Here is a 221,444-nt window from a genome sequence, read left to right on the forward strand (position 1 = left end):
TGTCCAGCCCCTTACATACACTTGCGGGGGCACCGGTTAGTTAGTATAGTTAGTATAGTTAGTATAGTTAGTATAGTTAGTTATATACAGTTGAAGTCGGAAGTTTACAGACACTCAGGGACTGCGGTTGAAAATTAGCCGGCTGGCTAAAACCGGCACATTTACTGAAACATTGATTCATGTCCCTGTAAAAATAAAATAAACTCAAACTTAGGTTGGAGTTAAAACTCGTTTTTCACTCCACAAATTTCTTGTTAACAAACTATAGTTTTGGCAAGTCGGTTAGGACATCTACTTTGTGCATGACACAAGTAATTTTTCCAACAATTGTTCACAGACAGATTATTTCACTTATAATTCACTGTATCACAATTCCAGTGGGTCAGAAGTTTACATACACTAAGTTGACTGTGCCTTTAACCTGTTAGGGCTAGGGGGCAGTATTTGCACGGCTGGATAATTTTTTTACCCGATTTAATCTGGTTACTAATCCTACCCAGTAACTAGAATATGCATATACTTATTATATATGGATAGAAAACACTCTAAAGTTTCTAAAACTGTTTGAATGGTGTCTGTGAGTATAACAGAACTCATTTGGCAGGCAAAACCCTGAGACATTTTCTGACAGGAAGTGGATACCTGATGTGTTGTATTACCTTTAAACCTATGCCATTGAAAAACACAGGGGCTGAGGAATATTTTGGCACTTCCTATTGCTTCCACTAGATGTCACCAGCCTTTACAAAGTGTTTTGAGTCTTCTGGAGGGAGATCTGACCGAACAAGAGCCATGGAACGATGATGGCCCATTAGACACCTGGCGCGCGAGTTCATGTTGGGTACCCTCGTTCCAATACGTTATAAAAGAGTATGCATTCGTCCACCTTGAATATTATTCATGTTCTGGTTAAAAAAGGCCCTAATGATTTATGCTATACAACGTTTGACATGTTTGAACGAACGTAAATATATTTTTTCCCCTCGTTCATGAAGTGAAGTCCGGCGGGCTTAGATCATGTGCTAACAAGACGGAGATTTTTGGACATAAATGATGAGCTTTTTTGAACAAAACTACATTCGTTATGGACCTGTGATACCTGGAAGTGACATCTGATGAAGAGAATCAAAGGTAATGGATTATTTACATAGTATTTTCGATTTTAGATCTCCCCAACATGACGACTAGTCTGTATCGCAACGCGTATTTTTCTGGGCGCAGTGCTCAGATTATTGCAAAGTGTGATTTCCCAGTAAGGTTATTTTTAAATCTGGCAAGTTGATTGCGTTCAAGAGATGTAAATCTATAATTCTTTAAATGACAATATAATATTTTACCAATGTTTTCTAATTTTAATTATTTAATTTGTGATGCTGACTTGACTGCCGGTTATTGGAGGGAAACGATTTCCTCAACATCAATGCCATAGTAAAACGCTGTTTTTGGATATAAATATGAACTTGATAGAACTAAAAATGCATGCATTGTCTAACATAATGTCCTAGGAGTGTCATCTGATGGAGATTGTAAAAGGTTAGTGCATCATTTTAGCTGGTTTTATGGTTTTGGTGACCCTGTCTTTGAATTGACAAAACATTACACACAACTCTTGTAAATGTACTGTCCTAACATACTCTAAATTTATGCTTTCGCCGTAAAACCTTTTTGAAATCGTAAAACGTGGTTAGATTAAGGAGATGTTTATCTTTCAAAGGGTGTAAAATAGTTGTATGTTTGAAAAATTTGAATTTTGACATTTATTTGGATTCAAATTTGCCGCTCTTGAAATGCACCTGCTGTTGATGGAGTGCACCACGGGGGGGACGCCTGCGTCCCACCTAGCCCATAGAGGTTAAACAGCTTGGAAAATTCCAGAAAATGATGTCATGGCTTTAGAAGCTGCTGATAGGCTAATTGACAACATTTGAGTCAATTGGAGGTGTACCTGTGGATGTATTTCAAGGCCTACCTTCAAACTCAGTGCCTCTTTGCTTGACATCATGTGAAAATCAAAAGAAATCAGCCAAGACCTCAGAAAATAATTGTAGACCTCCACAAGTCTGGTTCATCCTTGGCAGCAATTCCCAAATGCCTGAATGTACCACGTTCATCTGTACAAACAATAGTACGCAAGTATAAACACCATGGGACCACGCAGCCGTCATACCGCTCAGGAAGGAGATGCGTTCTGTCTCCTAGTGATGAACGTACTTTGGTGCAAAAAGTGCAAATCAATCCCAGAACAACAGCAAAATACCTTGTGTTGATGCTGGAGGAAACAGGTACAAAAGTATCTATATCCACCGTAAAACGAGTCCTATATCGACATAACCTGAAAGGCCGCTCAGCAAGGAAGAAGCCACTGCTCCAAAACCACCATAAAAAAGCCAGACTACGGTTTGCAACTGCACATGGGGACAAAGATCATACTTTTTGGAGAAATGTCTTCTGGTCTGATGTAACAAAAATAGAACTCTTTCGCCATAATGACCATCGTTATGTTTGGAGGAAAAAGGGGGAGGCTTGCAAGTCGAAGAACACCATCCCAACCATGAAGCAGGGGGGCGGCAGCATCATGTTGTGGGGGTGCTTTGCTGCAGGAGGGACTGGTGCACTTTACAAAATAGATGACTTCATGAGGTGGGAAAATTATGTGGATAAATTGAAGCAACATCTCAAAACATCAGTCAGGAAGTTAAAGCTTGGTCGCAAATGAGTCTTCCAAATGGACAATGACCCCAAGCATACTTCCAAAGTTATGGCAAAATGGCTTAAGGACAACAAAGTCAAGGCATCGGAGTGGCCATCACAAAGCCCTGACATCAATCCAATAGAAAATTGCTGTATGTTGGGGTGTATCAATGTATCTAACTACACATTAAACACTGAGACCTGTTGGGGTCTATAACTGTTCCTGTGGTGTTGGAGGTCTTCACTGCAGTAGACTGGATCAGCTCCTCTGTCCCTCACTCATCTCTCTCTCCTCTCTCTTTACCTAGTGACCCTGTTCATCAGAACGTCATGGTGGGTGGAAAAAGATGCTCTCTTCAGCAGCGGTGAATAACCACAACCCTATCAGTCCATCTCTTTACTTCTCATTTCTCTTATATTCTCTCTCCCCCCTTCCCTTTTCACACCAACACACTTATCTTTAGACGCTGCGGCCTTGACCTCTGTCAACAGCATCGGCAACAGAGAGATGTGAAGTTTCCACAACAGAGTTAGAGTCAGTTTATCATGTACTTCTCTTTAGACGCTGCAGCCTTGACCTCCATCAACAGAGTTAGAGTCAGTTTATCATGAGAACATACAGACACCACTGACTGGAACCAGCTGACAGTATCAGTTGTAAAGGCTTCATTACTACTAACAGAAGGAAAGTTGTAGTGTCCATGATGAATGTTGTAAAGGCTTCATTACTACTAACAGAAGGAAAGTTGTAGTGTTATGTCCATGATGAATGATGTAAAGGCTTCATTACTACTAACAGAAGGAAAGTTGTAGTGTCCATGATGAATGATGTAAAGGCTTCATTACTACTAACAGAAGGAAAGTTGTAGTGTCCATGATGAATGATGTAAAGGCTTCATTACTACTAACAGAAGGAAAGTTGTAGTGTCCATGATGAATGATGTAAAGGCTTCATTACTACTAACAGAAGGAAAGTTGTAGTGTCCATGATGAATGATGTAAAGGCTTCATTACTACTAACAGAAGGAAAGTTGTAGTGTCCATGATGAATGTTGTAAAGGCTTCATTACTACTAACAGAAGGAAAGTTGTAGTGTCCATGATGAATGATTTAAAGGCTTCATTACTACTAACAGAAGGAAAGTTGTAGTGTCCATGATGAATGATGTAAAGGCTTCATTACTACTAACAGAAGGAAAGTTGTAGGTGTCCATGATGAATGATGTAAAGGCTTCATTACTACTAACAGAAGGAAAGTTGTAGTGTCCATGATGAATGACGTAAAGGCTTCATTACTACTAACAGAAGGAAAGTTGTAGTGTCCATGATGAATGATGTAAAGGCTTCATTACTACTAACAGAAGGAAAGTTGTAGTGTCCATGATGAATGTTGTAAAGGCTTCATTACTACTAACAGAAGGAAAGTTGTAGTGTCCATGATGAATGATTTAAAGGCTTCATTACTACTAACAGAAGGAAAGTTGTAGTGTCCATGATGAATGATGTAAAGGCTTCATTACTACTAACAGAAGGAAAGTTGTAGTGTCCATGATGAATGATGTAAAGGCTTCATTACTACTAACAGAAGGAAAGTTGTAGTGTTATGTCCATGATGAATGATGTAAAGGCTTCATTACTACTAACAGAAGGAAAGTTGTAGTGTCCATGATGAATGATGTAAAGGCTTCATTACTACTAACAGAAGGAAAGTTGTAGTGTCCATGATGAATGTCGTAAAGGCTTCAATGTGTTTTATATTCTAATTGTTTATGTAAAATTGGAAATTGTATTTTTCTAGGATTTCATTTTGTGTGTTCAGCTTAAGCAACACAAGTGTATGGTTGCCAACTTGCCAAATAAAGTTCCATGTGTTGTATCCTGATTTGTCCACTAGATGGCAGTGCTCCATGTGTTGTAACGGTGTAATACTGAACTGTAATACTGTTATACATCTATTACATTCCCTGGCTGCAGACATGGATGATCCTTTAACCTGTTATGGCTAGGGGGCAGTATTTTCACGGCCGGATAAAAAACGTACCCGATTTAATCTGATTATTACTCCTGCCCAGAAACTAGAATATGCATATAATTATTGGCTTTGGATAGAAAACACTCCAAAGTTTCTAAAACTGTTTGAATGGTGTCTGTGAGTATAACAGAACTCATTTGGCAGGCCAAAACCTGAGAAGATTCCATGCAGGAAGTGCCCTGTCTGACAATTTCTTGGCCTTCTTGATTATCTCTATCTATTACAGGGGATCTCTGCTGTTACGTGACACTTCCTACGGCTCCCATAGGCTCTCAGAAGGCGGCAAAAAGCTGAATCGTGGCTTTGCAGGCTCTGGCTGAAAAAAAGTAGCGCGTTTGGATAGTGGCTGGCCACAGTACTGTACTCAGGCGTGTGCCCGAGTCGACCCCATGCTTTATTTTCTTTCGTCTTTTTACCTAAACGCAGATTCCCGGTCGGAATATTATCGCTTTTTTACGAGAAAAATGGCATAAAAATTGATTTTAAACAGCGGTTGACATGCTTCGAAGTACGGTAATGGAATATTTAGAAATCTTTTGTCACGAAATGCGCCATGCTCGTGACCCTTATTTACACTTCGGATAGTATCTTGAACGCACGAACAAAATGCCGCTATTTGGATATAACAATGGATTATTTTGAACCAAACCAACATTTGTTATTGAAGTAGCAGTCCTGGGAGTGCATTCTGACGAAGAACACCAAAGGTAATCAAACTTTTCTAATAGTAAATCGGAACAAAACATGCATGTATTGTATAACATAATGTCCTAGGGTTGTCATCTGATGAAGATCATCAAAGGTTAGTGCTGCATTTAGCTGTGGTTTGGGTTTATGTGACATTATATGCTAGCTTGAAAAATGGGTGTCTGATTATTTCTGGCTGGGTACTCTGCTGACATAATCTAATGTTTTGCTTTCGTTGTAAAGCCTTTTTGAAATCGGACAGTGTGGTTAGATTAACGAGAGTCTTGTCCGGAACCTACAGAGGCGGCCCGCAGTCCGGAACCGACAGAGGCGGCCCGCAGTCCGGAACCGACAGAGGCGGCCCGCAGTCCGGAACCGACAGAGGCGGCCCGCAGTCCGGAACCGACAGAGGCGGCCCGCAGTCCGGAACCGACAGAGGCGGCCCGCAGTCCGGAACCGGCGCAACCAGAGTCGCCCTGCAGTCCGGAACCGGCGCAGCCAGAGTCGCCCTGCAGTCCGGAACCGGCGCAGCCAGAGTCGCCCTGCAGTCCGGAACCGGCGCAGCCAGAGTCGCCCTGCAGTCCGAACCGGCGCAGCCAGAGTCGCCCTCCAGTCCGGAGCTCCCAGATTCGCCCTCCAGTCCGGAGCTCCCAGAGACGCGCCTCAGCCGGAGGTCTCCAGAGACGCGCCTCAGCCCGAGGTCTCCAGAGACGCGCCTCAGCCCGAGGTCTCCAGAGACGCGCCTTAGCCCTGAGCCTTCAGCGGGGGTGGACAGGTTAGGTTGGGGATTAGGGCCAGAACCAGAGCCACCTCCATAGGGGGGAGTATTGGGGAAGGGGGGTGTTTGCACAGGAACAGTCGGTGACGTCGACCACCCTCCCTTCCCTCCCTGTAGTTTTGGGGGTTTTGTTGTGGGGTTTTTGTTTGTGTCATATGGTTAAGGTGCATTCGGTGTATGCACCTTTGGGGGGGGGTACTGTCACGTCCTGAAAAGTGTAGTTGGCTACCCAGAAAGGTGTAGTTGGTCAGGACGTGGCAGGGGTGTGTTTCTTTTGTGTGTTTCGGTTTTTTTGGGGTTATGTTCTATGTTAATATATTTCTATGTTCGTTCTAGTTCTTATATTTCTATGTTTAGTTTATTGGGCTGACCTTCAATTGGAGGCAGCTGTTCCTCATTGTCTCTAATTGAAGGTCCTATTTAGTAGGGGTGTTTTTCTATGGGTTTTGTGGGTAGTTGTTCTTTGTAAAGTCTATAGTACCTTACAGGACTGTTTTTCGTCATTGTTTTGGTTTCCTTCTTTTAAAAGAAGATGAGTATTCACGTACCCGCTGCGTTTTTGTCCACTTTTTACGACGCACCCTAACCACAGATCTAGGATCAGATTACTCTACCTCCAATTCTGACGCCCTTATGTCTTAGCTCACTCATTAATGTAGCCTTCCCTGTAGCTCAGTTGGTAGAGCATGGTGTTTGCAACGCATGGTGTTTGCAACGCCAGGGTTGTGGGTTCGATTCCCACGGGGGGCCAGTATGGAGAAAAAAAAAAATGTATGAAATTAAATGTATGAACTGTATTCACTACTGTAAGTCGCTCTGGATAAGAACGTCTGCTAAATGACTAAAATGTAAAATGTAAAAATGTAATGTCTTAATCGAAATTTGGACTGCCTCTTATACCTCTTATACCTGCCTCCATCGTTCCCTTATGCCATAGATTGTACATCTCATTTGTCAGCAGAAACCACATTTCTTTAAACAAGTCAGCCATATCAGCTATGTGGTTAAAAAGGCAGTAAGGCAGTAAGGCTGAATGAACTGTTTCTCTGCCAGACAAGGCTCCGCTGAGACTCAGGGGTAGCAGTGGTAAGATTCACTCCATGGTGCTGAAAAGAAGGCTCTGCTGTTGGGACAGCTTTATGTCGGTCCTAACAGTTTGTGTGCAACGTTTGTCACCGTTATAGTCCAATTAATGTATTGTTTAGTGTTGTGTTGTGGCTTTGTTGGCATGAATCTATTTGTACCCACCAAGATTTACAGCTAAAATCCCTACTGGACAACAACTAGGCTGTACTAAATATTTCAATTTACAACAACTTGGGACGTGCCAAGAACATTGATGTTACGCTCTTTACTACCCTGAGAGGCTGAGTATAGCCTTGCAGGAGGGAACGCAACACCCTGCTACACTCAACTCCCCGGGGAGGTACAGAGGTATGTGACTGTAGGTGGAGGTAAAGTGGTATGGGACTGCAGGTGGAGGTATGGGACTGTAGGTGGAGGTAAAGAGGTATGGGACTGTAGGTGGAGGTATAGAGGTATGAGACTGTAGGTGGAGGTATAGAGGTATAGGACTGTAGGTGTAGGTATAGAGGTATGGGACTGTAGGTGGAGGTATAGAGGTATGGGACTGTAGGTGGAGGTATAGAGGTATGGGACTGTAGGTGGAGGTATAGAGGTATGGGACTGTAGGTGGAGGTATAGAGGTATGGGACTGTAGGTGGAGGTATATGGGACTGTAGGTGGAGGTATAGAGGTATGGGACTGTAGGTGGAGGTATAGAGGTATGGGACTGTAGGTGGAGTGAAAGAGGTATGTCAACATCGGCAGACTCAACAGCCTTGGTTTCTCAAATGACTGCCTCACCTGGTTCACCAACTACTTCTCTGATAGAGTTCAGTGTGTCAAATCGGAGGGCTTGTTGTCTGGGCCTCTGGCAGTCTCTATGGGGGTGCCACAGGGTTCAATTCTTGGGCCAACTCTTTTCTCTGTATACATCAATGATGTCGCTCTTGCTGCTGGTGAGTCTCTGATCCACCTCTACGCTGACGACATCATTCTGTATATTTCTGGCCCTTCTTTGGACACTGTGTTAACTTACATCTAGACGTTCCGCTAGCGGAACACCTGCTCCAATATCCAATGATGGGCGTGGCGCGAAATACAAATTCCTCTAAAATCCGAAAACTTCCATCACGGCTAGCCATTTAGACACCGACCAAGTTTAGCCCTGATCAAACTCCGATTTACTATTACAAAAGTTTCATTACCTTTGTTGTCTTCGTCAGAATGCACTCCCAGGACTGCTACTTCAATAACAAATGTTGGTTTGGTCCAAAATAATCCATTGTTATATCCAAATTGCGGCGTTTTGTTCGTGCGTTCCAAGACACCATCCGAAATGGTAAATCAGGGTCGCGAGCATGGCGCAATTCGTGACAAAAGATTTCTAAATATTCCATTACCGTACTTCGAAGCATGTCAACCGCTGTTTAAAATTCATTTTTATGCCATTTTTCTCGTAAAAAAGCGATAATATTCCGACCGGGAATCTCCGTTTAGCTAAACAGAGGAAAGAAAACAAAGCTTTCGGTCGACGCGGGCACGCGCCTGAGTCTCACAGTACTGTAACCAGCCACTATCCAAACGCGCTACTTTGTTTCAGCCAGAGCCTGCAAAGCCACGATTCAGCATTTTGCCGCCTTCTGAGAGTCCATGTGAGCCGTAGAAAGTGTCGCGTAAGAGCAGAGATCCCCTGTAATAGATAGAGATAATCAACAAGGCCAAGAAATGGTCAGACAGGGTACTTCCTGTACAGAATCTTCTCAGGTTTTGGCCTGCCAAATGAGTTCTGTTATACTCACAGACACCATTCAAACAGTGTTAGAAACTTTGGAGTGTTTTCTATCCAAAGCTAATAATTATTGATTTCCCAGTAAGGTTATTTTTAAATCTGGCAAGTTGATTGCGTTCAAGAGATGTAAATCTATAATTCTTTAAATGACAATATAATATTTTACCAATGTTTTCTAATTTTAATTATTTAATTTGTCGTGCTGACTTGACTGCCGGTTATTGGAGGGAAACGATTTCCTCAACATCAATGCCATAGTAAAACGCTGTTTTTGGATATAAATATGAACTTGATAGAACTAAAAATGCATGCATTGTCTAACATAATGTCCTAGGAGTGTCATCTGATGGAGATTGTAAAAGGTTAGTGCATCATTTTAGCTGGTTTTATGGTTTTGGTGACCCTGTCTTTGAATTGACAAAACATTACACACAACTCTTGTAAATGTACTGTCCTAACATACTCTAAATTTATGCTTTCGCCGTAAAACCTTTTTGAAATCGTAAAACGTGTATTAAGGAGATGTTTATCTTTCAAAGGGTGTAAAATAGTTGTATGTTTGAAAAATTTGAATTTTGACATTTATTTGGTTTCAAATTTACCGCTCTTGAAATGCACCTGCTGTTGATGGAGTGCACCACGGGGGGGACGCCTGCGTCCCACCTAGCCCATAGAGGTTAAGAAAAGGGAGAAGGCCGCCCCAACTACACACACTATGCATCCGCCCCGACTACACACACACTATGCATCCGGCCCCGACTACACAAACACTATGCATCCGCCCCGACTACACACACACTATGCATCCGCCCCGAATACACACACACTATGCATCCGCCCCGACTACACACACACTATGCATCCGCCCCGACTACACAAACACTATGCATCCGCCCGACTACACACACACTATGCATCCGCCCCGACTACACGCACACTATGCATCCGCCCCGACTACACACACACTATGCATCCGCCCGACTACACACACACTATGCATCCGCCCGACTACACACACACTATGCATCCGCCCGACTACACACACACTATGCATCCGCCCGACTACACACACACTATGCATCCGCCCAGACTACACACACACACTATGCATCCGCCCCAACTACACACACTATGCATCCGCCCCAACTACACACACTATGCATCCGCCCGACTACACACACACTATGCATCCGCCCCTACTACACTAACACTATGCATCCGTCCCGACTACACACACACTATGCATCCGCCCCGAATACACACACACTATGCATCCGCCCGACTACACACACACTATGCATCCGCCCCGACTACACACACACACTATGCATCCGCCCGACTACACACACACTATGCATCCGCCCGACTACACACACACTATGCATCCGCCCCGACTACACACACACACTATGCATCCGCCCCGACTACACACACACTATGCATCCGCCCCGACTACACACACACTATGCATCCACCCCGACTACACACACACTATGCATCCGCCCCGACTACACACACACTATGCATCCTCCCCGACTACACACACACTATGCATCCGCCCGACTACACACACACTATGCATCCGCCCCGACTACACACACACTATGCATCCTCCCCGACTACACACACACTATGCATCCGCCCCGAATACACACACACTATGCATCCGCCCCGACTGCACACACACTATGCATCCGCCCCGACTGCACACACACTATGCATCCGCCCCGACTACACACACACTATGCATCCTCCCCGACTACACACACACTATGCATCCGCCCCGACTACACACACACTATGCATCCGCCCCGACTACACACACACTATGCATCCGCCCCGACTACACACACACTATGCATCCGCCCCGACTACACACACACTATGCATCCGCCCCGACTACACACACACCATGCATCCGCCCCGACTACACACACTATGCATCCGCCCCGACTACACACACACTATGCATCCGCCCCGACTACACACACACTATGCATCCGTCCCGACTACACACACACTATGCATCCTCCCCGACTACACACACACTATGCATCCGCCCCGAATACACACACACTATGCATCCGCCCCGACTACACACACACTATGCATCCTCCCCGACTACACACACACTATGCATCCGCCCCGAATACACACACACTATGCATCCGCCCCGACTACACACACACTATGCATCCGCCCCGACTGCACACACACTATGCATCCGCCCCGACTGCACACACACTATGCATCCGCCCCGACTACACACACACTATGCATCCTCCCCGACTACACACACACTATGCATCCGCCCCGACTACACACACACTATGCATCCGCCCGACTACACACACACTATGCATCCGCCCCGACTACACACACACTATGCATCCGCCCGACTACACACACACTATGCATCCGCCCGACTACACACACACCATGCATCCGCCCCGACTACACACACTATGCATCCGCCCGACTACACACACACTATGCATCCGCCCGACTACACACACACTATGCATCCGTCCCGACTACACACACACTATGCATCCTCCCCGACTACACACACACTATGCATCCGCCCGAATACACACACACTATGCATCCGCCCGACTACACACACACTATGCATCCTCCCCGACTACACACACACTATGCATCCGCCCGAATACACACACACTATGCATCCGCCCCGACTACACACACACTATGCATCCGCCCCGACTGCACACACACTATGCATCCGCCCGACTACACACACACTATGCATCCTCCCCGACTACACACACACTATGCATCCGCCCCGACTACACACACACTATGCATCCGCCCCGACTACACACACACTATGCATCCGCCCCGACTACACACACACACTATGCATCCGCCCCGACTACACACACAGTATGCATCCGCCCGACTACACACACACTATGCATCCGCCCGACTACACACACACACTGTGCTGCAACAGTCGTGTCTCTCTACTCAGATACCAGAGAGAGAGAGAGACATAGTCTGGATTTCCTCTTATCTGTTTGTCAGGGTTTAGGAGGTATTTCCCCTGATCAGAAAGGCTCAAGTCAGTGAGGGGGAGGGAAATGTGTCCCTGTCTGTAAGCATCGTTGGACCCAGAATCCCAGTTCTCAAACCGAGGGCCATAGATTATATTCCCTGCCATTCATTACGGTGTCTCCATCCTTTTCGCAGTAGACGTTTACCTCACTGTCAGCAGTTTGTTTTTTAGTAAAGCCATAGAAGCTGAGTTGAAAATTAGATCCAATGTAAGCAGGTTTGCCACAATGGGGGCTAAAACTACAACTTTTACATCTTCTTGAGTCTTACCACAGTGACACTCAAACCACCCGCGTTTAATCCTGTTCTCAAAGCCCACTCCGGGTGTGAAATCTCCTTGGTGCAGTGTAGCGACCGTGGTGTGTTTGACACCTGCCGATTCACTCTCATGGCGATGCTTCCATTCGATAATACCGTCGCATGATCCAGAGAAGCGGAGTGTGACAGTGTCATTCAAAACGACTGTAATTGTAGAAAGCACGGAGGATTCCGTAATGTAGACAAACACATGCTGGGAAAAAGCGATAAACACTGTCTTCCAAAAACAATTCATTGTAGATTGCTGGTCTTCGGTGCGCAAAAGCTTCATAACGTCTGTCTGATTAGCGAAACGTCTGCAATCTATTCCAGATTTCCGTTCTGTGTTAAATAACCTGGGTTTGACTGACTATGCTGCTCAGCAATAGCGGTCTTCAGGCGGGTAACAGCTTCCTTCTGGCTTCTCTGGATAGCTTAGTGTCAGTGAGTAGAAAGGGAGTTGTAGCTGGTTTTTATAGGGACTTGTCCTGCCTTTTTCTTAGTCTGGATACTCTCCTTTTGTGTTTTAGAATCAGGGTAAGTGGGAGTGTCTATGGCTCTCAGTTAAAACGCACCAAAAGTGCAGCACAATCTCACATTCAATTCGTGCACATATGTACATAATTAATTTCAGCAAATTTGGTACGTTTTTGTGTGGCTTAATTCATGAGAAAAGACACGAATTTATGGGCTGCCAAAACATTGCCATCAGGGCGGGAGCTCTCTCGCAGAGAAACGTGCCAAAAAGTGCAGCCGCTCCGGATCTAAAACACATGTTAGTTTTATCAAATATGTGTTTTAGAAACGTGTGGTTTAGATCTATAGATAGATAGATATGATATGATATGATATGATATATAGATAGATTAGATATGGCTCCCGCCATGGACATGTCTTCTTACTGTCTGGGCCTTTAGACATTGGCTTGGCAGTCAAGTCTTTCACTTTCATTTTAATGCAGGGGATCAAATATTTTTTCCCCCCACTGTATAGGTTTATATAGTAACCGTCAAAAGTTTGGATACACCTACTCTGTCAGGAATCCCGCTTCCTGAGTCTGTTTCTGTCTGAGGTTCCTGAACGCACCCTGTCTGGTTGCCAGGCAACGAGGTTAGGCGGGAGATCTATTGATCTATTTATTACCCACACCTGCATCTCATCAACCTTCTGCACACCTGGTCCTGATCTTCACCTCTTCTTAAACCCTGAGCTGACATCCATTCCCTGCCGGATCGTTAGCAACGAACAGTATGTTGTGTCAGCGTTATCAGCCTCATGTTTCCTGAGCTAGTTCTGTTGTTTTGTACTTGTTACTGGTTACTCACTCCCGTTTACTCTGTCTACAGTCATTCTCCCGGAACATTCAACTCCCTTGCCTGGCCGTCGGTGGATACAGTGACTTCATTGGATCAACCCATTTACTCTCATCAACTCACCTCCGCTGCCGCTCCGCCTCCTGGATTATTCAATTTACACATCAAGACTACCAATAAATACTCACCTTCATTTTACTCAGCTTGTCCTGGTCTGCTTCTGGGTTCTGTCTTAGAGAATCGTGACATACTCATTCAAGGGTTTTTCTTTATTTTTATTATTTCTACATTGTAGAATAGCAGTGAAGATGTCAAACTATGAAATAACTCATAAGGAACCATGTAGTAACCAAAAAAGTGTTGGTCGGTGGTTCCCACCGTGAAGCATGGAGTAGTTACTCTCAGTTGTATGAAAGAATGTGAGTCTCTTTGTTTGGTCAACCTGTCATCAACAATATCCTAACTAACTGGCCTGTGGTGATGTCAGTGGGGGCTCTAAACACCACGGAAAGGAGTTATTTCCTTGTTTTTTATCACCACCACCAGAAAATGGGCTTTGTGTGCAATGGATCTGGTAATTATGGTGGTGATGATAGATGTTATCCACCATTGCCAAGGGAGGGGAGGGGAGGAGGGGAGGGAGGGAAAAGTAAATATGTTATAATCCATTTAACAGCTTTCAACCTCAAGGTGACATGGTGAGAGAGAGGTGTTGCTGGTTGTGTTTAACTACAACCTCAAGGTGACATGGTGAGAGAGAGGTGTTGCTGGTTGTGTTTAACTACAACCTCAAGGTGACATGGTGAGAGAGAGGTGTTGCTAGTTGTGTTTAACTACAACCTCAAGGTGACATGGTGAGAGAGAGGTGTTGCTGGTTGTGTTTAACTACAACCTCAAGGTGACATGGTGGGAGAGAGGTGTTGCTGGTTGTGTTTAACTACAACCTCAAGGTGACATGGTGAGAGAGAGGTGTTGCTGGTTGTGTTTAACTACAACCTCAAGGTGACATGGTGGGAGAGAGGTGTTGCTGGTTGTGTTTAACTACAACCTCAAGGTGACATGGTGAGAGAGAGGTGTTGCTAGTTGTGTTTAACTACAACCTCAAGGTGACATGGTGAGAGAGAGGTGTTGCTGGTTGTGTTTAACTACAACCTCAAGGTGACATGGTGAGAGAGAGGTGTTGCTGGTTGTGTTTAACTACAACCTCAAGGTGACATGGTGAGAGAGAGGTGTTGCTGGTTGTGTTTAACTACAACATTTGTTTTATTGCTTCTCTTCAACTTGGACTTGATTTCCTCTATTTCTGTATCACCAGAACTAATAACCCTGAAGACTATGTTGTGGAACAGTCCAGTCAGGAGAAGGTCAGGAGATGCTTGGGACATGGTCCTTTGCAGCTTAGTTGGTAAAACATGACGCTTGTCATGCCAGGGTAGTGGGTTTGATTCCTGGGACCACCCATTCCTAAAAATGTATGAGCACATGACTTCAAGTCACTTTGTATAAAAGCATCTGCTACACGGCATATATTATGGTAAAAAAAACTATTTTCTGGGAATATGACATTTATAGGAGTAATTTATATAGTTTATAATGGGATAAATCAGGGTTTATATAGCATGAAATGAAGATATCCGATTAACCCTTTCTAGGTACGTGAGACAATGCATATTTCCTATCAAATAAAACTAAATTGTATTTGTCACATGTGCCATATTACTGTGAAATACTTACAAGCCCTTAACAAACAATACAATTAAAACAATAGAAAATATTTACTAAATACACTAAAGTAAAAAATAAAAAGTAAAACAATAAATGAGCAATAACGAGGCTATATATTTCTTTTTTTAATTTAACCTTTATTTAACCAGGTAAAACCCAATGAGGTTGAAAAACTATTTTGCGAGCGCGACCTGGCAAGAAGGTAAAACAGGGAATAGCAGCGTGTCCATAAAATATTACAGAAAAATCCAAAATACACACATATACATATTGTCACAAGTTACAATTGAAGATTTGAAACAACTGCAGTTATCAAACAGTGTTGTCGATCAGAGTCTTAAAAACAGGCCACTAACTCCCCTAACTTTACAATATTTTGAAGCATGTTCCAGCACGAAGGGGCATTATGGGAAAAAGATTGTTTCCCCATCTCAGTTCTAGCCTTAGGAACAGACAAGGACAGCAGCGACTGTGAACAAAGACTATATTGAGTGACTGATCTGGTCAGTAAGGAACAGAGATACAAAGGGAGTTGTCCCATCAATGCTTTGGACACAAAAGTGTACCAGTGATTTAGCCTCCTGGTGGAGGGAGAGGTCCATTGCATCATAGCATGCAGATCACAGTGATGGGGAAGTGATCTAGTGTTTGTAATACATCTTAAAGCACCATGATACACTGTGTCCTGAGTCATATATACAGGGGGTACCCATACCGAGTCAATGTACGGTGGTACAGGTTAGTTGAGGTCATTTGTACATGTAGGTGGACCTAGACTTGGCGCTACGGTACCACTTGCCATGCGGTAGCAGATACAACAGTCTTTGACTTGGGTGACTGGATTCTGACCATTTTTTGGGCTTTCCTCTCACACCGCCTAGTATATAGATCCTGGATGGTAGGAAGCTTGGCCCCAGTGATGTACTGGGCAGTACGCAGCAGTAACACCTTACGGTCGGATGCCGAGCAGTTGCCATACCAGGCGGTGATGCAACCGGTCAGGATGCTCTCGATGGTGCAGCCGTATAACTTTCTGAGGATCTGGGGACCCATGCCAAGTCTTTTCAGTCTCCTGAGGGGCAAAAGGTGTTGTCGGGCCCTCTTCACAACTGTCTTGGTGTGTTTGGACTATGACAGTTTGCTGGTGATGTGGTCATCTTGACTGACAGAGACCAGGGAACAATGCCAGACTGTATCTCTCACACTTCTAAAATGAATATTATGTGGTTTCTACTCATTTTTGCAGAAAACCTATATCATATTTGGTTTAAGGGATTGACCTGGATCTTTGGGGCGGCAGGTAACAGAGGTGAGACCAAGTCATTGTTTTACAAGTCACAAGTAAGTCTCAAGTCTAAGCACTCAAGTCCCAAGTCAAGACAGGCAAGTATCAAGTCAAGTCTCAAGTCATCTGAGTTTCGAGTCCTAAACAAGTCATAATGTGCTCTTCACCAAATCAGGGGCGGTTCTGTGTAGGGGGCCGGGGGGGGGGGGCAGTGCCCCTGTGACAACAATTTTGGACCCCCTAAATGTGGAGTATGAAATAATTTTTACATAACACATTTTTTGCTATCGTTCTAATGATTATGAACATGGTCTTTTGCCTGCTAATGCCTGCAATGCAGTGAAGAAAACAATATGACAACAATAACATCTAATGTAACTGGCCCCTCTAACAGTACAACTGGCCCCAGCTTGGCCCCTCCTCTAACAGTACAACTGGCCCCAGCTTGGTCCCCCCAGTTGAAATGGTCTAGAACCGCCACTGCACCAAATGTAATACCATTTCAGATTTTTAACAAGAGTAATAGTTTATTAAATTTACGCAAATCATGAATGCTTTTGAAAAATATCTAAAATATTCCTTACTTTCCATTTATTTCCATGGAAATAAATGGGTAGCCATGAGAAAGACCCCCCCTCTCTCTCTGTGACAGCGGGAGAGGCGTGGTAGGCTGGGTCGGGTCGTGTGGGGCGGTTGCTCTCCTGTAGATGAATTAAGCAGCAGAGTATCTGCTGGCCACCCAACATGGCAACTCAAATAGAAATACATCACCTACAACAGCCTTTGCCGTGTAGAATAGAGAATCGAGTACAGATCTATATGTTGCATTTCTATCTGGAAAACTGTATCTGAATGCGGTGCCTCAGATTAAATAAGCCGCCGTTCTTCATTCATTATCAATGGAGAAAAGCTCAAAACTGCAGGGGGACAGCAGAGAGAGGGATGGTGGGATTTGTGTGAAGCATAAACACAGAGGTTCAAGCACTCGCCGTAATCAGCAGGTTAGGAAGAGTACACAACCATTCTAGGAGGCACTCTGCCACAAATGTGCTCGTTTGATCTTTTCCAGCTTCAAACAGCGTGGTGTCGAGTCAGACTGTAAATCTAATCTAGGCAAGCAGTAAGGAGATCGCATAACAATACAGGCTCCAGGCATCACAAGCAAAAATAAATGACGGATATCTGTCGGCTATATTAGCCATGACTTACCGTTCTTTGTGCAGCTTCAAATGTCGAACAAAGTTGGAGATTGTTGCGCCTCCGTCTGTAATTTTCTTCCTGCATGTTTTGCAAGTTGCAATCCGTTTTTTGTTGGCACAGCGTCGTCTTTATATCCGAAAATAATAATTTTGTGTATCATCTTTCCAAGGGCTCCTTCTGAATTCACCCGTCGACGTTCCTCTGCGCTGACACGCACAATTTGATTGGCTGCTGTCCGATTCAAACTGTAATCCGTTAAATGAAGAGTTGATGCTCTGACCTCTTTTTAACAGCATCATTTATAATATCTGGGCTTCGGGGAGGGTATCAAGTCAGGTCGAGTCATAAGGCTCAAGTCCAAGTCAAGTCACGAGTCATTGGTGTTAAAGTCAAAGTTGAGTTGCAAGTCATCATTATTGTGACTCGAATCTGACTCAAGTCCAAGTCATGTGACTAGAGTCCACACCTCTGGCAGGTAGCCTAGTGGTTTGAGTGTTGGACTAGTAACCGAAAGATTGCAAGATCGAATCCCCGAGCTGACAAGGTAAAAACCTGTCATCCTGCTGCTGAACAAGGCAGTTAACCCATTGTTCCTAGGCTGTCATTGAAAATAAGAATTTGTTCTTAAATGACTTGCCTAGTAAAATAAATGTTAAAAGTCTCAAGATTATATATGCACAGACAGGGGGTTAAAGGTTAGATGTCAACTGGGGAAACAAAATTAGACTAACCCTAAAAGCTTCCTGAAGCCCTCCTCATCCTCCACCTGCACAGACAGGGGGTTTAAAGGTTAGAGGTCAACTGGGGAAACAAAATTTGACTAACCCTTAAAAGCTTCCTGTAGCCCTCCTCATCCTCCACCTGCACAGACAGGGGGGGTTAAAGGTTAGAGGTCAACTGGGGAAACAGAATTAGACTAACCCTAAAAGCTTCCTGTAGCCCTCCTCATATTGTATGAATTGGATTTGTAACGTACTGTATGGTACAAATATACAAATTCAGGGACCTGTTTTGGCTCCTGAGCAGTCACCGCCCTATCGTTTCATATAGCATGGATGACCCCTACGGTGGTCACCGCCCTATCGTTTCATATAGCATGGATGACCCCTACGGTGGTCACCGCCCTATCGTTTCATATAGCATGGATGACCCCTACGGTGGTCACCGCCCTATCGTTTCATATAGCATGGATGACCCCTACGGTGGTCACCGCCCTATCGTTTCATATAGCATGGATGACCCCTACGGTGGTCACCGCCCTATCGTTTCATATAGCATGGATGACCCCTACGGTGGTCACCGCCCTATCGTTTCATAGAGCATGGATGACCCCTACGGTGGTCACCGCCCTATCGTTTCATAGAGCATGGATGACCCCTACGGTGGTCACCGCCCTATCGTTTCATAGAGCATGGATGACCCCTACGGTGGTCACCGCCCTATCGTTCATATAGCATGGATGACCCCTACGGTGGTCACCGCCCTATCGTTTCATATAGCATGGATGACCCCTACGGTGGTCACCGCCCTATCGTTCATATAGCATGGATGACCCCCTACGGTGGTCACCGCCCTATCGTTCATAGAGCATGGATGACCCCTACGGTGGTCACCGCCCTATCGTTCATAGAGCATGGATGACCCCTACGGTGGTCACCGCCCTATCGTTTCATAGAGCATGGATGACCCCTACGGTGGTCACCGCCCTATCGTTTCATATAGCATGGATGACCCCTACGGTGGTCACCGCCCTATCGTTTCATATAGCATGGATGACCCCTACGGTGGTCACCGCCCTATCGTTTCATATAGCATGGATGACCCCTACGGTGGTCACCGCCCTATCGTTTCATATAGCATGGATGACCCCTACGGTGGTCACCGCCCTATCGTTTCATATAGCATGGATGACCCCTACGGTGGTCACCGCCCTATCGTTCATATAGCATGGATGACCCCTACGGTGGTCACCGCCCTATCGTTCATAGAGCATGGATGACCCCTACGGTGGTCACCGCCCTATCGTTCATAGAGCATGGATGACCCCTACGGTGGTCACCGCCCTATCGTTTCATAGAGCATGGATGACCCCTACGGTGGTCACCGCCCTATCGTTTCATAGAGCATGGATGACCCCTACGGTGGTCACCGCCCTATCGTTTCATAGAGCATGGATGACCCCTACGGTGGTCACCGCCCTATCGTTTCATAGAGCATGGATGACCCCTACGGTGGTCACCGCCCTATCGTTCATAGAGCATGGATGACCCCTACGGTGGTCACCGCCCTATCGTTTCATAGAGCATGGATGACCCCTACGGTGGTCACCGCCCTATCGTTTCATAGAGCATGGATGACCCCTACGGTGGTCACCGCCCTATCGTTTCATAGAGCATGGATGACCCCTACGGTGGTCACCGCCCTATCGTTTCATAGAGCATGGATGACCCCTACGGTGGTCACCGCCCTATCGTTTCATAGAGCATGGATGACCCCTACGGTGGTCACCGCCCTATCGTTTCATAGAGCATGGATGACCCCTACGGTGGTCACCGCCCTATCGTTTCATATAGCATGGATGACCCCTACGGTGGTCACCGCCCTATCGTTTCATATAGCATGGATGACCCCTACGGTGGTCACCGCCCTATCGTTCATATAGCATGGATGACCCCTACGGTGGTCACCGCCCTATCGTTTCATATAGCATGGATGACCCCTACGGTGGTCACCGCCCTATCGTTTCATATAGCATGGATGACCCCTACGGTGGTCACCGCCCTATCGTTCATAGAGCATGGATGACCCCCTCACGGTGGTCACCGCCCTATCGTTCATAGAGCATGGATGACCCCTACGGTGGTCACCGCCCTATCGTTTCATAGAGCATGGATGACCCCTACGGTGGTCACCGCCCTATCGTTTCATAGAGCATGGATGACCCCTACGGTGGTCACCGCCCTATCGTTTCATATAGCATGGATGACCCCTACGGTGGTCACCGCCCTATCGTTTCATATAGCATGGATGACCCCTACGGTGGTCACCGCCCTATCGTTTCATAGAGCATGGATGACCCCTACGGTGGTCACCGCCCTATCGTTTCATAGAGCATGGATGACCCCTACGGTGGTCACCGCCCTATCGTTTCATATAGCATGGATGACCCCCTACGGTGGTCACCGCCCTATCGTTTCATATAGCATGGATGACCCCTACGGTGGTCACCGCCCTATCGTTCATATAGCATGGATGACCCCTACGGTGGTCACCGCCCTATCGTTCATATAGCATGGATGACCCCTACGGTGGTCACCGCCCTATCGTTCATAGAGCATGGATGACCCCTACGGTGGTCACCGCCCTATCGTTTCATAGAGCATGGATGACCCCTACGGTGGTCACCGCCCTATCGTTTCATAGAGCATGGATGACCCCTACGGTGGTCACCGCCCTATCGTTTCATAGAGCATGGATGACCCCTACGGTGGTCACCGCCCTATCGTTTCATAGAGCATGGATGACCCCTACGGTGGTCACCGCCCTATCGTTTCATAGAGCATGGATGACCCCTACGGTGGTCACCGCCCTATCGTTCATAGAGCATGGATGACCCCTACGGTGGTCACCGCCCTATCGTTCATATAGCATGGATGACCCCTACGGTGGTCACCGCCCTATCGTTTCATATAGCATGGATGACCCCTACGGTGGTCACCGCCCTATCGTTTCATATAGCATGGATGACCCCTACGGTGGTCACCGCCCTATCGTTTCATATAGCATGGATGACCCCTACGGTGGTCACCGCCCTATCGTTCATATAGCATGGATGACCCCTACGGTGGTCACCGCCCTATCGTTTCATATAGCATGGATGACCCCTACGGTGGTCACCGCCCTATCGTTCATATAGCATGGATGACCCCTACGGTGGTCACCGCCCTATCGTTTCATATAGCATGGATGACCCCTACGGTGGTCACCGCCCTATCGTTCATATAGCATGGATGACCCCTACGGTGGTCACCGCCCTATCGTTTCATATAGCATGGATGACCCCCTACGGTGGTCACCGCCCTATCGTTCATATAGCATGGATGACCCCTACGGTGGTCACCGCCCTATCGTTCATATAGCATGGATGACCCCTACGGTGGTCACCGCCCTATCGTTCATATAGCATGGATGACCCCTACGGTGGTCACCGCCCTATCGTTCATATAGCATGGATGACCCCTACGGTGGTCACCGCCCTATCGTTTCATATAGCATGGATGACCCCTACGGTGGTCACCGCCCTATCGTTTCATATAGCATGGATGACCCCTACGGTGGTCACCGCCCTATCGTTTCATATAGCATGGATGACCCCTACGGTGGTCACCGCCCTATCGTTCATATAGCATGGATGACCCCTACGGTGGTCACCGCCCTATCGTTTCATATAGCATGGATGACCCCTACGGTGGTCACCGCCCTATCGTTCATAGAGCATGGATGACCCCTACGGTGGTCACCGCCCCTATCGTTTCATAGAGCATGGATGACCCCTACGGTGGTCACCGCCCTATCGTTCATATAGCATGGATGACCCCTACGGTGGTCACCGCCCTATCGCTTCATATAGCATGGATGACCCCTACGGTGGTCACCGCCCTATCGTTTCATATAGCATGGATGACCCCTACGGTGGTCACCGCCCTATCGTTTCATATAGCATGGATGACCCCTACGGTGGTCACCGCCCTATCGTTTCATATAGCATGGATGACCCCTACGGTGGTCACCGCCCTATCGTTCATATAGCATGGATGACCCCTACGGTGGTCACCGCCCTATCGTTTCATATAGCATGGATGACCCCTACGGTGGTCACCGCCCTATCGTTCATAGAGCATGGATGACCCCTACGGTGGTCACCGCCCTATCGTTTCATATAGCATGGATGACCCCTACGGTGGTCACCGCCCTATCGTTTCATATAGCATGGATGACCCCTACGGTGGTCACCGCCCTATCGTTTCATATAGCATGGATGACCCCTACGGTGGTCACCGCCCTATCGTTTCATATAGCATGGATGACCCCTACGGTGGTCACCGCCCTATCGTTTCATATAGCATGGATGACCCCTACGGTGGTCACCGCCCTATCGTTCATATAGCATGGATGACCCCTGCGGTGGTCACCGCCCTATCGTTTTCATATAGCATGGATGACCCCTACGGTGGTCACCGCCCTATCGTTCATATAGCATGGATGACCCCTACGGTGGTCACCGCCCTATCGTTTCATATAGCATGGATGACCCCCTACGGTGGTCACCGCCCTATCGTTTCATATAGCATGGATGACCCCTACGGTGGTCACCGCCCTATCGTTTCATATAGCATGGATGACCCCTACGGTGGTCACCACCCTATCGTTTCATATAGCATGGATGACCCCTGCGGTGGTCACCGCCCTATCGTTTCATATAGCATGGATGACCCCTACGGTGGTCACCGCCCTATCGTTTCATATAGCATGGATGACCCCTACGGTGGTCACCGCCCTATCGTTTCATAGAGCATGGATGACTGACTGACTGCAACAATCCTTCTTCAAACACTTTGTCAACAGTGGGTCATCTAATATCAATTCAAACACAGGAATGGACTTAGCATTATAGCATTACAGCATTATAGCATTACAGCATTATAACATTACAGCATTATACCATTATAACAATCCTATTTCAATTCCTCTTGTGCCTCAAGGCCCCCCCAATAACCTCATTTACCACAGAATTTTCTAATTCAAGAATTGTAATTTAAGGGACATGACACTCTGAAATATAATTTGGTGAAATGTTTTCATTACACTACTTTTGAAATGTGAAGTTAAGTCTTACATTTTAGATTTGAAGTGAAAGGATGGTGGATGTGAAACAGCTGGCCGACGGCTATGAAGGAGTCTGGAGGAGGAACAATGAGACATGACAATGGCATGTGTATGTTAAAATGATCTTTATATGAATTTTGGCATGTCTTGTGTAAAATGTGATGCTATAACAAATAAACCTTACCAGTCACAACTGTGTCAATGAATTGTTGGACGTTCCACATTGCAGATGACTTTCAAGGCGAGTCGAGAGTGATGTAGAGTAACCTTGACTTATAAATAACTACTTAATATTATTTGTAGCTCAGTAATTCAGTCACAATTCACCCTTCGATCACAGTCTTGATGCTCTGGAACACAGCAATCTATGATTTCAAGCACTTATAACGAGCACCTAGACTACAGACACCTGTGTAGCACTGACAACACTTCAACTTGTACTAATGTGTGGTCAATTAGACATTAACGACCAGAAATGACTAGACACCTTGTAAATACTTGACTTAACCCTTGTGTAGTCTTAGCAGTCTGTTAACTCCCATTGTCCCAAGCGTAAAAAATGGCCCACCTTCACTAAACCCTGAAAATAAAGCAGCTTAATTGAATTTTAAAGGTCAAATCTATTTTGCATGAAGAAGCAACGTGTCATTCATCAAACACTTCGTGAATATCTGGGTTTTCCAGAAAGACTGCATTTAGTCAGTGGACACCACTCATTTTTATTACAACACACCTGTCATAATTATTAACTTTACTAAAGTAGAGGTTTATTATTGCTAAAGGTACTGCATAGGTATAAACATGTTTTTTCCCCAGAGAGAGCACTCGTTCCCCATTCCTAACCAGGAGTTCCCATCAAATAGAAGGAATGAAGTGACACCTTGTGTAGAATGTCCTTTTAATAGAGTTGTGATAACATATTATGTCGTGGAGTAACAATACAATCCTTGTCTGCAAAAGCCTACTTTTACCTGGGGGCTTTGTAGACCCTTCAAAGGCGTTCTGATACCTGGTCCCCATGAAAAAACCCACATGTTATGACAGCTTATAGACAGTAGGAGGCAAATGAAGGGAAAAAGGTACAATAATAAGACGATGTTAATAGAAAATGACTCAAGTAAAAGTGAAAGTCACCCAGTAAAATACTAAGTAAACGTCATTGCTAAAATATACTTAAGTATCAGTGGTAAAAGTATAAATGATTTGACCTTCCATATATTAAGCAAACCAGACAGCACGATTCTCTTGTTATTTTATTTAAGAAATAACCAGGGGAACACTCCAACAATCAGACATCATTTACAAATGAAGCATGTGTTTAGTGAGTCCTCCAGATCAGAGGCAGTAGGGACGACCAGGGATGTGGTCTGTTTAGTGAATCCTCCAGATCAGAGGCAGTAGGGATGACCAGGGATGTTCTCTGTTTAGTGAGACCACCAGATCAGAAGCAGTAGGGATGACCAGGGATGTTCTCTGTTTAGTGAGACCACCAGATCAGAGGCAGTAGGGATGACCAGGGATGTTCTCTGTTTAGTGAGTCCTCCAGATCAGAGGCAGTAGGGATGACCAGGGATGTTCTCTGTTTAGTGAGTCCTCCAGATCAGAGGCAGTAGGGCTGACCAGGGATGTTCTCTGTTTAGTGAGTCCTCCAGATCAGAGGCAGTAGGGATGACCAGGGATGTTCTCTGTTTAGTGAGTCCTCCAGATCAGAGGCAGTAGGGATGACCAGGGATGTTCTCTGTTTAGTGAGTCCTCCAGATCAGAGGCAGTAGGGATGACCAGGGATGTTCTCTGTTTAGTGAGTCCTCCAGATCAGAGGCAGTAGGGATGACCAGGGATGTTCTCTGTTTAGTGAGTCCTCCAGATCAGAGGCAGTAGGGACGACCAGGGATGTTCTCTGTTTAGTGAGTCCTCCAGATCAGAGGCAGTAGGGATGACCAGGGATGTTCTCTGTTTAGTGAGTCCTCCAGATCAGAGGCAGTAGGGACGACCAGGGATGTTCTCTGTTTAGTGAGTCCTCCAGATCAGAGGCAGTAGGGATGACCAGGGATGTTCTCTGTTTAGTGAGTCCTCCAGATCAGAGGCAGTAGGGACGACCAGGGATGTTCTCTGTTTAGTGAGTCCTCCAGATCAGAAGCAGTAGGGATGACCAGGGATGTTCTCTGTTTAGTGAGTCCTCCAGATCAGAGGCAGTAGGGACGACCAGGGATGTTCTCTGTTTAGTGAGTCCTCCAGATCAGAGGCAGTAGGGACGACCAGGGATGTTGTCTTGATCAGTGTGTGAATTGGACCATTTTCCTGTCCGGCTCAGCATTCGAAATGAAACAAGTACTTTTGTATGCCAGGGAAACTCTATGGAGTAAAAAATACATAAATTTATTTAGAAATGTAGTGAAGTAAAATGTAAAGAAACAGAAAGAGTAAAAGTACAGATACAAAATAACCAGATATATAAACGGAATGTAGTGGAGTAGTTTAAAAACATTTTTGTTAAGTAATTTACACCACTGGACTTGAAAGGAACACCTCAATTACCTCGACTAACCGGTACCCCATGTATAGAGCCTCGCTATTTTGATTTTACTGCTGCTCTTTAGTTATGTTACTTTTATTTCTTATTTTTTACTTAACACATTTTTCTTAAAACGAAATTGTTGGTTAAGTAGTAATGTAGAGTCAGAATGTAGAGTCAGAATGTAGAGTCGGAATGTAGAGTCGGAATGTAGAGTCAGAATGTAGAGTCGGAATGTAGAGTCGGAATGTAGAGTCAGAATGTAGAGTCGGAATGTAGAGTCGGAATGTAGAGTCAGAATGTAGAGTCGGAATGTAGAGTCGGAATGTAGAGTCGGAATGTAGAGTCGGAATGTAGAGTCGGAATGTAGAGTCGGAATGTAGAGTCAGAATGTAGAGTCAGAATGTAGAGTCAGAATGTAGAGTCAGAATGTAGAGTCAGAATGTAGAGTCAGAATGTAGAGTCAGAATGTAGAGTCAGAATGTAGAGTCGGAATGTAGAGTCGGAATGTAGAGTCGGAATGTAGAGTCGGAATGTAGAGTCGGAATGTAAAGTCGGAATGTAAAGCAAAAACGACTGGAAAGTTCTTCAAAAGCAGCTGTAGTGAATCAAGCATCTTTAGGTTACCTGGAATAGGTCAAAGCATATATTTTATATGTTCTAATTTATTTAATCTTTATTTAACTAGGCACCTTGAACTAAACAACATCGACACAGACACAAGCTGATATATTTGGGAAACAGGATTAACACAGACAGAACTTGGCAAAATACAATGTATGTTTCTGTAGTACGAGTAGGCTGGTGTATACAGTATCATCGGTAACAATTGTGTCCAAGCCACCTAGCTAATAAAATACTGGGGCTGGCAGTCATTAGTTACATTTCAACCATAGCGATTCCCTAATTGAGGCGCAACAGAGTTCACCTGGCGAATGCAGGAACACCGGAAATAATAACTAAACCAACGAACGAGGAATGGTGGAGGCTACCAGAACGAAGAGAGACATTTTTCAGAATAAACGTGGTGGTTGAAAAACGTTATTACATTGTTCACTCTCTACCCGGTATCTCATTCTACCGTTATACGACTTTGTTTGATGTTGTTTGTTGGCAACCTTGATATTTACAGAGTTTTTGTAACAGATTCCTGTTGGAACGTTCCACAAATTATACCCACCCTCATGTCACCACCTATTACACCCCCCATCTGGTCTCAGTCCTCTGATAACACACTGTCATGTCACCACCTATTACACCCCCCATCTGGTCTCAGGCCTCTGATAACACACTGTCATGTCACCACCTATTACACCCCCCCATCTGGTCTCAGTCCTCTGATAACACACTGTCATGTCACCACCTATTACACCCCCCATCTGGTCTCAGTCCTCTGATAACACACTGTCATGTCACCACCTATTTCACCTCCCATCTGGTCTCAGTCCTCTGATAACACACTGTCATGTCACCACCTATTACACCCCCCCCATCTGGTCTCAGTCCTCTGATAACACACTGTCATGTCACCACCTATTACAGCCCCCCATCTGGTCTCAGTCCTCTGATAACACACTGTCATGTTACCACCTATTACAGCCCCCCATCTGGTCTCAGTCCTCTGATAACACACTGTCATGTCACCACCTATTACACCCCCCATCTGGTCTCAGTCCTCTGATAACACACTGTCATGTTACCACCTATTTCACCCCCCATCTGGTCTCAGTCCTCTGATAACACACTGTCATGTCACCACCTATTTCACCCCCCATCTGGTCTCAGGCCTCTGATAACACACTGTCATGTCACCACCTATTACACCCCCCATCTGGTCTCAGTCCTCTGATAACACACTGTCATGTCACCACCTATTACACCCCCATCTGGTCTCAGTCCTCTGATAACACACTGTCATGTTACCACCTATTTCACCCCCCATCTGGTCTCAGTCCACCAGCTCATCATTTGAGGTGCGATATCAAATAACAGACGTGCAATGAGGACAGACTCATACACTTGATACATTGTATTTCACTTCTGAAGTAGAAGTAGAACAGGGTCTGCAGAGCTAGCTGGCTACTGTAGTAGAACAGGGTCTGCAGAGCTAGCTGGCTACTGTAGTAGAACAGGGTCTGCAGAGCTAGCTGGCTACTGTAGTAGAACAGGGTCTGCAGAGCTAGCTGGCTACTGAAGTACAACAGGGTCTGTAGAGCTAGCTGGCTACTGTAGTAGAACAGGGTCTGTAGAGCTAGCTGGCTACTGAAGTAGAACAGGGTCTGCAGAGCTAGCTGGCTACTGTAGTAGAACAGGGTCTGCAGAGCTAGCTGGCTACTGAAGTAGAACAGGGTCTGCAGAGCTAGCTGGCTACTGAAGTAGAACAGGGTCTGCAGAGCTAGCTGGCTACTGAAGTAGAACAGGGTCTGCAGAGCTAGCTGGCTACTGAAGTAGAACAGGGTCTGCAGAGCTAGCTGGCTACTGAAGTAGAACAGGGTCTGCAGAGCTAGCTGGCTACTGAAGTATAACAGGGTCTGCAGAGCTAGCTGGCTACTGAAGTAGAACAGGGTCTGCAGAGCTAGCTGGCTACTGAAGTAGAACAGGGTCTGCAGAGCTAGCTGGCTACTGAAGTAGAACAGGGTCTGCAGAGCTAGCTGGCTACTGAAGTAGAACAGGGTCTGCAGAGCTAGCTGGCTACTGTAGTAGAACAGGGTCTGCAGAGCTAGCTGGCTACTGAAGTAGAACAGGGTCTGCAGAGCTAGCTGGCTACTGAAGTAGAACAGGGTCTGTAGAGCTAGCTGGCTACTGAAGTAGAACAGGGTCTGCAGAGCTAGCTGGCTACTGAAGTAGAACAGGGTGTGCAGAGCTAGCTGGCTACTGAAGTAGAACAGGGTCTGCAGAGCTAGCTGGCTACTGAAGTAGAACAGGGTCTGCAGAGCTAGCTGGCTACTGTGTCACCGGAAATGGTCATTTTTTGTAACCTTTATTTAACTAGACAAGTAGGTTAATAACAAATTCTTATTTTCAATGACGGGCTAAAACCCGGACGACGCTGGGCCAATTGTTCGCCGCCCTATGGGACTCCTAAACACGGCCAGATGTGATACAGCCTGGAATCGAACCAGGGTCTGTAGTGACGCACTGAAATGCAGTGCCTTAGACCGCTGCACCACTCGGGAGCCACAGTTGACCATAATGTCAACATTACTAGTTAACGTAATGACATGCTGACCCAGTTAACTAGTTAACGTAATGACATGCTGACCCAGTTAACTAGTTAACGTTAGCTACATAAACCTGCATCTGGATGATCTAAGATGATAGTAAGTTGAGAATAACACCATATAACTTCACATCGTATTGCTAACAACGTTATATCACTTCAGGATGTATCTTTGCTAGCCAGCTTACATTTTGTTTACTAGCTAATTTAGCTAGTTAGGTAGCTGAGCTTTCTGAAGCTAGCTAAGCGATGGTGTGAGCAACCCACCTTCGGATGTTGTAGAAAGACAGCAGAAGCAAAGCCAGCATAACTACAAACCATAACGAGAAATGATATCCATTTGACAAGCAATGTTACGTTTGATGCTGGTTGTTACTAGAGATTTTAGTTTCAAACACACTTTCCTTCCTCTTCCGTATAATGACGTTCTTCCTTTTCCGTCTAATGACGTTCCCAACAATGTGCTTCTTCTTCTGCGGTTTAACGGCGGTTGGCATCCAATTTGTTGCATTACCGCCACCTACAAGCCTGGAGTACAACTCCCTTATACTTTACTTGAAAAAGATGTACTGAATAAATAACCTACCATCTAACACTATACTCACTAATTTCAAAATTATATAAAATAAAATGAACACCCCCTACTCCACTAATTAAATGTATTTATTCCTACCTCATGCCATCACCCTGAAAGGATGGGACATCACCACTTAACACACCCTGTTACTCTTTCTATTGTCAAGTCTCCCACACACCCAAATACCTCTCTGCAGCTGCCACCACAACCTCTATTTCCTGAGACTTCAGATCCATCCCTGCTGTACAGTTCATAACCATTGCTATAAATGCAAAAAATACAATCTTACTGAAATGAATTTCACATTTTGCCCTATCCCTCTGTACTGGTATATCTCTACTACTCTCACCACTCCTCCCCCTTGACCCATCTTCCTCTACTTTCTTCACTGCCTCAGCATATGACAACTTCTGCGCTACTATAACCCTGGAATCCTCAACCTGCCTCTCTCGCACGGGACATTTCTGATCCCCAGCTCCATGGGCACCCCTACAACTAACACATACCAGTACTTTCCCCGATGCTACACATTCCTTTGTCTCGTGCCCTTCTGCACATTTCTCACACCTTGGACCCTCCCTCCTACACACTGCTGCCACCTGCCCATCAGCTGGACACCTGTAACATCGTAATGTATTCGGAACATACGCTCATACAGGATAACTTATATATCCTGACTTCACTTTGTCAGGCAGAGACTCAACTTCAAAACTCAAAATAACAGACAATGACTCTTCTGTTTCCCCCCTCTCCCCACCCTGTCTGCGTCGCATCAAACGACGAGCATCACATACACCGGGCCTCTTTCCCCTCAGCTGGTCAACTTTTCTATTTACTGCTACCCCAGTTATCACTCCTTTCATTGGTGCCCTTTTCTTGAGAAAGAAACAATTTACATTTCTTGCCTCCATTCATTTTACTTTGAGCACATTCTTCCTCTGCCCAACAGAAACACAAACAATTATCACTAGACCACTTCTGGTTACCCTCACCGACTCCACATGACCCAACTCTTTTTATCACCCACCGTGAAACCACAAATGGATCAGCCAAAAGGCAAGAGTCCACTTTTTCCATAAACTTCACTCCTACTGTCACAGACTCATCTTTTTCCTGATCCTTGGTGCCTCAGTCTCTGATAACTTTACTACACCTACCACCTCCGATACTTCACCCTCATTCACTTCCATTTCCCCTCCTGTCTTCAGCTCCCTCTGCTTACACTTCCTACCATTCTTCTTTAACCTGTTAGGGCTAGGGGGCAGTATTGACACGGCCGGATAAAAAACGTACCCGATTTTAGCTAATCAGGTAGAACAAATAGAATGCCAGTGTTAGGGAGACTAGAACAGCTAGACATAGAAGTTGAAGATATACAAGCAGAACACATGAGAAGACTGTTTGTTAACCTGTTTAGAATAGGGGCAGTATTTTTACGGCCAGATAAAAATGTACCCGATTTAATCTGGTTATTACTCCTGCCCAGAAACTAGAATATGCATATAATTATTTTCTCTGGATAGAAAACACCCTAAAGTTTCTAAAACTGTTTGAATGGTGTCTGTGAGTATAACAGAACTCATATGGCAGGCAAAAACCTGAGAAGATTCCATGCAGGAAGTGGCCTCTGACCATTCCTTGGCCTTCTATAGCCTCTTTATCGAAAACAGAGGATCTCTGCTGTAACGTGACATTTTCTTCTTTCAGTCTTTGAACGAAAACAACGTCTCCTGGTCGGAATATTATCGCTATTTTACGAGAAAAAACGCATAAAAATTGATTCTAAACAGCGTTTGACATGCTTTGAAGTACGGTAATGGAATATTTTAAATTTTTTGTCACGATATGCGCCGGGGCGTCAACCTTCGGATAGCGTCTTGAACGCAAGAACAAAAATCCGCTATTTGGATATATCTATGGATTATTTGGAACCAAAACAAAATTTGTTGTTGAAATAGAAGTCCTGGGAGTGCATTCTGACGAAGAACAGCAAAGGTAATCCAATTTTTCTTATAGTAAATCTGAGTTTGGTGAGTGCCAAACTTGGTGGGTGTCAAAATAGCTAGCCATGATGGCCGGACAATCTACTCAGAATATTGCAAGACTCTCGTTAATCTAACCACACTGTCCGATTTCAAAAAGGCTTTACAACGAAAGCAAAACATTAGATTATGTCAGCAGAGTACCCAGCCAGAAATAATCAGACACCCATTTTTCAAGCTAGCATATAATGTCACATAAACCCAAACCACAGCTAAATGCAGCACTAACCTTTGATGATCTTCATCAGATGACAATCCTAGGACATTATGTTATACAATACATGCATGTTTTGTTCAATCAAGTTCATATTTATAACAAAAACCAGCTTTTTACATTAGCATGTGACGTTCAGAACTAGCATACCCCCCGCAAACTTCCGGTGAATTTACTAAATTACTCACGATAAACGTTTACAAAAAACATAACAATTATTTTAAGAATTATAGATACAGAACTCCTCTATGCACTCGCTATGTCCGATTTTAAAATAGCTTTTCGGTGAAAGCAGATTTAGCAATATTCTGAGTCGATAGCCCGGCATCACAGGGCTAGCTATTTAGACACCCACCAAGTTTAGCCCTCACCAAAGTCAGATTTACTATAAGAAAAATGTTATTACCTTTGCTGTTCTTCGTCAGAATGCACTCCCAGGACTTCTACTTCAATAACAAATGTTGGTTTGGTCCCAAATAATCCATTGTTATATCCAAATAGCGGCGTTTTGTTCGTGCGTTCAAGACACTATCCGAAAGGGTAAAGAAGGGTGATGCGCCCGACGCATTTCGTGACCAAAAAATTCTAAATATTCCATTACCGTACTTCGAAGCATGTCAACCGCTGTTTAAAATCAATTTTTATGCCATTTTTCTCGTAAAAAAGCGATAATATTCCGACCGGGAAACCGTGTTTTAGTACAAAGAGAGAGAAAATAAAAACATGGGGTCGCCTCGTGCATGCGCCTCAGCTTATTGTCCTCTGATAGACCACTTACCAATGGCGCTAATGTTTTTCAGCCAGGGGCTGCAAAGATGTCATTCAGCTTTTTTCCCAGTTCTGAGAGCCTATGGGAGCCGTAGGAAGTGTCACGTTACAGCAAAGATCCTAAGTTTTCAATAAAAAGAGTCAAGAAGCCCAAGGAATGGTCAGAGAGGGCACTTCCTGTAAGGAATCTTCTCAGGTTTTTGCCTGCCATATGAGTTCTGTTATACTCACAGACACCATTCAAACAGTTTTAGAAACTTTAGGGTATTTTCTATCCAAAGCCAATAATTATATGCATATTCTAGTTTCTGGGCAGTAGTAATAACCAGATTAAATCGGGTACGTTTTTTATCCGGCCGTGCAAATTCTGCCCCCTATCCTCAACAGGTTAATGAAGACTCTGGTGGAAGCTAGCTACAGTAACTATTACAGTACCTGACTATCTGAGGTGGAAGCTAGTTACAGTAACTATTACAGTACCTGACTATCTGAGGTGGAAGCTAGTTACAGTAACTATTACAGTAATTGACTATCTGAGGTGGAAGCTAGCTACAGTAACTATTACAGTAATTGACTATCTGAGGTGGAAGCTAGCTACAGCAACTACCTAATAACACAGAGAAACTGGGTTCCAATCATCATCAATCCACTGAACCTAAGGTTGACCTATCCATACATTTCCTTGCTGCTTATAGTCCTTGTGTAATATCTTTAACTGCATGTCATTACCTGCTGCTTATAGGTCTCAGACTGATGACCTGTCTCCATAGCTCTATATAACAGACTGATGACCTGTCTCCATAGCTCTATATAACAGACTGATGACCTGTCTCCATAGCTCTATATAACAGGCTGATGACCTGTCTCCATAGCTCTATATAACAGACTGATGACCTGTCTCCATAGCTCTATATAACAGACTGATGACCTGTCTCCATAGCTCTATATAACAGACTGATGACCTGTCTCCATAGCTCTATATAACAGACTGATGACCTGTCTCCATAGCTCTATATAACAGGCTGATGACCTGTCTCCATAGCTCTATATAAAAGGCTGATGACCTGTCTCCATAGCTCTATATAACAGACTGATGACCTGTCTCCATAGCTCTATATAACAGACTGATGACCTGTCTCCATAGCTCTATATAACAGACTGATGACCTGTCTCCATAGCTCTATATAACAGACTGATGACCTGTCTCCATAGCTGTCTCTACCACAGGTCACCAAGGAAACAGTAAGGTAACACTACCTACTGACATTCAATAATGTAAAAATATTACACTGGAGTCACGTTCTCACACAACGATGTCCTAGTTTATTAAAACAAGAAATCATCAATACATGGAAAATACCATTCAACTGCATATACATGATCAATATATAACATACAGTGGGTCTGGAATTATTGACACCCTTGATAAAGATAATAATGACTGAATAAAATACATCAATATATAAAATACAGTGGGTCTGGAATTATTGACACCCCTGATAAAGATAATAATGACTGTATAAATAAATAATTTAAATACTGAGCTCTATCATCTGCTCAACAACATGTGTCAATTATATTATTTTATGTTAATACGGTTGATCTGATTTAAAATATTTTGTTTAACAAGTAATATTTATTTTCTAAATTATTGACCCCCCTATAGATTCTAAAGGTATAAATTATTGACCCCCCTATAGATTCTAAAGGTCTAAATTATTGACCCCCTATAGATCCTAAAGGTCTAAATTATTGACCCCCTATAGATTCTAAAAGTCTAATTTATTGACCCCCTATAGATTCTAAAGGTCTAAATTATTGACCCCCCTATAGATTCTAAAGGTATAAATTATTGACCCCCTATAGATTCTAAAGGTCTAAATTATTGACCCCCTATAGATTCTAAAGGTCTAAATTATTGACCCCCTATAGATTCTAAAGGTCTATATTATTGACCCCCTATAGATTCTAAAGGTATAAATTATTGACCCCCTATAGATTCTAAAGGTCTAATTTATTGACCCCCCTATAGATTCTAAAGGTATAAATTATTGACCCCCTATAGATTCTAAAGGTATAAATTATTGACCCCCTATAGATTCTAAAGGTATAAATTATTGACCCCCTATAGATTCTAAAGGTCTAATTTATTGACCCCCTATAGATTCTAAAGGTCTAAATTATTGACCCCCTATAGATTCTAAAGGTCTAAATTATTGACCCCCTATAGATTCTAAAGGTCTAAATTATTGACCCCCTATAGATTCTAAAGGTATAAATTATTGACCCCCTATAGATTCTAAAGGTATAAATTATTGACCCCCTATAGATTCTAGTAATTAAAGTAGTCAGGAGGTCAGTATTTGGTTCTATAGTCATAGTAATGACATCATCAAACTCCTGGAGATTTTGGGCTGTCAATCATTTTGACCCCTAACTTAAAAAATATATATATTTCTCTCAGCAATTGTATTAGTTTAAAATAATATAATTAGTTTATAATAATATACTATAATTTATGTTGAGCAATAGGTCAGTATTTGATTTATTTAATATAGTCATTATTGCTAATCTTTAGCAAGGATGTCAATAATTTCTGACCCCTCTGTATATTCTCAAGGCGAATATTAAAAAAGTAGAGCAAAAATAAACACTTCACAAAGTTAAATAAAAAACTGGCACATTGACATGAAGCTACAATAGAAGCTGACAGGTTGAAGCTACAATAGAAGCTGACAGGTCGAAGCTACAATAGAAGCTGACAGGTAGAAGCTACAATAGAAGCTGACAGGTTGAAGCTACAATAGAAGCTGACAGGTTGAAGCTACAATAGAAGCTGACAGGTAGAAGCTACAATAGAAGCTGACAGGTAGAAGCTACAATAGAAGCTGACAGGTTGAAGCTACAATAGAAGCTGACAGGTTGAAGCTACAATAGAAGCTGACAGGTTGAAGCCACAATAGAAGCTGACAGGTTGAAGCTACAATAGAAGCTGACAGGTTGAAGCTAAAACAGAAATATAAACATTTCAACAAATGGTTTTATCAGTCTTGTTCACAGGAGGCTGCTGAGGGGAGGAGCCTCATTATAACGTCTGGAACGGAGCCAATGGAACAGCATCAAACATGGAAACCATGGAAACCACATGTTTGATGTATTTGATACCATTCCACTGATTCCTCTTCAGCCATTACCACGAGCCCCTCCTCCCTAATTAAGGTGCCACCAGCCTCCTGTGGTCCTGTTGATATACCTGTGATTATCAGGTACTGGACATAAGAGGGTCTGTAACAGATTCTAACAGGAGACCTTAGTCCATCGTTCCATTCAATTCAACACTATCAATACCTGAGGGGGATTAGAAAGACATTGTTTATGGGGAACACATATATAGAATAACCAGGAAATGGATATAAACCCATAATACAAACATGGGTAGTAAAACTTCTAAAAGTAAAGAACTAACTACTGGAAGTGGATTATAGAGGAGTGACCAACACGTTGATCAGAGGACTCTGTCTCACCAAGATTCATATCACTCAGTTATATACTCAGAAACTCAGCTTTGTTAGGTGGGATAGGTCTCTATAGAAAGTTACTGTCTCTCTATAGTAACTCAGCTCTATAGTTATAGTCTCTCTATAGTAACTCAGCTCTATAGTTATAGTCTCTCTATAGTAACTCAGCTCTATAGTTATAGTCTCTATAGTAACTCAGCTCTATAGTTATAGTCTCTCTATAGTAACTCAGCTCTATAGTTATAGTCTCTCTATAGTAACTCAGCTCTATAGTTATAGTCTCTCTATAGTAAATCAGCTCTATAGTTATAGTCTCTCTATAGTAACTCAGCTCTATAGTTATAGTCTCTCTATAGTAACTCAGCTCTATAGTTATAGTCTCTCTATAGTAACTCAGCTCTATAGTTATAGTCTCTCTATAGTAACTCAGCTCTATAGTTATAGTCTCTCTATAGTAACTCAGCTCTATAGTTATAGTCTCTCTATAGTAACTCAGCTCTATAGTTATAGTCTCTCTATAGTAACTCAGCTCTATAGTTATAGTCTCTCTATAGTAACTCAGCTCTATAGTTATAGTCTCTCTATAGTAACTCAGCTCTATAGTTATAGTCTCTCTATAGTAACTCAGCTCTATAGTTATAGTCTCTCTATAGTAACTCAGCTCTATAGTTATAGTCTCTCTATAGTAACTCAGCTCTATAGTTATAGTCTCTCTACAGTAACTCAGCTCTATAGTTATAGTCTCTCTATAGTAACTCAGCTCTATAGTTATAGTCTCTCTATAGTAACTCAGCTCTATAGTTATAGTCTCTCTATAGTAACTCAGCTCTATAGTTATAGTCTCTCTATAGTAACTCAGCTCTATAGTTATAGTCTCTCTATAGTAACTCAGCTCTATAGTTATAGTCTCTCTATAGTAACTCAGCTCTATAGTATAGTCTCTCTATAGTAACTCAGCTCTATAGTTATAGTCTCTCTATAGTAACTCAGCTCTATAGTTATAGTCTCTCTATAGTAACTCAGCTCTATAGTTATAGTCTCTCTATAGTAACTCAGCTCTATAGTTATAGTCTCTCTATAGTAACTCAGCTCTATAGTTATAGTCTCTCTATAGTAACTCAGCTCTATAGTTATAGTCTCTCTATAGTAACTCAGCTCTATAGTTATAGTCTCTCTATAGTTATAGTCTCTCTATAGTAACTCAGCTCTATAGTTATAGTCTCTCTATAGTAACTCAGCTCTATAGTTATAGTCTCTCTATAGTAACTCAGCTCTATAGTTATAGTCTCTCTATAGTAACTCAGCTCTATAGTTATAGTCTCTCTATAGTAACTCAGCTCTATAGTTATAGCTCTCTATAGTTATAGTCTCTCTATAGTAACTCAGCTCTATAGTTATAGTCTCTCTATAGTAACTCAGCTCTATAGTTATAGTCTCTCTATAGTAACTCAGCTCTATAGTTATAGTCTCTCTATAGTAACTCAGCTCTATAGTTATAGTCTCTCTATAGTAACTCAGCTCTATAGTTATAGTCTCTCTATAGTAACTCAGCTCTATAGTTATAGTCTCTCTATAGTAACTCAGCTCTATAGTTATAGTCTCTCTATAGTAACTCAGCTCTATAGTTATAGTCTCTCTATAGTAACTCAGCTCTATAGTTATAGTCTCTCTATAGTAACTCAGCTCTATAGTTATAGTCTCTCTATAGTAACTCAGCTCTATAGTTATAGTCTCTCTATAGTAACTCAGCTCTATAGTTATAGTCTCTCTATAGTAACTCAGCTCTATAGTTATAGTCTCTCTATAGTAACTCAGCTCTATAGTTATAGTCTCTCTATAGTAACTCAGCTCTATAGTTATAGTCTCTCTATAGTAACTCAGCTCTATAGTTATAGTCTCTCTATAGTAACTCAGCTCTATAGTTATAGTCTCTCTATAGTAACTCAGCTCTATAGTTATAGTCTCTCTATAGTAACTCAGCTCTATAGTTATAGTCTCTCTATAGTAACTCAGCTCTATAGTTATAGTCTCTCTATAGTAACTCAGCTCTATAGTTATAGTCTCTCTATAGTAACTCAGCTCTATAGTTATAGTCTCTCTATAGTAACTCAGCTCTATAGTTATAGTCTCTCTATAGTAACTCAGCTCTATAGTTATAGTCTCTCTATAGTAACTCAGCTCTATAGTTATAGTCTCTATAGTAACTCAGCTCTATAGTTATAGTCTCTCTATAGTAACTCAGCTCTATAGTTATAGTCTCTATAGTAACTCAGCTCTATAGTTATAGTCTCTCTATAGTAACTCAGCTCTATAGTTATAGTCTCTATAGTAACTCAGCTCTATAGTTATAGTCTCTCTATAGTAACTCAGCTCTATAGTTATAGTCTCTCTATAGTAACTCAGCTCTATAGTTATAGTCTCTCTATAGTAAATCAGCTCTATAGTTATAGTCTCTCTATAGTAACTCAGCTCTATAGTTATAGTCTCTCTATAGTAACTCAGCTCTATAGTTATAGTCTCTCTATAGTAACTCAGCTCTATAGTTATAGTCTCTCTATAGTAACTCAGCTCTATAGTTATAGTCTCTCTATAGTAACTCAGCTCTATAGTTATAGTCTCTCTATAGTAACTCAGCTCTATAGTTATAGTCTCTCTATAGTAACTCAGCTCTATAGTTATAGTCTCTCTATAGTAACTCAGCTCTATAGTTATAGTCTCTCTATAGTAACTCAGCTCTATAGTTATAGTCTCTCTATAGTAACTCAGCTCTATAGTTATAGTCTCTATAGTAACTCAGCTCTATAGTTATAGTCTCTCTATAGTAACTCAGCTCTATAGTTATAGTCTCTCTATAGTAACTCAGCTCTATAGTTATAGTCTCTCTATAGTAACTCAGCTCTATAGTTATAGTCTCTCTATAGTAACTCAGCTCTATAGTTACAGTCTCTCTATAGTAACTCAGCTCTATAGTTATAGTCTCTCTATAGTAACCCTATAGCACACAGTTAAATTCTGTAGTAACTCTTCCTCCCCTCTCCAGCTCATCCAGATCATCCTTCTGTGGTCCAGCAGGACCCAGTAAAGGCTTCATCTCAGGAGCAGACTCCCTCCCTGGACCAGGACCAGACTTCCTCCCTGGTAAAGACTCCATCTCCATCCCTTCAATCCCCTCAGACTCTATTAAAGACAGAGAGAGAGACAGATAGAGATAATAAACTGACCAGACAGATAGAGAGACAGATAGAGATAATAAACTGACCAGACAGAGAGAGAGACAGATAGAGATAATAAACTGACCAGACAGAGAGAGAGACAGATAGAGATAATAAACTGACCAGACAGAGAGAGAGACAGATAGAGATAATAAACTGACCAGACAGAGAGAGAGACAGATAGAGATAATAAACTGACCAGACAGAGAGAGAGAGACAGATAGAGATAATAAACTGACCAGACAGAGAGAGAGACAGATAGAGATAATAAACTGACCAGACAGAGAGAGAGACAGATAGAGATAATAAACTGACCAGACAGAGAGAGACAGATAGAGATAATAAACTGACCAGACAGAGAGAGAGACAGATAGAGATAATAAACTGACCAGACAGAGAGAGAGAGACAGATAGAGATAATAAACTGACCAGACAGAGAGAGAGACAGATAGAGATAATAAACTGACCAGACAGAGAGAGAGACAGATAGAGATAATAAACTGACCAGACAGAGAGAGAGACAGATAGAGATAATAAACTGACCAGACAGAGAGAGAGACAGATAGAGATAATAAACTGACCAGAGAGAGAGAGAGAGACAGATAGAGATAATAAACTGACCAGACAGAGAGAGAGACAGATAGAGATAATAAACTGACCAGACAGAGAGAGAGATAGAGATAATAAACTGACCAGAGAGAGAGAGAGACAGATAGAGATAATAAACTGACCAGACAGAGAGAGAGACAGATAGAGATAATAAACTGACCAGACAGAGAGAGAGACAGATAGAGATAATAAACTGACCAGAAAGAGAGAGAGACAGATAGAGATAATAAACTGACCAGACAGAGAGAGAGACAGATAGAGATAATAAACTGACCAGACAGAGAGAGAGACAGATAGAGATAATAAACTGACCAGACAGAGAGAGAGACAGATAGAGATAATAAACTGACCAGAGAGAGAGAGAGACAGATAGAGATAATAAACTGACCAGACAGAGAGACAGATAGAGATAATAAACTGACCAGACAGAGAGAGAGACAGATAGAGATAATAAACTGACCAGACAGAGAGAGAGACAGATAGAGATAATAAACTGACCAGTAATTCTAGGAAACATTAGAATCATAAAGACTGATTACTTTGGGAAGGAGTCTGTGTTTTCTGTTGACCATCTGGAGAGGTGGAGAGGATTGGATGGTTTCTTTAGCTTCCCCTGAGGACAAGAACAGATAGTCAGAACCCACATGTTGGTGAGCAAACCTTAAAAACATGACAATGCACACACAGACGCATGTGAACACACACACACACACACACACACACACACACACACACACACACACACACACACACACACACACACACACACACACACACACAACTTACTCAGCTCTTCTTTGAGTTCATCTGTAAAATTAAATAAAGATAGTGAGATAGTGATAATTAAATAATCATTGAATCATGAGATTTATACACTACATGACCAAAAGTATGTGGACACCTGCTATTATCTAACATTAGGTAGAAACACTACATGACCAAAAGTATGTGGACACCTGCTCATTGAACATCTCATTCCAAAATCATGGTCATTAATACGGAGTTGGTCCCCCTTTGCTGCTATAACAGCCTCCACTATTCTGGGAAGGCTTTCCACTAGAAGATGGAACATTGCTGTGGGGACTTGCTTCCATTCAGCCACAAGAGCATTAGTGAGGTCTCCCTCTCTCTCTTCTCTCAGAGGACATGAGCCCTAGGACCATGCCTCAGGTCTATCTGGCCTGATGACTCCTTGCTGTCCCCCAGTCCACCTGGTTGTGCTGCTGCTCCAGTTTCAACTGTTCTGCCTGCGGCTATGGAACCCTGACCTGCTCACCGGACGTGCTACCTGTCCCAGACCTGCTGTTTTCAACTCTCTAGAGACAGCAGGAGCGGTAGAGATACTCTGAATGATTGGCTATGAAAAGCCAACTGACATTTACTCCTGAGGTGCTGACCTGTTGCACCCTCGACAACCACTGTGATTATTATTATTTGACCCTGCTGGTCATCTATGAACATTTGAACATCTTGGCCATGTTCTGTTATAATCTTCACCTGGCACAGCCAGAGGAGAACTGGTCACCCCTCAGAGCCTGGTTCCTCTCTACCCAGTACAGCCAGAAGAGGACTGGTCACCCCTCAGAGCCTGGTTCCTCTGGTCTACCAAGTACAGCCAGAAGAGGACTGGTCACCCCTCAGAGCCTGGTTCCTGTGTCCTACCCAGTACAGCCAGAAGAGGACTGGTCACCCCTCAGAGCCTGGTTCCTCTCTACCCAGTACAGCCAGAAGAGGACTGGTCACCCCTCAGAGCCTGGTTCCTCTCTACCCAGTACAGCCAGTAGAGGACTGGTCACCCCTCAGAGCCTGGTTCCTCTGGTCTACCCAGTACAGCCAGTAGAGGACTGGTCACCACTCAGAGCCTGGTTCCTCTCTACCCAGTACAGCCAGTAGAGGACTGGTCACCCCTTAGAGCCTGGTTCCTCTCTACCCAGTACAGCCAGTAGAGGACTGGTCACCCCTTAGAGCCTGGTTCCTCTCTACCCAGTACAGCCAGTAGAGGACTGGTCACCCCTCAGAGCCTGGTTCCTCTCTACCCAGTACAGCCAGAAGAGGACTGGTCACCCCTCAGAGCCTGGTTCCTCTGGTCTACCCAGTACAGCCAGTAGAGGACTGGTCACCCCTCAGAGCCTGGTTCCTCTCTACCCAGTACAGCCAGTAGAGGACTGGTCACCCCTCAGAGCCTGGTTCCTCTGGTCTACCCAGTACAGCCAGTAGAGGACTGGTCACCCCTCAGAGCCTGGTTCCCCTGGTCTACCCAGTACAGCCAGTAGAGGACTGGTCACCCCTCAGAGCCTGGTTCCTCTCTACCCAGTACAGCCAGTAGAGGACTGGTCACCCCTCAGAGCCTGGTTCCTCTCTACCCAGTACAGCCAGTAGAGGACTGGTCACCCCTCAGAGCCTGGTTCCTCTGGTCTACCCAGTACAGCCAGTAGAGGACTGGTCATCCCTCAGAGCCTGGTTCCTCTCTACCCAGTACAGCCAGTAGAGGACTGGTCACCCCTCAGAGCCTGGTTCCTCTGGTCTACCCAGTACAGCCAGTAGAGGACTGGTCACCCCTCAGAGCCTGGTTCCTCTCTACCCAGTACAGCCAGTAGAGGACTGGTCAATCCTCAGAGCCTGGTTCCTCTCTAGGTTTCTTCCTGGGTTCCTGCCTTTCTAGGGAGTTTTTCCTAGCCACTGTGCTTCTACATCTGCATTGCTTGCTGTTTGGGGTTTTAGGCTGGGTTTCTGTACAGCACTTTGTGACATCGGCTGATGTAAAAAGGGTTTCATAAATATATTTGATTGATCGATTGATGCTGGGCGATTAGGCCTGGCTCGCAGTCGGCGTTCCAATTCATACCAAAGGTGTTCGATGGGGTTGAGGTCAGGGCTCTATGCAGGCCAGTCAAGTTCTTCCACACCGATCTCAACAAAACATTTCTGTATGGACCTGGCTTTGTGCACGGGGACATTGTCATACTAAAACAGCCGAAGGGCCTTCCCCAAACTGTTGCCACAAAGTTGGAAGCACAGAATCGTCTAGAATGTCATTGTATGATGTAGTGTTAAGATTTCCCTTCACTGGAACTAAGGGGCCATGAAAAACAGCCCCAGACCATTATTCCTCCTCCACCAAACTTTACAGTTGGCACTATGCATTGGGGCAGGTAGTGTTCTCCTGGCATCCGCTAAACCCAGATTCATCTGTCAGACTGCCAGATGGTGAAGCGTTATTCTATACTCCAGAGAACATATTTCCACTAGTTCAGAGTCCAATGGCGGCGAGCTTTACACCACTCCAGCCGACGCTTGGCATTGAGCATGGTGATCTTAGGCTTGTGTGCGGCTGCTCGGCCATGGAAACCCATTTCATGAAGCTCCAGACAAACAGTTATTGTGTTGACGTTGCATCCAGAGGCAGTTGGGAACTCGGTAGTGAGAGTTGCAACCGAGGACAGACGATTTTTCGCGGCTTCAAAACTTGGCGGTCCCATTCTGTGAGATTCTGTGGCCTACCACTAAACGGCTGACACATTTTTCTCCTAGATGTTTCCACTCCACAATAACAGCACTTACACTTGAACGGGGCAGCTCTAGCAGGGCAGAAACTTGACCAACTGACTTGTTGGAAAGGTGGCATCCTAAGACGGTGCCACGTTGAAAGTCACTGAGCTCTTCAGTAAGGCCATTCTACTGACAATGTTTGTCTATGGAGATTGCATGGCGGTGTGCTTGATTTTATACACCTGTCAGCAACAGGTGTGGCTGAAATAGAATCCACTAATTTAAAGAGTTGTCCACATACTTTAGTATATATAGTGCAGTTAATCAGTGTAATATATAGTGTAATATATAGTGTAGTTAATCAGTGTAATATATAGTGTAGTTAATCAGTGTAATATATAGTGTAATATATAGTGTAGTTAATCAGTGTAATATATAGTGTAATATATAGCGTAGTTAATCAGTGTAATATATAGTGTAATATATAGTGTAGTTAACCAGTGTAATATATAGTGTAGTTAATCAGTGTAATATATAGTGTAATATATAGTGTAGTTAACCAGTGTAATATATAGTGTAGTTAATCAGTGTAATATTTAATCAGTGTAATATATAGTGTAGTTAATCAGTGTAATATATAGTGTAGTTAATCAGTGTAATATATAGTGTAATATATAGTGTAGTTAATCAGTGTAATATATAGTGTAATATATAGCGTAGTTAATCAGTGTAATATATAGTGTAATATATAGCGTAGTTAATCAGTGTAATATATAGTGTAGTTAATCAGTGTAATATATAGTGTAATATATAGTGTAGTTAATCAGTGTAATATATAGTGTAGTTAACCAGTGTAATATATAGTGTAATATATAGTGTAGTTAATCAGTGTAATATATAGTGTAATATATAGTGTAGTTAATCAGTGTAATATATAGTGTAACATATAGTGTAGTTAATCAGTGTAATATATAGTGTAATATATAGCGTAGTTAATCAGTGTAATATATAGTGTAATATATAGCGTAGTTAATCAGTGTAATATATAGTGTAACATATAGTGTAGTTAATCAGTGTAATATATAGTGTAACATATAGTGTAGTTAATCAGTGTAATATATAGTGTAATATATAGTGTAGTTAATCAGTGTAATATATAGTGTAGTTAATCAGTGTAATATATAGTGTAGTTAATCAGTGTAATATATAGTGTAATATATAGCGTAGTTAATCAGTGTAATATAGTGTAGTTAATCAGTGTAATATATAGTGTAGTTAATCAGTGTAATATATAGTGTAGTTAATCAGTGTAATATATAGTGTAGTTAATCAGTGTAATATATAGTGTAATATATAGTGTAGTTAATCAGTGTAATATATAGTGTAATATATAGTGTAGTTAATCAGTATAATATATAGTGTAATATATAGTGTAATATATAGTGTAGTTAATCAGTATAATATATAGTGTAATATATAGTGTAATATATAGTGTAGTTAATCAGTATAATATATAGTGTATATATTTTTTAAGGAAAGTGTTTTCACTTAAATCAATGAAATACATGCAGTTGTGCAACTCACCCCTCTCTCTTGTGACGACCTCTGTAGACAGAGAAGATAAAACATGATGTATTATGGGTACTAGAACAGACAGACACAGACAGACAGACAGACAGACAGACAGACAGACAGACAGACAGACAGACAGACAGACAGACAGACAGACAGACAGACAGACAGAAAGGAACACAGACAGACAGACAGGAACACAGACAGACAGACAGGAACACAGTTTTCACTTACATTAATGAAATACATGCATGCAGTTGTGGAAGCACACAGACTTTCACACACAACTTACCGTTCTCTTTTTGAGCTTCTCTGTAGACAGAAGATAAAACATGATGTATTATGGGTACTAGAACATGAAGACAGACTACATCCTCTCTATTCTGACCTCCTCTGTAGACAGTAGATAAAACATGATGTATTATGGGTACTAGAACATGAAGACAGACTACATCCTCTCTATTCTGACCTCCTCTGTAGACAGTAGATAAAACATGATGTATTATGGGTACTAGAACATGGAGACAGACTACATCCTCTCTATTCTGACCTCCTCTGTAGACAGTAGATAAAACATGATGTATTATGGGTACTAGAACATGAAGACAGACTACATCCTCTCTATTCTGACCTCCTCTGTAGACAGAAGATAAAACATGATGTATTATGGGTACTAGAACATGGAGACAGGTACATAGACAGACAGCCTTCTCTGTAGCTCAGTTGGTGGAGCATGGTGTTTGCAACGCCAGGCTTGTGGGTTCGATTCCCACGGGGGCCAGCACAGAAGAAAATAAATGTATGAAATGAAATGCATTCATTCATTACTGTAAGTCGCTCTAGATAAGAGCGTCTGCTAAATGACGTAAATGAAGACAGACTACATCCTCTCCTTTCTGACCTCTGTAGACAGTAGATAAAACATGATGCATTATGGGTACAAGAACATGAAGACAAGTACATAGACACATAGGCAGACAGGAACATAGACAGACACAAACTATTTACTCAGCTGTTCATCTGGTGTAAAAATTAAATAAAGATAGTGGGATAGTGTAATTAAATAATCATTGAATCATGAGATTTATACACTACATGACCAGAAGTATGTGGACACCTGCTCATTGAACATCTCATTCCAAAATCAATGGCATTAATATGGAGTTGGTCCCCCCTTTGCTGCTATAACAGCCTCCACTCTTCAGGGAAGTCATTAATATGGGGTTGGTCCCCCCTTTGCTGTTATAGCAGCCCCCCCCCCTTCGGAAGTCATTAATATGGAGTTGGTCCCCCCCTTTGCTGCTATAGGCCTCCACTCTTCTGGGAAGTCATTAATATGGAGTTGGACCCCCTTTGCTGCTATAACAGCCTCCACTCTTCTGGGAAGTCATTAATATGGAGTTGGACCCCCTTTGCTGCTATAACAGCCTCCACTCTTCAGGAAGTCATTAATATGGAGTTGGTCCCCCTTTGCTGCTATAACAGCCTCCACTCTTCTGGGAAGTCATTAATATGGAGTTGGTCCCCCCTTTGCTGCTATAACAGCCTCCACTCTTCGGGAAGGCTTTCCACTAGATGATGGAACATTGCTGTGGGGACTTGCTTCCATTCAGCCACAAGAGCATTAGTGAGGTCTCCCTCTCTCTCTTCTCTCAGAGGACATGAGCCCTAGGACCATGCCTCCAGGACTATCTGGCCTGATGACTCCTTGCTGTCCCCCAGTCCACCTGGTTGTGCTGCTGCTCCAGTTTCAACTGTTCTGCCTGCGGCTATGGAACCCTGACCTGCTCACCGGACGTGCTACCTGTCCCAGACCTGCTGTTTTCAACTCTCCTTCTCTCTCTCTACTGCACCTGCTGTCTCTAACTCTGAATGATCGGCTATGAAAAGCCAACTGACCTTTACTCCTGAGGTGCTGACCTGTTGCACCCTCTACAACCACTGTGATTATTATTATTTGTCCCTGCTGGTCATCTATGAACATTTGAACATCTTGGCCATGTTCTGTTTAAATCTCCACCCGGCACAGCCAGAAGAGGACTGGCCACCCCTCAGAGCCTGGTTCCTCTGGTCTACCCAGTACAGCCAGTAGAGGACTGGTCACCCCTCAGAGCCTGGTTCCTCTCTACCCAGTACAGCCAGTAGAGGACTGGTCACCCCTCAGAGCCTGGTTCCTCTGGTCTACCCAGTACAGCCAGTAGAGGACTGGTCACCCCTCAGAGCCTGGTTCCTCTCTACCCAGTACAGCCAGTAGAGGACTGGTCACCCCTCAGAGCCTGGTTCCTCTGGTCTACCCAGTACAGCCAGTAGAGGACTGGTCACCCCTCAGAGCCTGGTTCCTCTCTACCCAGTACAGTCAGTAGAGGACTGGTCACCCCTCAGAGCCTGGTTCCTCTGGTCTACCCAGTACAGCCAGTAGAGGACTGGTCACCCCTCAGAGCCTGGTTCCTCTGGTCTACCCAGTACAGTCAGTAGAGGACTGGTCACCCCCTCAGAGCCTGGTTCCTCTGGTCTACCCAGTACAGCCAGTAGAGGACTGGTCACCCCTCAGAGCCTGGTTCCTCTCTACCCCAGTACAGCCAGTAGAGGACTGGTCACCCCTCAGAGCCTGGTTCCTCTCTACCCAGTACAGCCAGTAGAGGACTGGTCACCCCTCAGAGCCTGGTTCCTCTGTCCTACCCAGTACAGTCAGTAGAGGACTGGTCACCCCTCAGAGCCTGGTTCCTCTGGTCTACCCAGTACAGCCAGTAGAGGACTGGTCACCCCTCAGAGCCTGGTTCCTCTGTCCTACCCAGTACAGTCAGTAGAGGACTGGTCACCCCTCAGAGCCTGGTTCCTCTGGTCTACCCAGTACAGCCAGTAGAGGACTGGTCACCCCTCAGAGCCTGGTTCCTCTCTACCCAGTACAGCCAGTAGAGGACTGGTCACCCCTCAGAGCCTGGTTCCTCTCTACCCAGTACAGCCAGTAGAGGACTGGTCACCCCTCAGAGCCTGGTTCCTCGTGTCCTACCCAGTACAGTCAGTAGAGGACTGGTCACCCCTCAGAGCCTGGTTCCTCTGTTCTACCCAGTACAGTCAGTAGAGGACTGGTCACCCCTCAGAGCCTGGTTCCTCTGGTCTACCCAGTACAGCCAGTAGAGGACTGGTCACCCCTCAGAGCCTGGTTCCTCTGTCCTACCCAGTACAGTCAGTAGAGGACTGGTCAATCCTCAGAGCCCGGTTCCTCTCTAGGTTTCTTCCTGGGTTCCTGCCTTTCTAGGGAGTTTTTCCTAGCCACTGTGCTTCTACATCTGCATTGCTTGCTGTTTGGGGTTTTAGGCTGGGTTTCTGTACATCACTTTGTGACATCGGCTGACGTAAAAAGGGTTTCATAAATATATTTGATTGATCGATTGATGCTGGGCGATTAGGCCTGGCTCGCAGTCGGCGTTCCAATTCATACCAAAGGTGTTCGATGGGGTTGAGGTCAGGGCTCTATGCAGGCCAGTCAAGTTCTTCCACACCGATCTCAACAAAACATTTCTGTATGGACCTGGCTTTGTGCGCGGGGACATTGTCATACTAAAACAGCGAAGGGCTTTCCCCAAACTGTTGCCACAAAGTTGGAAGCACAGAATCGTCTAGAACGTCATTGTATGATGTAGTGTTAAGATTTCCCTTCACTGGAACTAAGGGGCCCGAACCATGAAAAACAACCCCAGACCATTATTCCTCCTCCACCAAACTTTACAGTTGGCACTATGCATTGGGGCAGGTAGCGTTCTCCTGGCATCCGCCAAACCCAGATTCATCTGTCAGACTGCCAGATGGTGAAGCGTGATTCATCACTCCAGAGAACATATTTCCACTAGTCCAGAGTCCAATGGCGGCGAGCTTTACACCACTCCACCCGACGCTTGGCATTGAGCATGGTGATCTTAGGCTTGTGTGCGGCTGCTCGGCCATGGAAACCCATTTCATGAAGCTCCAGACAAACAGTTATTGTGTTGACGTTGCATCCAGAGGCAGTTTGGAACTCGGTAGTGAGAGTTGCAACCGAGGACAGACGATTTTTACGCGCTTCAAAACTTGGCGGTCCCATTCTGTGAGATTCTGTGGCCTACCACTAAACGGCTGACACATTTTTCTCCCTAGATGTTTCCACTCCACAATAACAGCACTTACACTTGACCGGGGCAGCTCTAGCAGGGCAGAAACTTGACCAACTGACTTGTTGGAAAGGTGGCATCCTATGACGGTGCCACGTTGAAAGTCACTGAGCTCTTCAGTAAGGCCATTCTACTGACAATGTTTGTCTATGGAGATTGCATGGCTGTGTGCTTGATTTTATACACCTGTCAGCAACAGGTGTGGCTGAAATATAATCCACTAATTTAAAGAGTTGTCCACATACTTTAGTATATATAGTGCAGTTAATCAGTGTAATATATAGTGTAGTTAACCAGTGTAATATACAGTGTAAATATAATGTGTATATATAGTGTAATATATAGTGTAATATATAGTGTAGTTAACCAGTGTAATATATGGTGTAGTTAATCAGTGTAATATATAGTGTAGTTAACCAGTGTAATATATAGTGTAATATATAGTGTAGTTAATAAGTGTAATATATAGTGTAGTTAATAAGTGTAATATATAGTGTAGTTAATCAGTGTAATATATAGTGTAGTCAATCAGTATAATATATAGTGTAGTTAATCAGTGTAGTTAACTAGTGTAATATATAGTGTAGTTAATCAGTGTAATATATAGTGTAGTTAATCAGTGTAATATATAGTGTAGTTAATCAGTGTACTATATAGCGTAGTTAATCAGTGTACTATATAGTGTAGTTAACCAGTGTAATATATAGTGTAGTTAACCAGTGTAATATATCGTGTAGTTAATCAGTGTAATATATAGTGTAGTTAATCAGTGTAATATATAGTAGTAATATATAGTGTAGTTAATCAGTGTAATATATAGTGTAGTTAACCAGTGTAATATATAGTGTAGTTAATCAGTATTGGCAGTGTAATATATAGTGTAGTTAATCAGTGTAATATATAGTGTAATATATAGTGTAGTTAATCAGTGTAATATATAGTGTAGTTAATCAGTGTAATATATAGTGTAGTTAACCAGTGTAATATATAGTGTAGTTAATCAGTGTAATATATAGTGTAGTTAATCAGTGTAATATATAGTGTAATATATAGTGTAGTTAACCAGTGTAATATATAGCGTAGTTAATCAGTGTAATATATAGTGTAGTTAACCAGTGTAATATATAGTGTAGTTAATCAGTGTAATATATAGTGTAATATATAGTGTAGTTAACCAGTGTAATATATAGTGTCGTTAATCAGTGTAATATATCGGTAGTTAATCAGTGTAATATATCGTGTAGTTAATCAGTGTAATATATAGTGTAGTTAACCAGTGTAATATATAGTGTAGTTAACCAGTGTAATATATAGTGTAGTTAATCAGTGTAATATATAGTGTAATATATAGTGTAGTTAACCAGTGTAATATATAGTGTAGTTAATCAGTGTAATATATCGTGTAGTTAATCAGTGTAATATATCCGTGTAGTTAATCAGTGTAATATATAGTGTAGTTAACCAGTGTAATATATAGTGTAGTTAATCAGTGTAATATATCGTGTAGTTAATCAGTGTAATATATGCGTAGTTAATCAGTGTAATATATAGTGTAGTTAATCAGTGTAATATATAGTGTAGTTAATCAGTGTAATATATAGTGTAATATATAGCGTAGTTAATCAGTGTAATATATAGTGTAGTTAATCAGTGCGTAATATATAGTGTAGTTAATCAGTGTACTATATAGTGTAGTTAATCAGTGTAATATATAGCGTAGTTAATCAGTGTAATATATAGTGTAATATATAGTGTAGTTAATCAGTGTAATATATAGTGTAATATATAGTGTAGTTAATCAGTGTAATATATAGTGTAATATATCGTGTAGTTAATCAGTGTAATATATCGTGTAGTTAATCAGTGTAATATATAGTGTAGTTAATCAGTGTAATATATAGTGTAGTTAACCAGTGTAATATATAGTGTAGTTAATCAGTGTAATATATAGTGTAATATATAGTGTAGTTAATCAGTGTAATATATAGTGTAATATATAGCGTAGTTAATCAGTGTAATATATCGTGTAGTTAATCAGTGTAATATATAGTGTAATATATAGCGTAGTTAATCAGTGTAATATATAGCGTAGTTAATCAGTGTAATATATAGTGTAGTTAGTGTAATATATAGTGTAGTTAATCAGTGTAATATATAGTGTAGTTAATCAGTGTAATATATCGTGTAGTTAATCAGTGTAATATATAGTGTAGTTAATCAGTGTAATATATAGTGTAATATATAGTGTAGTTAACCAGTGTAATATATAGTGTAGTTAATCAGTGTAATATATAGTGTAATATATAGTGTAGTTAACCAGTGTAATATATAGTGTAGTTAATCAGTGTAATATATCGTGTAGTTAATCAGTGTAATATATCGTGTAGTTAATCAGTGTAATATATAGTGTAGTTAACCAGTGTAATATATAGTGTAGTTAATCAGTGTAATATATCGTGTAGTTAATCAGTGTAATATATCGTGTAGTTAATCAGTGTAATATATAGTGTAGTTAATCAGTGTAATATATAGTGTAGTTAATCAGTGTAATATATAGTGTAATATATAGCGTAGTTAATCAGTGTAATATATAGTGTAGTTAATCAGTGTAATATATAGTGTAGTTAATCAGTGTACTATATAGTGTAGTTAATCAGTGTAATATATAGCGTAGTTAATCAGTGTAATATATAGTGTAATATATAGTGTAGTTAATCAGTGTAATATATAGTGTAATATATAGTGTAGTTAATCAGTGTAATATATAGTGTAATATATCGTGTAGTTAATCAGTGTAATATATCGTAGTTAATCAGTGTAATATATAGTGTAGTTAATCAGTGTAATATATAGTGTAGTTAACCAGTGTAATATATAGTGTAGTTAATCAGTGTAATATATAGTGTAATATATAGTGTAGTTAATCAGTGTAATATATAGTGTAATATATAGCGTAGTTAATCAGTGTAATATATCGTGTAGTTAATCAGTGTAATATATAGTGTAATATATAGCGTAGTTAATCAGTGTAATATATAGCGTAGTTAATCAGTGTAATATATAGTGTAGTTAGTGTAATATATAGTGTAGTTAATCAGTGTAATATATAGTGTAGTTAATCAGTGTAATATATCGTGTAGTTAATCAGTGTAATATATAGTGTAGTTAATCAGTGTAATATATAGTGTAATATATAGTGTAGTTAACCAGTGTAATATATAGTGTAGTTAATCAGTGTAATATATCGTGTAGTTAATCAGTGTAATATATAGTGTAGTTAATCAGTGTAATATATAGTGTAATATATAGTGTAGTTCACCAGTGTAATATATAGCGTAGTTAATCAGTGTAATATATAGTGTAGTTAACCAGTGTAATATATAGTGTAGTTAATCAGTGTAATATATAGTGTAATATATAGTGTAGTTAACCAGTGTAATATATAGTGTAGTTAATCAGTGTAATATATCGTGTAGTTAATCAGTGTAATATATCGTGTAGTTAATCAGTGTAATATATAGTGTACTTAACCAGTGTAATATATAGTGTAGTTAACCAGTGTAATATATAGTGTAGTTAATCAGTGTAATATATAGTGTAATATATAGTGTAGTTAATCAGTGTAATATATCGTGTAGTTAATCAGTGTAATATATCGTGTAGTTAATCAGTGTAATATATAGTGTAGTTAACCAGTGTAATATTTAGTGTAGTTAATCAGTGTAATATATCGTAGTTAATCAGTGTAATATATCGTGTAGTTAATCAGTGTAATATATAGTGTAGTTAATCAGTGTAATATATAGTGTAGTTAATCAGTGTAATATATAGTGTAATATATAGCGTAGTTAATCAGTGTAATATATAGTGTAGTTAATCAGTGTACTATATAGTGTAGTTAATCAGTGTAATATATAGCGTAGTTAATCAGTGTAATATATAGTAATATATAGTGTAGTTAATCAGTGTAATATATAGTGTAATATATAGTGTAGTTAATCAGTGTAATATATAGTGTAATATATAGTGTAGTTAACCAGTGTAATATATAGTGTAGTTAATCAGTGTAATATATCGTGTAGTTAATCAGTGTAATATATAGTGTAGTTACCAGTGTAATATATAGTGTAGTTAATCAGTGTAATATATAGTGTAATATATAGTGTAGTTAACCAGTGTAATATATAGCGTAGTTAATCAGTGTAATATATAGTGTAGTTAACCAGTGTAATATATAGTGTAGTTAATCAGTGTAATATATAGTGTAATATATAGTGTAGTTAACCAGTGTAATATATAGTGTAGTTAATCAGTGTAATATATCGTGTAGTTAATCAGTGTAATATATCGTGTAGTTAATCAGTGTAATATATAGTGTAGTTAACCAGTGTAATATATAGTGTAGTTAACCAGTGTAATATATAGTGTAGTTAATCAGTGTAATATATAGTGTAATATATAGTGTAGTTAACCAGTGTAATATATAGTGTAGTTAATCAGTGTAATATATTGTGTAGTTAATCAGTGTAATATATAGTGTAGTTAAACAGTGTAATATATAGTGTAGTTAACCAGTGTAATATATAGTGTAGTTAATCAGTGTAATATATCGTGTAGTTAATCAGTGTAATATATCGTGTAGTTAATCAGTGTAATATATAGTGTAGTTAATCAGTGTAATATATAGTGTAGTTAATCAGTGTAATATATAGTGTAATATATAGCGTAGTTAATCAGTGTAATATATAGTGTAGTTAATCAGTGTAATATATAGTGTAGTTAATCAGTGTACTATATAGTGTAGTTAATCAGTGTAATATATAGCGTAGTTAATCAGTGTAATATATAGTGTAATATATAGTGTAGTTAATCAGTGTAATATATAGTGTAATATATAGTGTAGTTAATCAGTGTAATATATAGTGTAATATATAGTGTAGTTAATCAGTGTAATATATAGTGTAATATATAGTGTAGTTAATCAGTGTAATATATAGTGTAATATATCGTGTAGTTAATCAGTGTAATATATAGTGTAGTTAATCAGTGTAATATATAGTGTAGTTAACCAGTGTAATATATAGTGTAGTTAATCAGTGTAATATATAGTGTAATATATAGTGTAGTTAATCAGTGTAATATATAGTGTAATATATAGCGTAGTTAATCAGTGTAATATATCGTGTAGTTAATCAGTGTAATATATAGTGTAATATATAGCGTAGTTAATCAGTGTAATATATAGCGTAGTTAATCAGTGTAATATATAGTGTAGTTAATCAGTGTAATATATAGTGTAGTTAATCAGTGTAATATATCGTGTAGTTAATCAGTGTAATATATCGTGTAGTTAATCAGTGTAATATATAGTGTAGTTAATCAGTGTAATATATAGTGTAATATATAGTGTAGTTAACCAGTGTAATATATAGTGTAGTTAGTCAGTGTAATATATCGTGTAGTTAATCAGTGTAATATATAGTGTAGTTAATCAGTGTAATATATAGTGTAATATATAGTGTAGTTCACCAGTGTAATATATAGCGTAGTTAATCAGTGTAATATATAGTGTAGTTAACCAGTGTAATATATAGTGTAGTTAATCAGTGTAATATATAGTGTAATATATAGTGTAGTTAACCAGTGTAATATATAGTGTAGTTAATCAGTGTAATATATCGGTAGTTAATCAGTGTAATATATCGTGTAGTTAATCAGTGTAATATATAGTGTACTTAACCAGTGTAATATATAGTGTAGTTAACCAGTGTAATATATAGTGTAGTTAATCAGTGTAATATATAGTGTAATATATAGTGTAGTTAATCAGTGTAATATATCGTGTAGTTAATCAGTGTAATATATCGTGTAGTTAATCAGTGTAATATATAGTGTAGTTAACCAGTGTAATATTTAGTGTAGTTAATCAGTGTAATATATCGTGTAGTTAATCAGTGTAATATATCGTGTAGTTAATCAGTGTAATATATAGTGTAGTTAATCAGTGTAATATATAGTGTAGTTAATCAGTGTAATATATAGTGTAATATATAGCGTAGTTAATCAGTGTAATATATAGTGTAGTTAATCAGTGTACTATATAGTGTAGTTAATCAGTGTAATATATAGCGTAGTTAATCAGTGTAATATATAGTAATATATAGTGTAGTTAATCAGTGTAATATATAGTGTAATATATAGTGTAGTTAATCAGTGTAATATATAGTGTAATATATAGTGTAGTTAACCAGTGTAATATATAGTGTAGTTAATCAGTGTAATATATCGTGTAGTTAATCAGTGTAATATATAGTGTAGTTACCAGTGTAATATATAGTGTAGTTAATCAGTGTAATATATAGTGTAATATATAGTGTAGTTAACCAGTGTAATATATAGCGTAGTTAATCAGTGTAATATATAGTGTAGTTAACCAGTGTAATATATAGTGTAGTTAATCAGTGTAATATATAGTGTAATATATAGTGTAGTTAACCAGTGTAATATATAGTGTAGTTAATCAGTGTAATATATCGTGTAGTTAATCAGTGTAATATATCGTGTAGTTAATCAGTGTAATATATAGTGTAGTTAACCAGTGTAATATATAGTGTAGTTAACCAGTGTAATATATAGTGTAGTTAATCAGTGTAATATATAGTGTAATATATAGTGTAGTTAACCAGTGTAATATATAGTGTAGTTAATCAGTGTAATATATTGTGTAGTTAATCAGTGTAATATATAGTGTAGTTAAACAGTGTAATATATAGTGTAGTTAACCAGTGTAATATATAGTGTAGTTAATCAGTGTAATATATCGTGTAGTTAATCAGTGTAATATATCGTGTAGTTAATCAGTGTAATATATAGTGTAGTTAATCAGTGTAATATATAGTGTAGTTAATCAGTGTAATATATAGTGTAATATATAGCGTAGTTAATCAGTGTAATATATAGTGTAGTTAATCAGTGTAATATATAGTGTAGTTAATCAGTGTACTATATAGTGTAGTTAATCAGTGTAATATATAGCGTAGTTAATCAGTGTAATATATAGTGTAATATATAGTGTAGTTAATCAGTGTAATATATAGTGTAATATATAGTGTAGTTAATCAGTGTAATATATAGTGTAATATATAGTGTAGTTAATCAGTGTAATATATAGTGTAATATATAGTGTAGTTAATCAGTGTAATATATAGTGTAATATATCGTGTAGTTAATCAGTGTAATATATCGTGTAGTTAATCAGTGTAATATATAGTGTAGTTAATCAGTGTAATATATAGTGTAGTTAACCAGTGTAATATATAGTGTAGTTAATCAGTGTAATATATAGTGTAATATATAGTGTAGTTAATCAGTGTAATATATAGTGTAATATATAGCGTAGTTAATCAGTGTAACATATCGTGTAGTTAATCAGTGTAATATATAGTGTAATATATAGCGTAGTTAATCAGTGTAATATATAGCGTAGTTAATCAGTGTAATATATAGTGTAGTTAATCAGTGTAATATATCGTGTAGTTAATCAGTGTAATATATCGTGGGTAGTTAATCAGTGTAATATATAGTGTAGTTAATCAGTGTAATATATAGTGTAATATATAGTGTAGTTAACCAGTGTAATATATAGTGTAGTTAATCAGTGTAATATATCGTGTAGTTAATCAGTGTAATATATAGTGTAGTTACCAGTGTAATATATAGTGTAGTTAATCAGTGTAATATATAGTGTAATATATAGTGTAGTTAACCAGTGTAATATATAGCGTAGTTAATCAGTGTAATATATAGTGTAGTTAACCAGTGTAATATATAGTGTAGTTAATCAGTGTAATATATAGTGTAATATATAGTGTAGTTAACCAGTGTAATATATAGTGTAGTTAATCAGTGTAATATATCGTGTAGTTAATCAGTGTAATATATCGTGTAGTTAATCAGTGTAATATATAGTGTAGTTAACCAGTGTAATATATAGTGTAGTTAACCAGTGTAATATATAGTGTAGTTAATCAGTGTAATATATAGTGTAATATATAGTGTAGTTAACCAGTGTAATATATAGTGTAGTTAATCAGTGTAATATATTGTGTAGTTAATCAGTGTAATATATAGTGTAGTTAAACAGTGTAATATATAGTGTAGTTAACCAGTGTAATATATAGTGTAGTTAATCAGTGTAATATATCGTGTAGTTAATCAGTGTAATATATCGTGTAGTTAATCAGTGTAATATATAGTGTAGTTAATCAGTGTAATATATAGTGTAGTTAATCAGTGTAATATATAGTGTAATATATAGCGTAGTTAATCAGTGTAATATATAGTGTAGTTAATCAGTGTAATATATAGTGTAGTTAATCAGTGTACTATATAGTGTAGTTAATCAGTGTAATATATAGCGTAGTTAATCAGTGTAATATATAGTGTAATATATAGTGTAGTTAATCAGTGTAATATATAGTGTAATATATAGTGTAGTTAATCAGTGTAATATATAGTGTAATATATAGTGTAGTTAATCAGTGTAATATATAGTGTAATATATAGTGTAGTTAATCAGTGTAATATATAGTGTAATATATCGGTAGTTAATCAGTGTAATATATCCGCGTAGTTAATCAGTGTAATATATAGTGTAGTTAATCAGTGTAATATATAGTGTAGTTAACCAGTGTAATATATAGTGTAGTTAATCAGTGTAATATATAGTGTAATATATAGTGTAGTTAATCAGTGTAATATATAGTGTAATATATAGCGTAGTTAATCAGTGTAATATATCGTGTAGTTAATCAGTGTAATATATAGTGTAATATATAGCGTAGTTAATCAGTGTAATATATAGCGTAGTTAATCAGTGTAATATATAGTGTAGTTAATCAGTGTAATATATAGTGTAGTTAATCAGTGTAATATATCGTGTAGTTAATCAGTGTAATATATCGTGTAGTTAATCAGTGTAATATATAGTGTAGTTAATCAGTGTAATATATAGTGTAATATATAGTGTAGTTAACCAGTGTAATATATAGTGTAGTTAATCAGTGTAATATATCGTGTAGTTAATCAGTGTAATATATAGTGTAGTTAATCAGTGTAATATATAGTGTAATATATAGTGTAGTTCACCAGTGTAATATATAGCGTAGTTAATCAGTGTAATATATAGTGTAGTTAACCAGTGTAATATATAGTGTAGTTAATCAGTGTAATATATAGTGTAATATATAGTGTAGTTAACCAGTGTAATATATAGTGTAGTTAATCAGTGTAATATATCGTGTAGTTAATCAGTGTAATATATCGTGTAGTTAATCAGTGTAATATATAGTGTACTTAACCAGTGTAATATATAGTGTAGTTAACCAGTGTAATATATAGTGTAGTTAATCAGTGTAATATATAGTGTAATATATAGTGTAGTTAATCAGTGTAATATATCGTGTAGTTAATCAGTGTAATATATCGTGTAGTTAATCAGTGTAATATATAGTGTAGTTAACCAGTGTAATATTTAGTGTAGTTAATCAGTGTAATATATCGTGTAGTTAATCAGTGTAATATATCGTGTAGTTAATCAGTGTAATATATAGTGTAGTTAATCAGTGTAATATATAGTGTAGTTAATCAGTGTAATATATAGTGTAATATATAGCGTAGTTAATCAGTGTAATATATAGTGTAGTTAATCAGTGTACTATATAGTGTAGTTAATCAGTGTAATATATAGCGTAGTTAATCAGTGTAATATATAGTAATATATAGTGTAGTTAATCAGTGTAATATATAGTGTAATATATAGTGTAGTTAATCAGTGTAATATATAGTGTAATATATAGTGTAGTTAACCAGTGTAATATATAGTGTAGTTAATCAGTGTAATATATCGTGTAGTTAATCAGTGTAATATATAGTGTAGTTACCAGTGTAATATATAGTGTAGTTAATCAGTGTAATATATAGTGTAATATATAGTGTAGTTAACCAGTGTAATATATAGCGTAGTTAATCAGTGTAATATATAGTGTAGTTAACCAGTGTAATATATAGTGTAGTTAATCAGTGTAATATATAGTGTAATATATAGTGTAGTTAACCAGTGTAATATATAGTGTAGTTAATCAGTGTAATATATCGGTAGTTAATCAGTGTAATATATCGTGTAGTTAATCAGTGTAATATATAGTGTAGTTAACCAGTGTAATATATAGTGTAGTTAACCAGTGTAATATATAGTGTAGTTAATCAGTGTAATATATAGTGTAATATATAGTGTAGTTAACCAGTGTAATATATAGTGTAGTTAATCAGTGTAATATATTGTGTAGTTAATCAGTGTAATATATAGTGTAGTTAAACAGTGTAATATATAGTGTAGTTAACCAGTGTAATATATAGTGTAGTTAATCAGTGTAATATATCGTGTAGTTAATCAGTGTAATATATCGTGTAGTTAATCAGTGTAATATATAGTGTAGTTAATCAGTGTAATATATAGTGTAGTTAATCAGTGTAATATATAGTGTAATATATAGCGTAGTTAATCAGTGTAATATATAGTGTAGTTAATCAGTGTAATATATAGTGTAGTTAATCAGTGTACTATATAGCGTAGTTAATCAGTGTAATATATAGCGTAGTTAATCAGTGTAATATATAGTGTAATATATAGTGTAGTTAATCAGTGTAATATATAGTGTAATATATAGTGTAGTTAATCAGTGTAATATATAGTGTAATATATAGTGTAGTTAATCAGTGTAATATATAGTGTAATATATAGTGTAGTTAATCAGTGTAATATATAGTGTAATATATCGTGTAGTTAATCAGTGTAATATATCGTGTAGTTAATCAGTGTAATATATAGTGTAGTTAATCAGTGTAATATATAGTGTAGTTAACCAGTGTAATATATAGTGTAGTTAATCAGTGTAATATATAGTGTAATATATAGTGTAGTTAATCAGTGTAATATATAGTGTAATATATAGCGTAGTTAATCAGTGTAACATATCGTGTAGTTAATCAGTGTAATATATAGTGTAATATATAGCGTAGTTAATCAGTGTAATATATAGCGTAGTTAATCAGTGTAATATATAGTGCAGTTAATCAGTGTAATATATAGTGTAGTTAATCAGTGTAATATATCGTGTAGTTAATCAGTGTAATATATCGTGTAGTTAATCAGTGTAATATATAGTGTAGTTAATCAGTGTAATATATAGTGTAATATATAGTGTAGTTAACCAGTGTAATATATAGTGTAGTTAATCAGTGTAATATATCGTGTAGTTAATCAGTGTAATATATAGTGTAGTTAACCAGTGTAATATATAGTGTAGTTAATCAGTGTAATATATAGTGTAATATATAGTGTAGTTAACCAGTGTAATATATAGCGTAGTTAATCAGTGTAATATATAGTGTAGTTAACCAGTGTAATATATAGTGTAGTTAATCAGTGTAATATATAGTGTAATATATAGTGTAGTTAACCAGTGTAATATATAGTGTAGTTAATCAGTGTAATATATCGGGTAGTTAATCAGTGTAATATATCGTGTAGTTAATCAGTGTAATATATAGTGTAGTTAACCAGTGTAATATATAGTGTAGTTAACCAGTGTAATATATAGTGTAGTTAATCAGTGTAATATATAGTGTAATATATAGTGTAGTTAACCAGTGTAATATATAGTGTAGTTAATCAGTGTAATATATCGTGTAGTTAATCAGTGTAATATATCGTGTAGTTAATCAGTGTAATATATAGTGTAGTTAACCAGTGTAATATATAGTGTAGTTAATCAGTGTAATATATCGTGTAGTTAATCAGTGTAATATATCGTGTAGTTAATCAGTGTAATATATAGTGTAGTTAATCAGTGTAATATATAGTGTAGTTAATCAGTGTAATATATAGTGTAATATATAGCGTAGTTAATCAGTGTAATATATAGTGTAGTTAATCAGTGTACTATATAGTGTAGTTAATCAGTGTAATATATAGCGTAGTTAATCAGTGTAATATATAGTGTAATATATAGTGTAGTTAATCAGTGTAATATATAGTGTAATATATAGTGTAGTTAATCAGTGTAATATATAGTGTAATATATCGTGTAGTTAATCAGTGTAATATATCGTGTAGTTAATCAGTGTAATATATAGTGTAGTTAATCAGTGTAATATATAGTGTAGTTAACCAGTGTAATATATAGTGTAGTTAATCAGTGTAATATATAGTGTAATATATAGTGTAGTTAATCAGTGTAATATATAGTGTAATATATAGCGTAGTTAATCAGTGTAATATATCGTGTAGTTAATCAGTGTAATATATAGTGTAATATATAGCATAGTTAATTAGTGTAATATATAGTGTAGTTAATCAGTGTAATATATAGTGTAGTTAATCAGTGTAATATATAGTGTAGTTAATCAGTGTAATATATAGTGTAGTTAATCAGTGTAATATATAGTGTAGTTAATCAGTGTAATATATCGTGTAGTTAATCAGTGTAATATATAGTGTAGTTAACCAGTGTAATATATAGTGTAGTTAATCAGTGTAATATATCGTGTAGTTAATCAGTGTAATATATCGTGTAGTTAATCAGTGTAATATATAGTGTAGTTAATCAGTGTAATATATAGTGTAATATATAGCGTAGTTAATCAGTGTAATATATAGTGTAGTTAATCAGTGTAATATATAGTGTAATATATAGTGTAGTTAATCAGTGTAATATATAGTGTAATATATAGCGTAGTTAATCAGTGTAATATATCGTGTAGTTAATCAGTGTAATATATAGTGTAATATATAGCGTAGTTAATCAGTGTAATATATAGCGTAGTTAATCAGTGTAATATATAGTGTAGTTAATCAGTGTAATATATAGTGTAATATATAGCGTAGTTAATCAGTGTAATATATAGTGTAGTTAATCAGTGTAATATATAGTGTAGTTAATCAGTGTACTATATAGTGTAGTTAATCAGTGTAATATATAGCGTAGTTAATCAGTGTAATATATAGTGTAATATATAGTGTAGTTAATCAGTGTAATATATAGTGTAATATATAGTGTAGTTAATCAGTGTAATATATAGTGTAATATATCGTGTAGTTAATCAGTGTAATATATCGTGTAGTTAATCAGTGTAATATATAGTGTAGTTAATCAGTGTAATATATAGTGTAGTTAATTAGTGTAATATATCGTGTAGTTAATCAGTGTAATATATCGTGTAGTTAATCAGTGTAATATATAGCGTAGTTAATCAGTGTAATATATAGTGTATATATTTTTTAAGGCAAGTGTTTTCACTTAAATCAATGAAATCCATGCAGTTGTTCAACTCACCCCTCTCTCTTGTGACATCATCTGTAGACAGAGAAGATAAAACATGATGTATTATGGGTACTAGAACATGAAGACAGACTACATCCTCTCTATTCTGACCTCCTCTGTAGACAGTAGATAAAACATGATGTATTATGGGTACTAGAACATGGAGACAGACTACATCCTCTCTATTCTGACCTCCTCTGTAGACAGTAGATAAAACATGATGTATTATGGGTACTAGAACATGAAGACAGACTACATCCTCTCTATTCTGACCTCCTCTGTAGACAGTAGATAAAACATGATGTATTATGGGTACTAGAACATGAAGACAGACTACATCCTCTCTATTCTGACCTCCTCTGTAGACAGTAGATAAAACATGATGAATTATGGGTACTAGAACATGAAGACAGGTACATAGACAGACAGACAGACAGACAGACAGACAGACAGACAGACAGACAGACAGACAGACAAACAGGAACATAGACAGCCAGACAGACAGACAGGAACAAAGACAGCCAGACAGACAGACAGGCAGGCAGACAGACAGACAGAAAGGAACATAGACAGACAGACAGACAGACAGACAGACAGACAGACAGACAGACAGACAGACAGACAGACAGACAGACAGACAGACAGACAGACAGACAGACAGACAGACAGACAGACAGACAGACAGACAGACAGGAACACAGTTTGAAATACATGCATGCAGTTGTGGAAGCACACAGACTTTCACACACAACTTACCGATCTCTTTTTTGAGGTTCTCTGTAGACAGAAGATAAAACATGATGAATTATGGGTACTAGAACATGAAGACAGACTACATCCTCTCTATTCTGACCTCCTCTGTAGACAGTAGATAAAACATGATGTATTATGGGTACTAGAACATGAAGACAGACTACATCCTCTCTATTCTGACCTCCTCTGTAGACAGTAGATAAAACATGATGTATTATGGGTACTAGAACATGAAGACAGACTACATCCTCTCTATTCTGACCTCCTCTGTAGACAGTAGATAAAACATGATGTATTATGGGTACTAGAACATGAAGACAGACTACATCCTCTCTATTCTGACCTCCTCTGTAGACAGTAGATAAAACATGATGTATTATGGGTACTAGAACATGAAGACAGACTACATCCTCTCTATTCTGACCTCCTCTGTAGACAGTAGATAAAACATGATGTATTATGGGTACTAGAACATGAAGACAGACTACATCCTCTCTATTCTGACCTCCTCTGTAGACAGTAGATAAAACATGATGTATTATGGGTACTAGAACATGAAGACAGACTACATCCTCTCTATTCTGACCTCCTCTGTAGACAGAAGATAAAACATGATGTATTATGGGTACTAGAACATGGAGACAGACTACATCCTCTCTATTCTGACCTCCTCTGTAGACAGTAGATAAAACATGATGTATTATGGGTAGTAGAACATGGAGACAGGTACATAGACAGACAGCCTTCTCTGTAGCTCAGTTGGTGGAGCATGGTGTTTGCAACGCCAGGCTTGTGGGTTCGATTCCCACGGGGGGCCAGCACAGAAGAAAATAAATGTATGAAATGAAATGCATTCATTCATTACTGTAAGTCGCTCTAGATAAGAGCGTCTGCTAAATGACGTAAATGAAGACAGACTACATCCTCTCCTTTCTGACCTCTGTAGACAGTAGATAAAACATGATGCATTATGGGTACAAGAACATGAAGACAAGTACATAGACACATAGGCAGACAGGAACATAGACAGACACAAACTATTTACTCAGCTGTTCATCTGGTGTAAAAATTAAATAAAGATAGTGGGATAGTGTAATTAAATAATCATTGAATCATGAGATTTATACACTACATGACCAGAAGTATGTGGACACCTGCTCATTGAACATCTCATTCCAAAATCAATGGCATTAATATGGAGTTGGTCCCCCCTTTGCTGCAAAACAGCCTCCACTCTTCTGGGAAGTCATTAATATGGAGTTGGTCCCCCCCTTTGCTGCTATAACAGCCTCCACTCTTCTGGGAAGTCATTAATATGGAGTTGGTCCCCCCTTTGCTGCTATAACAGCCTCCACTCTTCTGGGAAGGCATTAATATGGAGTTGGACCCCCCTTTGCTGCTATAACAGCCTTCACTCTTCAGGGAAGTCATTAATATGGAGTTGGTCCCCCCCTTTGCTGCTATAACAGCCTCCACTCTTCTGGGAAGTCATTAATATGGAGTTGGTCCCCCTTTGCTGCTATAACAGCCTCCACTCTTCAAGCGAAGTCATTAATATGGAGTTGGTCCCCCCTTTGCTGCTATAACAGCCTCCACTCTTCTGGGAAGTCATTAATATGGAGTTGGTCCCCCCTTTGCTGCTATAACAGCCTCCACTCTTCTGGGAAGGCATTAATATGGAGTTGGTCCCCCTTTGCTGCTATAACAGCCTCCACTCTTCAGGGAAGGCATTAATATGGAGTTGGTCCCCCTTTGCTGCTATAACAGCCTCCACTCTTCAGGGAAGGCATTAATATGGAGTTGGTCCCCCCTTTGCTGCTATAACAGCCTCCACTATTCTGGGAAGGCTTTCCACTAGATGATGGAACATTGCTGTGGGGACTTGCTTCCATTCAGCCACAAGAGCATTAGTGAGGTCTCCTTCTCTCTCTTCTCTCAGAGGACATGAGCCCTAGGACCATGCCTCAGGTCTATCTGGCCTGATGACTCCTTGCTGGCCCCCAGTCCACCTGGTTGTGCTGCTGCTCCAGTTTCAACTGTTCTGCCTGCGGCTATGGAACCCTGACCTGCTCACCGGACGTGCTACCTGTCCCAGACCTGCTGTTTTCAACTCTCCTTCTCTCTCTCTACTGCACCTGCTGTCTCTAACTCTGAATGATCGGCTATGAAAAGCCAACTGACCTTTACTCCTGAGGTGCTGACCTGTTGCATCATCTACAACCACTGTGATTATTATTATTTGACCCTGCTGGTCATCTATGAACATTTGAACATCTTGGCCATGTTCTGTTTAAATCTCCACCCGGCACAGCCAGAAGAGGACTGGCCACCCCTCATAGCCTGGTTCCTCTGGTCTACCCAGTACAGCCAGTAGAGGACCTTTTCACCCCTCAGAGCCTGGTTCCTCTCTATCCAGTACAGTCAGTAGAGGACTGGTCACCCCTCAGAGCCTGGTTCCTCTGGTCTACCCGGTAAAGCCAGTAGAGGACTGGTCACCCCTCAGAGCCTGGTTCCCCTCTACCCAGTACAGCCAGTAGAGGACTGGCCACCCCTCAGAGCCTGGTTCCTCTCTACCCAGTACAGCCAGTAGAGGACTGGTCACCCCTCAGAGCCTGGTTCCCCTCTACCCAGTACAGCCAGTAGAGGACTGGTCACCCCTCAGAGCCTGGTTCCTCTGGTCTACCCAGTACAGCCAGTAGAGGACTGGTCACCCCTCAGAGCCTGGTTCCCCTCTACCCAGTACAGCCAGTAGAGGACTGGCCACCCCTCAGAGCCTGGTTCCTCTGGTCTACCCAGTACAGCCAGTAGAGGACTGGTCACCCCTCAGAAACTGGTTCCTCTGGTCTACCCAGTACAGCCAGTAGAGGACTGGCCACCCCTCAGATCCTGGTTCCTCTCTACCCAGTACAGCCAGTAGAGGACTGGTCACCCCTCAGAGCCTGGTTCCTTTCTACCCAGTACAGCCAGTAGAGGACTGGTCACCCCTCAGAGCCTGCTTCCTCTCTACCCAGTACAGCCAGTAGAGGACTGGTCACCCCTCAGAGCCTGGTTCCTCTGGTCTACCCAGTACAGCCAGTAGAGGACTGGTCACCCCTCAGAGCCTGGTTCCTCTGGTCTACCCAGTACAGCCAGTAGAGGACTGGTCACCCCTCAGAGCCTGGTTCCTCTGGTCTACCCAGTACAGCCAGTAGAGGACTGGTCACCCCTCATAGCCTGGTTCCTCTGGTCTACACAGTACAGCCAGTAGAGGACTGGTCACCCCTCATAGCCTGGTTCCTCTGGTCTACCCAGTACAGCCAGTAGAGGACTGGTCACCCCTCAGAGCCTGGTTCCTCTGGTCTACCCAGTACAGCCAGTAGAGGACTGGTCACCCCTCAGAGCCTGGTTCCTCTCTAACCAGTACAGCCAGTAGAGGACTGGTCACCCCTCAGAACCTGGTTCCTCTGGTCTACCCATGAAATAATCATTGGATGCTTTGTGTGATGTATTGGTGTCTCTACCTTCTTGACCTTTGTGCTGTTGTCTGTGCCCAATAATGTTGCTACCATGCTGTGTTTATACCATGCTGTGTTTCTACCATGCTGTGTTTCTACCATGCTGTGTTGTCATGTGTTGCTACCATGCTGTGTTGTCATGTGTTTCTACCATGCTGTGTTGCTACCATGCTGTATTGTCATGTGTTGCTGCCATGCTGTGTTGTCAAGTGTTGCTACCATGCTGTGTTGTCATGTGTTGCTACCATGCTGTGTTGTCATGTGTTTCTACCATGCTGTGTTTCTACCATGCTGTGTTGCTGCCATGCTGTGTTGCTGCCATGCTGTGTTGTTATGTGTTGCTACCATGCTGTGTTGCTACCATGCTGTGTTGTCATGTTGCTACCATGCTGTGTTGCTGCCATGTTGTGTTGTCATGTGTTGCTACCATGCTGTGTTACTACCATGCTGTGTTGTTATGTGTTTCTACCATGCTGTGTTGCTACCATTCTGTGTTGTTATGTGTTTCTACCATGCTGTGTTGCTACCATGCTGTGTTGTCATGTGTTGCTACCATGCTGTGTTGTCATGTGTTGCTACCATGCTGTGTTGTCATGTGTTGCTGCCATGCTGTGTTGCTACCATTCTGTGTTGTTATGTGTTGCTACCATGCTGTGTTGCTACCATTCTGTGTTGTTATGTGTTGCTACCATGCTGTGTTGCTACCATGCTGTGTAGTCATGTGTTGCTACCATGCTGTGTTTCTACCATGCTGTGTTGCTACATGCTGTGTTGTTATGTGTTGCTACCATGCTGTGCTGTCATGTGTTGCTACCATGCTGTGTTGCTACCATGCTGTGTTGTTATGTGTTGCTACCATGCTGTGTTGCTACCATGCTGTGTTGTTATGTGTTTCTACCATGCTGTGTTGCTACCATGCTGTGTTGTCATGTGTTGCTACCATGCTGTGTTATGTGTTGCTACCATGCTGTGTTGCTACCATGCTGTGTTGTTATGTGTTGCTACCATGCTGTGTTGCTACCATGCTGTGTTGTTATGTGTTGCTACCATGCTGTGTTGTTATGTGTTGCTACCATGCTGTGTTGTTATGTGTTGCTACAATGCTGTGTTTCTACCATGCTGTGCTGTCATGTGTTGCTACCATGCTGTGTTGCTACCATGCAGTGTTATCATGTGTTGCTGCCATGCTGTGTTGCTACCATGCTGTGTTGTCATGTGTTCTGCTACCATGCTGTGTTGTGATGTGTTACTACCATGCTGTGTTTCTACCATGTTGTGTTGTCATGTGTTGCTACCATGCTGTGTTGCTACCAGGCTGTGTTGTCATGTGTTGCTACCATGCTGTGTTGTCATGTGTTGCTACCATGCTGTGTTGCTACCAGGCTGTGTTGTCATGTGTTGCTACCATGCTGTGTTGCTACCAGGCTGTGTTGTCATGTGTTGCTACCATGCTGTGTTGTCATGTGTTGCTGCCATGCTGTGTTGCTACCATGCTGTGTTGCTACCAGGCTGTGTTGTCATGTGTTGCTACCATGCTGTGTTGTTATGTGTTTCTACCATGCTGTGTTGCTACCATGCTGTGCTGTCATGTGTTGCTACCATGCTGTGTTGCTACCATGCTGTGTTGTTATGTGTTGCTACCATGCTGTGTTGTCATGTGTTGCTACCATGCTGTGTTGTCATGTGTTGCTACCATGCTGTGTTGCTACCATGCTGTGTTGTTATGTGTTGCTACCATGCTGTGTTATGTGTTGCTACCATGCTGTGTTGCTACCATGCTGTGTTGCTAGCATGCTGTGTTGTCATGTGTTGCTACCATGCTGTGTTGCTACCATGCTGTGTTGTCGTGTGTTGCTACCATGCTGTGTTGCTACCATGCTGTGTTGCTACCATGCTGTGTTGTTATGTGTTGCTACCATGCTGTGTTGTCATGTGTTGCTACCATGCTGTGTTGTCATGTGTTGCTACCATGCTGTGTTGCTACCATGCTGTGTTGTTATGTGTTGCTACCATGCTGTGTTGCTACCATGCTGTGTTATGTGTTTCTACCATGCTGTGATTCTACCATGCTGTGTTGTCCTGTGATGCTACCATGCTGTGTTGCTACCATGCTGTTTTGTCATGTGTTGCTACCATGCTGTGTTATGTGTTTCTACCATGCTGTGTTGCTACCATGCTGTGTTGTCATGTGTTGCTACCATGCTGTGTTGCTACCATGCTGTGTTGTCATGTGTTGCTACCATGCTGTGTTATGTGTTTCTACCATGCTGTGTTTCTACCATGCTGTGTTGTCCTGTGTTGCTACCATGCTGTGTTGCTACCATGCTGTGTTGTCATGTGTTGCTACCATGCTGTGTTATGTGTTTCTACCATGCTGTGTTTCTACCATGCTGTGTTGTCATGTGCTTCTACCATGCTGTGTTGTCATGTGTTGCTACCATGCTGTGTTATGTGTTTCTACCATGCTGTGTTGCTACCATGCTGTGTTGTCATGTGTTGCTACCATGCTGTGTTATGTGTTTCTACCATGCTGTGTTGCTACCATGCTGTGTTGTCATGTGTTGCTACCATGCTGTGTTGTCATGTGTTGCTACCATGCTGTGTTGTCCTGTGTTGCTACCATGCTGTGTTTCTACCATGCTGTGTTGCTACCATGCTGTGTTGTCATGTGTTGCTACCATGCTGTGTTGCTACCATGCTGTGTTGTCATGTGGTGCTACCATGCTGTGTTATGTGTTTCTACCATGCTGTGTTATGTGTTTCTACCATGCTGTGTTGCTACCATGCTGTGTTGTCATGTGTTGCTACCATGCTGTGTTATGTGTTTCTACCATGCTGTGTTATGTGTTTCTACCATGCTGTGTTTCTACCATGCTGTGTTGTCATGTGTTGCTACCATGCTGTGTTGTCATGTGTTTCTACCATGCTGTGTTATTTGTTTCTACCATGCTGTGTTGCTACCATGCTGTGTTGTCATGTGTTGCTACCATGCTGTGTTATGTGTTTCTACCATGCTGTGTTATGTGTTTCTACCATGCTGTGTTTCTACCATGCTGTGTTGTCATGTGTTGCTACCATGCTGTGTTGTCATGTGTTGCTACCATGCTGTGTTATGTGTTTCTACCATGCTGTGTTTCTACCATGCTGTGTTGTCATGTGTTGCTACCATGCTGTGTTGTCATGTGTTTCTACCATGCTGTGTTGCTACCATGCTGTGTTGTTACCATGCTGTGTTGTTACCATGCTGTGTTGTTACCATGCTGTGGTGTCACGTGTTTCTACCATGCTGTGTTGTTACCATGCTGTGTTGTCATGTGTTGCTACCATGCTGTGTTGCTACCATGCTGTGTTGTTACCTTGCTGTGTTGTTACCATGCTGTGGTGTCACGTGTTTCTACCATGCTGTGTTGCTACCATGCTGTGTTGTCATGTGTTGCTACCATGCTGTGCTGTCATGTGTTGCTACCATGCTGTGTTGCTGCCATGCTGTGTTGTCATGTGTTGCTACCATGCTGTGTTGTCATGTGTTGCTACCATGCTGTGTTGTTATGTGTTGCTACCATGCTGTGTTGCTACCATGCTGTGTTGTCATGTTGCTACCATGCTGTGTTGCTACCATGCTGTGTTGTCATGTGTTGCTACCATGCTTTGTTGCTACCATTCTGTGTTGTTATGTGTTGCTACCATGCTGTGTTGCTACCATGCTGTGTTGTTATGTGTTGCTACCATGCTGTGTTGCTACCATTCTGTGTTGTTATGTGTTGCTACCATGCTGTGTTGCTACCATTCTGTGTTGTTATGTGTTGCTACCATGCTGTGTTGTTATGTGTTGCTACCATGCTGTGTTGTCATGTGTTGCCACCATGCTGTGTTGTCATTTGTTGCTACCATGCTGTGTTGTCATGTTGTGTTGCTACCATGCTGTGTTGTCATGTGTTGCTACCATGCTGTGTTGTCATGTGTTGCCACCATGCTGTGTTGTCATGTGTTGCTACCATGCTGTGTTGTCATGTTGTGTTGCTACCATGCTGTGTTGTCATGTGTTGCTACAATGCTGTGTTGTCATGTGTTGCTACCATGCTGTGTTGCTACCATGCTGTGTTGTCATGTGTTGCTACCATGCTGTGTTGTCATGTTGTGTTGCTACCATGCTGTGTTGTCATGTGTTGCTACCATGCTGTGTTGTCATGTGTTGCTACCATGCTGTGTTGTCATGTGTTGCTACCATGCTGTGTTGTCATGCTGTGTTGCTACCATGCTGTGTTGTCATGTGTTTCTACCATGCTGTGTTGCTACCATGCTGTGTTGTCATGTGTTGCTACCATGCTGTGTTGCTACCATGCTGTGTTGTCATGTGTTGCTACCATGCTGTGTTGTCATGTGTTGCCACCATGCTGTGTTGTCATGTGTTTCTACCATGCTGTGTTGTTATGTGTTGCTACCATGCTGTGTTGCTACCATGCTGTGCTGTCATGTGTTGCTACCATGCTGTGTTGCTACCATGCTGTGTTGCTAGCATGCTGTGTTGTCATGTGTTGCTACCATGCTGTGTTGCTACCATGCTGTGTTGTCATGTGTTGCTACCATGCTGTGTTGCTACCATGCTGTGGTGCTACCATGCTGTGTTGTTATGTGTTGCTACCATGCTGTGTTGTCATGTGTTGCTACCATGCTGTGTTGTCATGTGTTGCTACCATGCTGTGTTGCTACCATGCTGTGTTGTTATGTGTTGCTACCATGCTGTGTTGCTACCATGCTGTGTTATGTGTTTCTACCATGCTGTGATTCTACCATGCTGTGTTGTCCTGTGATGCTACCATGCTGTGTTGCTACCATGCTGTTTTGTCATGTGTTGCTACCATGCTGTGTTATGTGTTTCTACCATGCTGTGTTGCTACCATGCTGTGTTGTCATGTGTTGCTACCATGCTGTGTTGCTACCATGCTGTGTTGTCATGTGTTGCTACCATGCTGTGTTATGTGTTTCTACCATGCTGTGTTGCTACCATGCTGTGTTGTCCTGTGTTGCTACCATGCTGTGTTGCTACCATGCTGTGTTGTCATGTGTTGCTACCATGCTGTGTTATGTGTTTCTACCATGCTGTGTTTCTACCATGCTGTGTTGTCATGTGCTTCTACCATGCTGTGTTGTCATGTGTTGCTACCATGCTGTGTTATGTGTTTCTACCATGCTGTGTTGCTACCATGCTGTGTTGTCATGTGTTGCTACCATGCTGTGTTATGTGTTTCTACCATGCTGTGTTGCTACCATGCTGTGTTGTCATGTGTTGCTACCATGCTGTGTTGTCATGTGTTGCTACCATGCTGTGTTGTCCTGTGTTGCTACCATGCTGTGTTTCTACCATGCTGTGTTGCTACCATGCTGTGTTGTCATGTGTTGCTACCATGCTGTGTTGCTACCATGCTGTGTTGTCATGTGGTGCTACCATGCTGTGTTATGTGTTTCTACCATGCTGTGTTATGTGTTTCTACCATGCTGTGTTGCTACCATGCTGTGTTGTCATGTGTTGCTACCATGCTGTGTTATGTGTTTCTACCATGCTGTGTTATGTGTTTCTACCATGCTGTGTTTCTACCATGCTGTGTTGTCATGTGTTGCTACCATGCTGTGTTGTCATGTGTTTCTACCATGCTGTGTTATGTGTTTCTACCATGCTGTGTTGCTACCATGCTGTGTTGTCATGTGTTGCTACCATGCTGTGTTATGTGTTTCTACCATGCTGTGTTATGTGTTTCTACCATGCTGTGTTTCTACCATGCTGTGTTGTCATGTGTTGCTACCATGCTGTGTTGTCATGTGTTGCTACCATGCTGTGTTATGTGTTTCTACCATGCTGTGTTTCTACCATGCTGTGTTGTCATGTGTTGCTACCATGCTGTGTTGTCATGTGTTTCTACCATGCTGTGTTGCTACCATGCTGTGTTGTTACCATGCTGTGTTGTTACCATGCTGTGGTGTCACGTGTTTCTACCATGCTGTGTTGTTACCATGCTGTGTTGTCATGTGTTGCTACCATGCTGTGTTGCTACCATGCTGTGTTGTTACCTTGCTGTGTTGTTACCATGCTGTGGTGTCACGTGTTTCTACCATGCTGTGTTGCTACCATGCTGTGTTGTCATGTGTTGCTACCATGCTGTGCTGTCATGTGTTGCTACCATGCTGTGTTGCTGCCATGCTGTGTTGTCATGTGTTGCTACCATGCTGTGTTGTCATGTGTTTCTACCATGCTGTGTTGTTATGTGTTGCTACCATGCTGTGTTGCTACCATGCTGTGTTGTCATGTTGCTACCATGCTGTGTTGCTACCATGCTGTGTTGTCATGTGTTGCTACCATGCTTTGTTGCTACCATTCTGTGTTGTTATGTGTTGCTACCATGCTGTGTTGCTACCATGCTGTGTTGTTATGTGTTGCTACCATGCTGTGTTGCTACCATTCTGTGTTGTTATGTGTTGCTACCATGCTGTGTTGCTACCATTCTGTGTTGTTATGTGTTGCTACCATGCTGTGTTGTCATGTGTTGCTACCATGCTGTGTTGTCATGTGTTGCCACCATGCTGTGTTGTCATTTGTTGCTACCATGCTGTGTTGTCATGTTGTGTTGCTACCATGCTGTGTTGTCATGTGTTGCTACCATGCTGTGTTGTCATGTGTTGCTACCATGCTGTGTTGTCATGTGTTGCCACCATGCTGTGTTGTCATGTGTTGCTACCATGCTGTGTTGTCATGTTGTGTTGCTACCATGCTGTGTTGTCATGTGTTGCTACCATGCTGTGTTGTCATGTGTTGCTACCATGCTGTGTTGCTACCATGCTGTGTTGTCATGTGTTGCTACCATGCTGTGTTGTCATGTTGTGTTGCTACCATGCTGTGTTGTCATGTGTTGCTACCATGCTGTGTTGTCATGTGTTGCTACCATGCTGTGTTGTCATGTGTTGCTACCATGCTGTGTTGTCATGCTGTGTTGCTACCATGCTGTGTTGTCATGTGTTTCTACCATGCTGTGTTGCTACCATGCTGTGTTGTCATGTGTTGCTACCATGCTGTGTTGCTACCATGCTGTGTTGTCATGTGTTGCTACCATGCTGTGTTGTCATGTGTTGCCACCATGCTGTGTTGTCATGTGTTTCTACCATGCTGTGTTGTTATGTGTTGCTACCATGCTGTGTTGCTACCATGCTGTGCTGTCATGTGTTGCTACCATGCTGTGTTGCTACCATGCTGTGTTGTTATGTGTTGCTACCATGCTGTGTTGCTACCATGCTGTGTTGTCATGTGTTTCTACCATGCTGTGTTGCTACCATGCTGTGTTGTTATGTGTTTCTACCATGCTGTGTTGCTACCATGCTGTGCTGTCATGTGTTGCTACCATGCTGTGTTGCTACCATGCTGTGTTGTTATGTGTTGCTACCATGCTGTGTTGTCATGTGTTGCTACCATGCTGTGTTGTCATGTGTTGCTACCATGCTGTGTTGCTACCATGCTGTGTTGTTATGTGTTGCTACCATGCTGTGTTATGTGTTGCTACCATGCTGTGTTGCTACCATGCTGTGTTGCTACCATGCTGTGTTGTCATGTGTTGCTACCATGCTGTGTTGCTACCATGCTGTGTTGCTACCATGCTGTGTTGTTATGTGTTGCTACCATGCTGTGTTGTCATGTGTTGCTACCATGCTGTGTTGTCATGTGTTGCTACCATGCTGTGTTGCTACCATGCTGTGTTGTTATGTGTTGCTACCATGCTGTGTTGCTACCATGCTGTGTTATGTGTTTCTACCATGCTGTGTTTCTACCATGCTGTGTTGTCCTGTGTTGCTACCATGCTGTGTTGCTACCATGCTGTGTTGTCATGTGTTTCTACCATGCTGTGTTATGTGTTTCTACCATGCTGTGTTGCTACCATGCTGTGTTGTCATGTGTTGCTACCATGCTGTGTTGCTACCATGCTGTGTTGTCATGTGTTGCTACCATGCTGTGTTATGTGTTTCTACCATGCTGTGTTGCTACCATGCTGTGTTGTCCTGTGTTGCTACCATGCTGTGTTGCTACCATACTGTGTTGTCATGTGTTGCTACCATGCTGTGTTATGTGTTTCTACCATGCTGTGTTTCTACCATGCTGTGTTGTCATGTGCTTCTACCATGCTGTGTTGTCAAGTGTTGCTACCATGCTGTGTTATGTGTTTCTACCATGCTGTGTTGCTACCATGCTGTGTTGTCATGTGTTGCTACCATGCTGTGTTATGTGTTTCTACCATGCTGTGTTTCTACCATGCTGTGTTGTCATGTGTTGCTACCATGCTGTGTTGTCCTGTTTTGCTACCATGCTGTGTTTCTACCATGCTGTGTTGCTACCATGCTGTGTTGTCATGTGTTGCTACCATGCTGTGTTGCTACCATGCTGTGTTGTCATGTGTTGCTACCATGCTGTGTTATGTGTTTCTACCATGCTGTGTTATGTGTTTCTACCATGCTGTGTTGCTACCATGCTGTGTTGTCATGTGTTGCTACCATGCTGTGTTATGTGTTTCTACCATGCTGTGTTGCTACCATGCTGTGTTGACATGTGGTGCTACCATGCTGTGTTATGTGTTTCTACCATGCTGTGTTATGTGTTTCTACCATGCTGTGTTGCTACCATGCTGTGTTGTCATGTGTTGCTACCATGCTGTGTTATGTGTTTCTACCATGCTGTGTTATGTGTTTCTACCATGCTGTGTTTCTACCATGCTGTGTTGTCATGTGTTTCTACCATGCTGTGTTGTCATGTGTTGCTACCATGCTGTGTTATGTGTTTCTACCATGCTGTGTTATGTGTTTCTACCATGCTGTGTTGCTACCATGCTGTGCTGTCATGTGTTGCTACCATGCTGTGTTGTTGTCTTAGGTATCTCTGTATGTAGTGTTGTGTTGTCTCTCTTGTCGTGATGTGTGTTTTGTCCTATATTTGTTTTGTATTTTTAATCCCAGCCCCGTCCCAGCAGGAGTCCTTTAGCCTTTTGGTAGGACGTCTATGTCAATAACAATTTATTCTGAACTGACTTTCCTAGTTAAAAAAGGTTAAATATATGAATATAAAATATACAGTATATATTTAGGGATGGGGGGGGGGATATAAATTCATCTTGCAACCAGAACAGATGGACAGGAACAAAGACAGACAGGTAGGAACATCAGACACAAACACACTACTTACCAAAGAGGTTAAATAGACCTGTAGATGATAAGAAAAAACAGTCAGTTAGAAGACATGTTGACACATAAAACCATCATGTTATTATCAAACCCTGCTGGTACCTCCTCAGAGCCTGGTTCCTCTGGTCTACCCAGTACAGCCAGTAGAGGACTGGTCACCCCTCAGAGCCTGGTTCCCCTCTACCCAGTACAGCCAGTAGAGGACTGGCCACCCCTCAGAGACTGGTTCCCCTCTACCCAGTACAGCCAGTAGAGGACTGGTCACCCCTCAGAGCCTGGTTCCTCTGGTCTACCCAGTACAGCCAGTAGAGGACTGGTCACCCCTCAGAGCCTGGTTCCTCTCTACCCAGTACAGCCAGTAGAGGACTGGTCAACCCTCAGAGCCTGGTTCCTCTGGTCTACCCAGTACAGCCAGTAGAGGACTGGTCACCCCTCAGAGCCTGGTTCCTCTCTACCCAGTACAGCCAGTAGAGGACTGGTCACCCCTCAGAGCCTGGTTCCTCTCTACCCAGTACAGCCAGTAGAGTACTGGTCACCCCTCAGAGCCTGGTTCCTCTCTACCCAGTACAGCCAGTAGAGGACTGGTCACCCCTCAGAGCCTAGTTCCTCTGGTCTTCCCAGTACAGCCAGTAGAGGACTGGTCACCCCTCAGAGCCTGGTTCCTCTGGTCTACCCAGTACAGCCAGTAGAGTACTGGTCACCCCTCAGAGCCTGGTTCCTCTCTACCCAGTACAGCCAGTAGAGGACTGGTCACCCCTCAGAGCCTGGTTCCTCTGGTCTACCCAGTACAGCCAGTAGAGGACTGGTCACCCCTCAGAGCCTGGTTCCTCTGGTCTACCCAGTACAGCCAGTAGAGGACTGGTCACCCCTCAGAGCCTGGTTCCTCTGGTCTACCCAGTACAGCCAGTAGAGGACTGGTCACCCCTCAGAGCCTGGTTCCTCTCTACCCAGTACAGCCAGTAGAGGACTGGTCACCCCTCAGAGCCTGGTTCCTCTCTACCCAGTACAGCCAGTAGAGGACTGGTCACCCCTCAGAGCCTGGTTCCTCTCTACCCAGTACAGCCAGTAGAGGACTGGTCACCCCTCAGAGCCTGGTTCCTCTCTACCCAGTACAGCCAGTAGAGGACTGGTCACCCCTCAGAGCCTGGTTCCTCTCTACCCAGTACAGCCAGTAGAGGACTGGTCACCCCTCAGAGCCTGGTTCCTCTGGTCTACCCAGTACAGCCAGTAGAGGACTGGTCACCCCTCAGAGCCTGGTTCCTCTGGTCTACCCAGTACAGCCAGTAGAGGACTGGTCACCCCTCAGAACCTGGTTCCTCTGGTCTACCCAGTACAGCCAGTAGAGGACTGGTCACCCCTCAGAGCCTGGTTCCTCTGGTCTACCCAGTACAGCCAGTAGAGGACTGGTCACCCCTCAGAGCCTGGTTCCTCTCTACCCAGTACAGCCAGTAGAGGACTGGTCACCCCTCAGAGCCTGGTTCCTCTGGTCTACCCAGTACAGCCAGCAGAGGACTGGTCACCCCTCAGAGCCTGGTTCCTCTCTACCCAGTACAGCCAGTAGAGGACTGGTCACCCCTCAGAGCCTGGTTCCTCTCTACCCAGTACAGCCAGTAGAGGACTGGCCACCCCTCAGATCCTGGTTCCTCTCTATCCAGTACAGCCAGTAGAGGACTGGTCACCCCTCAGAGCCTGGTTCCTGTCTACCCAGTACAGCCAGTAGAGGACTGGTCACCCCTCAGAGCCTGGTTCCTCTCTACCCAGTACAGCCAGTAGAGGACTGGTCACCCCTCAGAGCCTGGTTCCTCTGGTCTACCCAGTACAGCCAGTAGAGGACTGGTCACCCCTCAGAGCCTGGTTCCTCTGGTCTACCCAGTACAGCCAGTAGAGGACTGGTCACCCCTCAGAGCCTGGTTCCTCTCTAACCAGTACAGCCAGTAGAGGACTGGTCACCCCTCATAGCCTGGTTCCTCTGGTCTACCCAGTACAGCCAGTAGAGGACTGGTCACCCCTCAGAGCCTGGTTCCTCTGGTCTACCCAGTACAGCCAGTAGAGGACTGGTCACCCCTCAGAACCTGGTTCCTCTGGTCTACCCAGTACAGCCAGTAGAGGACTGGTCACCCCTCATAGCCTGGTTCCTCTGGTCTACCCAGTACAGCCAGTAGAGGACTGGTCACCCCTCAGAGCCTGGTTCCTCTCTACCCAGTACAGCCAGTAGAGGACTGGTCACCCCTCAGAGCCTGGTTCCTCTGGTCTACCCAGTACAGCCAGTAGAGGACTGGTCACCCCTCATAGCCTGGTTCCTCTGGTCTACCCAGTACAGCCAGTAGAGGACTGGTCACCCCTCAGAGCCTGGTTCCTCTCTACCCAGTACAGCCAGTAGAGGACTGGTCACCCCTCAGAGCCTGGTTCCTCTGGTCTACCCAGTACAGCCAGTAGAGGACTGGTCACCCCTCAGAGCCTGGTTCCTCTCTACCCAGTACAGCCAGTAGAGGACTGGTCACCCCTCAGAACCTGGTTCCTCTGGTCTACCCATGAAATAATCATTGAATGCTTTGTGTGATGTATTGGTGTCTCTACCTTCTTGACCTTTGTGCTGTTGTCTGTGCCCAATAATGTTTCTACCATGCTGTGTTGTTATGTGTTTCTACCATGTTGTGTTGCTACCATGCTGTGTTGTCATGTGTTGCTACCATGCTGTATTGTCATGTGTTTCTACCATGCATGTGTTGCTACCATGCTGTGTTGCTACCATGCTGTGTTGTCATGTGTTGCTACCATGCTGTGTTGTCATGTGTTGCTACCATGCTGTGTTGTCATGTCTTGCTACCATGCTGTGTTGTCATGTGTTGCTACCATTCTGTGTTGTTATGTGTTGCTACCATGCTGTGTTGCTACCATTCTGTGTTGTTATGTGTTGCTACCATGCTGTGTTGCTACCATTCTGTGTTATTATGTGTTGCTACCATGCTGTGTTGCTACCATGCTGTGTTGTCATGTGTTGCTACCATGCTGTGTTGTCATGTTGTGTTTCTACCATGCTGTGTTGTCATGTGTTGCTACCATGCTGTGTTGTCATGTGTTGCTACCATGCTGTGTTGTCATGTGTTGCTACCATGCTGTGTTGTCATGTGTTGCTACCATGCTGTGTTGTCATGTGTTGCTACCATGCTGTGTTGTCATGTGTTGCTACCATGCTGTGTTGTCATGTGTTGCTACCATGCTGTGTTGTCATGTTGTGTTGCTACCATGCTGTGTTGTCATGTGTTGCTACCATGCTGTGTTGTCATGTGTTGCTACCATGCTGTGTTGTCATGTGTTGCTACCATGCTGTGTTGTCATGTGTTGCTACCATGCTGTGTTATGTGTTTCTACCATGCTGTGTTGCTACCATGCTGTGTTGTCATGTGTTGCTACCATGCTGTGTTGTTATGCGTTGCTACCATGCTGTGTTGTCATGTGTTGCTACCATGCTGTGTTGTCATGTGTTGCTACCATGCTGTGTTGTCATGTGTTGCTACCATGCTGTGTTATGTGTTTCTACCATGCTGTGTTGCTACCATGCTGTGTTGTCATGTGTTGCTACCATGCTGTGTTGTTATGCGTTGCTACCATGCTGTGTTGTCATGTGTTGCTACCATGCTGTGTTGTCATGTGTTGCTACCATGCTGTGTTGTTATGTGTTGCTACCATGCTGTGTTGTCATGTGTTGCTACCATGCTGTGTTGTCATGTGTTGCTGCCATGCTGTGCTGTCATGTGTTTCTACCATGCTGTGTTGCTACCATGCTGTGTTGTTATGTGTTGCTACCATGCTGTGTTGTTACCATGCTGTGTTGCTACCATGCTGTGTTGTCCTGCGTTGCTACCATGCTGCGTTGCTACCATGCTGTGTTGCTACCATGCTGTGTTATGTGTTTCTACCATGCTGCGTTGCTACCATGCTGTGTTGCTACCATGCTGTGTTATGTGTTTCTACCATGCTGTGTTGCTACCATGCTGTGTTGTCATGTGTTGCTACCATGCTGTGTTGTCATGTGATGCTACCATGCTGCGTTGCTACCATGCTGCGTTGCTACCATGTTGTGTTGCTACCATGCTGTGTTGTCATGTGTTGCTACCATGCTGTGTTGTTATGTGTTGCTACCATGCTGTGTTATGTGTTGCTACCATGCTGTGTTGCTACCATGCTGTGTTGTCATGTGTTGCTACCATGCTGTGTTGCTACCATGCTGTGTTGTCATGTGTTGCTACCATGCTGTGTTGTCATGTGTTGCTACCATGCTGTGTTATGTGTTTCTACCATGCTGTGTTGCTACCATGCTGTGTTGTCATGTGTTGCTACCATGCTGTGTTGTCCTGTGTTGCTACCATGCTGTGTTTCTACCATGCTGTGTTGCTACCATGCTGTGTTGTCATGTGTTGCTACCATGCTGTGTTGCTACCATGCTGTGTTGACATGTGGTCCTACCATGCTGTGTTATGTGTTTCTACCATGCTGTGTTATGTGTTTCTACCATGCTGTGTTGCTACCATGCTGTGTTGTCATGTGTTGCTACCATGCTGTGTTATGTGTTTCTACCATGCTGTGTTATGTGTTTCTACCATGCTGTGTTATGTGTTTCTACCATGCTGTGTTTCTACCATGCTGTGTTGTCATGTGTTGCTACCATGCTGTGTTGTCATGTGTTTCTACCATGCTGTGTTATGTGTTTCTACCATGCTGTGTTGCTACCATGCTGTGCTGTCATGTGTTGCTACCATGCTGTGTTGTTGTCTTAGGTATCTCTGTATGTAGTGTTGTGTTGTCTCTCTTGTCGTGATGTGTGTTTTGTCCTATATTTGTTTTGTATTTTTAATCCCAGCCCCGTCCCAGCAGGAGTCCTTTAGCCTTTTGGTAGGACGTCTATGTCAATAACAATTTATTCTGAACTGACTTTCCTAGTTAAAAAAGGTTAAAAATATGAATATAAAATATACAGTATATATTTAGGGATGGGGGGGGGGATATAAATTCATCTTGCAACCAAAACAGATGGACAGGAACAAAGACAGACAGGTAGGAACATCAGACACAAACACACTACTTACCAAAGAGGTCATCACATATATCTGTAGATGATAAGACAAAACAGTCAGTTAGAAGACATGTTGACACATAAAAACATCATGTTATTATCAAACCCTGCTGGTACCTCCTCAGAGCCTGGTTCCCCTCTACCCAGTACAGCCAGTAGAGGACTGGTCACCCCTCAGAGCCTGGTTCCTCTGGTCTACCCAGTACAGCCAGTAGAGGACTGGTCACCCCTCAGAGCCTGGTTCCCCTCTACCCAGTACAGCCAGTAGAGGACTGGTCACCCCTCAGAGCCTGGTTCCTCTCTACCCAGTACAGCCAGTAGAGGACTGGTCACCCCTCAGAACCTGGTTCCTCTCTACCCAGTACAGCCAGTAGAGGACTGGTACCTCCTCAGAGCCTGGTTCCTCTCTACCCAGTACAGCCAGTAGAGGACTGGTCACCCCTCAGAGCCTGGTTCCTCTGGTCTACCCAGTACAGCCAGTAGAGGACTGGTCACCCCTCAGAGCCTGGTTCCTCTGGTCTACCCAGTACAGCCAGTAGAGGACTGGTCACCCCTCAGAGCCTGGTTCCTCTGGTCTACCCAGTACAGCCAGTAGAGGACTGGTCACCCCTCAGAGCCTGGTTCCTCTCTACCCAGTACAGCCAGTAGAGGACTGGTCACCCCTCAGAGCCTGGTTCCTCTCTACCCAGTACAGCCAGTAGAGGACTGGTCACCCCTCAGAGCCTGGTTCCTCTCTACCCAGTACAGCCAGTAGAGGACTGGTCACCCCTCAGTGCCTGGTTCCCCTCTACCCAGTACAGCCAGTAGAGGACTGGTCACCCCTCAGAGCCTGGTTCCCCTCTACCCAGTACAGCCAGTAGAGGACTGGTCACCCCTCAGAGCCTGGTTCCTCTGGTCTACCCAGTACAGCCAGTAGAGGACTGGTCACCCCTCAGAGCCTGGTTCCTCTCTACCCAGTACAGCCAGTAGAGGACTGGTCACCCCTCAGAGCCTGGTTCCTCTCTACCCAGTACAGCCAGTAGAGGACTGGTCACCCCTCAGAGCCGGGTTCCTCTCTACCCAGTACAGCCAGTAGAGGACTGGTCACCCCTCAGAGCCTGGTTCCTCTCTACCCAGTACAGCCAGTAGAGGACTGGTCACCCCTCAGAGCCTGGTTCCTCTCTACCCAGTACAGCCAGTAGAGGACTGGTCACCCCTCAGAGCCTGGTTCCTCTCTACCCAGTACAGCCAGTAGAGGACTGGTCACCCCTCAGAGCCTGGTTCCTCTCTACCCAGTACAGCCAGTAGAGGACTGGTCAACCCTCAGAGCCTGGTTCCTCTCTACCCAGTACAGCCAGTAGAGGACTGGTCACCCCTCAGAGCCTGGTTCCTCTCTACCCAGTACAGCCAGTAGAGGTTCTTACCCAGGTGATAGACTAGATCAGGTTTATATTCCAGTGATATGTAACCAGAGGTAGAGAGGTTCTTACCCAGGTGATAGACTAGATAAGGTTTATATTCCAGTGATATGTAACCAGAGGTAGAGAGGTTCTTACCCAGGTGATAGACTAGATCAGGTTTATATTCCAGTGATATGTAACCAGAGGTAGAGAGGTTCTTACCCAGGTGATAGACTAGATCAGGTTTATATTCCAGTGATATGTAACCAGAGGTAGAGAGGTTCTTACCCAGGTGATAGACTAGATAAGGTTTATATTCCAGTGATATGTAACCAGAGGTAGAGAGGTTCTTACCCAGGTGATAGACTAGATAAGGTTTATATTGCAGTGATATGTAACCAGAGGTAGAGAGGTTCTTACCCAGGTGATAGACTAGATCAGGTTTATATTCCAGTGATATGTAACCAGAGGTAGCGAGGTTCTTACCCAGGTGATAGACTAGATAAGGTTTATATTCCAGTGATATGTAACCAGAGGTAGAGAGGTTCTTACCCAGGTGATAGACTAGATAAGGTTTATATTCCAGTGATATGTAACCAGAGGTAGAGAGGTTCTTACCCAGGTGATAGACTAGATCAGGTTTATATTCCAGTGATATGTAACCAGAGGTAGAGAGGTTCTTACCCAGGTGATAGACTAGATAAGGTTTATATTCCAGTGATATGTAACCAGAGGTAGAGAGGTTCTTACCCAGGTGATAGACTAGATAAGGTTTATATTCCAGTGATATGTAACCAGAGGTAGAGAGGTTCTTACTCAGGTGATAGACTAGATCAGGTTTATATTCCAGTGATATGTAACCAGAGGTAGAGAGGTTCTTACCCAGGTGATAGACTAGATAAGGTTTATATTCCAGTGATATGTAACCAGAGGTAGAGAGGTTCTTACCCAGGTGATAGACTAGATAAGGTTTATATTCCAGTGATATGTAACCAGAGGTAGAGAGGTTCTTACCCAGGTGATAGACTAGATAAGGTTTATATTCCAGTGATATGTAACCAGAGGTAGAGAGGTTCTTACCCAGGTGATAGACTAGATAAGGTTTATATTCCAGTGATATGTAACCAGAGGTAGAGAGGTTCTTACCCAGGTGATAGACTAGATAAGGTTTATATTCCAGTGATATGTAACCAGAGGTAGAGAGGTTCTTACCCAGGTGATAGACTAGATAAGGTTTATATTCCAGTGATATGTAACCAGAGGTAGAGAGGTTCTTACCCAGGTGATAGACTAGATAAGGTTTATATTCCAGTGATATGTAACCAGAGGTAGAGAGGTTCTTACCCAGGTGATAGACTAGATAAGGTTTATATTCCAGTGATATGTAACCAGAGGTAGAGAGGTTCTTACCCAGGTGATAGACTAGATAAGGTTTATATTCCAGTGATATGTAACCAGAGGTAGAGAGGTTCTTACCCAGGTGATAGACTAGATCAGGTTTATATTCCAGTGATATGTAACCAGAGGTAGAGAGGTTCTTACCCAGGTGATAGACTAGATAAGGTTTATATTCCAGTGATATGTAACCAGAGGTAGAGAGGTTCTTACCCAGGTCCTTGACAATGTCAGGTTCCAGATCCAGTAGAATCCTGTAAAATGCTGATTTCACTCTTGTTGTGTTTTCTGCTTCTTCTAGGGCCAAGAACAACAGTCTCATCTGGTCCTGGCTGGTCCCGGCAGCACTGATCTGAGAGTTCATCTCATCAGGGATCAAGTCCTTCTGGTGCAGCTCAGATGCTATAGATTTCCCCTTGGAAACCTTCTGAATGAGGTCATCCTTGTGTCTGTCCACAAACAGGGCTTCACCTAGACAGGAGAGAAAACAGATGTAGAGTTATATACTGTAGAACAAGAGGACATTACTAGTCAGGTTAGATGTAGAGTTATATACTGTAGAACAAGAGGACATTACTAGTCAGGTTAGATGTAGAGTTATATACTGTAGAACAAGAGGACATTACTAGTCAGGTTAGATGTAGAGTTATATACTGTAGAACAAGAGGACATTACTAGTCAGGTTAGATGTAGAGTTATATACTGTAGAACAAGAGGACATTACTAGTCAGGTTAGATGTAGAGTTATATACTGTAGAACAAGAGGACATTACTAGTCAGGTTAGATGTAGAGTTATATACTGTAGAACAAGAGGACATTACTAGTCAGGTTAGATGTAGAGTTATATACTGTAGAACAAGAGGACATTACTAGTCAGGTTAGATGTAGAGTTATATACTGTAGAACAAGACAAAACCATGAGGTCTGTGATTAACAGTTGACCCATCAGTATTATAGTAATAAACCATGAGGTCTGTGATTAACAGTTGACCCATCAGTATTATAGTAATAAACCATGAGGTCTGTGATTAACAGTTGACCCATCAGTATTATAGTAATAAACCATGAGGTCTGTGATTAACAGTTGACCCATCAGTATTATAGTAATAAACCATGAGGTCTGTGATTAACAGTTGACCCATCAGTATTATAGTAATAAACCATGAGGTCTGTGATTAACAGTTGACCCATCAGTATTATAGTAATAAACCATGAGGTCTGTGATTAACAGTTGACCCATCAGTATTATAGTAATAAACCATGAGGTCTGTGATTAACAGTTGACCCATCAGTATTATAGTAATAAACCATGAGGTCTGTGATTAACAGTTGACCCATCAGTATTATAGTAATAAACCATGAGGTCTGTGATTAACAGTTGACCCATCAGTATTATAGTAATAAACCATGAGGTCTGTGATTAACAGTTGACCCATCAGTATTATAGTAATAATCATAATCTCTTTATGTGAAACTCTAACAAGACAACAGCCCACTTACGTAGTTCTTCCAATCGTTGTCTTTGCTTCTCTGTAGACAAAAGAAAACAAATGTATAAAAGCACAATAGTAAAAAGTACAATAATAATTAATAATCATTAAAAGCCTGGATGTCTGTTCCACTCGGTAATCTAATTAGCATAATGCTAAACTAAACTCTGACTTTAGTGTCTGGGGGTCTAAAAAGGTAATTCACCCGTTTTGCTCTACAAGCTTCACACTGGTACCTATATATAGTTATATCCTGATCCAATACAGGACTGAAGGTAACCTGGTATAAATGAATAGAGTCTAATGGACAGGATATGGATCATTCCTAGTTATATCCTGATCCAATACAGGACTGAAGGTAACCTGGTATAAATGAATAGAGTCTAATGGACAGGATATGGATCATTCCTAGTTATATCCTGATCTAATACAGGACTGAAGGTAACCTGGTATAAATGAATAGAGTCTAATGGACAGGATATGGATCATTCCTAGTTATATCCTGATCCAATACAGGACTGAAGGTAACCTGGTATAAATGAATAGAGTCTAATGGACAGGATATGGATCATTCCTAGTTATATCCTGATCTAATACAGGACTGAAGGTAACCTGGTATAAATGAATAGAGTCTAATGGACAGGATATGGGTCATTCCTAGTTATATCCTGGTCACCCCTCAGAGCCTGGTTCCTCTCTACCCAGTACAGCCAGTAGAGGACTGGTCACCCCTCAGAGCCTGGTTCCTCTCTACCCAGTACAGCCAGTAGAGGACTGGTCACCCCTCAGAGCCTGGTTCCTCTGGTCTACCCAGTACAGCCAGTAGAGGACTGGTCACCCCTCAGAGCCTGGTTCCTCTCTACCCAGTACAGCCAGTAGAGGACTGGTCACCCCTCAGAGCCTGGTTCCTCTGGTCTAACCAGTACAGCCAGTAGAGGACTGGTCACCCCTCAGAGCCTGGTTCCTCTCTACCCAGTACAGCCAGTAGAGGACTGGTCACCCCTCAGAGCCTGGTTCCTCTCTACCCAGTACAGCCAGTAGAGGACTGGTCACCCCTCAGAGCCTGGTTCCTCTGGTCTACCCAGTACAGCCAGTAGAGGACTGGTCACCCCTCAGAGCCTGGTTCCTCTCTACCCAGTACAGCCAGTAGAGGACTGGTCACCCCTCAGAGCCTGGTTCCTCTGGTCTAACCAGTACAGCCAGTAGAGGACTGGTCACCCCTCAGAGCCTGGTTCCTCTCTACCCAGTACAGCCAGTAGAGGACTGGTCACCCCTCAGAGCCTGGTTCCTCTGGTCTACCCAGTACAGCCAGTAGAGGACTGGTCACCCCTCAGAGCCTGGTTCCTCTCTACCCAGTACAGCCAGTAGAGGACTGGTCATCCCTCAGAGCCTGGTTCCTCTGGTCTACCTAGTACAGCCAGTAGAGGACTGGTCACCCCTCAGAGCCTGGTTCCTCTGGTCTACCCAGTACAGCCAGTAGAGGACTGGTCACCCCTCAAAGCCTGGTTCCTCTGGTCTACCTAGTACAGCCAGTAGAGGACTGGTCACCCCTCAGAGCCTGGTTCCTCTGGTCTACCCAGTACAGCCAGTAGAGGACTGGTCACCCCTCAGAGCCTGGTTCCTCTGGTCTACCCAGTACAGCCAGTAGAGGACTGGTCACCCCTCAAAGCCTGGTTCCTCTGGTCTACCCAGTACAGCCAGTAGAGGACTCGTCACCCCTCAGAGCCTGGTTCCTCTGGTCTACCCAGTACAGCCAGTAGAGGACTGGTCACCCCTCAGAGCCTGGTTCCTCTCTACCCAGTACAGCCAGTAGAGGACTGGTCACCCCTCAGAGCCTGGTTCCTCTGGTCTACCCAGTACAGCCAGTAGAGGACTGGTCACCCCTCAGAGCCTGGTTCCTCTCTACCCAGTACAGCCAGTAGAGGACTGGTCACCCCTCAGAGCCTGGTTCCTCTGGTCTACCCAGTACAGCCAGTAGAGGACTGGTCACCCCTCAGAGCCTGGTTCCTCTGGTCTACCCAGTAAAGTCAGTAGAGGACTGGTCACCCCTCAGAGCCTGGTTCCTCTCTACCCAGTACAGCCAGTAGAGGACTGGTCACCCCTCAAAGCCTGGTTCCTCTGGTCTACCCAGTACAGCCAGTAGAGGACTGGTCAACCCTCAGAGCCTGGTTCCTCTGGTCTACCCAGTACAGCCAGTAGAGGACTGGTCACCCCTCAGAGCCTGGTTCCTCTGGTCTACCCAGTACAGCCAGTAGAGTACTGGTCACCCCTCAGAGCCTGGTTCCTCTCTACCCAGTACAGCCAGTAGAGGACTGGTCACCCCTCAGAGCCTGGTTCCTCTGGTCTACCCAGTACAGCCAGTAGAGGACTGGTCACCCCTCAGAGCCTGGTTCCTCTCTACCCAGTACAGCCAGTAGAGGACTGGTCACCCCTCAGAGCCTGGTTCCTCTGGTCTACCCAGTACAGCCAGTAGAGGACTGGTCACCCCTCAAAGCCTGGTTCCTCTGGTCTACCCAGGACAGCCAGTAGAGGACTCGTCACCCCTCAGAGCCTGGTTCCTCTGGTCTACCCAGTACAGCCAGTAGAGGACTGGTCACCCCTCAGAGACTGGTTCCTCTCTACCCAGTACAGCCAGTGGAGGACTGGTCACCCCTCAGAGCCTGGTTCCTCTCTACCCAGTACAGCCAGTAGAGGACTGGTCACCCCTCAGAGCCTGGTTCCTCTCTACCCAGTACAGCCAGTAGAGGACTGGTCACCCCTCAGAGCCTGGTTCCTCTGGTCTACCCAGTACAGCCAGTAGAGGACTGGTCACCCCTCAGAGCCTGGTTCCTCTCTACCCAGTACAGCCAGTAGAGGACTGGTCACCCCTCAGAGCCTGGTTCCTCTGGTCTACCCAGTACAGCCAGTAGAGGACTGGTCACCCCTCAGAGCCTGGTTCCTCTGGTCTACCCAGTAAAGTCAGTAGAGGACTGGTCACCCCTCAGAGCCTGGTTCCTCTCTACCCAGTACAGCCAGTAGAGGACTGGTCACCCCTCAAAGCCTGGTTCCTCTGGTCTACCCAGTACAGCCAGTAGAGGACTGGTCAACCCTCAGAGCCTGGTTCCTCTGGTCTACCCAGTACAGCCAGTAGAGGACTGGTCACCCCTCAGAGCCTGGTTCCTCTGGTCTACCCAGTACAGCCAGTAGAGTACTGGTCACCCCTCAGAGCCTGGTTCCTCTCTACCCAGTACAGCCAGTAGAGGACTGGTCACCCCTCAGAGCCTGGTTCCTCTGGTCTACCCAGTACAGCCAGTAGAGGACTGGTCACCCCTCAGAGCCTGGTTCCTCTCTACCCAGTACAGCCAGTAGAGGACTGGTCACCCCTCAGAGCCTGGTTCCTCTGGTCTACCCAGTACAGCCAGTAGAGGACTGGTCACCCCTCAAAGCCTGGTTCCTCTGGTCTACCCAGGACAGCCAGTAGAGGACTCGTCACCCCTCAGAGCCTGGTTCCTCTGGTCTACCCAGTACAGCCAGTAGAGGACTGGTCACCCCTCAGAGACTGGTTCCTCTCTACCCAGTACAGCCAGTGGAGGACTGGTCACCCCTCAGAGCCTGGTTCCTCTCTACCCAGTACAGCCAGTAGAGGACTGGTCACCCCTCAGAGCCTGGTTCCTCTCTACCCAGTACAGCCAGTAGAGGACTGGTCACCCCTCAGAGCCTGGTTCCTCTGGTCTACCCAGTACAGCCAGCAGAGGACTGGTCACCCCTCAGAGCCTGGTTCCTCTGGTCTACCCAGTACAGCCAGTAGAGGACTGGTCACCCCTCAGAGCCTGGTTCCTCTGGTCTACCCAGTACAGCCAGTAGAGGACTGGTCACCCCTCAGAGCCTGGTTCCTCTCTACCCAGTACAGCCAGTAGAGGACTGGTCACCCCTCAGAGCCTGGTTCCTCTCTACCCAGTACAGCCAGTAGAGTACTGGTCACCCCTCAGAGCCTGGTTCCTCTCTACCCAGTACAGCCAGTAGAGGACTGGTCACCCCTCAGAGCCTGGTTCCTCTGGTCTAACCAGTACAGCCAATAGAGGACTGGTCACCCCTCAGAGCCTGGTTCCTCTGGTCTACCCAGTACAGCCAGTAGAGGACTGGTCACCCCTCAGAGCCTGGTTCCTCTGGTCTACCCAGTACAGCCAGTAGAGGACTGGTCACCCCTCAGAGCCTGGTTCCTCTGGTCTACCCAGTACAGCCAGTAGAGGACTGGTCACCCCTCAGAACCTGGTTCCTCTGGTTTACCCAGTACAGCCAGTAGAGGACTGGTCACCCCTCAGAGCCTGGTTCCTCTGGTCTACCCAGTACAGCCAGTAGAGGACTGGTCACCCCTCAGAGCCTGGTTCCTCTCTACCCAGTACAGCCAGTAGAGGACTGGTCACCCCTCAGAACCTGGTTCCTCTGGTCTACCCAGTACAGCCAGTAGAGGACTGGTCACCCCTCAGAGCCTGGTTCCTCTCTACCCAGTACAGCCAGTAGAGGACTGGTCACCCCTAAGAGCCTGGTTCCTCTCTACCCAGTACAGCCAGTAGAGGACTGGTCACCCCTCAGAGCCTGGTTCCTCTCTACCCAGTACAGCCAGTAGAGTACTGGTCACCCCTCAGAGCTTGGTTCCTCTCTACCCAGTACAGCCAGTAGAGGACTGGTCACCCCTCAGAGCCTGGTTCCTCTGGTCTACCCAGTACAGCCAGTAGAGGACTGGTCACCCCTCAGAGCCTGGTTCCTCTGGTCTACCTAGTACAGCCAGTAGAGGACTGGTCAACCCTCAGAGCCTGGTTCCTCTCTACCCAGTACAGCCAGTAGAGGACTGGTCACCCCTCAGAGCCTGGTTCCTCTGGTCTACCCAGTACAGCCAATAGAGGACTGGTCACCCCTCAGAGCCTGGTTCCTCTCTGCCCAGTACAGCCAGTAGAGGACTGGTCACCCCTCAGAGCCTGGTTCCTCTGGTCTACCCAGTACAGCCAGTAGAGGACTGGTCACCCCACAGAGCCTGGTTCCTCTCTACCCAGTACAGCCAGTAGAGTACTGGTCACCCCTCAGAGCCTGGTTCCTCTCTACCCAGTACAGCAAGTAGAGGACTGGTCACCCCTCAGAGCCTGCTTCATCTGGTCTACCCAGTACAGCCAGTAGAGTACTGGTCACCCCTCAGAGCCTGGTTCCTCTGGTCTACCCAGTACAGCCAGTAGAGGACTGGTCACCCCTCAGAGCCTGGTTCCTCTCTACCCAGTACAGCCAGTAGAGGACTGGTCACCCCTCAGAACCTGGTTCCTCTGGTCTACCCAGTACAGCCAGTAGAGGACTGGTCACCCCTCAGAGCCTGGTTCCTCTGGTCTACCCAGTACAGCCAGTAGAGGACTGGTCACCCCTCAGAGCCTGGTTCCTCTCTACCCAGTACAGCCAGTAGAGGACTGGTCACCCCTAAGAGCCTGGTTCCTATCTACCCAGTACAGCCAGTAGAGGACTGGTCACCCCTCAGAGCCTGGTTCCTCTCTACCCAGTACAGCCAGTAGAGTACTGGTCACCCCTCAGAGCTTGGTTCCTCTCTACCCAGTACAGCCAGTAGAGGACTGGTCACCCCTCAGAGCCTGGTTCCTCTGGTCTACCCAGTACAGCCAGTAGAGGACTGGTCACCCCTCAGAGCCTGGTTCCTCTCTACCCAGTACAGCCAGTAGAGGACTGGTCACCCCTCAGAGCCTGGTTCCTCTGGTCTACCTAGTACAGCCAGTAGAGGACTGGTCACCCCTCAGAGCCTGGTTCCTCTCTACCCAGTACAGCCAGTAGAGTACTGGTCACCCCTCAGAGCTTGGTTCCTCTCTACCCAGTACAGCCAGTAGAGGACTGGTCACCCCTCAGAGCCTGGTTCCTCTGGTCTACCCAGTACAGCCAGTAGAGGACTGGTCACCCCTCAGAGCCTGGTTCCTCTCTACCCAGTACAGCCAGTAGAGGACTGGTCACCCCTCAGAGCCTGGTTCCTCTGGTCTACCTAGTACAGCCAGTAGAGGACTGGTCACCCCTCAGAGCCTGGTTCCTCTCTACCCAGTACAGCCAGTAGAGGACTGGTCACCCCTCAGAGCCTGGTTCCTCTGGTCTACCCAGTACAGCCAGTAGAGGACTGGTCACCCCTCAGAGCCTGGTTCCTCTGGTCTACCCAGTACAGCCAGTAGAGGACTGGTCACCCCTCAGAGCCTGGTTCCTCTGGTCTACCCAGTACAGCCAGTAGAGGACTGGTCACCCCTCAGAGCCTGGTTCCTCTCTACCCAGTACATCCAGTAGAGGACTGGTCACCCCTCAGAGCCTGGTTCCTCTGGTCTACCCAGTACAGCCAGTAGAGGACTGGTCACCCCTCAGAGCCTGGTTCCTCTGGTCTACCCAGTACAGCCAGTAGAGGACTGGTCACCCCTCAGAGCCTGGTTCCTCTCTACCCAGAACAGCCAGTAGAGTACTGGTCACCCCTCAGAGCTTGGTTCCTCTCTACCCAGTACAGCCAGTAGAGGACTGGTCACCCCTCAGAGCCTGGTTCCTCTGGTCTACCCAGTACAGCCAGTAGAGGACTGGTCACCCCTCAGAGCCTGGTTTCTGTCTACCCAGTACAGCCAGTAGAGGACTGGTCACCCCTCAGAGCCTGGTTCCTCTGGTCTAACCAGTACAGCCAGTAGAGGACTGGTCACCCCTCAGAGCCTGGTTCCTCTGGTCTACCCAGTACAGCCAGCAGAGGACTGGTCACCCCTCAGAGCCTGGTTCCTCTGGTCTACCCAGTACAGCCAGTAGAGGACTGGTCACCCCTCAGAGCCTGGTTCCTCTGGTCTACCCAGTACAGCCAGCAGAGGACTGGTCACCCCTCAGAGCCTGGTTCCTCTGGTCTACCCAGTACAGCCAGTAGAGGACTGGTCACCCCTCAGAGCCTGGTTCCCCTCTACCCAGTACAGCCAGTAGAGGACTGGTCACCCCTCAGAGCCTGGTTCCTCTGGTCTAACCAGTACAGCCAGTAGAGGACTGGTCACCCCTCAGAGCCTGGTTCCTCTGGTCTACCCAGTACAGCCAGTAGAGGACTGGTCACCCCTCAGAGCCTAGTTTCTGTCTACCCAGTACAGCCAGTAGAGGACTGGTCACCCCTCAGAGCCTGGTTCCTCTGGTCTGCCCAGTACAGCCAGTAGAGGACTGGTCACCCCTCAGAGCCTGGTTCCTCTGGTCTACCCAGTACAGCCAGCAGAGGACTGGTCACCCCTCAGAGCCTGGTTCCTCTGGTCTACCCAGTACAGCCAGTAGAGGACTGGTCACCCCTCAGAGCCTGGTTCCTCTGGTCTACCCAGTACAGCCAGTAGAGGACTGGACACCCCTCAGAGCCTGGTTCCTCTGGTCTACCCAGTACAGCCAGTAGAGGACTGGTCACCCCTCAGAGCCTGGTTCCTCTCTACCCAGTACAGCCAGTAGAGGACTGGTCACCCCTCAGAGCCTGGTTCCTCTGGTCTACCCAGTACAGCCAGTAGAGGACTGGTCACCCCTCAGAGCCTGGTTCCTCTGGTCTACCCAGTACAGCCAGTAGAGGACTGGTCACCCCTCAGAGCCTGGTTCCTCTCTACCCAGTACAGCCAGTAGAGGACTGGTCACCCCTCAGAGCCTGGTTCCTCTCTACCCAGTACAGCCAGTAGAGGACTGGTCACCCCTCAGAGCCTGGTTCCTCTCTACCCAGTATAGCCAGTAGAGGACTGGTCACCCCTCAGAGCCTGGTTCCTCTCTACCCAGTACAGCCAGAAGAGGACTGGTCACCCCTCAGAGCCTGGTTCCTCTCTACCCAGTATAGCCAGTAGAGGACTGGTCACCCCTCAGAGCCTGGTTCCTCTCTACCCAGTACAGCCAGAAGAGGACTGGTCACCCCTCAGAGCCTGGTTCCTCTGGTCTACCCAGTAAAGTCAGTAGAGGACTGGTCACCCCTCAGAGCCTGGTTCCTCTCTACCCAGTACAGCCAGTAGAGGACTGGTCACCCCTCAAAGCCTGGTTCCTCTGGTCTACCCAGTACAGCCAGTAGAGGACTGGTCAACCCTCAGAGCCTGGTTCCTCTGGTCTACCCAGTACAGCCAGTAGAGGACTGGTCACCCCTCAGAGCCTGGTTCCTCTGGTCTACCCAGTACAGCCAGTAGAGTACTGGTCACCCCTCAGAGCCTGGTTCCTCTCTACCCAGTACAGCCAGTAGAGGACTGGTCACCCCTCAGAGCCTGGTTCCTCTGGTCTACCCAGTACAGCCAGTAGAGGAATGGTCACCCCTCAGAGCCTGGTTCCTCTCTACCCAGTACAGCCAGTAGAGGACTGGTCACCCCTCAGAGCCTGGTTCCTCTGGTCTACCCAGTACAGCCAGTAGAGGACTGGTCACCCCTCAAAGCCTGGTTCCTCTGGTCTACCCAGGACAGCCAGTAGAGGACTCGTCACCCCTCAGAGCCTGGTTCCTCTGGTCTACCCAGTACAGCCAGTAGAGGACTGGTCACCCCTCAGAGACTGGTTCCTCTCTACCCAGTACAGCCAGTGGAGGACTGGTCACCCCTCAGAGCCTGGTTCCTCTCTACCCAGTACAGCCAGTAGAGGACTGGTCACCCCTCAGAGCCTGGTTCCTCTCTACCCAGTACAGCCAGTAGAGGACTGGTCACCCCTCAGAGCCTGGTTCCTCTGGTCTACCCAGTACAGCCAGCAGAGGACTGGTCACCCCTCAGAGCCTGGTTCCTCTGGTCTACCCAGTACAGCCAGTAGAGGACTGGTCACCCCTCAGAGCCTGGTTCCTCTGGTCTACCCAGTACAGCCAGTAGAGGACTGGTCACCCCTCAGAGCCTGGTTCCTCTCTACCCAGTACAGCCAGTAGAGGACTGGTCACCCCTCAGAGCCTGGTTCCTCTCTACCCAGTACAGCCAGTAGAGTACTGGTCACCCCTCAGAGCCTGGTTCCTCTCTACCCAGTACAGCCAGTAGAGGACTGGTCACCCCTCAGAGCCTGGTTCCTCTGGTCTAACCAGTACAGCCAATAGAGGACTGGTCACCCCTCAGAGCCTGGTTCCTCTGGTCTACCCAGTACAGCCAGTAGAGGACTGGTCACCCCTCAGAGCCTGGTTCCTCTGGTCTACCCAGTACAGCCAGTAGAGGACTGGTCACCCCTCAGAGCCTGGTTCCTCTGGTCTACCCAGTACAGCCAGTAGAGGACTGGTCACCCCTCAGAACCTGGTTCCTCTGGTCTACCCAGTACAGCCAGTAGAGGACTGGTCACCCCTCAGAGCCTGGTTCCTCTGGTCTACCCAGTACAGCCAGTAGAGGACTGGTCACCCCTCAGAGCCTGGTTCCTCTCTACCCAGTACAGCCAGTAGAGGACTGGTCACCCCTCAGAACCTGGTTCCTCTGGTCTACCCAGTACAGCCAGTAGAGGACTGGTCACCCCTCAGAGCCTGGTTCCTCTCTACCCAGTACAGCCAGTAGAGGACTGGTCACCCCTAAGAGCCTGGTTCCTCTCTACCCAGTACAGCCAGTAGAGGACTGGTCACCCCTCAGAGCCTGGTTCCTCTCTACCCAGTACAGCCAGTAGAGTACTGGTCACCCCTCAGAGCTTGGTTCCTCTCTACCCAGTACAGCCAGTAGAGGACTGGTCACCCCTCAGAGCCTGGTTCCTCTGGTCTACCCAGTACAGCCAGTAGAGGACTGGTCACCCCTCAGAGCCTGGTTCCTCTGGTCTACCTAGTACAGCCAGTAGAGGACTGGTCAACCCTCAGAGCCTGGTTCCTCTCTACCCAGTACAGCCAGTAGAGGACTGGTCACCCCTCAGAGCCTGGTTCCTCTGGTCTACCCAGTACAGCCAGTAGAGGACTGGTCACCCCTCAGAGCCTGGTTCCTCTGGTCTACCCAGTACAGCCAGTAGAGGACTGGTCACCCCACAGAGCCTGGTTCCTCTCTACCCAGTACAGCCAGTAGAGTACTGGTCACCCCTCAGAGCCTGGTTCCTCTCTACCCAGTACAGCAAGTAGAGGACTGGTCACCCCTCAGAGCCTGGTTCCTCTGGTCTAACCAGTACAGCCAATAGAGGACTGGTCACCCCTCAGAGCCTGGTTCCTCTGGTCTACCCAGTACAGCCAGTAGAGGACTGGTCACCCCTCAGAGCCTGGTTCCTCTGGTCTACCCAGTACAGCCAGTAGAGGACTGGTCACCCCTCAGAGCCTGGTTCCTCTGGTCTACCCAGTACAGCCAGTAGAGGACTGGTCACCCCTCAGAACCTGGTTCCTCTGGTCTACCCAGTACAGCCAGTAGAGGACTGGTCACCCCTCAGAGCCTGCTTCATCTGGTCTACCCAGTACAGCCAGTAGAGTACTGGTCACCCCTCAGAGCCTGGTTCCTCTGGTCTACCCAGTACAGCCAGTAGAGGACTGGTCACCCCTCAGAGCCTGGTTCCTCTCTACCCAGTACAGCCAGTAGAGGACTGGTCACCCCTCAGAACCTGGTTCCTCTGGTCTACCCAGTACAGCCAGTAGAGGACTGGTCACCCCTCAGAGCCTGGTTCCTCTGGTCTACCCAGTACAGACAGTAGAGGACTGGTCACCCCTCAGAGCCTGGTTCCTCTCTACCCAGTACAGCCAGTAGAGGACTGGTCACCCCTAAGAGCCTGGTTCCTATCTACCCAGTACAGCCAGTAGAGGACTGGTCACCCCTCAGAGCCTGGTTCCTCTCTACCCAGTACAGCCAGTAGAGTACTGGTCACCCCTCAGAGCTTGGTTCCTCTCTACCCAGTACAGCCAGTAGAGGACTGGTCACCCCTCAGAGCCTGGTTCCTCTGGTCTACCCAGTACAGCCAGTAGAGGACTGGTCACCCCTCAGAGCCTGGTTCCTCTCTACCCAGTACAGCCAGTAGAGGACTGGTCACCCCTCAGAGCCTGGTTCCTCTGGTCTACCCAGTACAGCCAGTAGAGGACTGGTCACCCCTCAGAGCCTGGTTCCTCTGGTCTACCCAGTACAGCCAGTAGAGGACTGGTCACCCCTCAGAGCCTGGTTCCTCTGGTCTACCCAGTACAGCCAGTAGAGGACTGGTCACCCCTCAGAGCCTGGTTCCTCTCTACCCAGTACATCCAGTAGAGGACTGGTCACCCCTCAGAGCCTGGTTCCTCTGGTCTACCCAGTACAGCCAGTAGAGGACTGGTCACCCCTCAGAGCCTGGTTCCTCTGGTCTACCCAGTACAGCCAGTAGAGGACTGGTCACCCCTCAGAGCCTGGTTCCTCTCTACCCAGAACAGCCAGTAGAGTACTGGTCACCCCTCAGAGCTTGGTTCCTCTCTACCCAGTACAGCCAGTAGAGGACTGGTCACCCCTCAGAGCCTGGTTCCTCTGGTCTACCCAGTACAGCCAGTAGAGGACTGGTCACCCCTCAGAGCCTGGTTTCTGTCTACCCAGTACAGCCAGTAGAGGACTGGTCACCCCTCAGAGCCTGGTTCCTCTGGTCTAACCAGTACAGCCAGTAGAGGACTGGTCACCCCTCAGAGCCTGGTTCCTCTGGTCTACCCAGTACAGCCAGCAGAGGACTGGTCACCCCTCAGAGCCTGGTTCCTCTGGTCTACCCAGTACAGCCAGTAGAGGACTGGTCACCCCTCAGAGCCTGGTTCCTCTGGTCTACCCAGTACAGCCAGCAGAGGACTGGTCACCCCTCAGAGCCTGGTTCCTCTGGTCTACCCAGTACAGCCAGTAGAGGACTGGTCACCCCTCAGAGCCTGGTTCCCCTCTACCCAGTACAGCCAGTAGAGGACTGGTCACCCCTCAGAGCCTGGTTCCTCTGGTCTAACCAGTACAGCCAGTAGAGGACTGGTCACCCCTCAGAGCCTGGTTCCTCTGGTCTACCCAGTACAGCCAGTAGAGGACTGGTCACCCCTCAGAGCCTAGTTTCTGTCTACCCAGTACAGCCAGTAGAGGACTGGTCACCCCTCAGAGCCTGGTTCCTCTGGTCTGCCCAGTACAGCCAGTAGAGGACTGGTCACCCCTCAGAGCCTGGTTCCTCTGGTCTACCCAGTACAGCCAGTAGAGGACTGGTCACCCCTCAGAGCCTGGTTCCTCTCTACCCAGTACAGCCAGTAGAGGACTGGTCACCCCTCAGAACCTGGTTCCTCTGGTCTACCCAGTACAGCCAATAGAGGACTGGTCACCCCTCAGAGCCTGGTTCCTCTCTGCCCAGTACAGCCAGTAGAGGACTGGTCACCCCTCAGAGCCTGGTTCCTCTGGTCTACCCAGTACAGCCAGTAGAGGACTGGTCACCCCACAGAGCCTGGTTCCTCTCTACCCAGTACAGCCAGTAGAGTACTGGTCACCCCTCAGAGCCTGGTTCCTCTCTACCCAGTACAGCAAGTAGAGGACTGGTCACCCCTCAGAGCCTGGTTCCTCTGGTCTAACCAGTACAGCCAATAGAGGACTGGTCACCCCTCAGAGCCTGGTTCCTCTGGTCTACCCAGTACAGCCAGTAGAGGACTGGTCACCCCTCAGAGCCTGGTTCCTCTGGTCTACCCAGTACAGCCAGTAGAGGACTGGTCACCCCTCAGAGCCTGGTTCCTCTGGTCTACCCAGTACAGCCAGTAGAGGACTGGTCACCCCTCAGAACCTGGTTCCTCTGGTCTACCCAGTACAGCCAGTAGAGGACTGGTCACCCCTCAGAGCCTGCTTCATCTGGTCTACCCAGTACAGCCAGTAGAGTACTGGTCACCCCTCAGAGCCTGGTTCCTCTGGTCTACCCAGTACAGCCAGTAGAGGACTGGTCACCCCTCAGAGCCTGGTTCCTCTCTACCCAGTACAGCCAGTAGAGGACTGGTCACCCCTCAGAACCTGGTTCCTCTGGTCTACCCAGTACAGCCAGTAGAGGACTGGTCACCCCTCAGAGCCTGGTTCCTCTGGTCTACCCAGTACAGACAGTAGAGGACTGGTCACCCCTCAGAGCCTGGTTCCTCTCTACCCAGTACAGCCAGTAGAGGACTGGTCACCCCTAAGAGCCTGGTTCCTATCTACCCAGTACAGCCAGTAGAGGACTGGTCACCCCTCAGAGCCTGGTTCCTCTCTACCCAGTACAGCCAGTAGAGTACTGGTCACCCCTCCCAGCGTGGTTCCTCTCTACCCAGTACAGCCAGTAGAGGACTGGTCACCCCTCAGAGCCTGGTTCCTCTGGTCTACCCAGTACAGCCAGTAGAGGACTGGTCACCCCTCAGAGCCTGGTTCCTCTCTACCCAGTACAGCCAGTAGAGGACTGGTCACCCCTCAGAGCCTGGTTCCTCTGGTCTACCCAGTACAGCCAGTAGAGGACTGGTCACCCCTCAGAGCCTGGTTCCTCTGGTCTACCCAGTACAGCCAGTAGAGGACTGGTCACCCCTCAGAGCCTGGTTCCTCTGGTCTACCCAGTACAGCCAGTAGAGGACTGGTCACCCCTCAGAGCCTGGTTCCTCTCTACCCAGTACATCCAGTAGAGGACTGGTCACCCCTCAGAGCCTGGTTCCTCTGGTCTACCCAGTACAGCCAGTAGAGGACTGGTCACCCCTCAGAGCCTGGTTCCTCTGGTCTACCCAGTACAGCCAGTAGAGGACTGGTCACCCCTCAGAGCCTGGTTCCTCTCTACCCAGAACAGCCAGTAGAGTACTGGTCACCCCTCAGAGCTTGGTTCCTCTCTACCCAGTACAGCCAGTAGAGGACTGGTCACCCCTCAGAGCCTGGTTCCTCTGGTCTACCCAGTACAGCCAGTAGAGGACTGGTCACCCCTCAGAGCCTGGTTTCTGTCTACCCAGTACAGCCAGTAGAGGACTGGTCACCCCTCAGAGCCTGGTTCCTCTGGTCTAACCAGTACAGCCAGTAGAGGACTGGTCACCCCTCAGAGCCTGGTTCCTCTGGTCTACCCAGTACAGCCAGCAGAGGACTGGTCACCCCTCAGAGCCTGGTTCCTCTGGTCTACCCAGTACAGCCAGTAGAGGACTGGTCACCCCTCAGAGCCTGGTTCCTCTGGTCTACCCAGTACAGCCAGCAGAGGACTGGTCACCCCTCAGAGCCTGGTTCCTCTGGTCTACCCAGTACAGCCAGTAGAGGACTGGTCACCCCTCAGAGCCTGGTTCCCCTCTACCCAGTACAGCCAGTAGAGGACTGGTCACCCCTCAGAGCCTGGTTCCTCTGGTCTAACCAGTACAGCCAGTAGAGGACTGGTCACCCCTCAGAGCCTGGTTCCTCTGGTCTACCCAGTACAGCCAGTAGAGGACTGGTCACCCCTCAGAGCCTAGTTTCTGTCTACCCAGTACAGCCAGTAGAGGACTGGTCACCCCTCAGAGCCTGGTTCCTCTGGTCTGCCCAGTACAGCCAGTAGAGGACTGGTCACCCCTCAGAGCCTGGTTCCTCTGGTCTACCCAGTACAGCCAGCAGAGGACTGGTCACCCCTCAGAGCCTGGTTCCTCTGGTCTACCCAGTACAGCCAGTAGAGGACTGGTCACCCCTCAGAGCCTGGTTCCTCTGGTCTACCCAGTACAGCCAGTAGAGGACTGGACACCCCTCAGAGCCTGGTTCCTCTGGTCTACCCAGTACAGCCAGTAGAGGACTGGTCACCCCTCAGAGCCTGGTTCCTCTCTACCCAGTACAGCCAGTAGAGGACTGGTCACCCCTCAGAGCCTGGTTCCTCTGGTCTACCCAGTACAGCCAGTAGAGGACTGGTCACCCCTCAGAGCCTGGTTCCTCTGGTCTACCCAGTACAGCCAGTAGAGGACTGGTCACCCCTCAGAGCCTGGTTCCTCTGGTCTACCCAGTACAGCCAGTAGAGGACTGGTCACCCCTCAGAGCCTGGTTCCTCTCTACCCAGTACAGCCAGTAGAGGACTGGTCACCCCTCAGAGCCTGGTTCCTCTCTACCCAGTACAGCCAGTAGAGGACTGGTCACCCCTCAGAGCCTGGTTCCTCTCTACCCAGTATAGCCAGTAGAGGACTGGTCACCCCTCAGAGCCTGGTTCCTCTCTACCCAGTACAGCCAGAAGAGGACTGGTCACCCCTCAGAGCCTGGTTCCTCTGGTCTACCCAGTACAGCCAGTAGAGGACTGGTCACCCCTCAGAGCCTGGTTCCTCTGGTCTAACCAGTACAGCCAATAGAGGACTGGTCACCCCTCAGAGCCTGGTTCCTCTGGTCTACCCAGTACAGCCAGTAGAGGACTGGTCACCCCTCAGAGCCTGGTTCCTCTGGTCTATCCAGTACAGACAGTAGAGGACTGGTCACCCCTCAGAGCCTGGTTCCTCTGGTCTACCCAGTACAGCCAGTAGAGGACTGGTCACCCCTCAGAGCCTGGTTCCTCTGGTCTATCCAGTACAGCCAGTAGAGGACTGGACACCCCTCAGAGCCTGGATCCTCTCTACCCAGTACAGCCAGTAGAGGACTGGTCACCCCTCAGAGCCTGGTTCCTCTGGTCTACCCAGTACAGCCAGTAGAGGTTCTTACCCAGGTGATAGACTAGATAAGGTTTATATTCCAGTGATATGTAACCAGAGGTAGAGAGGTTCTTACCCAGGTGATAGACTAGATCAGGTTTATATTCCAGTGATATGTAACCAGAGGTAGAGAGGTTCTTACCCAGGTGATAGACTAGATAAGGTTTATATTCCAGTGATATGTAACCAGAGGTAGAGAGGTTCTTACCCAGGTGATAGACTAGATAAGGTTTATATTCCAGTGATATGTAACCAGAGGTAGAGAGGTTCTTACCCAGGTGATAGACTAGATAAGGTTTATATTCCAGTGATATGTAACCAGAGGTAGAGAGGTTCTTACCCAGGTGATAGACTAGATAAGGTTTATATTCCAGTGATATGTAACCAGAGGTAGAGAGGTCCTTACCCAGGTGATAGACTAGATCAGGTTTATATTCCAGTGATATGTAACCAGAGGTAGAGAGGTTCTTACCCAGGTGATAGACTAGATAAGGTTTATATTCCAGTGATATGTAACCAGAGGTAGAGAGGTTCTTACCCAGGTGATAGACTAGATAAGGTTTATATTCCAGTGATATGTAACCAGAGGTAGAGAGGTTCTTACCCAGGTGATAGACTAGATAAGGTTTATATTCCAGTGATATGTAACCAGAGGTAGAGAGGTTCTTACCCAGGTGATAGACTAGATAAGGTTTATATTCCAGTGATATGTAACCAGAGGTAGAGAGGTTCTTACCCAGGTGATAGACTAGATCAGGTTTATATTCCAGTGATATGTAACCAGAGGTAGAGAGGTTCTTACCCAGGTGATAGACTAGATAAGGTTTATATTCCAGTGATATGTAACCAGAGGTAGAGAGGTTCTTACCCAGGTGATAGACTAGATAAGGTTTATATTCCAGTGATATGTAACCAGAGGTAGAGAGGTTCTTACCCAGGTGATAGACTAGATAAGGTTTATATTCCAGTGATATGTAACCAGAGGTAGAGAGGTTCTTACCCAGGTGATAGACTAGATAAGGTTTATATTCCAGTGATATGTAACCAGAGGTAGAGAGGTTCTTACCCAGGTGATAGACTAGATAAGGTTTATATTCCAGTGATATGTAACCAGAGGTAGAGAGGTTCTTACCCAGGTGATAGACTAGATCAGGTTTATATTCCAGTGATATGTAACCAGAGGTAGAGAGGTTCTTACCCAGGTGATAGACTAGATAAGGTTTATATTCCAGTGATATGTAACCAGAGGTAGAGAGGTTCTTACCCAGGTGATAGACTAGATCAGGTTTATATTCCAGTGATATGTAACCAGAGGTAGAGAGGTTCTTACCCAGGTGATAGACTAGATAAGGTTTATATTCCAGTGATATGTAACCAGAGGTAGAGAGGTTCTTACCCAGGTGATAGACTAGATAAGGTTTATATTCCAGTGATATGTAACCAGAGGTAGAGAGGTTCTTACCCAGGTGATAGACTAGATAAGGTTTATATTCCAGTGATATGTAACCAGAGGTAGAGAGGTTCTTACCCAGGTGATAGACTAGATAAGGTTTATATTCCAGTGATATGTAACCAGAGGTAGAGAGGTTCTTACCCAGGTGATAGACTAGATAAGGTTTATATTCCAGTGATATGTAACCAGAGGTAGAGAGGTTCTTACCCAGGTGATAGACTAGATAAGGTTTATATTCCAGTGATATGTAACCAGAGGTAGAGAGGTTCTTACCCAGGTGATAGACTAGATAAGGTTTATATTCCAGTGATATGTAACCAGAGGTAGAGAGGTTCTTACCCAGGTGATAGACTAGATAAGGTTTATATTCCAGTGATATGTAACCAGAGGTAGAGAGGTTCTTACCCAGGTGATAGACTAGATCAGGTTTATATTCCAGTGATATGTAACCAGAGGTAGAGAGGTTCTTACCCAGGTGATAGACTAGATCAGGTTTATATTCCAGTGATATGTAACCAGAGGTAGAGAGGTTCTTACCCAGGTGATAGACTAGATAAGGTTTATATTCCAGTGATATGTAACCAGAGGTAGAGAGGTTCTTACCCAGGTGATAGACTAGATAAGGTTTATATTCCAGTGATATGTAACCAGAGGTAGAGAGGTTCTTACCCAGGTGATAGACTAGATAAGGTTTATATTCCAGTGATATGTAACCAGAGGTAGAGAGGTTCTTACCCAGGTGATAGACTAGATCAGGTTTATATTCCAGTGATATGTAACCAGAGGTAGAGAGGTTCTTACCCAGGTGATAGACTAGATAAGGTTTATATTCCAGTGATATGTAACCAGAGGTAGAGAGGTTCTTACCCAGGTGATAGACTAGATAAGGTTTATATTCCAGTGATATGTAACCAGAGGTAGAGAGGTTCTTACCCAGGTGATAGACTAGATAAGGTTTATATTCCAGTGATATGTAACCAGAGGTAGAGAGGTTCTTACCCAGGTGATAGACTAGATAAGGTTTATATTCCAGTGATATGTAACCAGAGGTAGAGAGGTTCTTACCCAGGTGATAGACTAGATAAGGTTTATATTCCAGTGATATGTAACCAGAGGTAGAGAGGTTCTTACCCAGGTGATAGACTAGATAAGGTTTATATTCCAGTGATATGTAACCAGAGGTAGAGAGGTTCTTACCCAGGTCCTTGACAATGTCAGGTTCCAGATCCAGTAGAATCCTGTAAAATGCTGATTTCACTCTTGTTGTGTTTTCTGCTTCTTCTAGGGCCTTGAACAACAGTCTCATCTGGTCCTGGCTGGTAGCAGCAACACTGATCTGAGAGTTCATCTCATCAGGGATCAAGTCCTTCTGGTGCAGCTCAGATGCTATGGATTTCCCCTTGGAAACCTTCTGAATGAGGTGATCCTTGTGTCTGTCCACAAACCAGGCATCACCTAGACAGGTTAGATGTAGAGTTATATACTGTAGAACAAGAGGACATTACTAGTCAGGTTAGATGTAGAGTTATATACTGTAGAACAAGAGGACATTACTAGTCAGGTTAGATGTAGAGTTATATACTGTAGAACAAGACAAATCCATGAGGTCTGTGATTAACAGTTGACCCATCAGTATTATAGTAATAAACCATGAGGTCTGTGATTAACAGTTGACCCATCAGTATTATAGTAATAAACCATGAGGTCTGTGATTAACAGTTGACCCATCAGTATTATAGTAATAAACCATGAGGTCTGTGATTAACAGTTGACCCATCAGTATTATAGTAATAAACCATGAGGTCTGTGATTAACAGTTGACCCATCAGTATTATAGTAATAAACCATGAGGTCTGTGATTAACAGTTGACCCATCAGTATTATAGTAATAAACCATGAGGTCTGTGATTAACAGTTGACCCATCAGTATTATAGTAATAAACCATGAGGTCTGTGATTAACAGTTGACCCATCAGTATTATAGTAATAAACCATGAGGTCTGTGATTAACAGTTGACCCATCAGTATTATAGTAATAAACCATGAGGTCTGTGATTAACAGTTGACCCATCAGTATTATAGTAATAATCATAATCTCTTTATGTGAAACTCTAACAAGACAACAGCCCACTTACGTCGTTCTTCCAATCGTTGTCTTTGCTTCTTCTCTGTAGACAAAAGACAACAAATGTATAAAAGAACAATAGTAAAAAGTACAATAATAATTAATAATCATTAAAAGCCTGGATGTCTGTTCCCACTCGGTAATCTAATTAGCATAATGCTAAACTAAACTCTGACTTTAGTGTCTGGGGGTCTAAAAAGGTAATTCACCCGTTTTGCTCTACAAGCTTCACACTGGTACCTATATATAGTTATATCCTGATCAAATACAGGACTGAAGGTAACCTGGTATAAATGAATAGAGTCTAATGGACAGGATATGGATCATTCCTAGTTATATCCTGATCTAATACAGGACTGAAGGTAACCTGGTATAAATGAATAGAGTCTAATGGACAGGATATGGATCATTCCTAGTTATATCCTGATCTAATACAGGACTGGTCTGAAGGTAACCTGGTATAAATGAATAGAGTCTAATGGACAGGATATGGATCATTCCTAGTTATATCCTGGTCACCCCTCAGAGCCTGGTTCCTCTCTACCCAGTACAGCCAGTAGAGGACTGGTCACCCCTCAGAGCCTGGTTCCTCTGGTCTACCCAGTACAGCCAGTAGAGGACTGGTCACCCCTCAGAGCCTGGTTCCTCTGGTCTACCCAGTACAGCCAGTAGAGTACTGGTCACCCCTCAGAGCCTGGTTCCTCTCTACCCAGTACAGCCAGTAGAGGACTGGTCACCCCTCAGAGCCTGGTTCCTCTGGTCTACCCAGTACAGTCAGTAGAGGACTGGTCACCCCTCAGAGCCTGGTTCCTCTGGTCTACCCAGTACAGCCAGTAGAGGACTGGTCACCCCTCAGAGCCTGGTTCCTCTGGTCTACCCAGTACAGCCAGTAGAGGACTGGTCACCCCTCAGAGCCTGGTTCCTCTGGTCTACCCAGTACAGCCAGTAGAGGACTGGTCACCCCTCAGAGCCTGGTTCCTCTCTACCCAGTACAGCCAATAGAGGACTGGTCATCCCTCAGAGCCTGGTTCCTCTGGTCTACCTAGTACAGCCAGTAGAGGACTGGTCACCCCTCAGAGCCTGGTTCCTCTGGTCTACCCAGTACAGCCAGTAGAGGACTGGTCACCCCTCAGAGCCTGGTTCCTCTGGTCTACCCAGTACAGCCAGTAGGGGACTGATCACCCCTCAGAGCCTGGTTCCTCTGGTCTACCCAGTACAGCCAGTAGAGGACTGGTCACCCCTCAAAGCCTGGTTCCTCTGGTCTACCCAGTACAGCCAGTAGAGGACTCGTCACCCCTCAGAGCCTGGTTCCTCTGGTCTACCCAGTACAGCCAGTAGAGGACTGGTCACCCCTCAGAGCCTGGTTCCTCTCTACCCAGTACAGCCAGTAGAGGACTGGTCACCCCTCAGAGCCTGGTTCCTCTCTACCCAGTACAGCCAGTAGAGGACTGGTCACCCCTCAGAGCCTGGTTCCTCTCTACCCAGTACAGCCAGTAGAGGACTGGTCACCCCTCAGAGCCTGGTTCCTCTGGTCTACCCAGTACAGCCAGTAGAGGACTGGTCACCCCTCGGAGCCTGGTTCCTCTCTACCCAGTACAGCCAGTAGAGGACTGGCCACCCCTCAGAGCCTGGTTCCTCTGGTCTACCCAGTAAAGTCAGTAGAGGACTGGTCACCCCTCAGAGCCTGGTTCCTCTGGTCTACCCAGTACAGCCAGTAGAGGACTGGTCACCCCTCAGAGCCTGGTTCCTCTCTACCCAGTACAGCCAGTAGAGGACTGGTCACCCCTCAGAGCCTGGTTCCTCTGGTCTACCCAGTACAGCCAGTAGAGGACTGGTCACCCCTCAAAGCCTGGTTCCTCTGGTCTACCCAGTACAGCCAGTAGAGGACTGGTCACCCCTCAGAGCCTGGTTCCTCTCTACCCAGTACAGCCAGTGGAGGACTGGTCACCCCTCAGAGCCTGGTTCCTCTCTACCCAGTACAGCCAGTAGAGGACTGGTCACCCCTCAAAGCCTGGTTCCTCTGGTCTACCTAGTACAGCCAGTAGAGGACTGGTCACCCCTCAGAGCCTGGTTCCTCTGGTCTACCCAGTACAGCCAGTAGAGGACTGGTCACCCCTCAAAGCCTGGTTCCTCTGGTCTACCCAGTACAGCCAGTAGAGGACTGGTCACCCCTCAGAGCCGGGTTCCTCTCTACCCAGTACAGCCAGTAGAGGACTGGTCACCCCTCAGAGCCTGGTTCCTCTCTACCCAGTACAGCCAGTAGAGTACTGGTCACCCCTCAGAGATTGGTTCCTCTCTACCCAGTACAGCCAGTAGAGGACTGGTCACCCCTCAGAGCCTGGTTCCTCTGGTCTACCCAGTACAGCCAGCAGAGGACTGGTCACCCCTCAGAGCCTGGTTCATCTGGTCTACCCAGTACAGCCAGTAGAGGACTGGTCACCCCTCAGAGCCTGGTTCCTCTCTACCCAGTACAGCCAGTAGAGGACTGGACACCCCTCAGAGCCTGGTTCCTCTGGTCTACCCAGTACAGCCAGTAGAGTACTGGTCACCCCTCAGAGCCTGGTTCCTCTCTACCCAGTACAGCCAGTAGAGGACTGGACACCCCTCAGAGCCTGGTTCCTCTGGTCTACCCAGTACAGCCAGTAGAGGACTGGTCACCCCTCAGAGCCTGGTTCCTCTGGTCTACCCAGTACAGCCAGTAGAGGACTGGTCAACCCTCAGAGCCTGGTTCCTCTCTACCCAGTACAGCCAGTAGAGGACTGGTCACCCCTCAGAGCCTGGTTCCTCTGGTCTACCCAGTACAGCCAATAGAGGACTGGTCACCCCTCAGAGCCTGGTTCCTCTGGTCTACCCAGTACAGCCAGTAGAGGACTGGTCACCCCTCAGAGCCTGGTTCCTCTCTACCCAGTACAGCCAGTAGAGGACTGGTCACCCCTCAGAGCCTGGTTCCTCTCTACCCAGTACAGCCAGTAGAGGACTGGTCACCCCTCAGAGCCTGGTTCCTCTGGTCTACCCAGTACAGCCAGTAGAGGACTGGTCACCCCTCAGAGCCTGGTTCCTCTGGTCTACCCAGTACAGCCAGTAGAGGACTGGTTACCCCTCAGAGCCTGGTTCCTTTCTACCCAGTACAGCCAGTAGAGGACTGGTCACCCCTCAGAGCCTGGTTCCTCTGGTCTACCCAGTACAGCCAGTAGAGGACTGGTCACCCCTCAGAGCCTGGTTCCTTTCTACCCAGTACAGCCAGTAGAGGACTGGTCACCCCTCAGAGCCTGGTTCCTCTCTACCCAGTACAGCCAGTAGAGGACTGGTCACCCCTCATAGCCTGGTTCCTCTCTACCCAGTACAGCCAGTAGAGTACTGGTCACCCCTCAGAGCCTGGTTCCTCTGGTCTACCCAGTACAGCCAGTAGAGGACTGGTCACCCCTCATAGCCTGGTTCCTCTCTACCCAGTACAGCCAGTAGAGGACTGGTCACCCCTCATAGCCTGGTTCCTCTCTACCCAGTACAGCCAGTAGAGGACTGGTCACCCCTCATAGCCTGGTTCCTCTCTACCCAGTACAGCCAGTAGAGGACTGGTCACCCCTCAGAGCCTGGTTCCTCTGGTCTACCCAGTACAGCCAGTAGAGGACTGGTCACCCCTCAGAACCTGGTTCCTCTCTACCCAGTACAGCCAGTAGAGGACTGGTCACCCCTCAGAGCCTGGTTCCTCTCTACCCAGTACAGCCAGTAGAGGACTGGTCACCCCTCAGAGCCTGGTTCCTCTGGTCTACCCAGTAAAGCCAGTAGAGGACTGGTCACCCCTCAGAGCCTGGTTCCTCTCTGCCCAGTACAGCCAGTAGAGGACTGGTCACCCCTCAGAGCCTGGTTCCTCTGGTCTACCCAGTACAGCCAGTAGAGGACTGGTCACCCCACAGAGCCTGGTTCCTCTCTACCCAGTACAGCCAGTAGAGTACTGGTCACCCCTCAGAGCCTGGTTCCTCTCTACCCAGTACAGCCAGTAGAGGACTGGTCACCCCTCAGAGCCTGGTTCCTCTGGTCTAACCAGTACAGCCAATAGAGGACTGGTCACCCCTCAGAGCCTGGTTCCTCTGGTCTACCCAGTACAGCCAGTAGAGGACTGGTCACCCCTCAGAGCCTGGTTCCTCTCTACCCAGTACAGCCAGTAGAGGACTGGTCACCCCTCAGAGCCTGGTTCCTCTGGTCTAACCAGTACAGCCAATAGAGGACTGGTCACCCCTCAGAGCCTGGTTCCTCTGGTCTACCCAGTACAGCCAGTAGAGGACTGGTCACCCCTCAGAGCCTGGTTCCTCTGGTCTACCCAGTACAGCCAGTAGAGGACTGGTCACCCCTCAGAGCCTGGTTCATCTGGTCTACCCAGTACAGCCAGTAGAGTACTGGTCACCCCTCAGAGCCTGGTTCCTCTGGTCTACCCAGTACAGCCAGTAGAGGACTGGTCACCCCTCAGAGCCTGGTTCCTCTCTACCCAGTACAGCCAGTAGAGGACTGGTCACCCCTCAGAACCTGGTTCCTCTGGTCTACCCAGTACAGCCAGTAGAGGACTGGTCACCCCTCAGAGCCTGGTTCCTCTGGTCTACCTAGTACAGCCAGTAGAGGACTGGTCACCCCTCAGAGCCTGGTTCCTCTGGTCTACCCAGTACAGCCAGTAGAGGACTGGTCACCCCTCAGAGCCTGGTTCCTCTCTACCCAGTACAGCCAGTAGAGGACTGGTCACCCCTAAGAGCCTGGTTCCTCTCTACCCAGTACAGCCAGTAGAGGACTGGTCACCCCTCAGAGCCTGGTTCCTCTCTACCCAGTACAGCCAGTAGAGGACTGGTCACCCCTCAGAGCCTGGTTCCTCTGGTCTACCTAGTACAGCCAGTAGAGGACTGGTCACCCCTCAGAGCCTGGTTCCTCTCTACCCAGTACAGCCAGTAGAGGACTGGTCACCCCTCAGAGCCTGGTTCCTCTGGTCTACCCAGTACAGCCAGTAGAGGACTGGTCACCCTTCAGAGCCTGGTTCCTCTGGTCTACCCAGTACAGCCAGTAGAGGACTGGTCACCCCTCAGAGCCTGGTTCCTCTGGTCTACCCAGTACAGCCAGTAGAGGACTGGTCACCCCTCAGAGCCTGGTTCCTCTCTACCCAGTACATCCAGTAGAGGACTGGTCACCCCTCAGAGCCTGGTTCCTCTGGTCTACCCAGTACAGCCAGTAGAGGACTGGTCACCCCTCAGAGCCTGGTTCCTCTGGTCTACCCAGTACAGCCAGTAGAGGACTGGTCACCCCTCAGAGCCTGGTTCCTCTCTACCCAGTACAGCCAGTAGAGTACTGGTCACCCCTCAGAGCTTGGTTCCTCTCTACCCAGTACAGCCAGTAGAGGACTGGTCACCCCTCAGAGCCTGGTTCCTCTGGTCTAACCAGTACAGCCAGTAGAGGACTGGTCACCCCTCAGAGCCTGGTTCCTCTGGTCTACCCAGTACAGCCAGCAGAGGACTGGTCACCCCTCAGAGCCTGGTTCCTCTGGTCTACCCAGTACAGCCAGTAGAGGACTGGTCACCCCTCAGAGCCTGGTTCCTCTCTACCCAGTACAGCCAGTAGAGGACTGGTCACCCCTCAGAGCCTGGTTCCTCTGGTCTACCCAGTACAGCCAGTAGAGGACTGGTCACCCCTCAGAGCCGGGTTCCTCTCTACCCAGTACAGCCAGTAGAGGACTGGTCACCCCTCAGAGCCTGGTTCCTCTCTACCCAGTACAGCCAGTAGAGGACTGGTCACCCCTCAGAGCCCGGTTCCTCTGGTCTACCCAGTACAGCCAGTAGAGGACTGGTCACCCCTCAGAGCCTGGTTCCTCTGGTCTACCCAGTACAGCCAGTAGAGGACTGGACACCCCTCAGAGCCTGGTTCCTCTACCCAGTACAGCCAGTAGAGGACTGGTCACCCCTCAGAGCCTGGTTCCTCTGGTCTACCCAGTACAGCCAGTAGAGGACTGGTCACCCCTCAGAGCCTGGTTTCTGTCTACCCAGTACAGCCAGTAGAGGACTGGTCACCCCTCAGAGCCTGGTTCCTCTGGTCTGCCCAGTACAGCCAGTAGAGGACTGGTCACCCCTCAGAGCCTGGTTCCTCTGGTCTACCCAGTACAGCCAGCAGAGGACTGGTCACCCCTCAGAGCCTGGTTCCTCTGGTCTACCCAGTACAGCCAGTAGAGGACTGGTCACCCCTCAGAGCCTGGTTCCTCTGGTCTACCCAGTACAGCCAGTAGAGGACTGGACACCCCTCAGAGCCTGGTTCCTCTGGTCTACCCAGTACAGCCAGTAGAGGACTGGTCACCCCTCAGAGCCTGGTTCCTCTCTACCCAGTACAGCCAGTAGAGGACTGGTCACCCCTCAGAGCCTGGTTCCTCTGGTCTACCCAGTACAGCCAGTAGAGGACTGGTCACCCCTCAGAGCCTGGTTCCTCTGGTCTACCCAGTACAGTCAGTAGAGGACTGGCCACCCCTCAGAGCCTGGTTCCTCTGGTCTACCCAGTACAGCCAGTAGAGGACTGGTCACCCCTCAGAGCCTGGTTCCTCTGGTCTACCCAGTACAGCCAGTAGAGGACTGGTCACCCCTCAGAGCCTGGTTCCTCTCTACCCAGTACAGCCAGTAGAGGACTGGTCACCCCTCAGAGCCTGGTTCCTCTCTACCCAGTACAGCCAGTAGAGGACTGGTCACCCCTCAGAGCCTGGTTCCTCTCTACCCAGTACAGCCAGAAGAGGACTGGTCACCCCTCAGAGCCTGGTTCCTCTGGTCTACCCAGTACAGCCAGTAGAGGACTGGTCAACCCTCAGAGCCTGGTTCCTCTGGTCTAACCAGTACAGCCAATAGAGGACTGGTCACCCCTCAGAGCCTGGTTCCTCTGGTCTACCCAGTACAGCCAGTAGAGGACTGGTCACCCCTCAGAGCCTGGTTCCTCTGGTCTATCCAGTACAGCCAGTAGAGGACTGGTCACCCCTCAGAGCCTGGTTCCTCTCTACCCAGTACAGCCAGTAGAGGACTGGTCACCCCTCAGAGCCTGGTTCCTCTGGTCTACCCAGTACAGCCAGTAGAGGACTGGTCACCCCTCAGAGCCTGGTTCCTCTGGTCTACCCAGTACAGCCAGTAGAGGACTGGTCACCCCTCAGAGCCTGGTTCCTCTCTACCCAGTACAGCCAGTAGAGGACTGGTCACCTCTCAGAGCCTGGTTCCTCTGGTCTACCCAGTACAGCCAGTAGAGGACTGGTCACCCCTCAGAGCCTGGTTCCTCTGGTCTACCCAGTACAGCCAGTAGAGGTTCTTACCCAGGTGATAGACTAGATAAGGTTTATATTCCAGTGATATGTAACCAGAGGTAGAGAGGTTCTTACCCAGGTGATAGACTAGATAAGGTTTATATTCCAGTGATATGTAACCAGAGGTAGAGAGGTTCTTACCCAGGTGATAGACTAGATAAGGTTTATATTCCAGTGATATGTAACCAGAGGTAGAGAGGTTCTTACCCAGGTGATAGACTAGATAAGGTTTATATTCCAGTGATATGTAACCAGAGGTAGAGAGGTTCTTACCCAGGTGATAGACTAGATAAGGTTTATATTCCAGTGATATGTAACCAGAGGTAGAGAGGTTCTTACCCAGGTGATAGACTAGATAAGGTTTATATTCCAGTGATATGTAACCAGAGGTAGAGAGGTTCTTACCCAGGTGATAGACTAGATCAGGTTTATATTCCAGTGATATGTAACCAGAGGTAGAGAGGTTCTTACCCAGGTGATAGACTAGATCAGGTTTATATTCCAGTGATATGTAACCAGAGGTAGAGAGGTTCTTACCCAGGTGATAGACTAGATAAGGTTTATATTCCAGTGATATGTAACCAGAGGTAGAGAGGTTCTTACCCAGGTGATAGACTAGATAAGGTTTATATTCCAGTGATATGTAACCAGAGGTAGAGAGGTTCTCACCCAGGTGATAGACTAGATAAGGTTTATATTCCAGTGATATGTAACCAGAGGTAGAGAGGTTCTTACCCAGGTGATAGACTAGATAAGGTTTATATTCCAGTGATATGTAACCAGAGGTAGAGAGGTTCTTACCCAGGTGATAGACTAGATAAGGTTTATATTCCAGTGATATGTAACCAGAGGTAGAGAGGTTCTTACCCAGGTGATAGACTAGGTAAGGTTTATATTCCAGTGATATGTAACCAGAGGTAGAGAGGTTCTTACCCAGGTGATAGACTAGATAAGGTTTATATTCCAGTGATATGTAACCAGAGGTAGAGAGGTTCTTACCCAGGTGATAGACTAGATAAGGTTTATATTCCAGTGATATGTAACCAGAGGTAGAGAGGTTCTTACCCAGGTGATAGACTAGATAAGGTTTATATTCCAGTGATATGTAACCAGAGGTAGAGAGGTTCTTACCCAGGTGATAGACTAGATAAGGTTTATATTCCAGTGATATGTAACCAGAGGTAGAGAGGTTCTTACCCAGGTGATAGACTAGATCAGGTTTATATTCCAGTGATATGTAACCAGAGGTAGAGAGGTTCTTACCCAGGTGATAGACTAGATCAGGTTTATATTCCAGTGATATGTAACCAGAGGTAGAGAGGTTCTTACCCAGGTGATAGACTAGATCAGGTTTATATTCCAGTGATATGTAACCAGAGGTAGAGAGGTTCTTACCCAGGTGATAGACTAGATAAGGTTTATATTCCAGTGATATGTAACCAGAGGTAGAGAGGTTCTTACCCAGGTGATAGACTAGATAAGGTTTATATTCCAGTGATATGTAACCAGAGGTAGAGAGGTTCTTACCCAGGTGATAGACTAGATCAGGTTTATATTCCAGTGATATGTAACCAGAGGTAGAGAGGTCCTTACCCAGGTGATAGACTAGATAAGGTTTATATTCCAGTGATATGTAACCAGAGGTAGAGAGGTTCTTACCCAGGTGATAGACTAGATAAGGTTTATATTCCAGTGATATGTAACCAGAGGTAGAGAGGTTCTTACCCAGGTGATAGACTAGATAAGGTTTATATTCCAGTGATATGTAACCAGAGGTAGAGAGGTTCTTACCCAGGTGATAGACTAGATCAGGTTTATATTCCAGTGATATGTAACCAGAGGTAGAGAGGTTCTTACCCAGGTGATAGACTAGATAAGGTTTATATTCCAGTGATATGTAACCAGAGGTAGAGAGGTTCTCACCCAGGTGATAGACTAGATAAGGTTTATATTCCAGTGATATGTAACCAGAGGTAGAGAGGTTCTTACCCAGGTGATAGACTAGATAAGGTTTATATTCCAGTGATATGTAACCAGAGGTAGAGAGGTTCTTACCCAGGTGATAGACTAGATAAGGTTTATATTCCAGTGATATGTAACCAGAGGTAGAGAGGTTCTTACCCAGGTGATAGACTAGATAAGGTTTATATTCCAGTGATATGTAACCAGAGGTAGAGAGGTTCTTACCCAGGTGATAGACTAGATAAGGTTTATATTCCAGTGATATGTAACCAGAGGTAGAGAGGTTCTTACTCAGGTCCTTGACAAGGTCAGGTTCCAGATCCAGTAGAATCCTGTAAAATGCTGATTTCACTCTTGTTGTGTCTTCTGCTTCTTCTAGGGCCTTGAACAACAGTCTCATCTGGTCCTGGCTGGTCCTGGCAGCACTGATCCGAGAGTTCATCTCATCAGGGATCAAGTCCTTCTGGTGCAGCTCAGATGCTATGGATTCCCCCTTGGAAACCTTCTGAATGAGGTGATCCTTGTGTCTGGTCACAAACTGGGCATCACCTAGACAGGAGAGAAAACAGATGTAGAGTTATATACTGTAGAACAAGAGGACATTACTAGTCAGGTTAGATGTAGAGTTATATACTGTAGAACAAGAGGACATTACTAGTTAGGTTAGATGTAGAGTTATATACTGTAGAACAAGAGGACATTACTAGTCAGGTTAGATGTAGAGTTATATACTGTAGAACAAGAGGACATTACTAGACAGGTTAGATGTAGAGTTATATACTGTAGAACAAGAGGACATTACTAGTTAGGTTAGATGTAGAGTTATATACTGTAGAACAAGAGGACATTACTAGTCAGGTTAGATGTAGAGTTATATACTGTAGAACAAGAGGACATTACTAGTCAGGTTAGATGTAGAGTTATATACTGTAGAACAAGAGGACATTACTAGTCAGGTTAGATGTAGAGTTATATACTGTAGAACAAGACAAAACCATGAGGTCTGTGATTAACAGTTGACCCATCAGTATTATAGTAATAAACCATGAGGTCTGTGATTAACAGTTGACCCATCAGTATTATAGTAATAAACCATGAGGTCTGTGATTAACAGTTGACCCATCAGTATTATAGTAATAAACCATGAGGTCTGTGATTAACAGTTGACCCATCAGTATTATAGTAATAAACCATGAGGTCTGTGATTAACAGTTGACCCATCAGTATTATAGTAATAATCATAATCTCTTTATGTGAAACTCTAACAAGACAACAGCCCACTTACGTAGTTCTTCCAATCGTTGTCTTTGCTCCTCTGTAGACAAAAGACAACAAATGTGTAAAAGCACAATAGTAAAAAGTACAATAATAATTAATAATCATTAAAAGCCTGGATGTCTGTTCCACTCGGTAATCTAATTAGCATAATGCTAAACTAAACTCTGACTTTAGTGTCTGGGGGTCTAAAAAGGTATTTCACCCGTTTTGCTCTACAAGCTTCACACTGGTACCTATATATAGTTATATCCTGATCCAATACAGGACTGAAGGTAACCTGGTATAAATGAATAGAGTCTAATGGACAGGATATGGATCATTCCTAGTTATATCCTGATCTAATACAGGACTGAAGGTAACCTGGTATAAATGAATAGAGTCTAATGGACAGGATATGGATCATTCCTAGTTATATCCTGATCCAATACAGGACTGGTCTGAAGGTAACCTGGTATAAATGAATAGAGTCTAATGGACAGGATATGGATCATTCCTAGTTATATCCTGATCCAATACAGGACTGAAGGTAACCTGGTATAAATGAATAGAGTCTAATGGACAGGATATGGGTCATTCCTAGTTATATCCTGATCTAATACAGGACTGGTCTGAAGGTAACCTGGTATAAATGAATAGAGTCTAATGGACAGGATATGGGTCATTCCTAGTTATATCCTGGTCACCCCTCAGAGCCTGGTTCCTCTCTACCCAGCACAGCCAGTAGAGGACTGGTCACCCCTCAGAGCCTGGTTCCTCTGGTCTACCCAGTACAGCCAGTAGAGGACTGGTCACCCCTCAGAGCCTGGTTCCTCTCCACCCAGTACAGCCAGTAGAGGACTGGTCACCCCTCAGAGCCTGGTTCCTCTATACCCAGTACAGCCAGTAGAGGACTGGTCACCCCTCAGAGCCTGGTTCCTCTGGTCTACCCAGTACAGCCAGTAGAGGACTGGTCACCCCTCAGAGCCTGGTTCCTCTGGTCTACCCAGTACAGCCAGTAGAGGACTGGTCACCCCTCAGAGCCTGGTTCCTCTCCACCCAGTACAGCCAGTAGAGGACTGGTCACCCCTCAGAGCCTGGTTCCTCTGGTCTACCCAGTACAGCCAGTAGAGGACTGGTCACCCCTCAGAGCCTGGTTCCTCTGGTCTACCCAGTACAGCCAGTAGAGGACTGGTCACCCCTCAGAGCCTGGTTCCTCTGGTCTACCCAGTACAGTCAGTAGAGGACTGGTCACCCCTCAGATCCTGGTTCCTCTCTACCCAGTACAGCCAGTAGAGGACTGGTCACCCCTCAGAGCCTGGTTCCTCTCTACCCAGTACAGCCAGTAGAGGACTGGCCACCCCTCAGAGCCTGGTTCCTCTCTACCCAGTACAGCCAGTAGAGGACTGGTCACCCCTCAGAGCCTGGTTCCTCTGGTCTACCCAGTACAGCCAGTAGAGGACTGGTCACCCCTCAGAGCCTGGTTCCTCTGGTCTACCCAGTACAGCCAGTAGAGGACTGGTCACCCCTCAGAGCCTGGTTCCTCTGGTCTACCCAGTACAGCCAGTAGAGGTTCTTACCCAGGTGATAGACTAGATAAGGTTTATATTCCAGTGATATGTAACCAGAGGTAGAGAGGTTCTTACCCAGGTGATAGACTAGATAAGGTTTATATTCCAGTGATATGTAACCAGAGGTAGAGAGGTTCTTACCCAGGTGATAGACTAGATAAGGTTTATATTCCAGTGATATGTAACCAGAGGTAGAGAGGTTCTTACCCAGGTGATAGACTAGATGAGGTTTATATTCCAGTGATATGTAACCAGAGGTAGAGAGGTTCTTACCCAGGTGATAGACTAGATAAGGTTTATATTCCAGTGATATGTAACCAGAGGTAGAGAGGTTCTTACCCAGGTGATAGACTAGATAAGGTTTATATTCCAGTGATATGTAACCAGAGGTAGAGAGGTTCTTACCCAGGTGATAGACTAGATGAGGTTTATATTCCAGTGATATGTAACCAGAGGTAGAGAGGTTCTTACCCAGGTGATAGACTAGATCAGGTTTATATTCCAGTGATATGTAACCAGAGGTAGAGAGGTTCTTACCCAGGTGATAGACTAGATAAGGTTTATATTCCAGTGATATGTAACCAGAGGTAGAGAGGTTCTCACCCAGGTGATAGACTAGATAAGGTTTATATTCCAGTGATATGTAACCAGAGGTAGAGAGGTTCTTACCCAGGTGATAGACTAGATAAGGTTTATATTCCAGTGATATGTAAGCAGAGGTAGAGAGGTTCTTACCCAGGTGATAGACTAGATCAGGTTTATATTCCAGTGATATGTAACCAGAGGTAGAGAGGTTCTTACCCAGGTGATAGACTAGATACGGTTTATATTCCAGTGATATGTAACCAGAGGTAGAGAGGTTCTTACCCAGGTGATAGACTAGATAAGGTTTATATTCCAGTGATATGTAACCAGAGGTAGAGAGGTTCTTACCCAGGTGATAGACTAGATCAGGTTTATATTCCAGTGATATGTAACCAGAGGTAGAGAGGTTCTTACCCAGGTAATAGACTAGATAAGGTTTATATTCCAGTGATATGTAACCAGAGGTAGAGAGGTTCTTACCCAGGTGATAGACTAGATAAGGTTTATATTCCAGTGATATGTAACCAGAGGTAGAGAGGTTCTTACCCAGGTGATAGACTAGATAAGGTTTATATTCCAGTGATATGTAACCAGAGGTAGAGAGGTTCTTACCCAGGTGATAGACTAGATAAGGTTTATATTCCAGTGATATGTAACCAGAGGTAGAGAGGTTCTTACCCAGGTGATAGACTAGATAAGGTTCCAGACGCAGTAGAATCCTGTAAAATGCTGATTTCACTCTTGTTGTGTTTTCTGCTTCTTCTAGGGCCTTGAACAACAGTCTCATCTGGTCCTGTCTGGTCCCGGCAGCACTGATCTGAGAGTTCATCTCATCAGGGATCAAGTCCTTCTTGTGCAGCTCAGATGCTATGGATTTCCCCTCGGAAACCCTCTGAATGAGGTCATCCTTGTGTCTGTCCACAAACCAGGCATCACCTAGACAGGTTAGATGTAGAGTTATATACTGTAGAACAAGAGGACTTTACTAGTCAGGTTAGATGTAGAGTTATATACTGTAGAACAAGAGGACATTACTAGACAGGTTAGATGTAGAGTTATATACTGTAGAACAAGAGGACATTACTAGTCAGGTTAGATGTAGAGTTATATACTGTAGAACAAGAGGACATTACTAGTCAGGTTAGATGTAGAGTTATATACTGTAGAACAAGAGGACATTACTAGTCAGGTTAGATGTAGAGTTATATACTGTAGAACAAGAGGACTTTACTAGTCAGGTTAGATGTAGAGTTATATACTGTAGAACAAGAGGACATTACTAGTCAGGTTAGATGTAGAGTTATATACTGTAGAACAAGAGGACATTACTAGTCAGGTTAGATGTAGAGTTATATACTGTAGAACAAGAGGACATTACTAGTCAGGTTAGATGTAGAGTTATATACTGTAGAACAAGAGGACATTACTAGACAGGTTAGATGTAGAGTTATATACTGTAGAACAAGAGGACATTACTAGTCAGGTTAGATGTAGAGTTATATACTGTAGAACAAGAGGACATTACTAGACAGGTTAGATGTAGAGTTATATACTGTAGAACAAGACAAAACCATGAGGTCTGTGATTAACAGTTGACCCATCAGTATTATAGTAATAAACCATGAGGTCTGTGATTAACAGTTGACCCATCAGTATTATAGTAATAAACCATGAGGTCTGTGATTAACAGTTGACCCATCAGTATTATAGTAATAAACCATGAGGTCTGTGATTAACAGTTGACCCATCAGTATTATAGTAATAAACCATGAGGTCTGTGATTAACAGTTGACCCATCAGTATTATAGTAATAAACCATGAGGTCTGTGATTAACAGTTGACCCATCAGTATTATAGTAATAAACCATGAGGTCTGTGATTAACAGTTGACCCATCAGTATTATAGTAATAAACCATGAGGTCTGTGATTAACAGTTGACCCATCAGTATTATAGTAATAATCATAATCTCTTTATGTGAAACTCTAACAAGACAACAGCCCACTTACATAGTTCTTCCAATCGTTGTCTTTGCTTCTCTGTAGACAAAAGACAACAAATGTGTAAAAGCACAATAGTAAAAAGTACAATAATAATTAATAATCATTAAAAGCCTGGATGTCTGTTCCACTCGGTAATCTAATTAGCATAATGCTAAACTAAACTCTGACTTTAGTGTCTGGGGGTCTAAAAAGGTAATTCACCCGTTTTGCTCTACAAGCTTCACACTGGTACCTATATATAGTTATATCCTGATCCAATACAGGACTGAAGGTAACCTGGTATAAATGAATAGAGTCTAATGGACAGGATATGGATCATTCCTAGTTATATCCTGATCCAATACAGGACTGAAGGTAACCTGGTATAAATGAATAGAGTCTAATGGACAGGATATGGATCATTCCTAGTTATATCCTGATCCAATACAGGACTGAAGGTAACCTGGTATAAATGAATAGAGTCTAATGGACAGGATATGGATCATTCCTAGTTATATCCTGATCTAATACAGGACTGAAGGTAACCTGGTATAAATGAATAGAGTCTAATGGACAGGATATGGATCATTCCTAGTTATATCCTGATCCAATACAGGACTGAAGGTAACCTGGTATAAATGAATAGAGTCTAATGGACAGGATATGGATCATTCCTAGTTATATCCTGATCCAATACAGGACTGAAGGTAACCTGGTATAAATGAATAGAGTCTAATGGACAGGATATGGGTCATTCCTAGTTATATCCTGATCCAATACAGGTCTGAAGGTAACCTGGTATAAATGAATAGAGTCTAATGGACAGGATATGGGTCATTCCTAGTTATATCCTGGTCACCCCTCAGAGCCTGGTTCCTCTCTACCCAGCACAGCCAGTAGAGGACTGGTCACCCCTCAGAGCCTGGTTCCCCTCTACCCAGTACAGCCAGTAGAGGACTGGTCACCCCTCAGAGCCTGGTTCCTCTGGTCTACCCAGTACAGCCAGTAGAGGACTGGTCACCCCTCAGAGCCTGGTTCCTCTCTACCCAGTACAGCCAGTAGAGGACTGGTCACCCCTCAGAGCCTGGTTCCTCTCTACCCAGTACAGCCAATAGAGGACTGGTCACCCCTCAGAACCTGGTTCCTCTGGTCTACCCAGTACAGCCAGTAGAGGACTGGTCACCCCTCAGAGCCTGGTTCATCTCTACCCAGTACAGCCAGTAGAGGACTGGTCACCCCTCAGAGCCTGGTTCCTCTGGTCTACCCAGTACAGCCAGTAGAGGACTGGTCACCCCTCAGAGCCTGGTTCCTTTCTACCCAGTACAGCCAGTAGAGGACTGGTCACCCCTCAGAGCCTGGTTCCTCTCTACCCAGTACAGCCAGTAGAGGACTGGTCACCCCTCAGAGCCTGGTTCCTCTCTACCCAGTACAGCCAGTAGAGGACTGGTCGCCCCTCAGAGCCTGGTTCCTCTGGTCTACCCAGTACAGCCAGTAGAGGACTGGTCACCCCTCAGAGCCTGGTTCCTCTGGTCTACCCAGTACAGCCAGTAGAGGACTGGTCACCCCTCAGAGCCTGGTTCCTCTGGTCTAGCCAGTACAGCCAGTAGAGGACTGGACACCCCTCAGAGCCTGGTTCCTCTCTACCCAGTACAGCCAGTAGAGGACTGGTCACCCCTCAGAGCCTGGTTCCTCTCTACCCAGTACAGCCAGTAGAGGACTGGTCACCCCTCAGAGCCTGGTTCCTCTCTACCCAGTACAGCCAGTAGAGTACTGGTCGCCCCTCAGAGCCTGGTTCCTCTCTACCCAGTACAGCCAGTAGAGTACTGGTCGCCCCTCAGAGCCTGGTTCCTCTCTACCCAGTACAGCCAGTAGAGGACTGGTCACCCCTCAGAGCCTGGTTCCTCTCTACCCAGTACAACCAGTAGAGGACTGGTCACCCCTCAGAGCCTGGTTCCTCTCTACCCAGTACAGCCAGTAGAGGACTGGTCACCCCTCAGAGCCTGGTTCCTCTGGTCTACCCAGTACAGCCAGTAGAGGACTGGTCACCCCTCAGAGCCTGGTTCCTCTCTACCCAGTACAGCCAGTAGAGGACTGGTCACCCCTCAGAGCCTGGTTCCTCTGGTCTACCCAGTACAGCCAGTAGAGGACTGGTCACCCCTCAGAGCCTGGTTCCTCTGGTCTACCCAGTACAGCCAGTAGAGGACTGGTCACCCCTCAGAGCCTGGTTCCTCTGGTCTAGCCAGTACAGCCAGTAGAGGACTGGACACCCCTCAGAGCCTGGTTCCTCTCTACCCAGTACAGCCAGTAGAGGACTGGTCACCCCTCAGAGCCTGGTTCCTCTCTACCCAGTACAGCCAGTAGAGTAATGGTCACCCCTCAGAGCCTGGTTCCTCTCTACCCAGTACAGCCAGTAGAGGACTGGTCACCCCTCAGAGCCTGGTTCCTCTGGTCTACCCAGTACAGCCAGTAGAGGACTGGTCACCCCTCAGAGCCTGGTTCCTCTCTACCCAGTACAGCCAGTAGAGGACTGGTCACCCCTCAGAGCCTGGTTCCTCTCTGCCCAGTACAGCCAGTAGAGGACTGGTCACCCCTCAGAGCCTGGTTCCTCTGGTCTAGCCAGTACAGCCAGTAGAGGACTGGTCACCCCTCAGAGCCTGGTTCCTCTGGTCTACCCAGTACAGCCAGTAGAGGACTGGTCACCCCTCAGAGCCTGGTTCCTCTCTACCCAGTACAGCCAGTAGAGGACTGGTCACCCCTCAGAGCCTGGTTCCTCTGGTCTACCCAGTACAGCCAGTAGAGGACTGGTCACCCCTCAGAGCCTGGTTCCTCTGGTCTACCCAGTACAGCCAGTAGAGGACTGGTCACACCTCAGAGCCTGGTTCCTCTGGTCTACCCAGTACAGCCAGTAGAGGACTGGTCACCCCTCAGAGCCTGGTTCCTCTGGTCTACCCAGTACAGCCAGTAGAGGACTGGTCACCCCTCAGAGCCTGGTTCCTCTGGTCTACCCAGTACAGCCAGTAGAGGACTGGTCACCCCTCAGCCTGGTTCCTCTCTACCCAGTACAGCCACTAGAGGACTGGTCACCCCTCAGAGCCTGGTTCCTCTGGTCTACCCAGTACAGCCAGTAGAGGACTGGTCACCCCTCAGAACCTGGTTCCTCTGGTCTACCCAGTACAGCCAGTAGAGGACTGGTCACCCCTCAGAGCCTGGTTCCTCTGGTCTACCCAGTACAGCCAGTAGAGAACTGGTCACCCCTCAGAGCCTGGTTCCTCTGGTCTACCCAGTACAGCCAGTAGAGGACTGGTCACCCCTCAGAGCCTGGTTCCTCTCTACCCAGTACAGCCAGTAGAGGACTGGTCACCCCTCAGAGCCTGCTTCCTCTGGTCTACCCAGTACAGCCAGTAGAGGACTGGTCACCCCTCAGAACCTGGTTCCTCTGGTCTACCCAGTACAGCCAGTAGAGGACTGGTCACCCCTCAGAGCCTGGTTCCTCTCTACCCAGTACAGCCAGTAGAGGACTGGTCACCCCTCAGAGCCTGGTTCCTCTGGTCTACCCAGTACAGCCAGTAGAGGACTGGTCACCCCTCAGAGCCTGGTTCCTCTGGTCTACCCAGTACAGTCAGTAGAGGACTGGTCACCCCTCAGAGCCTGGTTCCTCTCTACCCAGTACAGCCAGTAGAGGACTGGTCACCCCTCAGAGCCTGGTTCCTCTCTACCCAGTACAGCCAGTAGAGGACTGGTCACCCCTCAGAGCCTGGTTCCTCTCTACCCAGTACAGCCAGTAGAGTACTGGTCACCTCTCAGAGCCTGGTTCCTCTCTACCCAGTACAGCCAGTATAGGACTGGTCACCCCTCAGAGCCTGGTTCCTCTGGTCTACCCAGTACAGCCAGTAGAGGACTGGTCACCCCTCAGAGCCTGGTTCCTCTCTACCCAGTACAGCCAGTAGAGGACTGTTCACCCCTCAGAGCCTGGTTCCTCTCTACCCAGTACAGCCAGTAGAGGACTGGTCACGCCTCAGAGCCTGGTTCCTCTCTACCCAGTACAGCCAGTAGAGGACTGGTCACCCCTCAGAGCCTGGTTCCTCTGGTCTATCCAGTACAGCCAGTAGAGGACTGGTCACCCCTCAGAGCCTGGTTCCTCTCTACCCAGTACAACCAGTAGAGGACTGGTCACCCCTCAGAGCCTGGATCCTCTCTACCCAGTACAGCCAGTAGAGGACTGGTCACCCCTCAGAACCTGGTTCCTCTGGTCTACCCAGTACAGCCAGTAGAGGACTGGTCACCCCTCAGAGCCTGGTTCCTCTCTACCCAGTACAGCCAGTAGAGGACTGGTCACCCCTCAGAGCCTGGTTCCTCTCTACCCAGTACAGCCAGTAGAGGACTGGTCACCCCTCAGAGCCTGGTTCCTCTCTACCCAGTACAGCCAGTAGAGTACTGGTCACCCCTCAGAGCCTGGTTCCTCTCTACCCAGTACAGCCAGTAGAGGACTGGTCACCCCTCAGAGCCTGGTTCCTCTCTACCCAGTACAGCCAGTAGAGTACTGGTCACCTCTCAGAGCCTGGTTCCTCTCTACCCAGTACAGCCAGTATAGGACTGGTCACCCCTCAGAGCCTGGTTCCTCTGGTCTACCCAGTACAGCCAGTAGAGGACTGGTCACACCTCAGAGCCTGGTTCCTCTCTACCCAGTACAGCCAGTAGAGTACTGGTCACCCCTCAGAGCCTGGTTCCTCTGGTCTACCCAGTACAGCCAGTAGAGGACTGGTTACCCCTCAGAGCCTGGTTCCTCTGGTCTATCCAGTACAGCCAGTATAGGACTGGTCACCCCTCAGAGCCTGGTTCCTCTGGTCTACCCAGTACAGCCAGTATAGGACTGGTCACCCCTCAGAGCCTGGTTCCTCTCTACCCAGTACAGCCAGTAGAGTACTGGTCACCCCTCAGAGCCTGGTTCCTCTCTACCCAGTACAGCCAGTAGAGGACTGGTCACACCTCAGAGCCTGGTTCCTCTGGTCTACCCAGTACAGCCAGTATAGGACTGGTCACCCCTCAGAGCCTGGTTCCTCTCTACCCAGTACAGCCAGTAGAGGACTGGTCACCCCTCAGAGCCTGGTTCCTCTCTATCCAGTACAGCCAGTAGAGGACTGGTCACCCCTCAGAGCCTGGTTCCTCTGGTCTACCAAGTACAGCCAGTAGAGGACTGGTCACCCCTCAGAGCCTGGTTCCTCTGGTCTACCCAGTACAGCCAGTAGAGGACTGGTCACCCCTCAGAGCCTGGTTCCTCTCTACCCAGTACAGCCAGTAGAGGACTGGTCACCCCTCATAGCCTGGTTCCCCTCTACCCAGTACAACCAGTAGAGGACTGGTCACCCCTCAGAGCCTGGTTCCTCTCTACCCCGTACAGCCAGTAGAGTACTGGTCACCCCTCAGAGCCTGGTTCCTCTGGTCTACCCAGTACAGCCAGTAGAGGACTGGTCACCCCTCAGAGCCTGGTTCCTCTGGTCTACCCAGTACAGCCAGTAGAGGACTGGTCACCCCTCAGAGCCTGGTTCCTCTCTACACAGTACAGCCAGTAGAGGACTGGTCACCCCTCAGAGCCTGGTTCCTCTGGTCTACCCAGTACAGCCAGTAGAGGACTGGTCACCCCTCAGAGCCTGGTTCCTCTGGTCTACCCAGTACAGCCAGTAGAGGACTGGTCACCCCTCAGAGCCTGGTTCCTCTGGTCTATCCAGTACAGCCAGTAGAGGACTGGTCACCCCTCAGAGCCTGGTTCCTCTCTACCCAGTACAGCCAGTAGAGGACTGGTCACCCCTCAGAGCCTGGTTCCTCTGGTCTACCCAGTACAGCCAGTAGAGGACTGATCACCCCTCAGAGCCTGGTTCCTCTGGTCTAGCCAGTACAGCCAGTAGAGGACTGGACACCCCTCAGAGCCTGGTTCCTCTCTACCCAGTACAGCCAGTAGAGGACTGGTCACCCCTCAGAGCCTGGTTCCTCTCTACCCAGTACAGCCAGTAGAGGACTGGTCACCCCTCAGAGCCTGGTTCCTCTCTACCCAGTACAGCCAGTAGAGTACTGGTCGCCCCTCAGAGCCTGGTTCCTCTCTACCCAGTACAGCCAGTAGAGTACTGGTCGCCCCTCAGAGCCTGGTTCCTCTCTACCCAGTACAACCAGTAGAGGACTGGTCACCCCTCAGAGCCTGGTTCCTCTCTACCCAGTACAGCCAGTAGAGGACTGGTCACCCCTCAGAGCCTGGTTCCTCTGGTCTACCCAGTACAGCCAGTAGAGGACTGGTCACCCCTCAGAGCCTGGTTCCTCTCTACCCAGTACAGCCAGTAGAGGACTGGTCACCCCTCAGAGCCTGGTTCCTCTGGTCTACCCAGTACAGCCAGTAGAGGACTGGTCACCCCTCAGAGCCTGGTTCCTCTCTAACCAGTACAGCCAGTAGAGGACTGGTCACCCCTCAGAGCCTGGTTCCTCTGGTCTACCCAGTACAGCCAGTAGAGGACTGGTCACCCCTCAGAACCTGGTTCCTCTCTACCCAGTACAGCCAGTAGAGGACTGGTCACCCCTCAGAGCCTGGTTCCTCTGGTCTACCCAGTACAGCCAGTAGAGGACTGGTCACCCCTCAGAGCCTGGTTCCTCTGGTCTAGCCAGTACAGCCAGTAGAGGACTGGACACCCCTCAGAGCCTGGTTCCTCTCTACCCAGTACAGCCAGTAGAGGACTGGTCACCCCTCAGAGCCTGGTTCCTCTCTACCCAGTACAGCCAGTAGAGTAATGGTCACCCCTCAGAGCCTGGTTCCTCTCTACCCAGTACAGCCAGTAGAGGACTGGTCACCCCTCAGAGCCTGGTTCCTCTGGTCTACCCAGTACAGCCAGTAGAGGACTGGTCACCCCTCAGAGCCTGGTTCCTCTCTACCCAGTACAGCCAGTAGAGGACTGGTCACCCCTCAGAGCCTGGTTCCTCTCTGCCCAGTACAGCCAGTAGAGGACTGGTCACCCCTCAGAGCCTGGTTCCTCTGGTCTAGCCAGTACAGCCAGTAGAGGACTGGTCACCCCTCAGAGCCTGGTTCCTCTGGTCTACCCAGTACAGCCAGTAGAGGACTGGTCACCCCTCAGAGCCTGGTTCCTCTCTACCCAGTACAGCCAGTAGAGGACTGGTCACCCCTCAGAGCCTGGTTCCTCTGGTCTACCCAGTACAGCCAGTAGAGGACTGGTCACCCCTCAGAGCCTGGTTCCTCTGGTCTACCCAGTACAGCCAGTAGAGGACTGGTCACCCCTCAGAGCCTGGTTCCTCTGGTCTACCCAGTACAGCCAGTAGAGGACTGGTCACACCTCAGAGCCTGGTTCCTCTGGTCTACCCAGTACAGCCAGTAGAGGACTGGTCACCCCTCAGAGCCTGGTTCCTCTGGTCTACCCAGTACAGCCAGTAGAGGACTGGTCACCCCTCAGAGCCTGGTTCCTCTGGTCTACCCAGTACAGCCAGTAGAGGACTGGTCACCCCTCAGCCTGGTTCCTCTCTACCCAGTACAGCCACTAGAGGACTGGTCACCCCTCAGAGCCTGGTTCCTCTGGTCTACCCAGTACAGCCAGTAGAGGACTGGTCACCCCTCAGAGCCTGGTTCCTCTGGTCTACCCAGTACAGCCAGTAGAGGACTGGTCACCCCTCAGAACCTGGTTCCTCTGGTCTACCCAGTACAGCCAGTAGAGGACTGGTCACCCCTCAGAGCCTGGTTCCTCTGGTCTAGCCAGTACAGCCAGTAGAGGACTGGTCACCCCTCAGAGCCTGGTTCCTCTCTACCCAGTACAGCCAGTAGAGGACTGGTCACCCCTCAGAGCCTGGTTCCTCTGGTCTACCCAGTACAGCCAGTAGAGGACTGGTCACCCCTCAGAGCCTGGTTCCTCTGGTCTACCCAGTACAGCCAGTAGAGGACTGGTCACCCCTCAGAGCCTGGTTCCTCTGGTCTACCCAGTACAGCCAGTAGAGGACTGGTCACCCCTCAGAGCCTGGTTCCTCTGGTCTACCCAGTACAGCCAGTAGAGGACTGGTCACACCTCAGAGCCTGGTTCCTCTGGTCTACCCAGTACAGCCAGTAGAGGACTGGTCACCCCTCAGAGCCTGGTTCCTCTGGTCTACCCAGTACAGCCAGTAGAGGACTGGTCACCCCTCAGAGCCTGGTTCCTCTGGTCTACCCAGTACAGCCAGTAGAGGACTGGTCACCCCTCAGCCTGGTTCCTCTCTACCCAGTACAGCCACTAGAGGACTGGTCACCCCTCAGAGCCTGGTTCCTCTGGTCTACCCAGTACAGCCAGTAGAGGACTGGTCACCCCTCAGAACCTGGTTCCTCTGGTCTACCCAGTACAGCCAGTAGAGGACTGGTCACCCCTCAGAGCCTGGTTCCTCTGGTCTACCCAGTACAGCCAGTAGAGAACTGGTCACCCCTCAGAGCCTGGTTCCTCTGGTCTACCCAGTACAGCCAGTAGAGGACTGGTCACCCCTCAGAGCCTGGTTCCTCTCTACCCAGTACAGCCAGTAGAGGACTGGTCACCCCTCAGAGCCTGCTTCCTCTGGTCTACCCAGTACAGCCAGTAGAGGACTGGTCACCCCTCAGAACCTGGTTCCTCTGGTCTACCCAGTACAGCCAGTAGAGGACTGGTCACCCCTCAGAGCCTGGTTCCTCTCTACCCAGTACAGCCAGTAGAGGACTGGTCACCCCTCAGAGCCTGGTTCCTCTGGTCTACCCAGTACAGCCAGTAGAGGACTGGTCACCCCTCAGAGCCTGGTTCCTCTGGTCTACCCAGTACAGCCAGTAGAGGACTGGTCACCCCTCAGAGCCTGGTTCCTCTCTACCCAGTACAGCCAGTAGAGGACTGGTCACCCCTCAGAGCCTGGTTCCTCTCTACCCAGTACAGCCAGTAGAGGACTGGTCACCCCTCAGAGCCTGGTTCATCTGGTCTACCCAGTACAGCCAGTAGAGGACTGGTCACCCCTCATAGCCTGGTTCCTCTGGTCTACCCAGTACAGCCAGTAGAGGACTGATAACCCCTCAGAGCCTGGTTCCTCTCTACCCAGTACAGCCAGTAGAGGACTGGTCACCCCTCAGAGCCTGGTTCCTCTCTACCCAGTACAGCCAGTAGAGGACTGGTCACCCCTCATAGCCTGGTTCCTCTGGTCTACCCAGTACAGCCAGTAGAGGACTGATAACCCCTCAGAGCCTGGTTCCTCTCTACCCAGTACAGCCAGTAGAGGACTGGTCACCCCTCAGAGCCTGGTTCCTCTCTACCCAGTACAGCCAGTAGAGGACTGGTCACCCCTCAGAGCCTGGTTCCTCTCTACCCAGTACAGCCAGTAGAGGACTGGTCACCCCTCAGAGCCTGGTTCCTCTCTACCCAGTACAGCCAGTAGAGGACTGGTCACCCCTCATAGCCTGGTTCCTCTGGTCTACCCAGTACAGCCAGTAGAGGACTGATAACCCCTCAGAGCCTGGTTCCTCTCTACCCAGTACAGCCAGTAGAGGACTGGTCACCCCTCAGAGCCTGGTTCCTCTCTAACCAGTACAGCCAGTAGAGGACTGGTCACCCCTCAGAGCCTGGTTCCTCTGGTCTACCCAGTACAGCCAGTAGAGGACTGGTCACCACTCAGAGCCTGGTTCCTCTGGTCTACCCAGTACAGCCAGTAGAGGACTGGTCACCCCTCATAGCCTGGTTCCTCTGGTCTACCCAGTACAGCCAGTAGAGGACTGGTCACCCCTCAGAGCCTGGTTCCTCTCTACCCAGTACAGCCAGTAGAGGACTGGTCACCCCTCAGAGCCTGGTTCCTCTGGTCTATCCAGTACAGCCAGTAGAGGACTGGTCACCCCTCAGAGCCTGGTTCCTCTCTACCCAGTACAGCCAGTAGAGGACTGGTCACCCCTCAGAGCCTGGTTCCTCTGGTCTATCCAGTACAGCCAGTAGAGGACTGGTCACCCCTCAGAGCCTGGTTCCTCTCTACCCAGTACAACCAGTAGAGGACTGGTCACCCCTCAGAGCCTGGTTCCTCTGGTCTACCCAGTACAGCCAGTAGAGAGGTTCTTACCCAGGTGATAGACTAGATCAGGTTTATATTCCAGTGATATGTAACCAGAGGTAGAGAGGTTCTTACCCAGGTGATAGACTAGATAAGGTTTATATTCCAGTGATATGTAACCAGAGGTAGAGAGGTTCTTACCCAGGTGATAGACTAGATAAGGTTTATATTCCAGTGATATGTAACCAGAGGTAGAGAGGTTCTTACCCAGGTGATAGACTAGATAAGGTTTATATTCCAGTGATATGTAACCAGAGGTAGAGAGGTTCTTACCCAGGTGATAGACTAGATCAGGTTTATATTCCAGTGATATGTAACCAGAGGTAGAGAGGTTCTTACCCAGGTGATAGACTAGATAAGGTTTATATTCCAGTGATATGTAACCAGAGGTAGAGAGGTTCTTACCCAGGTGATAGACTAGATAAGGTTTATATTCCAGTGATATGTAACCAGAGGTAGAGAGGTTCTTACCCAGGTGATAGACTAGATAAGGTTTATATTCCAGTGATATGTAACCAGAGGTAGAGAGGTTCTTACCCAGGTGATAGACTAGATAAGGTTTATATTCCAGTGATATGTAACCAGAGGTAGAGAGGTTCTTACCCAGGTGATAGACTAGATAAGGTTTATATTCCAGTGATATGTAAGCAGAGGTAGAGAGGTTCTTACCCAGGTGATAGACTAGATCAGGTTTATATTCCAGTGATATGTAACCAGAGGTAGAGAGGTTCTTACGCAGGTTGAAGACAAGGTGAGGTTCCAGATCCAGTAGAATCCTGTAAAATCCTGTTTGGCTGTTTCACAATCGGACACCTCGGCGTGCAAATGATTATTTAATGTCTGTACCATCCGAACTGTTTGAGCTAGAAACTATTTGGACCCCGTAGTAAAAAGGTAAAACTCTCCTGAACATGTTGTGATCTACAACGACAACAAGCTGAATGTCTAATGGACAGGATATGGATCATTCCTAGTTATATCCTGATCTAATACAGGACTGAAGGTAACCTGGTATAAATGAATAGAGTCTAATGGACAGGATATGGGTCATTCCTAGTTATATCCTGATCTAATACAGGACTGAAGGTAACCTGGTATAAATGAATAGAGTCTAATGGACAGGATATGGGTCATTCCTAGTTATATCCTGATCCAATACAGGACTGAAGGTAACCTGGTATAAATTAATAGAGTCTAATGGACAGGATATGGATCATTCCTAGTTATATCCTGATCCAATACAGGTCTGAAGGTAACCTGGTATAAATGAATAGAGTCTAATGGACAGGATATGGATCATTCCTAGTTATATCCTGGTCTAATACAGGACTGAAGGTAACCTGGTATAAATGAATAGAGTCTAATGGACAGGATATGGATCATTCCTAGTTATATCCTGATCTAATACAGGACTGAAGGTAACCTGGTATAAATGAATAGAGTCTAATGGACAGGATATGGATCATTCCTAGTTATAATCTAAGCAACACCCCATAATGACAAAGCAAAAACAGGTATTTAGACATTTTTTGCAAATATATACAAATATTTTAAAAAACTGAAATTGTTTAATGATGAGACATCAAGGACCAGTCAGACATCAAGGTTAAACTCACCTTTATGTTTTCTCCACCAGTAGACACCACCAGCTGAAGCTGTAAGAACTACAACAGCTGCTGCTATTAGACCAACAATAAACCCTACTTGTGATTTAGGAAACACCTCATCTGAAACAGAGAAGCCATGTCAAACCATTACAACACTACATATATACTGTACAGGAAGTAAAGCATCATTTATAAATACTACTGAAAACAGACCAATCAGGTCATCCCCTAGGAAACCGTCCTCCACTAACTAGTCTAACTAACTAGGGGTCTCAGGTATTTGGGTTAACCAATGAAGACTTCACCTGGGACATGAATCTCTGTCTCCTTCAGGTGGTTGATCTCCGGCTGTTTAACTCTACAGGTGAACCTGTTGGTGTCAGTCTGGTTCACGGTGACATGTCGTCTCACAGCGTAGAGGTCCTCCTCCCTGTGTATCTCTGGAGGTCCATCAGCAGGGAGGATGGTTCCAGAACTGTCCAGCCACTCCATCTCAGGTTCAGGAAACCAGCCTCCAGACTCACACTTCAGGACCACCCCCCAGCCTTTGGTTCCATCAATAGAGATCACTGGCTGAGATACAGCACCTACACAGATACCAGATAAAACAGATCACTGGCTGAGATACAGCACCTACACAGATACCAGATAAAACAGATCACTGGCTGAGATACAGCACCTACACAGATACCAGATAAAACAGATCACTGGCTGAGATACAGCACCTACACAGATACCAGATAAAACAGATCACTGGCTGAGATACAGCACCTACACAGATACCAGATAAAACAGATCACTGGCTGAGATACAGCACCTACACAGATACCAGATAAAACAGATCACTGGCTGAGATACAGCACCTACACAGATACCAGATAAAACAGATCACTGGCTGAGATACAGCACCTACACAGATACCAGATAAAACAGATCACTGGCTGAGATACAGCACCTACACAGATACCAGATAAAACAGATCACTGGCTGAGATACAGCACCTACACAGATACAAGATAAAACAGATCACTGGCTGAGATACAGCACCTATACAGACACCAGATAAAACAGATCACTGGCTGAGATACAGCACCTACAGATACAAGATAAAACAGATCACTGGCTGAGATACAGCACCTACACAGATACAAGATAAAACAGATCACTGGCTGAGATACAGCACCTACACAGATACCAGATAAAACAGATCACTGGCTGAGATACAGCACCTACACAGATACCAGATAAAACAGATCACTGGCTGAGATACAGCACCTACACAGATACAAGATAAAACAGAGATCACTGGCTGAGATACAGCACCTACACAGATACCAGATAAAACAGATCACTGGCTGAGATACAGCACCTACACAGATACAAGATAAAACAGATCACTGGCTGAGATACAGCACCTACACAGATACCAGATAAAACAGATCACTGGCTGAGATACAGCACCTACACAGATACCAGATAAAACAGATCACTGGCTGAGATACAGCACCTACACAGATACCAGATAAAACAGATCACTGGCTGAGATACAGCACCTACACAGATACCAGATAAAACAGAGATCACTGGCTGAGATACAGCACCTACACAGATACAAGATAAAACAGATCACTGGCTGAGATACAGCACCTACACAGATACCAGATAAAACAGATCACTGGCTGAGATACAGCACCTACAGATACAAGATAAAACAGAGATCACTGGCTGAGATACAGCACCTACACAGATACCAGATAAAACAGATCACTGGCTGAGATACAACACCTACACAGATACCAGATAAAACAGATCACTGCCCTCGGATTCGGTAAATATCTGCTCCAGATAATTAGGTGTAATGACAGCAGGTATTTATTTAGTTTAATTATAATCTACACACACTGATTCATATTATTGACATTCATGCCTATTGATGTTCATGTGTAACCTTTAAATGTATTGACTGGCAATTTTAAAGTAATTTATATTTGCCTCACAATGTATTCCACCGTGATTTCATTATGCGATTGAATTAACTGTAAATCTACAGCAGGAAATGGGAAAATGGTGGAGAAAATTATATAGACTTTTTCAATAAGTCTAAAGTAATAATGTTATGTCTTGAACATGTGAATTATGCAGAAAGTCTAAGTATGTAGCACATTTCCTATATACACTGTTTTGTAAGTCTCCGTGTTTCTGTGTTGCAGTATGCATCCAAGCCCAATCAAACAGGGTGTGGCCACGGTGCCAGCCTCTGAGCCAGTAGTACGGGAGAAGGTTTACTTCAACAGGAAACCATTACCCAAGCCTGCTCCCCCTCCCCCACAGCAGAGAGACTCACGCAGGGGCAACGGAGAGGCAGAGGAGAGGTCCCCCCCATGGGAGTGAGCCATCAGGTTGGAAAACAGGGGGCGTCTGGGGACCCTTTCCTTGATATGACCCAGACCAGGGGACCTGTAGAGGTGTGCCAGCTACGCTCCACCCTGAGAGAGAGGTGCCTGGACAGGGACATCCTCAGGGCTACGGTCACCCTGAGAGAGAGGTGACTGGACAGGGACATCCTCCGGGCTACGCTCCACCCTGAGAGAGAGGTGCCTGGACAGGGACATCCTCCGGGCTACGGTCACCCTGAGAGAGAGGAGCCTGGACAGGGACATCCCCCGGGCTACGGTCACCCTGAGAGAGAGGTGCCTGGACAGGGACATCCTCAGGGCTACGGTCACCCTGAAAGAGAGGTGACTGGACAGGGACATCCTCCGGGCTACGCTCCACCCTGAGAGAGAGGTGCCTGGACAGGGACATCCTCCGGGCTACGGTCACCCTGAGAGAGAGGAGCCTGGACAGGGACATCCCCCGGGCTACGGTCACCCTGAGAGAGAGGTGCCTGGACAGGGACATCCTCAGGGCTACGGTCACCCTGAGAGAGAGGTGACTGGACAGGGACATCCTCAGGGCTACGGTCACCCTGAGAGAGAGGTGCCTGGACAGGGACATCCTCAGGGCTACGGTCACCCTGAGAGGTGCCTGGACAGGGACATCCTCCGGGCTACGGTCACCCTGAGAGAGAGGTGCCTGGACAGGGACATCCTCAGGGCTACGGTCACCCTGAGAGGTGCCTGGACAGGGACATCCTCCGGGCTACGGTCACCCTGAGAGAGAGGTGCCTGGACAGGGAATCCTCAGGGCTACGGTCACCCTGAGAGAGAGGTGCCTGGACAGGGACATCCTCAGGGCTACGGTCACCCTGAGAGGTGCCTGGACAGGGACATCCTCCGGGCTACGGTCACCCTGAGAGAGAGGTGCCTGGACAGGGAATCCTCAGGGCTACGGTCACCCTGAGAGAGAGGTGCCTGGACAGGGACATCCTCCGGGCTACGGTCACCCTGAGAGAGAGGTGCCTGGACAGGGACATCCTCAGGGTTACGGTCACCCTGAGAGGTGCCTGGACAGGGACATCCTCCGGGCTACGGTCACCCTGAGAGAGAGGTGCCTGGACAGGGACATCCTCAGGGCTACGGTCACCCTGAGAGGTGCCTGGACAGGGACATCCTCCGGGCTACGGTCACCCTGAGAGAGAGGTGCCTGGACAGGGACATCCTCAGGGCTACGGTCACCCTGAGAGAGAGGTGCCTGGACAGGGACATCCCCCGGGCTACGGTCACCCTGAGAGAGAGGTGCCTGGACAGGGACATCCTCCGGGCTACGGTCACCCTGAGAGAGAGGTGCCTGGACAGGGAATCCTCAGGGCTACGGTCACCCTGAGAGAGAGGTGCCTGGACAGGGACATCCTCAGGGTTACGGTCACCCTGAGAGAGAGGTGACTGGACAGGGACATCCTCCGGGCTACGGTCACCCTGAGAGAGAGGTGCCTGGACAGGGACATCCTCCGGGCTACGGTCCACCCTGAGAGAGAGGTGCCTGGACAGGGACATCCTCCGGGCTACGGTCACCCTGAGAGAGAGGTGCCTGGACAGGGACATCCTCCGGGCTACGGTCACCCTGAGAGGTGCCTGGACAGGGACATCCTCCGGGCTACGGTCACCCTGAGAGAGAGGTGCCTGGACAGGGACATCCTCAGGGCTACGGTCACCCTGAGAGAGAGGTGCCTGGACAGGGACATCCTCAGGGCTACGGTCACCCTGAGAGGTGCCTGGACAGGGACATCCTCCGGGCTACGGTCACCCTGAGAGAGAGGTGCCTGGACAGGGAATCCTCAGGGCTACGGTCACCCTGAGAGAGAGGTGCCTGGACAGGGACATCCTCCGGGCTACGGTCACCCTGAGAGAGAGGTGCCTGGACAGGAACATCCTCCGGGCTACGGTCACCCTGAGAGAGAGGTGCCTGGACAGGGACATCCTCCGGGCTACGGTCACCCTGAGAGAGAGGTGCCTGGACAGGGACATCCTCCGGGCTACGGTCACCCTGAGAGAGAGGTGCCTGGACAGGGACATCCTCAGGGCTACGGTCACCCTGAGAGGTGCCTGGACAGGGAATCCTCAGGGCTACGGTCACCCTGAGAGAGAGGAGCCTGGACAGGGACATCCCCCGGGCTACGGTCACCCTAGAGAGAGGTGCCTGGACAGGGACATCCTCAGGGCTACGGTCACCCTGAGAGAGAGGTGACTGGACAGGGACATCCTCAGGGCTACGGTCACCCTGAGAGAGAGGTGCCTGGACAGGGACATCCTCAGGGCTACGGTCACCCTGAGAGGTGCCTGGACAGGGACATCCTCCGGGCTACGGTCACCCTGAGAGAGAGGTGCCTGGACAGGGACATCCTCAGGGCTACGGTCACCCTGAGAGAGAGGTGCCTGGACAGGGACATCCTCAGGGCTACGGTCACCCTGAGAGGTGCCTGGACAGGGACATCCTCCGGGCTACGGTCACCCTGAGAGAGAGGTGCCTGGACAGGGAATCCTCAGGGCTACGGTCACCCTGAGAGAGAGGTGCCTGGACAGGGACATCCTCAGGGCTACGGTCACCCTGAGAGAGAGGTGCCTGGACAGGGACATCCTCAGGGTTACGGTCACCCTGAGAGGTTCCTGGACAGGGACATCCTCCGGGCTACGGTCACCCTGAGAGAGAGGTGCCTGGACAGGGACATCCTCAGGGCTACGGTCACCCTGAGAGGTGCCTGGACAGGGACATCCTCCGGGCTACGGTCACCCTGAGAGAGAGGTGCCTGGACAGGGAATCCTCCGGGCTACGGTCACCCTGAGAGAGAGGTGCCTGGACAGGGAATCCTCAGGGCTACGGTCACCCTGAGAGAGAGGTGCCTGGACAGGGAATCCTCAGGGCTACGGTCACCCTGAGAGAGAGGAGCCTGGACAGGGACATCCCCCGGGCTACGGTCACCCTGAGAGAGAGGTGCCTTGACAGGGACATCCTCAGGGCTACGGTCACCCTGAGAGAGAGGTGACTGGACAGGGACATCCTCAGGGCTACGGTCACCCTGAGAGAGAGGTGCCTGGACAGGGACATCCTCAGGGCTACGGTCACCCTGAGAGGTGCCTGGACAGGGACATCCTCCGGGCTACGGTCACCCTGAGAGAGAGGTGCCTGGACAGGGAATCCTCAGGGCTACGGTCACCCTGAGAGAGAGGTGCCTGGACAGGGACATCCTCAGGGCTACGGTCACCCTGAGAGAGAGGTGCCTGGACAGGGACATCCTCCGGGCTACGGTCACCCTGAGAGGTGCCTGGACAGGGACATCCTCCGGGCTACGGTCACCCTGAGAGAGAGGTGCCTGGACAGGGAATCCTCAGGGCTACGGTCACCCTGAGAGAGAGGTGCCTGGACAGGGACATCCTCCGGGCTACGGTCACCCTGAGAGAGAGGTGCCTGGACAGGGACATCCTCCGGGCTACGGTCACCCTGAGAGAGAGGTGCCTGGACAGGGACATACTCAGGGCTACGGTCACCCTGAGAGGTGCCTGGACAGGGACATCCTCCGGCTACGGTCACCCTGAGAGAGAGGTGCCTGGACAGGGAATCCTCAGGGCTACGGTCACCCTGAGAGAGAGGAGCCTGGACAGGGACATCCCCCGGGCTACGGTCACCCTGAGAGAGAGGTGCCTGGACAGGGACATCCTCAGGGCTACGGTCACCCTGAGAGAGAGGTGACTGGACAGGGACATCCTCAGGGCTACGGTCACCCTGAGAGAGAGGTGCCTGGACAGGGACATCCTCAGGGCTACGGTCACCCTGAGAGGTGCCTGGACAGGGACATCCTCCGGGCTACGGTCACCCTGAGAGAGAGGTGCCTGGACAGGGAATCCTCAGGGCTACGGTCACCCTGAGAGAGAGGTGCCTGGACAGGGACATCCTCCGGGCTACGGTCACCCTGAGAGAGAGGTGCCTGGACAGGGAATCCTCAGGGCTACGGTCACCCTGAGAGAGAGGAGCCTGGACAGGGACATCCCCCCGGGCTACGGTCACACTGAGAGAGAGGTGCCTTGACAGGGACATCCTCAGGGCTACGGTCACCCTGAGAGAGGTGACTGGACAGGGACATCCTCAGGGCTACGGTCACCCTGAGAGAGAGGTGCCTGGACAGGGACATCCTCAGGGCTACGGTCACCCTGAGAGGTGCCTGGACAGGGACATCCTCCGGGCTACGGTCACCCTGAGAGAGAGGTGCCTGGACAGGGACATCCTCAGGGCTACGGTCACCCTGAGAGAGAGGTGCCTGGACAGGGACATCCTCCGGGCTACGGTCCACCCTGAGAGAGAGGTGCCTGGACAGGGACATCCTCCGGGCTACGGTCACCCTGAGAGAGAGGTGCCTGGACAGGGAATCCTCAGGGCTACGGTCACCCTGAGAGAGAGGTGCCTGGACAGGGACATCCCCCGGGCTACGGTCACCCTGAGAGGTGCCTGGACAGGGACATCCTCCGGGCTACGGTCACCCTGAGAGAGAGGTGCCTGGACAGGGACATCCTCCGGGCTACGGTCACCCTGAGAGAGAGGTGCCTGGACAGGGACATCCTCCGGGCTACGGTCCACCCTGAGAGAGAGGTGCCTGGACAGGGACATCCTCCGGGCTACGGTCACCCTGAGAGAGAGGTGCCTGGACAGGGACATCCTCCGGGCTACGGTCACCCTGAGAGAGAGGTGCCTGGACAGGGACATCCTCCGGGCTACGGTCCACCCTGAGAGAGAGGTGCCTGGACAGGGACATCCTCCGGGCTACGGTCCACCCTGAGAGAGAGGTGCCTGGACAGGGACATCCCCCGGGCTACGGTCACCCTGAGAGAGAGGTGCCTGGACAGGGACATCCTCCGGGCTACGGTCACCCTGCAGCAGCCTGTGGAGCTGAACGGAGAGGATGAGCTGGTGTTCACTGTGGAAGAGGAGCCTTCCATCGGCAGAATCATAGACAACGAGCCCTCCAGCATCATCAGCTCCAACAGCGACTGCTCCCTGCAGGCCCTCCAGCATCATTAGCTTCAACAGCGACTGCTCCCTGCAGGCCCTCCAGCATCATCAGCTCCAACAGCGACTGCTCCCTGCAGGCCCTCCAGCATCATCAGCTCCAACAGCGACTGCTCCCTGCAGGCCCTCCAGCATCATTAGCTTCAACAGCGACTGCTCCCTGCAGGCCCTCCAGCATCATCAGCTCCAACAGCGACTGCTCCCTGCAGGCCCTCCAGCATCATCAGCTCCAACAGCGACTGCTCCCTGCAGGCCCTCCAGCATCATTAGCTTCAACAGCGACTGCTCCCTGCAGGCCCTCCAGCATCAACAGCTCCAACAGCGACTGCTCCCTGCAGGCCCTCCAGCATCATTAGCTTCAACAGCGACTGCTCCCTGCAGGCCCTCCAGCATCATCAGCTTCAACAGCGACTGCTCCCTGCAGGCCCTCCAGCATCATCAGCTCCAACAGCGACTGCTCCCTGCAGGCCCTCCAGCATCATTAGCTTCAACAGCGACTGCTCCCTGCAGGCCCTCCAGCATCAACAGCTCCAACAGCGACTGCTCCCTGCAGGCCCTCCAGCATCATTAGCTTCAACAGCGACTGCTCCCTGCAGGCCCTCCAGCATCATTAGCTTCAACAGCGACTGCTCCCTGCAGGCCCTCCAGCATCAACAGCTCCAACAGCGACTGCTCCCTGCAGGCCCTCCAGCATCATCAGCTTCAACAGCGACTGCTCTCTGCAGGCCCTCCAGCATCATCAGCTTCAACAGCGACTGCTCCCTGCAGGCCCTTGCCTCCGGCTCCCGGCCCGTCAGCATCATCAGCAGCATCAACGACGAGTTTGACTCCTACACATCTTCTGTGGGGGGTGCAGAGGTCAACATCGAGGTGCTCACCCCCTTACAGGATGACTCATTTGTGTGTGTGGGCAGCAGGGGCTCGTCCATCAGCTCCTAGATCAGCGAGCGTCTGTACTCTGGAGAGTGAAATGGTTTTTCTTCCCACAGACTAACGGCCCAGGCGGCACCTTCTACCTGGATTCTCTGGGTATGCTCCACTGTGAATCATCCTGAACTCATCCCAAGAACTCCCTGAACGGCTTTAGCTTTTCTGAACAGGACAGTGACAGCGCAGCATCTAGCAAACTATCCCTGACGAAGTGCCCTCCGTCTCCCGAGTCAACCAAAGGACCCCTCAGATCCAAAACAGCTAAAGTTAACTGTCTCATCTCCTCCTCCCAACCCTCACAGGGCCCTCCAGTATTCCATAGTCCACTCCAGTCTTCCACAGTCCCCTCCAGTATTCCATAGTCCACTCCAGTATTCCATAGTCCACTCCAGTCTTCCAGAGTCCCCTCCAGTATTCCATAGTCCACTCCAGTCTTCCAGAGTCCCCTCCAGTATTCCATAGTCCACTCCAGTCTTCCATAGTCCACTCCAGTCTTCCATAGTCCACTCCAGTCTTCCATAGTCCACTCCAGTCTTCCATAGTCCACTCCAGTCTTCCATAGTCCACTCAACCCTCCAGTCTCCAGTCTTCCCAGGAAAGTGAAACCTATCCTGCCTTTAGTAGCAGCAGCAGCAGTCGTGAACCACAGATACAGGAATATACAGTGATGTGTTGGTTACCAATCTAACAGCAGCATGGTAGAGTGTCTAGTGTTGGTGACCAATCTAACAGCAGCATGGTAGAGTATCTAGTGTTGGTTACCAATCTAACACCAACATGGTAGAGTGTCTAGTGTTGGTTACCAATCTAACAGCAGCATGGTAGAGTGTCTAGTGTTGGTTACCAATCTAACAGCAGCACGGTAGAGTGTCTAGTGTTGGTTGCCAATCTAACAGCAGCATGGTAGAGTGTCTAGTGTTGGTTACCAATCTAACAGCAGCATGGTAGAGTGTTGGTTACCAATCTAACAGCAGCATGGTAGAGTGTCTAGTGTTGGTTACCAATCTAACAGCAGCATGGTAGAGTGTCTAGTGTTGGTTACCAGTCTAACAGCAGCATGGTAGAGTGTCTAGTGTTGGTTACCAATCTAACAGCAGCATGGTAGAGTGTCCAGTGTTGGTTACCAATCTAACAGCAGCATGGTAGAGTGTCTAGTGTTGGTTACCAATCTAACAGCAGCATGGTAGAGTGTCCAGTGTTGGTTACCAATCTAACATCAGCATGGTAGAGTGTCTAGTGTTGGTTACCAATCTAACAGCAGCACGGTAGAGTGTCTAGTGTTGGTTACCAATCTAACAGCAGCACGGTAGAGTGTCTAGTGTTGGTTACCAGTCTAACAGCAGCACGGTAGAGTGTCTAGTGTTGGTTACCAATCTAACAGCAGCACGGTAGAGTGTCTAGTGTTGGTTACCAATCTAACAGCAGCACGGTAGAGTGTCTAGTGTTGGTTACCAATCTAACATCAGCATGGTAGAGTGTCTAGTGTTGGTTTCCAGTCTAACATCAGCATGGTAGAGTGTCTAGTGTTGGTTACCAATCTAACATCAGCATGGTAGAGTGTCTAGTGTTGGTTACCAATCTAACAGCAGCATGGTAGAGTGTCTAGTGTTGTTTACCAATCTAACAGCAGCATGGTAGAGTGTCTAGTGTTGGTTACCAATCTAACAGCAGCATGGTAGAGTGTCTAGTGTTGGTTACCAATCTAACAGCAGCATGGTAGAGTGTCTAGTGTTGTTTACCAATCTAACAGCAGCATGGTAGAGTGTCTAGTGTTGGTTACCAATCTAACAGCAGCATGGTAGAGTGTCTAGTGTTGGTTACCAATCTAACAGCAGCATGGTAGAGTGTCTAGTGTTGGTTACCAGTCTAACAGCAGCATGGTAGAGTGTCTAGTGTTGGTTACCAGTCTAACAGCAGCATGGTAGAGTGTCTAGTGTTGGTTACCAATCTAACAGCAGCATGGTAGAGTGTCTAGTGTTGGTTACCAATCTAACAGCAGCATGGTAGAGTGTCTAGTGTTGGTTACCAATCTAACAGCAGCATGGTAGAGTGTCTAGTGTTGGTTACCAGTCTAACAGCAGCATGGTAGAGTGTCTAGTGTTGGTTACCAATCTAACAGCAGCATGGTAGAGTGTCTAGTGTTGGTTACCAATCTAACAGCAGCACGGTAGAGTGTCTAGTGTTGGTTACCAATCTAACAGCAGCACGGTAGAGTGTCTAGTGTTGGTTACCAATCTAACAGCAGCACGGTAGAGTGTCTAGTGTTGGTTACCAATCTAACAGCAGCACGGTAGAGTGTCTAGTGTTGGTTACCAATCTAACAGCAGCACGGTAGAGTGTCTAGTGTTGGTTACCAATCTAACAGCAGCACGGTAGAGTGTCTAGTGTTGGTTACCAATCTAACAGCAGCACGGTAGAGTGTCTAGTGTTGGTTACCAATCTAACAGCAGCACGGTAGAGTGTCTAGTGTTGGTTACCAATCTAACAGCAGCACGGTAGAGTGTCTAGTGTTGGTTACCAATCTAACAGCAGCATGGTAGAGTGTCTAGTGTTGGTTACCAATCTAACAGCAGCATGGTAGAGTGTCTAGTGTTGGTTACCAATCTAACAGCAGCATGGTAGAGTGTCTAGTGTTGGTTACCAATCTAACAGCAGCATGGTAGAGTGTCTAGTGTTGGTTACCAATCTAACAGCAGCATGGTAGAGTGTCTAGTGTTGGTTACCAATCTAACAGCAGCATGGTAGAGTGTCTAGTGTTGGTTACCAATCTAACAGCAGCATGGTAGAGTGGCTAGTGTTGGTTACCAATCTAACAGCAGCATGGTAGAGTGGCTAGTGTTGGTTACCAATCTAACAGCAGCATGGTAGAGTGGCTAGTGTTGGTTACCAATCTAACAGCAGCATGGTAGAGTGGCTAGTGTTGGTTACCAATCTAACAGCAGCACGGTAGAGTGTCTAGTGTTGGTTACCAATCTAACAGCAGCACGGTAGAGTGGCTAGTGTTGGTTACCAATCTAACAGCAGCACGGTAGAGTGTCTAGTGTTGGTTACCAATCTAACAGCAGCACGGTAGAGTGTCTAGTGTTGGTTACCAATCTAACAGCAGCACGGTAGAGTGTCTAGTGTTGGTTACCAGTCAAACAGCAGCACGGTAGAGTGTCTAGTGTTGGTTACCAATCTAACAGCAGCACGGTAGAGTGTCTAGTGTTGGTTACCAGTCTAACAGCAGCATGGTAGAGTGTCTAGTGATGGTTACCAATCTAACAGCAGCATGGTAGAGTGTCTAGTGTTGGTTACCAATCTAACATCAGCATGGTAGAGTGTCTAGTGTTGGTTACCAGTCTAACAGCAGCATGGTAGAGTGTCTAGTGTTGGTTACCAATCTAACAGCAGCATGGTAGAGTGTCTAGTGTTGGTTACCAATCTAACAGCAGCATGGTAGAGTGTCTAGTGTTGGTTACCAATCTAACAGGAGCATGGTAGAGTGTCTAGTGTTGGTTACCAATCTAACAGCAGCATGGTAGAGTGTCTAGTGTTGGTTACAAATCTAACAGCAGCATGGTAGAGTGTCTAGTGTTGGTTACCAATCTAACAGCAGCACGGTAGAGTGTCTAGTGTTGGTTACCAGTCTAACAGCAGCACGGTAGAGTGTCTAGTGTTGGTTACCAATCTAACAGCAGCACGGTAGAGTGTCTAGTGTTGGTTACAAATCTAACATCAGCACGGTAGAGTGTCTAGTGTTGGTTACCAATCTAACAGCAGCATGGTAGAGTGTCTAGTGTTGGTTACCAATCTAACAGCAGCATGGTAGAGGGTCTAGTGTTGGTTACCAATCTAACAGCAGCATGGTAGAGTGTCTAGTGTTGGTTACCAATCTAACAGCAGCATGGTAGAGTGTCTAGTGTTGGTTACCAGTCTAACAGCAGCATGGTAGAGTGTCTAGTGTTGGTTACCAGTCTAACAGCAGCATGGTAGAGTGTCTAGTGTTGGTTACCAGTCTAACAGCAGCACGGTAGAGTGTCTAGCGATGGTTACCAATCTAACAGCAGCACGGTAGAGTGTCTAGTGTTGGTTACCAATCTAACAGCAGCACGGTAGAGTGTCTAGTGTTGGTTACCAGTCTAACAGCAGCACGGTAGAGTGTCTAGTGTTGGTTACCAATCTAACAGCAGCACGGTAGAGTGTCTAGTGTTGGTTACCAATCTAACAGCAGCACGGTAGAGTGTCTAGTGTTGGTTACCAATCTAACATCAGCACGGTAGAGTGTCTAGTGTTGGTTACCAATCTAACAGCAGCATGGTAGAGTGTCTAGTGTTGGTTACCAATCTAACAGCAGCATGGTAGAGTGTCTAGTGTTGGTTACCAATCTAACAGCAGCACGGTAGAGTGTCTAGTGTTGGTTACCAGTCTAACAGCAGCACGGTAGAGTGTCTAGTGTTGGTTACCAATCTAACAGCAGCACGGTAGAGTGTCTAGTGTTGGTTACCAATCTAACAGCAGCACGGTAGAGTGTCTAGTGTTGGTTACCAATCTAACATCAGCACGGTAGAGTGTCTAGTGTTGGTTACCAATCTAACAGCAGCATGGTAGAGTGTCTAGTGTTGGTTACCAATCTAACAGCAGCATGGTAGAGTGTCTAGTGTTGGTTACCAATCTAACAGCAGCATGGTAGAGTGTCTAGTGTTGGTTACCAATCTAACAGCAGCATGGTAGAGAGTCTAGTGTTGGTTACCAATCTAACAGCAGCATGGTAGAGTGGCTAGTGTTGGTTACCAATCTAACAGCAGCATGGTAGAGTGTCTGGTGTTGGTTACCAATCTAACAGCAGCATGGTAGAGTGTCTAGTGTTGGTTACCAATCTAACAGCAGCATGGTAGAGTGTCTAGTGTTGGTTACCAATCTAACAGGAGCATGGTAGAGTGTCAAGTGTTGGTTACCAATCTAACAGCAGCATGGTAGAGTGTCTAGTGTTGGTTACCAATCTAACAGCAGCACGGTAGAGTGTCTAGTGTTGGTTACCAATCTAACAGCAGCACGGTAGAGTGTCTAGTGTTGGTTACCAATCTAACAGCAGCACGGTAGAGTGTCTAGTGTTGGTTACCAATCTAACAGCAGCACGGTAGAGTGTCTAGTGTTGGTTACCAGTCTAACAGCAGCACGGTAGAGTGTCTAGTGTTGGTTACCAATCTAACAGCAGCACGGTAGAGTGTCTAGTGTTGGTTACAAATCTAACAGCAGCACGGTAGAGTGTCTAGTGTTGGTTACCAATCTAACAGCAGCACGGTAGAGTGTCTAGTGTTGGTTACCAGTCTAACAGCAGCACGGTAGAGTGTCTAGTGTTGGTTACCAATCTAACAGCAGCACGGTAGAGTGTCTAGTGTTGGTTACCAATCTAACATCAGCATGGTAGAGTGTCTAGTGTTGGTTACCAATCTAACAGCAGCATGGTAGAGTGTCTAGTGTTGGTTACCAATCTAACAGCAGCATGGTAGAGGGTCTAGTGTTGGTTACCAATCTAACAGCAGCATGGTAGAGTGTCTAGTGTTGGTTACCAATCTAACAGCAGCACGGTAGAGTGTCTAGTGTTGGTTACCAGTCTAACAGCAGCACGGTAGAGTGTCTAGTGTTGGTTACCAGTCTAACAGCAGCACGGTAGAGTGTCTAGCGATGGTTACCAATCTAACAGCAGCACGGTAGAGTGTCTAGTGTTGGTTACCAATCTAACAGCAGCATGGTAGAGTGTCTAGTGTTGGTTACCAATCTAACAGCAGCACGGTAGAGTGTCTAGTGTTGGTTACCAATCTAACAGCAGCACGGTAGAGTGTCTAGTGTTGGTTACCAGTCTAACAGCAGCATGGTAGAGTGTCTAGTGTTGGTTACCAATCTAACAGCAGCATGGTAGAGTGTCTGGTGTTGGTTACCAATCTAACAGCAGCATGGTAGAGTGTCTAGTGTTGGTTACCAATCTAACATCAGCATGGTAGAGTGTCTAGTGTTGGTTACCAATCTAACAGCAGCATGGTAGAGTGTCTGGTGTTGGTTACCAATCTAACAGCAGCACGGTAGAGTGTCTAGTGTTGGTTACCAATCTAACAGCAGCATGGTAGAGTGTCTAGTGTTGGTTACCAATCTAACAGCAGCATGGTAGAGTGTCTAGTGTTGGTTACCAATCTAACAGCAGCATGGTAGAGAGTCTAGTGTTGGTTACCAATCTAACAGCAGCATGGTAGAGTGGCTAGTGTTGGTTACCAATCTAACAGCAGCATGGTAGAGTGTCTGGTGTTGGTTACCAATCTAACAGCAGCACGGTAGAGTGTCTAGTGTTGGTTACCAATCTAACAGCAGCACGGTAGAGTGTCTAGTGTTGGTTACCAATCTAACAGCAGCATGGTAGAGTGTCTGGTGTTGGTTACCAGTCTAACAGCAGCATGGTAGAGTGTCTAGTGTTGGTTACCAATCTAACAGCAGCACGGTAGAGTGTCTAGTGTTGGTTACCAATCTAACAGCAGCATGGTAGAGTGTCTAGTGTTGGTTACCAGTCTAACAGCAGCATGGTAGAGTGTCTAGTGTTGGTTACCAATCTAACAGCAGCATGGTAGAGTGGCTAGTGTTGGTTACCAATCTAACAGCAGCATGGTAGAGTGTCTAGTGTTGGTTACCAATCTAACAGCAGCATGGTAGAGTGTCTAGTGATGGTTACCAATCTAACAGCAGCATGGTAGAGTGTCTAGTGTTGGTTACCAATCTAACAGCAGCACGGTAGAGTGTCTGGTGTTGGTTACCAATCTAACAGCAGCATGGTAGAGTGTCTAGTGTTGGTTACCAATCTAACAGCAGCACGGTAGAGTGTCTAGTGTTGGTTACCAATCTAACAGCAGCACGGTAGAGTGTCTAGTGTTGGTTACCAATCTAACAGCAGCACGGTAGAGTGTCTAGTGTTGGTTACCAATCTAACAGCTACACGTTCAAAGTCAACAACGCAGCCACTGCTAGCTAGCCTACTCCACCAGCCAGCAGTACTGTATCATTTTAGTCAATAACATTTTTGCAACGTAAGCTTAACTTCCTGTACATTCGAGACGTGTAGTCCACTTGTCACTCCAATCTCATTTGCATTAGCGTAGCCTCTTCTGTAGCTTGTCTACTATGTGTCCGCCTATCCCTGTTCTCTCTCCTCTGCACAGGCCATACAAACGCTCCACACCGCGTGGCCGCTGCCGCTCTAACCTGGTGGTCCCAGCGCGCACGACCCACGTGGAGTTCCAGGTCTCCGGCAGCCTCTGGAACTGCCGGTCTGCGGCCAACAAGGCTGAGTTCATCTCAGCCTATGCTACCCTCCAGTCCCTAGACTTCCTGGCGCTGACGGAAACATGGATCACCACAGATAACACTGCTACTCCTACTGCTCTCTCCTCGTCTGACTACGTGTTCTCGCATACCCCTAGAGCATCGAGCCAGCGGGGTGGTGGCACTGGAATCCTCATCTCTCCCAAGTGGACATTCTCTCTTTCTCCCCTGATCCATCTGTCTATCTCCTCATTTGAATTCCATGCTGTCACAGTTACCAGCCCTTTCAAGCTTAACATCCTTATCATTTATCGCCCTCCAGGTTCCCTTGGAGAGTTCATCAATGAGCTTGACGCCTTGATAAGTTCCTTTCCTGAGGATGGCTCACCTCTCACAGTTCTGGGTGACTTTAACCTCCCCACGTCTACCTTCGACTCATTCCTCTCTGCCTCCTTCTTTCCACTCCTCTCCTCTTTCGACCTCACCCTCTCACCTTCCCCCCTACTCACAAGGCAGGCAATACGCTTGACCTCATCTTTACTAGATGCTGTTCTTCCACTAATCTCATTGCAACTCCCCTCCAAGTCTCCGACCACTACCTTGTATCCTTTTCCCTCTCGCTCTCATCCAACACTTCTCACTCTCCCCCTACTCGGATGGTATTGCGCCGTCCCAACCTTCGCTCTCTCTCTCCCGCTACTCTCTCCTCTTCCATCCTATCATCTCTTCCCTCTGCTCAAACCTTCTCCAACCTATCTCCTGATTCTGCCTCCTCAACCCTCCTCTCCTCCCTCTCTGCATCCTTTGATTTCCTCTGTCCCCTATCCTCCAGGCCGGCTCGGTCCTCCCCTCCTGCTCCGTGGCTCGACGACTCACTGCGAGCTCACAGAACAGGGCTCCGGGCAGCCGAGCGGAAATGGAGGAAAACTCGCCTCCCTGCGGACCTGGCATCCTTTCACTCCCTCCTCTCTACATTTTCCTCTTCTGTCTCTGCTGCTAAAGCCACTTTCTACCACTCTAAACTCCAAGCATCTGCCTCTAACCCTAGGAAGCTCTTTGCTACCTTCTCCTCCCTCCTTAATCCTCCTCCCCCTCCCCCCTCCTCCCTCTCTGCGGATGACTTCGTCAACCATTTTGAAAAGAAGGTTGACGACATCCGATCCTCGTTGCTAAGTCAAACGACACTGCTGGTCCAGCTCACACTGCCCTACCCTGTGCTTTGACCTCTTTCTCCCCTCTCTCTCCAGATGAACTCTCGCGTCTTGTGACGGCCGGCCGCCCAACAACCTGCCCACTTGACCCTATCCCCTCCTCTCTTCTCCAGACCATTTCCGGAGACCTTCTCCCCTACCTCACCTCGCTCATCAACGCATCCTTGACCGCTGGCTACGTCCCTTCCGTCTTCAAGAGAGCGAGAGTTGCACCCCTTCTGAAAAAACCTACACTCGATCCCTCCGATGTCAACAACTACAGGCCAGTATCCCTTCTTTCCTTTCTCTCCAAAACTCTTGAACGCGCCGTGCTTGGCCAGCTCTCTTGCTATCTCTCTCAGAATGACCTTCTTGATCCTAATCAGTCAGGTTTCAAGACTGGGCATTCAACTGAGACTGCTCTTCTCTGTGTCACGGAGGCTCTCCGCACTGCTAAAGCTAACTCTCTCTCCTCTGCTCTCATCCTTCTAGACCTATCTGCTGCCTTTGATACCGTGAACCATCAGATCCTCCTCTCCACCCTCTCCGAGCTGGGCATCTCCGGCACCGCGCACGCTTGGATTGCGTCCTACCTGACAGGTCGCTCCTACCAGGTGGCGTGGCGAGAATCTGTCTCCGCACCACGTGCTCTCACCACTGGTGTCCCCCAGGGCTCTGTTCTTGGCCCACTCCTATTCTCGCTATACACCAAGTCACTTGGCTCTGTCATATCCTCACATGGTCTCTCATATCATTGCTATGCAGACGACACACAATTAATCTTCTCCTTTCCCCCTTCTGACAACCAGGTGGCGAATCGCATCTCTGCATGTCTGGCAGACATATCAGTGTGGATGACGGATCACCACCTCAAGCTGAACCTCGGCAAGACGGAGCTGCTCTTCCTCCCGGGGAAGGACTGCCCGTTCCATGATCTCGCCATCACGGTTGACAACTCCCTTGTGTCCTCCTCCCAGAGTGCTAAGAGCCTTGGCGTGACCCTGGACAACACCCTGTCGTTCTCCACCAACATCAAGGCGGTGACCCGATCCTGTAGGTTCATGCTCTACAACATTCGCAGAGTACGACCCTGCCTCACACAGGAAGCGGCGCAGGTCCTAATCCAGGCACTTGTCATCTCCCGTCTGGATTACTGCAACTCGCTGTTGGCTGGGCTCCCTGCCTGTGCCATTAAACCCCTACAACTCATCCAGAACGCCGCAGCCCGTCTGGTGTTCAACCTTCCCAAGTTCTCTCACGTCACCCCGCTCCTCCGCTCTCTCCACTGGCTTCCAGTCGAAGCTCGCATCCGCTACAAGACCATGGTGCTTGCCTACGGAGCTGTGAGGGGAACGGCACCTCCGTACCTTCAGGCTCTGATCAGGCCCTACACCCAAACAAGGGCACTCCGTTCATCCACCTCTGGCCTGCTCGCCTCCCTACCTCTGAGGAAGCCCAGTTCCCGCTCAGCCCAGTCAAAACTGTTCGCTGCTCTGGCACCCCAATGGTGGAACAAGCTCCCTCACGACGCCAGGACAGCGGAGTCAATCACCACCTTCCGGAGACACCTGAAACCCCACCTCTTCAAGGAATACCTGGGATAGGATAAAGTAATCCTTCTAACCCCCCCCTTAAAAGATTTAGATGCACTATTGTAAAGTGGTTGTTCCACTGGATATTATAGGTGAATGCACCAATTTGTAAGTCGCTCTGGATAAGAGCGTCTGCTAAATGACTAAAATGTAAATGTAAATGTAAATGTAACAGCAGCACGGTAGAGTGTCTAGTGTTGGTTACCAATCTAACAGCAGCACGGTAGAGTGTCTAGTGTTGGTTACCAGTCTAACAGCAGCATGGTAGAGTGTCTAGTGTTGGTTACCAGTCTAACAGCAGCATGGTAGAGTGTCCAGTGTTGGTTACCAATCTAACAGCAGCATGGTAGAGTGTCTAGTGTTGGTTACCAATCTAACAGCAGCATGGTAGAGTGTCTTGTGTTGGTTACCAATCTAACAGGAGCATGGTAGAGTGTCTAGTGTTGGTTACCAATCTAACAGCAGCATGGTAGAGTGTCTAGTGTTGGTTACCAATCTAACAGCAGCACGGTAGAGTGTCTAGTGTTGGTTACCAATCTAACAGCAGCACGGTAGAGTGTCTAGTGTTGGTTACCAATCTAACAGCAGCACGGTAGAGTGTCTAGTGTTGGTTACCAATCTAACAGCAGCACGGTAGAGTGGCTAGTGTTGGTTACCAATCTAACAGCAGCACGGTAGAGTGTCTAGTGTTGGTTACCAATCTAACAGCAGCACGGTAGAGTGTCTAGTGTTGGTTACCAGTCAAACAGCAGCACGGTAGAGTGTCTAGTGTTGGTTACCAATCTAACAGCAGCACGGTAGAGTGTCTAGTGTTGGTTACCAATCTAACAGCAGCACGGTAGAGTGTCTAGTGTTGGTTACCAATCTAACAGCAGCACGGTAGAGTGTCTAGTGTTGGTTACCAATCTAACAGCAGCATGGTAGAGTGTCTGGTGTTGGTTACCAATCTAACAGCAGCATGGTAGAGTGTCTAGTGTTGGTTACTAATCTAACAGGAGCACGGTAGAGTGTCTAGTGTTGGTTACCAATCTAACAGCAGCACGGTAGAGTGTCTAGTGTTGGTTACCAATCTAACAGCAGCACGGTAGAGTGTCTAGTGTTGGTTACCAATCTAACAGCAGCACGGTAGAGTGTCTAGTGTTGGTTACCAATCTAACAGCAGCACGGTAGAGTGTCTAGTGTTGGTTACCAATCTAACAGCAGCACGGTAGAGTGTCTAGTGTTGGTTACCAATCTAACAGCAGCACGGTAGAGTGTCTAGTGTTGGTTACCAGTCTAACAGCAGCACGGTAGAGTGTCCAGTGTTGGTTACCAATCTAACAGCAGCATGGTAGAGTGTCTAGTGTTGGTTACCAATCTAACAGCAGCATGGTAGAGTGTCTAGTGTTGGTTACCAATCTAACATCAGCATGGTAGAGTGTCTAGTGTTGGTTACCAGTCTAACAGCAGCATGGTAGAGTGTCTAGTGTTGGTTACCAATCTAACAGCAGCATGGTAGAGTGTCTAGTGTTGGTTACCAATCTAACAGCAGCATGGTAGAGTGTCTGGTGTTGGTTACCAATCTAACAGCAGCATGGTAGAGTGTCTAGTGTTGGTTACCAGTCTAACAGCAGCATGGTAGAGTGTCTAGTGATGGTTACCAATCTAACAGCAGCACGGTAGAGTGTCTAGTGTTGGTTACCAATCTAACAGCAGCACGGTAGAGTGTCTAGTGTTGGTTACCAATCTAACATCAGCACGGTAGAGTGTCTAGTGTTGGTTACCAATCTAACATCAGCACGGTAGAGTGTCTAGTGTTGGTTACCAATCTAACAGCAGCACGGTAGAGTGTCTAGTGTTGGTTACCAATCTAACAGCAGCACGGTAGAGTGTCTAGTGTTGGTTACCAATCTAACAGCAGCACGGTAGAGTGTCTAGTGTTGGTTACCAATCTAACATCAGCACGGTAGAGTGTCTAGTGTTGGTTACCAATCTAACAGCAGCATGGTAGAGTGTCTAGTGTTGGTTACCAATCTAACAGCAGCATGGTAGAGGGTCTAGTGTTGGTTACCAATCTAACAGCAGCATGGTAGAGTGTCTAGTGTTGGTTACCAATCTAACAGCAGCATGGTAGAGTGGCTAGTGTTGGTTACCAATCTAACAGCAGCACGGTAAAGTGTCTAGTGTTGGTTACCAATCTAACAGCAGCACGGTAGAGTGTCTAGTGTTGATTACCAATATAACAGCAGCACGGTAGAGTGTCTAGTGTTGGTTACCAATCTAACAGCAGCACGGTAGAGTGTCTAGTGTTGGTTACCAATCTAACAGCAGCATGGTAGAGTGTCTAGTGTTGGTTACCAATCTAACAGCAGCACGGTAGAGTGTCTAGTGTTGGTTACCAGTCTAACAGCAGCATGGTAGAGTGTCTGGTGTTGGTTACCAATCTAACAGCAGCATGGTAGAGTGTCTAGTGTTGGTTACCAATCTAACATCAGCATGGTAGAGTGTCTAGTGTTGGTTACCAATCTAACATCAGCATGGTAGAGTGTCTAGTGTTGGTTACCAATCTAACAGCAGCATGGTAGAGTGGCTAGTGTTGGTTACCAATCTAACAGCAGCATGGTAGAGTGTCTAGTGTTGGTTACCAATCTAACAGCAGCATGGTAGAGTGTCTAGTGATGGTTACCAATCTAACAGCAGCACGGTAGAGTGTCTAGTGTTGGTTACCAATCTAACAGCAGCACGGTAGAGGGTCTAGTGTTGGTTACCAATCTAACAGCAGCATGGTAGAGGGTCTAGTGTTGGTTACCAATCTAACAGCAGCATGGTAGAGTGTCTAGTGTTGGTTACCAATCTAACAGCAGCATGGTAGAGTGGCTAGTGTTGGTTACCAATCTAACAGCAGCATGGTAAAGTGTCTAGTGTTGGTTACCAATCTAACAGCAGCACGGTAGAGTGTCTAGTGTTGGTTACCAATCTAACAGCAGCACGGTAGAGTGTCTAGTGTTGGTTACCAGTCTAACAGCAGCACGGTAGAGTGTCTAGTGTTGGTTACCAGTCTAACAGCAGCACGGTAGAGTGTCTAGTGTTGGTTACCAATCTAACAGCAGCACGGTAGAGTGTCTAGTGTTGGTTACCAATCTAACAGCAGCACGGTAGAGTGTCTAGTGTTGGTTACCAATCTAACAGCAGCACGGTAGAGTGTCTAGTGTTGGTTACCAATCTAACAGCAGCACGGTAGAGTGTCTAGTGTTGGTTACCAATCTAACAGCAGCATGGTAGAGTGGCTAGTGTTGGTTACCAATCTAACAGCAGCATGGTAGAGTGGCTAGTGTTGGTTACCAATCTAACAGCAGCATGGTAGAGTGGCTAGTGTTGGTTACCAATCTAACAGCAGCATGGTAGAGTGGCTAGTGTTGGTTACCAATCTAACAGCAGCATGGTAGAGTGTCTAGTGTTGGTTACCAATCTAACAGCAGCACGGTAGAGTGGCTAGTGTTGGTTACCAATCTAACAGCAGCACGGTAGAGTGTCTAGTGTTGGTTACCAATCTAACAGCAGCACGGTAGAGTGTCTAGTGTTGGTTACCAATCTAACAGCAGCACGGTAGAGTGTCTAGTGTTGGTTACCAATCTAACAGCAGCACGGTAGAGTGTCTAGTGTTGGTTACCAATCTAACAGCAGCACGGTAGAGTGTCTAGTGTTGGTTACCAATCTAACATCAGCACGGTAGAGTGTCTAGTGTTGGTTACCAATCTAACATCAGCACGGTAGAGTGTCTAGTGTTGGTTACCAATCTAACAGCAGCACGGTAGAGTGTCTAGTGTTGGTTACCAATCTAACAGCACCACGGTAGAGTGTCTAGTGTTGGTTACAAGTCTAACAGCAGCACGGTAGAGTGTCTAGTGTTGGTTACCAATCTAACAGCAGCACGGTAGAGTGTCTAGTGTTGGTTACCAATCTAACAGCAGCACGGTAGAGTGTCTAGTGTTGGTTATCAGTCTAACAGCAGCACGGTAGAGTGTCTAGTGTTGGTTACCAATCTAACAGCAGCACGGTAGAGTGTCTAGTGTTGGTTACCAATCTAACAGCAGCACGGTAGAGTGTCTAGTGTTGGTTACCAATCTAACAGCAGCACGGTAGAGTGTCTAGTGTTGGTTACCAATCTAACAGCAGCACGGTAGAGTGTCTAGTGTTGGTTACCAATCTAACAGCAGCACGGTAGAGTGTCTAGTGTTGGTTACCAATCTAACAGCAGCATGGTAGAGTGTCTAGTGTTGGTTACCAATCTAACAGCAGCATGGTAGAGTGTCTAGTGTTGGTTACCAATCTAACAGCAGCACGGTAGAGTGTCTAGTGTTGGTTACCAATCTAACAGCAGCACGGTAGAGTGTCTAGTGTTGGTTACCAGTCTAACAGCAGCACGGTAGAGTGTCTAGTGATGGTTACCAATCTAACAGCAGCATGGTAGAGTGTCTAGTGTTGGTTACCAATCTAACAGCAGCATGGTAGAGTGTCTAGTGTTGGTTACCAATCTAACAGCAGCATGGTAGAGTGTCTAGTGATGGTTACCAATCTAACAGCAGCATGGTAGAGTGTCTAGTGTTGGTTACCAATCTAACAGCAGCATGGTAGAGTGTCTAGTGATGGTTACCAATCTAACAGCAGCATGGTAGAGTGTCTAGTGTTGGTTACCAATCTAACAGCAGCATGGTAGAGTGTCTAGTGTTGGTTACCAATCTAACAGCAGCATGGTAGAGTGTCTAGTGTTGGTTACCAATCTAACAGCAGCATGGTAGAGTGTCTAGTGTTGGTTACCAATCTAACAGCAGCATGGTAGAGTGTCTAGTGTTGGTTACCAATCTAACAGCAGCATGGTAGAGTGTCTAGTGATGGTTACCAATCTAACAGCAGCATGGTAGAGTGTCTAGTGTTGGTTACCAATCTAACAGCAGCATGGTAGAGTGTCTAGTGTTGGTTACCAATCTAACAGCAGCATGGTAGAGTGTCTAGTGTTGGTTACCAATCTAACAGCAGCATGGTAGAGTGTCTAGTGTTGGTTACCAATCTAACAGCAGCACGGTAGAGTGTCTAGTGATGGTTACCAATCTAACAGCAGCACGGTAGAGTGTCTAGTGTTGGTTACCAATCTAACAGCAGCACGGTAGAGTGTCTAGTGTTGGTTACCAGTCTAACAGCAGCACGGTAGAGTGTCTAGTGTTGGTTACCAGTCTAACAGCAGCACGGTAGAGTGTCTAGTGTTGGTTACCAATCTAACAGCAGCACGGTAGAGTGTCTAGTGTTGGTTACCAATCTAACAGCAGCACGGTAGAGTGTCTAGTGTTGGTTACCAATCTAACAGCAGCATGGTAGAGTGTCTAGTGTTGGTTACCAATCTAACAGCAGCACGGTAGAGTGTCTAGTGTTGGTTACCAATCTAACAGCAGCACGGTAGAGTGTCTAGTGTTGGTTACCAATCTAACAGCAGCACGGTAGAGTGGCTAGTGTTGGTTACCAATCTAACAGCAGCACGGTAGAGTGTCTAGTGTTGGTTACCAATCTAACAGCAGCACGGTAGAGTGTCTAGTGTTGGTTACCAATCTAACAGCAGCACGGTAGAGTGTCTAGTGTTGGTTACCAGTCTAACAGCAGCACGGTAGAGTGTCTAGTGTTGGTTACCAGTCTAACAGCAGCACGGTAGAGTGTCTAGTGTTGGTTATCAGTCTAACAGCAGCACGGTAGAGTGTCTAGTGTTGGTTACCAATCTAACAGCAGCACGGTAGAGTGTCTAGTGTTGGTTACCAATCTAACAGCAGCACGGTAGAGTGTCTAGTGTTGGTTACCAATCTAACAGCAGCACGGTAGAGTGTCTAGTGTTGGTTACCAATCTAACAGCAGCACGGTAGAGTGTCTAGTGTTGGTTACCAATCTAACAGCAGCACGGTAGAGTGTCTAGTGTTGGTTACCAATCTAACAGCAGCACGGTAGAGTGTCTAGTGTTGGTTACCAATCTAACAGCAGCACGGTAGAGTGTCTAGTGTTGGTTACCAGTCTAACAGCAGCACGGTAGAGTGTCTAGTGTTGGTTACCAATCTAACAGCAGCACGGTAGAGTGTCTAGTGTTGGTTACCAATCTAACAGCAGCACGGTAGAGTGTCTAGTGTTGGTTACCAATCTAACATCAGCACGGTAGAGTGTCTAGTGTTGGTTACCAATCTAAAAGCAGCACGGTAGAGTGTCTAGTGTTGGTTACCAATCTAACAGCAGCACGGTACAGTGTCTAGTGTTGGTTACCAATCTAACATCAGCATGGTAGAGTGTCTAGTGTTGGTTACCAATCTAACAGCAGCACGGTAGAGTGTCTAGTGTTGGTTACCAATCTAACAGCAGCACGGTAGAGTGTCTAGTGTTGGTTACCAATCTAACAGCAGCACGGTAGAGTGTCTAGTGTTGGTTACCAATCTAACAGCAGCACGGTAGAGTGTCTAGTGTTGGTTACCAATCTAACAGCAGCATGGTAGAGTGTCTAGTGATGGTTACCAATCTAACAGCAGCATGGTAGAGTGTCTAGTGTTGGTTACCAATCTAACAGCAGCATGGTAGAGTGTCTAGTGTTGGTTACCAATCTAACAGCAGCATGGTAGAGTGTCTGGTGTTGGTTACCAATCTAACAGCAGCACGGTAGAGTGTCTAGTGTTGGTTACCAATCTAACAGCAGCATGGTAGAGTGTCTAGTGTTGGTTACCAATCTAACAGCAGCATGGTAGAGTGTCTAGTGTTGGTTACCAATCTAACAGCAGCATGGTAGAGAGTCTAGTGTTGGTTACCAATCTAACAGCAGCATGGTAGAGTGGCTAGTGTTGGTTACCAATCTAACAGCAGCATGGTAGAGTGTCTGGTGTTGGTTACCAATCTAACAGCAGCACGGTAGAGTGTCTAGTGTTGGTTACCAATCTAACAGCAGCACGGTAGAGTGTCTAGTGTTGGTTACCAATCTAACAGCAGCATGGTAGAGTGTCTGGTGTTGGTTACCAGTCTAACAGCAGCATGGTAGAGTGTCTAGTGTTGGTTACCAATCTAACAGCAGCACGGTAGAGTGTCTAGTGTTGGTTACCAATCTAACAGCAGCATGGTAGAGTGTCTAGTGTTGGTTACCAGTCTAACAGCAGCATGGTAGAGTGTCTAGTGTTGGTTACCAATCTAACAGCAGCATGGTAGAGTGGCTAGTGTTGGTTACCAATCTAACAGCAGCATGGTAGAGTGTCTAGTGTTGGTTACCAATCTAACAGCAGCATGGTAGAGTGTCTAGTGATGGTTACCAATCTAACAGCAGCATGGTAGAGTGTCTAGTGTTGGTTACCAATCTAACAGCAGCACGGTAGAGTGTCTGGTGTTGGTTACCAATCTAACAGCAGCATGGTAGAGTGTCTAGTGTTGGTTACCAATCTAACAGCAGCACGGTAGAGTGTCTAGTGTTGGTTACCAATCTAACAGCAGCACGGTAGAGTGTCTAGTGTTGGTTACCAATCTAACAGCAGCACGGTAGAGTGTCTAGTGTTGGTTACCAATCTAACAGCTACACGTTCAAAGTCAACAACGCAGCCACTGCTAGCTAGCCTACTCCACCAGCCAGCAGTACTGTATCATTTTAGTCAATAACATTTTTGCAACGTAAGCTTAACTTCCTGTACATTCGAGACGTGTAGTCCACTTGTCACTCCAATCTCATTTGCATTAGCGTAGCCTCTTCTGTAGCTTGTCTACTATGTGTCCGCCTATCCCTGTTCTCTCTCCTCTGCACAGGCCATACAAACGCTCCACACCGCGTGGCCGCTGCCGCTCTAACCTGGTGGTCCCAGCGCGCACGACCCACGTGGAGTTCCAGGTCTCCGGCAGCCTCTGGAACTGCCGGTCTGCGGCCAACAAGGCTGAGTTCATCTCAGCCTATGCTACCCTCCAGTCCCTAGACTTCCTGGCGCTGACGGAAACATGGATCACCACAGATAACACTGCTACTCCTACTGCTCTCTCCTCGTCTGACTACGTGTTCTCGCATACCCCTAGAGCATCGAGCCAGCGGGGTGGTGGCACTGGAATCCTCATCTCTCCCAAGTGGACATTCTCTCTTTCTCCCCTGATCCATCTGTCTATCTCCTCATTTGAATTCCATGCTGTCACAGTTACCAGCCCTTTCAAGCTTAACATCCTTATCATTTATCGCCCTCCAGGTTCCCTTGGAGAGTTCATCAATGAGCTTGACGCCTTGATAAGTTCCTTTCCTGAGGATGGCTCACCTCTCACAGTTCTGGGTGACTTTAACCTCCCCACGTCTACCTTCGACTCATTCCTCTCTGCCTCCTTCTTTCCACTCCTCTCCTCTTTCGACCTCACCCTCTCACCTTCCCCCCTACTCACAAGGCAGGCAATACGCTTGACCTCATCTTTACTAGATGCTGTTCTTCCACTAATCTCATTGCAACTCCCCTCCAAGTCTCCGACCACTACCTTGTATCCTTTTCCCTCTCGCTCTCATCCAACACTTCTCACTCTCCCCCTACTCGGATGGTATTGCGCCGTCCCAACCTTCGCTCTCTCTCTCCCGCTACTCTCTCCTCTTCCATCCTATCATCTCTTCCCTCTGCTCAAACCTTCTCCAACCTATCTCCTGATTCTGCCTCCTCAACCCTCCTCTCCTCCCTCTCTGCATCCTTTGATTTCCTCTGTCCCCTATCCTCCAGGCCGGCTCGGTCCTCCCCTCCTGCTCCGTGGCTCGACGACTCACTGCGAGCTCACAGAACAGGGCTCCGGGCAGCCGAGCGGAAATGGAGGAAAACTCGCCTCCCCTGCGGACCTGGCATCCTTTCACTCCCTCCTCTCTACATTTTCCTCTTCTGTCTCTGCTGCTAAAGCCACTTTCTACCACTCTAAACTCCAAGCATCTGCCTCTAACCCTAGGAAGCTCTTTGCTACCTTCTCCTCCCTCCTTAATCCTCCTCCCCCTCCCCCCCTCCTCCCTCTCTGCGGATGACTTCGTCAACCATTTTGAAAAGAAGGTTGACGACATCCGATCCTCGTTGCTAAGTCAAACGACACTGCTGGTCCAGCTCACACTGCCCTACCCTGTGCTTTGACCTCTTTCTCCCCTCTCTCTCCAGATGAACTCTCGCGTCTTGTGACGGCCGGCCGCCCAACAACCTGCCCACTTGACCCTATCCCCTCCTCTCTTCTCCAGACCATTTCCGGAGACCTTCTCCCCTACCTCACCTCGCTCATCAACGCATCCTTGACCGCTGGCTACGTCCCTTCCGTCTTCAAGAGAGCGAGAGTTGCACCCCTTCTGAAAAAACCTACACTCGATCCCTCCGATGTCAACAACTACAGGCCAGTATCCCTTCTTTCCTTTCTCTCCAAAACTCTTGAACGCGCCGTGCTTGGCCAGCTCTCTTGCTATCTCTCTCAGAATGACCTTCTTGATCCTAATCAGTCAGGTTTCAAGACTGGGCATTCAACTGAGACTGCTCTTCTCTGTGTCACGGAGGCTCTCCGCACTGCTAAAGCTAACTCTCTCTCCTCTGCTCTCATCCTTCTAGACCTATCTGCTGCCTTTGATACCGTGAACCATCAGATCCTCCTCTCCACCCTCTCCGAGCTGGGCATCTCCGGCACCGCGCACGCTTGGATTGCGTCCTACCTGACAGGTCGCTCCTACCAGGTGGCGTGGCGAGAATCTGTCTCCGCACCACGTGCTCTCACCACTGGTGTCCCCCAGGGCTCTGTTCTTGGCCCACTCCTATTCTCGCTATACACCAAGTCACTTGGCTCTGTCATATCCTCACATGGTCTCTCATATCATTGCTATGCAGACGACACACAATTAATCTTCTCCTTTCCCCCTTCTGACAACCAGGTGGCGAATCGCATCTCTGCATGTCTGGCAGACATATCAGTGTGGATGACGGATCACCACCTCAAGCTGAACCTCGGCAAGACGGAGCTGCTCTTCCTCCCGGGGAAGGACTGCCCGTTCCATGATCTCGCCATCACGGTTGACAACTCCCTTGTGTCCTCCTCCCAGAGTGCTAAGAGCCTTGGCGTGACCCTGGACAACACCCTGTCGTTCTCCACCAACATCAAGGCGGTGACCCGATCCTGTAGGTTCATGCTCTACAACATTCGCAGAGTACGACCCTGCCTCACACAGGAAGCGGCGCAGGTCCTAATCCAGGCACTTGTCATCTCCCGTCTGGATTACTGCAACTCGCTGTTGGCTGGGCTCCCTGCCTGTGCCATTAAACCCCTACAACTCATCCAGAACGCCGCAGCCCGTCTGGTGTTCAACCTTCCCAAGTTCTCTCACGTCACCCCGCTCCTCCGCTCTCTCCACTGGCTTCCAGTCGAAGCTCGCATCCGCTACAAGACCATGGTGCTTGCCTACGGAGCTGTGAGGGGAACGGCACCTCCGTACCTTCAGGCTCTGATCAGGCCCTACACCCAAACAAGGGCACTCCGTTCATCCACCTCTGGCCTGCTCGCCTCCCTACCTCTGAGGAAGCCCAGTTCCCGCTCAGCCCAGTCAAAACTGTTCGCTGCTCTGGCACCCCAATGGTGGAACAAGCTCCCTCACGACGCCAGGACAGCGGAGTCAATCACCACCTTCCGGAGACACCTGAAACCCCACCTCTTCAAGGAATACCTGGGATAGGATAAAGTAATCCTTCTAACCCCCCTTAAAAGATTTAGATGCACTATTGTAAAGTGGTTGTTCCACTGGATATTATAGGTGAATGCACCAATTTGTAAGTCGCTCTGGATAAGAGCGTCTGCTAAATGACTAAAATGTAAATGTAAATGTAAATGTAACAGCAGCACGGTAGAGTGTCTAGTGTTGGTTACCAATCTAACAGCAGCACGGTAGAGTGTCTAGTGTTGGTTACCAGTCTAACAGCAGCATGGTAGAGTGTCTAGTGTTGGTTACCAGTCTAACAGCAGCATGGTAGAGTGTCCAGTGTTGGTTACCAATCTAACAGCAGCATGGTAGAGTGTCTAGTGTTGGTTACCAATCTAACAGCAGCATGGTAGAGTGTCTTGTGTTGGTTACCAATCTAACAGGAGCATGGTAGAGTGTCTAGTGTTGGTTACCAATCTAACAGCAGCATGGTAGAGTGTCTAGTGTTGGTTACCAATCTAACAGCAGCACGGTAGAGTGTCTAGTGTTGGTTACCAATCTAACAGCAGCACGGTAGAGTGTCTAGTGTTGGTTACCAATCTAACAGCAGCACGGTAGAGTGTCTAGTGTTGGTTACCAATCTAACAGCAGCACGGTAGAGTGGCTAGTGTTGGTTACCAATCTAACAGCAGCACGGTAGAGTGTCTAGTGTTGGTTACCAATCTAACAGCAGCACGGTAGAGTGTCTAGTGTTGGTTACCAGTCAAACAGCAGCACGGTAGAGTGTCTAGTGTTGGTTACCAATCTAACAGCAGCACGGTAGAGTGTCTAGTGTTGGTTACCAATCTAACAGCAGCACGGTAGAGTGTCTAGTGTTGGTTACCAATCTAACAGCAGCACGGTAGAGTGTCTAGTGTTGGTTACCAATCTAACAGCAGCATGGTAGAGTGTCTGGTGTTGGTTACCAATCTAACAGCAGCATGGTAGAGTGTCTAGTGTTGGTTACCAATCTAACAGGAGCACGGTAGAGTGTCTAGTGTTGGTTACCAATCTAACAGCAGCACGGTAGAGTGTCTAGTGTTGGTTACCAATCTAACAGCAGCACGGTAGAGTGTCTAGTGTTGGTTACCAATCTAACAGCAGCACGGTAGAGTGTCTAGTGTTGGTTACCAATCTAACAGCAGCACGGTAGAGTGTCTAGTGTTGGTTACCAATCTAACAGCAGCACGGTAGAGTGTCTAGTGTTGGTTACCAATCTAACAGCAGCACGGTAGAGTGTCTAGTGTTGGTTACCAGTCTAACAGCAGCACGGTAGAGTGTCCAGTGTTGGTTACCAATCTAACAGCAGCATGGTAGAGTGTCTAGTGTTGGTTACCAATCTAACAGCAGCATGGTAGAGTGTCTAGTGTTGGTTACCAATCTAACATCAGCATGGTAGAGTGTCTAGTGTTGGTTACCAGTCTAACAGCAGCATGGTAGAGTGTCTAGTGTTGGTTACCAATCTAACAGCAGCATGGTAGAGTGTCTAGTGTTGGTTACCAATCTAACAGCAGCATGGTAGAGTGTCTGGTGTTGGTTACCAATCTAACAGCAGCATGGTAGAGTGTCTAGTGTTGGTTACCAGTCTAACAGCAGCATGGTAGAGTGTCTAGTGATGGTTACCAATCTAACAGCAGCACGGTAGAGTGTCTAGTGTTGGTTACCAATCTAACAGCAGCACGGTAGAGTGTCTAGTGTTGGTTACCAATCTAACATCAGCACGGTAGAGTGTCTAGTGTTGGTTACCAATCTAACATCAGCACGGTAGAGTGTCTAGTGTTGGTTACCAATCTAACAGCAGCACGGTAGAGTGTCTAGTGTTGGTTACCAATCTAACAGCAGCACGGTAGAGTGTCTAGTGTTGGTTACCAATCTAACAGCAGCACGGTAGAGTGTCTAGTGTTGGTTACCAATCTAACATCAGCACGGTAGAGTGTCTAGTGTTGGTTACCAATCTAACAGCAGCATGGTAGAGTGTCTAGTGTTGGTTACCAATCTAACAGCAGCATGGTAGAGGGTCTAGTGTTGGTTACCAATCTAACAGCAGCATGGTAGAGTGTCTAGTGTTGGTTACCAATCTAACAGCAGCATGGTAGAGTGGCTAGTGTTGGTTACCAATCTAACAGCAGCACGGTAAAGTGTCTAGTGTTGGTTACCAATCTAACAGCAGCACGGTAGAGTGTCTAGTGTTGATTACCAATATAACAGCAGCACGGTAGAGTGTCTAGTGTTGGTTACCAATCTAACAGCAGCACGGTAGAGTGTCTAGTGTTGGTTACCAATCTAACAGCAGCATGGTAGAGTGTCTAGTGTTGGTTACCAATCTAACAGCAGCACGGTAGAGTGTCTAGTGTTGGTTACCAGTCTAACAGCAGCATGGTAGAGTGTCTGGTGTTGGTTACCAATCTAACAGCAGCATGGTAGAGTGTCTAGTGTTGGTTACCAATCTAACATCAGCATGGTAGAGTGTCTAGTGTTGGTTACCAATCTAACATCAGCATGGTAGAGTGTCTAGTGTTGGTTACCAATCTAACAGCAGCATGGTAGAGTGGCTAGTGTTGGTTACCAATCTAACAGCAGCATGGTAGAGTGTCTAGTGTTGGTTACCAATCTAACAGCAGCATGGTAGAGTGTCTAGTGATGGTTACCAATCTAACAGCAGCACGGTAGAGTGTCTAGTGTTGGTTACCAATCTAACAGCAGCACGGTAGAGGGTCTAGTGTTGGTTACCAATCTAACAGCAGCATGGTAGAGGGTCTAGTGTTGGTTACCAATCTAACAGCAGCATGGTAGAGTGTCTAGTGTTGGTTACCAATCTAACAGCAGCATGGTAGAGTGGCTAGTGTTGGTTACCAATCTAACAGCAGCATGGTAAAGTGTCTAGTGTTGGTTACCAATCTAACAGCAGCACGGTAGAGTGTCTAGTGTTGGTTACCAATCTAACAGCAGCACGGTAGAGTGTCTAGTGTTGGTTACCAGTCTAACAGCAGCACGGTAGAGTGTCTAGTGTTGGTTACCAGTCTAACAGCAGCACGGTAGAGTGTCTAGTGTTGGTTACCAATCTAACAGCAGCACGGTAGAGTGTCTAGTGTTGGTTACCAATCTAACAGCAGCACGGTAGAGTGTCTAGTGTTGGTTACCAATCTAACAGCAGCACGGTAGAGTGTCTAGTGTTGGTTACCAATCTAACAGCAGCACGGTAGAGTGTCTAGTGTTGGTTACCAATCTAACAGCAGCATGGTAGAGTGGCTAGTGTTGGTTACCAATCTAACAGCAGCATGGTAGAGTGGCTAGTGTTGGTTACCAATCTAACAGCAGCATGGTAGAGTGGCTAGTGTTGGTTACCAATCTAACAGCAGCATGGTAGAGTGGCTAGTGTTGGTTACCAATCTAACAGCAGCATGGTAGAGTGTCTAGTGTTGGTTACCAATCTAACAGCAGCACGGTAGAGTGGCTAGTGTTGGTTACCAATCTAACAGCAGCACGGTAGAGTGTCTAGTGTTGGTTACCAATCTAACAGCAGCACGGTAGAGTGTCTAGTGTTGGTTACCAATCTAACAGCAGCACGGTAGAGTGTCTAGTGTTGGTTACCAATCTAACAGCAGCACGGTAGAGTGTCTAGTGTTGGTTACCAATCTAACAGCAGCACGGTAGAGTGTCTAGTGTTGGTTACCAATCTAACATCAGCACGGTAGAGTGTCTAGTGTTGGTTACCAATCTAACATCAGCACGGTAGAGTGTCTAGTGTTGGTTACCAATCTAACAGCAGCACGGTAGAGTGTCTAGTGTTGGTTACCAATCTAACAGCACCACGGTAGAGTGTCTAGTGTTGGTTACAAGTCTAACAGCAGCACGGTAGAGTGTCTAGTGTTGGTTACCAATCTAACAGCAGCACGGTAGAGTGTCTAGTGTTGGTTACCAATCTAACAGCAGCACGGTAGAGTGTCTAGTGTTGGTTATCAGTCTAACAGCAGCACGGTAGAGTGTCTAGTGTTGGTTACCAATCTAACAGCAGCACGGTAGAGTGTCTAGTGTTGGTTACCAATCTAACAGCAGCACGGTAGAGTGTCTAGTGTTGGTTACCAATCTAACAGCAGCACGGTAGAGTGTCTAGTGTTGGTTACCAATCTAACAGCAGCACGGTAGAGTGTCTAGTGTTGGTTACCAATCTAACAGCAGCACGGTAGAGTGTCTAGTGTTGGTTACCAATCTAACAGCAGCATGGTAGAGTGTCTAGTGTTGGTTACCAATCTAACAGCAGCATGGTAGAGTGTCTAGTGTTGGTTACCAATCTAACAGCAGCACGGTAGAGTGTCTAGTGTTGGTTACCAATCTAACAGCAGCACGGTAGAGTGTCTAGTGTTGGTTACCAGTCTAACAGCAGCACGGTAGAGTGTCTAGTGATGGTTACCAATCTAACAGCAGCATGGTAGAGTGTCTAGTGTTGGTTACCAATCTAACAGCAGCATGGTAGAGTGTCTAGTGTTGGTTACCAATCTAACAGCAGCATGGTAGAGTGTCTAGTGATGGTTACCAATCTAACAGCAGCATGGTAGAGTGTCTAGTGTTGGTTACCAATCTAACAGCAGCATGGTAGAGTGTCTAGTGATGGTTACCAATCTAACAGCAGCATGGTAGAGTGTCTAGTGTTGGTTACCAATCTAACAGCAGCATGGTAGAGTGTCTAGTGTTGGTTACCAATCTAACAGCAGCATGGTAGAGTGTCTAGTGTTGGTTACCAATCTAACAGCAGCATGGTAGAGTGTCTAGTGTTGGTTACCAATCTAACAGCAGCATGGTAGAGTGTCTAGTGTTGGTTACCAATCTAACAGCAGCATGGTAGAGTGTCTAGTGATGGTTACCAATCTAACAGCAGCATGGTAGAGTGTCTAGTGTTGGTTACCAATCTAACAGCAGCATGGTAGAGTGTCTAGTGTTGGTTACCAATCTAACAGCAGCATGGTAGAGTGTCTAGTGTTGGTTACCAATCTAACAGCAGCATGGTAGAGTGTCTAGTGTTGGTTACCAATCTAACAGCAGCACGGTAGAGTGTCTAGTGATGGTTACCAATCTAACAGCAGCACGGTAGAGTGTCTAGTGTTGGTTACCAATCTAACAGCAGCACGGTAGAGTGTCTAGTGTTGGTTACCAGTCTAACAGCAGCACGGTAGAGTGTCTAGTGTTGGTTACCAGTCTAACAGCAGCACGGTAGAGTGTCTAGTGTTGGTTACCAATCTAACAGCAGCACGGTAGAGTGTCTAGTGTTGGTTACCAATCTAACAGCAGCACGGTAGAGTGTCTAGTGTTGGTTACCAATCTAACAGCAGCATGGTAGAGTGTCTAGTGTTGGTTACCAATCTAACAGCAGCACGGTAGAGTGTCTAGTGTTGGTTACCAATCTAACAGCAGCACGGTAGAGTGTCTAGTGTTGGTTACCAATCTAACAGCAGCACGGTAGAGTGGCTAGTGTTGGTTACCAATCTAACAGCAGCACGGTAGAGTGTCTAGTGTTGGTTACCAATCTAACAGCAGCACGGTAGAGTGTCTAGTGTTGGTTACCAATCTAACAGCAGCACGGTAGAGTGTCTAGTGTTGGTTACCAGTCTAACAGCAGCACGGTAGAGTGTCTAGTGTTGGTTACCAGTCTAACAGCAGCACGGTAGAGTGTCTAGTGTTGGTTATCAGTCTAACAGCAGCACGGTAGAGTGTCTAGTGTTGGTTACCAATCTAACAGCAGCACGGTAGAGTGTCTAGTGTTGGTTACCAATCTAACAGCAGCACGGTAGAGTGTCTAGTGTTGGTTACCAATCTAACAGCAGCACGGTAGAGTGTCTAGTGTTGGTTACCAATCTAACAGCAGCACGGTAGAGTGTCTAGTGTTGGTTACCAATCTAACAGCAGCACGGTAGAGTGTCTAGTGTTGGTTACCAATCTAACAGCAGCACGGTAGAGTGTCTAGTGTTGGTTACCAATCTAACAGCAGCACGGTAGAGTGTCTAGTGTTGGTTACCAGTCTAACAGCAGCACGGTAGAGTGTCTAGTGTTGGTTACCAATCTAACAGCAGCACGGTAGAGTGTCTAGTGTTGGTTACCAATCTAACAGCAGCACGGTAGAGTGTCTAGTGTTGGTTACCAATCTAACATCAGCACGGTAGAGTGTCTAGTGTTGGTTACCAATCTAAAAGCAGCACGGTAGAGTGTCTAGTGTTGGTTACCAATCTAACAGCAGCACGGTACAGTGTCTAGTGTTGGTTACCAATCTAACATCAGCATGGTAGAGTGTCTAGTGTTGGTTACCAATCTAACAGCAGCACGGTAGAGTGTCTAGTGTTGGTTACCAATCTAACAGCAGCACGGTAGAGTGTCTAGTGTTGGTTACCAATCTAACAGCAGCACGGTAGAGTGTCTAGTGTTGGTTACCAATCTAACAGCAGCACGGTAGAGTGTCTAGTGTTGGTTACCAATCTAACAGCAGCATGGTAGAGTGTCTAGTGATGGTTACCAATCTAACAGCAGCATGGTAGAGTGTCTAGTGTTGGTTACCAATCTAACAGCAGCATGGTAGAGTGTCTAGTGTTGGTTACCAATCTAACAGCAGCACGGTAGAGTGTCTAGTGTTGGTTACCAATCTAACAGCAGCACGGTAGAGTGTCTAGTGTTGGTTACCAGTCTAACAGCAGCACGGTAGAGTGTCTAGTGTTGGTTACCAATCTAACAGCAGCACGGTAGAGTGTCTAGTGTTGGTTACCAATCTAACAGCAGCACGGTAGAGTGTCTAGTGTTGGTTACCAGTCTAACAGCAGCACGGTAGAGTGTCTAGTGTTGGTTACCAATCTAACAGCAGCATGGTAGAGTGTCTAGTGTTGGTTACCAGTCTAACAGCAGCATGGTAGAGTGTCTAGTGTTGGTTACCAATCTAACAGCAGCATGGTAGAGTGTCTAGTGTTGGTTACCAATCTAACATCAGCATCGTAGAGTGTCTAGTGTTGGTTACCAATCTAACAGCAGCACGGTAGAGTGTCTAGTGTTGGTTACCAATCTAACAGCAGCATGGTAGAGTGTCTAGTGTTGGTTACCAATCTAACAGCAGCATGGTAGAGTGTCTAGTGTTGGTTACCAATCTAACAGCAGCACGGTAGAGTGTCTAGTGTTGGTTACCAATCTAACAGCAGCATGGTAGAGTGTCTAGTGTTGGTTACCAGTCTAACAGCAGCACGGTAGAGTGTCTAGTGTTGGTTACCAATCTAACAGCAGCATGGTAGAGTGTCTAGTGTTGGTTACCAGTTTAACAGCAGCATGGTAGAGTGTCTAGTGTTGGTTACCAATCTAACAGCAGCACGGTAGAGTGTCTAGTGTTGGTTACCAATCTAACAGCAGCACGGTAGAGTGTCTAGTGTTGGTTACCAATCTAACAGCAGCATGGTAGAGTGTCTAGTGTTGGTTACCAATCTAACAGCAACACGGTAGAGTGTCTAGTGTTGGTTACCAATCTAACAGCAACACGGTAGAGTGTCTAGTGTGTACACATAGTCCAGCAAAAGAAGAAAGAAAAAATAGAAAACACCCTACATTTTCTAAAACTGTTTGAATGGTGTCTGTGAGTATAACAGAACTCAAATGGCAGGTCAAAACCTGAGAGATTCCTTTACAGGAAGTGGCCTGTCTGACCATTTCTTGAACTTCTTTTCCATCTCTATCATTTACTAAGGATCTCTGCTCTAACGTGACACTTCCCACGTCGTCCATAGGCGCTCAGAGCCCGGGAAAAAACAGAATGTCGTCATTCCAGCCCCAGGCTGAAACACATTATCGCCTTTCTCAAGTGGCCGATCAAGGGACATTATATGCTGGCTTGAAAAATGGGTGTCTGATTATTTCTGGCTTGGTACTCTGCTGACATAATCTAATGTTTTGCTTTCGTTGTAAAGCCTTTTTGAAATCGGACAGTGTGGTTAGATTAACGAGAGTCTTGTCTTTAAATAGCTGTAAAATAGTCATATGTTTGAGAAATTGAAGTAATAGGATTTTTAACGTTTTGAAAATCGCGCCACAGGCTGCCAGTGGCTGTTACGTAGGTGGGACGCAAGCGTCCCACCTAGCCCATAGAGGTTAACAGAAAGATGGTTAGAAGTCATGAACAGAACCCTGCAGCACTCCAGTATTAACAGAAAGATGGTCAGAAGTCATGAACAGAACCCTGCAGCACTCCAGTATTAACAGAAAGATGGTCAGAAGTCATGAACCCTGCAGCACTCCAGTATTAACCTGTTAGGGCTAGGGGGCAGCATTGACACGGCTGGATAAAAAACATACCCGATTTAATCTGGTTACCACTCCTACTCAGTAACTAGAATATGCATATACTTATTACATATGGATAGAAAACACCCTAAATTTTCTAAAACTGTTTGAATGGTGTCTGTGAGTATAACAGAACTCAAATGGCAGGTCAAAACCTGAGAGATTCCTTTACAGGAAGTGGCCTGTCTGACCATTTCTGGAACTTCTTTGCCATCTCTATCATTTACTAAGGATCTCTGCTCTAACGTGACACTTCCCACGTCTTCCATAGGCTCTCATAGCCCGGGAAAAAAGAGAATGTCGTCATTCCAGCCCCAGGCTGAAACACATTATCGCCTTTCTCAAGTGGCCCATCAAGAGACACTAGCTTATGCGCGTGACCCCGACCGCCCCCGCCTTTGGGATTTTTTCCTCTGTTTGCCGAAAAGGAGATTCCCTGTCAGAATATTATCGCTTTCTCACGAGAAAAATGACGTAAAAATTGATTTTAAACAGCGGTTGACATGCTTCGACGCACGGCAATGGAATACTTTGAATTTTATTGTCAGGAATTGCGCCAAGCGCGACACTTCTTTACTATTTCGGATAGTGTCTGGAACGCACGAACAAAACGCCGCTATTCGGATATAACGATGGATTATTTTGGACCAAACCAACATTTGTTATTGAAGTAGACGTCCTGGGTGTGCATTCTGACGAAGACAACAAAAGGTAATGACATTTCTATAATAGTAAATATGATTATGGTGAGTGCTAAACTTGCCGGGTGTCTAAATAGCGAGCCCGTGATGCCTGGGCTATGTACTTAGAATATTGCAAAATGTGCTTTCACCAAAAGCTATTTTAAAATCGGACATATCGAGTGCATAGAGGAGGTCTGTATCTATAATTCTTAAAATAATTGTTATGCTTTTTGTGAACGTTTATCGTGAGTAATTTAGTAAAATGTTAGCGAATTCCCCGTAAGTTTGCGGGGGGTATGCTAGTTCTGAACGTCACATGCTAATGTAAAAAGCTGGTTTTTGATATAAATATGAACTTGATTGAACAAAACATGCATGTATTGTATAACATAATGTCCTAGGGTTGTCATCTGATGAAGATCATCAAAGGTGAGTGCTGCATTTAGCTGTCTTCTGGGTTTTGGTGACATTATATGCTGGCTTGAAAAATGGGTGTCTGATTATTTCTGGCTTGGTACTCTGCTGACATAATCTAATGTTTTGCTTTCGTTGTAAAGCCTTTTTGAAATCGGACAGTGTGGTTAGATTAACGAGAGTCTTATCTTTAAATGGCTGTAAAATAGTCATATGTTTGAGAAATTGAAGTAATATGATTTTGAAGATTTTGAAAATCGCGCCACAGGATGGCAGTGGCTGTTACGTAGGTGGGACGAATTCGTCCCGCCGGTCCCATAGAGGTTAACAGAAAGATGGTCAGAAGTCATGAACCCTGCAGCACTCCAGTATTAACAGAAAGATGGTCAGAAGTCATGAACAGAACCCTGCAGCACTCCAGTATTAACAGAAAGATGGTCAGAAGTCATGAACAGAACCCTGCAGCACTCCAGTATTAACAGAAAGATGGTCAGAAGTCATGAACCCTGCAGCACTCCAGTATTAACAGAAAGATGGTCAGAAGTCATGAACAGAACCCTGCAGCACTCCAGTATTAACAGAAAGATGGTCAGAAGTCATGAACAGAACCCTGCAGCACTCCAGTATTAACAGAAAGATGGTCAGAAGTCATGCCATCAACCTGAATACATTGTGATGCAACACTGAGATAATCATTAAACCAGCAACAGCTTTACTTGAATGACATCAATAATTCACTGTGTCAAAAGCCTTGGACAAATCAATTAACAAAGCAGCACAACGCTGTTGACTATACAATACCTTCTCTATAGTATGTATTACTATCAGTACATAGTAACTACTGTGAGTCAACAGCAGGTAGTAGGAATATTAGGACACTACAGCAGGTAGTAGGAATATTGGGACACTACAGCAGGTAGCAGGAATATTAGGACACAGGCAGTGAGTCAACAGCAGGTAGTAGGAATATTAGGACACTACAGCAGGTAGTAGGAATATTAGGACACAGCCAGTGAGTCAACAGCAGGTAGTAGGAATATTAGGACACTACAGCAGGTAGTAGGAATATTAGGACACAGCCAGTGAGTCAACAGTAGCAATATTGGCAGCAGCTGAATTCATGATCTATAACAGAGGAAGGACTGATGAGGGAGGAAGACCAGCTGAATACATGATCTATAACAGAGGAAGGAAGACCAGCTGAATACATGATCTATAACAGAGGAAGGAAGACCAGCTGAATACATGATCTATAACAGAGGAAGGAATGATGAGAGAGGAAGACCAGCTGAATACATGATCTATAACAGAGGGAGGAAGACCAGCTGAATACATGATCTATAACAGAGGGAGGAATGATGAGGAAGGAAGACCAGCTGAATACATGATCTATAACAGAGGAAGGAAGACCAGCTGAATACATGATCTATAACAGAGGGAGGAAGACCAGCTGAATACATGATCTATAACAGAGGAAGGAAGACCAGCTGAATACATGATCTATAACAGAGGAAGGAAGACCAGCTGAATACATGATCTATAACAGAGGAAGGAAGACCAGCTGAATACATGATCTATAACAGAGGAAGGAAGACCAGCTGAATACATGATCTATAACAGAGGAAGGAAGACCAGCTGAATACATGATCTATAACAGAGGAATGAAGACCAGCTGAATACATGATCTATAACAGAGGAAGGAAGACCAGCTGAATACATGATCTATAACAGAGGAAGGAAGACCAGCTGAATACATGATCTATAACAGAGGAAGGAAGACCAGCTGAATACATGATCTATAACAGAGGGAGGAAGACCAGCTGAATACATGATCTATAACAGAGGGAGGAAGACCAGCTGAATACATGATCTATAACAGAGGGAGGAAGACCAGCTGAATACATGATCTATAACAGAGGGAGGACTGATGAGGGAGGAAGACATGTTGATATTTTAGCAGCCAATCATTTAGCCAGATTTACCAATACAACCTCTGATCACATATCCAGTATTCATGACTCACCAACAAGGAGTTGAACGGTGGTTTCCTTCACCTGGCTGGTCAGTGTTGGAATGAAGCACCTGTATCTTCCAGCATCAGAGAGAGTAACTCTGGTCAGCTTTAAGGAGACGTTGCCGTTCTTCAGTTCTTCATGAAACATTGATGTCCTTCCACTGTAGGATGGAGACTGGTCCTCATTGGAGTCTCGACCTTGACGGTAAAGATGGACGTTTTCTTTTCTCAGGTTCGATCTTGTCCACTCCACTACCATCTCCTCAGCACTGACACTGGGTTTCAGGGAACATGGTAGAATGATGTCATCACCAGCTAAGGCAACGACTGGGTCAGCCGGTCCAACAACCTCAGACGACCCTGGAGAAAAACAGATGACACCCAGTTAAAGATGCCTGGTAACTTCCTGTTGTTCCATGGATTCTGGTCCACATGACCCCATTCATTCCTATGTGAAGACTCAACAGTGAATTGAAGCCAAATGAAGATGGTTAAGATGGTGTCTCATGTGGGAGATTTATGGAGATATAACATGCAGGCTGTTTGAGCTACTCCAGGAAGTGACGTTACAGGCTAGCTCAGTGCTGCCCCCTCTCATTAAGTAACTCAAGTTGAAGGCCAACCGGGGTACTGCAGGCTGCCATTAGACATAACATGCAGGCTAGCTCAGTGCTGCCCCCTCTCATTAAGTAACTCAAGTTGAAGGCCAACCGGGGTACTGCAGGCTGCCATTAGACATAACATGCAGGCTAGCTCAGTGCTGCCCCCTCTCATTAAGTAACTCAAGTTGAAGGCCAACCGGGGTACTGCAGGCTGCCATTAGACATAACATGCAGGCTAGCTCAGTGCTGCCCCCCCTCATTAAGTAGCTCAAGTTGAAGGCCAACCGGGGTACTGCAGGCTGCCATTAGACATAACATGCAGGCTAGCTCAGTGCTGCCCCCTCTCATTAAGTAACTCAAGTTGAAGGCCAACCGGGGTACTGCAGGCTGCCATTAGAAACAACATGTAGACAGTTTTAGATCTGGCATGTTGTGCCGAAAATCTTTGTTTCAAGTGTATTAGTCAACAAATAATCTCTTTGCCAAAATGTGTCATCTCTCCCATGTCTTATTGGACTAGTAGTTGTTCTGAAATGTTTATTTCTTGCCTACATTTGACTCCCTCCTCTATGTTTAATATAACACACATACATTAATATTATTATTATCCTGAAGTGAAGTTTGTTCTATAGAAAGTACTTGACTCTAGCCACAGAATTAAGGAAATTAGAAGGGGGGGGGTTCGGCAGGGTCAAATACTTTCTTTCGAACAAACTTCACATCACGTTAAACATAGAGGCTTGTTAACATAGAGGCAGGCTACTAAGATCAGTGAAATGTGCTAAACTGACAACAGAGAGAAGAGCAGAAATCTCAACTAGCAAGTCTCAGCAATGAAGAATTGAGTGTGTTCACATTACGCTGGGGGGGGATTTTCACACTGCAATCAGGCTGATGTGAGTCAGATGTTTGTGCTACCTGGGTACTTGGTACATAACTTTTATATTGTAAAACTCACAGGCAGCCAGTGCAGAGACCTTAAAACCGGTGTAATGTGTTCTCTGTCTGGTCTTGGTCAGTACCCTGCAGCATTCTGTATGTTTTACAGTTGACCAGACGATATAATGTCACAGCTATAAAGATGAGTCCTCTATCTCTATAGTCATTACCCCAATCTGAACACTCACTAAATTATACTTAACCGTAACATAACTCATGCTTCCAAATCTAACCCTAATTATTTAGACCTGGTGAGTCTACACTTCCTTGGCTTCAGCCACATTTAGAGAGGGGGCAGGCCGGCTTGTAAAGGTGTCGCCCCGGGTTGTTGTTCCATGAGCAAAACTATGATATTTATGACTAAAGAAAATACGTTTTACGATCTGAATTATTTGTATCTCTTCAACTGAGATGGTAAAACGTCTCCTCTTTTTAGTCATAAACATGGCGACACTTCCTTTAGTCTAACAATGTTCGCCGTTCTCTACTTTATGCGCCACTTCGATACAGTTACGATTTTCGTAACAATTTAGGAGAGCATTTTCACTAACTCTTTTCCTAACCTTAAAATAATTTAACTAATTATCCTAACCTGCTACGAAACAGTAACTTCCGTATGTTAGTATTGTGTAAATAGTGTTTGTCTACCAGACACCCTACAGCACCACCACACCCCAAACTGTCCTGTCTACCAGACACCCTACAGCACCACCACACCCCAAACTGTCCTGTCTGATCAGACAACACAGCGACGACAAGACATCTACATTTCCTGCACTTAATTCTCCCCGTTTCTTTCTTGTTAATATTATGTTCAGATAATAAAATAGCCTACAGGATAAATAATGAAGGAATAATGTTGTGTCCTACCTGTCGTTATCAATGAAACACTGATGAACAGAATCCCTAAACACCAGACCGCCGAGGTCGGAAAGGTCTTCATTTCACTACAAAACAAGTCTGACTCCAAGGTAAAGCTGTTTGTAACTGGTGAATAAAACTATTAGGAGTTTAGAAAAATAAACCAAAACAGTCGAAAGGCTAATTTATCAACGAACAGAATGTAACACGACGTCTGTTCCAGAAATAAAGGGCGGTGGAGTTTCACACTTTACTTTCACTTTCACTTACAGTACTTCTAGTTGCATATCATCTCGCGATATCTAGCTCCATCTAGTGCTCTGATATGAACATTAACTTCATACCATCTCGCGATATCTAGCTTCATCTAGTGTTCTGATATGGACATTAACTTCATGTCAAAATGTCCTAAAATACGCGCACAATTGTGAATCGTGAAAAGAATGTGATAACAAGTAAGCCGTAGTAAATATTTCAACTAGTAACAACTTGCGACGTGAAATGACCCAAGAACATTGATCATATAAAATATATGTGCTTTTCACTGTCAGTTGTTGACTAGCTAGACAGGTGTGAGCAGTATGGCAGAAATTACACTAATTTAATCAGAGAGGAAGGTAGAGTTATCACCATGTTGCTGCATGATACTGCAATATTAATTCAATATTAGAGATATACTCAAGGCCCTGGGGGCTGTAGGGGAACCTGGAATGGAGTATTTAGAAGATACTCAAGGCCCTGGGGGGCTAAGGCTAGGGGAAACCTGGAATGGAGTATTTAGAAGATACGTAAAGGGAAGTGAATTAAATTAAAAACAGTGGTTGTGATGTCATTCAGAACAGATTATAAAACAGGCTACATGAATGAGGAAAATAATTTATTTAATTCTATATGCTACAAAGACAAAAGCAATATCCTACCTACAATGGCAAGAAAAAGTATGTGAACCCTTGGATGTAATAACTGGTTGATCCTCCTTTGGCAGCAATAACCTGAACCAAACATTTTCTGTTGTTACGGATCAGACTGTTTCAGTTTTGCAATGTTCTTGGGATGTCTGGTGTGAACAGCTCTCTTGAGGTCCTGCCACTGCATCTCAATCGGGTTGAGGTCAGGACTCTGACTGGGCCACTCCAGAAGGTGTATTTTCTTCTGTTGAAGCCATTCTGTTATTGATTTACTTCTGTGTTTTGGGTCGTTGTCCTGTTGCATCATCCAACTTCTGTTGAGCTTCAATTGGTGGACAGATAGCCTTACATTCTCCTGCAAAATGTCTTGATTAACTTGGGAATACATTTTTCCGTTGATGATAGCAAGCTGTCCAGGTCCTGAGGCAGCAAAGCAGCCCCAAACCATGATGCTCCCTCCACCATACTTTACAGTTGGGATGAGGTTTTGATGTTGGTGTGCTGTGCCTTTTTTCTTTACACATAGTGCTGTGTGTTCCTTCCAAACAACTAAAGTTTTGTTTAATCTGTCCACAGAATATTTTGCTAGTGGCACTTTGGAACAGCCAGATGCTCTTTTGTGAACTTCAGACATGCAGAAATGTGGTGTCTCATCAGCGTAGGCTTTTTCCGTGGTGCCCTCCCATGAACACCATTCTTGTTTAGTGTTTTACATATTGTAGACTCGTCAACAGAGATGTTAGCATGTTCCAGAGATTTCTGTAAGTCTTTAGCTGACACTCTAGGATTCTTCTTAACCTCACTGAGCATTCACATACTTTTTCTTGTCAATGTAGATGATTTTTAATGGTTTTGCACAAAACAACCACAATACAACAAAAGGCCTATATTAGTTTCATGTTTAAATAAAATAAAATTATGCTGCAATATTCTAGAGACCAAAATGGGAAAATAAAGTAAATAATTGTAATAATTGAATTCTCCTCTCCTGTATGTTTTCTATCTCTGTAACATGTAACAGTATAACATTATACTGAACCTGTAACAATAATGCCTGAACCACAACACCTATCAGTTGATCTGTATAGACATGAAAAGTGAAGGCATTTACAATGTATCAACCATAATGCTATACAGTATATGACCAGTATATGACTGATGTTAAAGGACAGCTGCTGAATGAATAATACAACACACATTATATTAAAACACATTCCAATCAGAATAATACATGTATCAGTTAATAGATCACATTTGATCAAATGCCACTATTGTTCCATCAGGTGGAGCTACAATGTAACAACATACAGCATTGTGACTCACAGTTCTATATTAGAATTCCATGAGTTCCATTCTGATGGTTGTTATGGTGATCAGGTGATCTCAGCCTCACTCTTCTTCAACATGATCACCTGTTCAACACAGAAGTAGTTCATCAGTGTGGCCATGTATTTACTTATCCAATACAGAACCACTTAGAAATGGAAATCATATCAGATGATTTACTAGTCAATCCTGTGCTACTTAGAATCCTATCAAATTACTTCCAATGAGGCTCCTGCTTATGTCCAGCTCTCCAATATTGACTAATTATCAATACCAGGGATATTTAGTCCTTATCAATACCAGAGATATTTACTAATTATCAATACCTGGCCTATTTAGTCCTTATCAATACCAGGGATATTTACTCCTAAATGCATGTATTCATATCAGTGATGTATTTTGGTAGTTGACTCTAATCCATCCTACTTCTACTTCTACTAAGAGGTACCATAATATAGTACACACTGTGTTCAGAATACCATATTGTTCCCCTGCAGATGTTGTGTTGTAAGGCAGAAACTCACCTAATTGGTATTGGTGGGTCTTCCTGGGTACCCTGGTTTCCCCTAAACAGACAGTTATCAACACTTTAAACATGGTTCAATCAGAGCTACAGTTATCAACACTTTACAACATGTTCAATCAGAGCTACAGTTATCAACACTTTACAACATGGTTCAATCAGAGCTACAGTTATCAACACTTTACAACATGGTTCAATCAGAGCTACAGTGATCAACACTTTATAACATGGTTCAATCAGAGCTACAGTTATCAACACTTTAAACATGGTTCAATCAGAGCTACAGTTATCAACACTTTACAACATGGTTCAATCAGAGCTACAGTTATCAACACTTTACAACATGGTTCAATCAGAGCTACAGTGATCAACACTTTATAACATGGTTCAATCAGAGCTACAGTTATCAACACTTTACAACATGGTTCAATCAGAGCTACAGTTATCAACACTTTACAACATGGTTCAATCAGAGATACAGTTATCAACACTTTACAACATGGTTCAATCAGAGCTACAGTGATCAACACTTTATAACATGGTTCAATCAGAGATACAGTTATCAACACTTTATAACATGGTTCAATCAGAGATACAGTTATCAACACTTTAAACTAATATGACGTGGGACGTCACCGTCCCACCAGCGGTTCAACAGCCAGTGAAATATCAGAGCGCCAAATTTGAAAACAACAAAATGTCATAATTCAAATTTCTCAAACATACAACTATTTTATACCATTTTATAGATAAACATCTCCGGAATCCAACCACGTTGTCCGATTTCAAAAAGGCCTTACAGCGAAAGCAAAATATTAGATTATGTTAGGAGAGTACCCAGCCAAAGAACAACACAGCCATTTTCAAAGCATTTTCAAAGCAACGGTAGCCGTCCAAAAGCACAAAACCAGCTAAAATGATGCACTAACCTTTGACAATCTTCATCAGATGACACTCCTATGACATCATGTTAGACAATACATGCTTTTTTTTGTTCTATCAAGTTCATATTTATATCCAAAAACAGCATTTTACATTAGCGCGTGATGTTCAGAAAATATTTTGCCTCCAAAAATGCCGGTGAATCAGCACAACAAATTACAACATTTCTAAATTTATAATTACTCATTATAAACATTAATATTTTATCAAACTGTTATTCAAAGAATTATAGATTAACATCTGAATGCAATCGCGTTGACAGATTTCAAAATAACTTTACTGAGAGAGCACACTTTGCAATAATCTGAGTACTGTGCTCAGAAAAAAACAGCAGGCAATTATAGACACCGGCCATCTTGGAGTCATCTAAACGCATAAATAGCATTATACATATTCACTTACCTTTAATAATCTTCATCAGAGACACTTCCAGGAATCCCAGGTCCACAACAAATGTTGGTTTGTTCGATAAAGTTAATCATTTATGTCCAAATAACTCCATGTTGTTTGCGCGCTCACTAGGCTACTCAAAATGTACGGCGGGCAAGGGAAACGGTGACGACGAAAGTCAAGGAAAAAATCTATTTATGTTCATTCAAACATGTCAAACGTTGTATAGCATCAATCTTTAGAGCCTTGACAACGTGAAGTTTCAGTAATATTCGAACCGGACGTTTGCATTGCCTTGAAAAATGGTTTGGAACACAAAGGGAGTTCCCAAATGAACGCGCCCCCTGAACTGATGTGATATTCAGGCCACCTGGATATCAGCGTTCTCCTTCGGTCTGTGTTTCCTGCAAAGTGCTAAAACTACTTTCTAAGACTGTTGACATCTAGTGGAAGCCTTAGGAAGTGCTAATTGAGTCCTAACTCACTGTGTGTCAGAAAGGCAAGGACTTGAGAAAACTACAGGAACCAGATTTTCATTTCCTGGTTGGATTTTTCCAACACCCAGCGGGAATCCTATGTGGCTTTGGGAATCCCATAGCCTATCCAGGTATGATTAATCATTATCATTGATTAATCAATTTGCTTTTGCAAATTCATTCACGTCCAACTCCCACATTACTGATAGTTCATTAACATCTATAAATAGATTAAAATTGTCTTTGCAGCTTCCAACATTTTCCAAAATCAAACTTTGAAAAAATTAAGAAAATGTTTCCTTTAAATGTTTTGTAATAATGCGCAAGCTATCAGCGGAGGTGGTCACCACCCATAAAAGGATTGATTTCTGACCTCAGCAGCGATAACTAACCATTGCTGAAACATGAAATGGCTGAAATGAAGGGACAGGTGGAGAGAACTGAGCAACTATTGACAAAAGCAGGAATTGAAAACATTCTGCGTTTGAAATCTGAACAATTAAAAGTAATTGCAAATACTTATGACGATGAACAAGCACAAACTCTTCAACAAAATCATTTTCTACTTGCCAAAACTAAATACGATGTAATCCAAACTAGATAAATCTGTCGAGTCTATAAACAGGCAATTTGATAACATGCAAGCAGTTTTGTTGAAGGTTTCTCAAAGTTACTCAACAATGTTTAACTCCAAATGCTGCAGACCAAAGACGATCAGTTAACCTCTTACATCTAGACGTTCCGCTAGCGGAACACCTGCTCCAATATCCAATGATATCCAATGATAGGCGTGGCGCGAATTACGAATTCCTCAAAAATACAAAAACTTCAATTTTTCAAACATATGACTATTTCACAGCATTTTAAAGACAAGACTCTCCTTTATCTAACCACACTGTCCGATTTCAAAAGGCTTTACAGCGAAAGCAAAACATTAGATTATGTCAGCAGAGTATCAAGCCAGAAATAATCAGACACCCATTTTTCAAACTAGCATATAATGTCACAAAAACCCAGAAGACAGCTAAATGCAGCACTAACCTTTGATGATCTTCATCAGATGACACACCTAGGACATTATGTTATACAATACATGCATGTTTTGTTCAATCAAGTTCATATTTATATCAAAAAACAGCTTTTTACATTAGCATGTGACGTTCAGAACTAGCATACCCCCCCCGCAAACTTCAGAGGAATTTGCTAACAATTTACTAAATTACTCACGATAAACGTTCACAAAAAACAGAACAATTATTTTAAGAATTATAGATACAGAACTCCTCTATGCACTCGATATGTCCTTTTTGATGATATTCTTGCAATATTCTAAGTACATAGCCCAGCCATCACGGGCTAGCTATTTAGACACCCGGCAAGTTTAGCACTCACCAATATCAGATTTACTATTACAAAAGTTTGATTACCTTTTGTTGTCTTCGTCAGAATGCACTCCCAGGACTGCTACTTCAATAACAAATGTTGGTTTGGTCCAAAATAATCCATCGTTATATCCGAATAGCGGCGTTTTTGTTCGTGCGTCCCAGACACTATCCGAAATGGTAAATCAGGGTCGCGCGCATGGCGCAATTCATGACAAAAATCGAAATATTCCATTACCGTACTTCGAAGCATGTCAACCGCTGTTTAAAATCAATTTTTATGCCATTTTTCTCGTAAAAAAGCGATAATATTCCGACCGGGAATGTCCATTTAGCTAAACAGAGGAAAGAAAAAACAAAGCTTTCGGTCGACGCGGGCACGAGCCTGCGTCTCACAGTACTGTAACCAGCCACTACCCAAACGCGCTACTTTTTTTCAGCCAGAGCCTGCAAAGCCACGATTCAGCTTTTTGCCGCCTTCTGAGACCCTATGGCAGCCGTAGGAAGTGTCACGGGACAGCTAAGATCCTCACTCTTCAATAAACAGAGACAAGAAGAACGACACCTTGTCAGACAGGCCACTTCCTGCATGAAATCTTCTCAGGTTTTTGCCTGCCATATGAGTTCTGTTATACTCACAAACACCATTCAAACAGTTTTAGAAACATTAGGGTGTTTTCTATCCAAAGCCAATAATTATATGCATATTCTAGTTACTGGGCAGGAGTAGTAACCAGATTAAATCGGGTACGTTTTTTATCCAGCCGTGAAAATACTGCCCCCTAGCCATAACAGGTTAATGAACACAATGACTAAGTTGGATGACAGATCAGCAGAACTAATTGAAATCGCTGACCAAATGAATGATGAGAGCACTCAGGTGATGAAGATGGAAATATTGATTTCTAAGCAAGTGGAGGAAATCTCATCACTGAATCACTTGCTCCGTACTCAAGACCTCTATCTGCAAACCATGAAAGATATGTTTGAGACCGAAAGAAGCAAGTGCGACACTCACATGTCCAAAATCAGTATTCAAATCAAATCAAATGTATTTATATTGCCCTTCTTACATCAGCTGATATCTCAAAGTGCTGTACAGAAACCCAGCCTAAAACCCCAAACAGCAAGCAATGCAGGTGTAGAAGCACGGTGGCTAGGGAAAACTCCCTAGAAAGGCCAGAACCTAGGAAGAAACCTAGAGAGGAACCAGGCTATGAGGGGTGGCTAGGAAAAACTCCCTAGAAAGGCCAGAACCTAGGAAGAAACCTAGAGAGGAACCAGGCTATGAGGGGTGGCTAGGAAAAACTCCCTAGAAAGGCCAAAACCTAGGAAGAAACCTAGAGAGGAACCAGGCTATGAGGGGTGGCTAGGAAAAACTCCCCTAGAAAGGCCAAAACCTAGGAAGAAACCTAGAGAGGAACCAGGCTATGAGGGGTGGCTAGGAAAAACTCCCTAGAAATGCCAAAACCTAGGGAAGAAACCTAGAGAGGAACCAGGCTATGAGGGGTGGCCAGTCCTCTACTGGCTGTGCTGGGTGGAGATTATAACAGAACATGGCCAAGATGTTCAAATGTTCATAAATGACCAGCATGGTCAAATAATAATAATCACAGTGGTTGTAGAGGGTGCAACAGGTCAGCACCTCAGGACTAAATGTCAGTTGGCTTTTCATAGCCGATCATTGAGAGTATCTCTACCGCTCCTGCTGCCTCTAGAGAGTTGAAAAGAGCAGGTCTGGGACAGGTAGCATGTCCGGTGAACAGGTCAGGGTCCCATAGCCGCAGGCAGAACAGTTGAAACTGGAGCAGCAGCACGGCCAGGTGGACTGGAGTCATCATGCCAGGTAGTCCTGAGGCATGGTCCTAGGGCTCAGGTCCCCCAAGAGAGAGAAAGAACGAGAGAAAGAGAGAATTAGAGAGAGTATTCTTAAATTCACACAGGACACTGGAGAAATACTCCAGATATAACAGACTGACCCTAGCCCCCCGACACATAAACTACTGCAGCATAAACACTGGAGGCTGAGACAGGAGGGGGTCAAGAGACACTCTGGCCCCATCCGACGATACCCCAGGACAGGGCCAAACAGGCAGGATATAACCCCACCCACTTTGCCAAAGCACAGCCCCCACACCACTAGAGGGATAACTTCAACCACCAACTTACCATCCTGAGACAAGGCCGAGTATAGCCCACGAAGATCTCCGCCATGGCACAATACGAGGAGGGGCGCCAACCCAGACAGGAAGACCACGTCAGTGACTCAACCCACTCAAGTGACGCACCCTCCCAGGGACGGCATGGAAGAACACCAGTAAGCCAGTGACTCGGCCCCTGTAATAGGGTTAGAGGCAGAGAATCCCAGTGGAGAGAGGGATTGCTCCAGTGCCTTTCCGTTCACCTTCACACTCCTGGGCCAGACTACATTCAATCATAGGACCCACTGAAGAGATGAGTCTTCAATAAAGACTTAAAGGTTGAGACCGAGTCTGCGTCTCTCACATGGGTAGGCAGACCATTCCATAAAAATGGAGCTCTATAGGAGAAAGCCTTGCCTCCAGCTGTTTGCTTCAGAGTCCAGGAGGTACAGGGTGGCTCGAGGTCAGAACCTGGAGGACTAGAAAAACAGAGATGAAGGAAAAATCTTGACAAGACAAACTGGCAACAGACAAAGAGGTAACACATGAATACATACCCAGGAGATAATGGGGAAGATGGGCGACACCTGGAGGGGTGGAGACAATCACAAAGACAGGTGAAACAGATCAGGGTGTGACATGTTGAGCATCTGATCGCAGATCGCAGGATGGGGGAGGTTGGGCCTGGGCTTATGTTCTGCTGTCATGTTTGTATTTGTATTTGCCATTAGCTGCTGCCATATTCTCTTCGTGGGGTCCAGCAAAATTAAGGCAGTTAATATAATTTTAAAAACATTACAATACATTCACAACACACTGTGTGCCCTCGGGCCCCTACTCCACCACTACAGCACTAAATCCATGTGTATGTATCGTGCGTATGTTATTGTGCGTGTGCGTGTGTATACATGTGTCTGTGCCAATGTTTGTGTTGTTTCACATGGATCCCCATTAGTTCCTGCCAAGGCAGCAGCTACTCTTCCTGGGGTTTATTATGGATCCCCATTAGTTCCTGCCAAGGCAGCAGCTACTCTTCCCGGGGTTTATTATGGATCCCCGTTAGTTCCTGCCAAGGCAGCAGCTACTCTTCCTGGGGTTTATTATGGATCCCCATTAGTTCCTGCCAAGGCAGCAGCTACTCTTCATGGTGTTTGTTATGGATCCCCATTAGTTCCTGCCAAGGCAGCAGCTACTCTTGCTAGGGGGTTTATTATGGATCCCCATTAGTTCCTGCCAAGGCAGCAGCTACTCTTCCTGGGGTTTGTTATGGATCCCCATTAGTTCCTGCCAAGGCAGCAGCGACTCTTCCTGGGGTTTATTATGGATCCCCATTAGTTCCTGCCAAGACAGCGGCTACTCTTCCTGGGGTTTATTATGGATCCCCATTAGTTCCTGCCAAGGCAGCAGCTACTCTTCCTGGGGTTTATTATGGATCCCCATTAGTTCCTGCCAAGGCAGCAGCTACTCTTCCCGGGGTTTATTATGGATCCCCGTTAGTTCCTGCCAAGGCAGCAGCTACTCTTCCTGGGGTTTATTATGGATCCCCATTAGTTCCTGCCAAGGCAGCAGCTACTCTTCATGGTGTCCAGCAACATTAAGGCAGTTGTAAACAGTTTCAAATATTACATGACATTTCATAACACTTTACCAAATACATTTAGTGTGTTTCCTCAGGCCACTACTCTTCTATCACACATTTAAATACGGCATCCATGTGTAGGTGTGTCTGTGCCTGTGTGTGTTTGTGTCCCTTCACAGTCCCCGCTGTTCCATAAGGTGTTTTTTTATCTGTTTTTAAAATCTGATTCTCCTGCTGCATCAGTTACCTGATGTGGAATAGAGTTCCATATAGTCATGGCTCTATGTAGTACTGTGCACCTCCCATAGTCTGTTCTGGACTTGGGGACTGTGAAGAGACCTCTGGTGGCATGTCTTGTGGGGTATGCATGGGTGTCTGAGCTGTGTGCCAGTAGTTTAGACAGACAGCTCGGTGCATTCAACATGTCAATACCTCTTATAAATAAAAGTAGTGATGAAGTCAATCTCTCCTCCACTTTCAGAGATTGACATGCAGGTGTGGCTGGTGATGCTTTGATTTGGTTGTAGGTCCTCTTGGCATGGGTTCTCTCAGTGCAGGTCCTTCAGGAGGGGGTCTGGCTGGTCTGGGAGGGTGTCTCGCTGGTCTGGCTTGGGTGTCCGTTGCTCTGTTGCTCCTGTGTGAGGTGCTGGGTCTACGGTTGAGGTGACGTCCTTCAGGGCCCTGGCAAAAGTTGGGATTGCTGACTTGTAGAGGTGGACCTGGTCGTAAAGGCTGTTCAAGTCCAGGGTGGAGTGGTGGACCAGGTAGACATTAGGTTTTGAAGCACAGTCCAGGGAAAAGCTTGCATTCACCTGCTGTATGGTGGCAGGGTGAAAGTATTTTCTTGGTAGCAGGGTGGAGATAACCACATGTGCGTTGGGGAAAGTGGAAGAAGCTTTTCAATCACTCCCTTGAGTTCTGTGGACACCCTTTCCTGCTGGGCCCTCAGGTCATTTGTACCCATGTGAAATTATGATGTGGCTGGGGGACCCTCGTCTGTCCTCTGACAACAGCTCCAGGGGCCTAGTGTTTGGGCACCAGAGTTTAGACACCTTGTGTTTTGGAAAAAGTTTATTCCCTTGAATGTATTTGAGTCAATGAGGAGCACAATCTCTGGCTTATCAGGGGAGCTGACAGGGGGCTGTTAGGGGTCTGTTGCGTTGGTGGGCCCTGTGTTGTCTGTCCCATTGTGGTGTTGAGGTTGCATTGTTTGTAGTTTTCCTTTGGACATGAAGGAGAATCTTACAGAACTCTGCATGCAGGGTTTCAATGGGGTGTTTGTCCCATTTGATGAAATCTTGTTTTGCAAGTGGACCCCACACCTCGCTGGCATGAAGTGGACCCCACACCACGCTGCCATAAAGTGGACCCCACACCACGCTGCCATAAAGTGGACCCCACACCACGCTGCCATAAAGTGGACCCCACACCACACTGCCATAAAGTGGACCCCACACCTCGCTGCCATAAAGTGGACCCCACACCACGCTGCCATAAAGTGGACCCCACACCTCGCTGCCATAAAGTGGACCCCACACCATGCTGCCATAAAGTGGACCCCACACCTCGCTGCCATAAAGTGGACCCCGCACCATGCTGCCATAAAGTGGACCCCACACCACGCTGCCATAAAGTGGACCCCACACCACGCTGCCATAAAGTGGACCCCACACCATGCTGCCATAAAGTGGACCCCACACCTCGCTGCCATAAAGTGGACCCCACACCTCGCTGACATAAAGTGGACCCCACACCATGCTGCCATAAAGTGGACCCCACACCTCGCTGCCATAAAGTGGACCCCACACCTCGCTGCCATAAAGTGCGATTGGTTCAATGACATATTCAATTTCGTTTTAGCCACATTTTAATAGGTATTTCAATTTGAATTTGCTTTTTAATGGCGTAGAATGCCCTGCGTGCTTTCTCTCTCAGTTCATTCACTGCTTCATTAAGGTGTCCAGTTGAGCTTATTTTTAAACCTCAGTAATTGTAGTGTGTGGATTACTCTATATATTTTGTACCAGTTGAGAACTTTGGTCTAATTCCCTGAGATCTGGATCTTCTCTGGAAAATCATTATTTTAGTCTTTCTGGGGTTTACTGCCAGGGACCAAAACGCAGTGGGTAAAGTGCTCATCCTCTTGTTTATTAAAGAAAACACTTGATCAATACAAAACAAACGACAAAAACAGTCCAGTAAGGTGCACAGACTATACTAGAAACAACCACCCACAAAACCCAGTGAAAACAAACACAACTAAATATGGCCTCCAATTAGAGACAACAACAACGAACTGCCTCTAATTGGAGGTCATTGACAAAACTCACATAGAACTAGAAAAGCTAGATAAACATACAAATAAGAAAACTAGAACCTAAACCCACAATACCCAACCACACAAAACAAACACCGAGGGGCGTTGCTGGAGGCTCCGGGCTGGGGAGCGTCTCTGGAGGCTCCTGACTGGGGAGCATCGCTGGAGGCCCCGGCTGAGAGGCGTCGCTGGAGGCCCTGGGCTGAGAGGCGTCGCTGGAGGCCCCTGGCTGAGGGACATTGCTGGAGGCTCCGGGCTGAGGGGCGTTGCTGGAGGCTCCGGGCTGGGGAGCGTCTCTAGAGGCTCCTGACTGGGGAGCATCGCTGGAGGCCCCGGCTGAGAGGCGTCGCTGGAGGCCCTGGGCTGAGAGGCGTCGCTGGAGGCCCCTGGCTGAGGGACATTGCTGGAGGCTCCTGACTGAGGAGCTTCGCTGGAGGCTCCGGGCTGGGGAGCGTCGCTGGAGGCTCCTGGCTGAGGAGCGTCGCTGAAGGCTCAGGGCTGAGGAGCGTCGCTGAAGGCTCAGGGCAAAGGAGCGTCGCTGAAGGCTCAGGGCTGTAGGCAGTCTCTGTAAGCTCCGGACTGTAGGCCGTCTCTGTAGGCTCCGGACTGTAGGCCGTCTCAATAGGCTCCGGACTGTAGGCCGTCTCTGTAGGCTCCGGACTGTAGGCCGTCTCTGTAGGCTCCGGGCTGTAGGCCGTCTCAGTAGGTTCTGGACGGGGAACTGTCGCCGGAAGCTCTGGACGGGGAACTGTTGCCGGAAGCTCTGGACGGGGAACTGTCGCCGGAGGCTCTGGACTGGGCAGGCGCACTGGATGCCTGATGCGTGGGGCTGGCTTAGGAGGCGCCAGACTAGTAACCCGCACCACAGGGCTAATGCGAGGAGCAGGAACAGGATGTACTGGGCTGGGCAGGCGCACTGGAGGCCTGATGCGTGGGACTGGCTTTGGTGGCGCCAGACTAGTGACACGCACCTCAAGGCTAGTGCGGAGAGCAAGAACAGGACGTACTGGACTGGGCTGACGCACTGGAGGAAGAGTACGAGGAGCAGGAACAGGATACACTGGGCCATGAACCCTCACCGGCGGTCTGATGCTTACAACTTGCATCACCGGTCCTGGCTCGATGCTGGCTCTAGCATGACACCTGTGAGGAGCTTTTACCAAGCACACCAGGCTGTAGCTGCGCACTGGCGATACTGTGCGTATCTCCGCATAACATGGTGCTTGCTTGATCCGTTGCTCCCCCATAGTAAGCACAGGTGCTCCTTCGTGCCCTTTCTGCCAGTACCTCTCTCCGAATCTCACGTCAAGCTCCTCGCTTGATTCCTTGACTGGCTCCTCTTTGCTCCACGGCTCTCTCCTGTACGCCCGGGAAGTTAGGTCAGTGCTCCCCCTGACTCAGCCCAACTCCCCGTATGCCCCCCCAAAATGTTTTTGGGGCTGCCTCCTCACCTCCTGAAATGGAGGATATAATGCCTCATACCTCCGTCGTTCTCTCTTAGCTTCCTCCAGCTCCTCCTTCGGGCGCTGGTACTCCCCAGCCTGCCTCCATGGTCCTTTACCATCCAGGATCTCCTCCCATGTCCAGGACTCCAAATAGCTCTCTTGCTGCTCTTTCCTCTGCTGCTTGGTCCTTCTTTGGTGGGTGGTTCTGTAACAAGCGTCGTTGAAGGGGGACCAAAACTTAGCGGTTAAAGTGCTCATCCTCTTGTTTATTTCAGAAAACACTTGATCAATACAAAACAAATGACGAAAACAGTCCAGTAAGGTGCATAGACTATACTAGAAACAACCACCCACAAAACCCAGTGAAAACAAACACAACTAAATATGGCCTCCAATTAGAGACAACAACAACGAACTGCCTCTAATTGGAGGTCATTGACAAAACTCACATAGAACTAGAAAAGCTAGATGAACATAGAAATACGGAAACTAGAACCTAAACCCACAATACCCAACTACACAAAACAAAAAACCCCATGCCACGCTCTGACCAACTACAATGACAAATAACCCCTTTTACTGGCCAGGACGTGACATACACATTGATTTAATTATGTCATATGTTTCACCCCCAATAACTTTGTAGAACAGTCCTGTATGCCAAATAGAATCAAATGCTTTTTGGAAGTCGATAAAGCAAGCGTATATTTTGGTATTATTTTGGTGGACATGTTTATCTATCAGGGTGTGTAGGGTGTAAATATGATCAGTTGTGCGATGTTTTGGTATAAATCCAATTTGGAAGTTTAGAACTCTTACATTTCTAATACTACAGAAAACCTTCCTCAGGTTACTGTTCACACAAATGCCTCTGTAATTGTTAGGGTCAAATTTGTCGCAGTTCTTAAAGATTGGGGTTATGAGTCCTTGATTCCAGATGTCAGGGAAATAACCTACACTCAGGATCAAATTAAACAGTTTTAATGTAGCCAATTGAAATTTTGCACTAGTGAGTTAGAGCATCTCATTTAGGATGCCATCAGGTCTGCATGCATTCAATTTGAGAGCCTGAAGTTTTTATAGAGCTACTGGTCAGTAATTGGGGAGTCCAATGGATTTTGATGGTACTTTATAGCTTTTTCTAATCCATTCAATTTCTCATGAATTTGGCATTATTCTGCGTTTGTGTAAATTTGAACGGTGTTATAGAGTGTTTTAAAATGGGTTGTCCATATGTCACCATTTTGTATCGCTAATTCCTCTTGTATAGATTTTTTTAGTTTTTTCCAATTTTGCCAGAATTTGTCTGTGTTTATGGACTCCTCAATTAGTATCAGCTGCTTGCTGTTGTACTGTGCTTTTTTGGTTCTGAGTGTACGTTTATAGAGTTTTAACTTCTATGGGCTACGTGGGACGCTAGCGTCCCAACTGCGGCACACACTATCAACAGCCAGTGAAACATCAGAGCGCCAAATTTGAAAACAACAAAATGTCAAAATTCAAATTTCTCAAACATACTTCTATTTTACACCATTTTATAGATAAACATCTCCTTAATCCAACCACATTGTCTGATTTCAAAAGGCTTTACGGCGAAAGCATAAAGTTAGATTATGTTAGGACAGTACATAGACAAAACATTACACACAGCCATTTTCAATGCAAGAACAGGCGTCACCAAAAGCAGAAAACCAGCTAAAATTATGCACTAACCTTTGACAATCTTCATCAGATGACACTCCTAGGACATTATGTTAGACAATACATGCATTTTTTGTTCTATCAAGTTTATATTTATATCCAAAAACAGCATTTTACAGTGGCGCGTGATGTTGAGAGAATATTTTGCCTCTAAAAATGCCGGTGAACCAGCACAACAAATTAAAAAATACTATTCATAAACCTTGATAAAATATTAAACTGTTATTCAAAGAATTATAGATTAACATCTCCTGAATGCAATCACGTTGACAGATTTCAAAATAACTTTACTGGGAGAGCACACTTTGCAATAATCTGAGTACTGTGCTCAGAAAAACAGCAGGCAATTATAGACACCGGCCATCTTGGAGTCATCTAAACGCATAAATAGCATTATAAATATTCACTTACCTTTAATAATTTTCATCAGAAGGCACTTCCAGGAATCCCAGGTCCACAATAAATGTTGTTTTGATCGATAAAGTTCATCATTTATGTCCAAATTACTCCATGTTGTTTGCGCGTTCAGTAGGCTACTCAAAATGTAGGGCGCGCAGAAACCTTCACGACGAAAAGTTTGAAAAAAAGTTCTATTTACGTTTGTTCAAACATGACAAACATTGTATAGCATAAATCTTTAGGGCCTTTAGAACGTGACACTTCAGTAATATTCCAACCGGACCCATGCATTGTCTTGAAAAAAGTTTTGGAACACAGGTCCCATCTAACGTGAACGCGCCCTATGAACTCAAGGGATTTTCTGGTAACCTGCTTACCAGTGTTCTCCTTCGGTCTGTGTTTACCGCAAAAGGTTCAACAACTTTCTAAGACTGTTGACATCTAGTGGAAGCCTTAGGAAGTGCTATTTGAGTCCTAACTCACTGTGTGTCAGAAAGGCAAGGACTTGAGAAAACTACAGGAACCAGATTTTCATTTCCTGGTTGGATTTCTCTCAGGTTTTTGCCTGCCATATGAGTTCTGTTATACTCACAGACATCATTCAAACAGTTTTGTAAACTTTATTGTGTTTTCTATCCAAATCTACTAATTATTTGCAAATATTTGACTCTGGGTTTGAAGTATTAGGCCGTTTACTCTGGGCACGCTTTTCATCCAAAAGTGAAAATACAGCCCCCTAGCCCAGACAGGTTAAAGTCTCACAGAAATGAAGGTGTAATTCACATTATTTGTGTCTCTGTGCTTTTGGTTGGATAGTGTTCTAAGTTTTATCCTTATAATTTTGCATCAAACCAGTTTCATCTGTGATCTTTTTTGTTTTGTTTTTCTCAATTTCACGTGTGCTTCTTTTGCCGTTTGCCTGAATATATAGTTGATGTTTTTTACTGCTAGATTGATGCCTTCTTTACTGTGAGTGAATGTGGTATCCAGACAGTTATCTAAGAGTGTTTGGATATTTTGGTTACCTTTCTGGTATTCTTCTGTGCTGTTTTTTTTCTCTCTCTCTCCCTCCCTCTCACTCTCTTTCCGTCTCTCTCCCTCTATCTCTATCTCTACTACTATCTTTCTCTTTTTTTCTTCTTTTTCTTTTTTTCTCTATCGCTCTTCTCTCTCTGTGTCTCTCTTCTCGCTAGGCCCCTTCCTTCTTTCATACACATATTTCACACCTCTCAGTCCTTCTCAGCAGAGAGGAAGTACAGATGGGTGGAGAGGAGAGGTGGGGTAGGGGGGTTGGACAGCCTACAAGCCACAAGAGTTCAGAGAGTTAGTAATCGACACGTTGAGATGGAACGCCACTGTGTTCTACTCTGTGAGTTTAATGTTATCTATTTGCTTTAAAATCTGTATAGTTTAATATCTATATGCTTTAATATCTGTATAGTTTAATATCTATATAGTTTAATATCTATATAGTTTAATATCTATATGGTTTAATATCTATATGCTTTAATATCTGTATAGTTTAATATCTATATAGTTTAATATCTATATAGTTTAATATCTATATAGTTTAATATCTATATGGTTTAATATCTATATGCTTTAATATCTGTATAGTTTAATATCTATATAGTTTAATATCTATATGGTTTAATATCTATATGGTTTAATATCTATATAGTTTAATATCTATATGGTTTAATATCTATATGCTTTAATATCTGTATAGTTTAATATCTATATAGTTTAATATCTATATAGTTTAATATCTATATAGTTTAATATCTATATGGTTTAATATCTATATGGTTTAATATCTATGTATATAGTTTAATATCTATATAGTTTAATATCTATATGGTTTAATATCTATATAGTTTAATATCTATATAGTTTAATATCTATATATTTTTTATATATGTATAGTTTAATATCTATATGGTTAAATATCTATATATTTTTAATATCTCTATAGATGGCAGTAACTTTACAAGCACTAATTATGGTCAATTTAGACTGAGAATAGTATCTAAACATTTTTATCTGAATGTGCAAATAGTCAGGAATGATTCGCAAGGAAGGTGGATTCTTTTGAGTATGAAAGTGGATGAAAAAAAAGATTTGACTCATTAATCTATATGGTCTAAATCAGGATGATCCATACTTCTTCGAAAACATTTATAGCAATTTATTGAACTTACAGGCAACAAATGATCTAATGAGCTAATCTACTAGGAGACTGTTTACCTTTACTGTAACACAGTGTTTTATTAGTACCAAGAGTATTACATGTTTTAAATGTAACCTTTATTTAACTTGGCAAGTCAGTTAAGAACAAATTCTTATTTTCAATGACGGCCTAGGAACAGTGGGTTAACTGCCTTGTTCAGGGGCAGAACAACAGATTTTTACCTTGTCAGCTCAGGGATTCGATCTTGCAACATTTCAGTTACTAGTCCAACGTTCTAACCACTAGGCTACCTGCCGCCCGTTAAGTACCTCAATGGACCGTAAAGGTAATCACTCTACAAACTATCACCGTGCCCTTAAGGAAATCACAAATATTATGGGCACATTAGAAATAGTGGATATTTGGAGACTAAAAAACCTCGACCTAGTAAGATGTACATGGAGGAGACTTAATCAAGCTAGTCGTCTTGACTACTTTCTTGTCTCTTTCACTCTTGCATCAAAGGTTAAAAAAGTTTTAATAGGAGACAGAATGCGATCGGATCATCATCTAATTGGCTTTCACATAACTCTTATTGATTTTCCACGTGGACGGGGATATTGGAAATTTAATCAAAGTCTACTGGAGGATAACTTATTTTCAACTAAGACAAAATATTTTATAACTTTATTTTCCAGTATAATATAGGTTCAGCAAATCCCCTTATTGTTTGGTATCCCCTTTCCATAGTGGGGTCATATTAGTTTGTAGCTGAGAGTCTCCCCTTTCCATAGCGGGGTCATATTAGCTTGTAGCCCAAATGATTCAGAAGTTGACACATCAGCTGTACTGACTTCAGACGAATCCCTTGACAGTTGTACGCACTTCCCACTGCAGATGCAGAAGGCCGACATCGGCAGTTGTGATGTATTGAGATGCAGATAATGCAATAAAACAGATAAACTGACATGGGGACTTTTGTATGATGTTAACTAGATTGACGCACAAATACGTCTTCAAATAATATCTGTGGTTCTGCTCATGTACCATAGTGATAGTTCTCTGTGTGTTTCAGTGTTTACAACATCATGTACCATAGTGATAGTTCTCTGTGTGTTTCAGTGTTTACAACATCATGTACATTACATTTACATTTACCATATTGATAGTTCTCTGTGTGTTTCAGTGTTTACAACATCATGTACCATAGTGATAGTTCTCTGTGTGTTTCAGTGTTTACATCATGTACCATAGTGATAGTTCTCTGTGTGTGTTTCAGTGTTTACATCATGTACCATAGTGATAGTTCTCTGTGTGTTTCAGTGTTTACATCATGTACCATAGTGATAGTTCTCTGTGTGTTTCAGTGTTTACAACATCATGTACCATAGTGATAGTTCTCTGTGTGTTTCAGTGTTTACAACATCATGTACCATAGCGATAGTTCTCTGTGTGTTTCAGTGTTTACAACATCATGTACCATAGTGATAGTTTCCTGTGTGTTTCAGTGTTTACATCATGTACCATAGTGATAGTTCTCTGTGTGTTTCAGTGTTTACATCATGTACCATAGTGATAGTTCTCTCTGTGTGTTTCAGTGTTTACATCATGTACCATAGTGATAGTTCTCTCTGTGTGTTTCAGTGTTTACATCATGTACCATAGTGATAGTTCTCTCTGTGTGTTTCAGTGTTTACATCATGTACCATATTGATAGTTCTCTCTGTGTGTTTCAGTGTTTACATCATGTACCATAGTGATAGTTCTCTCTGTGTGTTTCAGTGTTTACATCATGTACCATAGTGTTAGTTCTCTCTGTGTGTTTCAGTGTTTACATCATGTACCATAGTGATAGTTCTCTCTGTGTGTTTCAGTGTTTACATCATGTACCATAGTGATAGTTCTCTCTGTGTGTTTCAGTGTTTACATCATGTACCATAGTGATAGTTCTCTCTGTGTGTATCAGTGTTTACATCATGTACCATAGTGATAGTTCTCTCTGTGTGTTTCAGTGTTTACATCATGTACCATAGTGATAGTTCTCTCTGTGTGTATCAGTGTTTACATCATGTACCATAGTGATAGTTCTCTCTGTGTGTTTCAGTGTTTACATCATGTACCATAGTGATAGTTCTCTCTGTGTGTATCAGTGTTTACATCATGTACCATAGTGATAGTTCTCTCTGTGTGTTTCAGTGTTTACATCATGTACCATAGTGATACTTCTCTCTGTGTGTTTCAGTGCTGTTGAGTACACTGGTATACTGTAGCCTCGGACAAGGTGGGGGTGAGTACATTTATCTATATTCATCACCTGTTCTATAATAGTAACATTTCTCTCCCTCCTCTCCTCCTCCTCCTCCTATTTGCCTCCTCTTCTCTGTCATATTTTGACTCCATCTTTCTCCTCTCATAGTAAATTGTAATTACATTGTGTTTGATATGTTAGTACAGTGCCTGTATTTGTCAAACATCTCAGAGTGCTGATCTGGGATCAGGTCCCCCTGTCTGTCCATGTACAGTGGGGCAAAAAAAGTATTTAGTCAGCCACCAATTGTGCAAGTTCTCCCACTTAAAAAGATGAGAGAGGCCTGTAATTTTCATCATAGGTACACGTCAACTATGACAGACAAAATGAGAGAAAAAAATCCAGAAAATCACATTGTAGGATTTTTATTTATTTATTTGCAAATTATGGTGGAAAATAAGTATTTGGTGAATAACAAAAGTTTATCTCAATACTTTGTTATATACCCTTTGTTGGCAATGACACAGGTCAAACGTTTTCTGTAAGTCTTCACAAGGTTTTCACACACTGTTGCTGGTATTTTGGCCAAACTATCCTAAAAGCACTGACTTTGCTGATAGCTACATTACTGAGGAAAATGTACTGACTATGGCTGTGATATGTGGTTGTCCCACTGAAGATGAATGTACTGACTGTATCTCTGGATAAGAGTGTCTGCTATGATGACTAAAATTTCAAAAAATATGTCCATATTGTGTGTTTCCGTGGCTTGTGGTTTGGCAGGCCTGATGGTTTTCTGTGACCCAGATGCCTCCAGCAGTGTCCATGTTGTATTCATCAGTTATATTACTGTATTCATCAGTTATATTACTGTATTCATCAGTTATATTACTGTATTCATCAGTTATATTACTGTATTCATCAGTTATATTACTGTATTCATCACTACTGTTCTATTTTCACCCAGTGGCATCATCAGTTATATTACTGTATTCATCAGTTATATACACTTTTCTTGGGCCACTATAACTATAACTATTTTGCCAATTGGACTGGTCCCCCCTACCACACAGAACCACACTAATCTACAGACGGAAACGCACGAGGTGGCTAAAAACAGACCTCCCTCCATCTTCTAACATCTTGCTACCTATGGCTTGGCTAGCTATCTAATTCTCACTGGACCCTTTGATCACTCGGCTAAGCATGCCTCTCCTTAAAATATGTGGACAACTACAACTACCTAGGTGTCTGGTTAGACTGTAAACTCTCCTTCCAGACTCACATCAAACATCTCCAATCCAAAGTTAAATCTAGAATTGGCTTCCTATTTTGCAACAAAGCATCCTTCACTCATGCTGCCAAACATACCCTCGTAAAACTGACCATCCTACCGATCCTCGACTTCGGCGATGTAATTTACAAAATAGCCCCCAATACCCTACTCAACAAACTGGATGCAGTCTATCACAGTGCCATCCGTTTTGTCACCAAAGCCCTATATACTACCCACCACTGCGACCTGTACGCTCTCATTGGCTGGCCCTCGCTTCATACTCGTCGCCAAACCCACTGGCTCCAGGTCATCTACAAGACCCTGCTAGGTAAAGCCCCCCCCTTATCTCCGCTCACTGGTCACCATAGCAGCACCCACTCATAGCACGTGCTCCAGCAGCTATATCTCTCTGGTCACCCACAAAGCCAATTCCTCATTTGGCCATCTCTCCTTCCAGTTCTCTGCTGCCAATGACTGGAATGAACTACAAAAATCTCTGAAACTGGAAACACTTATCTCCCTCACTAGCTTTAAGCACCAGCTGTCAGAGCAGCTCACAGATCACTGCACCTGTACATAACCCATCTATAATTTAGCCCAAACTACTACCTCTTCCCCTACTGTATTTATTTATTTTGCTCCTTTGCACCCCCATTATTTCTATTTCTACTTTGCACTTTCTTCCACTACAAATCTACCATTCCAGTGTTTTACTTGCTATATTGTATTTACTTTGCCACCATGGCCTTTTTTGCCTTTACCTCCCTTATCTCACCTCATTTGCTCACATTGTATATAGACTTATTTTTCTACTGTATTATTGATTGTATGTTTGTTTTACTCCATGTGTAACTCTGTGTTGTTGTATGTTGTCGAACTGCTTTGCTTTATCTTGGCCAGGTCACAATTGTAAATGAGAACTTGTTCTCAACTTGCCTACCTGGTTAAATAAAGGTGAAACAAATAAAAAATATATATTACTGTTTTCATCAGTTATATATTACTGTATTCATCAGTTATATTACTGTATTCATCAGTTAAATTACTGTATTCATCACTACTGTTCTATTTTCACCCAGTGGTATCAGTTATATTACTGTATTTAGCAGTTATATTACTGTATTCATCAGTTATATTACTGTATTCATCAGTTATATATTACTGTATTCATCAGTTATATATTACTATATTCATTAGTTATATGTTACTGTATTCATCAGTTATATTACTGTATTCATCACTACTGCTCTATTTCACCTGCTGTGCCTGTCCTGCAGACACCAAGCTAGTTGTTTCTCTGTGATGTCACCTTTCTGAGGTCTAGTCAACCACCTGATACGTTGTTTGATTGATTAATAAAGACTTGAATTGGCTACACAAGGCTTTAGCTCAGCTTTTGCTGTGCAGGAGACCTGTGCTTGAACCCAGTGTCTCATATTGAATCTGGTGTGGACTGGTAGAACAAGGTTACAGATTCAGCTCTGGAATATATTATAATAGTACTGTCGTGGATGAATAAAGCGGTGGTGGTTTTCCTTAAAGAAGAGAGTCTTGTTGATCGGATGGTTGAGCACATCGTACTTCTTAAAGGAATGTTTATTCAAGTTATGCCTCTTTATCTCCATCAACAAGGGTTACGATTTCGAATGTACCACCTTTTATTCCCAATGAGCTATTGGAGCGCGAGTTATTGCAAGTTAAATTAAGTTTGCAAGTTAAATAAAAATGGTCTTACTGAGTAACAAACAACTGGCTCTGAAACAGTTTATGTTGTTTCAGCGACAAGTGTTTATGTTTTTGGACTCACCGGAGCAGACTTTAGAGTTATCGTTTAAAGTCAAGTATGACAACAGACTGTATTATGCTAGTACGGGTAGTCAACAGTGTTTTGAGTGTGGGATGTTGGCCATAAGCGACATGCTTGCCAGAAAAGGGAGAAGGCAGAGGGCGGGACACAGGTGGTCCTCGTAACGCCTGGGGCCACTGATGTAGGGAGAGGTGGGCCGACATTGGTAGAGAAGCCACAAGCACCTGTTGCTGAGGAACAAGTTGTTTGTGTTGAGGGTACTGAGTTGCAACTTGTATCAAAGGGGAATATAGCGCCTGATGTGCAGCAGAAAAATATTGTTGTAGGTGGTAAGGACAGATCTGGGGAGCCATTTCCCCAGCCTGGTGAGGAGATGCCCAGTACTAGTGATGGGGTACAGGAGTGGGTTCTGGTGGGGCTAGTCTCCCAGGTAGTGGAGGAGATGTCCATTACGAGTGATGGTGGGGGGGGGTTTCAGCTGGGGATAATCTCCCATGTAGTGAGGAGGTGCCTGGTACAAGTGATGGGATGCATGTGGGAGTGTTGAGAGGGACGTGGCTGAGGGGAGTCAGGGGTCTGTGGCCTCAGTTGAGGAGGGTCAGGAGAAGGATATGGATATCTCTATTGATAAGATAGCAGCTGGTGACGACTCAATTTACAATCTAGAGGAGGTAAATGGATTCCTGGACCAGACTTTGGGGAAATCTGTCAAATTGGCAGATTTTCTTTTTTTTACAGCTGTGGTGTTACAGAAGACGGTGGGGTTAGACCAGTTGAGTGAGAAGAAGCGTTTCCGGCTTGAGGAAATTTGTTACTGCTGTCATGGCAGAAAAAGTTAGTGGGAAACGTGGTAAGGTTAAGAGAAAACTAAAACAGTGATGATTATCATGCCTCATAGGGTGCTTTTTCTCTTTGTCTGGTTTCTCTGTGGTTTCGTCTGTTTTTCCTTTCTCTTTGTCACGGATCCCCATCCTGCTCATTCCATGCACCAGTTCCGGAGGTCTACGTCACCGGCCTCTAGGTGTCACTGTCTCATTAAGCACACCTGGTTCCCATTCCCCTGATTAGTAATTGTTGACCATTGTCTTTGTCGGTTATTGTTCCCATGTCCATTGGTCTTGTGAGTACCTATGCAATGTTGTTTCGGCTTTCCTTGCTCTTTTGTTTGGGTTACATCCCTGTGTTTTTGTATACGTGTTCGTTTTGGGCTTCGTCCCCTTTTCATGTTGTATTTTTGGGTGGAGTATTAAAACCCCCTTTTACGTGTGCCTGTCTCCAATCATTTACACAACGTGACACTCTTTTCCACTAGTCAATAATAATGGAGGAAGGGACAGGAATAAGAGGGCTTGGGTATTAGAAGTAATAAAACAGAAAAGGCATAATGTAGTTTTTCTACAGGAGACACATAGTGATGAGGCTAATGAGGTTGACTGGGGTATATTTAACTAGGGCAGTTGACAACGCAAACAGATGGTCTGCCTTAGTTTCCCTGATGGGAAGGTGACCACAGATGACTGTGAAGGGGTGTGTCTTTTCATGAGGATTCTCTTCCTGTATCCTGTCAACGTACTGTGCTTTTGTTGTTGCCAAAAAAGGGGGATTTGCATTGCTGTGTGCAGAATATAAAATTATATCTAATTGTCAAACAGGATGAAATAATATCTGGGTCTGTTGGTCCTCAAGGAGCAGTCTTACTGTGTACCTGACCGCTATATTGTTGGAAACCTGATTCTAATAAGAGCTGTTTTAGACATTTGTAAACTGTCTGAGGTGAATGTGAGTTTGGTTTCTTTGGATCAGGCTTTTGAACGTGTGGACCAGCAGTACTTGTTCAAAACAATGAAAGCCTTTGGGTTGGTATGTTTTTTTGGTCTTGCATGAGTTTACTGTATGCTGGGGCCTCGTGTATGGTGAAAGTGGGGGTTTGAGTTGCCCCATCCCTGTCCAAAGGGGTATCAGGCAGAGGTGCCCAATTCCAGAACAGTTATAATGTATTGCATTAGTTGAACCAATGCTTTGTTTTATATGAGCGATGCTGGTTTCTCTGAGCCAGGAGTAATGAAGGGTTCCATGATAGCACTGTCTGCATATGCAGATGACGTGACAGTTTTTATTACAGGGGTGAGGATGTTAAGGTTCTCTCAAACACACTGAAGGTGTATGAGGGGGCCTCTCAGCTAGAGTCAATTGGGAAAAGAGTGAATCACTGTGAGTAGGTCAGCTTAAGATTGGGTGGTTAACACTCCATGGTTACAGGGGGGATTCAGAGGGGCAGAGATGGGATGAAGACTTTGGGTTTTCTAGGCTCCGATGTCTTTCAGAAAAAGAACTGGGAGGGTGTGTGCCAGATTGGTGTAAATGGGAGCTACCCCAGCTGTCTTATAGAGGCAGGGTGCTGGTAGCCAAAAACCTAGCCTGTACCCTGTGGCACAGACTAATGATTTTACAGCCACAGTCTGATACAAGAGCTTCAGAGGACCCTTGTCAATTTCTTCTGGTCTGGACAACATTGGATTAAAGCTGCAGCCCTGTACCTGCCACTGAACGTGGGTGGGCATTTCTTCCAGGATCATGGCTTTAAGAGACTGTTGTACAGTGACGGTTCTAGCTGGGTCGATACAGCCGACACATTAAATGAGGAGAGCAGGCTGTTTGGGCTTAGACAAGCACCTTTTCCTCTTAAAGCTGGAGGGGGTGATTTTGTCTGGCCTGACCCCATTTTATGAGTCTGTTATGCAGGCTTGGAGAGTTTTGGCATGTCCCATGAGGCTGGCACGCCACCAGGGATGTGGCTTTTGAAGAGCCTTTGTTTAATAACTGTCATCCAGTTCAGTGCTATGGGTTCAGCCAGCCTACGTTCATGCCTGTTAGGTGTGGGGTGTACCAAGCTGGGTTATCTGATGTGGAAAAGGAGCAGATCGTTGGAGGAGCTGGAAGAAGGAGGCGGGAACCGATCATCTGGCCTACTGAGGAAGGTCATAGTTGAGGTCAGCGGTCCCTTGCCAGCAGTACTTCATCGGCAGTATATGACTCATACTTCCAACTCTGATTGGTGAGCGGATGGTCTGGATTATGTGTTCCCTGCACTGATTGTTAGTGCTGCAGCGGGGGCATTAGAGGAGGACATGTATCTGATCGTACTGTTGGGGAAGGGTTCTTACAGTGTCCCAGGTTGGTCGAGATGATTGACCTGATCACTAGTTGGTTCTCAGCTCTGGGAGAGGTTCTCTTCCCAACTGTTTATATTTGGGCTAAAGTCCAGGTTTAGTAGACGGGGTGTAGTTTTCTTCATTAACTTTGTGTTAGGGGCAGCTAAATTAGCAATGTGGAAGACACGAAAACAGTATTTGGGGGTCTGTGGATGTGGTGAGCATCTGGAGGAGATGTTGGCAGCGAGACCGTAGATTGAGTTTGCCTATTACAAAGTGGTTAATAACATTGATCTGTTTGAGTATATGGGGTATTCAGAGGTTGTTGTGTTTAGTTACTGTGGTGAAAAATTGTGTTGTGTTTTTAAATTGATGTTTAACCATTGTTTTGTTTGAGTGTTTATTGTGTTGTATTGGGTCTGGGAACCCACGTCTCTCAAATCAAGGGCTTTATTGGCATGGGAAACATATGTTAATGTTAACATTGCCAAAACAAGTTGCAGTAGATAATAAACAATAAACATTAACAGTAAATTACACTCACAGAAGTTCCAAAAGAATAAAGATATTTAAAATGTCATATACAGTGTTGTAACGATGTGTAAATAGTTAAAGTACAAAAGGGAAAATAAATATAAATATGGGTTGTATTTATAATGGTGTTTGTTCTTCACTGGTTGCCATTGTGGCAACGGGTCACAAATGTTTGTGTATCTGTGTAATCGAAAGGAAAAATATGTCTAATATTGTCATACACTTGGCATGAGGTTAGGAAGTGCAGCTCAGTTTCCACCTCATTTTGTGGGCAGTGTGCACATAGCCTGTCTTCTCTTGAGAGCCAGGTCTGCCTACGGTGGCCTTTCTCAATAGCAAGCCTATGCTTACTGAATCTCTACATAGTCAAAGCTTTCCTTAAGTTTTGGTCAGTCACAGTGGTCAGGTATTCTGCCACTGTTTGCTCTCTGTTTAGGGCCAAATAGCATTGTAGTTTGCTCTATTCTTTTGTTAATTCTTTCCAATGTGTCATGTAATTATCTTTTTGTTTTCTCATGATTTGGTTGGGTCTAATTGTGTTGCTGTCCTGGGGCTCTGTGGGGTGTGTTTGTGTTTGTGAACAGAGCCCCAGGACCAGCTTGCTTAGGGGACTCTACTCCAGGTTCATCTCTCTGTAGGTGATGGCTTTGTTATGGAAGGTTTGGGAATCGCTTCCTTTTAGGTGGTTGTAGAATTTAACCGCTCTTTTCTGGTTTTTGATAATTAGCTGGTATCGGCCTAATTCTGATCTGCATGCATTATTTGGTGTTGTACGTTGTACAGTACACTGATGTATTCTTGGCTGGTAAGCGGACCCCAGACCTCACAACTATAAAGGGCAATGGGTTCTATAAATGATTCAAGCATTTTTTGCCAAATCCTTATTGTCATGTCGGATTTGATAGTCATTTTGATGGCATAGAAGGCCCTTCTTGCCTTGTCTTTCAGCTCGTTCACAGCTTTGTGGAAGTTACCTGCGGCGCTGATGTTCAGGTCGAGGTATGCATAGTTTCATTTTATTTTTTTGTAGGGCAACGGTGTCTCGATGAAATTTGTATTTGTGGTCCTGGCTACTGGACCTTTTTGGAATTCACCCTTATTTTTGTCTTACTGAGATTTACAGTCAGGGCCCAGGTCTGGCAGAATCTGTGCAGAAGATCTAGGTGCTGCTGTAGGCCCTCCTTGGTTGGGGACAGAAGCACCAGATCATCTGCAAACAGTAGACATTTGATATACTGTATGTTGAAGAGGGTGGGGCTTAAGCTGCATCCCTGTCTCACCCCTGTGGAAAGACATTTCTTTTTTTCCTCATTTTAACTGCACACTTGTTTGTGTACATGGATTTTATAATGACGTATGTTTTTCCCCCAACACCACTTTCCATCAATTTGTATAGCAGACCCACATGCTAAATTGAGTCAGACTTTTTTGAAATCAACAAAGCATAAGAAGACTTTGCCTTTGTTTTGTTTGTTTGTTTGTCAATTAGGGTTAACAGGGTGAATACGTGGTCTGTGGTACGGTCATTTGGTATAAATCCCATTTGACATTTGCTCAGTACATTGTTTTAGCTGAGGAAATATACTAGTCTGCTGTTAATGACAATGCAGAGGATTTTTTCCTAAGGTTATTGATGACACATATCCCATGGTAGTTATTGGGGTCAAATGTGTCTCCACATTTGTGGATTGGAATGATCAGTCCTCGGTTCCAAATATTGGGGAAGATGCCAGAGCTGAGGATGTTAATATAGCCAATTGGAATTTGTTGTCTGTGTATTTTATCATTTCATTGAGGATACCATCAACACCACAGGCCTTTTAGGGTTGGAGGGTTTGTTTTTTGTCCTGTAGTTCATCCAATGTAATTGGCAGTCTTTAATAGTTGATTCTAAGATTTTGTATTTGATCATGTATATGTTTTTTTTCTGTTAAAAAGATTAGAGAAGTGGTTTACCCATTTTGGATAGATAACTATTCGTGTTTTGTTTTGTGTGTTCCAATTTTCCCAGAAGTGGTTAGATTCTATGGATTCTTTAATTACATTGAGCTGATTTCTGACGTGTTGTTCCTTCTTTTTCCATAGTGTATTTCCGTATAGTTTTAGTGATTTCACCATAGTGAAGGTGTAGACTCAGGTTTTCTGGGTCTTTTTTTGATAGGTTTCTCAATTTCTTTATTAGGTTTTTGCATTCTTCATCAAACCATTTGTCATTGTTGTTAATTTTCTGATGTTGTCTGCTTCACATATTTTGATTTGATATGGAAGCTGAGATGTCAAATATTGTTTAGGTTTTCTACTGCTGAGTTTACACCTTCACTATTACAGTGGAACGTTTTGTCCAGGAAGTTGTCTAAAAAGAGATTGAATTTGTTGTTGCCTAATTGTTTTTTGGTCGGTTTCCACAATACTTTCCTTCCATCTATAGCATTTGTTAATATGATTCAGTTCCTTTGGCTTTCATGCCTCATGATTGAGTATTGCTCTGTTCAAGTAGGGTGGAAGTCTTTTGTGGTAGCAGGGTGGAGATTGTGCGTTGAGGAAAGTGGAAGAAGCTTTTCAATCACTCCCTTGAGTGCTGTGGCTACCCTTTCCTGCTGTCCTCAGGTCGTTTGTGCCTGTGTGTGTTATTATGTGGCCAGGTGGTCGTAGTTGGTACTTAGACTGAAGGCACAGAATAAGTTAGCCCTAAATATTTCTAAAACTAAAAGCATTGTATTTGTAACAAAACACTCACTAAACCCCTAAACCTCAACTAAATATTGTAATAAATAATGTGGAAATTGAGCAAGTTGAGATGACTAAACTGCTTGGAGTAACACTAGATTGTAAACTGTTATGGTCAAAACATATTGATGCGGTAGTAGCTAAGATGGGGAGAAGTCTGTCTATAATAAAGTGATACTCTGTTAAGAAGGCAGAGGGGTAGTGTGTTAAAATAGCACTGCACCATGCCAGGGATGGTCTGTGTGGAACATTAAGTTGCTTGTGTTCCCATTTTTATAACAGTCAGCTAAAAAGTTTCTCTGGATTTTCCATAAGGAGCTTATTTTTGTACTCTTTTCGTGTCTTCTCATTTTGTACATCCAGGGGGTACTGTATTGTAATGACCTCTGAACAGCAGGAGAGGGCTTCAAAGGCCTCTGCATTTGGGTGGGTTAGACTTTGTCCTGCCAATGTTGTTGGGCTCAAGGGCTCTCACTTCACACCTCCGTGCTAATTGAAGTTGTATCTGTTCTGTCCTAGCAAGCTTGGTAGCCTTAACTTAGCATTCAGTCCTTATAAAGTAAAATATATCATTGTAATATACACTACCGTTCAAGATTTTGGGGTCACTTAGAAATATCCTTGTTTGAAAGAAAAACACTTTTTTTTGTCCATTAAAATATCATCAAATTGTTCAGAAATACAGTGTAGACATTGTTAATGTTGTAAATGACTATTGTAGCTGTAAACGTCAGATTTTCTTTAAATGGAAAATCTACATAGGCATACAAAGGCCCATTATCAGCAACCATCACTCCTGTGTTCCAATGGTACGTTGTGTTAGCTAATCCAAGTTTATCATTTTAAAAAGCTAATTGATCATTAGAAAACCCTTTTACAATTATGTTAGCACAGCTGAAAACTGTTGTTCTGATTAAAGAAGAAATACAACTGGCCTTCTTTAGACTAGTTGAGTATCTGGAGCATCAGCATTTGTGATGCTGGCCTTCTAGGCAGAGTTGCAAAGAAAAGCCATATCTCAGACTGGCCAATAAAAATAAAATATTAAGATGGGCATAACACAGACACTGGACAGAGGAACTCTGTCTAGAAGGCCAGCATCCCGGTGTCGCCTCTTCACTGTTGACGTTGAGACTGGTGTTTTTCGGGTACTATTTAATGAAGGTGAAAATAGTGAGTGCTCACTGAGTGGAGTGAGCCTCTGGGTTATATACAGTCTCAGGATAGATGCAACCTCAGATGACGTACAATGGTTCCAGACACTAACCCCACACATCCTGTGCCAGACCTTAGGCCCCAAATACAAGGAACTTGTTTTGTTCTGTTTCCGCCTGTTTCCGGTCACAACTTGCAGACTTGTTTACGCTGCTGTGCGTTTTTGTTGCCGATCTTACTTTGATACCTGACGGTTTTTTACTTTTTCATTACCGTATATTTTTACTTTTCCCTCACTCAACTTTTTTCATTCAACTTTTTCACCCCGGAGGTTTTATCTGGACATGGTTCGTCAGGACTTCAAACAGCCGAAGCTAAGTAACATTAACATGATGCCTTCTAATTGCAGTCGTTGTACTTATAATATACAGGAGAACGATCGCCTTACGGCAAGGATAGCTGTGCTGCAAGCCCAGCTTCAGGCGATCGTTAGGCAAGGGTAATTTCAGTGTAGGAAAGGATGAAACAGCGTCTGTGCCACCAGTAAGTACAGATAGTAACGTTAGTATAAACCCCCCTCGCACGGTCCCCGCTGCGGACATCTTTCTCATGGCTTCTGGAGGAAACGCTGTAGGAATGCTCAACCGGTGTCGCTTATTCAGCCGACAGAAACTTTCAACCCGGTTCTCCCCATTAAGCGGAGTCGGAGTCGGAGGCCGAGACTTCTCTGGTCTCTACTCCTCCCGTTGTGGGGTCTGAGACGCCGACGGCTCCCACCATTAGCTCTGACAAATTGAAAACCCTAGTCATTGGCGACTCATTACCCGCAGTATTAGACTTAAAACTAATCATCCAGCGATCATACACTGTTTACCAGGGGCAGGGCTACCGACGTTAAGGCTAATCTAAAGACGGTGCTGGCTAAAGCTAAAACTGGCGAGTGTAGAGAGTATAGAGATATTGTTATCCACGTCGGCACCAACGATGTTAGGATGAAACAGTCAGAGGTCACCAAGCGCAACATAGCTTCAGCGTGTAAATCAGCTAGAAAGATGTGTCGGCATCGATTAATTGTCTCTGGCCCCCTCCCAGTTAGGGGGAGTGATGAGCTCTACAGCAGAGTCCTCACAACTCAATCGCTGGTTGAAAACTGTTTTCTGCCCCTCCCAAAAGATAGAATTTGTAGATAATTGGCCCTCTTTCTGGGACTCACCACAAACAGACCAAGCCTGGCCTGTTGAGGAGTGACGGACTCCATCCTAGCTGGAGGGGTGCTCTCATCTTATCTACGAACATAGACAGGGCTCTAACTCCTCTAGCTCCACAATGAAATAGGGTGCAGGCCAGGCAGCAGGCTGTTAGCCAGCCTGCCAGCTTAGTGAGTCTGCCACTAGCACAGTCAGTGTAGTCAGCTCAGCTTCCCCATTGAGACCGTGTCTGTGCCTCGATCTAGGTTGGGCAAAATTAAAAATGGCGGTGTTCGCTTTAGCAATCTCACTAGTATAAAGACCTCCTCCATTCCTGCCATTATTGAAAGAGATTGTGATACCTCACATCTCAAAAATTGGGTTACTTAATGTTAGATCCCTCACTTCCAAGGCAGTTATAGTCAATGAACTAATCACTGATAATAATCTTGATGTGATTGGCCTGACTGAAACATGGCTTAAGCCTGATGAATTTACTGTGTTAAATGAGGCCTCACCCAGGTTACATTAGTGACCATACCCCGTGCATCCGGCAAAGGCGGAGGTGTTGCTAACATTTACGATAGCAAATTTCAATTTACAAAAAAAAAACAACAATGACGTTTTCGTCTTTTGAGCTTCTAGTCATGAAATCTATGCAGCCTACTCACTCACTTTTTATAGCTACTGTTTATAGGCCTCCTGGGCCATATGCAGTGTTCCTCACTGAGTTCTAATTCCTATCGGATCTTGTAGTCATAGCAGATAATATTCAAATTTTTGGTGACTTTAACATTCACATGGAAAAGTCCACAGACCCACTCCAAAAAGGCTTTCGGGCCATCATCGACTCAGTGGGTTTTGTCCAACATGTCTCTGGACCTACTCACTGCCACAGTCATACTCTGGACCTAGTTTTGTCCCATGGAATAAATGTTGTGGATCTAAATGTTTTTCCTCATAATCCTGGACTATCGGACCACCATTTTATTACGTTTGCAATTGCAACAAATAATCTGCTCAGACCCCAACCAAGGAGCATTAAAAGTCGTGCTATAAATTCTCAGACAACCCAAAGATTCCTTGATGCCCTTCCAGACTGCCTCTGCCTACCCAAGGACGTCAGAGGACAAAATCAGTTAACCACCTAACCGAGGAACTCAATTTAACTTGCGCAATACCCTCAGATGCAGTTGCACCCCTAAAAACTAAAAACATCTGTCATAAGAAACTAGCTCCCTGGTATACAGAAAATACACGAGCTCTGAAGCAAGCTTCCAGAAAATTGGAACGGAAATGGCGCCACACCAAACTGGAAGTCTTCCGACTAGCTTGGAAAGACAGTACCGTGCAGTATCGAAGAGCCCTTACTGCTGCTCGATCATCCTATTTTTCCAACAATTGAGGAAAAAATAAGAACAATCCGAAATTTCTTTTTTGATACTGTCGCAAAGCTAACTAAAAGCAGCCTTCGCAAATGGAGGATGGCTTTCACTTCAGCAGTAATAAATTTATGAACTTCTTTGAGGAAAAGATCATGATCATTAGAAAGCAAATTACAGACTCCTCTTTAAATCTGGGTATTCCTCCAAAGCTCCATTGTCCTGAGTCTGCACAACTCTGCCAGGACCTAGGATCAAGGGAGATACTAAAGTGTTTTAGTACTATATCTCTTGACGCAATGATAAAAATAATCATGGCCTCCAAACCCTCAAGCTGCATACTGGACCCTATTCCAACTAAACTACTGAAAGAGCTGCTTCCTGTGCTTGGCCCTCCTATGTTGAACATAATAAACGGCTCTCTATCCACCGGATGTGTACCAAGCTCACTAAAAGTGGCAGTAATAAAGCCTCTCTTGAAAAAAAGCCGAATCTTGATCCAGAAATTATAAAAACTATCGGCCTATATCGAATCTTCCATTCCTCTCCAAAATTTTAGAAAAAGCTGTTGCACAGCAACTGACTGCCTTCCTGAAGACAAACAATGTATACGAAAACGCTTCAGTCTGGTTTTGGACCCCATCATAGCACTGAGACTGCACTTGTGAAGGTGGTAAAATGACCTTTTAATGACGTCAGACCGAGGCTCTGCATCTGTCCTCGTGCTCCTAGATCTTAGTGCCGCTTTGATACCATCGATCACCACATTCTTTTGGAGAGATTGGAAACCCAGAATTGGTCTACATGGACAAGTTCTGGCCTGGTTTAGATCTTATCTGTCGGAAAGATATCAGTTTGTCTCTGTGAATGGTTTGTCCTCTGACAAATCAATTGTAAATTTCGGTGTTCCTCAAGGTTCCGTTTTAGGACCACTATTGTTTCACTATATATTTTACCTCTTGGGGATGTCATTCGAAAACATAATGTTAAATTTCACTGCTATGCAGACGACACACAGCTGTACATTTCAATGAAACATGGTGAAGCCCCAAAATTGCCCTCGCTAGAAGCCTGTGTTTCAGACATAAAGAAGTGGATGGCTGCAAACTTTCTACTTTTAAACTCGGACAAAACAGAGATGCTTGTTCTAGGTCCCAAGAAACAAAGAGATCTTCTGTTGAATCTGACAATTAATCTGGATGGTTGTACAGTCGTCTCAAATAAAACTGTGAAGGACCTCGGCGTTACTCTGGACCCTGATCTCTCTTTTGAAGAACATATCAAGACTGTTTCAAGGACAGCTTTTTTTCCATCTACGTAACATTGCAAAATCAGAAATTTTCTGTCCAAAAATGACGCGAAAAATTAATCCATGCTTTTGTTACTTCTGAGGCTGGACTACTGCAATGCTCTACTTTCCGGCTACCCGGATAAAGCACTAAATAAACTTCAGTTAGTGCTAAATACGGCTGCTAGAATCCTGACTAGAACCAAAAAATTTGATCATATTACTCCAGTGTTAGCCTCCCTACACTGGCTTCCTGTTAAGGCAAGGGGCTGATTTGGTTTTACTGCTAACCTACAAAGCATTACATGGGCTTGCTCCTACCTATCTTTCCGATTTGGTCCTGCCGTATATACCTACACTACGCTACGGTCACAAGACGCAGGCCTCCTAATTGTCCCTGAATTTCTAAGCAAACGGCTGGAGGTAGGGCTTTCTCCTATAAGAGCTCCATTTTTATGGAATGGTCTGCCTACCAATGTGAGAGACGCAGACTCAGTCTCAACCTTTAAGTCTTTACTGAAGACTTGGTCTCTTCAGTAGGTCCTATGATTAAGTATAGTCTGCCCAGGAGTGTGAAGGTGAACGGAAAGGCTGGAGCAACGAACCGCCCTTGCTGTCTCTGCCTTGCCGGTTTCCCCTCTTTCCACTGGGATTCTCTGCCTCTAACCCTTTTACAGAGGCTGAGTCACTGGCCTCTGGTGTTCTTCCTGCCGTCCATGGGAGGGTGCGTCACTTGAGTGGGTTGAGTTGACGTGGTCTTCCTGTCTGGGTTGGCGCCCCCCCTTGGGTTGTGCCATTGCGAGATCGTTGTGGGCTATACTGGCCTTGTCTTAGGACGGTAAGTTGGTGGTTGGAGACATCCCTCTAGTGGTGTGGGGCTGTGCTTTGGCAAAGTGGGTGGGGTTATATCCTGCCTGTTTGGCCCTTCGCCGGTATCATCGGATGAGGCCACAGTGTCTTCTGATCCCTCCTGTCTAGCCTCCAGTATTTATGCTGCAGTAGTTTGATATGGGGCTAGGGTCAGTCTGTTACATCTGGAGTATTTCTCTTGTCTTATCCGGTGTCCTGTGTGTATTTAAATATGCTCTCTCTAATTCTCTCTTTCTCTCTTTCTGTCTTTCTCTCGGAGGACCTGAGCCCTAGGACCATGCCTCAGGACTACCTGGTATGATGACTCCTTGCTGTCCCCGTCCACCTGGCTGTGCTGCTGCTCAGTTTCAACTGTTCTGCCTGCGGCTATGGAACCTGGTCTGTTCACCGGACGTGCTTGTTGCACCTCGACAACTACTATGATTATTATTATTTGACCATCAAAATCAAATCAAATCAAATTTATTTTTATATAGCCCTTCGTACATCAGCTGATATTCTCAAAGTGCTGTACAGAAACCCAGCCTAAAACCCCAAACAGCAAGCAAAGCATGTGAAAGAAGCACGGTGGCTAGGAAAAACTCCCCTAGGAAAAACTCCCTAGAAAGGCCAAAAACCTAGGAAGAAACCTAGAGAGGAACCCAGGCTATGAGGGTGGCCAGTCCTCTTCTGGCTGTGCAGGGTGGATATTATAACAGAACATGGTCAAAATGTTAAAATGTTAAAATGTTCATAAATGACCAGCATGGTCAAATAATAATAATCAAGTAGTTGTCGAGGGTGCAACAAGCACGTCCGGTGAACAGGTCAGGGTTCCATAGCCGCAGGCAGAACAGTTGAAACTGGAGCAGCAGCACGGCCAGGTGGACTGGGGACAGCAAGGAGTCATCATGCCAGGTAGTCCTGAGGCATGGTCCTAGGGCTCAGGTCCTCGAGAGAAAGACAGAAAGAGAGAAAGAAGAGAGAGCAATTTAAATACACACAGGACACCGGATAAGACAAGAGAAATACTCCAGATATAACAGACTGACCCTAGCCCCCCGACACATAAACTACTGCAGCATAAATACTGGAGGCTGAGACAGGAGGGATCGGGAGACACTGTGGCCCCATCCGATGATACCCCGGACAGGCCAAACAGGCAGGATATAACCCCCACCGCACTTTGCCAAAGTACAGCCCCGCACACCACTAGAGGGATGTCTCCAACCACCAACTTACCGTCCTAAGACAAGTGCCGAGTATAGCCCACAAGATCTCCGCCATGGCACAACCCAAGGGGGGCGCCAACCCAGCCACAGGAAGACCACGTCAGTGACTCAACCCACTCAAGTGACGCACCCTCCCGCCCATGGACGGCATGGAAGAACACCAGTAAGCCAGTGACTCAGCCTCTGTAAAAGGGTTAGAGGCAGAGAATCCCAGTGGAAAGAGGGGAACCGGCAAGGCAGAGACAGCAAGGGCGGTTCGTTGCTCCAGCCTTTCCGTTCACCTTCACACTCCTGGGCCAGACTATACTAATCATAGGACCTACTGAAGAGATAGTCTTCAGTAAGACTTAATGGTTGAGACTGAGTCTGCGTCTCCTCACATTGGTAGGCAGACCATTCCACTAAAAAAATGGAGCTCTATAGGAGAAAGCCCTACCTCCAGCCGTTTGCTTAGAAATTCTAGGGACAATTAGGAGGCTCGCGTCTTGTGACCGTAAAGGCGTACGTGTAGGTATGTACGGCAGGACCAAATCGGAAAGATAGGTAGGAGCAAGCCCATGTAATGTTCTTTGTAGGTTAGCAGTAAAACCTTGAAATCAGCCCTTGCCTTAACAGGAAGCCAGTGTAGGGGGAGTGCTAACACTGGAGTAATATGGATCAAATTTGGTTCTAGTCAAGATTCTAGCAGCCGTATTTAGCACTAACTGAAGTTTATTTAGTGCTTTATCCGGGTAGCCGGAAAGTAGAGCATTGCAGTAGTCCAGCCTAGAAGTAACAAAAGCATGGATTAATTTTTCTGCGTCATTTTGGACAGAAAATTTCTGATTTTTGCAATGTTACGTAGATGGAAAAAAGCTGTCCTTGAAACAGTCTTGATATGTTCTTCAAAAAGAGATCAGGGTCCAGAACGTACGAGGTCCTTCACAGTTTTATTTGAGACGACTGTACAACCATCCAGATTAATTGTCAGATTCAACAGAAGATCCTTTGTTTCTTTGGGACCTAGAACAAGCATCTCTATTTTGTCCGAGTTTAAAAGTAGAAAGTTTGCAGCCATCCACTTCTTGATGTCTGAAGCACAGGCTTCTAGCGAGGGCAATTTTGGGGCTTCACCATGTTTCATTGAAATGTACAGCTGTGTAATCGTCTGCATAACGCAGTGAAAGTTAACATTATGTTTTCGAATGATCCCCAAGAGGTAAAATATATAGTGAAAACAAGAGTGGTCCTAAAACGGAACCGAGGAACACCGAATTTACAATTGTTGTCGAAACGAGGACAAACCATTCACAGAGACAAACTGATATCTTCCGACAGATAAGATCTAAACCAGGCCAGAACTTGTCCATGTAGACCAATTTGGGTTTCCAATCTCTCCAAAAGAATGTGGTGATCGATGGTATCGAAAGCGGCACTAAGATCTAGGAGCACGAGGACAGATGCAGAGCCTCGGTCTGACGTCATTAAAAGGTCATTTACCACCCTCACAAGTGCAGTCTCAGTGCTATGATGGGGTCTAAAACCAGACTGACGCGTTTACTATACATTGTTTGTCTTAGGAGGTCAGTTGCTTGCAACAGCTTTTTCACAAAATTTTGGAGAGTAATGATTCGATATGTTTTTATAATTTCTGGATCAAGGTTCGGCTTTTTCAAGACGGCTTTACTACTGCCACTTTTAGTGAGTTGGTACACATCCGGTGGATAGAGAAGCCGTTTGTGACAGTGTTCAACATAGGAGGGCCAAGCACAGGAAGCAGCTCTTTCAGTAGTTTAGTTGGAATAGGGTCCAGTATGCAGCTTGAGGGTTTGGAGGCCATGATTATTTTCATCATTGCGTCAAGAGATATAGTACTAAAACACTTCTAGTATCTCCCTTGATCCTAGGTCCTGGCAGAGTTGTGCAGACTCAGGACAATGAGCTTTGGAGGAATACCCAGATTTAAAGAGGAGTCTGTAATTTGCTTTCTAATGATCATGATCTTTTCCTCAAAGAAGTTCATAAATTTATTACTGCTGAAGTGAAAGCCATCCTCCATTTGCGAAGGCTGCTTTTTAGTTAGCTGCGACAGTATCAAAAAGAAATTTCGGATTGTTCTTATTTTCCTCAATTAAGTTGGAAAATAGGATGATCGAGCAGCAGTAAGGGCTCTTCGGATACTCTGCACGGTACTGTCTTTCCAAGCTAGTCGGAAGACTTCCAGTTTGGTGAATGGCGCCATTTCGTTCCAATTTTCTGGAAGCTTGCTTCAGAGCTCGTGTATTTTCTGTATACCAGGGAGCTAGTTTCTTATGACAGATGTTTTTAGTTTTTAGGGGTGCAACTGCATCTAGGGTATTGCGCAAGGTTAAATTGAGTTCCTCGGTTAGGTGGTTAACGATTTTTGTCCTCTGACGTCCTGGGGTAGGCAGAGGCAGTCTGGAAGGGCATCAAGGAATCTTTGGGTTGTCTGAAATTCTCTATAGCACGACTAATGCTCCCTGGTTGGGGTCTGAGCAGATTATTTGTTGCGATTGCGAACGTAATAAAATGGTGGTCCGATAGTCCAGGATTGTGAGGAAAACATTTAGATCCACAACATTTATTCCATAGGACAAAACAGGTCCCGAGAGTATGACTGTGGCAGTGAGTAGGTCCAGAGACATGTTGGACAAAACCCACTGAGTCGAATGGCTCCGGAAAGCCTTTTGGAGTGGGTCTGTGGACTTTTCCATTGAATGTTAAAGTCACCAAAAATTAGAATATTATCTGCTATGACTACAAGATCCGATAGGAATTCAGGGAACTCAGTGAGGAACGCTGCATATGGCCCAGGAGGCCTATAAACAGTAGCTATAAAAGTGAGTGAGTAGGCTGCATAGATTTCATGACTAGAAGCTCAAAAGACGAAAACGTCATTGTTGTTTTTTTTTTGTAAATTGAAATTTGCTATCAATGTTAGCAAACCTGCCTTTGCGGATGCGTTACGGGGGTATGGTCACTAATGTAACCTGGGGTGAGGCCTCATTAACACAGTAAATTCATCAGGCTTAAGCCATGTTTCAGTCAGGCCAATCACATCGAAGATTATTATCAGTGATTAGTTCATTGACTATAACTGCCTTGGGAAGTGAGGGATCTAACATTAAGTAACCCAGATTTTGAGATGTGAGGTATCACAATCTCTTTCAATAATGGCAGGAATGGAAAGGAGGTCTTTATACTAGTGAGATTGCTAAAGCGTAAACCGCCATTTTAATTTTGCCCAACTTAGATTGAGGCACAGAACGGTCTCAATGGGGAAAGCTGAGCTGACTACACTGACTGTGCTAGTGGCAGACTCCACTAAGCTGGCAGGCTGGCTAACAGCCTGCTGCCTGGCCTGCACCTCTATTTCATTGTGGAGCTAGAGGAGTTAGAGCCCTGTCTATGTTCGTAGATAAGATGAGAGCACCCCTCCAGCTAGGATGGAGTCCGTCACTCCTCAACAGGCCAGGCTTGGTCTGTTTGTGGGTGAGTCCTGAAAGAGGGCCAATTATCTACAAATTCTATCTTTTGGGAGGGGCAGAAAACAGTTTTCAACCAGCGATTGAGTTGTGAGACTCTGCTGTAGAGCTCATCACTCCCCCTAACTGGGAGGGGCCAGAGACAATTAATCGATGCCGACACATCTTTCTAGCTGATTTACACGCTGAAGCTATGTTGCTTGGTGACCTCTGACTGTTTCATCCTAACATCGTTGGTGCCGACGTGGATAACAATATCTCTATACTCTACGCTACACTCGCCAGTTAGCTTTAGCCAGCCACCGTCTTTAGATTAGCCTTAACGTCGGTAGCCCTGCCCCAGAAACAGGTGTATGATCGCTGGATGATTAGTTTTAAGTCTAATACTGCGGGTAATGGAGTCGCCAATGACTAGGGTTTTCAATTTGTCAGAGCTAATGGTGGGAGCCGTCGGCGTCTCAGACCCCACAACGGGAGGAGTAGAGACCAGAGAAGTCTCCTCCCGACCGACTCGCTCTAATGGAATGAGAACGGTTGAAAGTTTCTGTCGGCTGAATAAGCGACACCGGTTGAGCATTCCTACAGCGTTTCCCTCCAGAAGCCATGAGAAAGATGTCCGCCGCGGGGACCGTGCGAGGGATTTATACATAAGCGTTACTATCTGTACTTACGGTGGCACAGACGCCGTTTATCCTTTTTCTACACTGAATTACCCGTGCAACGATCGTGCAAGCTGGGCTTGCAGCACAGCTATCCCCGTAAAGGGGCGATCGCGGTTTTAAGTACAACGATGTGCAGAAGGCATCATGTTAATGTTAAGCTTGAAGTCGACGAACCAGTCCAGATAAAACCTCCGAAAAAAGTTGAATGAAAAAAGTTGAGAAAGGGAAAAAGAAAAATATACGGTAATGAAAAAGTAAAAACCGTCAGGATAAGGATCGGCAGACTAAAAACGCACAGCAGAGTAAACAGGTCTGCAAGTTGTGATCCGCAAGTTGTGACCATGCTGGTCATTTATGAACATTTTAACATTTTTAACATTTTGACCATGTTCTGTTATAATATCCACCCTGCACAGCCAGAAGAGGACTGGCCAACCCCTCATATAGCCTGGTTCCTCTCTAGGTTTCTTCCCTAGGTTTTTGGCCTTTCCAGGAGTTTTTCCTAGGGAGTTTTTCCTAGCCACCGTGCTTCTTTCACATGCTTTGCTTGCTGTTTGGGGTTTTAGGCTGGGTTTCTGTACAGCACTTTGAGAATTATCAGCTGATGTACGAAGGGCTATATAAAAATAAATTTGATTTGATTTTTGATTTGATTTGATTCAGTACTAAGAACTTAAATGGACATTTGTTACTTAGCTTCCACCTTGCTAGGAGGGGGTGACTGACGCACAGACATTGTGGAGACAAGTGATTAGTTCCCATTACTCACGCCACCCCTTCACATGGTTTGCAAATAGGTAAAGACATTCACAGAAGAAAACAATGTTTCCTTCTGACCTCCTTTGCCCTATTCATTTATGATATTCTGCATAGCAACAGGGACATGTGACAGCAGACAAGCCTGACTTCTCCTCTCTGGGCCCCATGTGACTGAAGCCCATATGAGGGAAGTGCAGGGTCTGAAGTCATACATTGTAATGAATCCAGTCATTTAAGCATATTCAGCAGATAATACATCTTTATTTTCTGTTATTAGCTGATTTTTCCACTACAGGTTAGGGAAGTGCAGCTCAGGTTCGACGTCATTTTGTGGACAGTGGGAAAATTGCTTAGTCTTCTATTGAGAGAGCCAAGTGCCTATGACGGCTTTTTCACAATAGCGAGGCTATGCTCACTGAGTCTGTACATAGTCAAGGATTTTCTTACATTTGGGGTCAGTCACTGGTCAGGTATTCTGCCACTGTTGTACTCTCTGTTTGGGGATAGCATTCTAATTTGATCTGTTTTTAGTTGATTCTTTCCAGTGTGTCAAACAATTCTCTTTTTGTTTTCTCAGGATGTGGTGTGTTGCTGTCCTGGGGCTCTGTGGGGTCTGTTTGTGTTTGTGAACAGAGCCCCAGAACCAGCTGCTTAGCTGAGGGGACTATTATCTAGGTTAATCTCTCTGTAGGTGAGGCTTTGTGGTGGAAATGTATGGGCATCACTTCCTTTTAGGTGGTTGTAGAATTGAACAGCTCTATTCTGGATTTTGATCATTAGTGGATATAGTCCTAATTCTGCTCTGCATACATTATTTGAGCTTTTGCGTTGTACACAAAGTATATTTTTGCCATGATCTAAATTAACGGTGTTTGTCCCGCTTTTTGTGAATTCTTGGATGGTGAGCGGACCCCAGACCTCACAACCATGGAGGGCAATGGGTTCTGTAACTGATTAAGTATTTTTAGCCAGATCCTAATTGGCATGTTGAGTTTTTTGATGGCATAAAAGGCCCTTCTCTCAACTGGTACTTTTAGGGAAGTTAGGGTGCTGATGTTCAAGCCGAGGTGTGTATATATAATTTTGTGCGGTCATCTGCAAACAGTAGACATTTTATTTCCCAGTCCAGTAGGGTGCGGCTGGGTGCTGTAGACTGTTCTAGTGCCCTCACCAATTAATTGAATAATGTGGATAGGGGGTATACCCTGAACATCGTTTCCATCAATTTGTATAGCCCATACGAAATGATAAATGGGAATCAACAAAGCGGAGAAAGATATGTTGGTTTAATAAAGGTGATGGGTTTGGAAAAAGCATGAATTGATATTTGTGATTATTTTTTTCACTGTGGAAATGTTGATTGTGTTTTAAGATTATATATTTCGATAATATTGGGGATTTGTTCACTTGTGGATTGGGGTGATCAGACCTTGATTCCAAATATTAGAGAAGATGCCAGTGGAGGATAATGTTGGAGTTTAAGAACAGCCAATTGGAATTTTTGTGGTCTGTATATTTTATCATTTCATTTACATCAACACTACTAGTGTTAGTAGATAGTGTTTAATAGTTATTGGATTTATGGATTTTCAATTACATTATATGAGTATGTCCTTCTTTTCTCCGTAGTGTATTTCTGGGATTGTTTTAGTAGTTAACATAGTGAAGGGTAGGTCAGGTTTTTGGGTCGTGTTTTGGTTGGATAGGTTCCTTAATGTTTTTAGGGTTTTACATTCTCTCATCAAACCATTTCTCAATAAATTTGGAGAAAACTATTTGATACTGATAAGTGAAATAAGTTGCTCATGGTATCCTACTTTAACCTTCATTTACATTTTAGTAATTTAGCACATGCTCTATAAGGATTATTTAAGATATTAGCTGGGAAACCACCTATCACAGCATAGAAAGTACATTTTTATAATAACATATCATCAGTAGAATCAGGTTAGAAGGGGGGTAAGTGAAGAGGGTGGAGGAGGATTTTTCAGAGATACTGTTTGGAAGAGGTAGAGTTTAGCTGATTTCAGAAGATGGGAGGGATGTGTCGAACTTTAGTACAAAGACAGAGAAAGAGCTTGGAATGGGTGGTTGGGATTCCGTAGGGGTGGGAGGCAAGAGACCTGAGGTGGCAGAACCGTGTGCTCGGGGGGTGAAGGGTTTGAGTATAGCCTGTAGCTGAGGAGGGGGAACAGAGAACTTGGAAAAGTTGAAAAGGGGTGTAAATCTGGCTAAGTTGAGGTTGATGGGACAAGCGGGGTCAGAAACACGAGTTGCAATAGTCCAGACAGGAGAGGACAAGTGTTGCATTTAGAGCACAGCTTTGTGGTAGGGTGTACTAAAGGATGTTGTAGAACATGAACTTGCAGGAGCATGTGGCACTGCTTGGGATGTTTGCAGAGAACGAGCAGGGTGTTGTCCAGGGTCACGCTGAAAGGCTCTTGCACAGAGGGCGACACTGGAGTTGTAACCGTGATGGAGAGGTCTTTGAGCAGGCAGGCCTTCCCTGGGGAGGAAGAGCAGTTTGGTCTGGTCGAGGTTGAGGACATCCAAGTAGCCAGGCATTCATAGATGCGTGTACCACCGGGTGCGAAGGGGGGAAGGAGAAAAGAAAAGATTAATAATGGATGGAGAGACCAGAGATATAATTGAGCTGAGTGATTGAGAGAAAAGAGGAGTGGCCTAGAACGGAGCCATGGGGGAAATTAGCAAGGTGAGATACAGATCTAGCATAGAGGAACGGCTTCGCCAGGTAGGATGCAATTAAAAGTGTGATAACTGGACATATAAGAAGGGAGAGGAGGTTAGGTGTATAAGGCAGCAGATAGATCTAGGAGGATGAGATTAGAGGAGAGTGCAGAGAGCATGACACAGAAGAGCAGTTTAGCTGAGGACTATCTTGAAGCTGAATGTTAGGGTCAAGAAGATATTTGAGAGATAGTGAAAGTTGATCTGAGACAGTATGCTCAAGTGTTTTGGAAAGAAGAGAAAGGACGATGGTGTATAGTTTTTGGACTTCAGATGAGTAGAGTTTTGGTTTCTTGAGGACGGAGCAACTCAGGCCATTTTGAAGACGGAGGGACGAGCCAGTGGTTAGGGAAGAGTTGATCAGGGAAGTGAGGAATGGGGAGAAGGGACAGAGATGGTCTGGGAGAAGATGGGTTCAAGTGAGGTTGTGGAGGGCCAGACCACTCGTACGCAGGATGTATTGGAAAGAGAGGGGAGAAAGAAGTCATGAGGGGGAGGGGATCAGCCCATTCAATAGGCTGGAGGTGAAGAAGTGTTAACTTTGTTTTCAAAGTGGTTACAAAGTATCAGAGAGGGTGGAGGATTAATGAAGGAAGAGAAGTTGTGGGAAAGAGTGCTTAAGCAGAAGCTTGACAGCTTGAGTTGTAGAAAGGTAGAAAGGGGTGAGTGTGGGTTTAGCAGCGGACACAGAGGAAGAGAAGATAGAGACAGAGGGTGGAAATGATAACAGAAGTTTAAGTTTTTTCCCATGTTCAAAAGGAGATGGTGAGTTATAGAATGCGGAAAGGAGGAGAGTAGGGTCGAATAGGAGAAGCAGGAGGATTTAGCAGAAGGGAGAAATTATTCGTAGGATAGAAGGGAGAGAGAGAAGATTTGAAGGCACAATGACCATAGGGGCTGATTGGTTAAAAGAGAAAAGGAAAAATAGTGATCAGTTGCAGTGAGATTAGTAGGAGAACAGAGACGAGGGGGTTACAGTGAGATCAGTAGGGAGAATGAGACTCTGGGGGGGGTTGCAGGAGATTAGTAGGAGAACAGAGACCTGGAGGGGGGGTAAGGAGAACAGCTCTATGAAAAGATGCAGAGGTCAAGATATTGCTTGTGGTAGGATCAGAGGTATATTCCACATGGTTTGTGCGCTTTATGGGTACACAAATAGAGGAGTGAAGCCAAGGGTGGGGAGGAGTAAAGCAAAGAGAGGGAACAGGTATAGAAAAACACACATGTTTTAAAAGCTACAAAAGAGCAAATGAGAAACTAGTTTTAGAAGTATATAAGTGAGTTCCTCTTTCTTCCTCCAAAATCTGGCAGAACCGCCTTTGTTTCGGGCGACGGTATTAGTTTTACGGCAAACCGCTACTGAAACGCCCACCCCTTGCAGCAGCGAAAGAGAAGAATCTGAAAAAAGACAGGAGAGGAGAAACCCACTCAATACAGACTGCCGCTGAGAACATAGAGATTGGAAGAACTAAAACTAATTGAAAAAGAGAAACCCCCTCCAATACAACCACACTGATTACCAAAACAAGTCACAAAATACCCTGCCCCTTATACTAATTGATGTGTAACAATCGTCTACAAGTTAAGAGCAGTAGCAGTTATATAATATGTAGATAGGGAGGAGAGATTCAAGTACAGTACCAAAAAAGTGGATACACCCATCTGATCCATTGAGAATAAGGAAGATAAATATGAAATAAATATATATGGAATCATGTAGTAACCCAAAAAGTGTAAATAAATCAGAATGTATTTTATATTAGAGATTTTAAAGTAGAATTCACAAACTAGATCATTTACAATTCACAAAGACACGTGCAGTTGGAACCAATAATGCAATTCAATCATCAGACCAAAGGACAGATTTGCACTGGTTAGCATTCCAAGGTGTTTCTTGGCTTTTTTTAGTAAATTTTGAAAATTACGTAACCCTGAAATAGTTGATGTTGTGTCTTTCTGGAACGCTGGGAAGAATTATTGGAGTAATTTAGAGGGTAATTCAAGACCCCGGCCATCGGGAGGTAGAGAGTAGTATGGGGATGGTTTTGAGACTGCACTGGAAAATAGAAAGGATTGATGACCCTTCATGTCTTTAAGTAATGATGGACTGTTGTTTTATTGCTTATTATTTGAGCTGTTTTGCCATGGTTATGGACTTGGACCAAATAGGGCTCTTCTGTATATCACCCACCTTGGTACAAACAAGATTACTTAAACGATAACCAGTGGGTAGGACGTAGCACACCCGTAGCACTCCATCAACAGCAGGTGCATTTCAAGAATGGCAAATTTGAATCCAAATAAATGGCCAAATTCAAATTTTTCAAACATACAACTATTTTACACCCTGAAAGATAAACATTCCTAATCTAAATCCACGGCAATTAAAATATAAACAAAAGAGAATATATAGACAATATCTTACAAGAGTTGTGTACAAGCTGTCAAGTCAAAGACAGGGTACCAAAACCATAAAACCAGCTAAAATGATGTACTAACCTTTACAATCCCACGATGACACTCCCAGGACATTATGTTAGACCACCGCATGAAGGCATATTATATTTATATCAAACACATTACTATGGTATTGATGTTGAGGAAATCGCTTTCCTCCAATAACCGCAGTCAAGTCAGCGCTACAAATCAAACACTAATAGGAAAATATTATATTGTATTTAAAGAATTATAGATTTACATCTCTTGAACGCAACTTCAACTTGTCGATCAAAAAAATAACCTTATCAAGAAATCACATCGTTTTGAAGAATAATCTGGAGCACTGCGCCCAGAAAAACACACATAAGACTAGACGTATGTTGGGGAGATCTAAAATCGAAAAGACAAATGTAAATAATCCATTACCGATTTTCACGATGTAATCGCAGGTAGAGTTGAGAGATCCAAAATAAAGTTAAATAAAAATTCCGCCTGTAGTATAAGTTAAATGAATTTCGCTATGAATGAGGGGCACACATATTGCCGTTAAACATGTCAAATGTTGTATAGCATAAATCATTAGGTTTTTAACCAGAACATGAATAATATTTATGTGGATTTAATGTATAATAAATTGAAC

The 221,444-nt window shown here is 45.4% G+C and overlaps 1 protein-coding gene across 5 annotated transcripts; it reads right to left on the reverse strand.

Annotated features, from left to right (window-relative positions):
• Positions 1-63,002: 63,002 nt before the first annotated feature.
• LOC106591299 (butyrophilin-like protein 2) lies at positions 63,003-174,441 on the reverse strand. 5 transcript variants are annotated; one of them, XM_045712117.1, is made up of 16 exons: positions 174,185-174,441; positions 171,783-172,133; positions 131,547-131,828; positions 131,251-131,361; positions 119,603-119,632; positions 118,273-118,530; positions 115,470-115,499; positions 114,476-114,733; positions 104,933-104,965; positions 103,995-104,252; positions 85,898-85,927; positions 84,610-84,867; positions 81,636-81,656; positions 76,550-76,567; positions 63,845-63,865; positions 63,003-63,121 (listed from the first exon to the last, which is right to left on the reverse strand). In XM_045712117.1, exons 1-16 carry the CDS (start codon positions 174,255-174,257, stop codon positions 63,018-63,020), a joined length of 2,136 nt encoding a protein of 711 aa, XP_045568073.1. In that variant the 5' UTR covers positions 174,258-174,441; the 3' UTR covers positions 63,003-63,017. The 5 variants fall into 5 exon arrangements, with proteins under 5 accessions (XP_045568073.1, XP_045568076.1, XP_045568075.1 ...); XM_045712120.1 differs by lacking the exons at positions 118,273-118,530; positions 119,603-119,632; XM_045712119.1 differs by lacking the exons at positions 114,476-114,733; positions 115,470-115,499.
• Positions 174,442-221,444: the final 47,003 nt, after the last annotated feature.

The sequence above is a fragment of the Salmo salar genome, unplaced genomic scaffold (genome assembly GCF_905237065.1).
Source record: "Salmo salar unplaced genomic scaffold, Ssal_v3.1, whole genome shotgun sequence".
In the NCBI taxonomy this organism is placed as follows: Eukaryota; Metazoa; Chordata; class Actinopteri; order Salmoniformes; family Salmonidae; genus Salmo; species Salmo salar.

What these genes read in the sequence shown, in the direction of transcription:
- LOC106591299 (XM_045712117.1), bottom strand. Translation starts at nt 174,257, where the DNA reads ATGAAGACCTTTCCGACCTCGGCGGTCTGGTGTTTAGGGATTCTGTTC. An exon ending in TGTTTCATTGATAACGACAG is followed by an intron (nt 172,134 to 174,184) that starts GTAGGACACAAC and finishes GTTTTTCTCCAG; the next exon opens with GGTCGTCTGAGGTTGTTGGA. An exon ending in TGACATTGTCAAGGACCTGG is followed by an intron (nt 85,928 to 103,994) that starts GTAAGAACCTCT and finishes TTTTGTCTACAG; the next exon opens with AGAAGCAAAGACAACGATTG.